This window comes from Necator americanus, chromosome III, assembly GCF_031761385.1.
Source record: "Necator americanus strain Aroian chromosome III, whole genome shotgun sequence".
Classification (NCBI taxonomy): domain Eukaryota; kingdom Metazoa; phylum Nematoda; class Chromadorea; order Rhabditida; family Ancylostomatidae; genus Necator; species Necator americanus.
In genome coordinates, this window is record NC_087373.1 from 14,705,123 (window position 1) to 14,961,288 (window position 256,166).

Here is a 256,166-nt window from a genome sequence, read left to right on the forward strand (position 1 = left end):
CTATTTTTCATGAAGCAAAGTTGCGAATGTACAAATGTGACTTCAAAACAATCTGTTTATAGTGAACTCAACTGAATTACGCAAAAAGACCCAACAAGTAAGCTTTTCATGGTATCCCGGGAGAGATTCGCTTCGAATATTGTTTTTGTGGAGTGAATCCGTGAATGCGTTTTCATGATGAAATTGAACACTGAGGCAGAGAGGGAAGAGGAAAATATAGCCAAACACAGCCAGAAACCGTTCAGTGAATATTCCGGAAAAAAGGAGATATTCGATCGGTGGTGAGACCTATCGAATATCTGCTTTTTCCGTAAGCTTTTCTCTTTCAGAAGCCCGTTGAACATGTTGAATAAACAACAGTTTATGTGAATGAAGCAGGAACTATCTGAAATAAACACAAATAACAGAGAGGAGCACGTGCTCTGGAGAAGAAATGCGTGAAATATTGCCCTCGCACACTCCAGTAATGAAAAATCTCTCAAACAAACACACGCAACGTAAACGATTTTATTGGTGTTTCAAGCTGTGATGTTCGTAGACCTCACTAGTTTTGCGCACGTATGTCCTTCGAACAAAATTACACCAAAAAGATTAGCTTTTTCGACTAATTTGGTTGATGCAAAGTCGACGCCAAATGTTTTCATCCAAGTGATCTCCACGCGTGTGAAGCGACGTGCGTTCTTCCTCTGCTCGAAAGCAGCATACCATGAATCTGATGTGCTAAGGAAATCCGCAAGAAAAGCTGGAGATGGGGCTTTAGATTGGGGAATCCAGCAAGCTTCCACTAATGTTTCCCTAACCATTGTAAAAAAAAGGCTTGGGAATCGCTTTAGTTCCTACTATGTACGTTAGAACGCTCCCCTATGTACACGTTCCGGTCGTCTCAGCAACCTATTCGTTGGTTTTACTCGAATAGACTGGTGTGAGAACATCATTGATCCTTGACCGCTCGCACGTTGATGCGGCGCGTGTACGTCGCGGCTGCGTTGCGACTGAAGTCGTCATAAAGAAACCACGCCCTGTTGTTTTTTTACTTAGGGAGATGTGAGGGGAATCACCCCCAATTTCGAAATCTACAACAGTATCTCTAGCTTTTTCCGCCGATTCCCTCATCACGTCAGATTTCTGGCATCCTCCCTTTAACGCATGTTCAACAAAGCTTTCTCTTCAATCTTCTTACTACTATCGAAAGCCGCATTGCGGTCATTCAGCTGAGCACTTTCGCCAATAATGCTATGCACTTCGTCACAGCATTGTCATAATTTTAAAAAAGAGGATTTCTCCGAAACATCGAAGGAACTCTCCATTTCACGTGTTTCTCATGTACTGCGTCATAAATCTGTCAAAAAGCAGAATTCAGTATTTTTCTGGTTACATTATAATTTCTTTCGTGTTGCGTACTTCTTTTTTAAATTTATTGACTTGTTGTCAACCGATGTCAAATATCACTTGAGCTTGTAAAGTTGGGTTTTGGTTTTTCAGGGTAGTGAAAGGACACATAACTAATGTGGTAAAAAATCTGCCAAGATCATAGAAAGAACCAATTTCCTACTAATTTATTGTCCAATGTCTTATTTGTAAGAAAAGTTATTTATTTTCAAGTTCATTTGCATGTGGCAGTTGTTGTGATAGTTCTTCTCTTCTCTTATCTTCTCCACCTGCTAGTATTTCGACAAGATCACTGTGTGATTAGTACTGTCCATGTTAAATTTCCATCAGCTCATATTTTGTATCCCGGATTGCTACGTGAATTCGTTCTAGTTCCATTTAGAGCGTGATACACTGCAAAAGTAAGGATAATTGAGTAGCTTAGCGAATTTGGCTGGACAACAAGCCAAAATTCCCTCTTTTCCTTGAGGGTTGAAATTATGCCCGTCTTTCTCAACTCCCCATTTCTTCAACCTGAGAACATCACTTTGAATCTCGTTGACACTAACGGTAGAATTTTTGTGGATTTCATCACCTTCTTAAATCTAATAGAAAACACTTATTTCCAGAACGAAAAAATAAAATAAGTAGGTAGATATAGAGAAGAAGGAACGGAAATTTGCTCAAGAGCCCTGACAATCTCAATAAAATTGAAACCTAATTGTTTTGTGTTTGTTTTTCTACTGTTTGATTCCAGAGGTAAAGTATAGAAAGAGAAAGGAATCGTACGTAAAAAATAATTTTAAAAGGTCATACCTACATCGGCAACTACTATGTTTTTTCTCTTCTTATTCGAGACAACTCATTTATTGTTGGAATTTGCTCAAAAGCAAGTCATAGTTTTTCCCCTCGTTCATCGGTTCCTTTTTTCATCGCGTCGTGGACTCCTTCCTTGACAAGTGATAAGCAGACATACTTCAAATAACATAGTATTCTCTATCGTACTTTTATGACGTGAACGCATGACTTTTTTCAAAGTGTCTTCCCTTTTTATGCTCCGCAAATGGCTTCAGACTTGGCGCCCAGCATTTCACAACTTGGTTCTTGTCGGCTCTGCCGGGAGGTCGATGATTGCTGAAATTTTTCAACCCGTCGGAGCGTCCGTAACTGCCTGACTCTTGTTCTAATCTATATATGCGAGCTCTTGCCGCTTTGCTTGTGTGCGTGTGAGAAATGTTCGTTGACGTCCCCTGGGACACGGCGTTAAACCGAAGAACCAACACATTCTCCAAGGGTCAATGAGTCGATGTGCTCAACCGAGACGCAATCCACTCCAATAGTACGACTTGTCTTGAAAAAGTGTGTCGTGTCAGACAAGTGGTGCACATTCAGCTCCCATCAAGAAAATATATGTCTTCGTTTTCTCTCACCCACACTCGAGATCCCAACGAGGGCGGGAAAAAAGATAGCGACCTAAAACTTTCTACCTTTTCCAGAAGTCAAAATAAAAGAGGAGACGCTTGCAGCAGAGCTTCAATTTTCTGAAGAAAACGAGCAGAGACAGCGGTTTGTCCTGTATACCTGTTCTGACCTTCGATGTCGATTACAATTAACGTCTTCCCATTACATACGCCCTCACATCATCCTATGCTATCCTGGTTATGTGTGTATGATTGACAGATGACAGTCAGAGCAGAACTCGATGGAGACTCGGCGCGAACCTTCTTAGTTCTGACGAGTCCGAGAAGAAGATGTATAGGCTTATCAAAGGGCGAATTTCCACGTCCATAAACATGTAGTGCATGTACGATACGCAGTCTTAGTTTGTGTTTATCGTGTTTATGGTGTTTCGTTCCTGAGGAATACGACAAAATTCCCATTGCTCTGGAAAGAAATACTTTTGTCGTAGAGTATTATTTGGTTTTAATTAGCCTGGAGCAGTGATCTGTGTAGGTAGCCCCGCTAAGATTACGTGATCGCAGCTAGAATTTTCTTTCTGAAAGAAGCTTTCTCCCAAGCGATGAATAGACAATCTCCAGTGTTTAAATTGAACTATGAACCCGTGGGGAAAGCAATTTTCCTGTAGTGTCTGTTGTAGCGTCAACGAATGAGCTGAAAATCTTACGTTTTATTGCAAAAGGAAAACGATGCACGTAGCTCCACGCTACAATGCACCCCAGCCGTAGCGCAGCTGCACTACCTAGAAGGGACTTTTTTCGCTTTTTCCCAGCCTCTCTTTCTCCTCCAATTTTCTTTTCAACAAAGAAACACCGTAGTCCTATCACAAGAGCTCAAATATTTCAGAGGAATCAAGCCGTAGTCATTTTCGAGAATATCTCAGTCGGACATTCTTCAGCTTAACGGCAGCGTATCGCAAAACTGAAGATTTTCATGCTTTTGTAGCCAGATATAGAGTTTAGGATGTAGATCACGAGTATGAATATGGCCCCGCTCAGTTTCTCCTAATCCTTCTAACAAACGGCGTGAGAAACGGAATTTGTTCTTACGAAGTACGTGAAGACGCAGCAACTTAGTGCAAACTTCATCCAGAAGCATCCACAAGCGAGCGACGGAAAATCGATGGGGTCTCCACAGCAGTTTATTCAAGTAAAACCAATGAGTAGGTTGCTGAGGAAATGTGTACGAGGGTGGCGCGTTCTAACGTACCTCGTAGGAAGTGAGGCGGTTCTCACCCCGTTCTTCAGTTCGATTAGAGGGAATTAAGCAGGGCCACGCTCACATTCGTAATCTACACCTCGAACTCTCTATTTGCCCACATAAATCCCAACATCGTCCGTTTCGTGATACAACGCCTCTAAGAGACTTCGGTCAAGAATCCACGGACTCGCTGCCGCATTCCGTCGTCGCGTGTCTGCGTTAGACGCGTCGCTGGACGAGATCCCCTTAACTCGTCGGCTACACGATACGTCATGAGAAGGAACGTCTCGTACGTGTGTAGACACGGTGCAATCACGTTCAGTCAAGAGATAACACGTCTAAAAACTGTCTGACTTTGTGTAACTCTGTCTGACTTTCTTCTTAGCCGTCGCCAAATTGCACCATAAATCAGAGTATTTTTTTTTTGGCTTTTTTTTGTGACAACATCCAATGGATATGATGGATTTTACATTAAAAAGTAGCGTCAGATGACTTTTGTTTTCTTTTAACGGTGCACTTGCACTAACACTGCTATGTCGTTACCGTAGAACAGAGCGGGTTCATCGTTAAACGGTACTTAAGAGCTACAATAGAACATATTGCATATCATTTGGGTAATCCAGACCTGATTTTCGGATGAGCGATCAATCTGAAAGGCATCACCCCACGAATCTGAGGTGATGCAGATTCTAGGTGGAGTATTCTTATAAGGGATAGTAGATAGTATGGAGAGAGAGGTGATTAAGTCCATTTCTTGCTAATTGCCGTAAAAAACGGCCCGGAAGATGCGGCGCCGCTCAAGACTGGCGCGCTCCAATCGAACCTCTTGTACAAAATGGTGCGCCAAAACGAATGAAGCCGCATCTTCCGGACCGTTTTTTACGGCAATTAGGAAGAAATGGGCGGAATCACCCCCTCTCCGTAGTCTCCCATCCTGTATACGAATCCTCCACCTGAAATTTGCACCACCTCAGATTCGTGGGGTGATGCCTTTAAAACCGCTTCGATCAAATTATGTGGTCGAGGTGAAGCCATGAATCAGTCACCTCTAATCAGAAAGACGTCCTCATTCTTAAGGATGTTCTATTCGCTTATCTGATAGCCTAGACAGTTCCTGCTTAACTTATGCTCTATTACTTTCTAGTAGCAGTGTTAAATTTATGCCTTACCGACAATTTTCAAGAAAAGTACATTCGATATTTGTTATTTACTTATTATGTTAGTTATGGTGTTGTTTTTTTTATTCCTTCATTTCTGTAGGATGTATTTCTCACAAAAATAATTGTAGTCTCAGTAGCAATACCAGGAAAAAATAAGTTTCAAAACGTTACACGTGAAGGGAAAACAATAATTACTTATCAAAATCATGCATCAATCAATATGTGCCGTATACTTGTACCGCTACTTATGAGGAGTGTGAGATATTCGAAGGAAGCGATGCAGGGCGGCATTGTTCAACCGATATTTTTAAAATTGTAAAATATCAGGGACATATATATTCTTTCTTTTCTCCTCTTGCACTATTTGCATAGGATGCGATTCTCCGAAAACACATCAATCATCGCATAATACCACGACTGCTCTCAGCGACGCCCTTCACGATCATGTCACGTGTAGTTCTTTTTTTCTTTTCTTTTTTTTAACCAAGCTAATCTTGGATTTCATCTTAAGTATTCCGGTGTAGGAATGCAACCCTCTATCCGAAATGCTTAGTTTTCTTCATAGGGCTGAAAAATGTTAAACTGCAGTGTCAGTGCCTAAAAATGTCTCTCGCAGATCGTTACGATAAGTAAAGAGGTCCATGTCTGAGATTTAATGCTTCGGCCTCCGCCCATTTCCTATGGGCTTAGGATTGATAAATGTGCTACTTTTCGGGAACTCAACCGCAGGATTTCGCTTCCATATTCTTTTGGAGACCTTATAGAGATTGATTAAATTAAATTCCTACTAGTTCAGGAACTTAGTTCATTCACGGTGAAATTGATGGAAGTCAGCGCGTCATTTTTTTTTCAAAAACTTTTTCCGAAGCACAGAACCACATCTTTCAACGTAGCAAATCAAATAAAAATTTCTTTCTCCACCCACGACAGTCGTAAATGTCCATCTTTGCCAAGTGAAGCTCGCAACGTCTTCACTAGCGCTGATACTCGACGGTCTTTACGCGTGTCCTGAGGGGATTTCATCGGCCTCTGGACGAGGATCGACATCGTTCACGCCTCTTTGTCCGAACAACTTTACTCGGTTCTTCTCTACTTGACAGCTCATCATCAATCCTTCTCCTTTTGCGTTCCATGCGAGGGCCAAGCAGTTTTCTTCTCACTTTCTTTATTGCATTCAAGCCGTTCCTATCCCCGCCACTTGCTCCCTTTCAATTCCCCATATTTAACGGCACATGATATACATACATGGATTCCGTAGTTTCCTTCTAATCCTCTTCGACACTTTTCAAGGATTAGACAATGCTTGGAGAACACAGGAGTTTTAGTTCTTAGTTGGGATTTCTCCGAGAGAGGACTTTGGGTTGTCCACCCCCTCCGCCTGCATTGCTGTCTCCCTAAGCTTCGTCAATGTACAAAAAAGTTCTATTTTTTTACTTCCTAACACATCAATCCTTTCGACATTTGTTGCAGTTATTGATCTTCTGTGATCTTAGTATGAAAAAATATGAGTGATAATTCCACACATCATTCAAGAAGCTGGCTCTATGTGAACTGATCTAAAAACACTTAGTTTTCGTGGCGTCTATGTCGAATAAATCAGTGTCAGAGCCATAAATTAATGCATCAGAATGAATTCTGCAGCTTCTGAATCCAAAAAATCAAAGCCGGAAAAAATCCTGGACATGAATAATTGTTTTGATGAAATTGAAAGAGCTTCGATCATCCATCTTCTGATGCTGCAGTGCACACATATATGAATGTTTTTCTGAATAACTTAGAATCGTATGAGGGCGAAAACGCAGCATGAATTTCCCTCATAGACGATGAGGTCTCGTTCTCTAAAGTTGCCTTCTCTTATCTGCGCTTTCTCATCACCGAGAAGTAGAGATTTAGTCTGTCTGAAAAAGAGGTCAATCCAATTTTAAACGTTCAAAAGTTCCTCTTTCCAATTTTTATCCCTCATGAAGTAGAGGAAATGAAGATGCTATCTACGAAGGTGAAAAATCTTCCAACGGTTTCTTATGAATGGTTATGACTCACTGATCCTCAAGTTAAACTCGGGCGTGCTGTTACCAACTCTACTTTCATCACATTCTTTAGAACTAATGAAGTTCGGATGCAATTTCCTCTCTATTTTTTTTTTCTTGCAGGAGACTTTATTTCCCTCCTACTTGACTAAGTTTTAACTCTTAGTGTTTTGCGGTAGATTTCTCCAATTTGACACGCGTTCATTCTAGACTTATTCTAAACAGTGTTTCCATTGTATTTTTCTGGAATGAGTTCTGGAATGATTTGAATGAAGGGATGACATTTAAGTCAAATATCTGAATCAGTGTTTTGCCTTTCTGCCTATTTGAATTTCGTAAGTTATAGCAGATTATGGTATCATATTACTAAGTTGCTAAAATTAGTAATTAGTGAATAAACGTAAAATAAATTATTAATAAATGATCGATTCACGTTTTTAGGTTGTATCGAAAGTGTAGTCATCATCACCAGCTTCAGCATAGGAGTTGAAGCTTACATCACCGCCTAACACCGCAACCATTGTTTATCCTTTTTGTGCCATGTTGATCCTTCTTTACTCGACCACGTTCTGTTTCTGTTTCCTACGTAACTGTCATCGCATGACTGCACGTAACACGATTAACTACTCCTGAATCCACGCAATCACATTCTCTGCCGTGTGTACAAAGAGTTAAGAGTTGTGCAAGATCGGTCATACGCACGATTACGCACCAGGTGACGCTTAATATTTGCCGCTGGTGTTTCCACAACACTCATGCCATTCTGTGGATCCACTTGGCGAAGACAGCTCCCTACAATTCCGCTCATATCACCAGGGATGCGTGATAGACTGGAAGGCGCGCGATCTTTTCTTGGCCGTACACGAGGCTAGAAAATAAAGTGGTGCTTTTTGGAAGCAAAGTTTAAGGTCTAATCTTAGGGTCAAGAGTTCATTGGAATCTTCCCAATGGGGAGTTGTAGTTGGGGAGAGGGAGGGTGGAGCAAGAAGGAGCCTGTAAGAGGTCATATTCGACTTATCTTTGAAATAAAATTGTCTAGTGTTTGAGTAAATTATTAAGGCTCGGAACTTGTACGTCGAAAATATAGTCGAGTTGAAACGACATGAAGCACGGCGCAACGTAAGCGTAAGAGTGCGTAAGCGCTCGAAGCGGCGCGGTGAGATGGCGGCTGGAATCGACGTGCCAATGTGGCAAACTGTAGCGATGGATCGCAAGGGTGCCTGGTCCTAACCGCTACGCTCTGCGCTGCCTCGAGCGCAGCCGCATACGCACCATCTTGACCCTACTATAGTTTAGTCAATATGAAGGTACACAAACCACAAAATAATGGGAAGCTCTTGTTGCTCTGAACCATGCTTAGTAACGTCGAGGTCCGCTCCCTGGCTGAAGTGAGGACAAACCATTGGACACGAATAAATGTGATGTATTAAAATGACATTCTAGAAATTAACTTCCTATCACAGCTACCAAATCTAAGCATGACAAGTTTTTTATTGAATTATTTTATATGATAGACGTGTGACTAACCAGAGATAACTTCGTGATTAGTACCAAGAGACCGATAACGACCGCATGCGGAGAATTTCTTTTCATAGCCTGTACATTGCGTGGGCACTCAACCGTTACGGCCAATTCAATATATTGAAAATCCGTGTATTTGTTAAAGGGATCACCCCACGAATCTGAGATGGTGCGAATTTCAGGTGGAGTATTCGTATACGAGATCGTAGATTATGGAGAAAAGGGTGATCCCGTTCATTTCTTCCTTAAAAAAAGTTGTAAAGTAAAAAACGGCCCGGAAGATACGGCTTCGGGCGTTGCGGCGCGCTGTTTTCCACAGCGAGTTCGATTGGAGCGTGCCAGCCTTGCGCAGGCGTCGCATCTTTCGGGCCGTTTGTTACGGGATTTAGGAAGAAATGGACGGAATCACCGCCCTCTCCATAATCTACTATCCCGTATACGAATACTCCTCCTGAAATCCGTACCAACTCAGATTGATGGGGTGACGCCTTTAAGATATGTAGCTAATGTGTACTCCGTGGATAGGCTCAGTGGCTACTGCTTACGATGTTAATGGATATAGCAGTGTGGTGTAGCGTCGTCTTAATAAAAACTCAATATATTATTGTCACCTTCACTCGTTTTCCCAGCTTTTCTGCCACCAAATTATAAACTTCATTTCAACCTACCAAAATCTGTACTAAGCCTGCCCTCCTCCAGTGTTTATCACTCAAATCAACTCCAAATCGCGCGTGAATCCTGCAAATCTATTTTTTGTTCGTTTGTGTTTACCGAAATTATTGTTTGTTATAATATTTTACTCTTTTAATTGACTCACCAATTTATTTATTTATTTTAGCACTTTTTTTACTATGCTTAATTTTTAATCACTACAAAAGCGACTGTGTTAGAGAGAATGAAGGGGTCATTTTTAGGAGGATCGTGTGTCAAGTACACGGTTAACCCTTCCTAAACCCCTTGGATATTACTGCCTTATGGATAGCAATATTCAGGTTTGAAACCTTCGTGACTCATAGTTGCAGTACGAGGCGATCGGCGATGACTCGAATGTTTTCTGTAGGCTGGTGAACCGTTTAGAACGACAAATCACTGATGGCTTTGATTCTTCCAGACTCTGAAGAAACAAGGCCTGGTGGGAGGAGAGACAAATTACTTCCCTCTAACAATTCTTAAAGAAGTTACTTTTAAAGTTCGGTAAGGGCTTATCTCGGAAAACAATGTGACTGTTTCGATTGGAGTCAAATTCAATTTTTACTCAGAGATTCTTCAGTCGGTTGTGACAGCTGACAGTTGATCCTTTGAGAGGTGGTTCCTAGCGCCTAGTTCCGTGTACCATCCATCAACCACAAGTAAAAGCTTCGTAAGAATTTTTAACACGCTTGAAGGTAACATTCGTTGAAATTCTCTTTGTTCGGTATTTTTTACAGTAGGAGGGAGGGCTCTGGACTCACTTTTCAAGAACAACACACAAAACACTTGGAAGGAAAACCACTTAAAAATTCAGCGTGGTCACGTTTTAGGAATGTCCGACAATTAAATTTATCCAATGAGACAATTCTCTGCATCCGCAGGACTAAAAAATGAAGTGGCGTTAAGTATGTGCCGAAACTACTCAGTTAACAATTCTGTTGAAATCCTATTCCATTTCCTCAATGTTATGACTGTGCAGGGGTTTCACGTTGGATGAACTGAGACCTCTGGTTCCCTGCAATGCATGAAGTGTATTTTTTTGCCCCAACGCTTGGAAACTACCCATGAGTCCTGTACACCACAAGAAAAAAACAGGCAAAAAAGGGCTAAAAACAACGACGACTGCTCTTGGAGTAGAATTTCCGAGCCGGAAAGAATTTAACGGAAGCGAAGTTTGAGAGAGTAAAGAATGTAATGCTCGTTCTCAATGACGAGGAGACCTTTGCATGCAAACCTCCGGTGTATCACGAGGAGATCAACAGTACATTCTACACCACATTTTATTTTGTTTGTTGCAGTCCATTAATGTGGCATATTGGCTGACCCAGAACATTCAATTAGCAAAGCTCAGACAACTTTCGTACTGTACTCGTCTGAACTGGTAACTAGCGCAACAATTGCTAACTGCTCTCCTCGCCTTGCGGTTATGGTGCTCAAGATTCCAATCCGGAAGACGCCCAGACTTCGAATTCTCGTCTCCAGAAGGTATTTTTGTGAATCATCGCTGAGCTCTATGTAGACCAATACCCTCCTTTACTGTAATTGACAAGAGTTTTGGTAGCTCTTGTCAATTGGTATTAAAGTAATCATCGATAATTAATCAAAATTGATAAATTAGTCATTGATGAAATAAGGATAAAGGATAAAGTGTCTGGCGTTAATCAATCCGCTTGGGATGCGCCCCCACGTTCACGTCAATTCAGAATCGCTTGAGGTTTACGAACGTGTAACTGGCCCATACAATGACTTGCGGTGGCTAGCCGATGTATCAAGTCAGTGTTTTTTATCCTTCCAGACAAGTCTGGTATCAATTTATCGAGCCCGGAGGGATGAAAGGCTTGGTGAGCACTAGGACGGATTCGAACCTCCGATCGATCGTGCAGGAAGCGGAACCTCTAGCCGCTACACTACACCCACCCTCCATTGATAAAATAATCATTAATAATTAATAATCATTGGTACTGAAACAAAACGTAGTTCTCTCAGTGGATCTCCCAAACACCATTTTAAATTCAAGAATGGTCCATTTGCCTAATCATTCTTGCTATGTCCGCTAACCAAGCACTGACGGAACCGTTTCATCCTTCATAATCGTGACCGTGAAAGTTAAACGCTCCTTGTGGACAATTGGTCTTCCAGGCTCTATGTTTCGGCTGTGTGCTGGACGAAGACACCATGTGGGAATATGTGGGAATCTCGTCCCACATAAGTGTGCACGTTACTGAGCCGGTACGGTTCCGAAGCGTACACTGGTACACTGAAATCCCTGACTGCGTTCAGTACAAACAGGGCTGCTGAGAGCAGGTAGCAGTCAGTTTCGAAGACTGCCAGCAATCTCAGCTCACGCTTTACATTCATAACCTAGGAATGAAAATATTTCTGCGCAAGTCGATGTGACGAAAAGGAGGAAGAAACGTGGAAACCACGAAAATGCTGCACTACCGTCGACAGTGGAGACGGAGAAATGCCTTCGTTTTTGACATTTTGAGGAGTCCAGCAAGCCGTCCTTGTTCAAGGGGTTCTGGGGAATCCATCTGATTCCAGTGGGAAAAACTCACGAGGCTGAAAACGGAAGTTATGCACTCGGATTTTTTAAGGAATACCTAACAACACTCAGCGTTGGAAGGCAGTTCAGGCTAGACGTCAGGATGAAAACATGATGTAAATGAGTTTGAACTAAAGTGTACGATATTATAATAGCTCACAAGAAAGAAATTTCTACTGGGAAAGTATTGCAAGGGATCTGGATTTCTATCGGGAACCCATCCATTAATAACCGAAATGAGTGTTTATCAATTACCAATGCCTTATGCCGTTCGTAACACTCTGTGAGTTAAAAGATTGTACCACATGCAGTTTCTTAACACTATCCACACACCAGTACTTGAGGATACTGCCCATTGCTTAGATATCATGTTTCGTGTTGGTGACAATCTGTAAGAACGCGGTGGTTCACCAGCGCCGCTAGTCGGTGAGACTGATCAGTTCGTTTTCCGGTTGGATTTCTTGCGTAGTGTACTTAGAACGATACCGAGGCTTTGCAAGGAGAGAGGAGGAGTTTGATGGGATATACGTAGCATCTTCTATTTTCAGGCCTTTGATAAAGACGAAGTTGTCGAAAAGTCAGACCAATGATATAGTTTTACCAAAACCTAGTTGGAATAACAAGAAAATATAAACACTAGACGTCAGGTTTCGTAGGATATCCAATGGCGATGAATGGATTGATTCTAAGTAAGCTCTTGGTGGTGGATAGAAAAGATATGGAAGAGCTATGCTCTGATGACGTACCTCGGCAAATATATGAGGAATTTCGTCAGGCGATAATTTCAGTCCACCGAATCAAATAAGCCCACCTAAAGCTTTGTTTTACCTTTCAATGTACCTTTCTATATTCCAACATATTTTTGACTTCGTACTTTGACTCATACTTCGCTTTTCGTCCTTTCTTCCTTTCTTTGGCACATCTTCAACATCGACTGGATGCCTAGCGTTGACCTTAATCCCTATGGATTCTGAAGAGATGTAAATGGTAGTTTTTTCTCCTCCTTTTGAGCGTCAGAATTGAATGGATGTCGCTCAAACATTTTCCGCAATACTAGTTGTGATATTCGTTCCTTTTTTTGAAAGGAATCGGAATGAAAGGATTCTTTGCTGACAGCTATTGTTTCAATGGGCAACTGTGGCTGAGTAAACGAGCAGATTTTTTCACCAACAAGGAAATTTGTTTAGTTGACACTCGTCTGCTGAGACGTCGTCTTCTAGAATGTGTCCGAATTCGGAATTCCTTCGTAGAAATGTTGCATTAGTGATGGTAGCAGCTTTTCAACTACCACTATTCTAACAATCCAATGTCTCTCAGACGGATTCATCTGAAAATAAAATGGCACTCAAATTAAGGGCATTAGCTGGCTGGAATTCTAGAAATTAGAATTATTAAATTAGAATTACTCATTATTAAATTAGATTAGAATTACTTAATGTAGCCGTGCAAGGTTTCTTCTAGAAATCCTTAATGTGTGGTGGTTTCGACTCCAGCTATTGGTGAAAAGACCTAGAGAATTATATGAACCGTTCCATCATCAACTCCACCTCTTCTCCCAATCCTCTTGTTGTTATCATATCCAAACATGAATAATAACATTAGTTTAGCACTCGAGGGTTTGCTCTCTGAGCACATAATTCTAAATAACAGAACCAAATAATTCTGAGTGTGGTGTGTGCGTGCGTGCGCGCGGTGAGCGTATAAAGGGTACTATGCATAAACTTTGAAAAAAAAAACGACAGTCGTATAGTCGGGCCAAAACGACACGAATCACGAGTGTAGTTGCGGTCCATTTGCGTACGCGCTCGAAACGCAGCAGTTGGAACCGAGTTGGGAGCGTCGCAAACTGCAACGATGGGTGGTGCCAGCAAGGGTTTCACCACTCTCCCAGCCGCTATGCCCACCGAAGCGCCTCCAGAGAAGCCGCGTACACAATTGCGCACGCGCTTCAAGTCGTTTTGACCCTACTGTAGACAGTGTGCAACACCGCCGCAAAAGACATGGAGGTCAGTGCAGCTGCTGAGTAAGCGGCGCTGTGGAATGTAGCGACTCGGATCGAGAGGGGGCCCTTGCTAGCACCACTCATCGCTACGGTTCACGATGGTCCCACCTCAATCACAACGGCTAGCTCCACACTGTTGCTTCGAGTGCCCCTCTTAGGCGCCCAAACTTCAGGTGGTTTTCACTCTAACATCAAGTGGATAAAGGATTTGGCGTTGATCAATCGAGTTGGGATGTGCTATCATGTTCACTTGAATTCAGAATTATTTAAGGTTTACGAACGCGTGTCTCAGTGTCTTGCGGTGACAAGCTGATGTATCGAACATTCATCTGCTGCTTTTATCCTCCCAAAGTTTTGTTGGTTTTCACTCTAGTCTGGCGCCATTTTATCGACTCCGGATGCATGAAAAGCGTGGTTGGCACTAGGGTGGATTCGAGCTCCCGATCCGTCTTGCTGACACAGAAGAACCTCTTACCGACTGCGCTACACCCGCCGACCTTCCTATAGTTAATAAAACATCGTTATTTACACGCTTACATGACACAAGTTATGGTTGGAGGAGGGCGCATAACTCAAATTTCCGCATTTTATTAAAATATCAACGAATTATCAGAAACAACTGCGTACCGCGATAGTGTTGCATTTCGGTATATACGTGACACCATAACGTGTGTTGAAATGCATTTATGCCAGCGTATGAGTAAGTGTGTCGGCAAACCGGTACGTAAGTATATATGTCGAAAATGTATGAACACATACACACATACATACACATACACACAGATATGTGTACGCGCATATATTGGGAGTTCAGAACTTTTCCAAAATTGAAACTCAGGAGGCTTTCATAGTGAATCTGCATGGGAACGATATAATAAAAATTTCTTATTGTCGAGCAGTTATCCACTTCGGGCGAAGAATCAGAGTTCGTGTCAAATTAGGTTGAGCGGAAACTATTCCTACTCCTAGTTTCTAACTTTTGCAGTGTTCTCCAGCTGCTTTTAAAAACCCTTTGCCCCCTTTCTTTTCTTTTTATTTCGTCGGCTCAAGGAAATGCATTTCATAAAATGAAGTCGAACGAATTATGAAGTTATTTCGTGCGTTTAACGATGTAGTACGTTATCCGATTGCATTGTCAACATGGCCTGTGACGAAATTTGAGTGAAACAACACGGAGTCGTGGATACTCTCTGACGGGTCACCAACGGCGAGCCGCCGCCCTACACAATCACATTAGTATCAGTGTTTAGAGGCGAGCGCTTACTCGCCTCGCGAAGTGTAGCCACACTTTTTTTTGTTTATCGCTTTCTTTTCATCTTCAGTTATCCGAGAGGACTTCTTCTTTTTATCTTTTCAACCATTCGATCTAGTCTTCAGCTTTCCTAGCCATATTTTCCCGGACTCCGCCCTCTCTTCGACCCATTTGCCATTCCTGTGCAATGATCGTTTGCCGAAAAAGATAAGTAAATGATCCGTGAATAATACAGTTTGCCAAAATTATAGCGAAGGAGAATGATCCATGCTTGAAATGGTTCAGAGAAATAAAAGGTCTTAAATAGGGACAATTTGTATTTCGCTTCATGTAAGATGTCTTTTAAAAAAAATGAAACGTGCAGATTGCGTTGAAGTGATAACAACCGATTTCAGGCAATGCACATAACTGTGAAAAATTTCTATCAATGTGATTTTTAAGTGATTTGCACGGTTTAACAGTACATGTGACTCCTTTGATGAGGCACCGGGAACAATTCCGTTTCTAAAAGCACTGTTCCTTCATGTAAAAATCGAAATTTTCCCACGCTCAGAAGTTCCCAAGGTTGAGAAGACCGAGACTGTAAAGAAAAATTAAAAGCAGTAAATGTAAAAAGAAGATTAGAGTAAAAATAAAGTAAGAAACAGTAAATGCCACAGAATCTCATTATTACGATTTTTTGTGTTGCCATTAGAATTAAGGAGACTCACAGCTTGGGACTAATTGCATGATCCATTCGCACCCATAAGTATGTGTATACAAATGGATCGTGCACGCACGTACGTAACACATTCGCCTCGTTGTTTTACTTTTGAACGTTTTCGCACTGCCCGTTCGTTTTATTCCATTTAAATGAGATTATGACACAGCAAATGTGATTGCGGACGGATTTTGTTCTCTAGCATTTATTGGATGCAAAATTCGAGAAGAAAATTCTATGGGACTTTATTCAAAGTGGGGACAGATGCTTACGAATAAAGCATTATTTTGTAAATTTAACATATTTTCGTGACCACTTTTGCATCTTTCGTTATTAATCTTCTGAAAAACTGCATAAGGAAACACTCATCATCCTATGAACTAATAGGTAACAGCTTTCTGAATAGAGCCTTCAGTAAAAATGCTAATATTTTCAGCGAACGTTGGAAAAACCTCCAGAAAAAGTCTACACATTCACCTCAGCCTTAGTAGAATGCTTTCAAAGTACATATTGTCAGACTCGATGACCAGGATTTTGTTATAACAGGCTCTCTCAAGAAATTTTAACCTTTGAAAAATTTTTGAAATCGTTGATAAAGATGTTTATGTACACAAGTGCAAGTTATAATAATAACAATAGTAATAATAGTAATAACAATAATAATAATAATGACTGTGGAAAAAAACTGTGATAATAAGAAACTAATAAGAACGAGTAGTATAAAGTAATAAGTATAAAAATGACAACACAATGTATATAGTGACAAAAAAAATTAAAAAATACAACGTAAGGAGATAAAGGCTAGAGAAATACTGGCTGAAATCAACATTTCTGCCATACTACGCCACCAGCAAGATGTATTTGAATCAGATATTCCTATTAGAGCAGTTCTCCAGACAACCCCAATTTATCTACATTTATTTTGTATTATTCGTGGTCGTTTACTTTCTTTTACCCTTTTACAAACGATTCTCTTTTTTTTTTGAAAACTCAAATTTTGTTCTGTGCAACGCAGTTTGCTCCCACTAAATGACTGAATGAGTTATTTCAATCAAGTCGTTGAAATAAGCAAACTTTTCAAGTCAATCTCAATATTATTATCTCATTTATTGTTTTATACACAAAATTTCCTACTACTTAATGAGAGTACTATTTCGAAGCTTCACATGTACATAAATAGGTCCGCTGAAGTAAATTCTTGGATAATCTTCCACATTAACATAATTCCCCAATAATAATAATTTCCATTAGTATTTATTCACAATAATTTTTGTTCACAACTTTTTTTTACAATAGTTTTAAGTACAAAAATATAAACAATAATACAATATTTTTTTACAATAATTCCCATCAATATTCTTACCACAAAATCGAATTTTGGGAATGAGAATTTCGGAGCGATAACTCTAGTATTCTCCAGTTTTTTTGTGTCAATTGAGCAGTCAGTCAAGCAAATCAGCCAAGCAGACTTAGATCTGCGAACTTGCTTCCATGTGACAACATGCATTACTTCATATATTAATTTTCTGATGTATTCGTAGCTCCTTTAGAGATGCACTAGAAATGCTCTTTCTCCGACTTTCATATTTCGAAAGAAATTTCTTCCCACTAAACGCATGGCTTCAGTTTGATGACAATTTTTGAGCTTAGCGAGGGATATTTTTTCAAATAATACATTTTATTGGCTCTAGAACCAAAATAATCAAGAAGTTGTGATCTGTGCATACAATTATGAGACCTTGGAGTCATTTTTTAAGACAAATCTATATGAGGTTTTCGTTTTACGGTAATCTAGGATCATGGATGTTTTTCACAGCGAGGAACCGTAGGCACTTATTTAGCCCCTGAGGAAATCTGCTATGTTTTCTCTGCAATGACCACAGATGTTGGTCTAAATTCCACAGAACTGCCCCCGTATAAGATCCCTAAAAGATAGCTGAAAAGCAGATACACAATGTAATGAAATGGGGTTGAGAGTGGCCCAGTGGTAAGAGCTCATCGATGGTTCGGAACCATCCAGAGTCAACGAGTTCTTTCAAATCTCCGTCGTCGATAAAATGGTGCCAGATTTGTCTGCGCTGATAAAAACACCGAGTTGATATATCGCCTGACATGTGCAAGTCATTGCGTAGGCGCATACCTCCTCATCAGTCTCAGACGATTCTGAACTACGAACGAACGAACGAACGTGTTCGCCAAAACTATTTCGAAGATTTGATCCTCGTTTTCATCCTCCATTCATTTTTATTAAACATTTCATCCTTTAGAAATATTCGCACTTTCTATGTTTTGAAAGAGTGTTGATGTCCCACTCCTGTACCCCCATCAACCTCACCACCGCGGCTGCCCGGGCACCAATGTCAACCTCACATATGTCGTATTTCCTGTGAATAGACCAGATTACACTTTGTAATGGACACTCGATCCAGAAGCAGTCACATTATTTTAGGATACCTAACTTGCAAAAAGCTTTTTTTTGTCTTTGAAAAGCAAATGCAACATTGTAAATAATGGATGAACAGATGGGGAGAAAGATCGACGAAAAAACGATGGGATGCAATATTTCATCTGAGATACACGGTGGTTTGACGAACGTACTTTCGCAACATCCTGGATAATGAAAAAGAGAAGGGAGGGAAATCAGAGGATGTGCTAAATAAAGGTTTTGTCGATCTGGGTAATCTTTAGGAATTAAGGTGATTTTGATTTATTTAATTATTGTTAATTAGCCATTTTCTACCTCATAAGTCTGAAAGGAACTTCAAATTCAGATCATTTTCATTTATTTCAATCCAATTTTAGTTTTTATAGCTAGTTTTTCGAGGACAGCTTTTTGGGTTTGCTTTTTGTTGTTGTTTTGCTTTTTTTTGCTTTCTTTTTTTTCAAAGTTTGCGTCCTACACAAGAAGTGAACTTCTCTAAATGCTATTAGTATGGAAAAGTCATCAGCAGCGAACTTCTTATGTATATATAACACTATTAGTTGTTATCAAACATGGGCAGTCTGCTTGTTAGTCATACGGCTTTAGTAGATTTTTCTACTCCTATTTTTTCCTGTAGTTAAACTTTGCTGATTTTTTTCAACAAAAAAATGTTCCATCCCTAATCATGCGGAGGATCAATTTCGATCTACTTAGTTGTTTTCAAGGCAAGAAAAAGCCTTCCTTCTGGTTAAGATGTGCTTAAATGAACATCTAAGCAACTAAAGGAATCCGCAATTCTTGCTTCCGGATAAGCGATTATTACCAATGGCTGGGTAATGGACAGAACTCTGAAGAAGGCATAGAAATGCCTACGGTATCAATAGGAGGAAATTAAACAGTTTTGTTCGAAGACGCCTTCAAGTAGGAAAACCTTGTCGCGTCTCTGCATTGTTTTTTGTTGTGTTTTTGTGTTCGTCAACTTTGATGATTGATGAGACAGTTCACAGTTCTTCTTTACTAAGTTTTTTTTTATCACTGCAAACTAGCTATTTGTAATTTTAACGTGTTTTCAATCAATCCACATCCAACTACCAAGTGAGGATAAAAAAAATGCCACGCTTCGTAAACATGTGTAGCAAATGTTTGTTTGTTTTTCGAAAACACAGTTCTCGACAAAATTTCTGTTCCACTGAGGGCTTCGGTGTGGTTCAGTTTTTGATCGAAGGTGATGGTTCTACCATCGCAGAAATCGTAGTGATCATCTGGATCCTCTGATTTGAGGAAGGCCTGGTTTGAGGATTTGAGGAAAAAGAGATGCGTGGCAAGGAGAGAGTGCGTTTTGCGGCAGACGCGTCGCTACCATCCGGTTGAAAACATTTGGGGCTGGTCATACATGAGTGCGGCTTTTTTCTATAAGGATAGGGATAGGGACAAGCAAGAAAAATGAAGTGCTTGACGACAATCTATCTCCATGGGATGAGTCAACGCGTTCGACTTTAATCCAGAATCGTGTCAGGATAATAGACAGATATACGACCAAGTTCCAAGTTCGACCTTCTTTGAATCTTGGCATCGTAGAGTTTGATTGTGTACTACTTTTTAAGCAGAACCAAGATTGCTGGTGATCTTTACTCTGGCTAACGTTTCGGCGTCGTCGCCTTCTTCAGAGGATATATGACCTATGAAATGCCGAAGCATTTTTCTGCCCTTACCTACGAGCATGGTACAAATTTGTCAACTCCAGAGGTATGAAGAGCTTGGTTGATCTAGGCGGTTCCGAACCATCGACCGTGCACGCGTAGCCGAAAATGCTGCGCAACACCCCTCCTTGCTATTCCTACATATACTTACCAGTAATCAGGAAAGAACATTTTTCTATTCACAGATATTTTTCCGATATATTAGACAAGGGAAAAATATGTTACTATGTTAAATGTTTTTCTTGATATGTGATATTCTCTCAGCTCACACAACAAAAAAGTGTGGATTGCTTGAGTGAGTGGAGATCCTTTTTAGTTTCTCTTTTTTCTACAGGTAATCGATCCATGTCACCTCTGATTCAGAGTTGTTGTTGGCTAATAAAGCCGCTATTTATTTGGCTTGAAGCTATTTGTTTAGAGTTTCGGACAACTCACTCTCCTGGATTGTTTTCCCTACGCAGCTTGACACTCAATTATCCTGTTAGTAGCAGTTTCGCAAAGGGATCGTGTTGATGAAGCTTTGACTTGATGCAGTGAATTTTATTTGAGTGTAAGAGAAGGGAGTAATGTGATTCGTTAGCATACCGCTGCTTTTGCTGGAAAATTCTGCATTTTTTTTTCAAGCGATAGATCCCTTATACTCACGTGATCACATTTTATGTTGCTAAAAATATATGTTGAGCTAACTGGGGGCAAAAACTCATTCATTGAGACATCGATTTGGCAAGCTATTAGGAGTAACATTAGCTGACAAGAATTCTTGAGTTTTTAGAATGTATTTGATTTCTGAAACATTCCATTAATATCTTCCATATTTTCCTCACGAGGAAAAGACGATTTCGAGTTGTCTGACCTCTTTTCTCACGATTTTCTCTACTCTCCTTCTCCTGTAAATTTTTTCTGAACGAAACAGCGCAGCCTATCACGAGAGTTCAAACGTTTCAGAAAAGTCAAACTGTAGTCATCTTCGAGATCATTTCAATTGGACATTCTTCAGCTTCACGGCAGCGTATCACAAAACTGATGATTTTCACGTTTTTGTGGCCAGATATGGAGTTCAGGGTGTAGAAACACGAGCATGAGTATGGCCCCGCTCAATTCCTCCTAATCGTTCTGACAAACGGCGTGAGAAACGGAATTTGTTCTTACGAAGTAGACGAGTAGATGAAGACGCAACACTCTAATGCACGTGTCGCATCCACGAGCGAGCGATCGGAGATCAACGGGGTCTCCACAGCAGTTTATTCAAATAAAACCAATAAATAGGAGACTGAAGAAGGGGGAGTATGAACAAAGGTGGGGCTTTCTAACGTACCTTGTGGGAACTAAGGTGGATCCCACCCCGTTTTTCAGTTCGATTAGAGGGAATTAAACAGGGCCACGCTCATATTCGCTTTCCCTACGTGCGAAGATGTGGAACTTTTACTTCTGCAAGAAGCAACGTAACATCAACTCTCATTCCTATCACTTCCTCTTCAGCTAAGCTATCTCCGAAATTCACTCGTTCTCTCATCGGAAGAGATCAATTGACTGCAGCGTTTTGTCTTACCGCACCCATACATACACACACGGGCGCATGGACACATACATATAGACTTTTCGGGAAGCCTTTTGAATTTATGTCACGAGTCAAGTGATTCCTAGCTGTCCAGCTGACGCCGCTTAAATGACGGCGACCACTACGATCAGATGACGGGAATGATATCATGCATGGGTTCTTGCTGCTAGCAAACTGCGTTTCCGATGTCTCAACGGATTCGAAAAATAAGTACTCAAGCTACCTATCTAGATACTATCTAGCTATCTACATACTCCTTGCCATAAAAGTTTTATTTGGCGTTAAAAAATGAGTCAACTAATCAATCTAAGACGGTTCGAATTTAATTGGGAATTGTTTGAAGCCTATGGACAAGTACGGGACCTATGCCATAAATTGCGGGGCTAACCGATACATCAAAGCAGTGCGCAGAGAAGTTTGGTACAGATATCCTATTTATTCTCGAATGTACTTAAAGCTTGACTGGTCTCGAGCAATTTCGAACCACGGAGACGATGCGGAATGTCGCACCATTGCCCCTAGACGACCATTCTTTTCCTTTATTACAAAAGAAGAAGGAAAACTTGCATTCTTGGCTATGGCTCTCCTACTTACATAATATTGAAATTCTACTCAACTTCTCTAGCTATCTATAGACGTAGATTAGGCGAAAGAGTTGAAATGTTTGGGTTTTAGGTAAAGAAATACATTAAAGTTTACAACTGAGCGCCTGGTAGTAAATACTTCCGCTAAGCTGATCCCTTCATCTGTGTGTGTGCGTGTATGATTGCGTGCTAAAAGTTCAAGTGCTAAAACTGAGTATGTACGAAAATTTACTTCCCTCTAAATTGTTCCATAATTTGAAATATCAGGAATTGCGTGGTCTTTTCAGTGGTTTAGACCTTGTCCATATTAGTCGAGCGGTCATGCTCACGAAATATTAGTTTCATTATTAGGTTCTATCCGCAGGACACTCACGGTCAATGTGCGGGCGCTTAGTTTTCCTCAAACATCTAATTCTTCCCTCAAGATTTATTAGTCCCAAAATTAGAATTGTAAAAATTCAAAAAAGAGCGAATACGAGTATGAAAATTCGAAACAAAAACGAGAGAATAAATTGACGATGAAGTGCAATTCTATGTGAAAATGAAGAAAAAATCAGAAAAAGTTTTAACATTTCAAAAAGAAAACGGCAATAAAAGCGAATATGGAGAGGTGACGGAAGGGGAATGTGATGGAGAGTTTACGGTAAGAATTCATTTGGGCGTTGGTAATTGTTTCACATGATCGCATAAGCATTTAAATAGACACCAAAAAGGACACTCCTTAACGACTTTGGAAACCCGCGATGAACAACGTTTTTTTCCAATCGCGCAAGTTTGAAATTACGTAAAAGAGTCTACCTCACTAAACGCTGTGATCCCTTCCTACGAGGAGGTAGTTTTACAGTATCCAATGGTCAATTATGTTTCCATGAAAATGGAGCCCATAAAATATCTACAAATAGTCTTTAGTTTGAACTTTTTTTCTGTGAACAACGCTTGGACCTTGTTACGTGATCTAATGTACATTTTGCACTCTCCTCTATCATTATTTCTTATTATCCTTATCTCTATTATTATTATTATTATTATTATTATTATTATTATTATTATTATTATTATTATTATTATTATTATTACTATTATTATTATTATTATTATTATTATTATTATTATTATTATTATTATTATTATTATTATTAGAATTAGTATTAGTATTATTTGTACTATTATCATACATTGAACATGCCTACGATTCGGATTATTACTTGCTCTCTGTTCGCAGACGTGATCTAAACGCAATCAGGCAATCGAGTGTTCGCTTTGGGAACTGTATAACTTTTACAGTTTTAGTTATATGTTATGTAGCCACAGTTGTATCTGATGTTAGTCAGGAATTACGGAAAGGTGTTGCTGTCCAGCATCTTGTGAACGCCCTACCCAAGTACACCTATAGAGCAGGGGGAATCCTTGGTAAAACTCTCGGTTCCTTATGCTGAACTGGATGGGATTGTTGGCCTGAGGTACTCGGGCCGTTATGCAGTTCACACGGGGCGCAAGCCACTGATCAGCGACGAATGGATGGGTTCGAGCTGAGGTGCGAGCTCTTGCTGAAGATCGAGAAGGATTGGGCACAACTGTGTTCAAGGAGGACATGCCTCAGATGAAGATGCAGGCAACACCTTCAAACAATAGTCCCCAACTCGCCTGCTGAGGCGGTGAAAGTAATTTCAAATCTTGAAAAAAACGAACAGATATACCGGTAGCAACGGTCTGTCTATTCCGTTTATTCAGTTTAGTTAATGTTTAGTTAGTGTTGTTTGAATTACTTGATTTAATCGATAGTATAATTCCCTGAAGCGGTTGCTCGCAGCTTAACCGAGGCGTGTCGTCCTTGAGAACATCTCTACCCAAACCTCCTCATTCTACAGCGCGATCTCGCACAGAATCCAACCATTCGTTACTGTTCCATGTCCTAGGAAGCTTCGCGTCTTGCGCGAACTTGCTATCGCAACCGAATGACCCGAACACCCAGGCCGACGATGTGCGGCACTTCAGCGCAGCGAAGCAGAGAGTTGTTAGTAAGGAATCCACGCTCCCTCTAGATATTTTACCTATTTCTGTTGGACTGTGACTGTATGCTGGATGACAGCATCTTTTCGCAATATGTGGGTAACTTCTACCGTCTAACTGTACAAGTGATATGGCTCCTGGGTGCCCAGAGCTTATACTCAAATGTCTTATTGCATTTGGCCGAAGCAGAGCCGTTGCGAATAGGTAGCTTTTAGTGTTATTAATGCAGCTAATGCTCAGTTGCTCAATTAAGAGCATTGGCCACTTCTTCACAATAGGAATTGATGAGGATTTTTACTGCTCAGCTGCATCTTTATTCCAAGAGTATTCGAGCAGAGAAATGTTCACCACTTGAACTTCTGCTCAATTATCGCAGAGGAAATGAGCTGGGGATAATTCTTCCGGAACACTGGAAAATTATGATTGTGCGTTCGAAAAGCCTCTTATAAATGCTCATTGAAATCATTGAAGTATTTGTATTGCCTTTCAAAATTTTCTACTATACTAAGTTAATCATTGCAAAACAAAGGCCAAGAAGTAAACAAAGAAGGACAAATAAAGCCGTAGCGAATTCTCGAATAATTTATTGTTCGTGGGAGAAAAGATGTTGATAACGATAAGGCAATGCGTGGAAGAGGAACTCTTGGTGATCTGTTGTTGTGGCAGGAAGTAAATTGAGAGTAAAGGAATGGAGCGTAAACCCAGAGAGCTGCAAAGGGGTGTAGAGCCGAGGTGAACGGAATTCAGGACCGTTTGCAGAAATAGTTGATCAGCTCTGTCATAGATCTTTGTAACACGGCAACACTGGCCAAACAGAAGTTCTGGGAAATTAGTGGATTTTACTTCTTTCATCTTAAATGAATTCGATATGGGTATCGACAACTACACAGCTGTGACACTTTTTGGCTCGCGTGGAGTTTTAGCTCGTGAATATCGCATTCATTTTTCATTTCTGCGAAGAATTCAATTCTAAATTTTTGCAGATGCGTCGGAGGACGGGTCGGGAATGACATTTCATGGCTACCAACGGGTCGATTCGGACCCTACGATCAGCGATAACCCTCGTGCTGATCTAATCACTTGTAACGATGATTTCGGTGAGTAAGGCTCGTCATTAATTAATCATTAGTGGTCATTTTATGCCTAGGTATTTAACCAGTAACAGGAGCTAAAAGCTCGTCTTACTACGCTCTCTTGGATTGTTCGATCGGCTATTTTTTAAAGTCATACTGACAAAGGAAAAAATTAGAAGAAAAAACAACAAATTCCCATCCCAAACAGGATATTACCGAGTCTACGACCGTCTTCTTAGTCCATCTTATTCTCATTTTGGACTTCATTCGTAGCATTTTTGAAAGGGAAAAATCTAATCACCTGAAGAACAAAACACGAAGTGCACCAGTTTAATTGGAACTAATTTACATCTTCCTGTAAAACTCGTCCATTCAAAAATAAATGGTTTTCCCTCAATGGACTGCCCAGAAGCCGAAAACTTCTGACCCCACTCTATAATTAATCGATCACGATTGATCGAAGAATCTCAAATTTTTAGATGGCGTACGCTAAGTGGATAGGGTTTTCTCATTCGAAATTATTCGGTTCAGCTCCTAATTCAGTCATTTTTATTTTATAGTTGTTTTACCGAAGCTTCTTTGCTACATTAGGGCCAGAATCACTTTGTCCTTGTGCTGTGCTTCCAACTTTTTCTCCTCGACGCTGTTAATTTGTAAATAAATGTAGGCATCAATAGAATATCCACGGATAAAGACACGGACACGAAAGGTACCTTGCTTCACAGAGATGAGACAATTTTGCACCCAACGTAATTTGACACTGTATTGCCTCAACCGGAGAAATAAAAGAAAGAAGGCAGTTCATACTGAAATCACTCGTAGATGACAGTGCTTAGTACATAGGATAGTTGTGTAACGCAATTCATTTTCAGCTTAGACAACTTCTCAAAATCCATCATAGCGACCTAAACTACATTTATTCCGGTAATTTGCAGCTTCAACGTACCACGCTGGCTTAGATCTCGACGAAAGCAGTTTTGATGAAATCGAGAGACGAGAGTTGGAAGACCGTCTCGGCGATATCCCGGAAACGTTTCATCGGAGACAACGACGTGTAAGTGAAGGACCTTTTTTTTACGTTTGCCCTTATTTGTCTTCGGATAGCCAACGTAGCAGCTTCCCCATGGAAATATCGATAAAAATGTTTTGGAAAAAGTGCAGTCATCATCTGTCATCCTTCTGCAACATTTTTGGAAGAATCGGAAGATAGTTCTTGCCGCTGTGGACAATGTCTTCCACAGGGATACGAATAAAACATTCAATTTCCTTTTTTGAGAAAAGTTGCATGTGAAGATTTGCGTCACATTCCTTTTTCATACAGAGCACAATCAAAATGGCAAAGATCCTCACCTTGGTAGGTATGAGTATGCAGAGAGCAACAAGTATGCTTGTTCGTTCTCGTTACTTTCCGAAAAAAAAGTCCAAGAAATCTCTCTTCTCTCTCTGTAGACACCTGCAAGTGAAGGAATTGACTGAAGACGATTTTTAAATTGAACAAAATTAGAAACTATGCTGTTAGGGTCGCGAAGGTGATTCCATACAAGAAATGAAAATAACACGATAATAAGCGTAATAAGAAGGTCAATCTTTTACTGGCTTTGAAACTGCACGACTACGTTTTTCTATAAGGTATGGTATACCAAAAATACAACTGAGTGTAAGCGACCTGAAGGCCGGTGCGATTGTGCAAGCAGTCACGCTCGAAATGGCGATAATAGGATGAAAAGGACAAAGTGTCTGGCGTTAATGAATCTGCTAGGGATGCGCCCCCACGTTCACTTCAATTCAGAATCGTTTGAGGTTTACGAACGTGTAACTGGCCTACACAATGACTTGCGGTGGCTAGCCGATGTGTCAAGTCAGTGCTTTTATCCTCCCAGACAAGTCTGGTACCAGTTTATCGACCCCGGAAGGATGAAAGGCTTAGTGGGCAGTAGGGCGAATTCGAACCTCCGATCGATCGTGCAGGCAGCGGAACCTCTAACCGCTACACTACACCAGCCCTCGAAATGGCGATTGGGACCATTTTTCATCTCTGCGGTTCAAACCAAGGAGTGTCTCACCTCGAGTGCAACTTCTTCAGAAATTGTACTAGGCGGCAGATCGTTTTGACCAGACTGTGTCCACAGAGAATGTGTTTGTCAGAGCGACTGCAGATAAGTGTCGATCACCTGAATGTTTGAAAGTACGTTGGTGAAGTTGTTGAGCGATTGCTAATCCATGAAAAAACCACTGTAGTAGAATTTTTCGCACTAGTGAATAAAGGATGTGCAACTGGTCTGTCATTAAAACGCAAATGTAATTCAATGGTTCCAAATCGACATTTTCTGCAACAAAAAAAAACAAAAATTTTCTAAATTTGCGTCTATTGCAGTATTCTCTATTTATCATCGTCTGTTGTAGCAATAGTGACAATAGATTAAAACTCCTAGCACTTTATTGCTAAATATTCCCTTTAAATGCACAAGTTGTGTTAAAGGCATCACCCCACGAATCTGAGGTGGTACGGATTTCAGGAGGAGTATTCGTATACGGGATCGCAGATTAAGGAGAGGAAGGTGATTCCGTCTATTTCTTCCTAATTGCCGTAAAAAACGACTCGGAAGATACGGCTTCGAGCGTTCCGGTGCGCTATTTCCCACAATGAGTTCGATTGGAGCGCGCCAACCTTGTGCACGCGCCGCATCTTCCGGACCATTTTTTATGGTAATTAGATAAAAATGGACGGAATCATCCACCTCTCTATAATCTACGATCCCGTATGCGGATACTCCACCTGAAATCCGTACCACCTCAGATTCGTGAGGTGATGCCTTTAACCACTGTAAGTTATCTAAGTAACACATCACCTACAAACCTACGAATAATATTAATCTACGGACCAATCACAGTTCAATCTTCTCTGCAAAAAGAAATTTAATGGAAACGAGAATCCTTTTTTGCTATTAGATAGCTCGACAATGCTCAATGATGTCAGCGGAATGCAAATGTACGTTGAGTGCAAGCAAATTTTCTTCGGGGGAAAAATTGATGAGAAATTGGACGAGAATAGCTTTCGTATTGCATTACTAACTACCATTACATATTACCAACTATAATAACTATTATTAGAAACGACTACTTTTGCAGATACACTGATATTTACAAAAAAGGACGTATATTAGAGCGTGTTCTTCCCTGTGATTAATTTAAAGCCTCAGCTAGTAAAATCAATTAACAACTTCGTATTCAACTCGTAGAAAATCGATACAATAACATAGCATGCCAAGGTTCACTGAAAGTCAAACAATTCGACTAGTTAAAGCCATCCTTTATCTTGGGCCCGAAAAAAGTGCCTTCCAATCCCACTTGTGCAGATTAGGCATTATAATATCCCCAGGAATGGGTAGGCTGGGATCTCCTAAACGCTGTCGCCAAGGACTATTTTATCTGTCTTTTTCTATCACCTTTCATCTATTTTCTGATCACGTCATCGCTACGGACCGCAGATTTCAAAAAAATATTTACGCCAAAGAAGCACGCATAGAGTCGGCGCTGAATGTGTTCAACTCGGTGAACGCGACGCGTCTGCAACACAACGAAACTGTGCACTGCTCTCAGCCACTCTTACCATCACAAGGAAACTATGCCATCGATCGAAAGGTGTCCCAGACCGGTAGAGGACTAGCTTCGCCCCAACGCGTCGCGGTTGTTGTGTTGAGTCCGTTCGGCGTCGAGAATAATTAAGAGCCGAAATATTTGTAGACAAACAGTCGCGATTTATTTGTCATTGACCACGTTCTTCAAATTTATTTACGAGAATTTAATAAGGTTCATGTGAGCGGCACCAAGGCTTTGGCTATAAGGATTATTTTAATTAACTTTCATTTTAGAACAATTTATTGTTTAGGACCTTAGCCAATTCATCATATTCGACCATTCCTTTCTTTGCAAATGAGGAAAATTCACAGCTAATTGACCAGCTGAGATCATAACGAGTACAAAATGTGACGGAAACACCAAAGAAATTGAATTAATTCTCCCACATTGAACTTCTACATTTGTCTCTTCGTGACCATGGATGAAAAACTCTCCTCACATACATTTTTGTTACTAATTTAACTTAATATTCTCCTATGTTTAATCTTATTTATTTTACTTTATTTTCTTTCTACTGACTTAATTAATTTAAATCGATCCACTTTTGTTGACGATAGTAGGCAATTTTTTTAGTACTTTCGAAAAATTACAAAAACTCCTAGATCATGTGTTACCTATCCATAAAACTCCATTTGCAACACTTTTGGTAGGTCCATTTTAAAAGGGCGGCAAGTAGACGGTTGCAAATCAAACTTCCGAAATAGTCAGAAGAATAATTGTGATTATGACCCCGCTAGTAAAATAAAATGTTCACTACAACAAAAAATACGTCCCTCCTGTACAAAAGTGACGTGTAGTTGGTGAATTCGCTAAAGTTTATTATGTAGACATGATTCTTTGTTTTTAGAATGACGATCTTATTCAGTTCAGTCTTTTTCCGCCGTCATGGGGGCGGTGAACAATGACCATGCACCTCTAGGGCATAACCAGCAACCTCGCAAGCATTATAGAATAAGTTACAAGCAAATGCTCTTCGCGAAGATGAGTTTGTAAGAAAAAGTTCCTGAATTAACGGAGAGAATCGGGAAATGCTCAACCGTGAATGCACGGAAGTTTCCTATAAGTATGCAATAGAGAGATTACCAAAAGGAATTTTTTGTCGTCATTGTTTTTTCGGCGAGCTTCCTGGCGATAGCCTATCTGCCGTTGCTGTTCTCAAGTGCTGTCCTCGTTCGTTGAGCGCCTCCACGACTTAGTCTAATGCACTCATAACGCGTCCTTTTCCGCTGTCATTGCTGATCGCCAACTTCCTGAAACAGCATATAATATGAACTCTAAGCAAGTGATGGGAATGTGGAATTTACGCGAATTCCGAAAGTTTCGCTTTTGCATAAGCTCTAAGATGTTCCTAGAATAGAAAATCTTTAAAATGTGCCCTAGATCACTTTATCACGAGAAAAGTGTGAAGCTCAAAAACGATCGTAGCTGCTATTGCCAGAAGATGCAGAGAAATGTTGACCTCTTGGAGAACTAAGCCGAAAAAGAACGAGTTCCGCCCCTTTGCCTCCCTTGCTCGTCGAAAGAAGCACCTTCGGCTTCTGCTCATCACGCATATTGTCCATCGACGCGCTTTGCCTTTGACAAACTCTCGATGTGATCGCTTAAAGTTATGAACTTACCTGAGGATTATGAACAGGTCTGCTCCTGCCTGTAATCACATTTGCACTGTTTCCCTTTCGGAGGTCATTGGCGATGTTTTCAGGAAGCGCTGTTCGGATCGTCAGTGGCTCGGGGTGGCTATTCCGAAGCCTACGAAAGCAGTCAGTTGTTGCATTCCTGTCACGAGAAGGTGTCTGCATATAACATCCGCAGTTCTTGCTGATTACTTTCCCACAACTATTTTGCTTCTTGTCTTTTGTTTTTTTTTAGAGTGGCCATGATGACACCGATCAAAGCGACGACTCTAAGGAAGAGGAAGAAGAAGAGGAGGAGCGTGGAGGAGTGAAAAAGGTTTGATTTACCATTGCCTCACTTTTATGTCCCTTCTTCGAGATTGTGATCGCTCGATTTCTCCACTAGCACACGAATACTCGACTTTCTCGACGGGGTACAGCTTTCTATTCATAACCGCCTTCAAAGGACATTCCATCTCATCATCGAGCAGAGCCAACTACTCCTTGCCTAGTTTTTAGTTGTCTGCTGCTGCAAAACTTCATAAACACCATTGTGAGAAATGAAAGCGATTCTGCAGGGTGATTTCCATTCATTTTCCAACATATTTCTAAATTCCAATCTGTTTCCATCCAATATTTTAGCGCAAATGAATGCTTCTACTCAATCTCTCAGATTTCGATTCATTTCACTGGAAAAACTCATTATCTCTAAGTAGCATTTTAAAATGAAAAAGTTTTAAATTATGGAAGTGGATGTTCGGTCCATGTACTGCTTTCCTTTTTTTCATCCCCTTTTGTTGATACTCTTCTTGGGGTTTTAATTCAAATTTTCTTAAATTATTTTCTTTCTCTCTGTTTTCTCCAGAGACTTTGTCTTTTAGTTTGAACCAACATTTCATGGGTTCAGAGACTTTACCTAATTCAGATAAAATTCGAAAGCGTATTTTTTCTAGCTCTGATAATTGGCTCCTTCTTCTACTACTCCTGTACAAATGAAATCAAGTATAACTTCGAACAGTTAAAAAATCCAATTAAAAGACAAATTTGAAAGCTGGCTGAAGATAAATTTAGTTCATTTTACGGAAAAACTGTCTTCGATTCCTAAGGCCGCGCTCCTGCGCCTTGATTAATGCGCTATGCAGCACTTCTTAAAGAACGATCGTGGAATGCAAATTTTTTAACTCCAGCATTTACCGAAATTTTAACAAAGAGGAAAATCCAGCCTTCCTAGCTTGTCGTTTTTCTTTAAAACTTTCTGTTCGTTCTTCCCACTAGCTGTGCGCCTCTAAAAACAACAACCTTGTCATCAACACACTCTCTGGAGACGTCTGAATCTTAGCAAAAACCTGTTGTGGATTAAGTTAGCGTCTTTTTCGACTCGCGCTTCACTTTGCCATCCAATGGTGGACATCTACTCTTACAAAATTCGTTAGCAGTAAGAGAAAGAAAACTCTGGACATCGGCGAAACAGACAATCCTTCCCTCCGTTCCAGAATTCTATGGTTTTCTTCGGTTTGCACACTTCCTTCTGGGGAAAGAGCGATCACATGTAACTAAGATGCATTAATGGATTTGCTCGATGAGCATTTCCAAGGAAACCTACAAGAATTTCTTTTCCCCCTACTCTACTTTAATTTTCGTTGATCTGAATCGCCACCCAGGTCACAGCTACATTCATCAACTGAAAATTGGAAACCTTTGGAAAAGTCCCGTGGACAATGACATATTTGTAGTGAGCGACTACTGATGGTTACAGGAGTAACTTCAGGGTTCTTCGTCCGACACTGCCCATTTCTCTCCAACATCCTTCCGCGCAAGAAAAACACCGCTGCTTGCGTTGTTTCTCGACGAAGAGGAACGTATAGCACAACAAAAGTTACTAGAAATTTAAAGGAACTGGACAGCGCTTCGTTCAGACTGAGCAGTGGCTCTCAGCTTTTCGTACCTTCTTCCCTTAAAATTAAGTGTCAATTTGTGAAATTAGTCTCTTCATTAGAGGGAGCTATTTTCACGGGTTTATTTCTTTATTTTATATTCAGTCACTCGGTGAATACTTACGAATTCCATTTTACCCGATGATCGTAGGAACTAACACCGCAACGCTATCAGCGCTTACTAATCACTGTACCGTATACTAGTACTGTACAAGTGGTGTATAAAGTGTATAGTAGTGGCATAAAGCACGCGCTCGAAATTTGACCTCCTCGATTGTGAGTCAAAAATGACAAGATGAGTGTTTCGTTTCAGACAAGCTATATAAAACAACGTTCAGAAAGCCAAATAAGAATGAGGAGTAGTGCGTTTCTGAATTCGTCTCTCTTCAAAGACTTTTTGGAAAGCAAATCAAACTGTTTTACTTCCTTCTACCTCAATTGTTTTTGAAAATTCTATGTGAACAGGCAACTATTACTTGCTAGGTGTTGTATTATTACTGTGCATTATTATTATTATTGTATTATTACTATGTAATCCCAATGAGTTCAAGACATTATCACACTTCAAAATCACTTATTTGTTTTTGAGAACATCAGATGGTGAGACTGAAAAGTGTTCAAACTTCGACGAGTATTTATATTGTTATTCTGAACCGCCAACAGTTCACTCACTCGTTTGTTTAATGTATGGGACCCGATTCGTGAATGCTCGCAACATACAAGAAAATAATACAAAATCAGGAATACAAAATGGAGGGGAAACCAGTTGTTCGTGATCAAGCTCTCGGAATAAGCTTCTTTAATGAAAAGCCACTTCCTCGATCCCGACCATAGGTTGGTGAAGCCAATTTTAAATCCTAATGTGATACTGCAAGGAGTCCAGTTTTTCAAGAACATCGCTCTTAGATACCTCAAGTTCTCTTTTCTTTATGAATCCTTCACGGTTAGGAGAAGGTGTTTACAGTTAGTGGCATCCGCCATCAAACAACAGTCCACGGTTTAGTATGCAGTCCTAGACTAAAAAAATAACTAATAAATATACAACAGTTGGGCGAAATTTTGAAGACACAATTCTATTAGAAAAGGTTAGTCAAGGTTCAATAAACGAACGAAGAGTGCTGACATGCATCAATGACGTATGCACATAAGAGGAGAGACCCAGATGGAGCTCTTAAACCAGACAAAAATAACTCTCATGGTCCATTGTGGTCTCTCCATGAGGATCTACATCATTCAATGGCTATCACGCTCAATTTTCCTTAATTTAATTCTGAAAGATGGCGTGGGAAACAGCCTGGTTGATCGAAGTTTCCTACGAAGCGCGTAACAACGTGTCACATATCCGAGGCATAAGGGCAGCGTCTGTGAGCGAGCGGGCGTTCAATTGGCTGCTGACGCTGTCTTTCTTGTCAGTGAAGGGGGGTTTAGCGCAGTCGTACTCGCACTCGTGATCTAAACCCCTCTTTCCGTCTTTTCGCGTGGAGATCCCAACGTCGTCAAGTTTGAGTATGGGTTAGAAAAGAAAATGTTCTCACAGATAGAGAGTTTCTGCACAGATAACTGTTTGGAAAGAGGGGAATGAACATTGCTCTTCGTGAAGAATCTGCAGTCATTATCGTTTGTGCCTCTGTTTGTGATTTCCCTACTTTCAAGTTATTATTCCTCCCGTAAACGGCATCGTTAAGAAGGGTCGAAGGTGCCGAAGCGGTTCATACTTACTAGAACCTCTGGCCATTCTTTTGAACTTCTCGATTTCGATTGATCTTCTGGAAAGCACTTTTATTTTAAATTAAAAGGGTCTTGGCGGAAAAGTGAACGCAGCCAAAGAGTAATGACGGACCGATGGGTTTCGGTGGGTTATTTCCGGCCAACCGTTAAGTTTATATTAGAGAAACTTACTTTTATTGAGGTACTTCTCTGTGCCTACTACTTTTTGGCAAACCATGGTTTTCCCATTCATTCTTCTTTTATATAAGCGAAACGATTCTGACACGGTTAGATAAAGTTTACGAATGCAGCTTTAATCCTAACGCATTTTCTCTGCTTCTTGCTCGTTATTTTATGTGGGTCTTTAAAAGCATCATTGAAGCTCATTTCTTCAAATCTCCTCTGGATAATCAACCCCATTTCCAGCCGTCCAACGGAGCGCTATCTAATCTTAATCCTGAGGTTTTGTACACTGTGAAACTTTTATTCTAGTATGCAAAATTGATCCTCCCACACGTTGCGCTGGTCCTGCTCACTTGTGCTTACACCGTCCTCGGAGCATCGATCTTCTACACAGTCGAACGACCACACGAAATGGAGACGAAACAACATCAGGTATCTTTTTTAGCTCTGCCTGCAACAACTGTATCCCTCTCTCTTCCAATTGTTGATTATATTTGTAAATTTCTTCCAGGAAGAGGTTGGTAACAATTTAGACAACCTAAGAATGACATTTCTACATTTTAAATAAATTTACATGGTCGAAAGGTACCTATATCAAATGGAACTCTTTCAGCTAAAAATGATCTACTCACGACAGGACGAATTCGTCAACAATCTGATTCGGCTGGCTTCAGTGAATACCACAGGTAATTTCTTTCTGCTAACAGTTAACAGTCTGTTTCCAATTCATATTATACACTGTCACGGAATCATTTTCCTATTACCTTTGCTCGGAAGTTCTCTTCTTATTGGCGTTTTACCAGTGAGATTTTCTACAGTTTCCTTGGAAAGTTTCACTGGTTTAATCGCATTCGTCAGAGTGTTGTCATTCTTTTGAAACAAACTTTTACACAAGCTCTTGGGACAACTATATTTTCAGGAAGGCTCGATTGGGAACTCATTGCTCAACAGCATCTCCACAACATGTCGGATCAGCTATTTGTTGCCTTCGAGAAATATTTTCTTACCAGCAATGAGGTTCGCACAGTAGTAAAAGTTCGCTTTTGAGATAACTTCGCGTGCTGAGTTGAAGCTTGGTTTAGTGAAACTATTGATGCCTTGTCTAGAGAGGCAAAGATAGGCACCTATTCCTCTACACCCACTAGTAGATGGAACACTGAGGGCAGAATGGCAGAAAAGCAGCATACCACGAATCCGACGTGGTGAGGGAATCCAAAGGAAAAGCTAGAGATGCGGTTTTAGGTCACGGGATCCGGAGTGGTTCCGCTCAACCCTCCCTAATCGTCGTGAAAAACGGAAGACACCGCTTTTCACGATGATTTCAGTTGCAAACCTCCATCGTTGTACATGCGCCGAGCATCCAAGTGGTAGCGGTCGAAGATCAGTAATGTCTTGTCAAAAGCCTATCCACAGGTGAAACCAATGAATAGGCTTCTGAGGGGACCTGAACGTGCACATAAAGGAGCACTCCAAAGTACCTCGTAGGAACTGAAGCAGTTCCCAGAAAGTTTTTTTTACGATCTTCCAATCTACAACCCCATCTCTACCTTCTCCCATAGATTCCTTCACCACGTCTGATTCGCATTCTGCTTCTAAATAGTGAGGGATGCGTTCGGAATGCTTGCCACACCTGCCATTTAAGCGTAAATCATAATCGTCACAGAGGGCATGACGTTATTGCATTCCTCTTCCTCTAATCCTAAGAGTGGCTTAACTACTAACTACAAATCAAGTAGGAATCGTACCTCTTGGTTGTAAACCGCTACGGCAGATGTGACAACACAGCCGTAGCATGGTTAACATCCAAGACCCATGTGCAATTGATTTCTGTTTTCTTACGGCTATCCTGCTTCGTGCTAGTTGCTCGCTAGATTAGTCGCCACGCGGGTCTTTATTTTCACTTTGCTGCTGCACGGCCACAACCACTACCGCAGCAACTATCTTGGCACAATGACCGCCCACTTCAAACTCAAACTTTATTTAAAATAATAATTAATACTAATAATCAAAACTAATAATTAATAATTAATAATTAACTAATAATAAAATAATAATTAATAATAATAGGGTAATTAAAACTCTGTTATAAAAATTACACATAGCAATACACACATTTCATTAACGATGAAAAGTGCCAGGAGCAGCATTAGAGGAATGTATTTCTAGAACAACAGCACACAAAAGGATAGGAAGGTAAGTGATCAGATGTGCATTGAGCTTCTCGTCGTAGCCAACATGAAAAAATCACAAAGGAACTGCTGCCACACCTTGTTAGTCGAAATGAGGCGCGCGTCAAAAAAAGAAACAATGACCAACGGCATATAGATCTTCAGTTCATGTGATATCCACTACGATTTGCTAAGAAAAAGAACTGCAGAGAACGTCATAGTGAATAATATCTCAAGTCTAATATCTGAATATTTTTGGAGCTTTCGCGTTATCCCCTCCCTATAGCAGCTAGCGAGAAAATGGTCAAAGCATTAAGCGAACAAGACTGTCCGAGAAAATTGAGCTAACAAGCATCACGTGCACATGGTTGTCCACTTAAAAACACTTGGACACATTGGAAATAAATGATAGTAGACTGCTGTGAGCAGTGTGCTCCAAATCAACGAGCGACCAGGAAAGAACGAGGAAAACAGTCAAGTTGACAACTTGGAACATTAGTAGACAGTATTTCGGAACCTCACGTAGAAGTAAGGTGTCTAGCGGAACTGTTCGGCAGAGGAATAATGAAATCAATCAATCAATCGGGATTTTGGCACAATTGGACGCCGACATGAACGATAGTGAGGGGGATTCTCTCTAATGGTTCTGATATACGCTTGTAACTCCGCGTACGCAGCAGTAATGGTGTCCACCTTGCTGACCTCATATGCATGTTACAATTACATGGTGATGAGCAGCACCTAACCAGCCAGGTTGCGTGCCAGTCGTACACTCTCTGGACGCATGAGCGAAGCTTGGACGGAGGAACGCAGCGTGCTCATGAAGTAGTGAAGCCATACGGACGCTGAGTTATCTTTTCCTCTTCGGACGGAATGACTGAAGTCGCTCACAATAGGTGCACACTGGTTCTTGGATGGGTCGAGTCCGCATTGCTACTTAACTTCTACGATGACCTATGGCGGAACGACCTGTCACTGCTGTAACGGACGGTTTTCAGAGAAACAGGGAAGGGCCAAACGAAACCGCCTAGGATGGCCTGCAGGACCTCGTCGTCCGCTTGGACACTTCAAGGTATTACTTAAAAATGAGTCGCACGAGCTAGCGAGGGACGGCTTCAGATTTCAAAAGGCTATTGTGTTGCTCCTCTTTTTCCTTTCCATTGCTCTGAAGACCCCACAAAGGCGATTTTCTGAGACTGGAACAACTGTTAGAGAAGTAATCATGTAGTAAAAAAAACAAAGGAGAAAACAGAAAAGTAACTCGCCGTTATAAAAGCACCTCATAATATCGGTTTCTTTTTTGTCTGCATGTATTAAGAGGAAGGGATCAATCCAATCCAATAATAATACAATTATAATGGTTTCTTTTTAAACTTAGCGATTGCATCTTCCACTTTCATCGTGCTGATGCTCGCCCGCTACAACGTTCTATTGCCGTGCAGAATTCTTCCTCTGCTTCGTAATGGCATCTCATGTTATGATCTCTTGATGTAATCCTAGCCATAAACATGCAGTGCCTAAGTAAAAGAGCGCTAACATCAATTTTCCATGACAAACGACCGTGATTTTCATCTGTGTCCATAGTTTAAAGCTTCTAATGTTTTCATTTTAGGTGAAGAAGAACACGACAGCGGAGATTTGGTCTTTTTCAACAGCTGTATTCTTTGCTGTTACAGTTGTGACGACCATTGGTTTGTTCACAGTTTTGCCTCTTCTCATTTATAAAACATTGGATTCTCGAAATTTCAAAGCATTATTCGGTTTTTTTTTTGTTTGGCGACTTTCTGTCCGCAACTTGACCCTGTTCCAGGTTACGGTAATCCAGTACCAATCACTAATGTGGGTCGAGTAGTATGTATTATGTTCTCGTTATTTGGAATTCCTCTCACGTTGGTCACCATTGCAGATTTGGGTACGTTCTTATTGTATTGCAAGGAGAAGAGAAAGTTCGTGATCACATCCAGTTAATCATACGAATATCTTCATTATAGGCAAATTCCTTTCCGAGCATTTGGTTTGGATGTATGGAAACTATCTGAAGTTGAAACATTTTCTGTGCTTGAAAAGGGGAAATCGAAAAGAGCGGCGAGAACATGTCTGCGAGCATTGTCAAAGGCATGGAATAGGCCATGATATGCATGTCATAGAGGAGCAAAGGTTAAAATTCCATGAAAATTCAAACGCCTTTACGTGAATATGTCCACAGTTTCGTTCCAGGATACCTGCTCTTCTAGTTTTGGCAATCCTTGTATTATACACGGCACTTGGCGGCGTTCTCATGTCGAAAATAGAGCCGTGGACATTTTTCACTTCATTTTATTGGTCATTTATTACAATGACTACTGTGAGTTTCATTCTACTACACAAAGGAGTTGAACTAAGAACAAATTTGTTAGAAGCCAACCTCAACTCCTAGACATCAACTGATATTCATTACCCTTGGATTTCCCGAGTTTTGCATAACTTCGCTTTTGTAAAGTTATGAGAATTTGTGAGTTCGCAATGTAAACGTTCAGGAGACTGCGAGTTGTACGTTTCTTTACATGTGTAAAGAAACGAATTTGAATTTTTCGTGATTTCTTCCCCTGGTTTGGACTGCGGTTGAACGTTCGTCCTTGAAGTCGTCGTTACCCTAGAAGTTCGAAGTCGTTATCCTTGAAGTTTAATTTGTTCCCGTAAGCTTCAACTATAACGTAACCTTGAGCACCTTAAGAAGAAGAAATTTGAACATAGGGTTTCCGTTTCTGTATAATTCAGTATAATGTGTGTATTCATCCAATTTCGCATCCAACTCCAATCCAATTCCAAGTTTTTCGACAATTTTCTACCTGCAGTTTACGTGTTACTTATTTTAATTTCCACATTTTTCAAATTTTAGGTCGGGTTTGGTGATTTGATGCCACGTCGTGACGAGTATATGTATATCATTTTATTATATATTATTTTAGGTTGGTTTGCTCAATTTTCAGTTGTTTTTTTCTGTTATTTAAAGTCTGTCCAAAATCCATGTTATCAATGAAAAGGCGTCGTACTCAAAAACATTTTTGTTCATCCAATGGTTCGAGAAGAATTGCAGTTTTCTGTTTTGAACCGAATTTGAATGGAACCGTTTTGTTCTTGCGGAACAGATATGCCTTTTCAGCTCTTAACATAATATATTCATTCATTTATTTATTTATGTAGGGTTTTTCCTTAAAGAAAGGAGATACATCTTTCAGTTCCAATTTTGTTTGTTTGTTTTTTTTTTACACAAACAAGTTTGGTCAATAATGCATTCTCTTAATGCATCAACAACTTGTGTCCATCACTCACGGAGAGAATAGATGCCCTTTCGCCCGGAAATAAGAGGACAGCGACACAAAAAACCACTCGGACTCAGATTTGATCTCATCAAAGTTCTTGAATCGTTTTCCCTTGATGGATTTCTCTAGAACTCTAGCATTTTTTTTCTCCAGCTGCTGAAATTGAAGTTGAAATCCAGAATTGGTAGAGCCACGTTGTTATGAAAGAGGACATCTTGAGTCTGTAGTCGTCCTTTTTCCATTCGTCGTCGATGGCAGAGTTGACGCGTGCAGACGACGACGTTGAAGGTATCCTTGCCTGGCAGCTGCTCGTAGTACAACATCGTCGTCGTTCAGCTCAGACTATGGACAGTGGCGATCCCGAATTTTTGTGCTCGTGTCCCCGAGGCGAAGCTAATGAGATACGGTGGCCACTGGGGCTCGAGCCCAGTGCAGCGTTGATATTGTTTGCCGCCTCGCGTGCACAGTGGGCTTGCAGATAGTCGTTCAAGATCATCGCCCGCAGCTGGCGTACGTTCACGTAATTATTCTTCTTCCACCGTGTTCGCCCTTTCAAACCCCTGTCCATAGAAGGTTCTAGAATGTTCCCATGATTAAAGATCAGGACCCACCCCCGATATATATATATATATATATATATATATATATATATATATATATATATATATAATCCAACGTATCCGTTTACTTTTCTTGGAGTAAATAAGTAAATCTGCAACTTTGGTCAGTTTTACCAACTGACTTTATAGAACATGCACTGTACCCTTTTAAATACTCAGTTAATGGAGCCGATTTTACCATCTCGACATTTGATTCGTTCGACATCCTTATGCATACCCTCATATTTTGCCTTTTTAATGCGTGAATTTGTTTGATTTTATTTTTCACAATTTAGCTCACTCTTATTTACAACATTTGGTTTAATTGATTCTACGCTCCTTTTGAATCATCTCTAATTGCTTCGATTGCTGGTGAAGTGCTTGTAAACGTATCGGTGGACTGTTTGAGCGCCGCGTTCAGAAAAAAAATTGCGCGCTAAATCACCCAAGGAAAAGAACAAATCTTTGTAAGATGCAATTATTCTGGAATTCCCAATTTTGTCCATTGACCGTGACGATAAATACATGGCTGCGGTATCGCTAATAATTGTGTGCAAAGATTTAATGATGTACTAAGGAAATAACACACACGCGACCACTATCAAGAGCATAAATATTCAACAGCTCCGTTTTGAAGATGTTTCGACATCACTATTCACCAATGCCCTCAACAGATAGAGGCTACTAGTAGTTGGGGACAATTGCAACGATTACAACACCCAGTCGGACGCACCGATACAACCTCCATTCTCGGGTCCCACGCCGCCAACACGAGGACGTGGATCGGGGAACGGCCTCCCATCCTCACAGACATCTCTCCATCGGATTACCACTTGTTCTGGGTCCCCAAGCATTCCCAGGAGCGAAAACCATTCTATTCTTTCACTAAACCTAGATCTCCTGTTGATTTGTTCTTTGAGTGTTAGCCCCCAGCTTTTGGTGCCAGAGAATTATAACCGTCCTAGAAAGATGGAAAACTGTGATGGAGACTCATGGTGAATACATCCACGGATGATCGTCAACGTGTGATTAAGAGACTATGAAGTTGTGAAGGGCATGAAAATGCAAAAAAAGAATTGACAATGGCTCTTTAGGGCTTGCCATTACTACAATGTGTATCGACTTGGTTGGAGTTCAGTATATTCGTAAAATTCACTATTTCGGAAGGAAAATACAGGATGCTCGATCTGCTTTGGCTGTTGTTGGTGGAAAGGTATGTTTTCTTTTTTTAGTAGTAGGGGAATGTGTAAGGATGAGAAGTATTCTGATTTAGGCAGATTTTCTGTTTTGATTGATAAACTTATTTACAAGTTTTAAGGTGGTTCTGGTATCCGAATTATACGCGAATCTAATGCAAAAAAGAGCACGAAATCTCTCAAAGGAGGCTTTCATCATAGAGAATCTGTACATATCAAAGCACATAATCCCTTATATCCCTAGTGATATACGTCTGATAAGGTAAGACTTGTGCTGTATGTACATAAGTACGAAAACATTTGTTTCGAAACCATACGCGAGATTTTTCAGGTATATCGACCAGCATGCTGATAGTTCTGTATCGACATCTTCATCATCGCTGGATTTGCAAAGTTGTAGATTCTGTCATTCTCGATTCAGTTTCAACTTGCAACAAAATCGACCTCTGGGAGAGCACTAGTCACCTCAAATCTCATTGCCATGGTTGTAAAGCTCATACCAACTAGCATCTTTTCCGGCAGATCTGTGGTTAGCCTCATTCGCTGAGAAATCCTCTTCTATCAACACTGCCTGTTGTAGTCCGTCGCTGAACGGCGAAAAGGCTTACAGTTAGCTGCCTCCACGTTGGAACACGACAACCAGTCGCCTTCGTACACTTTCCAAACATTGTCTTCTGCGTCGTTCTCGATTTCGTTGTGTATAAACTATTTATAAAATATTTACCATACTGGGCCATTTGATAAACAAAGCAGTTTTGTGCTTTTTTATTTCTTATAAGTTCGAATGTACAAAATTCTCTTCAGTTTCGAATACAGTCTTCTTGCTTAATTGCACTTCCTTTTTATTTTCATGATAGAGTATGGAAGTGGCTTCAAGCCACCTCCTTCGATATTCCTTCTGTATACTCGGAAAAAACTGAATTATTTATGAAATGACCCAATGTTTCGTGAATAGAACTGAACTCCGAATTATGGGTTCTACTAATAAATATTTTTATACGTCACATCTTCTATGCTTTTCAACATAGTAGTACAATCATACTGTAGAGCTAGATTTGTTTAACATCAGCAATGACAATGCTTATATAAGAACAACCACTCTTTGCTATATTTTGTTTTACAAACGTAAAGCAAATGACGAGAGAATCAAAAATTTAAAAAAAAGCAACGGAAGTTATTGGAAAACAAGCGCGCAGACAACCTAAATGCCCGCGCTGCCATGTAGGGTAAAAAAAACCCGCTTTTACTGATATTTCCTACAATGATTCTAACCGTGCTACTATAGAAATTTCATTCAATAAAAATAGGTCACAGTTAACTTAGGTTCATGAATGTAAAGGTTGAAAATGAATTCGAAAAGTATATTTTTTGTCGCAGAGTTGGTCACTGTGTTGCGCCGTAGATCATGTAATTGGTCACAATTTTCCGGAAGACCGACCCTACTGGTACGGCGGAACTGAAAGCTCCCACTTCTCTCACGTTACACACCGCATTGAACGACTAGACCTCATTGCCCTATATAAGTGGGTTCCAACAATACCTATCATCACGCTTTACTCAAACATTAAGCATTTATGGTCCACGAACATATGTATCGCAGATCTCCAAATTGTCAAATCCCATTACACCAAAGGTTAACTGTCCAAAGGGACCATAGAATCTTTGGCAGCAACCACTCTTTTTGTCACGCTGAGCTGCCGAACACTAACGAAAAGAAAGTGGGAAGATAGGCGATAGCTTTGAGGAACCATTGTAACAGCCAGATGGAGGAGTTTGGATCAATCTTTGCACGATCGCAAAGAACGCAAACTCTGGATTGTAAGTGCTCATGTGCCTACAGAAACCGCTAAAGACAACAATAACGAGACATTTTATGGTGAACTCAATGCGTTGATGACTAAAATACCCAGCCAGCATGTGGCTATTTTCGGAATCGACGTACATGCGAAGAGGGGATTTGAACAACAGTACGATTTGTTAGGAAAACAGTATTATCCAGCGGAGCGCAAGTCAAATAACTGTCCGGTCAACTAACGTGAACAGACGGGCCTCGTCATCGTGTCCACGTTTAAGAGGAATCATCGACGGCACCAGCCTACACGGCAATAGTCAACCCCCTTAATGCCTGAAGAGCAACACAAGCTTAAAGACATCACCCCACGAATCCGAGGTGGTACGGATTTCAGGTGGAGTATTCGTATACGGGATCGTAGATTATGGAAAGAAGGGGTATGATTTCGTCCATTTCTTCCTAATTGCCGTAAAAAACGGCTCGGAAGATACGGCTTCGAGCGTTCCGGCGCGCTATTTTCTAGAAGGAGTTCGACTGGAGCGCGCCAGCCTTGTGCACGCGCAGCATCTTCAGGGCCGTTTTCTACGGTAGTTAGGAAGAAATGGAGGGGATCACCCCTCTCTCCATAATCTACGATCCCGTATACGAATACTCCACCTGAAATCCGTACCACCTCAGATTCGTGGGGTGATGCCTTTAACATAAGAGGAGGTTACAACACTGCAATCTATAAATGTCATACCTCGTCGAGACACAATTGGCAAACACAGTTATTTTTTTGCAAATAATTTTTAGTGAAATTTCTTTAGAAAGAGAAGACATCGGTAACCTACACATATCACCTCAGGGCAGAATAAGCCTTCTGTTACACTGCAAATTGTTTATTCTCATATAATAATTTGAATGTTGATGTAAGTTTGCGGCTTTTAGTAGGTTTCGCTCTATTATGTAGAAAAGCGGTTGGTTGGTTTTGATTTTAGATGAAAGGAATACTATAGAATGTTGAGGAATTTGATACAAATTTGAAAATGTCGCTATTTTTCGTGACCACGGTTGGCAGCCTGGGTTTTTTCATTTTCGTTATCTCTTATCTTTGTCGTTAATAGCCTGATATATAGTGTGACCATCATTTTTTTTTGGATGAAGCACATTTCCATCTCACTGGCTACCTAAATAGACAAAACTGTAGAATTTGGGGTGGGGAGAATCCGCGGAAGTTTACAGAAGGTCCGATGCATGCGCAGCGCGCAACTGGATTGTGATCTGGATTCTGACTAGTAGGAGTGATCGGCCCAGATTTCATACTTATGTATTTACACTTTTTTTCGAAGATTGCGATGGTGCTGGTGTCACGAGGAACGGCGATCGCACACAAAAGTATGCTTACTGACTTGTTGTGGCTTTATTGAGTGAGAAATCCCCTCATCGATGCATCATCCTTTTGCGTGTCAATCAAGAGTGGCCGGTCAAGTCCTGCGATTTGATCCCATGTTATTTCTTCTTGTAGGGGTTTGTCGAGTCAAGAGTTTAGGCACACAAGCCAAAAAATATAGTTGGGTCAAGACGACATGAAGCATGAACAGTTGAGTAAGCGGTTGCGCTCGAAAGCAGTGCAGTGGAGACAGCGGTTGAAGTGGAGGTGGGACCATGGCGTACTGCACTGCAGAGATGAGTGGCCAAGCGAGGATCCTCACACGATTCCAACCGCTGCGCTCCACCGCGCCGCTTCGAGCGCAGTCACTTACGCAACCGTTTGCGTTTCATGTCGTTTTGACCTAACTGTGCCTCACAAGTGAAAGAAATCATGAGAGTCATAAATGAAATCGGGTCAACTGACTATGAGTGTTTCATGTCGAACTTCAAGAATCCCACAACTCATTGCCATGTCGTCTTGGGTGGTTTTATGGCTGGTATCACATTTCATACTTGAATAGCATACGGAATGAAATGTATGCGTGTTTTAACATTCTTAATTCCGCCTTCCATGCACACCTTTTGGAATGGGCATGTTAGGATGGATGAGCATTTGAGTTTGGCCGTTGTGCTGCACCAGTCCTAAGAATGGAGGCACTTTTAGAGGAAATCACAATGAATCATTAAATTCAGACACGTTAGTTGTGCTTTTCGAAGTCCTTCTGCACTCCCAATGGAAGTGACGGCATTGAATGCCTTCGCAGGTTGAGTTCATTGTATGAAAAGAAAAATGGGTTATTTATGCACAGACAATCACTAAGGTATAGTAGTGTCAAAACGACATGCGTAAGCAGCTGCGTTCGAAGCGGTGCGACGAAGAAGGCGGTTGGAATCGAGATGGGACCGTCGCGAAATGCAGCGGTGAATGGTGCGAGTAAAGGTCCGCCGTGGATTCTAACCGCGCCGCTGAGGTAACTGCACCGTGCTTCGTGCCGTCGTGACCTTACTATATTTCGTGATTTCGCGTAGTTGACACATATAAGTTTTGATCAGAATTCTGTTGGAAGTGCACTGTTGTTTTCATCATTTGTTTGTGGCGTTCTGAGTATCAATAAAGAATTTGAATCTCATGGAAGCCTGTTTATCCCAGGGCGCTCTATTTATCGCGCCTGGGACGTTGCAACTGATTTCGTAGGACAGAAAAACGCGGCCTTCCATGCTGTTTTTCTACGATTAGAGGAAAATGAGCCAAGCTCATTTTTGTGAGCTGCCATCCGAACTCTTCGGTAACTTTAAGTCACTTGTATAAATGGCGGTAAGGTAATATGTACATGGAATCACGAGACTTGGGAGAACCTCATCCAATACGACACTAACTTTTATCCTGTAATTCACTAATACATAGATTTCTAAGCGAACATCGGAGTGATGTTGATCCCACTCATTTCTATGCGTACAACAACAGCAACCACCGAGAGATTCCGGTTGTTCTTCCACGACACTCGATTGTTATTGGAGCAGATTAACCCCGCATAACCCGATTGCGCTCCACGGCAAGTACGTCTGAACTTCTGACGAAATTCCGAAATTTCTTTGTTTTTTTCTTTACGAATCAGCGGTTGCTTACAGTCTGTGCTTAGTTCCGATCACTTCAATGCCTTACATAATCTGTTAAGCTCACTCCACGACGAAATAGAGTTTTTATGAGTGCGGAAGTGTTGATTCCCCTGCCCTCAGTATTCCGTTATGACGTAATTTGTTCACTGTTTAGCTTATCGTGTACTTGTCGGAGATGTTCTTCATACGAATGAAATATGTTACAGATCTCTTATTTCCTTAATATTTCTGTGCTGATTAATGGTATGATAGTCCTCAGTCGTACAGGTTTACCAGCAAAGCGATGTGCTACACTTATTCTTAACCATGTAAGCTACAAACGTTACTTGCTGTGGATTTACCTTGGCCTTTTTTATTTTGATCAGTCTTCATTTACTTCCAGATAGCACCTCTTTCTATATGTTCATCAAATATCCAGCTGAGGCGCACAGCTCCCGAACGAAGAAGGATATCATTAGAATGTGATTGGCTTCTCTTTTTCGCAGCATTGATTCCGTATTTACTTCTGTTTTCAGGCTCTAGTAGACGTTGTTTACATTCTAGTCGGCCATCTAGTAAAGAAGATTACTACAAAACATTGGGTGTTAAAAAAGATGCTTCCGCTAAAGAGATCAAAAAGGCCTATTTCCAAGTCAGCAGACTTTCCACAGATTTTCCAATGACCGTATACACGTTTTATATGTCAAGCAAAAGTGTTTTAGTTAGCTAAAAAGTACCATCCTGACGTGAATAAAAGCAAGGAAGCTCAGGAAAAGTTCCAAGAGATCTCCGAGGCATACGAGGTTACTGATCTATTGTATGGATTTATTTCTTTCTCTACTTTTGGCTGGATGTACGGCAATGACCCTTTTTTAAAATCAGATAGAGTTTAGGTTTTAAGTGACGACAATAAGAGGCAAGAATACGACACTTTCGGTTCAAGCACGTCACGTGCTGGAGGTGCAGGAGGACCAGGTGGCGAGTGGCAGTATAAAGGAACCGTCGATGTCAATGAGATATTTCGTCGTGCTTTTGGTTTTGGCAGGGTGAGCAATAGCTTATTCCTATGATATTTAGCTTTTGGTTCCTGTTAGTCACCTCTTCTATTAACCATTTGTTTATTTATACAGGTTATTTATCCTCTGTGTTGATCGACTTTTTATTATCCATTTCGTCCCTTCTGTTTCTTAATAATAAACTTGTAGTTGTAGCAGCGTTTTCTTTTTTCATACCAGAGCATATTTGAAGGATGGTGGATTCAACTGGGATTCGTTTGCCGACTCTCAATTTGGTCATTCTCATGCACAAGAAATGGTTATGGACATCTCTTTCGAAGAGGCAGTACGAGGTATAGTATTTTCATAGGATTTAGTGTAGTTCCAAAGGTGACTCTACCGCGCTTCTGTTTCTGGAAACGGACAACTAATTTAGTCGGTGCCCCTAAATCTAAGCATTAGTCTTAGAGGATCTATGACATGAAGGCTAGAGCTACAGCTACTAAGTAAAAAAGGGATAGAACTTCCAGAAATAAGAGCGCCATTGAGCGCGTCGCCACCTAACTACATTTTCGATTGTTATATGAGGATTACCCCAACTTATGAGTGGTCTGCCATATTTAGGTACTCAGAAGAACATCTATGTCAACGTAGTCGAAGATTGCCTACGATGCAAAGGCACACAAGTTGAGCCGGGCTACAAGAAGGTGCACAAGGACTTTCCTTTCTGAAACTTTTTTAACCTCCCTTCACCGTCTTCGAGTTGAAAATCACTCTGAACATTTTGCAAAAGTGAGAGAAAAAACAAGGGACTATGATGCAGAGATTTCGCAGTTTCTCTCGGATGCGAAAATTAATTAGGAATAGAACTTAGATTGCTGTTTCTGCGTTGTAGTTGCTGAAATTTCTTGATTGAAGGAATTTAGCCAACGTGGTTGCCTGTACAACGTTCTGCAGCGTCTGTCTCAACCTTCTTATTTCTGTCTTCTTATTTCCTTACAGCAAGATGCATGCACACTTTTCAGTTTTTCTGCAACTGACATAGTAGTAAGAGATAGTCTAAACTTGTCTCTTTAATTGTTAAAGAATAAAAAAATCTATTTGTTCTACATCACTTCCTTTTTCAAGCTTCGCATTTTATAGGTTTCTTGTCCATACTGCAACGGCACAGGAATGATCTCACAGCGGCTTCAAGGAGGGTTTTTCTATCAAGCATCCTGCAATCGTTGTGGTGGTTCAGGGCACTATAACAAGGTAACTTTATTGTACATAGGATGTTTTTTCTTGACACGTTCTGGGGTTGTATATACCTCCATTCAACTAACTTCAAGAATCCTTGCCAAGAATGCGAGGGTCATGGTCAAAGTGTCCAGCGGAGGCAGGTTTCATTCAATGTTCCTGCAGGCACGAATGACAAGGATCGCGTGCGTTTCCAGGTCGGAAAGGTATGATAGTAAAATCTGGTTGTATTTTCTGATATCAAGACTCTCCATGGTGATAAACAGCTGTAGTTCTGAGATAATAAGATATTTGCAAAAAAAAAAAAGACATAATTAGTTTAAGTAGAGGACGTTTCATTCTGTTCTATCATCACTTTAATTCTAATATTATTTCAGAACCAAATATATATGATGTTCAATGTTGCTCCCTCGCTTAAATTCCGTCGCGATAAAGATGACATTCACTGTGATGTCGAGATCAACATTGCCCAGGCTGTTCTAGGAGGCACTGTCAAAGTTCCAGGTATAATGGAAGATACTTACGTGCATATACCACCAGGCACTAACAGTCATACAAAAATGAGGTAAGACTTTCACCTTTTTGCGCTTGAAAGATTAGGCTACATCAGTCCTAAACTTGCATTCCTGTTTTCTAGGTTGTCTGGAAAAGGAGTGAAACGGTTGCATGCTGTTGGATACGGTGACCAGTACATCCACATCAAGGTTGTTGTTCCTAGGTGGGACGTTTCCATTAACTACACTATTTGATCTTGCTTTACTTCGGAGTATCGGAGTACTGTTTTGAAGCGTAATCAAATAATGACTTCCAGCCATCTAAGTGCAGAGCAGCGCGCGCTGATGTTAGCCTGGGCTGCTACTGAAAAACCTAAAAGTGGGACGGTGAAGGGGCTCGATGAGTATAGTGAGTTTTTTTCTTGAGCTCTATGGATCACTGTCTTTCTCATTTGTTGTACCTAATGGGTTTTGTTTTGTATTAAAAATTGGGCGCCCTTCGTATGCGTTATAGTAGACATTTCTTGCCAAAAATATATTTTGTTGGGTTGGAGCTGCGAAACTAAGTTCTGTTGAAGTCTCATGATATCTGGTCTTTCCCAAAACAGTATCATGAAAATGTTATAATTTGAATTATTCACCAAGAAAAACAACTTGGAAAGATCAATGGAACGAAAATTTCCTGTCAACACTTCTGAAAACTTGCTTAATGTGGTAGTTTCTTTACTAGTTGATGGCAACGGTGTCCAACACTTGGTACTCACTTTTTTGGACTTTTTAGATTTCGATACCGGAGGAAGTCGATGAGAAATACTCGATTCGTAGTTTTCTTTCTTGAACCTGCAGTACCCTTTCAGCCCTAAGTTCTAGAGCTGCTGGACAACAGTACCTGTTTGATCAGATAGAAGTCTGTATTGAACAGTAACGCAAAGATAAAGAAATACACGGTTCTATGATAACAGCAAAAGAGCCGCGTCTAATTATCAAAAGCTGTTTGCTATACTTATCTCTTTAAATTGATATCTCTTCTAGATCTTATTGAAATTACCTCACTGCGTTTAAGGTGCGAGGTCATCTTCTGAGCATAGACAACAAAAACAGGAATCGAAAACTCAGAATAGTGAAGAAGATCAGTCACCAACGGGTGAGTCTCACGCTCAACGATCTGTAGACGGAAATACGAGCACAGGTTTCTTGGGCAAGCTGAAGCGATCGATATTCGGAAAGTAGGAGGTGTGCAAGAAGCTTGTGCCCATCACTCATACGTCCCAGATACATACTCATTTCTTGTTTTATTCAGGAACTCAAACTCACCATTCGAAGGACTCCAGTGAAGAACGGCATTCAAAGAAACATTCTGCTTCTTCGTAACTTTAAACTGCTCATATTTTCATGCTGAACCGTGTACGGTGTCCTGGTCACCTACGTGATCACTCATTGTGTTTCTTGTTACAGATGATGTTGTTATTGTTAGGTCATCCATAGGAAATTCTTGATATTATATAGTGACATCATAGTGTTTCGTTATCCATTTCAGCTGGAGTTGAAACGCAATGAAAATTGATTACTCGTAATTGTTGAATACATGTATTCATTGAAATAGTTCTGCTCCTTGTGATACTCTCTTTTAATGAGACGGTGTGGTAACTAGGAAAGAAGTTGTTCAGAGCTTGCTTTTACTTTGTGGGTGGGATGGATATACCTTCTACTTCTCTTTCTAATCTAGAGGAAGAGGCAGACGAGAACACCACCCCTGTATATACTGATCTGGTTTGTGTTTATGCTCTTCTGACCTTCAGCTTTGGGACGATTTGCCGCAATATTGTCTTCTAGATCTTAGATCCACTTCTAGGTATCTTCTTCAAGTGATCAGTTCCTCGGATATGAAGAAGTGGATGATCCTTATCCAGAACTTCTTGGTTTCGTCGAGGCTCAGATTGAGTTCTGTGATCAGTTTCTCGTAAGAATTAGTGAGGCGCGAAAGCGACTGGCCGAGAAAAAGGTTTTTTAATGGTTTCTTCGAATTGTTTTAGTTTCGGTATTTTCTTTCATTCAACTTGTTCGTAGTTTTCACTTGTTTAATATGTGAATTGCATAGACTGACAACTAATGCAACCAATAATTCATAGTAGTGTTGCAGTTCACTCTTCTATATTCCCATTCTTTTCTTCGCTGTTAGTTTCTTTCTAACGCCATCTACATCGCAGCTGTGCAAAAACGGATTTAAATGTAGAATAAATGTTCATAAAAAAATAACAGCGTAAGCTAGGAAAAAAATCTGAAAAAGAAAACAATTCCAAGTTTAGTGAAACAATCATAGATTAGGGCATCTGTTATTCGTATTTCTGCTTTTTTTTCATCAGTTAGGCGTTTCTGTAGACAACTATGAACCAAATCCGTTCAGAAAAGGTGATCCAAATACTTCATTCATGTTTCTTTTTTAGACTCTTCTCGAAAAAAAAGCGGAACAAGAACGACAAAGTGGGGCCTTGGCAAAAGCTAAGGTTCCCGTTATCCAATATCTTCCTCCATATTTCAAAGACGAGAACATGATGGTAAGATAGATATACTTATCTTCCTTGCTTCTTTCCACAGATTTTTGCTATGCACAAGACCGTGACAATTTCCTCTGTTCTAGTGCCCACCGCAAAATGAAGAGGCGAAGCACAAGCTGCAGTTTACCACATTTGACCCTCTTATTAAAGAGGATAAAAAGTGTAGGCAATGCATACAGTTCTTTTAATGTTGCTGCTGATATTTTTCTGCTCGAGTCAGTTATTCGTAGATTTTTATTTAGGGTCACCTCAAGAACTTCGCACGTTGCGTGAAGCCGTCAGGGAATCTGTAATCCATGCTAATATCCAGAAGTTTATTGATAAGTTAGTCATCACCTGTAATTGGCTTCCTTTCCTGGGGTCTCTAGAAAACATCCTGTCCTATCAGGAAGGATGTATTACGTTCGAAAATACAACGAGCTGGTGTCGACACTACACCGGAAGAGGTACAAGGATGGAAAGATGAGCTAGAAGCAATTAATCGCAAAATTCAACATTATCGGAATGGAATGACGGACTCTCAGCAACTGGACGTAGATTATTCTTGCGTGGATTGGCTCAAGATCTCTACTATCGAGGTATGCAAAATAGGTGATAGATGGTCCTCTCATTGTCATGCGTGATCAATCGCTGTCCATTCTAAGAAAAAATTAGTTCAAAGGAAGTCGTTCTGCCGCTACTCTTCGTTACAAATGGCTAAACGAGCAGTGTCCGAGGTGGAACAGTGGCCCTTGGACAAAAGGGGAGTTGGAAAAGTTGAAAGAGTATCGTGAAGATGTATGTTTTACGAATTTTCTGGCATCTTTCGCTTTGGTCAGCTTCTTGGTTATAACAGTTTGACCTGGTGTTTTAAATTACTCTTCTTTTTGAGCCTTTATTTACATCATGGGCAGCGCTTGCAAAGAAGCTAGGAACACAGAGATCTCCATATCAATGTTTTGAAAGATATCGAAGTGATATGTATAGAAGAAACAAGTGAGTATTGTTCCTGCTATGCACCGATTACTTGTGATGTGACATGATTTTTGTTTTGAAGAGATTGGACTAAAGAAGAAGATGAACGTCTGATTGCGCTGGTTAAAGTTATGACAGTAAATGGGAACGTGCAATGGGACAAAGGTAAGATTTCTGATAGACTCATTCATTGTTGGCCATGTTGAAATTTCGAAGAAGATAGCGTTCCATGCATATTTCTAGTCACATTTTATATGCCCGGTCGCCATCGTCAGCAAGTTCGTGCAAGGTACCAACGAACTTTAGATGAGACCGTTCGCCATGGTCGGTGGACGGACCACGAAGATTTGGTTAGTAAAGGCATCCGTAGTTGTATACTCGCTTATTTCGTTAACATTTGAGTAGTGTTGTGCCAATTCAAGCTATTGATGTCAGCAGTGGCTCGGTTTGGTGCTAAAGATTGGGCCAAAGTTGCAAGAGCGGTTGTTGGAAGATCTGATGGACAGTGTAGAGAACGGTTTGTAAACCCTCATTTCTATCTTTGTTTTCTTCTGTAATTTGCTTTGTTACAGTTGGTGCAATGTGCTTGATAGATGTACAGAAACCGGTGATTGGACGCCAGAAGAGGATGAGAGGCTACTACTTGGTGTCCACGCTTTTGGTCGAGGTTCGACTTTATTAGAACATTTTTATGCTGCTCTTTTTCCCCTGATATACATCCTTATTTTTACTGAGGTGAAACGAAATCGCTAGATCGTGATTGTATCTCAATCATGTCAATTTGTTACAACTCTGGGGAGGCCGAGGAATCGTTCTTTTCCGAGATCTCTCGCATAAGCTTCTGTTTCTGGTGCGCAGCAGAGAATAGTAAGGCGTTTAATTCATTCGACTAATAGTAACGATTGAAAACATTCTGACGAATGTACATTTGTGGAAAGCATAGACACTACTACACTGCACTAAACAATACTACTGTCTTGAACCAGGAAATATAGCGACATCATTGACTCGAGAGAAGAGTGAAAGAAGATATAGTGAGGCAGAAATGGCACGGCTCTTTACGCCGCAGTAAATGAGTTGTTATTCGTTCCCGCATTCAAATCACTAGCGCAGTTGATGAGGTGAATGCTTAATCTACAATCCGCTAAGGTATGGTGTTTCTTGTCTTGGAGTATGTTGATGTCCGTTGAAAACGACCTAATTCCTTATTCTATCTCCAGCCTGAACGTCCGGCTAAAGCCGGTCTTCAGGCTTTTTTGGTGTTCGCTTCGCTCGCCCTCACCGATCAATAACAAATAACAATAGCGACATTTTTTGTAAGATTAGAATTGCTTTTTTCTATCAACGCTTTCTTCAATTTTTTTACCCGAAAATTCAAGCATAGGTGAAGGATTTTATGGTTTTTCCCTAAACGTTCAGTTCTATATTTGGAGACCAATCAAACTTGATTTTACATCTATGTTCCTCTCAAACCTCGACAATTTGGAAACATCATTTGAAGTATGAGTTTCCTTCGTTCTCAACTATTAGCAAAGAACGATGTGCTAACATGAAATGACGTGAATATCACTATCGCAGTGATCAAAATAACGTTCTACGTCAGATCGCGTAAACTACTACTGGCTGCTACTATGTATGTTGGCTACTATGTATAGCATTTAAGCAGCCGCTCGCACTTCTGTTTCCTCTTTTTGAAAAAAAAGGATGTTAGCAGCGTTAGGGAGACATGCTGGGAGATAGATATGTGAAGGAACCATAGAAACCCATTCTACTGAGTTGGGGCTCCCGCGCACCAATCCGGCGCAACGAGAACCGTCTCTCCTCACTCTATATAACATTCTGGCTCCGGGGCACGAATTCGACGCCGTAGAACCGGTCTCACCCAATTTTACCGCGCTGAGGTTCTGGCGCACCAAACCGACGCCATGGTATCCGTCTCCCTCTCTTTTTGGAATTTCTTGACTGAGAAACACACATTCACAGACGCACACACGTGACAGAATAAGCCTGTTATTATACAGCATGATAGTTTGCAAATTTGGGAGTATACATTCACATAAAAGTTTATTTACCCTCACTAACATATGAGAGAAACTAACTTCCCTATCAAAGCTAACATACATATCTAAATATTTTTGGAAAACGGTGAAAAGGTAGAGTGCCCGCCTATCAGGTGCAAGGCGATGGTTCGGCACCTCACCGGTGCAGAGTTTTGCATCATTATGGAGTATTTTCGTGACGCACAGACAAACATAGCATGAAGCGTGATGATTCACCACCGAAGACACCGGGAGTCTTCAGCTGCTTTGTACTACTCATTTATTCAATAATTGTGGTATCATGCCTTTTTACCTTTTAGGTAAATGGGTCAAAATAGCTGCATTGTTGCCGAGACACAATTCTGGAAGTGTGAGACGACGTTACCAGCAACTGTTGTCTACTAAAATGAGGGTAAGCGTGCTAGTGTATGATTTTACATGTCAGAGCTCAGAGGCGTGAGTGTAGGAAAGCTCAGAACCGCAAAGGAACTCAACATTTCTCCAGAACTCCTATTTCAAGCTTTTAGTAGCCAGGTTTCATGTACGAAAGCATAGAATTGAAACCGAGAAAAACAGTTGTCTCTTTTTCTCTTGTTCTCGAAAAACAGTACATCTACAGTAGCTCTAGTGCTGCAAGCCAACATTTTACCGACTTCTTTCTCATTATATCTGAGGTCTCCAAGACGAAGGCTTGTTAGTTTTTTTTCTCTCCTTGCGAGCATGTAGAACTAAAATGATGAGTTAGTTGCTTTCTACAACTAAGATTTATTCAAAATCTACAACTTCTTTTCTAATCGTATTCGGACTATTTACTGTAGAAATCTTTGAAACATTTAGGTTTCGGTAAGTCTATAACATCGAAGTAAGCTGCAGCAATGTTACTATCCAGCGCTCACCTGGAAATTGGTTTTGGACAATTCTTGCAGTTGACGTATTCTTGGAATTTTGTATAAATGAAGAATAAAATTGGGAAAAACATTCGCGTTAAACTAATAGAAAATTAATAATTTGCTAGGCCCTATGTGTACATGCAGTTTGGGGCGAATTAGACCAGCTACTGTTCGTCTGTCTTAATTATTGTTGTTAGGAAATGTTATTTACCATTCTCTACTTGTGTTTCTTTCCTTTTCATAAAGACCTTTGTTTTTATCAGATGTGTCTTGCTAGACTTAGTGGACGTTCGATGAACGACTGCATGTCCGCTTCTTGTTCTGCTGTGGCCAAAGCTAAGCGAGACGTGGTAAGATCGGTATTGCACTGTTCAGTCGGCTCAACATATTGTTAAGTAACATATATTAATTGTAGCTACGACAACAACTTACCGATAATTCTCTGATAGGTGAATGCTACCGAGCAGCCAAAGAACAGGCCCAAAATTTCCCCAGCAGAAGAATACAAAGAGAGGTCGGTTTTCGTTTGTTAGTAATGTATGGTTTTCCACTTACATGTTGTATTTTACTGTGTTTTTCAGAGAAATTCCTTGAACCTTCTGACAGCTGAAGAAAAGGCAATCATCGAGAAGGGTATTGAGGTGAGTTTATAAAGTCTCTAGCTATAAATACTTTCGGACATAGTCTCATTTTAGGAAATTGCTGAGAAGTTTAGAAATGGAGAAAAGACACCGGACATTGGAGAAATCATCAAGAAAATTGATCTTTCAGAAAGGTAGTCTTAAATGGATGTTGAAAACGCATTTAAGATTGTTTTAGTATAATATAGAACAGAATGTAAAGCATACTCTGGCAATCCTACTAACAACTAGACAGAACTCTTATGACCTCAATATGGTGACTTTTTAATGCGAGTAGAACGCTCAAAAAGGATTGATCTCATTATTTGATCGCGAGAGCACTTATAATTTCGAGGGCCTTTAATCTCGGATGCAGTAGAGAGAATTAAGCAAGCTCCAGTGAGCGAAAACTTTGGCGGAATGGCTCGCAGCAACTACGAAGTCAAGTAACACAATAATTACATAGTTAAGTTAAGTGTAATTCACGTTCAAATTCGTTTTTTTTTGGATATCAAGCGCAGCCAACTCTGCGGAAACAGTACTGTTTTTATTCTGATGAGCTAGCAAATGCTACTCTGGCGGTTAATAGAACTATTTCATGTGTTATAAAGGGTGAGCTTCACTTGAAATTTGGAGAGACTTTTGAAGTCTGCTTTCTCCTTCAACATTTGTCCAAATTTTGGTTTCTGCTTGTGTTGTTACGTCGTTCTACCCTGTAATTAAAAATAACAAAATGTGTATTCTAAGTTTGCTGACTACATTAGTGGATGGCAAAATCGAAATTGCATGTTTATGATTCTTTATGCTTTGTTAACAGTAGAACAACTAATCTGTTAACTAAAGGCTAGAATTTCATGTTTCCGAACATAAACGGGGTGAGAATTAATCATTATGGGAATTACTATTTGTGGATTATTCTTGGTGCATTTCACTCATATTGGTGTTTGTAAAGAGCTATTTAAATTGAAGCAGTTTTTTTTTTAAATTGTAAGCAAAGATGAAATTGAAGGATCCATCCGCTTTCCCCTTTGATAGTAAAAATTCTCATATTTATTTTTAAAGAGAAATCGTCTCTATGATGGAAGCCGCTAGGCGTAGAAGCCATTTTCGTAGAGCGAAACTAGTCCAACGTCTACCAAATGTGAGTTTCATAAGTAGTGTTGGATATTATCGCCGGTGTGTCGAGTTTTCTTTTTCAACTGATTTTAATTCAGGGAGTAAAGAAAATCAAGAAAAATATGCATTTGCTTCCTGATTCTATCATGGAACGAACGGTGTTTAGGCCTGATGAAACTGAGGTAACGACTGCAGGGAATTTTTTGTTTCTCTGCTTGCTAGTTAATTTTTAATAATTTCTAGTCCTAGTTTTTGCTTTTAACCCTTTGACGACAGCGCGGCTCGACGGTGAGCCGCGCTGTTTTGGTCGCGTGGGACAATGCGGTGAGACAATGCGTTCAACGTTGAGCCGCTCGGTTTCCAACAGTTATTTTCCTTGATTTCCCAATTTTTTAAAAGTCTTTTGTACTAAATCAGTTTATTATCTTCGAATAACATCTAACACAACTTGGGCATGGAAAAAGGTTCCTATCTTTTGAAAACAAGATACAAATTCAAGCGTTAACTACAATCACACTTGTTGTGCATTGTTTAGAAACATCCAATGCAAAATTGGCTTTTCATTCTCTACAAATAATCCAATAAAGTTTTTGATCTCAGCGACACATGTACCATTAAATTTAGGATCCCTTTCCTCGCTCTACTGACCCGTTTCTTCGACAATTACTGACAACATTTCATTGTCCAAATATAGCTCGTAAAAATCGATTGGTTTGTGACAGCTACGTGACTGACCATGTGGACCAAATTGTTGAGAAAATTTCTAGACATATGAGTTTCTGCGCCGCATAAACATTCGTCTGTTCGCTCTGACTATCTGGCACCGAAAATCTCTCATTACTTCTCGAATCAGACTCCTCATTCGCAAGCAGCATTAACACATCATTGAAGATAGAACCATTTTCTTTAGTTTCTTCATCAGTTTCATCGAGTAGTCTTTTAAAACTATTCTCCAAATCTTCTAACTCAAATTCGTCCATGTTTTGCTGCTAAAACTCGATTAACTGTATGTAAAAAGAATGGAAGGGAATAAAAAAGTCTTACAACAACTCGATTAACAACAAATACAAGATAAATTATGTAGAAACGCAAAAATTCCTATGCAGGAAAAAAGTGGTAACTCTGGGACAACGCGGCTCAACATTGAGCGGCAGTTGTACAGTGTCCTTATACGTGTCTGTCCCACGTGCCAGACACGCAAAAAAGTGCACTGTCGTCATTGGGTTAAAAACCCACTAATTTTTTTCTGTATTCTATCCGTTAAGTCGCTCGCTGTTACATACATAGCATTTTTTGCTATTGAGGAAAAAGTTTCACATTGTTTTGTAATTTGTCTTGGTAAATGAGTTCTGTTTTAGGAAGAACGGATCATGTGTATGACGGAAGCTTTATGCCAGGCCGTGCGTAAGTATGATCTTCATGAGTGGGGCAACAAATTCGTTGAGAGTCGTGATAGCCCGGAGAATGCAGTTTCAAGTTTTATTACTAATGTAAAGGATCTAGCGTTTTTGTTGTGATGAGCTTATTGTGAGGACATTTACTTTGTTCAGATGTTAAGCTGCAGATGTGAGGAGGTGGCAATTAGTTTAAGGGAATGCACGAATATTCCAACGGATGCGACACTACCACCTACGTTCACTTCGACCTCCGCTTATCACGTCTTTGAAGTGGGAATAGTTAAGTTCTTATTTGTTGCTGCTGTAGCGGATGTTTTTAGCGAGTTCGGCCATCGTTAACGTCCAGAGCCTCAATATACTTCTATCCCAGCAATGTCAATGCTACTGATATTACGTCGGTTACTGATGGTGACATAATTCGTAAATATTCGGTAAGGCTTAGTCATAATTACAATTAATTTTGACTAAAATCACTGAAAATTAATTTTATTTAATTGAAATTTTTAATTTAAATTAACTAAAAATTAATTATTAATCAATTAAATTCAATTAATTAAATAATTTCAATTTCATACACGGAGAATGTTACTGAAAATGTACTTGAGGTATATGACCGTCTCCATATACAGCTACATCCAGATGTACTCGGTGATCCTCATTATCTCAAGCTTAAGGTAAGTGCTGTTATTATTGCAACATCCATTAAGAGTTGTCGTATTCCACTTACTACAGGCGCAAGTACGCAGTATATTGTTTGAACCAACGCTATTGGGTATGGCAATTGAACCGGTGGATGTTGAACAGCAACGGATTAAGGTCAGCGTATCAGTTTGACCTGAACAACTACGTTTACCCTGATGTTGTCCTCATTTTTAGACTCAAATGGAGCTTACACAGATGGAGCTTGATGAACAAGATTATTCGGCAGATGCTGCAATTGTAATTTATTACTCTTCTCAATTCTCTTTTCAGACTTTTAAGGAAAGCGAACAAAAATGAGTTTAGATGGACGATGCTGTTGCTGGTGATATCGAAGTTACCACTGAAAACTGTGAGCCGCTTGATTATGATGATGCGATTGACGACGCCCTGAATCATACCATTGACACAGTTAGTTATTTTCTATACTCATCAAAGGATGTGTAGTGTGGTGTATGTAAGTTAATTACCCATTACCATTACCCACCCGAAACCCGTGCCAGATTCGTGCCTTTAAGCAGGATTTAAGCAGTGGCGGGTGTTGTGTAGCGGTTAGAGGTGCCTGCAGAATCGACCGGAGGTTCGAATCCGCCCTTGTGCTCACCAAGCCTATCATCCCTCCGGAGTCGATAAATTGATACCAGACTTATCTGTGAGGGTAAAAACACTGAGTTGACACATCGGCGAAATTTGGAAAGTTCAGGTTGTCGACAAGGTTTGTTACCAAAGCGCAAAGAAGAAGCGTGGTCGACCAAGAAAAGATGATGTGTTATCAGCATGGGAGAAGCTTGTGGGAAGAAAAAGAGAAAGTCTACCGCGCTCAGCGAAAAGCACTGCAACATCTGTCCTGAATCAGATTAACTCAAGTGATGATGATTTGTCTCTTTGCACATCCGATAGTGATTTGGAAGTATTGCCAGCTCAGGTGGATCACATTATATCCTATTCCCGCAGTAATTCGAACACATTAGTAAAATCTCGTTTAGAAAGATGCTAACGTCGAGGAAAGTGCTTTTAGCGACGAGAATGTGGTGGCGGACGTTTTGTGCTGTGTACGTTTCCTTTTTGAGTCGATGGTATACCTGCTAGATATACAGAAGTATAGTAGCTCTCGAAAAAAGCAAAAAAAAAAGGCGTTTCATCAGTGCCGCTTTAAGATTGCTAACACATTGTTCATAAAGCCATTGATGATATACTAGTTGAGTAAGAGTTGCGGTGAAAGATTTTTTGACTTGTATTTTGACGTTTACATCCTTGTTAGAGTTCTTTAGAATAAAATAATGTCCTGTGTAACCAAATCCAAGTGCTGTCATTTTTCTGGGTTTTGCCTCCACATTTTTGATACACTGCAATCGAACTGTTTTTCGAGGCGACAGAAGTGAAAGTCAATTTAATTTTTGTCATTTTTAATGGTTTTTAGACTAGAAATGCTTGATTTTAGGCTTTTGAAGTAGAATTTTATAACCGTTCCGCGTGCTGAAGAATCTTCGAAAATTTCACAATTTATTGAAATCATTTTCTGATCTATGTGGAATTTCTCTTAAAGATTGACTAGGCAGTGTTGTCGTGAGTGCACGCATCTTTAATATAAGAATTCAGATAGTGGAAAAAGTTTCTCAAACGCTAGATCCACCAAAGCGGAAGCGAGGAAGGCCAAGGAAGTCGGATGTTCAAAGGAATGAGCAGGAAACAAAATATACACTGCGACCAAAGAGATCGAGAAGATCTTAGGGATCTATTTGAAGAGCATGTCTATTATCCCCGTTGCTTTGTACTGCGTCATTAACTAACTGTTTACGTTTACGAGTAAAGCACTATCTCGGGTCAACTATTTGAATGTTCTGTAGAGAATATTGTTTTTGATTGCCATTTTTAAATCTTGCACATTTTATCCACTTTTTTCACTATTCCGTCTTTTCAATACTCACATCTTCATTTAGCCATGAGTGTTGTTAAGGTTATCTTTATCAGAAGTGAAATTTTTGCAACTAATCCGATGTATTTGTTTGATCCGAGCCAGCTCGAAAGAATACCTTACGAGATGTACCTCCGCGTTCTAATCGCACAATTTTCCAGCCAAATTTGGGGCGATGTTAACGTTCAGTGATAATAAGGCCGGCATGTCTGGCCTGGATAAGGAACGCATAACTAGGATTATCGAATCCAACACGAGCGAGAACTTCTCAAATTTTTCCAAGAAGCAGCAGCAAAGGATAGATGAGAAGACGGCTGTAATAAAGAAACGTTTGGAGGCGGCTACACCAGCCGAGTGGGCTCGAGCTGAAAAAGAGGTGCAAAGCCTACGACAAACTAGTTCCATTCTTTTTCATTTTATGTTGTTGAGAAGGCATCATTCCATGTAGATGCAGAGTACACGACTAGTTGCCATTAGTAATTCCTCTCTTCCCTGTGCTATCATGGAACTGCTCCAGGCTCTATACCGCGAGTTCCAGACAACATAAGTTCATTTCCCTTTTTCCGGCTGTATTTTTGCCACATAGGGATTTGGGAACAAACTCTCTGCTTTTTCTATTCTCGAAGTTTTATCCGCTGCACTGCGTTGCCACCTCTCGTTGAATTAACTTATTTGAACTAGTAATGTATCATAAGAAATGGCGCTAGACGCGAAACTCTAACACAAAAGTTCGTACTTTTCATTCATGCTATTTTGTGGGTTTCAAGAGTTAGAGCAGAAATAATTGTGATGAATGAAAATTAGGCAAACAACAGATAAATGGGCTTTTCCTATAGGTTAGGAGTTGTAGTAAGGAGGGAGGTTATGGTTAAATGGAGATCAATTGCTGGAGTGGGACAGGATTTTATTGTTTATATATTATTGGGGAACAAAACTGAACCTCTACTTTCTGGTAGTTTGCATGCTAGGTTTTCAGATGGGACCTTTGTTAGCCTGATGCTTAGGCTTCTTCGTCCTCTTCAGATACCTAAATACGGGTTGATCTGTTTAGGCCTCTGAAGACGGCGAAAAATCCGGAATGTCAGGCTAATAAAGGTTCCATGTATAAACCGCGTAGGCTTAGTAATAGAAAACATAGACAGAAGTATAACGAGGTGCGAAAACACGAGACTTCTTTTCGATGCCCACAACTTGTATGACTTCATAAATTCATACGCAAAACGCTTTGCAAAATTAATAAGTTCTTACCAACTACAATTTTGAGTACACTCTTCACACCAGAAATCTGCATGTCTACAGATGGATGAAATGGTAGCAAAACTGGAGTGTACTCGTGATCTGCAACGTGACTGCGTTCACATTGATATGGATGCATATTTTGCTGCTGTAGAAATGCGCGATGATCCTCGACTTCGCACTGTTCCCATGGCTGTTGGATCTATGGCTATGCTGGTAAGTGTGGCGCTGCGCCAATTGACACCTTGTCTGACTTTTGCAAAAGCTTTTTTTGCAAACGTTATAGAATTTCTATTTATACTTGAATGTTATAACAGTTTAGAGCACCTCGAACTACATCGCCCGCCGGTTTGGGGTGAGGGCAGCTATGCCTGGATTTATCGCGAAAAAGCTCTGTCCTCAACTGGAGATTGTAGACGTAAATTTCAGAAAGTACAAGCAAGAAAGTGCAGTAAGAGACTCAGCTTTAATTTAAATTCTATTCAGTTGTATGGGTTTCTTCCTTCTACTGACCATTTAGTCCTCTTAAAGGCATCACCCCACGAATCCGAGATGGTACGGATTTCAGGTGGAGTATTCGTATACGGGATCGTAGATTATGGAGAGAAGGGTGACTCCGTCCATTTTTCCTAATTGCCATAAAAACGGCCCAGAAGATACAGCTTCGAGCGTTCCGGTGCGCTATTTCCTACAACGAGTTCGATTGGAGTGCGTCAGCCTTGTGCACGCGCTGCATCTTCCGGACGGTTTTTTATGGCAATTAGGAAGAAATGGACAGAATCACTCCCCTCTCCATAATCTGCTATCCCGTATAAGAATACTCCACCTTAAATCCGTACCGCCTCAGATTCTTGCGGTGATGCATTTAATTTAAATGATACAGATTTTACTTCAACTAGAAGGACTTATTTTCCTCCTCACGATCTCTGTTTTCTAGATTTTCGAGGCTATATTCGCAGAGTATGATGAAGATTTATCGATGGGTTCTTTGGATGAAGCCTATCTTGACCTCACTGCTTACGTAGCAGCCAGATCAGAACCAAGTTCATTGACTTCTATTTCCATTTGCTTTGTCTGCAAAGGCAAATGCCGTCGTCAACTCTTTGTGTTTAGGAACATTTACTCGGCGTCAGTATGGCGGCGAATGTATCTGCCGATTGCCTCTTATTGTGGAGGAAGTGGCTTCTACTTCGTCGGTGGAGATGTGCAAAAATTGTGGAAAAGAGCGGAAAGTTTATGAAGATGATGTGGAATTTGGGACGAGCCGAGCAGAAGTTTGTTTTGTGCTTTGGAATTGCTTTCCGCAGTGCTGGCTGTATTGCCAGCCCAGTAATCCAAAGCCTCTCAACATTCATTGTGTTGTTCACATTGTGTTGTTACTGGCACCATAGATTTTGGCTCTAATCTATTCAACAGAAACGATATAACCCCTTTAAATTGTCACAACCAATTACAGTAATTAATCGCACTTCATATTTGTATTCAAAGTGCCTTAAATTTTATGTTTTAAGTGAATTAAAAAAGAATTTTGTGGCTATGACAGGCCAAATGTTACATTAATTTTTCGTTGAATTCCCTAGAAAAAAAAGCAGTAAAAAGCAATTTTGGATCTAACTGATCAGAGAGATATTTTACATCTTATAGAACAGATCCCGGACAAATTTTTCAAAAAATTTAAAATTCAAAAAAAAATTCAAAAAATTCGTCCGGTATCTCTTCTATAAGATATAAAATATCTCTCTGATCAGTTAGATCTGAAACTGCGGTTATTATGATTGCAACTGCAGCCGTGATTGCAAATCTCCAGATGGAGTTTTCAGATTGTGCGAGAAATCCGCTTCCGAGTCGAGCAAGCCACTGGATTGACATGTAGTGCTGGTGCGAATCTGTTCCTTTCATTTTTTTCTTTCCGTAGCTGTTAGTCTTTCTGTTTAGGAATAGCACCATGTTTCAAGTTGGCTAAAATATGTTCCGACATGAACAAACCGAATGGACAATATGAGCTTGAGAACACATACGAATCCATAATGGCGTTCTTACATCCCTTACCGATCCGAAAGGTTTATTTCCACACATCTTTGCACTGTCGAGAAAAAAAAGCGAAGTTGGGCTTAATTCATTTGCAAGCATGCTCTCTCATACTTCGTGGAGTGTTGTTTGATATGTTGGAAGCAGTGGATTTGAATCTGGAGTTTGCAATTAATTATGAATTTACTACAAAAAATGGTTCCGTTTGAACAGTCTTTTTTGCAGGTGTCTGGAATAGGCAGGGTATCGGAAGCACTTCTACGTGCATGCGGTGTGCAGACAGTTGGTGATCTTATGGAGAGACGCGTTGCACTTAAATTTTCCTTCTCTCCTCTCTGTGTGGTATGAACATCCTCAAACTGATTTTTCAAGAATATGTCATAAATTTCTCAATAGGTAGTTTTTGGTTTAAATTAGGTTGCTTTTTTTTTCAAAAATGGACCAACAATTAATTAAGATCCTCTTAAACTGCCTTTATCCACAGAAAGATGATTTTGTATTTTTTCTTCGGGTCAACGCGGAAATTCGCATTGGATTCACTCTTTTTTTAAATGTATCATTTGTTGCTTTGATTAGGTTTTTCAGAACAGTTTGTTTTAGATCTCATTTATTATATTTCGTAGCGTTCATAAATCAACACAACTATTAAGGAATCGTTTATGCGCATAGCTCTTGGTCTACCCGGTCGACCATCTGCATCAGATCCGCATCGAAAAAGTATCTCGGTCGAACGTACTTTCACGCCAACATCAGATCGTGATGTTCTCCTAGAAGTGATGGAAGAAGTTTGTAGCAACCTTCTTAAACATATGCCTAAGGCAGGAATTGCAGGTTAGAAAATTTCTTTTCTGTCTTCTTTTTTGCTCGTCTTTTTTCGCCCTCGTTTTTCCTTCAAACGGCATTAATTTATTATTTTTGAAGTTTTCTATTCTCACTTCCATGTTCTCCGTTTTCAATTCCGTATTTGACTTGTTTCTTCATTGGAATATTTTGAGCTCAAAATTGAAGAAGATATTGGGTATCGTAGAAGATAGAAAGTACAATATAAAAAATCTGCAACAACTTGTCCCTCCAAAGTTCAACTTCTAGAGAAGCACTCCATCACTTAATAATCTAATGCAAAAAAATCTTTGTTAACTCTCACTCCACTTCTAAGCTAAATTATTTTGTGAAAGAACGCAGTACATTTTGTATCAAAAGGAGAAAGTCACTGGCGTATCAATCCAGTTGGGATGCGCCACCGCGTTCTACTGCACTTCGTAATTGTTGAGGTTTTTGGAACGCGTGTTGGCTTATACAATTACTTGCGGGGGCCAGCCGATTACCAAGTCAATGTTTTTATCCTCGCAGACAAGTCTGGCACGAATTTATCAGCCCCGGAGGGAAGAAATGTCCGGTGGCACTAAGACGGTTTCGAACCCTCGATCCTGTGGGTGATGCCTTTAACTTGCTTGATTTAATCAACGGGCAGTTGTTATTGGCTGATGGGGCTCTTGCCTGCATCTTATCCGGAGCGTATCTTCCTTGAACATAGCTCTTCCCTAATATTCTACAGCGAGGCTCACACAGAATCCCACTAATCGTCATTGTCCATGGCTCGGAAGACTCGTTATCTCGCATGAACTGCATGTTGAAACCGAGTGACTCGAGCACCTCAGGTGGACAATGTCCGAAAGTTTAGCGGTGAGGCTACAGCGTAACTCTAACCGACTACGCCACACCCACCCCGCATTTTATATTAACTTTGAAAAAGTAATTGTCAGATATCGATATGAATTTTCAATTACATTGATTTCCAATTTACTTACACTCAAGTTCTTCTATTTTGAATCGCTGCGGTCAAACGCAAATTATTCACTTATTTTTATTGTATTCATCCACTAGAAACTCACGTATGTGGAAAAGAAGGCCGTTTTGTTATTCCTCCATAGGATCTTCTACTACAAAAACTTGTGGAGGTGGTCTTTCTTGGCTGATGTGCGGCCAATGAGTTTCTTCTTTGTTGTTGATGTAGTGGAACCCAGACGTATGATATCACAATTGTTCTACATGAGATATTGTTATAGACAACCCTCACTTCAGTGATGAGTAGAAAACACTTTCATTTCCAAGTTGCTCCAGATTAAGTAGTTCAAGAAGTCAAAATCTTGCTATTTTGAAGGGCATAATCCTTTGCTCCAGAATTGAACTAAAACTGGTAACAACGATGGAAGACTGAATTAACAACATGACCTTCATTAAAAAGAAACCCGTGAGTTATCTGGAATAAGCTCTTAATAGGAGAAAAAACTATCACAATGTGTCCCAAAGATCTGCGTTCATACCTAAAAGTTATTCGTAATGAAAAAGCTTTTGTTAGCCGTTACTGTAGCGTTCTAAAAATATTGATTTTCCCAATACCTATTTGAGGTGGGCGATGTGTGACACTGAAATTGAAGCTGTCATCATTCGACGTTCTTACTCGTTCTATCAGTCCGGGCCGATTAGTATCCACACGTGAAGGTGAGAGGTTCTTTTTTTTGTTAAGTGGTTTCCCTTAATAATGGTCTTATTCGAAAAAAAAAACCGTAAAGATATAGATAAAAGATAGGTGACCGTAAAGACACAGGCTTTTCTACTCTTTTTTTTGCGACAAACTGACAAATTCAATTCTTGAGCTAAGGGTCGATTTCTTTTTTTTAGACGAGCATGTGCACGAGCATTCTCTGTTAACTCTTCTATGACACTTATGTTATGGCAGGAAATTGCTTTTGGTTGTTTTCCGTTTGCAATTCTATTGTTGCGCTCAAGTGAAAAGTTGAAAACTCCTCCTAAATTTTTCTCTGAATGAAACGTGTTCACTTGCCGCAGTATAGAGATTACACAAGCGAACAGGAGAATTTGTTCTGTTACCTAAAATCGCATTGCAATCGCATCGCAACATAATCATTCTTCATACTCATTTAGGATTAGGTTTGATTATGTAGAGAGCAGTTGTGACCTCTTCTCTCTCACTAATTCACTAAACTGTTTTGACTGCAGTTTCTATAAAATATAATATATAATAATATAATATATATTATATATAAAAAGAATTTCGTCTCCGCGAAAGAATGTTTACAAGTTCTTTAGAAAAATTGAGAACGTGCGGTGCAAGGTTATCCGAGGAATCACTCTCTTGGGTAAACGGAACATTTTAGAATTATTGTTATTTATTTATTACTAATTATTGTTCACTGGGCACTACCTTTTTTTCAGATATATTGTCCGTTGCTCGAGAGGCCCTCGACCGAGAATTACCTAACGAGATTCGACTATTGGGGATACGTTTGAGTAATTTACAGTTCACCTATGATCGACCTGCAGATACCCCTGTCTCGGTGAGTAATGCGTATTTCATCCTTCATAGATAAACAACAACGAGATGGCACGTCCCTCTTGCGCCACATTCACATTTCTCACTTATACTCATCAAGGGACGTAATCCGTCACTTTCAGATTTTGGATTTCTGGAAAAAGCGACAAGAAATTGATGTGGCTGCTAACGAGGATAACGAAGCGAACTCTGAATCTGCATCCGATTTATCCAACATAGTTCTGTGTCCAATTTGCAATGTTCCTCTGAAGAATGATGATCGAGTGGTGAATCAGCATCTGGACGAATGTCTAAACAGTGCTGTCCTTGTGGACAGTCCCCGACCTAACGAAGTAGTTAAACCTACAAGAAAAAGGAAGGGAACTATCGAAACCTACTTTGCGAAGAAGGATCGTAAGTGATTCTCTAAATTTCAATACTTTTATGATCCTTTTCATGATCTGCTCGTTTACATATGTATGTATGTCTTCAACCTTTTACTAGAAACTTTTACATTTAGTTTAAAAAATCTCTGTTTGTTTTCAACTTTCTTTTTAGCTAGGAGAAGGTCAAGATCTCGCTTTATGTTTGTCGCCTGTAGCTGTTTTTTTTAAGTTCTATATCTCACTTTACTATGGTGATTTGGTTTATGATGAATGACGGGTTTCTAATAAAGCTATAATTATTGTATTTGTGACAAACCTTGTCATTCCTAAATCATATTTTACATTCACTTGAATCATTATACTTCCCTGAACGACTTTTTTTCTCTTTTAATTTGATTCGGGCCTATGAAATGCTATTTTTACTCGCACAGTTTAAAAAATTTTATCTTTCAATGAGGGATGCTCAAAAGCCTCCTCATCTAGATTTTCATTTCTCCCATTCCTTGGAAGAGTTTTCCGATAGTTTTCGACGGGAATCTCAAGGTGATGGGGAAACAGCCAAATCCGCTTTGCTCTGTTCGGACTATATCCAGTGGCACGAATATGTGCTTTGATGTCTCCGAATTTACGATAAAAACCAAAGAAAACTGAATTGACTAGAAGAGGAGGCCTACAGTGATCAACATGAAAACTGTCGGAATCCTGAGTGGAACAGATCGTATGTTAGTTTAAGATTAATCTTAATTTGTGCTAGGTGTTCCAAAATCAACGAAATCGCTACTTTGACATCTCCAATAAGTTCTTTTTCCGTTCTGGTCTGTTTAGAATATCACATAGTGAAACAAAAGGAAGAAAATAATTTAAATACAGTGAAGGAGTGTCCGTAAAAGATCGGCAAGTAGCAGAAATGGGAGCTCAAACTGGTAACTGTTATGTATACGAGCACAGCATCTATTCTCTCTCGTCCATATGCTTTCGATACAACAAAACAAATCACAAATAGAATAGCATTCATAACAAATAACAAAATAAGTTTGTTAATATTTGAAAAGCGGAAACGTATTCATCGCAAAGATGTGAAAGCGATAATAAAGACTAGGAATTGTTTTGAGACTCACTCCTCTTCTGTCCTTTCTATGCACTTAGAACAAAACCGTGCTGAGTTCATCGTTTTTATCTTATTTTTTCGTTTATAACAATAGTTAGATACCTCTCTCTGAAGAATTGTCTAAGAGAAAGAATGAAAATATTTTTATCCAATACGGCTGGAACTTTGGAGGTGAGCATCCATGGCTAATTCAAATATAGCCAAAAATTCTCATATTTAGCACAAGTATATATCTATTTTACTAATTTCATTATGGTGTATATTTCAGTGTATTTTTTCATGGATTTGTTTTTGTTTTTATTTATTATTTTTGTTTTTCATATTTATATAGTTTATTTCCCTGTCGGGGCGAGTGTAGCGCAGTCGGTTAGAGGTTCCGCCATCTGCACCCTCTGGGGTCGAAAGATTGGTACCAGACTTGTCTGGAAGGATAAAAACACTGACTTGACACATGGGCTAGCCACCGCAAGTCATTCCATAGGCCAGTTACACCTTCGTGAACCTCAGACGATTCTGAATTGAAGTGAATGTGGGGACGCATCCCAAGCGGATTGATTAACGCCAGACAATTTATTCTCTATCGTTTCATTTTTTTCTGTCAGTATAGTCGTGAGGATTAGTACAGAGCACTTTGCGCGACTTCAAGTACTAAAGAATAAGGGTAAAGTGCTTGAACATAGGCAACGCTTTGAGGATACGCATGCTCTGCTCTTCAGTTCAGAATCACAGAGGTTTCATGACTCGTTTGGGGCCCAAACCATGATTTTCGCTGACCAGCCGATGTGTGATGTCAGTTTTCTGATCCTTCTAGATAAGTTTCGTGCGAATTTATCGACCACTGAGGAAAGTGAACCTGTGGCCTGGAGCAGCTTCGAAACAAGAAGACTACGAAGACAATCTGGACAATTTCCCGTTCACGCGTTACACCTAGAGAAAAATGAGTTTTCAAACGAATGAAATGAGAAGAGCCCCAAGAGGTCATTATTGAGTGCACTTACTCCAGTGATGATCTTGCATGTATCGTTCGTCTCGTTTGCTTCCAGCTACATCCTTACATCCCAAGCTAATCAGTCTTGGAAAGGTTAAAGACACCGCTCAATTTGCATAGTGTATTAAGTGCCCTGATTGAGGATGCGTGTGATATTCGAATTGCCGCCGCTGCTCGTCAGCTAATTGGCGCCTCATTGTCACTCCGCTGTGAATTCGACGACCATTACCGCACTCATTTTCGCTGATATCTAGCAACAAGATCTAATTAGAGTCACGGAACAAGCACCTCGAATCCAGAGCACATCGACCTTAAAACGCGATCATCTTAATAGTGGCTGTATGTGCGTTTAATTGCGCGAATGTCGGCTGTCAAGCAACGGCAAAGCGGTTTACCGCACTGCCGTCGTCTATCGTATGTGCAGATCTAATTGAAGTCGCGATACTGAAAGGTAACCTCGAGACTGCGATTTCATTCGTCGATAAAAAGATCCCGAAATTAATTGGATGTATCGCGCTGCCTTGCTTTCCGCTTAGGTATACACAATGAACACGAAATACGATAAGATCCTTCGTGGGCACCGAGCACGATACAATGGAATATTTATTGCAATGAATATGCGATAAAAACGTTTAAAAAAACCAACTTGTGACCTTCGCTTTTTAAGTTCGTCTACATTTGCGAACCTTCCGTATTATTCATTCATCATCTCTGCAAGTAATCCTCAGAGTTCTCCAATTCACTTAAATGAAATCATGAAATAAGAAAAAAATTGGAAAATGAGTAAAGCTGCATAATTTAGGAAGTTTTGAATGACTTAGACAGGAAAAAGCAGCGCCATTAGCGCTGTTCAGTAGGAATCTCCAAAAAAAAAAAGAATCATTAGCACAATTTCCCTCACATTTACCACCGTAGACGTTCCGCCTATGGCGAAATAGGAATGGATGGCGCAGGATTTCATGCAGATCTGGTGAAATGGTTCGCAGTACTGTTACAATTCATGTGCAAAACACTAAGCTCTTAAAATAAGGATGAACTGATGCAAATTATAAACAACAATTGAAAGGATTGCCATATGAAATTTTTCTCACAGCCGCTTCATCGTGCCATCAAGGAAAAGGATATTTCTGCATTTTCATAAGGGTATTTGTGATTAAAGGATATGATGAATGAGCTTCGTCCTATAAACTCGGTCTTTTTTGTGTTATTTTTATTCTCTCAACACTTCTTTGCTTTGAGCCGATGTTCTTTCGCAGATATGTCGCTCATCGACGTTGTCGCCTTGCTCGCTTATCTTCGTTTGCCATATCGGTCGTCGTTGGCCCCTATGTGTAGGTCGCTATCCATCATCGCCTCATCGTCGCGCTCCTTTGTTCACACACACGGATTACACTCTCACCTTCAACCACTCGCATAGGTCATATGCTATTTCAGGACATCCTTAAGAAATGCCGAGAAAAGGCGGTGCGCGATTCCCTGCGGTGCACCACGCTTTCGCGCCTCCGGTGCTACTGGTTCCGATAAGAAGTGCGATATTATCGTGACTCTCGTTCTCGAGCTGATCAACTGTGACAGTTGTCACATCGGTTGAACTTAATTAAGTTGAGTTCGTATGTCTAACTGTTTTCTGTTGGCAGATAGCAGATACCTGACAGTTCCACTAATCCCTTTACTCGTGGGCATGAAAGATAGGACTCAGCACTTTTCTTTCAACAAAAAAGAAGTCTTCAAAATAGAATATGAGACAATACATATACCCATTAGTAGGTTCTATGCTGCTGAGAGAAGTTTCGCAGAAAAACCGAAGAGTTTATTCTCTGCGCTAAGAAACTGTACTAAGAAACATCGGTGGTTTCGCAGTTCCTATACAAAACGGCATTTCTCATTATTCTTATTATTATTTATTCTTATTTTTCTATTCGTCCATTAATCAGTTGGTAAGTTTTAATTTCACCAGGCAACTCCAGAATATCTTACCCATCTACTTTTTATTTTGAAATTGAGTTAAATTAATAGCCAGAAAACTTTTTTTGAGCACAATAACAGTTCCCCTTCCATACGAATCCGATTTTGAATGAAAACATTTCTTTTCTATTTCCGATTTACAGCTTTTTTTCTACTATAAAGCATTATCTTTTTTATTGAATATTCATTTCATTCAATAGTATCTGACAACCTATTCTACAAAGAAATCATAAGGAGTTGTAGTGTAGAGAGTGTAAGGACTCCATTTCGGGTCATCGGGTAGATAGAAGTCCAGTGACAGAAATCCAGAAGCTGCTAGACCAGACAGGAGAGTTTACTCAACGCCACTTTATCTACTCTTAGAAAAAACACCAGAAGCGGAGTGACAATACTGCTGCCGTCGCTATGGTTGATGTGATAGTAATTTCTGGATTTTTCTGGTTGAACCATAATCATAAAGCCATTTACGAATACACCTATTCGCTGAATGGTTGAATGAGAGCTGTGAGAGCGCTATTATTGCAAGAGCACAGCCTTTCCTTTGCTTGCAGGTTCTTTTCGGAGAACAACACAAGACGCAAAAACAACACAACAACAGATCCACCATAATATATCGATTGAGAAAGTCAATCAAAGTAAATCAACCATAAAAAAATTACGAATTTTTTTTCTAAAATCACGTGTCTTGTATCTTAGTGGAGAAGCGTTGCCATTCCAGAAACTGAAGTGGTTCAGTCTGGCGCAAAAAAATCTACAACCAGTCTGATCCTGAGTTTGAGTTTCTCAGGGATTGTTAGTTAAATCTTTAACATGCCTTTTTGAAAATTAACGCTGCAAAGGTGTACTGCAACGACGCTGTTCGTGGAGAGAATACCGCCATACCGCTACACTAGTAACTATCGTGACATCAATCAGAAGAATATTCGTTACTGTACAATGCAGTTTCCTCTCAATTCCTTCCTGTGTTTCCTAGTTTTGTGCTTTCTGATAAGACAAAATTAAGATCCTATGCGATCCGAATATCTCTTACAATTAGCGCCATATGAAGAACTTTGGCTCCATGATCACAGTGAATCTGCAATGTCACATAAGTTCATATGGATTTATCGAAAATAAAGAAAAATCTTTACAACGTTGAAGTAACAACGCCTCTGTATCACACTATAATCACCTATTTGAGTTACACAGTAGCTCTATTTCATTTTAGAACGTATAATTCGAATCCAACACGCAGGCAGACGCACACACACAGAGAAACTGAGCTATCAGAGGTCTGAATAATCGAGAACGTGACGAGGAACACACAACGATTATTGGAGAAAACAACAAATGATCACAAATGGGTTCATAGAGCCCGACAAGAGAAAGGAATGTAGAAAAAGATCATGGATGGATGGCATTTTGATTGTAGAGGCTGTGTGCCATAAGTTGAATGGATAACGGTGGTCGTTCTGCGGTCGCCTTCTTCAGCTTCGCACGTTTATTCTAAAAAATGAGTTACTATTATTCGAACAAGTTAAACATTTACATTAACAACATGTGCTTGTTTATCTATTGTTCAATGGGACGGATGTAGCGCTATCGGTAAAAGGTTCCGATGTGACTAGGAGAACGGAAAAGAAGCTTTCGCTGACCAGGAGACTCAGGAACTCTGTTCAAAACCACCGACATAACTCGCTCTCGCGAAACCCGATCGTTTTTTGATCGAGAACGTCCCTTATACTCCGCGATCAGGTCCTGTGACGAAGTTCGACTATCCTCGGAAGCCTCCAATCACTCCACGACGGATGGTTCGAATCCGCCGTGATGCAAACCAAGCCTTTCATGGTCGATAAACTGGTGCCAGACTTGTCCGGGAGGATAAAAACACTGACTTGATGCAGCGGTCCACCTCCGCAAGTCACTGTAAGGCTCCACGCGGGTTCATGAACCTCAAACGGTTCTGAATTCATGTCGAACGCACAGGTACATTCGGGAGAGGTTCATCAACGCCACTTTATCCTTTGCTACTCAATTATGTAACCCTCCAAAAGGAGGAAAGTGAGTGGAAATAGGAACTATATGCAATCAATGATATAAAAAATGACCGTATCCTTTAGAAAAAGCGTAGCATCCGTCCATTACCCTTTGTCTGCATCGCAGTTCAACGGTGAGCTTCGATAATTTGCGAAACGCAACGTTGCGTGTGATAGTGCAGCTCCCTCCCAGCTCCTCACCTTTCAACGGTTTTTTATGATCTACCAATTCTTTAAAAAGCTCTTCTTACTTAATGGACTTATTTCTATTTACTGCTATTATTTCCTTCTTCAAATACGGCGCGTAAATGACGATTGGGGGCCACTTACGCAAAAAAGCGCGTTGTTGTCAGTCGGTTACTATGTTTTTGCACATATATGAATATATATATATATACACGGTAAGAGAACAATGGCTCAGTTCTGCTTACTTTGCTAATTGAGCAACAAAGACAACGAATGTACAAAATACTGCAATTCTCAGGAATTAGCAATGCAAATGTAGACAAATTGAAGAAATGTTAGCATGATCAAAAGAAACGCAACTTAAAGAAGTTTTTCCTGTAAAAGATCTTCTCCCCATCACTGTACTCACACCGTGTAATTTTCGGGTTGTGATGAGAATATTCGACACGATCGCCTAGATAGATACCTAACGCAGACGAGGATTGTCGTGCTTATCGAACCGTTAATTCTAAAAGTTTATATCCGTCTTTTTCGTGTTATTCGCGCAACCACGTCATTTTCTTCTGCTAGTATCACTACAACACTTCTTTGCTAATGTTTTGAAGAGAGACGATAGTGGTCCCACTTTTTGAGGGCCTTCTAGCTTTACTCTCGCTATTATTACACTCATTTTTGAAGGACCTCCATTATCCATACTCAGTAAAGTATCGGAGTGTCGTGGAATGCAAAATAGCACTCCTTAGTGCTGGACAATCCTTCCCGTACGTATATGCTTTATACGGTCAATGGTGAAGCTGAAGCGACGCATCAAATCAGTGTCCTTGTCAAAAATATGAAAAGTAGCACCTTTGTAAAATCGAAGTCATTAGTCCAGTAACAAATCCAGTACGGATACCAGCCCAGCAAAAGCGCTCATTTATAGTCGGCGCCAAATGTGTTCATCCGGATGGCCGCGATGCGCATCAGATTGGAGCAGAACACAGAGAGAAAGGAATTCGTGTAATGCAGACGAGAGGCGTGCGTACGTCGCGCTTTTTCGAAGCGCGCTACGAAAAAAATCACCTGGTTTTGGTTTAAATCTAGGAACTCTGAAATTTTCACATGACAGTATACTTAGCATTTGGAAACACATTAGTATTCAATTTCGATTACAAGCGAGTTTAATAACATGTCTTGATTTCAAGAAAAAAAGTGGGTTTGGCAGTTACAAACCGTTCTCATCTCCTGCTAAATTGCAGCAATTAGTCTCATCAGAGTTTTATGGTATGCCTGAGGAAAACAGAGACTTCCAGTGCTGATTTAAAAACTTTCTAGATCGAGTTAAGCTTATGTCTATCTCTGACGTAAATGTACTGGAACACAAACAGGTTTCTTAGAGTTTCCTTTCGCTTTCCAGATGTTCTTCGACATTGTTAAGCACGGTGTCGGAAACGAATAAACTTTTTCCAAGAGTTTGTATATTGGAGGAAGTAGCCGAAAGCTACATTTTGCAGCAGTTTTGCATTTCTTTTCAACGTGACTGAAAAGTGCTAGTTTTTTTTTCAACGTGGAGATGTGCATGTCAATAATAAGACGTTGTTTTCCACTTATATCTTGTTTTTCATTATGATTACAGTAGTCCGCCGACAGACGGGTACTGAGTATCGTTGAAACAAGTGAAGAAACAAGGCAAATACTCCATTTATCTCATCTCTTTGACACCTCTAAGACACGTCTCTCGTTGACGCTCTAATGAAACATGTTGCCTTGAGGGAGCAGCGTAGGCAATTAGCGCGATAACATCTTTCGTTCGGTTCAGAAGCCGCTTCTGCCGCTTGCCGTCTTCACAATTCGTCTTCTATGCGAAATTCAAATAACTCAAGTGATTTCGGTCCGAATCAGCTGCTCCGGAACGACGGGAATCCCTAATCGGGTCGTTAGAACTCGGCATCCATGTCAACTAACGAGATCCCAGATACAGGTGGTATCTTTGCGTGTAATCTCCGCCTTTCTTACCGTTACCGTTTGCCGACTAATTATGAAAAGGGCAAGACATGTAATTAAAGGCCGAAGAGTCTGGGAATGAATAAGCATAGACAGAGGAGTAACTGATCACCTGGAACCATATTTTGATTTGCGATTCGTTGAGGCCAAGCTCATGAGCGAGTTCTTGTCGCCGTTTTTCGGTTAAATACCTTAAATCAGTGAATTGAGACATTAACGTTGAGAATGAAAGTCGTCTTAAGTGAGCTGACCTGTTATCGAGGAATTGCTTCTTGAGTCGATCCAGCTGGCCTGGAGTGAAAGCGGTACGCGGTCGCTTTTCTTCATCGGAGATATCCCGCTTTCGTGGCTTTCGTGAGCGAGGGCCTAGAATACAAGTAGTGTTTTTGGTAGTTTTTATCAACACCAACTTTAGTGACTGACGGAACATGTCAAATGATTTGGGGAAAGGTTCCAATCTATTTTTATTTTATTTTATTTAGATATTTTTCATTTCGAACATGTAGTTGAAAATCAAACTACCTGTTTGAAATTTAAAAAAATATCAGAATATAATTTTTTCAGTAGGAGTAATTCACCATTAGAAAACACCATGCACAAGATACGTATTTATACTCGTATGCAGAAGAAAATTTCTGTAGAATGGTAGTACCACTTAAGTCTTACTACATACCAGTGTATACTTAATTAAAAGAAAGTAAAATGATTTCCCAGTTGGGAAACGCTCGCTGACTAATTCAACTTGTAACTTGAAATTCGCGCCGTTTATCGCCTAAATCACGAGTTGTCGGGAAATTTTGATTCCACATAACGTGTAACCACGCGCGCACAAAGGCAGTAAAACAACGCGCTCGTGCTGACGTCGATTGGTGTCGACGTTCAGCTACTGTAGCGCCGAACATTCGAATGTTGTACTTTCTTTATGTCCAATATTCACTTTTCTGCAAAACAACCGTCTTGTAACATTACAGTGTTATTTGTATTTGGCAAGTATACTGTAACCATGAGGCCTCAGATGCTGTATAAATTATCTAAAAATTCCCAGTTAGTGAAAATCTTAGCTTGTAAAAAAACTATTATTTTTTTCGCTATTAAAATATCCTAGTCTGGTCTTCACGGTTTCAGCTAAGTACAAATAAGAAGTTTTAAAAAGGTAAGAAAGGTATTCTGTATTTTCGACAAATGGGAATTTTGGACTCAACAACGACTAATCCAAGTAAACAGATGCGATTTTCCTAAGATGTCCCTTGGTGTACACTGTCGTACCTGCCACATGCAATGGTGTTTTTGTGATGTTTACTATTTACGAATGCAAAACCACAAAATCGGAGATGGCTATTGAGATCTAATTTCGTCTTAGCAAGACATAAATGCGTATTACGGTAGTTTTACAGCAGCTAGTTTTGGTGCACGTTTTGATTGAGCACAATCTGTACTCGAAGACGTTGCTAGTAATAAAACGAAGAGGAAAAAGCAGGACAAATTCTATTACTAAAGTAAAATAAGTTCATTAACAGAAAAATAATTGCTGAACGGATGGATGGGAAGAAATAATTCACAGGAATTTTTTGAAGTTCCATAAAGTGTTCGTCCCAGTCAAAGAGTGTTATGTATCTCTACGAAGAACATTTAGAAAATTCCTTCTTTTTTCTTTATACAAACTATATGGAAAACGATTTTTGTGTTCCCACTGACTTCTTTAGGTGAGAAGGACGGCAATAAACATCTAGACCTGCTTCATTTGAAGGTGCAATGAATCTGAGACACGATCTATGGTAACGCTAATTGAATTAAAGCAAAGAAGTTTGATGTCCTTGTTTATATTCGTCGGAACGAAATGAACTTGATTTGTGAGGAGAAGGAGAAATGAGTAAAAGTGGTCATTGGGTAGGTTTTCTTCTTTTATACGGAACCATTTCTACGAGAAGATATCGATAATATGGGAAACACATTGACATTTCTAACTTTCGAAATTGTGTTAAGTCGCTTACCAGACGAGGGACGATCTGAATATCTAGTACAGAAAACCCATGCGGGAAAAAGAGCTCGATTGTCGATGATGGGCGTTGGCGGACTGGCGCCAAACGACGAACTAGGGCTGATGGCGGAAGGACTATGAAGATCCAAAACTTTCTCCTGTACCAGATCCTTTTCCTGGCATTGTCGGCCGAAACAGGGGTCAAGAATTGAGTCGATGCCGAACTTAAGTTTCTCGTGCATCTTGCGAGGGAGTGCAACTCGAGTCGAACAGCGGTAACTTGCCTCGCGCAGGTGGCAACCAATCATCCGGGCCCGCCCATTGCAAGTTGGCCAATCGGACGCCGAAGCCACGCCCACCCGTTAATTGATGTCTTTAGCGACAGCGGGAAATTAACCGGCTCACAAATGAATAATTCGGACTACGGTAGCTATCAGGCAGCTGTCATTGGTGATGGGCAATTGATAGAAATTAGCGGAAGGAAATTAAGAGGAGGAAGGTTTAATCGCTTCAGAAGAAACGTCGTGCATGAGTCGAATTACTTCAAATTGCACCTAGAAAGCACTTAGGATCTCCAACACACAAGAAAGCATACTTACTTCAACAATGTCTGAACAATTAACGGCATAGTCGGTGGATGGAATTCGCCCCAATTTTTCTGTAATTGGGACGCTAGTGGGAAGTAGCATAAAAAAGACAACCTCTTAATCCTATATCCAATGATTACTTAACGAGGTTTCCTTTGAGAGACGAAGTACGCCCAGTTCTTGAGTACAATCTAACGATATTACAAACAGAAAGTGACTATTTATGATATATCATAAATTTCAAAAGCGATACAACCGTGAGAATAAGATTAATAACAGAATTAATGCTTTTAAAAATGAAACGGTGAAATACATAAACTGAACTACAGATCATTTGATAGCTAAGCAGGATTTTCATATCTAATTTTAAGATAAAGGTTTAATACTTAAGATTAGGTATTAAAAAAGTAATTAAGTAGAGGTTAGTAAAAAAGAGAAAAAAAGTAAGTTCCCTTACCTGCCCTCGTTTGCGGAGGAAGGACTTGACTACAAATGCTTACAGAAGAAGTCAAAGTAGTTAAAGAAGGCTATGCTGAAGACAATATTAAGTAAGAAAATATCCACTTATTATTCGTCATCTTTATAATTGTTGTCTTTATTCGCGGAATAATTTCTTTCGTTATTTTTACACAAGTCAAAAGAAGATCGTTTTGGATATTTTGAATAGAATGCGGAAAGCTCCATCGTTTATTTTGACGTTGCAGATCAAGACTTTACCCAGGTGAGATCAAGTTTCTTCAGGTCTAAGAGTTACTTCCTCGTATTTAGAAATCGCAACTTTCTTATGTGACCACGTTCTTCTTGTTGTCGTCATTCTACTTTCGCGAAAAGATAATTCTTCTGCTGAAAAGAATTGAACAACTCAAAAACGAAAACTATCAACCTTTGCGTCGACAGGGATGCAGACTGCAGTAAATTGTGGACGTTTTCTCCTGATTTGTTGCATCGTTTTTTATCTATGAATAGTTGCTAAAAGCCGAATGATCCTGACTGTCTGACTTTTGATTGGTTTTGATTTAATTGTGGATATCAAATAGCAGAATAAACATATGTGCTTGGATATCACGTAATTAATGGCACACAAACTTTTCAAGGTTTTTTCTTCAGTGACCGTGAAAATTATTTCCATCACAACACATCTTTGTGTAGCATGGGTCTTCATTTATGTGAGTCCGGATGATCCCATGAATAATGCGTATTTTCAAATCGACTCAAAACCTGTTTTTCCAGCAAAAAAAAAAATGGAAGAGAGGCATTGAAAGTTCACAAGAGAAAGAGATTGTATAAGATTGTAAAATAATAAAAAGTTTATATTTTAGGCAAAAAGAACTCTGCTAATTGCAATTTTGGAAAACGCAGGAAGTAGAGAATAGCACATTATTTATGGGATTACTCAGCATGAATGTGCTCCGCAGAGATCATAAAGGTTTTTTTTTTTGTTTTAATAAAATAAAATCGAGAAAGTGGTTACTTGAACTTGTCAGAAAAACATGGCCATATTCTTAATAAAGTTATAGTGTCGCCTCCCCATCATACGACGTTTCTTTTTTTCTAGCCTATTCTCAACCTCTGTTTCATATCGGTCTCTTCCTAAACGACCGACAACGAAACAGGTAGTGAGGATGTGTCCGTCGGCCGTGTATGCCGATAACATCTTTGACATTCGCCATGCAAGTTGCCGTCTCTGCCAGAAACATAAATACATATCATAACGACTAATTACAGGGGACAAACACTTGTTTCGTATGCTAAACGAGCAGGAAACGACAAGAAATCATCGGAGATATACGCTTTGAGATCAGCGATCGTAGCGTAGATGACACTGTGAGAATAAGTAAGAAGATGAACGTGTCTTAGCTTCAGAACTTCACTTCACGGACTCATTTCTCCGTTATCCCAGATATCCAAATCTGCGTATGTTTCCATTATACCTAAGCGCTTATGTTCACACGTAACTTATGTGCACGCTTGCGTGTACTCACATATGTTTGTACCTAAAGGACTGGACTATGTACGCAGAGAATCTTTAATAACGCTGCAATTGATCAAAATTAATTTTCTCTCGAAATATGTTTATTGTTTCTGAAGATGTATATACCATATAGAACATCCTTTAATCTCATAAACACATCCCAATAAAACTTAGATTTTAATTATGAAGAGTATTAACGATTTGATGATAAGTGATTAATAACTATGATTTTGAGAGAACCATAGCACTGTTCCGGTTCCAGAAACTGCCAGATAGTCCCCCTTAAATCAGTCCTCAGTTGCACGCAAATAGCAAAATCTTCTACTAACGTTGAGGTGATTTCAATCACATTATTTTCTTCTCAAAGATGCCAATTCTCACAAAGGAGAAAAAGTAATGTTGCACTTGATCGAATGATTGAATATGAATCGCATGGTCCTAACCCCACCGTGAACTAATGATGTTCCAAGTAAATAGATTTGAAATGTCTGTGTTATCTTATTATAAAACCTGGAATTGTCATTGTTTCTTTGTTTCCACTAGTATTTTTCTTACTTCACAGGTTCTTTCAATCAATTCTATGTACATACTTCTAACGGTACTGAAAGAATTATGAAAAGAAGCAAACTTCCAACACATTGGCACGATTCATTAAATCTTCTTGCTGTCGACTGTGTATTTGAAAGATTGTGAATCTTCTCCGAACATCTTAATTTAACTTAACATAACCGGTGAATACGGTAATGAACGTTCAACGACATGCATTGCCATTCATGGTTGTACTGGATTCAGATTGCGTTTGTAGCATTTTAAGACAAGACTCTCTGCAGGAATATTAAAATATCCTCAACATTTTTTTACTTCATTTCAAACCCATCTCGATTTCATGAATAGCTATGTTTTGTCCTTGAAGCATCCACTTCGAGCTGAAAGGGAAAGAAAGTAGGGAGAATATTCCGAGTTGGTAGAGGCCGCCTAACAATTTCGAATGCGATTGAAGAAAGAAGCACAAACTGCGTTAGCATGCGGTCTATTGTGAATCAGCAAGATTCGCAGATGTTATTTCACGTACATTCAATAATTCTGATTCCCTTTTTTACGTAACAAGCAGCAGCACATCACAACTGTTCGGTTGTGGGAACGGCTCCTAGACTTGCTCGCACTTGGACTCGAATTCACTGAATTTACTCGTTCTAGATGTTTTTCAGTACCTAAATTATATAGGTAGTGAGGCAGGTGGAACGCAGTTGGTAAGAGGTACAAAGGTGATTCTAGGGACGCTCAAAGGTCCGAAACCTATCTCAGTCAAGCTCTTCATCCTCTTAGGACGAATAAATTGAAATTAGACTTGTTCAGGAACATAAAAACACTGACTTAACACATCAACTGTCATCCACAAGTCATTTTGTAAAAAGCATCCCGCCACTAAACCTCGAAGAAGTCAGTTTGAGTTTGAGAACAACAGTTTGAAGTCGAACGCATTTCCGCGTCTCAAAAGAACTAACCAACGCCGAGCGGCATATCCTTTATTCTTCTACATAGTAGATCTACATCAACGTAGTCGTTGATCCTTCGGATTACGAATTTGTGTGGTTCTCAAGGAATTTCTCCTTCTTTTTCCTACTTTTCCCATCTCTACCTCGTTAAATAATACGACTCAGAACTTTGTAGAGCAGCTATAATTTAAGCCCGTCTATCATCGAAACGATATATCCGACAAAGGCGTTGAACACTATGAGAAAGGTGCTGAGATAATGAATAGATGCATATCACATTGTATATTATGCATCTAATAAGCATGCTGTGATGACGGATTGCCTACGCATAGACGGATGACGTTGCGTAACGATCGCTGCGATGAGGTCGAATCGGCAGCAAATCGTGCGTTACCGAGGTGAGATCATGTCGTCGTTATCGCGCGTCAATGAATCAGATTCACTCCTATCAAAGTCGTATTAATGGCATTCGTACCGTAAACATTTACGGAATATGAGGGGATCAGCGATGTGGTGTAAACATGACTGCCCAGCATCAAGGAATCATGTTGGTTTGTTCATTTTTTTCTCTCCAGCACGACGGTAAACTTCATACAGTATAGTGATTAGTAGCAAGCATTTTTAGAAAATACTCTTTAAAGGATTTATTTTAAGTAAGTCTTTGGCTATTTTGTGTGGAAAAGGAAAGAAACAGACTATTCCAGTTGAAAAAAAGTGCAGCCATTTCTTAGTTAAGTAGGAAAAATATTACCAAGAAATAGAGAATCGCAAATAGGAAAAGAAAAATGTTGTCAGAACTGCCATAAAACTATGCTTCAATTCAAAAGTGTTCCAACCACAAATTATTGTCAGAAAAAAAAGAACAGAAAAATAACGTGCCTTTGGGCACCAAATAATCTTTTTTTAAGAAAAAAAAACTTAGCATGGCACTACAGTTGTGAACTGTATTTTTTGAACCATCGATCCGAAGCTAAAGCGAGGAACTTTTTCATTCTTCGAGGTTTCATGAATCCATGGTATTGATAGTGAGTTTATAGTACTAAGAAAATAATCGCGATTGATAACGATAATTGTAGAACGAAATCCGCACAAATAAAACGGGCGGTTTTTTGTCAACAAACGTATGTTTATATCTTACGACCCCTAGTGTTTAGTTTCTACTAGAGGTTCCATATGCGTTGTAAGAAGCAAATGGGAGGTCTCCTGGATGGTGAAGCACATAGATTGTGCCGCTAACCGCTTCACACCAAGACCTCATCGGCGGTCCCCGGCTAAAACGGAAAATACATTGCTTGAAGTGCACCGTTTGAAGGTCTCTCTAAGACATTTCTTTTTCTTGCAGATCTTGAGAAGATAATTCAAGTCGTATCCGGCCTAACCAAGGGCTTGCAGCCCATCTAATAATACTATTTTATCTTGGTCTCAAAATTTAAAATTTCTAATTTCGAGGTGAGTTTTGAAGATCTTTTCTTCCCTTCTTACCACCATTTTACCAGCGCTGTAAGCTACCGAACTTCCTGAGAAGTGACAGAATCCTGAGCGCATGTACAAAACAATCATTTAGCAAAACTAAGGCTTACTTATGCCCTGCCATGATGAATGACAAGAATTAAAGGATAAAGAGAAGTAGAGGATAGAGTGGCTAGAATTAATCATTCCACAGCGTTCACTGCAGTTTAGAATCGTTTTAGGTTTACTAACACATGCTTTGCCTATACAGTGACTTGCGGGGGCCAGCCTATGTGTCAAGTCAGCGTTTTTATCCTCCAGACGAGTCTGGTACTAAATCATCGACAAAGGAGGGACGAAAGGCGTGACCAGCATTAAGGCAGTTTCGAAAGTCCTGTCACCGCGAACCTCTTACTTGCTGCACTACACCCGCCTGAGAAATTACAAGAATTATACTGTTGAGACAGACATGCGGAAAATTTCCAGAGTCGTTCGTTGTTTTCCTGGTATACAGAAAGCGAAACAGCTGATTCTGCCTGTAGAACCACGTTGGAATTAGGACTTAGAATTAAAATCCTACCAACTATTCTGTCGGCTCTTGAGTTGTCTCCGTCTCTTCTCACTTCCAAAGAGAACCTATAGCATCGACCTCTGCCGAAATCTGTACAATTATAGTGTCGATCTATTTATAGGACTGCAGCAAGCCGTTCGCGTCTCACAATAACGGCGTTATAGAACTACGTTAATCATTATGTAACTATAGCCATTGACTATTTGGTGGATTAAGCTCGGCGCACCTGTTGCAATGCTCGACCTTTCTATGCTAGAAACACTCGTTTCTACCCCGCGACAATCCAACGCAGGTGGCGGCCGTCCAAGTGAAGACAAAGGTGCTTATTACACGTGCCTATTAGCGTATTTGAGAGGCAAAGACTAGCGAGTATGATTTTGTACCAGAAAATCAGATGTGCTGGAAGAACCTAATCCGGATTACTAAACATGTTCTCTGAAGACAGCAAGCAGCATTGTTTATTACATAGCAACGCAATCGTGGCGCATTCGTACTGACTACTGAAAGCGTTCATTTATTTTGTTCCTGTGTGTTCACTGATATGACGTTATCCAGTATAATACACGTTCATAGGAAGAAAAACCGACGAAATTATTGTAGTACTGAAATAGTCAGAATTAAAGATATCTAGCAACACAAGGAAAATTCTTTATAAAACGAAAACATAGCGAAAACATGGGTCATTCATAGCACAAAACAACGCAACTTGCTTCAAGAAACAATTATGAAGTATATGATATGAACAAAAAAAAAACTCAACAATGCAATGTATAACAACTTTGCTCAACAATATGTCCAATGTATAGAACAGCAAACAGAAGTATCACTTGCGCACTCTCTTCACCTTGGATGCCAGTACTTTATTTCGCGCCTGGAAGTGTACGATCGCCGTTTAAAGTGTTCTTTCTGCATGATCTATTCCGCCCTCGACAGATGCGTGTGCTTGCTCACCCTTACATCGAAAAGACGATTGATCTATAGCTCGATGGCGTAGATAAGCTTCTCGAAGCCCTTCTTCCCTTGTTTTTCCAACATTTTTCGTTCTTTTTCGTGACCAGGACAATGTAGTGTTAACAAACATCTTTACGATAGTTTTATAGTCTGCTTGAAGCCTCTAAGACTTTAATTCATAACAACTGGGTCTCTCTCTTTTTCATGCAGGTGCGCATGAACACTGTTCTTCATCGTTGCAGTGACTGCGATATAAGCCACTGCTACGATTACGACTATGGAAAATGCTATTCGCGAACAACTAACCGAAAAATTGGAGGAAAGTAAAACCTTAGAGGTACCCTAGCAAAGAAAAATAATAACAAAACTAATGAAAAATAATGTTTTTTAAGACTACATAATATTAATCATACACTGTTACACGAAAAAGAAAGAGAAATATCACAAAAAAAAACAAGGGAAAAGGACTTTCCAGGAGCTTGCCAACATCAGTGTAGAATCAACCAGTCGTAACAGAGGAAGCACTGATCTGTGACCCCCCGCCCTCCCCTAAGACGTAACACGTCACGCCAACACAACACATTCGACGAATAGTGTATTCTAATAACAAGAAAACAAAGATCCTTGCTCTCATTTATCTAAGTAACCATCGGAAATGAACTCACATTCGCAGCCTTCATTTTAAGAGATTTCAAAGCTTTAGCAGGCTTCCTAGTTTTGACTTGTGAAGTTGATGCATCTGGATGATCGGATTCCTAAACTGAAGAACTACAAAACAGTACGTTTAGGAGAATTTGTAGGCAGAAATGTAAAGAACGAGGGTCCCGTACTGAAAGAATTCACTACTCAAAATCCTCAAAAAGAATTACTTGAAGATGATTCGAAATGACCTCCTAAAACTTCTCTAGCGAGCAGTTTTTGGGCACCGCCGAAGTTCTACGATAATACAGTTTCATTGCACAGTGGGTTAAACAAAAAAAAAAGAACTCAATGCACTCACGTTTTCCTCTTGTTTCCCTACATCAGCTTTTACTGTTGACTTTGCCTAAATATATGAGTAAATCGAAACAAAACTACTTTGAATATGGTCGAGTCGAAACAACCTAAGGCTCGATGAACTTGCGTAAGCGGATGCGCTCGAAGTGACAGAGCGTAGCGTAGAAGTCGAAGAGGGTTATCACTAGCTCCACATCGCTACAGACTGAGTGAAGATAGCGCGGTCCCACCTCGATTCCAAACGCTCAAGCGTTACTTCCAGTGCGCTCCGAACGCAATCGTTTATGCAACCGCCCCGAGCCTCAGATCGTTTTTGATCTGACCATAATTTCAGCAATTATTCCTGCTCATCAAAACAAAACTGCCAAAGAGATAATGAATCAGAAATATTTATCTAGATCCTATGTAATAATAATAGAGCATCACTTACTTCAGTAGACGTACTGCTTGACATGGATCCAAATTCATAATCAATACCAAGAACCTTCAACTTGTTATAACGCTTCCTTTGCGCCGCTTCCCTTCTTTTCTAAGCAAAAAAAAAATCAGAAAGGCAGCGAGTGCAAGCAAATAATGCGTAATAAATTTGCGTAATAAATGCGTAATCTTCAAACTTTGCATGCATTTGATCCTTATCTTTGTAATCCTTATATGGATGAATTATGATAGCAATGTTCTTTTCATTGAATAAGTATAACAACAATGCTTTTCTCACCTTGCTCTTTTCCTCCTCCTCAGATGTCTTCTTCCTGTTTCTTTTCAGCGCCTCTTTCTTTGCTCTGCCTTTCATGTGAGGAGGAGCAAGATATCTAGGACCCCGCTTCATGCTTTTGGGCACTTTTTTAGGATCCATAACCTAAAGAAGTTTACCAATACGAAGTAACTTGACTAATTTTTTCTAGTAATACAAAGATTTACATGGCAGCTGAGTCTTTTTTCAAACATCAAATATCCATCCATGGATTCAGCAGCTATCTCGGCTACTTCCTTATCTGCGAAACCAACATATGCCCAACCTTTGTGATTCCCAGTCTGCAAATGCACTACACATCTGCCTTATGCTTGCGTGAGAAAGAGAAAAACAATAGTCAGATGATGGGAACAGATGAACGTTGATCAAAAGTAACATACTTTTAAGCTTCGAGCTACTCGCACTCTGATCACCTTTCCAAATTGAGTGAAATACTCCCAAAGTTGCTGAAAACATAAATTTGCGGACTGAGGGTGAAATACATGAAGTGCAGTACAGTTTAGAATTTTGAGCGGAGAAGCTTATAATAAAAAATAAAAATGGAAAATTATAGGAGAACGACGTGCTCTTGTATCGTCTCTATCCCTGTATGGTTTCTGCTGTATTTTTTTGTTTATTGTAGGTCAAAACAGTGTTCTATTTGAAACGGAGTAATTAATCGCCGCTATCATGTCAAGTCGCTGATAACAACGCTAACGTCGATGATAACTCTTCTATGCTTCCAGTAGTTCCATACTCAAAAATAAGCATTGCCTGAAACTGGGTTCTTGAAATTTCTTTGCAGGGAACAATTGAAAAGAAGTAAGAGATTGTCATATTGAAACGCCCTTAATCGAAAATTACTTTCTGAAAAATCCCTCCACGAGATTCTCGGGAATTACCTATGTTCTCAAGTGTTAGATACTTGATCTGTATCTATGTGAAGAAGCATTTTGTCTCTTATTTTAAGAATACTAGTAACTTTGACAGTTTTTGAAGGGTTAAGATATGTGTTGGACATTTGTGTATTCATATAAGTAAGTCCAAACATAAGTTGACAAAGTTCCATAAGTCCAAATTTTTGCTAAAAGCAGTTCCTGCCAAAAACAACATTAGACCTCGGTTTAGCCTTTTTTTAGCATGACACGTATTTGAGTGATACAATCCATGAAACAGTATTGTTTTTTGATAATGTAGCTCGTTGAAGTGATCATGGGTAACGAACGACTCAAAACTACTTCACCAAGATTTGCAGTAGATTTGCTTGATTCTTCAGAAAAGGATTTTTTGAAAAGGAATGCTGAAATGCATATGATTTGTTTATTTGAAAACAGTCATAGGCGCGGCAAACAAAAACAGAAACGAGGAAAGACAGAGCTCATTAGAATTTCGCTTAAACCCCATACGACACAGTTGTATTGAAATTGATTATTGTAGTGATGAGTTGACAAAACATTCTTCAGCTACAGAAGGTAACGCCTATGAGAGGTCCTTGCTCCAGAACGCTGTAGTAGAACAAGGATAACCCTATTTGAGCAATCTTCATAACTTTTCACGGCGTTCCAGAAAACCCTATTACATGATTTCCTCGGAAGTTAACACGATAGTAACCAATCAACTAACTTCAAAAATTCCTTAGCTATCTAACTGGGCACTACTCTTTAGCTAGTCTTCTACTAGCCTACTTTTTTCAGGAGTCAGAAAGAAAAAAGATTTTGACCAAAGGATCAAGGTGAAGCAACATCTAACCAATGTGCAGCATAAGTTAGGACCCTTCGACCAAGCTTTGTGACCTTTCCGAGGTTAGCCAGCTCTTGTATCATCTTCGATTCATCACAGGGAAAGTCGAGGGCGAAATTGACCTGGTGGTTTGTACGTCCTAATTCATGATAAATCGCAACACTTTCAAAACCAACTCCATCGGTCCGACCCCGGGACATCTTCCCTCCTCTTGAATTTGGTGAATCAGATCTCGTATACGTCATTAGAGATGCCCTTGTGTGGTTATGCCGTTTTCGGCAAATCTAGTAGTTTCGACACTAATGTACATATTTTCACGTAGTTTTTGAGTTGCAGATGAATAAGATTATGTTAATTTTTGAATACTGAAAATAGTTCAACAGGCAGCAAATCCAACAAACCTTTTCAAAAAGCCCATATGGTATCCTCTTAATCTTTACAACATGTAGAGGTTTTTCTTTCTTCGGTTTTGGGCTCTTTTCATCCGAGTTTCTGTTTTGTGAAGCTGCTAACTTTGAAATCATTTTGCTCATTTCGATTATCTGAAACTCCAACGTACCTGGGCCCATCGGCTGCTAGGACGGATACAAAAAAAAAAGACGTATTGCGATGAAGACGAGTTACATTCAGTTCTCAGTAGATACATCCAAGAATTTATTAGAATAATTAAGTAAAGCATCACAATCCGAGTACGTAGTAAAAGCGGCAAGCTGGGATTATTAATAGACAATGGTCAATGAGAGGACAATGTCTCCTTGATTACTTGGAATAAAAGAGCCAAATATAGTTGGATCCCGTTTAGGCTTTAATCACAATCACTATCAACTGCGGTTCACGCTTAGCACTCGCATGAGCAACAAACTGTTTAAACACGAGGCCACCAGAAGTCACAGGAGTTTGGCGATGATATGAGGCAAGGCAAAGTTGATCACAAAACCACAGCTACATGACGTAAAACTCTAGTTATATACCGGAATAATATGATATGTAAAATGAAAAGCAAAATTACATAGAGGACAGCGGGGACGACTACATTACCTAAATCAATTGAGTGCATCTTTGCATAAAAAAACATCTATTTATCTGTAACCTTCGAGGATATAAAGCAGTAAAAGCATGATCCTGCTTATGAGAGTCATACCCATTGTCCAAGAAAAGCTGCTCTAAAAATCCTCAAAGGTTGCTAGCTTATAAAGCCGCTTCTCTAAAATGCCGCACAGCAGCAAACACTGAGTGGGAAATGATAACAATAAACCCTTTCAACCGCAATACATTACTAAGTGTTACCAATATTAAATAAAACCAATTTTGATCTGTTAGAACTCAGAATTGTGCTATAAATATTTAAATTGTGGATCATTGTGGTGTTGTGATCATACTGTTTCTTGAGGAGGATTTCTTGAAAAACTTCAAGAAACCTTTCTTTCTCTTTCCTTCCGTAGAAGATAGCGATAGAGTGTCCTCGGTCATTCTGAAAAATCGTTATCAGGCAAAATACATTTGCACGCGTGTTGATGAAGTAAGAGCAGCATGGGTCAGCGACTGTAGAGTCAGCGTTTACATGCAGAAGCAAAACTGAATGAAGGAACTCACATGCGCTGTGGTCCAACTGGATCACCACTTGGCGCACCATTAGTAACCTCACTAGATCTGTTTAACAGTGAGTTTCCACTGGAAGGGATTCCGGACAAGAAAGAAGGCGGCTTTTGTGGCACCACAGGTGCGCTTGTGTTTGCCGCGGCAGAAAGTGTATGGTTGCTTGCATGGGCGGTTGAACCGCCAGACGACGCCAACGACTTCGAAGAAATTGACGATCCAGCTGAAAATGAGCACAAGCGATGGTTAAGCCGGCTATGAGTTAAACTGTTAGGTATCAATATGGAATGAGCTTACGAAAAAAACAAAAGAGGAAGAAAAATTACACGAAACTATGCACAAAGGTATAGCAGACAGCTTGAAGCTAAGCAATAGTCAAAGAAACACAGGGCAAACTTCTTTACCACCACCAGACATAAACAACAAAAGTACGAGACAAGAAATAAATAAGACAATACTTCATGTAAATTACAACTCACTTAGAATATTAGAACAGACCTTAAAGCATGAGCTGGTGAGGTGAAATTCAGTGCTAAATTTCCTTTCAATTCCGCTTGTCGCAATTTCCCAGTACTTATGTAGCACAAAAGCACAAAAATGGAAACAAATGTACAAAATAATCAAGGGCTAAAATATCCATGTTATAGCTACGAATCCTAGGAAGAGTTGGTTCTATCCCCTATAACTTTAAAATTATCAGCAATTCACTTGATAACCTGGTGCTCATCCTTGAGACGAAAACTAGATCAGCTAGGCGCATTTATGTACAAGATGAAGTGAGACTAATCCTATATGTGTAATATCGACTCATAAGTAGCGTCATTTTAGCCTTTCATTTTATAAGTAACTTCATTAGCAAGTTATTGAAAAAAAATGACACCGTAGAAGTGCAACAATGAAGCACCGATTTTCTGTGGAATTCGTGAACAATAAAGTGTTACTACCTATTATAACATTAATTGCAATAAACTTAGTTATAAGAAGTCCAGCAATAGCACTCAACAGAAGAAAAAGCGTGACAATTTTTGAATAGCGCATATTATAAACAATGCGCTTCAGTCATTTACGCTCTATACCAGGATACTTCCACTACATTTTGTTCATGTAATTCAGGCAAGCTCTCATCACTTCCAAGAACGAGGAATTTTTTTCTAAAGTATCTGAAACAACGCATGCTTACAAAACATTAATTTAATCCAACACTACTAAACAGCAGGTGGAAAGGAAGGAGCAACAGAAACATCACAAGAAAGTTATCACAGTAAGTAAACTGACGAGAGAAGATTGAGACAAAAACACATAGCATGCTCACGCCGTGCACTCGAGACAATACCATTCCAACCCTGCTACTCAGCTACAGGAAGCTCCCACTTGAACTCTCGTCGTCCGACGACTCTGACATACCTGAGTTGGCCGCATAGAAATGAGACGAGGACGATGTTGAGTGGTGCACGATTGGCATCGTTTCTGTAACCATAACCAAGTGGGCATAAGTTACTGCTCCCTTTACGAAGATTCAAGACCAGTCCACTGTCCCAGGCAAGAAACAATGCGCTTTTGCTCATTGGAATTAAACGAACTGCATCACAACGCCAGCATGCAATGTGTATTTCCAACGAACATGCCGGTTAAAAAGAAATCACAAACCAAATCCACCCCTTATGAGTGAGTGCGAAGAGAAGAACTTACCACCTATATAAAAAACAGGAAAACCACACAGGGATTCGATCTGAAGCCAACGTTCTTGGGTGTCACGTGTAAGGGCATGGATTTTATCCATACGAGACCTAAAGGTAGCGATTTAACAAAAAGATAACTGAACATTAATGATAACGCATACTTCAATGCAAAAATTTTACTGTCGACTTGATCACTAGAGGAAGACGCCCCTGTTGCCAGTTTGAGTGATGATATTACACTAGACTGCTTCTTCTGAAGTCTGTCTACTAACTCGATTGCATCACGCATTTCTTTCACACACCTAAAAATAACCTCCCAGGATTGAAACAGTAGAATAGAAAACCAAAAACTGAAACATACTCCTGCTTCTGCTTCTCTAAAAATGCCATTTCGACTTCACATGTTTTACGTAGAAGTGGTTGCAAGGCAAGAGGTACTCCTCCTATTCCGTTTTCTTCAAGTCTGAAGAAAACAAAGAAAGTTAGATCATATGGCACCTCCTAAAGAGCAACTACAGCCACATCTCGCCTATTTTAAACATTTTAAACAGAGATTTTAGACAGGAATTTTTAAACAGAGATGCACGAGATCTGATGAACTAAAGAAAGTAACCTGGTCGGATCTACTTATACCTGAACAAGTTTTGAAACTAATCCCCTCAAAGTCAGACCCCTATGCTCGCAAATCAAACTGGCACCGTGCAGGCGCTTCGCTGTGTCAAAATCAATATCTCAAGGAAAAAAATGTGATCGAGCAAAATTTGGCAATTAGCAATGATTGAAGGATGTAGGCCAAATCAAGCCTTTACCTTCGTTCTGCCTCTTCCAACTGGACGCGTAAATTGTCAACCTCAACTTGGCTAACTCCTCCATCAGCAGTTGACCTAGAAACAACCATTCACGAACTGGGTTTTCAAAAATAAGGCCGTCTGTGATGTACCTCCTATTCCTTTCTTCATTCCATTTCTTTTGCACAACATCGAACTCATTTTCCATGTTTTTCAACTCTTTCAATTTTTGTGATAATTCCGTCACTTGAAGACGAGCTCTTCGTCTTTGCTTGGCGTAGAGGATAAGAACAGAGGTTAAAAGGAGAAGCTAGAAAAAAAAAACAAGAACAAAAATATGTTTTTATTACGACTAAACGAAATCACTACCAGTAGCGCCAAAGCAATGTCTTTGCCCTTGGAAGAAGGATCGCGGTGACCGAAAAGAACAACGTCAAGCGCATTTAAACGAAGTTTTTGTCGATGGACTGATGATTTTATCCCAAGCTGATTTGTCATAAATGTTGAGTTATGAACCGCCAACCTGAAAACCAATGAATTTATGTCCTAAGAGAAGACGAAATATCTGAGAAGGGCAGGGAAGAGAGTACATGATAATAATAAATACAGTCATACGACGATTTGAAAGGACAAATAGATAACACGTTACCCAAAAACGTAACAAAAACAGCCCGTTAAGTGTCAGAGAGTAGAATTTCCCGTATTTGTTACACAGTTATACAATGTAATGGTCATGAGTGTCCATGTAATTATGTAGGAACTTTTGTCGTTAACGTGAAAATCATCGGAAACGTGGTCGAATCGGCATTCGATGACATGTTGATATAACGTTTACCTCGGCAACGCTGTACCATCTATTTTAAGTTCCGTAATTCGATCTGCATACATTGGTAGATTCACTTCGTGCACTATCCAGTTCAATACCTAAAGATGCTCACGAACTCTGACCGGCGAAATGAGGTATATGCGGAGGCGTCTGTACAATTAAACCAAACAAACTTGTTCGGTGGTCCAAGCCCGCTCATCGCTTTCGAACCATGCCTCCCACAGATCATCGACTGTGATCGCATCATCGTCGCCGTGAAACGCATGTTCACGCCGAGTTCGATCAGATCCGCGCATATGCATGTCCTCCATCATGAACTACAATTAAATCCTTCATTTACACATAATTAATGGCCAAATTTAGAAGATTCTCTTCATGTTCTAGAGGATATGCAATATATGAACCATGAACATCTTCTGATCACTGTAGTTTTCCACAAATATTAAGTCGTTCGGAAAGTTATTGTCGCTGTTTATCTTCGAACATTTTTAAAGTGCCTTTCTTAGCCATAAATACATATGAATTTCAAAAAGCGTGTTCTTATTCTCCTACTGATACAAATATCCTATAATTGGTAACTTAATCCAAGTCCAGAGTTGAAAAGCGAGGAAGGACCTATAGTGGTAGACGACGATGAGCTGAAGAAAGCAGTACATGAAAAACAACTCCTTTCCATGGTCCAGTCTTTGATTGTTTAATTTAAACTATTATTGGGCGTAATGTTTGGTCTGGAACGGCTGGAAACATTGAACTGTCCACATTCCTAAGCCACCCCATATTTATGTAGATCACGAAAATCGCCCGAATGAAACTTGGAAGTCCTGCCTCAGCCGCATTACAACTCATATTTAGTGTCACAAATTTCAATGGTCGAGCCGGCTCGCAGAAAAGGACGAGAAAAATTATGAACTGCGGAAATATCTAATTTTTTGAGATGTAGCTAGTTAAATTCTCTCACGAAAGCAGCCACTTTTTTTACCTGGACAATGTGGAGAGGTCCATGATGACGACAGGAAGGAAACTGAATACTTTTAGGCAGAAAAAATGCTGCTAACTTATTCGGCATCGCATCCTCAAGGGGATCTGCTTAACGGCATCACTCCACGAATCTGAGGTGGTACGGATTTCAGGTGGAGTATTCTTATAAGGGATAGTAGATTATGGAGAGGAGGATGATTCCGTCCATTTCTTCCTAATTGCCGTAAAAAACGACCAGGAAGATACGGCTTCGGGCGTTCCGGCGCACTATTTTCTACAAGGAGTTCGACTGGAGGGCGCCAGCCCTTTGCGGCGCCGCATCTTCCGGGCCGTTTTTACGGCAATTAGGAAGAAATGGACGGAATCACCCCCGTCTCCATAATCTATTATCCCGAATACGAATACCCCATCTGAAATCCATCCCACTTCAGATTCGTGGAGTGATGCCTTTAATCAAAAACTTCACTGGGACCAACCACTTTTCAAGATGGTAGCACAACAAGTATTGCGCTATTTCTCCTCGACCCAACTTTTTCTTCAAGCTTGAAATTGCTTTGCTTCCGTGAAACAGTACCTGCTTTGCGTTGTCGTGGAAACGACGACCTGATTCACTACGAAGCAGCTTCAGTAAGGGTACTAAAGTGCTGCTTTTTGAAGGTTGAAGTGAAAAGTAGTACGGTCTTAGGTGTAGACAAACATTCCAAAGTCGATCCCAAAGAGAAAACGTTCGTAACGAGAAGCCGCTGACAGGCCACCCATGCCAAGACTTTTATGGGGTAATGATTCATGGAGAAAGGACGGAGACTGTCACCTAGCAGCTGTTAACAAAGACTTGCCCAGAAGTCTACTACGTCACTTTCGCTACGTTCTTGAGAATTTTTCTGCCAACTCAAATACTACAACCTGTTTGAAACGGAGAGCGTGACAGGAACATTTCAGCTGGCCTTCGTTCTGCAATTCTCAGGTCCGAAATTTCTTAGGAAGAAACCTTTATAGCAGCTGTTCAACAAGCAAAAACCAAGCAACATAATAAATGCCTTCCTGATTTATCCATTTAAAAATATCAAGCCGTTTATACTGGATAAGATTAAGAGAGCTTTCTAAATAATTCAGTGCAATGAATATACTTAAATTAATTAAATATTGACTAAACTAATCCATGTCCGTGATTTTGTTGTTAACTAACGTTGGTTCGAGCAGTGTTTGGACATAAAAAGTCACCATAAACGTGAAGCGATAAGTTCGCACTTATCTAGGAAGATCGATATTTATGAGCCCATATCCTTGTTTATAAAGAATTGCTGGCACAGTTCAGATAATTACATGACGGCGGACCGCGCCAGTAAATTAAGAACTGCTTTCAATCATTTAACAAAAGAATCATAAGAATTACTGATTAAATGATTGCTTAAACAGCAGACTGGTTTTGAGCTGAGACCTCAAGAGAGCATAATTCTATCTATGTTCAAACATCTACACAAACACGAAACAACATGATTTTGAGGAAAAAGCAGATTAGCGTAAACTACATTAAACGCTAACGGGTGCGAGAATCTTAGATGACGACCTTTTCGACTCGAAGCAGGTATAAACTGGCGTTAAACAATGTTAGATCATTTTAAGAATTACTTTCCACTGATCAAAACCATTTATTCACGCGTTTCATACGTGTACGCATAGTTTTAACGTTGGCAACCTTGTTCGGTTTGAACTGTCACTGTTTAAAGATACGCGCAGCGACTAATCTTGTTCACGAGCAACATATGCAAACACTAGTCCACCGACGCAATCTAGGATTAAAACAATAAAATTAGACGTGCAAATACTAGGGTAGTCAAACAACATCTGAACTGCCCAATCTCTAAGAATCACTTGGATGACGGCACATGGCGTAGAAATGGGGAAGCAGTGGTTAGGATATCACGGATGAGGATCACAGTGTGACTCATTACCGACGTTCCTCACTCATGCATCACCCATATGCAATTTGCAGTAATCCAACTGTGATTTCGTGCTCTGGTATTTAAAGACATAAAATGACGAGTAGAAAGAAATAAGCGTTTACCCCAGTGGTTTCCTTCCTGTCAATCGACCCAGAGTGGTCATCATCCATTTCTCTGTGGATTTCGGCAATTGCGCTGTAGCCAGCCGCATCACGGACCTTCTCCTCCTCTGCTGTTACAACTACATCTGGAAAGAAGTAAAATTCAAATCTAAAGAATGAGCAAACAATTTCCTTGACTGTTTTTCTCAGCCCAAACTTTCCCTGTCTTTTAAAAAGTCGAAATTCAACTGTGACAACTTTTCGTTATCTTCTAGTAATAGAAGAACAAATTTGAACCACTGAAGCAAACTTGGCATTCGGTTTGTATTCTTACTGTATTGCTTGCTTATACTCTCTGACATCACAACAAGGTCGCTAATAGATGTAGTATCAACAGCAAGCAGAAGCAGAGATGTAATAAACCAACCAAAACTGGGACAAATTCTTAAACTAATTCTAAACAAAAAAGAACTTACTTCTAGTTGCTTTTTCACCATGCTTCCCGGAAGCAGAACACGGCAGAAATACAGATAAAACGAACACACCAAGTCGTAAGTTCATTTAAAAACGCCTGATTTTCCTCAAAAATTAAAATCTCAACGCTGCCATCTGTAAGTAACAAAAACAGTGGTTGAATAATGAAACTACACAAGCGGACCGAACGATTAAATTACGGAAGTCAAAAGTCAAGCGACCAGAAAACCTGGGAAATAGAAGCACAAACCGAGTGACCGCTATGTGGTAGAGTGAGAGGAAAACTGGCAGAAGAAATAACGCGTTAATATGGATAATTAGAAGTATTCTGTTGATAACACCTGCATACGTCTTTGCTGCAATGAACCGGTCATCAAAATGGCAAGGCGTCATATGAGAAAAAATGGAGAGGAACGTAGAAAGGGAAGCAAGCGACAGTTTGCTTTCACCTAAAAACCGTAAGGGTATAATTGTAACGTTTAATGCAATAATGACGGCCAGAACCGCACTACAAAGCGCGCAACTGCGACAACGAAAGCAGTGCCAAAAATCGATAATTTTGAAGATTACAAAGATACTTTATCTCATCATTGATCGTTATATGCTGAGATATTTGCAGAACAACGAAGTGATACTGGGCTGAGAACTATCGTTTAATTCACGTGAAAGGCAAAGAAATGAGTTCCGACAGCGATAAAGTTCTCTTGTGATAGCGATGGTCGTCAATGCAAAGATAAAAGAGATGACGAGCTCGTCGTTACTTGAACGCGAAAATGCAAATGCAACAACGACGGTTTTCTGTTTCATCACTAAAGAGAGCCTATGAAAACAATCGGATAATGACCTGCATGAAGTAAGGGAAAAACTACTGAATTGAAATCTTTCTTCTTGAAGGAGCTTTCATTTTCCGACTCGGGATTGCGGGGCTTCAGCTGCCAAGAGAATCTCGGGAACGTAAAGGAACTGTGCAAAAATAAAATATGTGAAAAAATAAAACAGAATAATATATAAATAAAATAAAAAATAGGGCTTCAGCAGACAATATTTATCCTTTGAGACTATCTAAGAGACGGCCAACCATCTGCCACTCTTCGAAGTAAGAACTTGAGAGTTCTTTTACAGGCTCGTTTAGGTCAACTTCTAGGTGCTAGCGACCCAGTTATGTATGTACATTCCAGCTGTCATAACAAAGCGCTAAACTACTAACATATTGGGCAACAAGAGACGAGCAGAGGAGATGGTGGGACAAAGGTGGAGCACTTCAGAGGAATTAACGCAAAATAGAAAGGCAGTCAACATTATATTCTTCACATATTATTTTTGTCCAGATTCGTAATCTAATTTGCAACGCCTGCTGTATGATTCCCCAACGTGTGGTCCAGATCCAGGTCCATCAAGCACCACATTTGTAACGCTAATCATTTCAAACACCGATTCTAAAATTTCCAACAAAAAAACTTAGGCACTCAGGTATTCTGAATATTCTTTCGGATAGTTTGCCGATTTCTGGAGTTAGGCCGAAGTATAAACCTTTTAGAAAGAAGATCTATGTGTAAGCATCTTTGTGTATTTATGTGTTTATGCTATCATCTATTTATATGTGAGTAGCACAGTAGATTAAATTACTTTTTATGTTCAGATTTGTGGAGATTTGAAGCATCGAGTGACCCTCTAGCGACTGACTGGTTTCAAGTGTTTATCCAGAGTGGCGCCAGCAAATTCGCCAGCATCAAAAGAAGAACAGGGGGATAGGTACAGCCGTAACAAAAGATCTCGCAAACTCTGCGGTGACAATGTGCCGCACATCTCGTTGAGAAGAAACCAACTCCTAATAAAGTTCTAATTCCATTTTTTCCTAGAAAAAACCAACGAGAGTCCAAAACGAGTTCTCGGTGTTTTGAACAAATTGACGTTTGTAAACACACTCTCCTTAACTTCAGTTCTAGGCTCAGCTTACCGGATTGATAAATTTGCCAACTGATAGTTTTGCAAATAAACCGGAAGGTGAATCGATATAGTCGGGTCGAGACGACATGAAGACCGGTGCAGTTGCGTAAGCGGCTCCGCTCGGAACGGCGCGGTGGAGCTATAGTTGGGTCAAAACGACATGGGGCGGGGGGGGGGGGGGGGTAAATGGGAAAAAAAGGGGGGGGGGGAGAGGGGGGGGGGGGGCTGCGCTCGAAGCGGCGCGGTGGAGCTATAGTTGGGTCAAAACGACATGGGGCACGGACAGTGGCGCAAGCGGCTGCGCTCGAAGCGGCGCGGTGGAGCTATAGTTGGGTCAAAACGACATGGGGCACGGACAGTGGCGCAAGCGGCTGCGCTCGAAGCGGCGCGGCGGAGCGTAGCGGTTAAGATCGTGTAAGGATCCTCGCTACCGCAACCGACCTTTGTAGTTCGCCATGGTCCCACCTCGATTCCAACCGAAGCGCTCCACCGCACTTCGAGCGCAGCCGCTTGCGCAACTGTCCGTGCCTCGTGTCGCTCTGACCTAACCATAGAAGTTGATATTGAGGCGGGACCATTGTGAACTGTGGCGCTAGCAAGTGTCCCCATCAATCCCAACTGCCACGCTCTACAGCGCCGCTTCGAGTGAAGCCGCAAAAGCAGCTGCACCAAACTTCATGTCGTTTTGACCCGAGCATACGTTTGGTTAGCCGTCGCTGAATAGGCTCAGTCGGGTGGGTGTGACGCATCTGCAACGCACGCTCTTTTTCCCTCTGGCGCATACCCTCTTCCTTTCTTCTGCTCTGTCACAATCAAAGTGCACTGCGGTCATTAGTCTGAACACATCTAGAGCTACCGTACATGCTTCTGGCGACGGCTCAAATGCATCTGAATGCGTGCGCCTTGCACTACATATTATTTCCGATGAATATGGTTGTGATAAACACTTTGCAGAGTGTATCCGGCACGTAAGACTTTTGATACTGTCACTATGTGCAACACCATGATTGATTTCTTGCACAACTCGCAGAAAAAAGTGCGTTGTTGGCACAACAGCAATGCGGTGTCGAACATCAGACACTACATAATAATGTTCTGGATGTGTTTGTCTGAGGCAGTTATGTACACAGCAAAAGAAAAAAGCTATAGGGACTGGATCTTAGGTGAATTGCGTTACGTGATATAACGGAGGTCAAGAGGGTAGTGATGTTAAAAAGCTGTCATGGAAATTCTCTGAGACGTTCTCTTCTTCATTAGAAAAAAATTTAAAGCAATGTCAAAAAAAGAATCTTGGGCAACAGATCCTGAACGGCGGTGATATGCTCGCACAATTTATAGTTTTATAGTTTTGTGGATAGATTCAGCATTTTTTTCTCTTTATGGGGTAACGATTGCTCATTGTCATCCCAGTATTCCCAGAAATTCCATTGGCACGCGAGTGCATGTAAAGGATTTGGAGAGAGGGTCAGTGGGATAAAGTCGATTCAGCGCTTGATATCGAGGTGGGTCCTTCGCTAACTCCAGTGGGAATGTGGGAATGAGTAAGGGTCCCATCGCGCCATTTCAGGAACAGCAGCTTACGGTACTGCACCAGGTATCAGGTCTTTTTTATCGACTACGTGAATGAATAAGCACTAAAAATATAGGCATATGCCTATTACCATGCCAAAGAGAATCAGCTCAGAGAGCTTAGAAATGATAAGATAGTCGTCGCTACTAGGGTACTACTAAAAGAACGAGAAAATTTCACACACTACACAACCAAGGAAGGAAGAAAAGGATCTAAATAAAGATCATCGAAAAATTCAAAAATGACGTGTGCATAGACGTTTTATATGATTTAATCCATCTGTGGAGACCTCTGCGCAAGAAAGCCAAAAAATAACAAGAAGAGCCATCCGGAACTGCTGTGGACGAGTAATAAAGCATAGAACCAGCCATTGACACAGGTATGCACACGAACAAAAATGAGTGATGACGCATCAGCTCTTTCGGGAAGATTTTGTAAGTGCATACGAAGAGTCCGAGGCCACTCGGCGGCAGCATAAGTTAGCGATCGAGCTCACAGCTCGATGAAATGGTTCACAGGTGAAGAAGTGTGGTTGATCGGTGAGTGGTGTGGGTGGGGTGGGTTGTTTGGCGATTCGCAGGTGGTTGAAGACTGATTTTCGTGACTCTGGACGACTGACCCTCGCCTTCCTCCGTAGCGCGTGCGACAGAGACGTAGAGGAGCTCGCCGTCCGCTCCGCTGTCTCTCTTTTCTCTCAACAATCACATTTCTGTTATTACCTTAACTCAGTAAATGGCCGAAGATCCGGATCTGTCCAGACAACGGATAGAGCATCAACAGCTCCGTAGACAATTGAACGGTGAGTCTATTTCCCAGGATTTTCTACGGGTGTGAGGTTTCTTTTTTCCCCTTAATCACCAAACCGGATATGGCCTCATTGGTTCACAGTTCTCACCATTGTCATTTCTAAGCTGTAGTTTTGCTCGGATTTGGGCTGTATCTACTTTGAGTTCTTGTTTTTAGAGTTGATGATTGGATGTGGAAGTAATTTCCATCTCTTTTTACTTGTATTTTTCCAGAAGTTTTTGGGCCATTTGAGCAATTTTGTGAATATGTAGCTGGGACCAATAGCGCCGGATCAAGTGGTATCATGCGTCATGGAGTGGTACAGGTGAATAAGTCAAGCATTCTTCTCTCCCAATGTTGTGGTGATTAATGCTTTCTTTCTAACTGCTGCCAAACTTTGTCGGAAGTGTATGGTTTTGGGGCTGTTCCATTACTTTTAGTGAGTGTGTTGTGAGTTATCGGGTGGAACCACATGGATAATTCCTATTCGGCTAGTGAGGAGTTCCATTAATTATTACTGAGACGCCTGTAGTAAAAACTAGACTCATTTCCGTTTACTAAGGTGCATATTTTCCATAAATTTTGTAACCGTACATGTACAAAAATTAGGAATCAGTGGATGGAAAACGAGCCGCCTTTCGCTTATCCACAGGAAAGACCTCACATGTTTGTTATCGTTGGTTTCTGTGGATCAGGATCTATATCCAGCTTCTGTATCCAAGGTCCTTGATGGTATGTAGCTGGAAGGTCTACTTAGTTCGCAGTAGTAAAGGTAAAACGGAAAGAGTTTTATACAAGAACTTCAAGCTGCGCTGCTTTTACACTGCTAGGTATATATTGTGATATAAAAAAAAATGATAGTTAGAATAGAATAGATTTCCATCGAGCTACGATTAAAGAGTTCCTGTGCAAATCCTATAATTACTCTAGCAGCCCTCATTTCCGTTTCCTATAGCTAGAGTCGTCTCTAAAGTTCTCTGCTTAGGTCTAGCATTTGAAATTCGCAGTTCAGGTAAAAATACAGTCTTAATCATGCCTAATGTCCACTTCCGAGATCAATAGGAAAGTAGGTAGATAAAGTATGTAAATAAGTTTTGGGCGATAGCTAAACTGTTTCGCCTTTACCCATATATAAAAGCACTGGAAAGATGCAGTGGGAAAGTTGGAGGCAATTCCATCATACGCGTTGAGAAGCGCGAGTCTGCACGAGTTTGAACGTATTCGAGAAATACTGGGTTATTCGTGTCCTGACATGTTTATAACACGATAAAGCCAATATCAGGAATTGATAAATTCTTTCGCTACTTTTTTTTGTTGGTCGGCCCTCAACACCCATGCATTGAACCCAGTCTGACCACCTAAGGTTTGGTCAACACCAAAGGTTAATCAGTACTGCCCGTGGCTCCTTCACTTCAGTGAGTTCCATCTATCACTTAGTGTGTACGACCAAACAGTGGCCGTTGAAGGTTAGGGAACTTTCACGACTCATATATGTCGTTTGTCATTTGTTTTTAGTTACCCCCATTTCCCATTTGCCATTATCAATAAACTTATCGAATGTGGGCTATCGAAATCATTTTTTTTAAACTTTAATCGGCGGACCGGTGTTATCGCCTGACGTGGCTACCCACATCTTTGTCGAGGTGTGTCGTTGCTAAATAAAGCTAGCATGACTATGGCAAACCTTCTCGACCTACAGCTCGCACAGAATCCATCCATTCTCCACTGTTTCATTGTTTCAGAGACTTGTGTCCCGCCGGAACTACCTGTCGACACCGAGTGACCCGAGTGCCTTCAGGTCGGCAATGTCCGGCTTTTCAGCGTAACGAAACGGAGAGTTCTTACCAAAGATTCCATGATCGCTCTAGCTATTTGATCTATTTCGATTGGTCTTCGGCGGTATGCTAGACGACAGAATCTTTTGCGATGGTTAGGCAACTTGCGCCATATAGCTGTGCAAGTAATAAGGTTCATACGTTCCCAAAGATTTTACTCAAATGTCTCATTGTATTTGGCACAAGCAGGGCTACCGCGAGCAGGTATCAATTAAACTAGCATACGCTAACTCTAAGAAATATCTTAATCGTCTATCAGGAATCTATTGCAAAAAATAACATAATTAGATTCTATCTTGGACAGCCAAACTCCAATGGGTACAACGACATAAGTGGGTGACGATGATTTCATCTTAACATGTATAAATAGCCACCGTACTGCATCAAATCGGATTCTACTGATAATTAATAGATCAGTTTCTCTCGGTAGATCAGTGCCTTTTGTTTTCAACACCGATTTTGTCTTTCCATCAAAGTTTAAGTAGGGAGCTCGCTAGAACTGCTATAACTAAGTTTCTAGGTCAGGACTTTATGTGTGCCATTTTATTTAAGCTATTCTCCCCTGTGTTATTTAAACTTCTTAAGTCATTCACCTTGATTCTTTTGTTGACGCACATTCTCTTGCCTTCTTACGCAGAAATTTCGCTCTCTCCAATGCAGTACTTTCACGTTGACGTAATTAATACCACCCTTTACTCCTTTCATAACTCATAGTTTTACTTGGATTTTTACGACATAATTACTACTGAACGTCTCGATTGATTTCGATGACAGAATAGCGTTCGCTGTCCTTTCTTGTTCCGAGAATCTCTGCAGTTTTTTGTTTTTCTTCTGGATTATCCTGCTGTATAGTGGTGACAAAACGACATAAACTCGGAGCAGTTGTGTAGGCGGTTGCTCTCGAAGAGGTGCGGTGAAGTGTAGCGGTTAGGATCGACTGAGGACCCCTGCTATCACCGTTCATTGCTGCGATGGTCCTAATTCGATTCGAACCGCTATCTCCACCGCGACTCTTTGAGCGCAACTGCTTATGCAACTGCACTGTGTTTCATGTCGTTTTGACCCGACTCTATATGGCATTTCAGTTGGCTCAACTGAAACGTATAGTAAAGTAGCTGTCTCAAATTAGCACCTACATCTGGATATTTACGAAAGGGTAGTGAATCAGTGTGGAAGAAGCGAAAGAATTTTTGTATTTAAGAGAAGTGTTTTGAAAGGTTTTTCTGCTTCCATTTTTGCTCTGGTTCTCTAGTGTGTCATAAAGATTACCATATCTTTATTTGATTAGATTTTTTGACTCAGACACCTCTTATGATATTCAACTTGTCTTTAAATCAATGGCTAGAAGATTATAAGCATCACCCCACGAATCTGAGTGGGTACGGATTTCAAGTGGAGTATTCGTATATGGGATCGTAGATTATGGGGAGGGTGGTGATTCCGTCCATTTCTCCCTGTATCAGTGGAAACGGACGACCCCGGAATGTTGTTTCTTATGACAGCTTATGTTGCAATGCGCAACGTTTACGCTCCTCCCAACCCCGCTCCGCCTGCGATTCGTCGAAAATCCATTCGGAGGAATCGCAGCCGGGGGGTGGCGCGCAGCAATTGAGGACGTCGTAAGAAACAGCGTTCCGGGGTTGTCCGTTTCCACTGATACAGGAAGAAATGGACAGAATCACCTCCTCTCCTACGATCCCGTATACGAATACTCCACCTGAAATTCATACCACCTCAGATTCGTGGGGCGATGCCTTTATCTGCTTCTTTACGTTCGTTTGATAACCAGCAAAATAATGGACCTTTTTTTCTTGAAAATGAACTATTTCACAGCTCTGGACTCTGTAGCAGTAAGGCATTCGTTTGTTACGATCAGCGCTTTGTGTGTGTGTGTGTGTGCAAGTTTCGATACATATCACGCGGTTCATCAATACGAAGAGCGCAGCGTTGATAGGTCGCCCCGTTCCCGTGCTTAATAAATTTCAATGACAGATTCCCACGACACCTGTGTTGTCGTCGCGATCCGCTTTGCCGTCTTCTGCTCCCTCAACTTCGTCTGCTGCTCAACAATCAACACAGCAATTGCTACAGGTAAGGGGGCTCCTTCCTTTTCTCGTCTTATTTGTTTTTTTTTTCTTTTTTTTTGACGGCTACATTGTTCCAGGTTTGATATGAGTTTTTTTAACTACTGAATATTTGATAATTCTGAAGATTACCGTCATTCATGATGCTTTCTTCGCTTTCCAGCGAAGTACTCTTTTTCCCAAAGGAAATCCTGATAAGTGTAGACGAGTTTATTCTTTGAAATGTCTCGGCAGTGTTAAAAAAACAGGATAATCCGTAGTGTTCTCTACTGGCAATATATATTAGGGATAGACGCTGTGCAACTTTATTATGCGAAGTTTTTTTTTATTTATCGTCTTGAGATATCTAAGGAAATGAAACCTCCAAAGGCGTTGTCCGCATGCACAGTGATTTACGGCTTCAGTGTCTCAAAAATAGCTTAAAAGTCTTAAAAGGATTTTATTCCTGCTTAAGTCAAAGATATGGTCAGAGTTGACAAAAGAGGTAAGGCAAAAAAAATTAGAGGACAAACTTTTGCGGAAAATTTCAAGAAAAAAAAGACGGGAAATCGTCTGCATCTATCCAATCTGGGGCGGGTGTGGCGCAGTCGGTTAGAGGTCCGTTGTAGCCACACGGTCGAGGGTTCGAAACCGCCCCAGTGGAAACCAAGCCTTTCATCCCTCCGTGGTCGATAAATTGGTACCAGATTTGTCTGGGAGATAAAAAACACTGACTTGATCATCGGCTGGCCCCCGCAAGTCATTGTATAGGCCAACACGCGTTCCAAAAACCTCAACGATTACGAATTCCAGAAAACGCGTTGGCGCATCCCAAGTGGATTGATTCGCCAATGACTTTTGTCCAATCTACGCACATTAATGGACATTTTTTAGTAGAGAGAATTTTTTTTTTACTTGAAGTCAAGCTTAACAGGTGAGAAAAGTTCAACAATGCTTCATCGAGTGATGCCTTTTCTATCCGTCGACCAGGTGAATGGTACGTGACCGTCTAGGCTTCGAATACAAATGAATTCAGATTGCTTGAACTGCCCTCTTGATCAACCCTAACTTGTTGCAACTATTTATTCAGTGTTTATATAATTCCAACATTAGCATAGGAAATTTACTCCTTTAAAATTCTCAGGACTCGGAGATATCATCTATTATCCGAAAAAAAAGAAAGAATTCCGTCCCTGTCCATGCCTTACCTTTGATTGACCAAGGAAAGGTTGAGAGTGAGCTACAAAAAAAAGTGGAATTTGTTACCCCAGATTGTAAGGAGACATCAAACATAAGGACTTTTTGATACTTGCTGTTTGCTTCCTTGACTACAGGATAAATTTTCACACTTAATACTTCATAAATGGCTTTTCTTTGGAATACGAAAAAAAGCCTTTTTGGAAACAACCACGAGATTTCATTTAAGCCGAATAAAAGTCATTATCCTATTCGCTAATCCTTCCGATTATTTCATTTCTTGTGTCTACACACATCGCCGGTGGTAATGTTGTTTATGAGCTGATTATTGCCTCAGCTGACACTCAAAAACGCATCAAACAAGTGATATATTGGTGTGCTCCTAGCAATTGAGGGATGTCTTTTGGATGTTTTGTAGTGGGTTTTCTTTTTTCGTCCCCAAGAAGGCAGATTTTTATCTTATTACTTCCACATTGTAAATTGCTTACATCTCTTCTATAATGAGTGAGGTCTTTTTAGTTCATAATGCCTGAATAAGATAAAGGATAAAGCTTCTGGCGTTGATCAATCCGGTTGGGATGCGCTCCACGTTCGCTTCAATTCAGAATCGTTTGAGGTTTACGAACGCGTAACTGCTCTATACAATGACTTGCGGTAGCTAGCCGATGAGTCAAGTCAGTGTTTTTATCGTTTGGGGTCCCTAGATTCGTGCTGTCAAATCCCCCGCACATCGATTTCAATTCGAAATCGTTTGAGATTTATGAACGCGCGTGAAGTTTTACAGTAACCGGCGAGGAGAGTCGAGCGTGTCAAGTCAGTGTTTTTATCCTCCGAGACATGTCTGGTACCAATTTATCGACCCCGCAGGGATGAAAGGCCTGGTGAGCACTAAGGCGGATTCGAACCTCCGATCGATCGTGCAGGAAGCGGAACCTCTCGCCGCTACACTACGCCCTAGAATACATAGTGCTAAAGTGGGAATACAAAGTTGTAGTAACAATGTGGTCCATCCTTTATCCCACGCTATCTTTGTTGTCTCCATCAGACCGTATTTTGACGATACCCTGCTAAAGTCACGGTTTATCCGTGCAAATTTTATTGATGCTTTTACATCACTTTTGATTTGCATTACTGACATTCGTTTTATAGAGTATGCAAAATCTAGTCACATCCCCAATCCAGCCTCTGCATGGTCTACCTTTCTCATGCAATAGAGTAAGTTCACATTTGACGTATTGGTACTAGTCTGTACTTTTTAAAAGCTCATCATTTGCTTCCTAAGGATTACCTGAATACCGCTCCGTCTTCGTCAACACATAGCGCACCAGAAGGGAATGAAGTTTCAGCGAAAAAAGGTAAACGTAACAGAACAATGGACAGTGACTCAGAGGTAGAGAAGGAGAAACGGAGGCGCCGAAAGGAGGATAGCAAGGTTAGTTCAGTTCTATTTCTGATGCTATTTTGGCTTTAAGGAAATGTAGTATACCACTCTATCAATGGTCTATGGTTTATTTATTCTATTATTTTTTTATTCCTCTCACTCTTTCGGTTTTATCATCATTTGCCGTATGGCTTTTTTTTTTGTTGAAGTTTTACCTCTTTAGTCTTCTGGTATGCCTGGCACCAGCCGCTCGAATACACACTCTTCAAATAATTCTGATGGCTTACGCGCTCTGTTTGGGGATGGTGCAGATAGAAAGGTAAGGGAGAGAATTTCACTCCTGTTCTTTTAATTTAGATATTATCGCTTCAGGATCCTCCCGATAAGGGGATTAGTCCCGATTCTGGTGTGCACTCAGCTGAAAACGACCCCGGGGACGAAAACGATGTGCATTCTGCACAGACTATAATTAACCTGATAACAAAGTAAGCTGAATGAATGTCTCTTGATTTTCTGTTGCCTTTGACAGTACTGTTGATCTTGAGATTATCTCCGCCTCTGTCACCTATCAAGCAACGACCCTCTGACAAGAAGGCTGAAAGAGAACGCAGGGAGGTGGAACTGAAAGAAAGGGAGAGGAGGGCACGAGAACGCGAGGAAACTGTTAGTTTTATTGTTTTCTGTTCTGACTACTGTTGATAAGTCTAGAACCATAGCTTCCCGTATTGTGTTTATATCATCCGTTGCGTGGGCATGGTTCGGTGCCATTATGTTTTCTGGAGCGTTCGAATGTTTGTGTCTCTTAGTGATTCATAGGTCGAAAGTTTCTTTCATAGTACACCTTTTCAAAAAGCTGCGAATTTGGTTTTTAAGGGATGTGCTCTTCGGGTGATTTTGGATACGACTTTTCACGTTTCGCGTACTACCCTTCAAGGAAGCTATGGTGAAATATATGTGCTTTGCAAGAGTATTTGTGGCTATGTTAGGCTTTACTTTTCTTTCATGTAGTTAGTGTTGGCGCGCATCAGCAAAAATGACGGTTAAAGCTGAAAATTCATAGAGGAAGCACAAATCATTGCTGATCAGATAACGTGCAAATCATGTTTTATGACTATCCTCTTGATATGTTTTACTAACTGCAGAGGATGTGTCAGTTTCAGCCGTAATTATTCCGTTGCTCCTTGCTTCTTCAGAAGATAATAGTAGAAATTCGGAATAAGCTTGTGGATAATCACTCAAGAGCGTCTGTTTCGTGAACTGGTTTTCATGGAGAATTCATTATTTCGGTATCATAACAAGAACGACCGGCAAATTTCTTACATTTCTAAAATTTACAGAATTTTCAGCAATGGTTGTACAGGGGACCTGTATTTGTAAACGTATTTGTATTCGGGTTTCTAAACATAAAAATGTTGCAGTACTCTTGCATTTGGACATTGGGCGCGCACCCATCAGTTTAACGCTAATTATGGATACAACCTCCCTTAGAATTCATCATTCCTTATACATGCATTCAGGAACGACGTGAGCGCCACGAGCGAGAGAGAAGGGAGAAGGAGGAGCGAGAACGACAAGAAAAGGAACAAGCAGAACGCGAAGAAAGGATTAGAAGGGAAAGCGAACGTCTGGAACATGAACGAAAAGAAAGAGAAAGAAAAGAAAAGGAACGTGAAGAGAAAGAACGTAGGGAAAAGGAGAGGGAGGAAAAGGAACGTGAAGAACGAGAACGAAAGGAACGAGATGAACGGGAACGAAAAGAAAAAGAACGCGAGGAGAAGCTAAGAAGAGAGAAGGAGCTCGAAGAGAAACTGAAAAAGGAAAAGGAGTACGAAGAAAAACTGCGACGCGAGAAGGAACGTGAAGTTCGGAAGCAGAAGGAGAGAGATCGAATCAACAGTGAAAAGAAGTCTAAGGATGTATCTGACCGAAATGACAGAAGTCTCGAACGGAAGGAGAGGACAAGGCCAGCTGAATCTGAAAAAGTGAAAACTTCTGGAGGTGAACGAAAACGGGATGACAGCGTAAGTCTTTTCTGTAATGGTGTTTGGTTCTAGTGGTTTTAGTATAATTTTTTATGCGCTTGCATTTCCCCATCAGCCTATTTTGGAGAAGAGATTTTGGGAAACAATAATAATTTAATAATAGTGTATAATAACAATAATTTGTCTTATAACTCTCTTGCCGGAGACTCCTCTTTGATCTTTTTTTTTTACAGATTCCTCGCATAGATGGCCTTCAAGGGGAGATAATCTTGAAGGGACTAGATCGATCAAAGCTCAACCAGCTTTTCGAGATAGGGAGAAGAACAGGTCGAATGAAAGTAAGATAGTAAAGATAAATTCGGATTGCTTTACATATTCCATTATCACATATTTCATTGTTATGTTTTCTTATTAGGAGGAACGGAAAGAAGAACGAAAAGAAAAGTCTGAAAACAAAGAGGAGAAGCGCAAAGAGAAGAAAGAGCGAGAAAAGAAATCCCGAGACAGACTAGCTGTGGAGGACGCGCTACGCAAGGAAAAAGAGTCTAGCGCAAGGAGTAGTCCTGTGAGTAGAATGGCTTTTTCTGTCTTATCTTAAGTTGTTTGTGTCGAGTTTTGCTACTTTTCTCTTCCTTAGTTGTGTTTATTAGGTTTTGTGTTCAGTGTTTACCACGTGCGTCAAGCTCGCAGTCACATGATGGTGTAGAACAAGCTTCTTCACATTCTCGTCCCTCGTCTGCAGTCAGTAATCACCCTTCAAGAAGTGGTTTTGAGTGCGTTGCCCACGAATGTGCTCCCACTCGACCAGCTCGGCCTGTCAAACCTGAAGAAGGGAGTACTGAATTGTTGTACGATTTCTACCACTCGATTGCGAGGTCACGAAAACGCAAAGGGGATGCTGAAGTAAGTGCCTTCTATGATATTCCTAAGTGATCACTGCTGCAAGGTTCGAGGATTCCAGGTGGACAAAGTCACTAAGGTTTTGCTCTACCTTGATGCATCTGCGTATTTCATATTGTCAGCGAAACACTTTAACGCCCCAGATGCGGCTGAGAACAGAGCGAACCGCCAGTACTCGATCATACGCGACACTAACGATCTCCTTAAGTGAGTTTTTGTTTCCTCGAAAGCTAGTTGGGCCTGCCTTCTTCAGATTTGTAGAATCTGTGCTATTGCGTTAGGTAACACGCACACTTACACAAAAAAAAAACAAACGAACTGCAAAACGTCATTTCTCGAAAGGGGAAGGACCACGGGGTTGTGAAAATCGTCTTTTAGCGTCAGATCCAAAGATACATCTTGGTTTAGTCAGTTATTAGAGATTAAGTTGTGCTCCATGCAACTGATTAGAGGAGGCAAAAATGCGCAATTCCCTTGTGAGTGTGTGAGGTAGTATATTTGACTTTGTTCAATACTGTCATCAGTTTAAAGAAACGTGTTCCTATTTTGTAGGGACAGTTGTAGTCTTCGTAGGACGTGACGTGAAAAGGCGTGCACTGAAATTTTTTATAGTATGTAGGGAACTTCTAGGCCTGTTTTTTAAATGCTTTTTTTTATTATTTATCCGTATGATAGAGCGCGGATAGAGTTACGTAGTCTTAGAGAAGTCCTCTTCTGTCAGCTATCGTCTGTTTTGGTCCTAACCTTTAGACTGGTCGAATTGTTTCTCCTGATTTAGAGCATCTCCTGAAAGACCTCAGTTTATAGCAGTTGGATTTCTGTCTTATTTTTTGTAACTATGTCTAGTTACCTTTTTTATTACAAATATTACTACGAATACGACTACAAAAAAAAAAACGCTGGTCATGCACAATTACACAAAAATGGGACAGATTTTGAATCTGTGCTAACTCATATATCAGAGGTGTCCTAAGAGGAAAACAGATTATGAAACGAATGAAACAGGAATTTGTTAATACTTTGGAATTCAATTCATGCGCTGTCATACAAAAAATATTGAGAAACCATAAAGCAAAAAGAAAAACGGGTCCAGTGAATCCTGTAAAGAGAGATCAGCACACTTCTTCACCCAGGATCTGCCGCATCGACGCTTTAGAACATGTTTTACGACAAGACGATTTCCTTTTACACTTTTTAGTGGCGTTGATAATGAAGAATAATTGATTTTATAATGAAGAATCTAGGTAATGAGAATCTTTGTTCCACTTCTTGATGTTGATGTTCTTAAGAATAGCAAAAATCTCGTATTTTGGATCTTTCAGAGACTTTCGAATTTGTACGTAGGAAGTAATAAGAGCGAAAAAGGTGTTGGCTGCTTAAGGAAGCTTAATACTTCAGTGTTACAAATTATTTTATTTCTCCATCTCTTTTTCTGATGCTCTAACTTGTTTTTGTTGCGTTTTCGAAGTTTTGAGAACTTTTTCTTGAGTTTGTAGTCTTAACATGTGTTCCGTAACTTCAGAGAATTCTCTGACTTTTTAAAAATAGTCTTGTAATAATATTAATATTAATACAGCGACCACAATCCGATTATCATAGTTAAGTGCTTGAATTTAATTCAGTGATCTTTTCATCTCTATTTTTTTGTTTTATTAATTTTAAAAGCACACATTGACTCACCAAACATGTCTAAATTATTGTTTTCCAATAAAGTTACCATCAGTCAATTACTATTGCTTGCATTTTTAGAGCGTTACACCCTACAAGCGGCTCCAATTCACCACTAAAACTAAAGCTAAAGGAGTTTCACGTTTCTCAACTTCTGCTAAATAAATTGACTCCATACATTAGAGACAGCGAATCACAAAATCCATGATGAGGCCTCTGTGAGCAAATATAGAGGTCGAGGTGTAGGTTAAGAGCGGGCGTAGCCTCGCTCAATTTCCCCTAATCGCCCTAAAATGGTGTGGAGAACGCTTCAATTCCATCGAGATACGTTAGAGCGTGCCACCATTGTGCACGCTGCAGTTCCCCCAGCAACCTACTCATCGGTATTGCTTGGATAGGCTGCTGAGGAGATTTTTTTGATTCTCGACCGCTCGTTCGTGGACGCGGCGTGTGTACAACGGACGAGCGTCCCCACGGAACTATGGCCGTTTTTCACGCCATTTTTCAGGACGATTTAGGGGGAAGCATGGCCATGCTCATTCTTCTATTCTACAGTCCGAACTCTATGTTTACTCACAGAGGGGCACACATAGTCGTTTCGTGATACGCTGCCCTTAAGTGTACGAAACATTCAATGGAACTGATTATTTAATTTTAGGAGGGTAACTCATATGTTCACGTCCCAATCCGATGGTTCCTCACCTTGGCACCTGCATATGTTATCTCGCATCCGGAATCTCAGTTTGCGCTGTCAATCGTGTCTGATGTTTCACCTTTACAATCTCAGATCTCACGTAAAGTGTTTGTTTGGTCGTATCTGTCCAACAGTTTCCTACTTTTCTTCTTCTTAGCATGCGATAAAAACATACGCTATCCTTACTCAAATGGATACGCAAATCCAGGAAGAGAGTCAAGCTCAGAATGGTTCTTCAGCACCAAACACATCTTCTCCTGGTAGTAGCGTTCATTCGAATTCGAACCAGTCCACTACTATTGTAGGTCATCTGTCATACCTCCAAAGCTTCGTCATTATCATCTACTTTCCATTTTCTCGTTTGTAGGTCACGATGCCAACCAAGGTTTATGAAGTACAAAGACAACAGCTAAAAACACTACATCAACTCATGTGGGCTCATCGTGTCTGGCAGGATGCTGCTAAGCGCGCCGACATCAGCAGTACGGATATGGCGTTTATTGGAGGGTACGTTGCCAACATTATTCCACTTATATTAGGTCGGGTACTTGTTTTTTTACACACGTATAGCCTTTATAATTTCATGTTTTTTAAAATCAAACATTGATTATTATCCGTCGATATATCATGAGTGTCTATAACATTATTCAATCTTTCTGCCGGCATTAGAATTCCCTGCGACCAAGGGATGAGAAGGGTGAGGGGTGGTGAGGGCTGGGACCCAAGGAACGATTAAACAGAGGTCAGTGAAAGAATTTAAACGTTTAGCGTCCGGGAGTGTTCAAGCGCCTAGAACAAGTGGTAGTCTGATGGGGTGATGGGTGAGATAGATGGGTCAGATCTGGAAAAGATGCGAAATAGTTTTTGCTTCGATTACGGTTGTTTTTCGAATGAAGGAAACGGGTCTGCAACCCTCCCTGAAGGGTGGAATACAGTGATAGACACTCATAGTGAATACATCGGCGGATGATCATCAATGTTCTATTAAGAAGCTATGAAATTGTAAAGCTTATCCGTCAGATTAAAAAAAAGTAGCTAACCTAATAATTGAGTAGCTGCTTTTTGGGAGCCAACGAAGTTTGAGGTGTGAGCCACATGCATTAGAAAAAGAAATAGAAGTAATTACTAGTTGTAGTAAATAAAAAAATAGAAGAATAAATAGAAGTAATTACTAGTTGTTGTAAATAAAAAACGGATAGTAAACATAATAAACGAGAAATTCCAAAGAAATCGTTCATTCTCATTTTGTCATGGCTGTCTCTAATCATTATTCCCCACTTGGAGTTTGTAGAATTTGACAGAAACCCGTATTCGAGGGTTATGATTGTTTTTGTACGTCGTGTACAATTACTCCATGCAATTATTGAATATTAACATTGACTTATTCTTTGCTCTAAAGACGGTGAAAATCTGACAGCGCAGGTTTTTTTACACATACAAGTCTTAATTCTTATATAACTTTCACATCTATTTATTATATCTTTATTTATATTCATTATATTTATATTTATTCTTCTTTCATGTAACATCTCTATATAACTGCTTTTTTATAAGAAACTTTCGAACTTTTTAAGATAATCTGTAGAGGTCTGGGACCCAAGGAACGATTAAACAGAATTTGGTAGTAGAATTTCTTTAGACCACGTGTTATTTTCCCACATTACTATTTGGACTAAAAATAGTGTTGGGAGCGCCAGAGCCCGCGAAGTCTGCAGTTCGCGTTGGTGTTTGTGTGAAATGCAAATGTTTACTGTGTTTGATTAATTTTGATTCATTGTAATGATGGTTCCATAGCAGCGTTTTCAAACCGAAAAAGTCTTAGCTTTAGTGATGCAGTGGTTAATTGTATTCTGACATTGTTCAGGTTAGAGAAGGTGTGCGGCATGCTATTCCTTGATGCTCCGCTGGAAAAAGTGTCCGCCTACGTGCTGACTGGTATCGCCTGGTTAAGAGGAGAGTATGAACGGGAAAAAGTTCGTCCGCCACCGCCAACCTCGAAGCGTACTGCTGCTGCCTCCTAATGTAAAATAATGCTCTTTCCCAGTAATATTCGTCATTTCGCTAGATTATCTAGCAGTGTAATTAGTCCTTAGCTCCTCTTTTTCAGCAGGTATTATCTTCTTTCAAACAAAAGTCTAGCCATATAGCTATTTAGTTCGTTTGTCTGGAGTCCGGGCTTTTTATTGTTCAGATTTGATTGTGTTTTCCGTCGTCTGGTGAAATCCATTGGTTTGCCGTTTTCCTCGGCTTTTTTGCTAGTCGCGTAGAATTCTTCTTAGTCATTGTCTTTTAGTGTTAGCTCAATTCCAAAACATTACAGGGTTGCAGTATCGTTCATTTTAGTTGGCTAACATAAGGAACTTGTTTAGTTTAAATTTACTGGCAGTCAATTTAGCAATTTGAATCTATTTAGAGGGATTCTACAATTCCGCTTATATTTTTCGCTTTACGAACCGGTGTTCTTTTGCATGATGCAAGTAAATGCTTTTGCAAGTTTTTGCATCACGGAAATTAAGTTTGGATTAAGAATTAAGGAATATCTGATTGTTATCTGACGACTCCTTGCTGTAGTGCATTTTTATGAGCTTTTAAAAAGACATTTTCCCAATTGTTGACATTATTTAAAGCTGATTTTCTACCCTAGAAGTATCTGCGTGTTTCTACAATCATAACTAAAATGTATGTTTATTCAGTAGTTAGTGTGGCCTAACTAGTGAAAACGATACTGTTGGCACTTCTCTAATTTATCACCTCGTAAGACTCGTAGTGCTCGGTAGGAGCGCTGACTCTCATCCATGTATATGCACACCCTCATTGCATCATTCATGACCTTTATATAGCTTTTTATTGCGGCTACAGCTTGGTCTGGATGCCATTTATGCCCAAAAAGGTGGCCTCTTAGCAACCGTTTTACTTCAGGATATGTAGAAAATGTCGTACTCCTCATACATAATTTGTTCATACTTGCTGCTTATTTCGCGGGCACTCAGTGGATGTTTCTGCATCCATTCCTAATTGTGATGTATCTATTCGTGTCTTCACACCCAGTCGTCGTTTTAGTACACATTTTGCTCCGAGTTAATTTTGGGACGTTTACGAATGCGGTGGTTCGAACCTAGAAACTTTTCATTTTTGATCCACCAAGGGATCGTCCTTTGTGCACAATTTGTTTTTAATCCTGGTAACTATTTTACTGTGTTGTTATCTAATATTATTGTTTTCGCGGTATGATTCTTTCCATTCACAGGTTCAAATTAGCGTTGTGCGTTGTTTCCACGTGTCTTTTACTTATGTTCATTACTGTAGCCGGTGACTATGGTGGTACGGTATTTTAGTTCAATTTTTGTCTAAAAGAAATAAGAACAAATAAATATACGTCTCACGTTACGTTGACCCTGGCTCTTCAGCTACTGCTGGAAAGGGAAGGTAATGATTTTTTTTTTATTGTTCTAATGATTATACAAACAATACATTCCCAATAAGGATTGAGTGTAGGTTTTCATCACTGTGCTACAGGGATCTTGAAATATTCAAGAGGAAAAGTGATTGGCTGACACGTCTGAGGAAAGATTTCTCTAAGAAACAAAGATATCTTTGTTGAAGATGATTTTTGTAGGGGATCATCTACTTCAAGCAGTTCATAAAACAACCATGCACAAGGGTCCGGTGTCTTTAAACTACAGCTATAAAGCAGAGTCCCACGAAATTAAGGGTGTTAAGGGTGTTTCCACGAACAGGTAGGATTAGGGGTGTAGTTCACGCGTATGAGTTCGATAAAACTGAATTTCCCCTGATCGTCAAAAAAAAAGCCGTGAAAAACCAAAGAGGCACGCCACAAACACCTTGCTTATCATGTCTGCGAGAGGAATACGCTGTGCGTCCGCGAGCGAGTGTATGAACCATGAGCTGTTGACGCCTTCTTTCCCGCTCGCTGACGGATGCGGTACGTATGTTTGCTTTCGCAGACACATTTCTTAGTCCTAGCACTTAGTCCGGTGCGACAATGAAGTTTTTTAAGTCGTTTTTCAATATAACTTTGGGAAATTTAGGGTTGTCGCACAAATATTCTTCAACTAAACCTTTAACCCTATCTATTCGCGCAAAGGTTTCAGAACACTCTATTTCGTAGTGTTGCCTTCAGCGTTTGAGTTGATACGCTCCTGACTGCATCTTTAATATCGCAAAGCGGTTTTTCTAGTCACATAGTGATGAAAGTGCCAAACAAAGGCGGTTCCTACCCACTAGAGGAGAGGCCACAAGCTCAAGTATTTTCCCCAACGTTGCCTTCAAAAGAAGGATTTAAAGGCATCACTCCAGGAATCTGGCGTGGTATGGATTTTCTTTGGAGTATATCTATATCGGGTCGTAGATTATGAATACAGAGGTGATTCGGCTCATCTCTCCCTGCATCATTGTAAACAGACGGCTTCGGAATGCGGCTCCTTACGACGCCCTTGCGACGCGTCACCATCGCTCCCTGCGTCCGCCTGCGATTTGTCGAAAATCCATTCGGATTCCCTCGACAGGCATTTCATTTCATCCGACGAATCGCAGGCGGGCGCGGGACGCAAGGTCGGAGCGTTACAATAGAAGACGTCGTAAGTAACCACATTCCGAAGCCGTCTGTTTACACTGATGCAGGGAAAGATGAGCGGAACCACCCCTGTATACATAATCTACGACCCGATACAGGTATACTCCAACAAAAATACACACCACGCCGAATTCGTGGGGTGATGCCTTTAATCACGACTGCCACTAGTTTCCTGCTTTTAAAACAAGAACCAACTTTGTGAAACCGTGTAGCCTGCGGTAAGTCAACAAAAAAAAAACCCCGGCTAAAGGATAAGTGTTCTGCATGATGCAAAAACACTTCTGATAGAACAATTGATAAAGTGTGCTAGATCGGGACGTAATCCACTCTTTAGCTTTGTGCTTACCTCGTCAATATTCTGAAAAACACTGCTAACAAGGAAGTCTACGACTGAACCACCTTCCAATACATTCTATGGGGTAGCTACACTGATGTGGAAAACATAAGAACGATAGTAGCGTTTGCATGATGTGTCACTACCAAGTAACATACGTAGCTCGATGAAACTTTGATCACACATTGAAGGAACTGGTATAGTATGGTACAGCAGGTAACTGAAAATGGCAATGAGACGGACAGAAATGACAGCTTTATTCAAAGATAATAATTACACTAAAATTACCGCGATTTTTGATTGTCTCCTGGATATTACAAAAGGGCGGAGATTATTGTTAATATGGGTGTACGATCACCACGATTGGAAAAACATGCTCTGCAATGTGCTCCCATGCTTGGTATGAGGTTAGAAAGCTGTTCTGAGGTAGGGCACCGCAGTCTGTAGTTGCTCGCGCTTTAGTCACGCTGACCTCACGACATGTGATGTCCAGCTTCTGTACACGATTGCAAGACCTCCAGCAACATAATTCCACACTTTCATTCATTTCCACCGAGCTGTTAATGCAATGTTATGCTAATTCACTTATATCGTCTTTAAGTCTTGCCCATTAGTGTAATACGTAAGCCCACATTTGAACAAAGTCCTCTCCATACGCATACATCACAATATGACTAGTATAAATTGCTCCCGAACGCTAAATGCACAAATGGTAATAGCATATACTGAGCAATTCAGTAGCTAGGGCACTGAAGAGCTCAATATTCAGGCTAAGATGATGGAGAAGCATCGTCAGTGGTTTCGACGCCGACCTTCGGTATTAGTCTTGGAGCGAGTCCTCCTCTGGCGCGTGACATTATCCAGGCAAGCTTCGCGTTTCGTGTTCTTTTCCTTGAATAGACATTGCATTCGGTGATTTTACAGAACCTCTAAGATTCATTTAAAAATATTCAGTCGTTTAGCTAACCTATTTCTGACCCTATACGGTACGTCTCCTTTTTCGATAACGTAGTTCACAACATATCGCTTCTGAAAATGGAGTCTTCGTAATTAGTAATGTTGTTTCCAGTAACTTTCGTCAGTATTAAACCTACCCTTCTTTGCGCTACTCGTATGGAGGCTGGGACTGTGGGTATAATGCTTTGAAATACATACTTCAGGACAAATACCATGTTCTAAAAGAGGAAGTAATAGTTCTCTTATTCAAACCCTTCAAATATTCCTATATTCTACGCTATTACAGATACAAACTCTGAATTCTTTTACCTGAAACACTATAACTATGAGGAATCGATTCTTGATATCGCAGTACATGACGTCACTGAAGAAATTCGAGCAGAAGTCAGAGGTAAATGCAACTAAAGTAAATGATTATGTATGTACTGTTTTTACTTCGAGTGAGCGTATATGACAGTGTCAGTCTCGTTGTACTACTTCTATAGCACTACTCTGTAAAATCTGATTATAAGGTCTAGAACTAGTCACCAATACATATATCAATCAGAATTATATATTAAAAATGAGGATAGGACAAGTAATAAGAACTGACTAATAAAGGCATTTGTCATCACAGCCGCGTACTGCAGGAAAAAGAGAATGGGCAGCCATATTCCAATTCCTGAAAGCTTTCTGAACTAAAAAGTTCTGCTTGGGTGCTTTTTATTGAAGTGGTAAACTGGAATTTGAAGGAGGCGCAATCATATCATATCATGTATAGTAGGGTCATAAATAACGACCTGAAGCTCGATGGAGTTGCGTAAGCGGCTGCGCTTGAAGCGGTACGATGGTGCGTAGCAGTCATGATCGTAGGGAGACTCTTGTTAACATCACTCATCTCTGCAGTTCGCCATGGTCTCCTCGATCCCAATCGCTGTCCTCGCCACACCGCTCCGAGTGCAGCCCGCATACGTAACTGTGCCGAGCTTCATGTCGTTGTGACCCGACTACAACAAAGTAGTACCGCGACCTATTGTGCTGGGATTATTGAAGTATTTGGATAAGATAAATGAATGGAGATAAGTAATCTGGCTGATAACATAATAGTAATAATAGCGCATAACATTCTACCATAGTTTCAAAGGTAAGTAGGCGAAAATGTTGTGTGGGGGGAGGGGGGAGGGGAGGCACTCAACTGCACTCTTTTTTTTCTGGAGGATCTATCTTCGTTTTTTCTCTTAGTAGAATTACCTTACCTGTCATAGATCCTCTAAAACTAATGCTTAGGTCTTAGGCCTGCGATTGATTTAGTTATTTCCAGAAATATGAGCGCGAGTGACTGCGTCCAAGTGCACTTTACCCCCGTTAAGTGCATCCTCTAACAAATTAGAATTACACCTTCTACGTTGATAGTCATTGATCTTAACACGGGTGTCTGTGCTACCTATTTGATCCAATACATACAGTTTCTTTTCGTGGAACAGACTCTTCTCAGCCCCAAGCTCACAGTCACTGACGATTTACAGCAGTTAGGGTGGTTCACGTATGAATCGCGATGTTCACATTACCACAGAAGTGATGGGCATAGTCGTGTCTCACAATATGGCCGCTGCGCAGTGAAACTAGCTACCGTCTCTTCTAACTGCTGCTACCCACAGTTTGGACTCGTTGCTGGAGCAAACCATTACATTTAGTAAACGACTGGCGAGAAATCATCGAATTTCAACCGAGGTCTGTAGAACAGCTGACCTGATGTCATTACTGGAATCGGTCTTCTGTTGAGCCACAGAAGACGTAGAGCATCTACCCGCAGATCTATGAGTCCGATGATTAAAGCAATCAGCGGTGCTAAAGGAAAGAGAGCTGCGAACATCTGAAATACAAAGAACTTCTTTTCTCTTTCAGAGTAATTCCTTTCGAAAAAAAAGAAACACTACAGCAATTAAAAGAAAACTTCACGTGATCTTATCGAGTTAATATTATTTCTTTCTAATTAAAAAGTTGTTGACAATTCATCACCAACGTACATGCATAATGAATCACTCACTGCATCGTGTGCTTTTATGTGCTACGTACCATAGTGGTCCCGAACAATATGATCTTCTCGTTGAATTCGCTTTGCGTGAATTCGCCAGCTGTTGGTTTCATCCACTCTCTCACCAACACGTTCGTCTCATCGTTCTCGTTCAGCATTCCTTGCATAGTTTGATGATCCCGGCTGTACCATTTTTTTAGGCGAAGGATCCGTACCACATATCTTAACTATGAACTCTCAGATTTCTGACCCTCATTGTTTGGATTGTGCAGCAACTTACGGTACTATGATATCGCCAGTAAATTTGGGGAGCGGTTTAATTATCATATGAGTAATTAGTTGGACAGCTAAGAGTGAACCGCACGTGCCAGGCAAACAAACATCTCTGAATTTCTCACCCAAACCGAACAAACCTTTTTCTTGGAAACCCTGAAAATTATACAAGCGTTGAAGATGTTTTTAGAATTGAAATATGAGTTACATTGTTCTCTGGTCGAATAAACGCTATATAGAAAAGTGATGTGTAGTTGTTGACCATTTGGAGCGCGAACATTTTGACGACGAGAGCGTTGTGATACTCGGAGTTTGTACGATGATTTTCTGAAATTGTACTATTTCTGCAGAATAATGTGAACGAGTACAGATTTTGCTAGCTTCATGCTAGGTAAACACATTATTCACATTGCTAAACACTCCTAAAATGGATCGTCTGATGAAGAAAGTAGATTGAGAAGTTTTGTTTGTGGTGTAGTTTTGTCTAGCACTGTGTGCATTCTAATTTAATCCGCATTGCTGTGAGAATAGAACAAAAAACGGTTGTTTTACAGTTTCAGGAGATTTGCAATGCTGCTACCAGCCTCTTTCGAACTGATACTTTTCTTCATAGCTAAAAAGTTGTTAACGATTCATTATTAAGGTACATGGATAACGAATCACTCAGTGTAGTGTGCAGAGATGAGGTTGCTTGCCACCACCGCATCATGATTTCAGTAAAGTTCCTTTGATACATTGAATGTTCACAGAAAGCAGCAGAGAGGTTGCACACTTGCATTTTTTTACTACCGCCTTACATAATTGTTCTAGCATCGTTACCTCGTACGATCACTGGCAAAAATTCTTTTTAGATGGGATCATTCATAAATGACTGTGTCTTCGTGGTACCTTTAGCACCACCGTACTTCCTGCTTCAATATGCGCTTCAGAAAGCTGCGCACTTCGCAATTAGGAAGAAAATGCGGTGAGCGTCGCTGAACGCTCAGTCGAAAGAGTGATACTAGGTGTATCCCGCTCCACGCAAGTCAGGGACGGGAAATTCTGTCCTACGTCAGCGATCGAAGATCAGAGACGCTTCTGCGTCTGCCAAAGAAACCGTTGGACCAGAGCTGTGAGTGACTGGGTCCCGTGCGGTGTCAAGCGCACTGCAGGAAGACCCCCGACCCAATAGTCCCAAATAGTCGGACTTCTTGACGACGTCCTTGAAAAAATGATATGATGCTCTTCGTGTCGTGGAGAAACCACTGGGCATCTCTCGCACGCAATCGGATCAAATGAGAGTATTACTGGCGCCCGCTTCAGCGAATGGACGAATAACGAGAGTTAAAGTGATCAAGGTGATCAATTCAAACATTAAAATGTCGAACCGTTCTTGATTGGCAGCCGAATCTCAAAGTATGCACAATTTAAATCCTCTTACCCCAATCCGTCAGCCTCACTACCATCCATCCGTACACGCTACCAAGAATCATTGTAGATACGGTATTCATAACTGAAGGCACGTAGGCAGCCAGGAGAGAGCAGGCGAATGTGTACTGAAACGACTCATATATTATATGGATTTTCTTCCAAGGATACGTACAACGTTACCTCTTTGTTGCATTCCTGGTTCGATATCACCCATAACTTGTATAAGGTTACTAGGAAAACGCTGACTATCACCAAGCACATGCTCAGAATTACGATAATGCAGGAAATTGTGTATTTGAAAACGCGTACGATTTGAGGACTGAAGTACTCTGTTTCTCCAGTTACTGGGTCCTGGAAGAAGCGAATTAAGTCAAGGTATGACATCATTTCAGAATGAAGAAACAAATGAGCACTGGCAGGGAAAGAATGTGCTAATTTCCTCTCTGCTTTCCGATTTTGTCAATGCTTCGGCAAAACGCATTTTGCTGTTCTGAACGTCTGCCGTGAGGGACAAGAACCTTATCGACAGACAGACTTAGGACATTATCGCAACCTTTTAGTTTGTTGGATTTTTGGAACTTGAAATTTGACGGGGGAATTAGGATTTTGTTCACGGATTTATTTGTGTGCAAAGCTACCCTAAAATGATCAGTAATTCGACTGATCCAACATTTGGATCGTAATAGTCCCTTTAGCTTTGAACGATACATGGAGTTTCCTCTAAGGTTACTCTGCCAGGCATGTCGTTCACTGTCTAAAATGATTAGCATTTTTTTTGGAATTTTTTTTGGTTTTTTCCAATTCAGATGCTTTCACGTATAAAGAGATCTAAGTAGTTAGGTCATCTGTTTCATTCTACAGTACCTGCCTGGTGGCTGTTCCATGATAATCAGGGCGATCCGGTTCCACCTCGTTAAAATCTTCGCAATCCCATTCATAGGCAAGTACTGAGTTGTTTCGTCGCCATATTTGATAGAACATCGTTCCTAAAAATTCTTTCAGTGAAATGGCAGTAAAAACCGGAAATTCGCAGTTTTCGCTTCTTTTATTTAAAGAATTTTGTAAGGTGCATTCGTTTCCAATTTTTTTTCGGATTTGCGAAACCATCATGAAGTCGAAAAGGTGCGTATAAGAGTAAATTTGCTTTGATCTCTTGGCAATTTTCATGCCGAACGCAATCAATTTTAAATGCATTTACACGAAAAAACACATCGCTTACCCCACACTGACACGAAGGCAGCGAAAAAGGCATTAAGTTCGTTGTCGAATGATTTCATGAACCATGAGGAGACTGTCGTGAAAAGCTGTGCCATCCTGAAATAGTAGCGTTTTTGGCAAATGATTTTCCACTTCTCCCGCTTGGTCACACTCTAAAACATCGATGAACAAGTTTTGATGTTCTAACGTTTCGTTTCTAGAACATTTTTCAATTTTCCAATTATTAAATTAACATTCTTACTAATGATAGGTCGTTTGTAGTGTCCACCTATTTCAATTTTCAAAATAGAATTGTAGCAGACCTTATTTTTACATATGTAATTGGCATTTTTTAATTGAAAAATTGGTCAAGACATTACATCAACCTTTAACAATCCGAGTCGAGTTAACCTCCTTGCTCAACAATGATTTTTACTTTAAAAAAACGGCTTAAAATGCTCAAAGTTAATATTTCCCACGGTTTCTGCGTATAGTCGGGTCAAAACGACATGAAGCACGGTGCCGTTGCGTAAGCGGCTACGATCGAAGAGGCGTGGAAGAGGTGGCGGTTGGAATCGACATGGGACCATTGAGAACTACAGCGATGGATGGTGCTAGTAAGGGTCCCCCTCGAACCTAACCCCAACACTCCAACGCTTGGCGCGCAGCGGCTTGCGCTAGTGCACTGTGTTTCATGTCGTTTTGACCCGACTACACAATGGCTAAAATTTTTCTAGACATTCGTGGGCCATAGCTGAAAATGCTTAGGGATGTTGTCAGATGCTGTTTACAAGATGTTTGTAAGATTCTTATGGAAACCAAAAGCAGGTCGCACTACCTTGTTATTTCCCACCAGAAATGTAAACATCTTTTTATTATTTCAAATAAATACCTCGTTCTAATTACCATAGCCTTATTTTAGCTGCGCAGACTATGTTCTCACTGTTGTCTGCCTTTAATCGCTCTAACGAGAACTAATAGAATCATGGATATAAAAATATCATAGAATGATATTCTATTTCCCCTTCACATTTTCATAATAACAAATATTTTATGAGTCACTGTTGTGAGTTTATTTGTCAAATTGAGTGTCATTCAAATCAGTGGCGGTCACAAATATTCTTCAGTTAGGGATCACTCTAAAGATGAAGGAGCTTTCCGCTGAAGAAGGTGCAGTTCTGATGTAATTACCAAATGATTTTAAAAAAATAGGGCTTAGTACTGAAACAAATCGAAGACAAGTTTGTAGTAAGGTTATGTAGTGGAGAAAAGTGACCTTGACCTTTTACTTTTTTCAATGAAGCCGTTAGGTGAGAAATGTTGATCATTTTCGATTGGAAAGATTGTCACAGGTTTTTTCCAGAGCAGTGAGGATTTGGTTTATAAGTCATCAAGTTATTTATATTAGCTCATCCCACGAGTAGATTAGTTCTTAAATTGGCACCGAAGGAGTACTCTCATGGTTCATCAGGTAATTTTCATGATTAGATGAGTTTTGGAAGAGGGACGTTCAAGGTTCATCAGAAAGATGTGAGAGGGTCGCAGAAAATGAAGAAGAATATATTAGATTGAAGAGATGACTGCGCTTCAAATAAACCAAATGAAAAGTTATTTTATATTCTATTTATTTTATATTCTATAAGTTATTAAATCCTATGAGCAATTAGAATTGTTAAAAAAACACTTCAAAAAAAATCAAATAAAACGGAAACTAACTTATTCCGCAAACCACAAGGAACAATTTCAGTTTGACCAACATAGTTGATCACCGTGCAGTTTCCAAAAGTGGCGGGATTTGTTCGAACGCTGAAATCGATTATTTGAAAAATGGGTAGTGATCTGAGAAATCTTGCGCTCGTGTCTCACCTTTTCACAAATCCATAGACAAATACTGCAAGCCCTAGGAGTGTAGCTGGCCACAACATGGTAAGAAAAGTGCCTTGCCAAGCGAAATAGAACCCAATTTGCTCACCAAAATATTCACGGATCACGCCCAACGGTTGGAATCGAAAGAATCTGAAACACCACTTTTGTCTGTGATCCTGTTTGTGGGGTAAATCTACCGCTCACCTGCTCCATAGGTCACTCAACTTTTTTCTGGGGTCTCTCTCAATCTCCTGCATGAGTTCTACATAGGTTACAAAGGAGTTTTCTTTCATTTTGCGAAAGTACGGCTCTTCCTGGAATAAAATGAACAGCGTCCAAGCTGCAGTTCTTAGGAAATAATTTTTATTGGGTTGTAAAGCTGTTTCTCGTCAAAATCTCGAAAAAGTCCAGATACTTCAAGTTCAAAGGCAATAAAATTGACGACGTTGGGATCTCAGGATGATTAAATAGGGTTAGGGATGCAGATTACGAATATTAGCGTGGTCATGCTCATTTTCCCCTATTAGTTCAGAAAAAGGATGTGCGAACTTGCGTGATCCCGCCTCCCCAACGATACAACTTGTTACAGTAGGACGATGGTAGCCAGCAATGAGACAACGATTGCGCAAGTCGGACAGCTTCTGCTGTTTATTGCAGCAGTGGATGGGGACGTCGCCCAACCTGCGCCGTTGGAGAGACGGGGCACAAAAGCTGTTCCGCAACTTGCCGATGAAGGCCAATGCGAAACGAGAGCCAAGACCGCAAACGTTTCGGCGTAGTTTTTTTTTCGTCAGAGCATGGAAAGCCAGAGTATTTGTTACATATTCTCTCGAATCTTTTATCCGCAAGTGATTGTCCTCGAGGATATTACGTGCGAAACCGAAAACCAAAGGAGCCCAAGTCGTGCTTAGCTAAGAGGCCGCGTTGCCGCGATGTTAGCGGACCCCCGCGTGGGAGAGTAATCCGCAAATACCCACTAATAAAGCGCAGATAGCCGCTCCTAATAAATGCACCAGGGAGTCGATAAATGGTACCTGACTTGCGGGAGATAAAAAGACTTGACGGTTAGCCACCGCAAGTCATTGTATGGGCCAGTTACACGTTCGTAAACCACAAACGATTCTGAATTGAAGTGAACGTATCCCAACCGGATTGATTAACGCCAGAAACTTTAACCTTAAAATAATTAGTAATACTAATCGAGAGTGTTAACGACCTTTGCTCTTGCTTTACAATGATAATCGACAAGTTTCAGTAATGAGATCCAAAGAAGATGGAAATTTACACGCCAGTTTCACACTTCTTTCTCTGCGTTGCTAAGAAGGATTGAGCGTGATCATGGTCATAGTCGGGAACTCTATCCTTACTACTATGTATTCGTGGAGAGGTCCTAATATCGTCAGTTTCTCTGCCGTTTCGTGACTGAATGTTGGACTAGTAATCCATGTGAGTCCCTTTTCTTTAGGTTTTGATGTCAAACGTAGTTTTTTTTTGTTGCATCATGTGTCTATGTCATACTACAGTGGGGTCAAAACAACATGAAGCACATAGGCAATTGCGTAAGTAGAATTTCTCGAGGCGCATCGATGAAGCGTAGCGGCTAGGACTGCGGTGAGACCCTTGCTGGCACCACCCATCGCTGCAGTTTGCGACGGTCCGACCTCGGTTCCAACTGCTGCCTCTACCGTGCCGTTTCGAGCGCGAACGCAAATGCAGTCGTGATTCATGTTGTTTTTACCCGACTATAACATACCTTGCTAGGTTCATGCAGAACAAACGAATCTTCATAGGTCTTCTCCATTCTGAGATACTGTAAACCCTTCCTCCGCAATGGCTCGTCGCTGATAACAGACTTTTGCGATTCATCATCGTCTTTTTGTTCCCGGCGATTCATTCCCTCCAATTCGCGACTAATGTCGATTTGTGTAAGAATCTAAAAGTTCGTTTATGACTGACCTTTTGCAAATACTTGCAAAAATAAGGGTGAGCAAAACCATAGAGTATTGAAATTCTTCTTGTTCCTTTAATAACTTTTTTTTATGGAAACATCCTTTACAGCAGTAACACCTTGATTTGCTTGAGCTGGTCCTTGCCGCAGAAAAAAACTCGAAAACAACATTTTTTACTCTGCTACTGTTTTTACTTAGTATTTTCGTTTTGATGAGAATATCCCTCACAACAATAACACTGCTTTTGTTTGATCCGTCGTTTATTTTCGTGAAAATATGCTTTCAGGACAAAAACACTTTTTGCAATCAGACTTGGCGCAGAAGAGTGGTCAAAAGTAGTATTTCGGTTCTCACATCATAACATAAGTATCCTTCTCCCAACAACAAGAATTCTCAAATCTCTTCTCACAAAGTCGGTGACTTCTTGATATAGAATGAGAATATTAACCAAATTCTTGGCTTTGAAAAATAATATAGCTAGAAAGAGGAAGTAGTTGAGAAATTAGTGCTTCATCAGAACAAATGTTTGAACTACTTACCTCGTGTGTTAGCATCTCTCGTTGTGCTGAGCTGAAGAACAATTTCTCGTTATCGTAGTTGAGGAATAGTTCGCCATTTCGGCGAATGAATGGCGCACTAATGTAGTCGACTGAAATTTGCTTTCAATTAACTAATCCAGTACATAATTTTTACTTCTTTTCAAATTGTGGCCACTCAGAAAAAGGAGACATTTTGGAATTTCTCTTGCACATATTATTTTTTAAGGATTTTTGTTCCGCAGGTAACTGCTTCCTCTCCTCCACTTGCTTTTTTTCCGCAAAAAAAAAAGACTGGTGCCTAGATTATGAGTGCTGGAAACTACATAACGTTTTGCTCATTCGAGGTTGTCGATGGATCCGGAATAGAGGAGAGATATAAGTTTAGCCTCAATTATTTATGTTTGTAAAGTGTGTGGAATCGGCACCGAACGTTTTGTGGGGCGTCGCGTGCGTGAAGGAGGGCAGTGGCTTGTCCCCGAGCTCCCCGGACCTCTTCTCTTGTTCTGATAGTATTCCATTTTCTCGTACAATGGTGCATGACTAGAATTGAATGATCTTTTCGAAGTTCTTTTGCGTTAGCTTTGTGATCATTTTGATTATTTTGCTCCTAGGAAGCGTATAGGTCTAACAGTGTGTGTATTTCTACCCCATTTCTAGTGTACTACTAGCATCTCTCTTAGTCATAGTGCTGAGAAAATCGTTTTTCGCTAGATTAATGGTTCCTTCTGCTGCCTTTTTTCAAGGACTTTGACTCTTAAGAATTAAGTCTCTGGTCCAATTCCTTCTCATTATGATGTAGCTACAAGGAGTTCTTGCGCAAATAGCATCATTTTGTGTACCATTTTGATGCGCATTCTATATTCTATATTATCCAAGCTGTGATGCTTAACTGTGGATCTTTATCATCTTACTTCTTATATTCATTTTATGTATTTTTAATTTAGGTTAAAGAAATTCGAAATCGAAGTCCGAACATTCTCATGTATAAGTTAGAAAGGATGAATCAGAAGCGGAGCTGGAACCATTTGGATGTGAATTCTAAGGAGCGTAGGGAATAGTTTTGTTCGATATCGCTTTCGTGCAGCATTTTGTCTCCATCTTCTCATTTTCCTATATTTTTTCACGTTTCACTTTAAAAAAACACTGAACAACACTTTTTTTTAGAAATGTGTACCTGTATCATCCGTAACAAACAGATTTGATAGAGTAGTACAACATGCGGGCGAAGCAGGATTTATCGGGCACTGGAACGGGACCATAAGTAGTAGAAATAATGTTATTGGCATTACTGTCGTCTTAACTTATTGTTGACACTGTATAGTAACTGCCACATTGCAAACAGTAAACAAGTAAATAGACGAATAAATGATAACAATTGCAAAAGTAGTAATGATACACATATAAAGGTGTCACGGAAGTCTTCTTCAATGTTTTTGATTACTCCGTATTTCCTTGGTACGTTAAAGGCAGCATACCACGAATCTGGGTGGTACGGATTTCAGGTGGAGTATCCGTATACAGGGTCGTAGATTATGGAGACCGGGGTGGTTCCGCTCATCTCTCCCTGAATCACTGCAAGCAGCCGCCCCCTGAACGCTGTTTTGTACGATGCCTTCTATTGCAGCGCGCCACCCTTGCGCGCGTAGCTCCCTTACTGCCTATCATAGGAAGTCCGAATTGTTTTTTGACGAATCGCAGGGCGGAGGCGGCGCAAGGGGTGTAGCGTTGCACTAGATGGCGTAGTACAAAACAGCATTCTGGAGGTGGCTGTTTGCAGTGATGCAGGGAGAGATGAGCGGAACTACCACCGTCTCCATAATCCACGACCCCGTATACGGATACTCCACCTGAAATTCGCACCACCTCACATTCGTGGTATGCTGCCTTTAACATGCGGATGCGGGAACTGCGCGCTTTGAACTGTCATCCACTTGTTGTAATACATCAGTTTTTTTTCTTACATGCTAGTATGAAACCATCAGCCAGATCAGACCACCTTTGCCATGCCATGCCATGACTTCCTTCCATACCACAGGTTTTGTTTGAAGAGAATGGAGCCCCACTCCAATCTGTCACAAATATGCAGCGAGAGTGTCATTTATTGCAAGATATGTACTACGTATTCCTCCGAGTTCAGGAATTGTCACTACTTGCTGGATGATGTTAAACGATAGGGTCTGTTGACGTTCAAGCATGCCAGAAGGACGAACACATACCTTTCTTCTCTCTCTCTTTCCAAAGAAGCCTCAACTTTTCTATGGTGCTCCTCACTCCAAAAGAGAAATTTTTTCTTGTAAGAACATCCTGTTAAGAGAAGATAGTGAGTAGATCGAGTGAAGCTCGAGCTAGTCTCGAAACCTAACCTCCAACCCAGAAGGAAAACTCGGTATTCCTATGATGCTCAAGAAGGTATTTCTCTCCTGTTGATGGTTCAGATATGGAATGAAATACTGCATGTCCCTGTCGTAACTAACTTATTAATGCCCATACCTACGTCCTCCACCTGCGAAAACTGAAGACCCACACCAATCGAACACCTATGGGCTGTTCAGCAACCTCCCGCAATTCTTGGATGCAGACATGCTCAAAACCGAGGTCGAAGTCATGAAGGTGTCCGGGGAGCTCCTCTTGTCCCAGCTCCAGTCATAGAGAAGTTGCTTGAGCGTTGGAATCGAGCGAAGCGAATGGGGATTCTGCTTACTTCTTATGTCAATCCCTTAGTTTCTGAAATATTTTTTGCGACAACCTTATAGTAACATGGCTCTGTTTGGACATTCAAAGCAGTTTTAATTCTCTTAGTAGTTTTCAGCTATAAAAGCACCAACCATTTTAATCGCTCCTACCTGGGGTTCATTATTTCGATGTAATTTTTTGCTGGTGAGGAAAAAGCAACTAACATCTTTCAGTGGAAACGACATCTGCATTTTTTCGGCTTCTCGGCATAACCTATGGAAGGGAGTGCTGATCAATGTGAAGCAAATAGGACCTGCGTATTCGTGCTGGATTATGAGACCTTCTTTCTTTGCCGCCTGAAATTGGAATCTATAGGATATACAATCCTGTTCAAGCAAGTATAAGATTGCCCACAATCAAAAGTCGCATCACTGTTCTATTTCTTTCTATTTTCTTGGAGAATACTTTTAATCAACTTTGTATTGTGTAAAAAAGTTTCATTTCTCCTCTTCTCCTCAATTTTCTTCTCGAAAAAGTAGGATTTGAGTTGTGTATTCCGTATTCTTCAAAATGTTTTAAAGTTTGATTCAATCAAATTCGTTTTGGTTTGAATCAAAATTGCAACAAAAGGAACAGCGAGAAATGCATCGTCCCTTTTCCTTGTATGTCCATGCAAAGCGTCCTAAAAACTAGAGAAAGCGTTAATTTCTTTTCTTGAAATCGCAACAGCTACAACACTGGTTGGTGAAGAATTTCGCTCGCGTTGTCTTTCTCATAAATTTTATTTGTAAATCTTAAATTGTTATTCATATAAACCAAACTATCGTAATCACTCACTTTTTCAAAGAGTGTCCTATGATATTGTTTGCTGAGATCATCCGTTCTTGATACTAGCACGTAATCAATAGGGATTCGGAAAGGAAAGTACGGATAGTCCACCTCGGTGGTGGCTCGTAACATAGTAGAGCACAAGTAAATTTGTGTAGTACTTATACAACTACAAGTTATTCAATGACATTCGAAGACGAAGCATGCTGAAATACATTTTAAGAATTCTTTTTTTAACTGCATAAGCTATTGTTACCTGCTAGCTGCTAATTCGTATATGAATATGTGCAAACAATAATTCCTTACTTGAATGCCACATACTTCGTGCGCTACCGTTGTCATGGTAACAGGGTGTAATACTATATCGGTTTCTACTGTTAGAGGACAATAAATTGATAATTGAATTGCTTTTATTATTGACACTACTAGGTCGTATAATAGAAGCACTTTTAGAACTCGTTCGGGGGAAAAATCTTTCCGGAGTGTTCCCACACTATTATACAAAGACTTTCGAAGTGCTACAAAACGCCAGAACAGTGGTAAATAATCTTGTAATCTAGTTTAATAAGAATCTTGTAATCTAGTTTGCTTATGAATGTCCGATTGTTACTGACACACACTTTCCCGGCATTTGTTGCCTCGTTTGTTTTTTTTTGCTTTGTTTGAGCTGTAATCTTACTCTTCTCCACGTTCATAGCGGCGTTGGTCCAGAAGATGTGGAGAGGTTACCTGCCAAATTCGTATCCGGAGTAGTTCTATGAAGCTCTGCGGCTTGCAGTGTTGCCGAGCAACCGTCCTTTGACATAAAATAATCACCTTTTCTTTATTCCCTCCTTTCTAGACTACTGTAACTGTAATTTTCCTCACCTATTTTTCCAGTTAAATTTTTTGTTTAATATGACGCGCTCTGCACAACTTTCCCAGCCGGAGCGGCAAAGATTGCCAATGACAAGGTGTTACGCTAGCTTTCCCGCGCCAGCTGCAGTATATAAGCACTCGTAGTTCAGTTCCTTTCTTTCCTTCTGGTGTGCGTTTAGCGTTATATTGTCGTACTGCCATATTCGAGCGCACACCATCTACCACTTACAACCGCATGTACCACTACTGGCTGCCGTTGGGCCCTAATCACAAACCACTCACCGGTTTAAGCCGAGAGCGATTAACCACATTGCCATCTTGACATGGCCCAATAGATACCATTTACCGTCTGTTGTGTTGTTATATTATATGTTGTTGTCTTGTATTGGTGCTCTAAGGATAATTCGCATTGTAACACTCGTGCACCGCCTAACCACCTACCACTTGGGTTGGGGCAAAGAGAATATGGGCAGCACTTAGCAGGGAGGACGGGAGGCTAGGCGCGGAAACGGCTTTCTGGAGCAGCTAAGCCGCCATGTGGTGACTCCTCCTAGTCCGAACAGTCGGCTCCGGGTCTTTCCACCGATGTCTGCCGCTCCACATCGGAGTGGACCCGGGCACAACACTAATGCGAACCGATAAAAAGCGATGATGAGATGCATTCGCATATGGCCACAAGAGTACGGAAAAAATCCCATGAGTACCGGCTGAAATTCTTGAGGAGGTCTGGGATGAAACATCCAGTAACAGAAATGTCTTATAATCTGTTTTTTTTTCCTCTTTATTGTTTCCTGTTTAAATACCAGAGAAGCAACTCTTTGAAATCTTTATGCACGAAGTTTTGATTATGAAAATTACGCGAATCCTGCATAGCGTTGAATTGTGAACCACGCTTTTGAGCAAGCAGTCGAACCAACGTTTCGGTGCAGTAACCCTCTTCAGAACCTGGGAAACCGAAGACACATGTAATCTGTCAACTCAAACAGTAGCAAACAAATGGCTTGCTCAATACCAGAGAAGCAGACCACAACAGCGCTCACCTCGATAGCTGTAAAGTAGTGATGTTAGCAGGCCACTACTCTTTAGGGTTGTGGAGCTAATATTAAGTAATATCAACAAGTAATTGCATCTGACTCCATAGGTGAAACCCCATAGGTCGTGATACGGCGCCATTTCTTTGGTCACGACGATCCATTTTCATTTACGATTCATGATTGGCTTCTGGCTATGAAACGGTTATAGACCTAATTGCATCGTTGGTCTGAATGGAAGCGAAAAGGACTGCGTGGCATCAGGAGTCTGATCACCTGTTAAGGGTGTGGTGCTGAATACACTAGCGAAACAGGTAGAGCACTATCTGGATCAAGAAGCGCCTAGATGAGTTCACGCGTTCAAAACCACCAACCCCTTTACGTGGCTCATTGCGGAAAGTGTCATGTTAACACTTCTTTTACGACAACACTCATTATCTTCGCACCCGTTCTGTTACGAAGAACATTGGAAGCGTTTTATATAACAGCTAGAAATCCGAGCAACCAATCAATGAACAGTAAAGCAAAATGGATCACTGTGACTAACGAGCTTGCGCAATTTGATGAAAACTGAGGAATTGGAACTAGGGGGTCAGATGCAGGAGGGCATTGTTATTACCACTAGCATTGGCATTACTACCATTAACGGTCAAGTCTCACAACCGCTGGTCCGCTAGCATCACTGCTTAAAGGCATCACCCCATGAATCTGAGGTGGTACGGATTTCAGGTGGAATATTGGTATACCTGATCGTAGATTAAGGAGAGGGGGTGACTGCGTCCATTTCTTCCTAATTGCCGTAAAAAAACGGCCCGGAGGATGCGATTTTGGGCGTTCCAGCGCGCTATTTTCTACAAGAAATTCGATTGGAGCGCGAGAGCCGTATGCACACGCCGTATCTTCCGGGCCGTTTTTTACGCCAATTAGCAAGAAATGAGCGGAATCACCCACCTCACCATAATCTACGACCCCGTATAGGAATTCTCCACCTGAAATCCGTACCACCTCAGATTCGTGGGATGATGCCTTTAAGGCTAGCAAAGTGAGCGCTTTTGTGGTCTGCTGATGCTGTGTTTGAGCTATCTGTTCGCTAAGTAATATTTTGTAAGGTGATGGGGCATTTGAGAGGATACACTGGGTGTCTCGAATTTTTTAGACTCTGAAAAGTCGTCCGTTTGAATTGTGACCAGGATAAGAATCGAATGATGTTGGTCGTCTGCTTAAAAAGTAGTGCAGGATTCAACTCTATAATGTCAAAATTCAAGGAAGGTTGAACTTAATTTGCATATCATTATCGATTTTAACCACCTTTCGACTCTCTAGACATTGATCTCCGGAACTCGTCACAAAGAGCTAACTTGATTCAGTGACCATCATTACATAACATAATCTTGACACCGTAGTTGTGGTACTCCATGAGGTTTGTAGAAGTTCTCTGGCTGAGATCAACAGTTTCTGAGACAGCTGCATTTTATAACATGCAGTGAATTAGAGTAGTATCGAATATTTATTATAACGTACTTTGGGAATCTGGTCAGATAAATCATCCTAGGAAAGGCTGTTCTACTTCAACTTCATTCATCTTGTATTAAAATGCCATAAAATAACGTTTGCAATGAACTTATTGCTGCATTTTTGGCTTCACCTAGATAATAATAAGAGATTGTTCTTATTTCGTAATAGCAAAAGTGTGATAGCAACCGTATTTTGTTTCTAATATCCATGAAATACGTGTACCCGCAAATTTCATTCATCATAGAAAAACCTGTACAACATTAGTCAACAAATTGTTAAATATTGGAAACTCTACTAAACATCTCCTCTCCTAATTCCATACAGCAACTCCTGTTTCTGTGAGAATAATCATTGTAATGAAAGATAAGTAGATAAATATCAGGAGGAAAGCGTACGGTCGTCGTAGATAAAAACGTTGAACGAAGCATGCTGAAACAATTTCTTTTTAAATTGCAGAATTTTAAAAAGTCAGTCAAGTCTAAATCATTGGAACGAAAACGCCAAATTCATCATCGTGAGAAGGAAGGTGGAAGTCGAGTGAAGAGGAGTGATGGAGATACTGTTTAAAGAGTTGAAAGGAAAGTGTTCAAAGGGTGGAAGATAAGTGCTTATTTTCCCCTCAGTGATTTTGAACCATCAGCTGAGCATATGTGCGATGGTGACCTTTTACCGCAACGCCACATCCCCAATTTAGTCGTGCAATTAGAAGTTGAATAGATGACAAAATTTATTATCCTCCACTTGGTGTCACAATAAACTTCTGGATCACGCCACATCCGTCACTACCCGCACTTTCATGGAATTAAAGGCATCACCCCTCGAACCTGGGGTGACACGGGTTTCAGGTGGGTTATGCCTATACGAGTCGTAGATTATGGGGAGAAGTGTGATTCCGTCTATTTCTCCCTAATTGATGCAAGAAATGGCCAAGATTTCGAACGTTTCGGCGCGCTATTTTCTTTAACGAGTTCGATTGGAGCGCGCCAGCCTTGTGCACATCTTCCGCGCCGCATCTTCCGGACCGTTCTTTTAACGGCAATAAGGAAGACGAAATTACTTTCTTCTCCATAATCTACGACCCCGTACAGGAACTCTCCACCTGAAATCCGCACCACCCAAGATTCGTGGAGTTATGCCTTTGACTACCGGACATGTGTCTACGTAACTCAGTCATTGATAATAATGTGTGAGGATGTGGTAAGCAGCAAAAGGTTCAGTTGTTATTGTGCTGAAGTGAAGGTGAAGTGAGGGGAACCTAAACGTTAGATTATTTTGGAAAAAAAAGGAACTTACCAATAAGTGTGGTGACTAATGATATCCCCAGAAACAGGAGAAGTATTCGGTATGTTGGATTCAGATTTATCTGAAATGTTTTTAGTAACAGGAAGAAAGAAATAAAATGATTGCACATTCAGAACACCACGAGAGCATTAGATGATGTTTGTTAGTGCTTGTTCAAATAAAGAATGGGTGTACTTTTTGAATGACTCAGAATATTACTCGTTTGAAATGAGATCAAATTTAACATACTCACCGTTACAGTGCGGCCATTCGCTTTGGCAATGAGGAAGGGGAGGCCAAAACCGATCAGAAGATCTGAGGAAAGATGACCTCTCTACTAGTGTATTGTTATACTACGAGGAATGTAAGCACTCACTGAAAAGTGGTCCCCCAATTGCGGCTGCCATAGCCATACGTGGGTATCCTTGCTTCACAACAGAGATATCGGCAATTAAATCACCAATACTATTGCTCCATGCTAAGATGGTTAGTCCTAACACCTTAAATTGAGAATTATTTGGATTGAAATTTCTTCCCATCCCTTCTCATTACTCAAATATGACAGCAATAACTTTTTCAATCTAATTGGACTGTAAACCCTTACAATCAGCATGTCACAAAATTGAGGGTGTTGGGATCTCTCCATGAATAGACAAAGTTGAGAATGTAGGCCACGAGTATGAGCGCTCTCACGCTTGATTTCCCCTAATTATCCAGAAAATGATGTGAGATAATGTGTCGTCGCACCAAACTCCCCACCGAGACACCTGGCAACGTGGTAGGACCGCGGGAGCAAGCAGATACACCTCTTCTTCTGCAAGCGAGCGGCTCATCTATAGGCAGACGTGACACTCGCTAAGTGTCAAGGAGATTCGGTGCGACAAGGACTATTCCCAGAATTTTTTTCGCGATAGCTGGGGGAACTGAGCGCGATCGCACTCAAACTGATGAAGTAGGACCGTACACTTTTCACACCCTCAGTTTCGTTTAGGTATTTTACTGATTATTTTATTCTGTTAAGTAATGTTTTACAACTTGTGATGGGACGGATCGGCTTATCCTAGAAGTGATAGTGTATCCTATACCCATTTTATTTCAAAAACTGCAAAGATTTCACAAAAACTTTTTGAAATCTAAGATATATTCTTCTTTGTTTTTTTACAACTACCCTCCACATTTCTGACAAATTTCAGTGCCCATTTCCAAACCCTCTTTCCTCAGATTTTTTTTCGGCAGTTAAAAAAAGGTCGTAGGATTTAATTATTTCTTGAACATCGACCCTTTAAGAGACTTGTGTTCACGATTTTATATCACCTTATTACTGTTGCTCTATGGTATGATTCAAATGCAACTTATCTTTGTTTGATCTAAAATCTGACATATTCATAACGATAATAGAAGGGATTTGTAGAACTGGATGATAAACGTGATGATTAATGTGGCATACTTTGAAGAAACTCTTATAAGAAGTGTCATCAACATCAAACTATTCCTTCTGGTGCTATGATGAAAAATTTGCTCACTTTAATTTTTTTCTATCGTTTGCTTAGAGTAAATTATTTCGTATTGAGCACAGAAAGCGTGGTGCACATTTTAATTTAAAAATTTTGTATTTTTCACATATTTTCCACTTATTTCGTTGTACAGTTTCTGCAGATATTCTCTGCCTTCTTTAGTCTGTCTGATATCTGAAAAAGGTTTCCCTTCGCTGTTCTTTAATTTTTGATTCGTCCAACGTTAACACCTATGTCCCTATCAGTATTCTCTGACGCAATACGCAAATTTTTTAGATAAGTTCGTCAGCTACTGACGCCACTGGATTAAAAGATAGCAGTTGTTAATTCTGACGGATTGGTTTTTGAATGAAATTGCGATTGTACAGTCCTCAAATCTATTCATTTATTTGTTGATGAAATTTATTCAAGAGATGTTAAAGAGGGCTAACGGGAAAAATCGTGAAAAAATGAAGAAAAAAAAGCCTACCTCATGCGAAATGTGTGATATAACTCCTAACATCGTCACAACATTAACGACTTCAGAAGAAATAAAATAAATCCATGAGATCGACATGAGAAATCCAAGATAAGAGGCGAATTCCTGAGTAAGATAAGACATTTTTCTCATACTGTGATTTATAATACAGTATGGTTTGATATGGTTGAAGTTATAATCGTAACTATTTTTTATAAGAGGATATATTTTTACCTTATAATATTTTGGTTGTGTATGGATCGATGTAAAAACTGCTAGAAGTGCTATGATTATCGCTGATAGCACCAGTGCGTACGCATATAACCCGGGGCTTCCACCGAATGGTTCTACCGTAGTCACTGAAATTATAGTCAGTTTTATTTTTATTTTTTTGTTTTATATCAACATGACATATTAAAAATTAACAGTGTAAACGACTCCGCGCATGAAGAGTTCATGCTACTTCATAATACTTCTATTTCCCACTCAAAAATTGTAATATCGCTATTATTAGAACAATAAATAATAGTAACAAATAAAAAAATAAAATTACAAATAATAAACAGGATAATGAATAATGATAAATGAAAAATGAACAATGGTAAGAATACAAATAAAGAATATTCATAAATGTTTGAAAAGAAAACTTTCCATTCTACTATTATACTATTATACTCAATACTATACTATCACTACTATTATACTTATTTTCACTTTTCTGTTCTTCTCTTCTTCTTACGTTTGCTAGAACTGAACTCTCTCATCAACCTGTACTACTTCTGTTCTCTCGCCACCTGCGCCTCTCTACAGTGCGCACTCTCGTTCTTGACAGTTTCGCTTGCTAACCCCTTTAACGCGTGCTTTTCTATCACGTGTGACGGACACGGTGGGCAAAACGCCCACCATCATAAATAAACATAAACAACAGTAACAGCAGGAACAAAATAGCAGTGTAAACAAGTTAGGTAAACAAGTGAAGAAATTTTTGTATTGTCCCCGCTACAGGAGGACAACTCGTTGTAATTTTCTTTTGTAGATTTGATTCGGACAACAACGTTTTTCATACATTGACGTTAATTAGGCCTAGATGCACGAAAACGTTGAGAAATGATGAGAGGGTGACGATGAAATGAGGCGGAAAAACTAAGAGATGCTGAGAAGGAATGAATGTGAAATGAAATATTTTCCTTAAAAATGAGTGTGTAAATACAAAAGATTAGAAAATAAAATATAAAAATAATATAAAAATACAAATACAAATATAAATATATAAATGAATAGCAGTAGGAGCTGTCAACAGAAGTGCTGTGTGTATGTTAAATTTCGTTAGGGGCGCATTTTTCATACTTATCAAAAGTGATAGTCAAATTACTTTGACAAGTTTGTCACTTTTGAAAAGTTTGAAAATTATTTTCTATTGGAAATCATAACTTTGACTCTATACTCTCTGAACCAACATTGAACGGAGAAGAGGAACCATTGAGGAGCAACCACAGCCTGAATAATCGCCATCGATTTCGACCAACTATATTCATTGAGTGGAACGGTCAGCTTCAACAAAAATATTGATGGCATCTAAAGAAACTTGTATGAGATTGTCGAAATATCATGACGGATCGGATATAAAGCCCTACTTTGATGATACACATCGCTTTGCTGAATCGTCCGAGATCATTCCAATCATCCGGTAACGGATGTAGATGTCTGTAGATATCATAGATGAATGTTCGAGCAGATACGACTTTGATAGGAGGTGGGACTGTAAAGGGACCTGTTATTATGTGTTATGAAATCTCTAAAGACATATCGTGATCTTCAGTTAATGATTGAAATTAATCTAGTAATTGTTCCATGAACTCCAGGATTGACTTCTGGTCTGCTCTTTGATATCACTGTGATCAATCCACTGCGTGCGCGTGAGAACAAATGATCGTTTGGCGATAAGACAAGTATTAGCTGTGTCACCGCACTTTTTTTTGTTTCAGGGCGACGCGAGCAGAAAATGGGTGCAGCTTCGGTTCGACAACGATGTATCGTAAAAACTACATTGCCCCTCATATAAAGGATAAGGAATAAAGTGTACGGCGTAAACCAATCCACTTAGGATACACCAGAACGCGGGTGAGGCCTACGCATTGACTTGCGGTGGCTAACCGATGTAATGTAGGTACGATGTACCAAGTCAGTGTTTTTACCCTCCCAGACGAGTCTGATGCCAATTTATCGACCCCGGAGGGATGAAAGGCTTGGTTCGCACTACTCGCACGTTCGCACTCGGGGCGGTTTCGAGCCATCGACCGTGCAGTCACGACGGAACCTCTTTCCACACCCGCCCCATTCTTCAAAACATAAATTAGGGAAGGCTGTATGCCTGTAGATCTGCTTATCTACAGGCATACAGACCTTACTTGAATCGTTATGCCTGTGCCTTGTGTCTGTGCAAAACACACGCACAACACCCTCGATCCTTCCTACAGCGACTGGGATTTGTACTCGGACATAGACAATTTTGACACGCACGCTCTTCAACACTCAAAGCGGACAATAGGGAAATTTTTTGCGCGAAAGTTCTGATATCCGCTAGTAGCGATTACATTGATTTTGCTCCACTTTCATGCTTGACACAGCACAAGCTTACCAACTGGTGCCATAGATAATTTAAATAAACATACCCAAAGTAGCGGCTCTACTCCGTGCTTCATGACCGGTTAAAACCAAATTATGCGAGACGACAAACTCTTCTTCCGAAGATTCTTCGGATGTGTTGTCATTTTCTGGAACAGTGTCATTAGAAATGGCGAGAAACCGCGTCTCAGCTAACGAGACCAGTCATCAAACTATCTACGAGTGGAAAGTTTGGGATAATTCGTCCTAATAGTGAGATACAGTACCTTCGATTTCTTGGAGCTTGGACGACAAACGAGCGATATCCGTGGGGAAAATGTTGAGCGTATCTCCGTTGATTGCTATGGAAGCTCTTTTCGCAAGTTCTTTCCTCACTGTCACCTCAGAGACTTCACCATTTGACGAATCTTTAAATCAGCACTAATATTTGTAGTTTTTTTTTATGTTTCAGAACAAGTAGTCAGTTCTTTCTGATGAACAGACCACGTATACACGTTAAGGGACCAGATCTGCCATTTCAGATTGTTCAACGGTACCAACTTTTGAGCAGATAATTTTCCTAATGAGATTTTTGCCCTGATTTCCATGGTTTCCATTTTTGAAGATCCTCATTCCTAGTTTCTTAGAAAACTATGATCCTCACCCATTTCTTGCTTGATTTTCTCCACCGCATCCGATATGATTTGAATTTGAGGAATCACAGGCATCACACCTACAACACCATTCTCTGTTTCTTTTTTTAATCTCTTTGAAATTTAAGCAGACCAATACGAAATTGACAATGTTGTGATCTCCACGCGATGGGTAAGGCAGTAGTTCACAACCATGAGCGTCATAACGTTCAATTCCCCCTAATAATACAGAAAAAGACGTGTAGAAGTGTTCCTGATTGTACTATTGTCCCAAACGTTGCAACTTGTTACGCGATAGACTGAGGCCAAATCAGTCGTCGTTCAGCGTCCGTAGTCTAATTGATTTAACTCAGACATAACAGAAATAGCTACAAACTTGCAGAATCGCAGATACATTGCAGATTACAGTAGCTTTATTTCCCGTAATAAGTGGCGTCGTTGGTGAGAAAGGATCACATAAGGATGTTTAACTCGCCTTTTTTTGGATTGCTGTAGAGAATTGTGTGTGATCACGCTCATACTCGTGAACTACACCATCTACGCCTATCTGTTCGTGGAAAGATACTAACATCATAAATTTCGTGATGAGCTGCCTATTTCTATAGGAAAAGAATCTATGCACACATACAGTATAAAACATTATCAACCTACTCCCTTGCCTCGATAATACGTTGCTCAGTTTGCTTTTGACGCTGTTTTCCCGTAACTTTTTCTGAAGAAAATTATGAAATTACGATAGAGAACCGTGAAAAACGTTCAACCTTACTCTTTTACGTTTGTGAAGTTGATGACTAATAACAACAGTGAGGATGTAAACACAATAAATTCCCAGGTACACTAAAAACGAAATAAGAATCCGGAGGTAATGAGCAATAGTGTCTTCTTTGTTTCAAATCTTACCTGAAGGTTCCCATATATAGACACTGGTACTGTACAGGAAAACAAATATTATCCAAGCTAGAGCTATGAGATAAAATATAAGGTCTCGAATTGTCGAAAATACATCAATCTTGAATGGTCTCACGAGTACAATCGTGGCGGTGACCATCGTTGTGACGAATATACCGGCTCCTGTAAAATTTGGTTGTCATTCGAAGAAGCAGCTATTCATGCACCGTAACAACACTGCAGAAATTTTTAAACGGATGGTTTGCGTACTTCAGAAATCACGGAAAAGCGAGCTTATCTCTGATTCCACAGCGTTTTTTTGTATCTGATAATAAGGGTGAATGCTTTATGCTTCAACAATGTTTCAAAAAAGTATAGTGTGATTACTATAAAACTATTATTTTGTCGGAACATGTTATCGCAAAATGTGTCATCACTTGGCCGTCAGCGTACGTAAGGCTGTTTACTTAGCTCAGAACGTATGTCATATATATGGTGCATTAAAGGAATCCCCCACGAATTTGACGTAGTATGAATTTGGTGGACAAACCCCATGCGGGGTCGTAGATTGCGGGATCAGGGGGTGGCTCCGTTCATCTCTCCCTAATCGTAGTAAGAAAAACGGCATGAACAGCGACGACGAAGACTTCAGTTGCAATGCGCCACCGTTGTACACGCTCCGCATCCAGGTGCGCAGCAATCGAAATCCAGTGAGTTCTCTTCGACTGCCTATTTAAGTGAAGCCCATGAATAGGTTGCTGAGGGACAGGAACGTATGCATAGAAGAACGTTCTAGCGCTCCTCGTAAGAAATAAAGAAAAAAAAAGAAAGAGAAAGAAAAGAAAAAATAAAGCGGTTCCCACGCCATTTTCCAGGACGATTAGGGAGAGGTGAGCGGAACCACCCTGATCCCGCAATCCACAATAGTCTCTAGCTTTTGCCGTGAATTCCCTCACCACGTCAGATTCGTGCTATGCTGCCTTTAACACAACCAGAAGTGCATTAGGTTACCAGTGGTGAAACACCCTGGATCTGATCAAAAATGACCACATCTCAGGCATCAAACAACGATCCCCCACTAGTGCAGTGCTGCCGTTCAGAATAAGACTATAGTGCAAAGTATGACGAATTTGGACATTTGGATGAGAAGATGTGGTTCAACGCCAGCCTTGATCATCTTCGTCGCTTACTTTCCAACAGAAAGTAATGAAGATTTTCTCGACTTCTTCTCCCTCATTGCCTCATGTCTCTTCTTTTTATCGTTCTCTATATGGACCTAGAGGGTAGTTCTACGGAGAAGACCGTACCATCTACAAGACAACTGAAGGCTACCTGAGTTTATTACGGTGGCTGAAACCGCTCACGGAAACTCGCAATTTCGGGAGCTCGCCTCTCTACGTTGGACGTAGGAGTCATTCTGCAGAGGGCACAATGAAAAAGACTACACCATCGTCAGTTAGAGTTTTTGCCTACGTATACGGTCGCAGACGTACCAAAATTCCACACGGATGGGACCATCGCCTCCCCTGAGAAAGATTTTCCTTATCACAAAAAGAAGAGATACTATTCAATTGCTCGACACATCGGTGACTGTAATGGTAATTAAATGAATGGAATCGGAATGCACTTCACTGCATAATCCAGAGAAATTCGTAGTGGAAAGAAACACGGTTGTGATTTGCGGGTACCTGTCTCACAAGCGTGAAACCATGGTCCTTTGCGGATTTGGATGTAACAGCTCCTGTGTAGATCGTATCCTAATTAGTATAAATAGAGCAATTCTATCGCGCGGGGGTCGGTCAACATCACGGGGAGAGCATGTTCTTGATTTGGGATATGATTCACAAAGAATCGTAAGTTGCAGGGAATGAGGCATTTGGGAAGATCCCTCACAAAGGTTGTGCATTTTCAGGCTCAAAGGAAGGCGACGATGCCGAAACGTTTAAAGTGTAGAATGTTAGCATCTGCTTCACTTACTTTATTGAGAAAATTTCGACATTTTTCCACATGCTCGTGTTGTTACGGTCCCTAAGCACGCAGTGATCTCCATTGTTCCTCAGTTATGTGTTGGTCTTCCTGTACGGGTTGACAACGCATTTTTTATGGAGTCGAGTAAGAACGAGGTGAAGCTCGATGCAGTTGAGTAAGCGGTTGGAATCGGCGGTGGAGGATGGCGGGACCGAGGTGGGACCCTCGGTAGCACTCTTCATCGCTACAGTCCGAGCTTCAGGTCGTTTTGAACCGACTATATCAGAGATCAGCGTAGTTCTTGTCAGCTGTAGTCAATCCTTCCTACATGAATACTGTGTTTGTTGAGTATTTTGTGTGAACCATTACAATAGGGAGGAATATATTAAAATTTGTAAATACATTACTGTATTTATCACTGGTGAGTCCAGTAGAACAACTCACTGCTGTGTTCTTTTTTCCAATTTTTTTTCTATGTCATAACCAGAAGGTTCCGGTGTGACTCACTTTAAAGTTACGTGATTCCTACTGGGACTAAGATTTATGTGTAAGCGTGCGAAAAGTACTATTTTGAGGCAGCGACATCGATGATGCGATTAGCAGTGTTTTCTCAAAATAAGGTCTCACATAGCATACTTCATCACACCTGCTTTAAGCTGCTATAAGTTAAGCTAATAAAAACGGTTTCAGTTCCTTCCAGCTCAAACAACAGATTACAACGTCAACTTATGATGAAAACTTAGAGAGCCGAAAAACAGCAAGCGTTCGTGTCGTTTTGTAGAACTATGTAGTGAAATCTGAAATAAAAAATCACTCACCAAAAAGTTCTCCCAATGCAAGCCCCGCCTTAGGCTTTGGACTACTTAATACTGACGCTATTGAACCAAAAATGTCAGGAGCACCATTTCCGAATGCCATAAATGTTACACCCTGAAAATACACCCGTGTCCGTCCTGAAAATCCAATCCAAAACATTATTATTTTGAGGAATAGCTTCGCCCACAAATTTACCGCTATGCTTTCGCTGATTTTCAAATGTGCGACAATCGATGAAACGCTGGGAGAAAAGAAATCATCCGCAGTAGTGGATACCATTATGAACAACATAAACATCCATAACACTCCAGCGATTATTACTCCAACCTAAACGTACGTGGTTCACATTGAGCATTTCATTACACCTTCCTTAGACGAGCAAATTGAACTTTTGGAGAAGATGTGTTTTTGAGAAAAATTTTACAAAACTGATCAAACGTCTGAGAGAAGTTCAGTGTCCAATTAGACATCATATTCACTTCTTTTGCTATTGCAGAACTCTTGTAAATTTAATTCATAGGAGTATTATGGAAGGATCTTAAATGCAAATGTAAAGATTCGGCAAAGAAACCTTTTTTCCGATATCAAACTGGCATTCGACATATTGCGACCACAGCAGATATCCACCGCCTTCGCAAATGTCATCGTGGTAATTGACGTAGTCGCAAATTTCTGTAAAACGTTTTGTTTATGAAAACTAATTGACTTCACGGTAAAGAACACATTGTTTCCATTATTCTTCTGTATAGATGAAGAGTTTTCTACAAGGGAATTCTTAAAGCTATAGTGATTTGTAAAAATAAACTTAGTGAGAAAAGACAAAATTTACTAACAAAAACACTACAATGACAGGAATACAAACATTTTTATTCGCTCTCTATAGAATATTCGCTTTGGACGTTAGAAAATTATGAAAGAAAAACGAAAAGGTAACCAAAGATAAGCTATAAGTTCAGATCAAAAGGAAATAATGGGTTGAATTGAAGGGCGTCCACTTTCAAAAAAAAAAAAAACATGCTCAAGAAATTAATGGCGTAGGGCGAGATATTCTCTTCGACAGTGAGTTCCGCTCACTTTACTTAAACCAGAGAACACACAAAAATATTTGCATGTAGTGTTGCGCAATAACCTGGATACTAGGCCTGAACTAACGATAGCTTCGATTATTCCAGGAAGACGCCCACATGTCTTTGATTTGTACCGAGGTTTTATACCAAAGAGTCATACGAAAAAGATTAATAAGATAAATTTTGAATCTATATTTATTTCAAATAAATGTCAGAACAATTGAAAACTATGTAGCGCTTTTCGACCATTTCTTACTTTTATGACAATTTCGAAGACCGATGGAAAGTGTTAGAAGAAATTCTTTTTGTTAAATTGCACCGGTTGCATATTAAATGGAGGTGAAATATCACAAATGACCTTATGGAGGAAAATTCCGTTGATCTCCACCAACCAAAGATATGAACACTAGAATACTCGGGAAGTGAATTGCGCTCTGCTAATAGATGGCGATCAGTGAAGGGTTGAATTTGGCATATTTCAGCTCTTTTCTGATCGTAACTGCCACAAAATCATATCACAAACCTTCTTTTGTCATGTTCTTCCATATTTGACACACTTCTGAATTTCCGCCGACGAATTCGGTAGGTGTAAGAGAAGTGGAAGTTGCAGCATTGTTTATTGCAAACCAAGAGAAAAGCAGAACAAGCTGTAGCATCAACGACGACCTTGGAATAGAAGGATGGGGAACGTCAAGCGAAAATTATTCTCTTAAACGGAGGATAGGTCCATCGATGACCCCATGTGAAAAAACACCACTTAGAAATCAGAAAACAACAAAAAAAAAGAATACAAAGGTTTCTGAAAACAAAAAATGATCTTTGCTTGAGCGCTTCTTTAAGGTTCTTTGCGGTTTCTTCTTGCACTTTTACGATGGTACATTAGTGGAACGCAGAGAAAGCTGAAAACATCGATACGATAACATCAGCGGTAGCACGTCGATAAGGTGCAAGATCAGTGGTCCTCTATTGATAAAGTCGCCTTATGACCGCTGCGAAAGTGCGAAGCGTGGATCCGGAAGGAAAGGTGCAATGAAAAAGTGATGTAGTAAGTAGTCGGATGAGAGAAACCTGCTGAGCTCCTCGACACATCTTTCACTTTCCAGAACAATTTTTACTTTAGATTCAAACTCTCATTATTCACTCATCAATTTACAAATTTCGTAGGAGAATTCATAATCGATCGATTCAAAAATAAGTAATCATTTCCGGATTAGTTTCCCACCGATACACCTATGTTTTCGTGAAGAAATTTTCCGTAGAATACCCGCGGTTCACCAACTAGTATCTATTGATATTTGATACAAAAAAGAACCTTGAAATATTCTCGTTTCGCTGGATTTCAAAGATTTGAGGTCGTGAAGCAATTTTGTTCCATTCATAACGACACTACTTCATTTAAACTCCGATTATGAATGGAAAATTTATGAGAAGCAGGAGGTGTACTTCGAGATGTACTCTAATTTCGACGGGAACAGGTAATGAATGATTTCATGATATAACACAGTTTATCAATAATGCACCAAGAGGCGGGTGCAGCGCAGTCGGTAAAGAATAATGAAATACGTAATATATTTTAAGATCTTACATAAAACAAATACATAGAGTTTTATAAGATAACAAAACAAAAAACTATGAAACTAGTGAATCTATCTATGTACGCCTTGCACTTGGTGTCAGTCAGTTTCTCATGCTCACTGGAAAATTCTATCAAATTGTGTTCCAGAGCACACATGTTACTTTCTCGCGTGTATGCCATCTGCATGGAACATCGAACTCCCTTTATTTTCCTAGCCGTAACTAGAAACTATAAACTTTATTCGAAAAAAAAAAATGCTAAAACTTCGTGCGAAAGGAAAAAATGGAGATTTCAAATAATAAAGAATGGATTGACATTTGAATGAATGGCATTTTTTCCTACTTGAAATTTCCCTAAGTGGTTTAAATCTTCACTTTGTCAGTGCTTGTCCAAATATGAGACCAAAATTTCCACATCTGGAAAGTTTTTGTTTCGTACTTTTCTATATGGAACAACAGATCAAACCATGTGCGCCTAGTAAAAGGAAAACGATAAAACGATTTATATTTGTGTGGAAATGAGAATAAAATTTTTCTTGGTATTTGATTTATTTGGTTTTTATATTATATTTACACTTATATATTTATATTATATATTATATATTTGATTTTTTCAAATTAATTTGGTATTAAACGTCTAGTAGAAAATGTAGTTTCAGAGGAATACAAAATAAAAGAAATACGACAAGCATCAATGACGCCTTGAGAAAAAAAAAACAAACAAACTCATACATAGCAGCAAAAGCAGTTTTTGTTAAAATGAACTTGAAAGCACGTCATACAGGCTAGTTGGTAGCAGAATTCTACACAGAGAAATGTTTACAGATAATGCTACGCATTAACTGCATGCCGTTCTTGAACTAGCGAGCTGGTTCCGATAATTCTAGGAAGGCGCCCACATGTTTTTGATTAGTGGGTGTACAACGATTTAAAGGCATCACCCTACGAATCTGAGGTGGTGCAGATTTCAGGTGGAGTATTCGTATACAGGATCCCAGACTATGGAGAGGGGCGTGATCCCGTCCATTTCTTCCTAGTTACCGTAAAAAAAACGGTCCGGAAGATGCGGCGCTTGCCCAAGGTTGGCGCGCTCCAGTCAAGCTCCCTGTAGAAAATAGTGCGCAAGAACGCCTGAAGCCGTATCTTCCGGGCCGTTTTTTACGGCAATTAGGAAAAAAATGGACGGAATCACCCTCCTCTTCATAATCTCCTATCCCTTATAAGAATACTCCACTTGAAATCCGTACCACCTCAGATTCGTGAAGTGATGTCTTTAAAGGTGATACTATTGGCAAGAGTCGTTGCATCCCGAGTGTGCAATGCATGCAAGCACTCATTTTTGAACAACAAAAAAGGAAAGGAGGTCAGAAATACCAACGCCGTCCCCAAAAGATCAAGCACGAAGGCCACATTTGTGATCTTGTTGAATATTCTTTGAGTTGAAACTTAGAACACGTCAGTATTGTTTTCTGCTCTGGAGTTCCTTTGCTTCTGTTCTCACTTTTGTCGACTTCGTTCTCCTTTCAGCCTTTGTTCTGTGCTTAGAACATTTAAGGAATTCATAAGTGATTCACTGCAGGACGAACTGGAATGCAAAGTATGAATTGCAGAGAAAAAAGGGACAGAGCAACTTCCTTTATTCTTGCTCTAATTACGCCAAAGCACTGAGTCTTCATTAATTCCTATTTTCGTTTTTACAAGATTTTTACAAGATATTTTCCCTTCTACTTTGTTAAAAATTATTTTTTCTTATTTATTTCACTAGTAAGGTTAATTTATCTTCCTCGTAGGAGTTTTCGAATAAATAGGAACAGCATTCGTAATCCTGTAGGGAACGTTCGATGATATAGTCGGACATTATCGAAGTACTGATCTTCCAGGAAATTTCAGAGTTTTTTCTTTGTTGAGGCATTTGAGGAAGTGAGAAAGGCAGGCACCACAAACGAAAAAAAAGAAAGTAATGCGACGGAAAGACACTTTGAGATCAAAACAAGTTATATACATACCACATGCTTTCAAAATACGAAGCGAAACCACAACAAACTAACAAAAACAATCATAAACAACAACAATATAGAATGAAAGTGAAAGTCTATGAGCAAATAAAATATTGATTCCACTTAAAGTGACTATCACACTCTTATTTGAGTAAGAAAGAAAAGTGCAAAAAAAATGTGAAGGTGCTCGATTTCGATCTGTGATTTTGTTTTTTGGAAAACAAGGGAAATTATAGTAATACAATAAGCACATTTAACAAAATATTAATAAATATAATAGAATATAATGAAATATATATTAATACAAAATATTAAAATAATAATAACAATAATAATATAAATATTAATAATAATATTAATAATAATATTCGGCGCTGAACGAGTTGAACCTGGTGAGCGTTATGGATCTTCGATTGGAGCATGACAGAGGGAAGAGAGAGTGCGTAATGTACAGCAGAAAGCGTGCGTTGCGGCAGATGCGTTGCGCTCATCCGATTGAACACATCAGAGGGGGACTATGTTCAGGTAAAGTACGATCACTACTTAGCGAAGTTCCTGGACGCGGTACTGGAGTGACATTATAGTTACAGTAAACTACTGTATTTTAAGAGAAGAGCAGTAATGAAAGTTGAAAGCCGTTCTTTTTTCTTAGAGGATCATTATGATTCTTTAATTAAAAAATTATATTTCTCATGGAATCAACAGCAAGATGATCGACAAAAGATAATCCAGCAGTTTTCATGTGCATTATTTAATATTCCCGAAAAAGGGGAGGAGTCAGCCCACGTCTTTTCAATCATGGAGTCGTCTGTGAAGAGAAGATTGACGACTTCACCTACACGAAACATAAAAAAGCGATAAGAGGTGAGCATAAATTGTTGGTGGAAGAGGGCGGACAATGTGCGGCCGACAACGGCACTTCGCCAAGGCGTAAAGTAATGTGTTTAAACGCTGATAGCGTCCGTCCGTCGCGCTATCTCGGTCCTACGGCAAGACACAGGATACAGGACCCTATCTACAAAAAAGACAGCTTATCAACACATAGTTGAACATAAGCCTTGAGGAGAAGAGCGCTAACTGACGAGCGCAAGTTGAATGAAGCGAGCACAACGATCGAACTATAAATGAACATCATCAGTAATCTAGTTCTAAAAATTGACATATTTGGTAAAGTAAAGTGATCTACAAAACTAAATTACAAAGGAATTGACTTAGAACCAGTAGAAGTTCGCTGTGTTCGCAAAAAACGCCGAAGATTATGTACACTTTTATATCCTGAACAGACCTGGCGCTGCGCACTTAGACAAATACACTTGGAGTAACAACAGTATTTAAAATACACAAAGACCATGGAAAAAGTACGTATGTACTTTAATTGTAGTGATATTTGACTTACTTTTTACTGTTTTCTGTGGGTGGAAAAACTGTAAAGACTGGTTTTTTCGTGTACATGGAGAAATCGCACTCGAAACGATCAGCTGCTTGCGAGTAATTGTGACTTTTTGTCCACAAAGATGTTCAGAGGTGCTTACCGATTAAGTATAAAAGTTCTCTTTGAGTGTAAAGGATAAAGAATAAAGTGTCTGGCGTTAACCAATCCGCTGGGGATCCGCCACCACGTTCATTTCAATTTAGAATCGTTTGAGGTTTGCGAACGCGCGTGCACCTCTACAGTAACCGGCGAGCGTGCCAAATCAATGTTTTTATCTTCTCGAGCAGTTCTGGTTCCAATTAGTCGACCCCGGAGGGATTAAAGGTTTGGTGAGCACTAGGGCGGATTCGAACGAGTGGCGGAACCTCTAACCGACTGCGCTACACCCGCCCCACCCGATTTTTACTAGATCTTCAACAAAATACAGCCTATAGAAGTTTCTTTCTCATCATCTTTCTTCTTTCTTCTTTCTCATCTCGTAGAGCAATTTTTCAAGACATTTGAATGAAATTCTTGAACTAAGGATTTGGTTGATATCTCATTTCCATTCCGTGTGAACTTTCAATTTTGTTGTTTGGTTCGTTTGTGTTTTAGACCTCATTACTGCAGAATAATATGCGTTTTGGATTTCTTTCACGTTCTTTTTCTGTTGTTTGCATGTTTGTGTTTTCATCAATGAATGCATCGAACGGAAAAGCAGTGATTCACATATTTACAGCGACTGAGATGTGGAGATTGTGCTTTTACGGCTGTTTAGAGGTCGACAGCCATAACCAACGCTGTTTTCTACTTCTTCACGAAGCAAAGCACATCAAGAATCTCTTTCAAAATTCTCTACGAAAAAAGTTCCAAGGGGCTTTTTATGAAGCTGAAGAACAATGAAAATGTCGTTGGTGGAAATATCATGTTGTTTGTTTTTGCAGTAGCGATTCTATACAACACATAGATCGTTAATGCTTTGACGACAATGCTATGCATGGATAGAGTCGGGTCAAAACGATATGAAGCACGGTGCAGTTGCGTCAGCGGCTGCGTTCGCGGCGGCGCGGCGGAGGAAACGGCTGGAATCGAGGTGGGACCGCCGCGAACTGCTGCGAAGGGTGGTGCCAGCAAGCGATCCACCACGACCACTATCGTGCTTCATGTAGTTTCGACCCCACCATATGTCTTATGCATTTGAGTACGTATGAGCGGAAGTGGAAGATGTTTTCGTTATGTTGTCAGCGTCTTAAAGGCATCACAGCAAAAATCTGAGGCGGCTCAGATTTCAGGCGGAGTATTCTTATACGGGATAGTAGATTATAGAGAGGGGGTGATTCCGTCTATTTGTTCCTAATTGCCGTAAAAAACGTTGCGCGCTCCTATCGAAGTCGTTGTAGAAAATAGCGTGCTAGAACGCCCGAAGCCGTATCTTCCGGGCCGTTTTTTTACCGCAGTTAGGAAGAAATGGACGGAATCACTCCCCTCTCCATAGTCTACGATCCCGTATACGAATACTCCACCTGAAATCCGTACCACCTCAGATTCGTGGGGTGATGCCTTTAAATATGGAAGCTGACAAATTATGGTGAGAAGGAAAAGCGGTCAGAGAAAAGAAGTTTGATATTCAGCGCGAAATTTCTTGCTTTTGTCTTCTCGAGTCCCTTTTTCACATACAATGTCGGAGGGAAGAAAAAAAGTAGAAATTTCCCCTACTTGAGCTTTCGCTCCATTTTTACCATGTTTACTGAAATTTGGTACCTGTAGTAGAAAGTGATGTGAGAAATCCAATTCCGATTAAAAAAGTGCGAATCTACACAAAGAAGATTTGGATTTCGATTTGTCAAGAATACCGTTTCATTTTTTCCTTCTTTGCACCTGTGGAAATGGTTTTGAAAGTTTACTTTCATACATTTAGAGCAGGTTTTTGCTTTTCATCCGGTTCTAAAACAAAATTTTTTTGAAAGAATGTACGTAGCATGGTAAAAGAGCAATAATAGAGAGCTAAAATGATGCAAGCAATACAAAAAATGAAAGATTGTTATACTTTAGTCCCTGCTATTTCCTTTAAATTTGAAATTGGAAATTATATTTCCGTAACTTTTCATTTTTTTCACATGGATATGCATTTCGTACATTACTCTCGATAATCTGCCGTAGAGTTGATCCGAAGAAAAGGAATATCGGAACGAAAGGTCGAAGAGAAAAAAGATTGCTAAAGTTTTGTACGTCAGAGCATATAACAGAGGTCGAAAACCAAACAGCGTTACAATGGGATCAGAGACCGGGGAACAGACACAAAAAACCATCGATATAGAGAAGATATTATGAATTCTCATCCATTACTGGCCTGGATTTGAGATTTGATTTGCTGCCGTATCTCATCGCCACTAGCGATGGCGATTTAGATTTCGGCAGGTTTTATTCGTCTTAAAATACTTCATACTCCATGTTCTAGAATACCTTGTATAAAAAATGGTGGTTTTTTACACGTTTTTTCACATAAAAATTCCGTAAGGTCTCCATAAAATTGATACGACGCACATATAATCATATAAAAAAAGCAACCGCTGCTTATCCGTGTAACTGTTATCAAGTAATTTTTAAATATCTGTTTTTGTAGAGATATGAAAATACATTTGTACTACATAGTTCCTTGTTGAGAGGGCACTCCACTGAAATATGTCTTGAATTAGTCTCATTATTTTTGTAGAAATGAAGGTTCAAATAAAGAGCTCGCTGATGTGAACGTAGGCATGAAAGAATGGTATAGACGTAGGTTTAAAAAGTAAACGCTCGAAGAAAAAGCTTTTCTTCGAAAGAATAAGAAATGTTAAGAACTAAATGAGGCCAAAGGTGACAGAGGTGACTACATATCTGCTGAATTTTCTATCTAGCATCGAATAATTCAATAATAATAATTTTACAGTAAGTAATTTTATTATTATTTTATTACTGTGTTCATCACTACATAATTACATTTATGTAAATATTTATTAATTGTTCATTATATTGTTCATTTTGTCACTCAAAAATAGATAAACGTTCCAGACTTTTATAAAATCGTATATCTGGAAACGGTTAATGTTTAGAAAACAGGACAGAGGAGGGTAACTACGTATGCCAATAATCTTCTCGATGTCCTAGTAACGATGTCCTCTAATCTTGCTAAGACGAGATCTGGAGTGGGATTTGAAGTGGCTTGTACGTGTAGAGGAGACGAGCGCTAAAATCCGGGATTCCGTCACTTGACAGAGCGGATCTTTACAGTACTCCAGACAAATTAACTTGATCTTTGGATGAGCTGGTAGCTGAACTTCAGTCCGGCATAGAATCTGTGAGTGCGTATGTGGAAACATGCAGTATTGGATGGAAAATGAAGGTTTCTTTCCGTTCCAATCAGAGTAACTAATGTCGAAAAAAACACCTTCGAATTCAAGAAATAAAGATAGTATAATATAAAGAAGAAGCAAGTACATAAAGAGCAATTTCAAATTGAGAAAAGTAAATTAAAGTAAAGTAAGTTAAAGTAAATTTAGTATTTGTAAGTAAGCTTAGTAGTAGTTTAGTATTTAGTAAGTATTAAAGTTGAAGTAAATTTCAATGAGATCATGCACAATGGAAAGAGTTTCGAAAAAGGGAAAAAGGGAAAAGATTGTGATGTGAAAAAAAGTTTATTGGGTGCTGTGAACTATAGTATGTAGTGTATTGCATAGTTTTGATCCATGTATCAGCTTTCATATGTTTTTCACTGCATATCCAAACGAGTTCGAATATAAAAATCTCTATGTTTTTATTTTAAAAATGTTTTTATTAAAAAAAAAAAACAAAAAATGACTTTCCCAACAAAATGCGAGCGAAATTAATTTCTTGGTAGAAATTAGTAAAACAAAGTTATAAAATTTTTGATTGTTATGTAAAGCCTTTCGTCGTTTTTTCCGTTAACTGATGCTTTTAGGAGAAAGCAAAAAAGTAATCTGGAATGGCTATCCAGTTTTTGATGCCACATGGCTCAAGATGCCCTCATTGCTTATTGAAAAGTAACGGCAAAAAACAATGAATCACAAAAAAGTAAACGCAAAAGAACGAGAAGAATCCAGCTTCCCTGCAGTATCGGAGACGGATAGTCGGAGGTAGAACAAATCACAGATGACATTGCAAATAAAATTTTGACTCTAAGAACATCCAGTAACGTCAGTAATTTGTTTCAGCAATTTGATTTTTTCCAAAATCAATGACTGAATCCGCAGCGTTCCCGGCAAGAAGCCACAGGAAAAATACTGGAAGACACAAAATACGCCTGTGGTTTTCTGATTCAATAGATTCTGAAGTTCAGAACGGTGAAGCGTTGGAAAAATGTTTTATGGTAGAGACGCTGTATGACTGAGAGAGCTCCCGAAAGAAGTCAAAAACTTATATAATTCTGATTTTCCAAATCCTGCTCTACAATCTCTGAGTCTGTCAAGATTCTCGTCGGCGTCGGTGATGTGGTGAGCTAAATCCAGCAACACAGTAAGTTTTAAATAAATATATAAAAAATAATCCTCTTTTTTTTGCAAATTTTGTATCAGTGATGCGGCGATAATTACGTCATACGATAAAAATTACGATTAATGTTGTCGTAACACATAACTACGTTCTACGATGATATTGCTGTGGGGAACAGGGTGTAACTATATATGAATGAATCAAAGAAGGTCAATCTGAACTGAGTAGTAACGATAACGTAAGTGTCACCAACGCCCACGCTTATCCTCTCTAAAATTGAAGCATGAAGACCACCTCATGCTTTTCCACGTTAGTGGGTAAAAGAATAAAGTGGCAAATTCCCAGTAGGTAAATAATCCAGTTTGAAATATTTGACTTTCTTTTACAAAATCTAAACTTGGTAAATGATGACCGAAGATACGCCATTGCCAATATAGTTTTGTACCTTACTAAGGTTTTCTATAGTGTATAGTCACGTACGCCGCTACTTATGCATTCCAAAATATTTTTATTTATTTATTTATTTATTTATTGATTTATTCAAATACACGGATGCACCGCAGTCAGTAAGATGTTCGACTGTAAATGCACGATCTATCGATGGTTGGAATCCGCCCCAGTCCCAACCAAGCCATTCATCCCCCCATGGTTGATGAATTGGTACCATACTTGTCTGCGGGGATGAAAACACCAACTTGGCACGCTCGACTCTCCTCGCCGGTTACTGTAAAACTGCACGCGCGTTCATAAACCTCAAACGATCTCGAACTGAAGTCGAAGCGCAGGAGATCTGACAGCGCGAACTTAGGGGCCTCAAATGATTCTGAATTGAAATGAACGTGGTGGCGGATCCCGAGCGGATTGATTAACGCCAGACACTTCATCCTTTATCATTGACACTCAAAGAGAACTTTTATATTTAGTCGGTAAGCACTTCTGAATATCTTTTGTGGACAAAAAGTCACAATTACTCGCAAACAAAGTCGCGAACATAAGCACAAAAAACAAATATCAGTTATAGAAAACCATAAACCCAAATGTGTTAGGCTTCCCGATATGGTGGACGATGAGGCTACTCTTCTACTGCGAACGGTGAAGGACTTCTCATACAAAATCCTTTTCCCATATTCTGGACACCTTAAGGATGACTGCAACGATTGTTCGGTTGACAACTTGACCCAGACGAAAGAATTCTCTGGGACTCTGAATGAAGAGAATTTGGGGGATCTACTCTGGGTTCACCACTTTTGATTATCCATAAACGATTGACTACCAATATAATGCAAATTTAATGGTTAAACGGGAGCGAAGTTGAGATTGGGTTTGAGCTGTTGCAGTATTGCAATAGGACAAGAGGGAAAGAAGAGGAGAAAGGAAAGAGTAGAAAGAATTACTGAAACGATAGTGGTACCGGTGATGCCTGGAGTTGTGGATATCAAGGACCGCAAACACAGTGAGGATGAGACTCACATTCTACGACTCGCTACGGGAGCAGTTGGAAGGGAATTCTCGAACTTTAGACGAAAGTGAAATAAGGGAAGAACTCGACCGAAAATGATGGAGATAAATCGCTCTATCGGAAAAATTACATTGCTACATCCAATGCTTGGGAAAAGTCAACTTTTCTCAAACTGGATTTGAAAGCTGGACCTTTTTCAACCTCATTAAATATGAGTTTGCAGCCATCTCTCACCCTTACAGGAAAAATTATTAAAAGCTAAAATGCGGTTTTTGAGTTTTAGCTGTGGAGAGTGCAAGCTGGAACTGCGAACGTGTTAATGAATTGGTTGGAAATGTTGGTTCTTGCTAGCTTTCACCTTGATTCATTTCTGAAAATTCGAAAACAAGGTTGTTAATGGTTAAAAACGCTGGATTCATGGGTGTGGTGATCGACAAATTCCTTTCTTTACGCTGATAATTAAGCGATAATGTGTGTTTTTCGTTGCCTTATCTTCACGACAAGTTTTTTCAATAATTAAACGATAATTAAACGCCTACGTAATTACTACCTGATAAGTTAGCACTACGTTCGCACAGTTTCCCTGGATACATTGATAAGGAAAAATGAGTGGGATTGTTGATGGGTTATAGTCGAGGATGAACATTCCTAGAATATTTCTTGGCATCACAACAAAGTGACGTAAGATAATGACTTTCAATTGAAGATCGTCTCCGATTACTCCGCAGAGGTGAAGTGCAGGAATATTTTAAGGTCGGAAGTAATCTGTCCCGAAATAGGGGTTAAAGACGAAGTTCTAAAAGTCATTTAAATTGATCAGAATGTATCCAGAACGTGGTCAGCACACATCTTCTCCTCACTTCCCAAGAGCCAGGAACGGTTTTGATCTTTCAATCAATACCACAAAGTTGACGATGTTATAGTTGGGTCGAAACGACATGAAGCACGTATGCAATTGCGGCGCTCAAGGCGCTACGGTGGGGCATAGCGGCTGGGAGCGTGGTGAAACCTTTGCTGGCACCACCAATTGCTACAGTTTGCGACGGTCCCAACTCGGCCCCAACTGCTGCCTCTACCGCGCCGTTTCGAGCGCGTACGCAGATTGCACCGCAACTACACTCGTGATTCATGTCGTTTTGACCCGACCATGGGATCTCTCTACGAAAAGATAGTGTTAGATGTGTAGATCACGGTGAGTACGAGTGTGATCACGCTTAATTCTTCCTATGCAGCTCGTGAAGAGAACCAAACATTGTCAATTTCATGGGATCCTGTCCTTATGTTAGTTAGTCTTAATATCATCTCAACAAGGACTCGTAGTGACCTCAATCCAAGTTGTTCGCTGATACGGCCCCCCGACCTACTGTTTACCTATATGAGGTGACGTCTCCCGTACTGCTACTGGTCGGGAGTTCGTTTTGCTGCAGAGAAAAATATCCTAAACAACACTCATATTTCTGGTGAATTGATTCAGACTTCACGTAAGAAATCTCAGTACGTAATACACAAATCATTACGCGGAACGATTACAGGAGTAACGCTCAACTTTCCCTCATGATTGGAACTCGTTGAAACAAATCTCTCAATCCAGCCTACAGGCTTGACTTCTTATTTTGGCCTACTGACAGATAGACACTACATTTTCTATCTTGGGACCCTTATAAACTGTCGTCTACTATCATCAGTATTCAAAAGGGGTTCAAAAGAAGTTCAGTAAATAGGAATGAAGTAAGGATGTACTAGAGATGGAATGCAACGTGTGACAAAGCTCAAGCAAGAAGCCCATCCTCTCCTTTTTTCGTTTTTGCACTTTTCTTCTTCTGCGTCATATTATTACATCGCTTGTAACGACGCCACGTTTAATCGGTTATTTTTCGGGAAATTTGAGCACCTGTTATGCACAATGATAGCGAATGATGAAAGATAGGCAAGTTTCTTTCCGCGCATTTGGAATTATTTATTATAAAGGATATTTTTGAAGCATGGGATGACACTTTAAAATTTCAAAAGTCGGGAAATCAAGAAGTGGACACATCAATCACCAAGTCCTCTCCTTTTGAAAGTTCGGCATCCTGAACTGGATTTATGTTTTCTTGTCTTCCCAACGAGGTTTTCGTGAAACTTTATTTATGGGCTGACGTTCCCTTTAGTTTAGTCGAAACATCGATTAAAACTAAAAGACTACTAAAGCAGCAGAACGGCGAAGGTAAAAAATGTGCCGTATCCACTTTTGCAACGGAGAATAGTGTAAAAAAGATGATATAGGGCAGATCTTGAAAATCATATCACGAATATCAGCATAAAATTAGGGAAAATCATCACTGTAATGATTTCCTTGTCTCAAGGAGAAGTCTTCTAAGTCATTTATTGGCACCACCATGGTATAAAGGTGGGGAGTGGCAGGTACCATCTCAATTCCAGAAAAATTCTTCATTGGAATGCTTTACATGGTTTTGCAACGGTGCAATAGCGCAGAATTATCGGTATCAACTCATCTCAAGTTTCAACTTCAACGAATCCATTCTATACATAAATTAAATAATTAAAATAAATCAAATAAATTTGAATGAATTGTGATGGGATTCAAAGCAAGCAATCTGTGTGAATTCTATGGTTTTTGCAAGTCTAATTCACATCGGGATGGGTGTAGTGTAGCGGTTAGAGGTTCCGCTTCCTGCACGATCGATCGGAGGTTCGAATCCGCCCTAGTGCTCACCAAGCCTTTCATCTCTCCGGAGTCGATGAGTTGGTGCCAGACTTGTCTGGAAGGATAAAAAACACAGACTTGATATATCGGCTAGCCACCGCAAGTCACTGTATAGGCCAGATACACGTTCGTAAACCTCAAACGATTCTAAATTGAAGTGAATGTGGGGGCGCGTCCCAAGCGGATTGATTAACGCCAGAAACTTTATCCTTTTTAACTTTAATTCACATCGCTCAACACAGTTTAGCGACCTCATACCGCCGGACTATTTAATTAGGTTGAGCGCAGCGCTCTTTTCTGACTGATAGGTTTGTGATCACTGCAAAGAGTAAATATTTATTGAGGAAATCCTATAGAAATAGAAGTGATCAAAGACACAGAGAAAATGAAGCGACCTCGTTTTTCTTTAAGGCCACAATGACAGTGCAAATACCCCTTTAATTTGTGTTGACTATACTCTAAAGTGAAAAAAAAACGAAACCCGACAATATATCGCAACCTCTTGTATTAAAGTGTAGTAAAAGAAACAATGAGGTCATCCGATTGCACCTAAATTGCCTATTAAGCGTGATTAAACAATATGTGGATAGGGTTCCCGATAACGGTTAACCGTGGTTAACTTTTGCACGCAGCAGTTGTGTGATCCTTGAGAACTTATTCGCAGTCCTTTCAAGGGTTGTGGATATCGTGACAGTTGTCAAGATATTTCCTCATCCACAACAACCGCTGTACTTCGAAATCTGGAACTACCTCCTCCTCGTTGCCGTAAGGTCTTCGTGACAAAACGTTTCACGCCTAAGGGATTCCACCCATGTTCACGTACACCTCCCAAACTCAGGAGGTTCTCTCACATTAATATTTACACAGGCACTTTGATGGCTTGTAGAACGGATGATGGGGCGATCCCTAGATCCGATACAAATAGAAGGCGATAAACAGAGCTATGAACATGATGAAATTCAGCGTGGTTCTTGAGATGGTGATCGAATCGTGCCGACTTTTCTCCACCTCCATTTGTGCGTTTTTCAACTCGGTATTTCTTCGAATTTCTTCTTGCAGCTGCTTTTGGACCTGAAAGCTATACTTTTTCTCTGATTCAAATAAAAAGACTAATGAAATAGCATCCTAGTTGGTATTGGAGTTAGGCAGATTATTCTTGATCACCGTCAGCAATTGAAATAAAGGCACCGCATTGAAATAAAGGTGTCGAAAAATCGAGTGGTGATGTAATAATTGATTGAGCAAGAGTAATTGATAGAAAATATCCCCATCATGTTATCTTTTGTATCTTTTGGCTTCATGTTGTTTATGTTCGCACTTCAATATAAGTTTGATCTACTCATATACAGGTAGCGCTGTATATAAGGAAGGAGGAAGGTGAAGCTTAGAGGCGTTCACTTAGTTCGTTGGAAACCTATTGCAACTGTTCAAGGAAAAGAATTCCGCGTGGGAACGTAACCACCGATCCGGTACATACTAGAAAAGGCTGCAGAAATTAGACAATAAGAAAAATTATCGATCTTCAACGTCGTTTCGTAGATTTGAATCTAGCGCTATCTAAACAAAAGTGTCTCATGCATCTGTGAAGGCCATTGCAAAATTCTTCATACATTTTACGGTTTTCATAGTAAATCAGGGATTCTGATTTGTTCTACTGTACCATAACTTGAATAACCCTATAAGCAAATAAACGAACCCCTCACAATATGAATCTCGGTGATTCCAAAAGTTCAATTATTTATAGACAGTGTATTACGATTTTGACGCGGTGCAAAAACCACTGCAAAAGAGTAGGGTTCAGGTTGTGGATGTTAGAGGTCAGCGTGGCTGCGCTCATCTTTCCGTAATCATCATGAGAAAAGCGGCGTAAGAATGGCGTTTGTTCTTTCAAGGTGGGTTAGAACGCGCCATTCTTGCCCGGGTCCCTCAGCTGTCTGTCCAGTGGTTTTACTTAAATAGCACGTTGTAGAAGTTTCATTGGTTTTTGAGCCCTGCGCACACGGATGCGGCGTGTGGGCGTGGCTCCGGGACGCTGTTTCCGACAACGAGTTCGATTGGAGCGCGCCAGCCTTGTGGACGCGCCGCATCTTACGGTGCGTTTTTTACGGCAATTAGGAAGAAATGGACGGAATCAACCTCCTGTCCATCATCTACGACCCCGTATACGCAAAGGCCACCTGAAATCCGTGGTGATGCTTTTAACTTGCACAAGGTGGCTCACGAAAAACCGGGCCGCCTGTCAGTGATGGGGGCATACGAACAGATAATATCAGTGCGACAGCCGTGAAGTCTTCGCCCGTGCGTACATGATTCAGTGAGGCGTACTTCTACAGATTTCCTAACGGCTGACATCTTTCCCCATACCTATGTTCACATCAGGAAAACGTGCCGTTTCGTACGCTAATGTGTGCATTTGATTGATGCTTCAACCATTATGATTATTTCCCCTAAGTTTCCCTTACACTACTTGAGACAGAGTTCTCTAAACTGAAAGAAAAGAAGAAAAAGATAATCAAATAGATACGGATAAACAAATAAAGGGTGGGTGTGGCGTAGCGGTTAGAGGTCCCGCTCTCTACACGATCGATCGGAGGTTCGAATCCGCCCTAGTGCTCACCAAGCCTTTCATCTCTCCGGGGTCGATAAATTGGTACCAGACATGTCTGGGGGGATAAAAACACTGACTTGACACATCGGCTGGCCACCGCAAGTCGTTGCATAGGCCAGTTACACGTTCGTGAACCTCAAACGATTCTGAATTGAAGTGAACGTGGGGGCGCATCCCAAGCGGGTTGATTAACGCCAGGAACCTTATCCTTTTATCCTTTAAAGAAATAAATTTTTCGTCAGAGGTGCGATAGAGAGGGACCCTTCCCAGGTGAACAGGGTCTAACTCATGGGGGCAACTCAATTGATGAGGATCCTTTGCCCAACCGCCCAAAAGTGCGGGAGGCCAAAGCACCGGGTCCGACTATCGCATGCATGTTTTTCAGTATCAACATATTACCATGAAAAGTGCCCGGTGGTAGGCGCCTTCGCCCCAATGGCATGCGGCGCCAAGCAAACTGAATTTGAAACCACCATAACAAAAATAATTCCTGGGGACCAAGCTGCTGACATAAAGCACAAAAAAACAAGCTTTTAGAGTCTAATAGCTACCGTCGTGACATATTCGAGTGCTTCTTCCCATTGCTTCAACAGTTGTTCGTTCTGTAGCTCCAACTTCTCGCGTTCAATCAGCGCCTGAAATTATTTCCATGTACTGAATCCTGATCGGTGTTGCAGCGCATATCATGCATATTGTATGACCAAGAAAGCGACCATTGTTGTTACTTAATTCATTACTATTTTTCATTTAGTTATAAATTACTGTGCCCTCCTAAAGTTCTAAGATATGATCTTCATTTTAAAAAAGACCTCAAACTTTTAATTGTGTTAATATAAAATAATGCAAAAAATAGTACATGACAGAGAAATTTTTCGAACAAGGAATTGAACAAAGGCAAGTAGAGACGGAAAAATTACCTGCTCCAGACGTTCCCGTAATCGATCACATTGATCGCTATAGTTCGAATTCGAATGACAAGGAGAGCTCGATGAAGCGAAACGGTCGATTATCGTTATTTCGCTGTCACTGTTAACCGAATCCTGAAATGATCACATATCGATTGAATTATTTTAAAACTTCTGAGTACAACACTAATAAAAAAGTTTTTTAGGGGAAAAGGTTTTGATCGGATACGCTTATTGCATAGCAAATTTCCTGGAGAACTTATTCTTATTAGAGCTGATAACTCATTGAAATTCTACTTTCTCAAGCTTGACCAGTAGAAAAAAAAACAATAGGTAAAACTTGAACTGGGAAAATTCACATAAAACATAACGTTATAATTTAATTTGTTGACATAGAACTTTACTCATAATTAAAATTTAATTTATTTAATTTAAAATTTTTTTTCATGCACAATTTTACAATATTATACATTTACATTTACCATATATATTTAATGTGTGACATACGTACGATTCAAATAAAACTACGACTAGTACTCTACAATTCCACATGTTTTCTTTTTCTTTAAGATAAATTTCTGCTTTTTTTCTACAAATTTTCCAGAGACGGCAATTTTCGCACTACGTAACATAATTAAATGGGATAAATGCACAATATTAAAGTTTCAATAGATGTTTTTACGATTTGTTACGTACTACACATTAATGTAGACTGAAAAATGGCATATATAATTTAGTTGATATATGCCTTTGCTTAATTTTCCTTTACATCAGAATTTTTGACGTGTTTAGGTAGAAAGTAGACATATCCACGGCACCAACGCATGTGGTGTTCTCAATGTCTGATCAGTATTTTTTTGTAAATACAGTGTATGTATTCAATATAGCAGAAAAAGTGCCCGGCCAACCTTGTCACTCGGAACACGTTGCCGTTGACCTCCGCCTCCGTAGTCCCTTTGCATGATGGCCTGCTACAAGAAGAAAACTAAGATTAGGAAGCAAAAGACTAACGACAAGGTTCTTGGGCTAAATCGTACAACAAATGAAGAGTGACAGATATTAAATGGAAGTTTTGATTGTTCCTGAACTAAATCTGCAGGGAAATCAGAAATATAACCTTAGTCGGAAAAATAGTAGCTTATTACCTAGGGGAATCAAGAGATGTCACAAATTTTGGCGGTGGGGTTACGGAGGACAGAACACGCTTAAAAATCCCCCGCAAAAGTTGAGCACAGGTTATTTGTAAGGTTAGCTACCACTTACGAATGGGAACAAAAACAAAATGGTCCGTCATGCTCAAAGCCGAATGCAAATTAAATGCACGTCTCTGCGGAAAACTTTGCACATCAATCAAATTCGTCAAAGTCACTGCAACCCTTTACTACACAATCTTTATTTAAAAACATTTTTTTGAAATAGTGCGACAACCAAAGTTCTTGGGAATTTCTTCAACCACTTTAATTCAATTTTTTAAACCAAAACCTAGTTAATGTAAGAAAAAAACGTAAATCCAAGGGAGTCAAGAAAAGAGGACATGGAAATAGTTCATTCTCCTCTGCTAACAGCAAGATTTAACACTTTTCGCGTATTTTTCATTGATAGCTGTTACTGAAGTACAGCTGCATGGAAGAAAAAACACCCAAAAAGCGATCCTATGCATATCTCCGAAAAAAACACACGCATATGAATTAAGGCAGGTGTTTGAAAACAATTATCCTTTTTCTATGACAAAATTCTAAGAATTCTCTTCCAAGCGTTACTGTTCAAAGGCGGGTATAACATCTGTACACCGAGAAATGAAACTGAAATGAAACTGAAAGAATAATTATGAATAACTTTTAGAATCCTCCTAGGCAAGAGAAAATTTCATTATAATCAACATTTTTTCTATATTATGTTGAGTCAGAAATGTTAGAAAATTTGTCAAATCAGAGGGCAACTCGAAGTTTTCTAAATATAGAGATTATAGAAAAGATTATTTATACTAAATTTACCCTTTTTTAGAAATGAGAAGTACAAGAAAAACGAAAACATCAGGAAAAGATCCGTCTCTTTTTCGTTTTCTCCCAAACAATCATCTTGCTTTTAAAAAAAAGGAGTGAGCAATACATTCAAGAAAAAAAGCACGACCTAAATCTTTGAATTTGATTTAAAAAAAAGAACAGAATCTAGCAACGTAATGTAAGAACATCTAACATTTTTCTTTCTTTATTATCAAGCTTGAATGGAATTATGTTAGACTTGGCGTACAAAGCTTCACATGGTTGAAAACATAAAGCAACAGTGTTTTTTGCTTAAATTCAGGGTCCCTGGAGGTGAAAGTAACGTAACGAAAAGCAACGTGAATACATGAGAAAGTGTAAAACTAAGCAAGAGATAGTGTAAACTGAATCAGAAAACTGCAAAAATGAAGTGACGCTACAGTGTAAGACATCTGAATGTTCTCTTTCAAGTACATTTCTATTTCTTGGAATCTTAGCGCTGCTCAGCGCTCATCCCTTTTTTTGCGGAGTTTGCGCAACACAAAAAGAATCAGCTTTTATGCTTCTGAAATCCTCTTCGTAAATCTCCATTCACTTACGTTACACTGTAAAACTATACAAGAAAATCCATGCAAGACAGAACGTCGATAAACTGCCATGGTAAGCTCCAGTTAGTAGTGGTAACATAAAAATTAAGAAGTGAAAAATTTTAGCTGGAAAAGTCTTCGGAAAAATCTGTCTCAAAACAAAAAAAAAACTCTGAGGCATAATTTGAAGTCTTACGATGGAAGAGTTCTATTTTGAATTTTTCTTAAGTAAATGTAACGAGAAGTAATGAGTAAGAAACTTCAGATACTGCAATGGAACTGTGAAAGTGTCCCAAGTTCTAACGAAGGTGGCTAATTTTAGGCTAAAAGTCTTGAAAAGTTTTTAAAAGTGTCACAAGGTGAAAAAGAGGCAAAAATTTTGCTTTGAAGGGTGAAAAATGCAACTGTCAAATTTGAGAAGATACGAAATGAAATGAGGAGGGGAAGGGAGCTATTTGCTACTTCCAAAATCGAACGTTACCAATTATTCATGCACATTATCCAAAAATCTATTTTCGGACAACTTCTAGGATTTTCTAACCACCTACAGATGTTCGAAATTCTCCAATCCGTGAAGGAAGATGAACTCAACTACCGATCATCATCAGAATATCAGGAAAAAATTGATGTTACTTCAAAATGGTGCTCTGCGAAATTTATAATCCGCGCGAAAGAGGCTAAAAACCTAGCCGAAGCGCAGTTTGTACGAAGTCAGCAGTTGAAAATCAACTGCGGAAGGTGCGGTTCTAGCGAAAGATAAAGACCGTTTTCCATTAAGTTTGTAATTTTTTTTTGTTCGTGAGATTCTCTGACTCAGACAAAGTGCGTTCTACTTTTTTATCTTTCTTTTCTGGTGCACCATTGGTGTTTGTGAATAAATAAATAAATAAATTATTGACATAGTTCATATGGAGAATCGTCTTCTATCCTGGAAGTAATTCCAAGTTATTCGAACAGCATGGAGAAGAGGAAGAAAGAGTTCTGGAAGATAACTAGCATACACCCTACTCAGTGTAATAGTCTGTATAGCTGTGTTCCGTGAGAATTTCCTCCGCATCATTTCAGGGCTGCTGCTAACAAAAAGAACAGCAGAACGTTATGTTGGACAGCTAGCGCATAATGCGAGTACCATCTGCCCATTCAATCCTTGACACAACTAACGAACACATCTGACTTCGGAGAGTTACAGGTGTAGCCGAATTCATTCGAAGAGAAAAGAGCGGGGGAAATGAAAGTTGGTCAAAAATTTATCGTTAGATAAACTCCGGAAAAAAACAACTAAAATAAAATGAAAAAATGATGGCTCAAAGAAAGCGAGAAGCACAATACAGCAAACTATGATGAGAAAGTGCAATAAGGACTTTGTCCAGAATGACATTTTGCCCAATAAACATAAAACTATAGAATCAAAAGTTGAAAAAGCATATGTGATGTTCGAAAGCAACTACAAAAATAAAATAGTTATTTTTATGCTGTTCACACAAATGGTGTCAAATTATTCGTGGACATTTCTAATTTGAGATTGTGGATCAGAAAACGTGAAAAATCATACGTACGTTTTACACGATTATTTTCTTTCTCATTCAACACTTTTAGAGGTCTGAAGTCGTAGTGAAAAATAGATGAACTTGATATCTGTGCCTATAATTGCAAGTCGATCAGCCCACTACACCACTATGCGGCACGAACGCTCCTGGCTGTGGCTGTGCAAAACTGAATCTTTTCAGTATACTCAGCTCCGTGCTCGTCTAAAATCGTACTTTTTGAAGATTCAATGTTGTTATTTGACGGTGTTGAACTTTATTGAAAGATAAATGCACTCATAAAATGTTATTTATTCTTAGACTCCTTCTTGGACAGAAAAAAATAACAGAGTATGAGAAAGAAGTGAAATAAAACAGAAAATTGTAGTAAAAATTGTGCAGTGTAAAAAAACTCGGAGTAAGAATCTTGAATTTAGAATTTCCAAAATTATTTCCAGCAGTACTTTTGATTTTCTCAAACAGATTGGTAGGCAGTTAGGCAGAAACTGTTAAATGATGCTAAATAGAAAAGAATGTTTGTGAGAGCTTAACAATATGAAATTTATGGTATAAAATTATCTATTATTTATATATTAATACTTACTTATTATTTATTTTTTTATCAATAAACATGGTTTAAAGTACTGTCCACTTATCGAAAGCAACTACTTTTGACACTCAGTTCAAATACGTACTCAGAGAGTTAGGAAGAGACTGAGGGATGGTATCTAAAAAAGGCGGAAATTCAAGAATAGGGCCTTTCTGATGGATAGATCTGGATTCACAGTGGCCAGGCATGCCACAAGATCCTACATATCTCAGAGCTCCACAACGTCTCAGCTACAGGTTATGAGCGCGGCGAGCTGCCCGCAGGCGATAAAAATTAGCTGGAACCACACTCGGTAATCAATCTCCAGAAAATCCGCCAGGTGCACGTCCACCGTTCGTGTCACATCAAAACGCAGTTGGCGTCGTTCGGCTCATTTTAATTACGGCTATACGGATCTTCGTTTTAAGATTTTTTCATCTGTTCGTATTTCTTCGTGAGCTTTTCCTTACCGACTTCACGTTTCCTGCCTCGTACGTTCAAGTGTTCTACGTTCGGATACAAAACAAACGTCACTTCACCTCGTCGAATTTGTTTTCACTCTCCAAAATGTGGATTAGATGGCCTTGTTCGTAGATTAGCCGTTCCTTCGCTTGAATTTCTTCCTCCAATTGTTCAATCACATGCTCACGCATTTTCACCTTAAAAACAAACTCTCACACAATAACATGAACTTTGGCCCTATATAGATCATACGAATTAAAATCCTAAATCGTGAAACGATAGAATTTTTTAGGGAAGTGCGAATACGACAAGTAGTTCAACGATTCAACTGCTGTAATCAAATTACCTTCTCATTTGTATGCACCAGTTGAGTTTCCAGCGTAGAGAGCCGAATGAGGATGTCAGATGACATAATATCTGAAAAAGTTTACCTATGTAGTAATGTAATTTCACCTCCAGAAGGACAGAAACTAAGTGAGAAATCGATGTCTTATCGTAAGAACTAATAGATGCAGTGAAAATGTGTTTTAGTAAGTGCGGAATCGTATATTCTAAGCCTAGCTAATCAATTAATCGATCAGTCAAAGCCTAACATACAAACCCTTCTGATTTTTCTGTGATCTAAAAAGTGATCGTAATGTGAGCTAATCCGAAAACACTCAAGATAAGACCGTGGAAGGTGGGAAAGTGTTCGTAACGATCGCAGAGCAGCGAAGGTAAACATTTAGTTGGCAGGAGATGAGGCGTTGAAGGTAGTTCCATCCAAAATCGAATTAATTTCAAAGTCAATGAAAAACTAATCGGATGTGTACACAAAATGCATTCAGGGAGATAGAATCGAAATCATTTTTTGAACGTTTCATTATATAAAGTGCAAACTTTGACTACAGCGTCGCATTTCAATGGCAGAACATCACGAAACTGACATAGTGCGAAAATCTCACGAAAAGTATAGAGTTCGAGGTGAATATGAGCGTGGTCGCGTTCCATTCCCCTTATCGTCCTAAAGAACGGCGTGGGAACGGTGTTTTTTTCCTACAGGACAAGTTAGAACTCTCTCCGGTTCTCTCAGCAGTCTACCTGTTACTTTGCTTGTATAGGCTGGTGAGGAGACCTTATTGATTTTCGACCGCGCGCTCGGGAACTCGGCGCGTGTCTCGAAGGAACGAAGCTGCCTAATACCGTTTTTTAGAACGATTAGGGGAAATTGGGCGGGACTGCGCTCGTATTGGCAATTTAAATCTTTACATTAATTACATCCTAATTACACAAATTACAATTACATCCTAATTCTCTACATTCTTCATAAAGTCTCCAGACTACGTCAATTTCATGATACGCTGCCCCAAGTCCGGACTCCAACTGATTGGGAATCTACAGCACGTAGGATAAACATACCGACTTATGTAGTAACCATGTGGATTTGTTAAATAAAAGGCAAAGTCCTTGGCGTTTGTTTATTTGCTTCGGGAAGCGCCTACACCTCCGGCTTCAATTTAGAATCGCAGAGAATTTCACAACTATATACACTAAGTCAATGTCATCATTCTCCAGGACAAGTCCGTTATCAACTTATCGACTTCGTAGGAATAAAAGACTCTTTTCTTCTTCTGCGGTTCCGACCCATCAATCCTGAGGACGCAGTGAGACTCTATGCTATACCTATGCTTACCACTATGCTATATCAATCAATATCAATCAAAATGAAGATAAACTGCAGATTTTTGCTATTTCCACCGATGATTTCGATTTAAAGAGCGCATAGAGTATAATTAATGTGATCCATCTTTTACGAAATTGCTTCGTTTTTCATCTCTTTATCTTTTCGCGAAGTTACATAATAGTCATTTATTAGATCAAATGCCCATAAAAAAGAAAACTTCTAAACTACTTGAATCTGATATTTAGTTACTGTAGGAATTTTAGGAGGCAAAAATGAAACGGAAACTAGTAGGCTTCAGCTCCTGGTTGGGAAAGGTAAAATGAAAGAAAGAAAAAAGAAATTAGTTCATTATTTAACAAAATTGGGTTAATTTCCGCAAAATATGGGATACTAGATTCGAATCTCTTAACACAATGTGTAAATCCGCCCTCCTTCCAAGAAAAAAATCCAGATTCCATTCCATTAATGTGAGATGCTAAATTCATCCAAGTAATGCAACGTTTATTAGACCTAAACTACTGGATGGTGATATAAATCCGCTAAAAAAGAGGATGCATGGATTTCTTTGAGCTTCTTTGTTAGGGGGCATTTGTTCAGTGTGGGTTCGGCGGATAATCAGATATTATTGTTGAGACCGGCGGCACACAGCTCACGAACAATACGGCCCTTAATTTCAGCCAACAGTGCGACCCCGACGCAGTAGCGAGCGCAATAATTTCCTTGGAAATGTTCAAAAACTACAAAAATACTCCCAGTTTGAAAAATTGTAAATAATCCTTGCTGGATTTTCAGTGGTTCAGATGTTCAGAATAGCCAAAATTCATTTTAGTGCCTACAAATTGAGAAAAAATAGAACAAAAATCAATGCATTGTCTGAGCAACGTAATTTAGAACAAGCTCGTGAGAGGTACAGAGCAAGTACAGTAAACTAGCTGGCAAATGCACTTGTTTTGTGCTCGTGTTAATGTTCAGGACTAAGATTCCTCATATTCTGCTGTTCTAACCTCATGAAAGTTCTGCTGTTTTTGGCTTCATGAAAGGTTTCATTGAAGATTCAATGTATGCTTCTTTTAATGTAATCTCACGTTAACTGAGTTCGAATGATCAAGTTCGCAACGGCAAAAAAAAACAAGAAATTCAGTTATCGATCCTCTCAACCCTGCTTTTTTTTCTTCCGTTTTACATTCGTCATCGCACACTTCTCCTCCAAACCGCAGCTATAAGCTGTAAATATGAGAACAACTAGAATCTGTTGGTATAAATGCAGTGAGCCCAAAAAAGAACTCGATTCAGCTCGGTACAGTTCAGAAAACAGTAGAAAATTTCTTTGAGAACTTGCTTAGAACAAATAGTAGAGGTCCACTTTCTGGGAAAAATGTAGTTGGGGCGGCCAGTGGCGCCCTTATTTCCCGAAGCTCTAACTTACTTTTTTCTCTTAGTAACATAAGTCTACATGTCATAGATCCTCTAAGACTACTGGTTAGGTCTTGGGGCCCCGATTGATTTGATTATTTACTTCGAGAAATAAGGGCGACACTAAGTGCCCCCGCCCCCACTCTCCCTCCCCTCAACTACATTTTACCCCCACCTTCTTAATCCTCCGCAAAAAGTCGGAACTGCAAAAATCGGGTCAAAACATCAACACATCGCAAAAAGGATATGAATAATCACCGATAGAACCTGATAGGCCATCCCATCTTTCACCTTCCATGGCTATTTTTCCCCCGGATATTCACTATATTCCCACCTCGATAGCATACCGCTCTCTATTTCAAAGCCAAGGACGAATGTTCGAGCAGGAGCTGAACTCAATCAGTAGCAATCCTTGACAAATAGATTAAACATAAGGATGAAACGGGGAATTTCCCCACCAAAAGTGACGTTTTTCTAGCAAACGGCGCAATACTGTAGTTGAACCACCAGCTACTCGAGGGGAGACAAGAAGTGTACAGAAAAATCCGATCTTCTTCGAATCTAGGCACAACGAATGGAACTTATCGGTAAAATCGCAATGGATCTCGAGTTCTAACGGTTACACTCCCAATGTACCGCATAAGGCACGTCTGTGGCGCAATGGGAACATGTCACAGTGGATGAATAAAAAAAGGTCAATTTCTGCTTGTCTTTCTTATCTGATGACTAGAGTGGAGCGATACGGGTTGGTTCAATGAGGTGCGATTTTGAGGACCAAGCAAGAGTTCTATAAGTTCTTCCCACTTATATCAAGAGCAGTTGGATCGCAAAAGTGATAAACGACCGCTTCTTCGTAACTACAAGCTGCGTAATATACCCATTCTGCAGGAAAAGCGATCACCTGTGGTGCCTTGTTTTCGTACCAAATATGTGGAGGAGCAATACATCGGCGGAACAGGGCAACCGCTTTATGCTGGAAAGAAGATCTAAGTCGTACCAAACAATCGGAGGTTCCCCTCTCGGAATGCAAACAATGTCATGAAAATGGTCCTTTCTGCATAGCTGCCACAACCCTATCGAGTGAACCCAACATTTCGGGTCGTACAACTTTACAGATGTCCTGGATATGTCCCAAAGGTCCAGATATGAATAGAAATGAAGAGTGTTCGACCGTGGCCAATGGGCTGACTCCATACGGGACCCGCATGGGGTTTATTCCTGGGTGGTATGCGATTCGCATTCTCATTAGTACATATTCTCGGAGCGATCCTACTACATCCGTCGTCCGCTAACCTTACGGCTACTCGGCTACTGAGGTAAGCACAGCGAAGTTGGGTCTTTAGGTTCCTGCTTGAGGCATCTTAAGCAAAGTTAACTTATTCTGGATGAGATATCTGAGAGGAAATGTTACAAATGTTTTGACTTTCCAGGCTCTGACGAAGGTGACTATAAGGAATCGTTAGTCGCAACAAAGAGTTTCAGCAAGTTTCAGTTTTTTACTTCACATTTGTTAAAGCAAGAAAACACTCACCGAAAAGCAAAGAAGGGAAAAGAGAAAGGAAAGCTTTGGGTAACCAATCAATAATTTCTGGAGAATAGCTGGATCTCTGGATGACACAAAGAGAACTCCACTACATCTACTTTTGATATTTTCGCCTCACCAACAAATTTGGAATTTTCTTCACCAAAAAAAAATAGCGGGTTGACCGTTGCAACACGTGTGAAAAAAGTTATATACTATATAAGATAGTGAGTAAAATAAAGTGTTGGCAGTAAAATAATACTCATGTCCAATAAATAGATAATTTTCTATTTATTTTTTCCACTTCGCGTGTTTTCTATTTCTGCTCCGAGTTGAAAATGACTTTAAGTATATTAAAATGCGTAGCCGAAAGAAAACAGCAATGCGAAAGATCGTATAAGGGAAGAAGAAAAAAATTTGATCAGTAAACGAAGAAAGTATTTTGTTTAGTAGCTCAGCTCAAGAAAAAAACAAATTTCTAAATATGCAGATGATTCTTCATTTAAGGAATGCTTGTGATTACCACGAAATTAGCGATGTTGGGATCTCCTCTCGAAAAGATAGTATGAAAGGTGTAGACTACGAATGTGAGCGTGATCCCAAAGCATACAAACAATAGAGAGCTGAATTCCCCCTTAATCATTTTGAGAAACCGTGGGAGAACGGCCTTCGAGACCTAATTTTCCAAACTTACAACACGCCACCGCTGTACACGCGCCGGTTCCTCCAGCAGCCTATCCATTCGTTGTACTTGAATAAGCTGCTGAGAAGACGTGATTTATTTTCGTCCGCTCCCTCGCACGCCCACAACGCTGACGGCTTGTAAGGTGCTTGTAAGGTAGGAAAATTCGAACTCGAGGGCCGTTTCCCACGTAGTTTCTAAGGACGATTGGGAAAAGTCGGGTTTGATCAAGCTCATATTCGTAATCTACACCTCTAACCTAATCTTTTCACGGAAAGAATCTCAAAATGGTCAATTTCGTGGCACGGGTGCCTTCAAAACATTATGAAGAACGATCTTATGGATCTCCAATCCTCACATTCATGATCAAGCCACACGTGTGTGTGTGTGTGTGTAGCCTCTCAAAGTAGACGATCGGGAAAAAGTTGATGATGAAGCCAGGTGATTAACAAAAATGGATGTCGTGCTGTGAGAAACAGAGGTCTAAACTTTGAAACTCTTGAGAGTAAATGTTTCCCTCTTGGAAGAAGAATCAAATCGCAAAAACAGTGTCGGGATTGGTGAATGATTTTTAAAACACATTGAAAGGCACAACAAGAGAAAAATAAGCATTCACGAGCAATAGTTGGAAGATGTGAAGAGTTCCTGCAAGGTGCTCATATAATACATTTTATTTCTGATTTCCTATAATCATGTTGGTAGAGTATTCTTCCGATAAATGAGAAAAATTTATGGAGAACACTATAAAAATGCACAAAAAATATCGACATTAACAAGTAGAAGAGCATAGCTAGAAATTAGACGATTCACAGTTATTTCTAACCTCGATTTCTCTCTTAAGTTCTCTATGAAAGAAACGCTAAATGCCTGTGTCAACAAATTATCCATGAAGATGTACACTAACGCCCACATACAGCTGCAGGAAAGGAACATGGCGGCTGTTGCCGCAAATCCACAGCAAAACAAAAAGCAGTCACGACGATGTGCTGTCTAGAAATGCGATCTATGTTTGTTGAATCATAACAATAGTTTGCTTCTTGCAAACTCTTATTTTCTTTTCGAGCAGCAGCATCCGACAGTTGTTATGGAACACAAAATTGTTGCTTCTTTACACAACTTTTGCTTTTTCAATTTCAATTCTATTTCTTCTTCTTACAAAGACTCTGAGATGCTTGCTTAGAAGTGTTCATATGCTTGGAAATTTCCGGAGGAGGTATCAGATCTTTTAAAAACAACAAAAAACATGTGAAAACAAATATACAGTTTTTACGAAATCCTTTTCACGAACACACAACTAACTGAAATTCTCATTTTTCACTAATATTACTCAAGTTTACGATGTGATCTAACTCAAAACTTGTTTTCAGCTCTTGAGGTTTTCAGCTCATGAAGAAGAACTGGGCAGGTGTTCATCACTGTGACCGATCACGTTTTTGAAAAATGACAGCAGTTGTGATTCCAAAAGAATTACTGACAATATCAATCAGTCATCCCTAAGTTTAGTATCACTGACAGAACATCGCACAACAAAACTTTTTTTTCTATAATTTATACGCTACGTTTTGGTAAAACTTGTAATTATCCATTTTTTTCTTCTACCTTTTGTGTCGTAACTGATTATTCATATCATACAGAACGTTATGAACCACATATTCAACATTCCATATCATCAATAACCTGCAACCCGACCCTCAAAATCTCAAAAATTAACGAATGTTTAATATTTATAATAATGATAATAATAATAATAATAATAATAATAATAACAACAATAATAATAACAATAATAATAATAGTAAATTCAATACTGCTCATGGCACATAATTATTGTGGTAGTATCTACGCTAGCTAGGCCTCCACATACAAATAGCCTCTCGTAGAAGCGAACGCTGCCTTTTTTCCTGGACAAAGTCGAGATCTATGGAGCCATAGCTGAGGTGGGAGGACCCGGACGGTGGGTCCTCAGGTGAGGGGGGTCCAGCTTGTGGGGTGCAACTCAAATGAGGAGGATCTCTTGGCCAACCATCCAGAAGTGAATGAAGTCCTTTCGCCAAACCGTCCAAAAGGGTGTGAAGGGTGTCGGAGCACCTGCTCTGACCATTGCATCTACGTATGCAGCTGATCTTAGCACACATGTGTATGAAGTATGCCGCTCGCCCGCGGGAGACGTGTCGGCGTCGTTTTTTTGCGATGTCACGAGCACCACTAAATCGCTAAGTTATCTTCACAAAACAGGTTACAGCTTTTTCGTCTGGCGTTTTTGATCTGCAATGTAATCGGCTTTTTCTTATTAGCCAACAAAAAGAAAAAGAGAAAAAATAACGCTCAAGTGAATCTCAAGACAGCAAAAAGGTTAGAAAAATGCGATGGCGACCCGCAGTTTTGAAGTGCTCACCTATGCCTGGCTGCTGTTCGAAATCAAAACTAAAACGGATGAGATTCCGTTCACGACGTCCCTTTCAATCAAATTATATTATTCTACTTTAACAATGAAAAACAATAAAGATCAGTCACGAATAAGTCAAAAGTCTGCGACTGTTGGCAATCACTTGGATGTCCTTTCCTTCCAAATCCTTCCTACCCTCAAAATCGATAGGCATCCATCGTGAAGGGAATTTCGAAAACATGTTTTAAAAAACAAAACCGCTCTAATCTCCGTCCCAGAGCCCGCGTGCGACAGATCAATCCGTCGCAGGCGAACGGAATCTTTGGGAGTGGGAAATTGAATTTTAAAAATACCATTCGAAAGCAAATGGATCGGTGACCTCAAATATACCTGCAGAATTTAGTTTTGATAATTCTGTGGCAAAACTTCTAAAACCGGGAAAGTGTTTCCAAGCTGCTCCAAGCCGAAATGAGGCTGGGTGAATGTTTAGGTGCTAAAGGAGGAAAACCGAAAAAAAAAGTTGCGAAAAAAAAATCTGCCTGACGCCTTTTCCAGTTGAAGAAAGAAAAAATTCAGCAGCTAATATTGTTAACACTAATATTTTCGATTTTCTTTCACAAAATTTCGAAGCTCGTGCTTGGAGCTGCACCGAAACGTTCATTTTGTTCACCGATGACGCGTTTGAGCAAATATTTAGATGCTATCTCTTAGAGTTTGTTCAGCTCAATTAATATCAAAATTAGAGACAGATGAGATGGTTTCGTGTTGGATGTACGAAGATCCAAATCTTGTAGTGTTCTGAGGTTAAATGATCAGAAAGAAAACAGTAGGAATTCGATGCCAAGCACAAAACAAGAACCTCCACTTCACTAGTCTAAGTATCAGATAAATTTTCATGAAAGGAAAAAATGCAAAGAAAAAAATCGCCACGGATTAAATTTCTTGCATTGCAGTTGTTCACGTCAACAAGATGTTCTTAGCGCACGACAAACGCATGCGCACACACATGCGTTCCCACAGCAAACGCATGTCAAAACGCTGAAGAGTGATTCTTCGCGCTCGATTTCAGCTCTTAAGGACACTGATGACCGTCACTGGCGATTGTTATTCCACTTTTGATAGACGTCGGGCTATCCACACAGCCTCCACCAACAGCTATCGAAGAGAAGAACCCACGGCGGTATTGTTGAACGTCGCCATCAACGACAATGAAGTACAACGATAGCACCGTACTTTTCAGAACAAATATAGTCCTAAACCATTCACTCTCAAATTGAGAATTTGGTGATTAGGGCGGAACATAAAAGAATAAAACCAGAAAACAATTGTGGTTCACTGAATTCACAGAACCGACTGATTCCAATCAAACAGATTTAATCTAACCATTATTGGAAAAGGATTAAACGACATGTTCAAATCCAGATGTGCCCATACATGCATACGTCACAGGATCAACATCCGACGATATTCAGTTACCATGAATTAAAGGCATAGGGATATGACGAAATTTACGTAAGGTGGAAACCAGATGGAAATATAGAATTCGACGTGTAGATTACGATAATGAACGTACTCGAGCTCAGTTCATCCTAATCATCCTGAAAAACAGCTTGGGAACGGCGTTTCTTCCTACGAGGCGCGCTAGAACGCGCCATCTTGTACACGTTCCGATCCTCTCAGCAGCGCATTCATTGGTCTTACTTGAATAGGCTGAGGAGACCCCATTGATTTCAACCGCAACGCTCATGGACGCGGCGCGTGCACGCGTTTTCACGTGCCTCGTAGGAACAAGTGGCCATGCCGTTTTTCAGAATGGTTAGGGAAAGCAAGGTCTAAATCTACACTGCGAACTCTATGTTTTCCATCATCCATCATTTTTCATCACTATGTCGATTTTGTGATACACTGTCTTTAATGATTCTGTATATAGTTCTACTTGACAAAGAAACCCGACTGACTAATTTTACAGGAAAAAGCGTTAAGTTAGTTAAAGTTATTAAAGAAGCCTGAGATGAAAACATGAAATTTTCGAGGACATCTTTCCGATTATGTCCAGAATTCTTTTATTTGTTGGTTGGAATTGAAATGTGGATTCCATTCATAGTAATTTAAATGATAGCTCAGTGTGAAACCCGATATATCTACATATCTTAACCAGAAGATTTATACTTTGGGGAGACAAAAGAAAAAAAGAAGAAATTGGAACATTAAAATGAGAAGAACAGTCTACGAAGAGGAAAGCGTTATCACCAAGCCAAAGGTCAATTTCTCAGATGCTTCTCTTGGAAGATTTATTTGCAAGAGGGGAAAAAACATCGCCACACATCACGTTATCAAAGTCACAAACATAGAGTTTTTTCGCATGTCTGCTCTTCTCACATGATATGGAGAAGGGAAAAAGTTAAATATAGAAATTGATGAAGAAGGAAATCCTGCCTTACAGGTGTGGAATGGATTTGCGCAACCGTCTATTGTAAAAGTACGTCGAACACCTTGTAAAAAGTGCACAAATTCATACAACAGAATCGAACACACACAAAAGTTAAACGTAAAGAGCAGCTGAAAGCGGATACCACCCATTGCCAGTCGATAAAATCATGATATATATAGTTATCTAGCTCTACCGCAAAAAAAAGACGTTTTTCGATCCTTTGTTGTCAAATACGTAGTGGCAACCGAACGAATGCTTCCGAATATCAAATTTCTGTGTTTCGAAACAAAAATGGTCGAATGCAAACTAAAACTAAAGAATTTGAGAATACGATTAGCATTATAATGACAGTATCCTTAATAGCCGAGAGATTCTAAACTTCACATTTTCCTGAAGAAAAGCAAGAAATCTGCCATTCCTCTTTTTCCTGAAGAAAAGCAAGAAATTTGCCACCCCTTCTGATTCATACTAGCATTTTCCTGTACAAGAACATAGACTTATCTCGGCTTATTTCAATTCCATCATAGAAAAGTGCCAACAGCATTATTCCCACAAATTTCTGATGTGGAAGAGTTCTTGACAAGATGTTTGGATTCTCTGACCACAGATGACCCACCTTTGTTTGCCTTCTGCAGCGCAGATAAGATAAAGGCAATTACGGTCACCACTCAAAAAGTAGATATATAAATGAACTAATGAAATATACATAAAATTAGCTATCATACCATAAGCTCCTCTCTTTATCTCAAAGATTTGATATGGTACTTACGACTCAAAATATACAAATTGATATTTCTCTTGAACCATCACATAGAATAGAATAGCAACGCCTACACAGACAGAACTTTTTCAAATTACAGATACATAGAGTCGATCAGAGAGAAAATTTATTTGAGAATAAGATTTGATGTGATTCAAGATTTGCGGAAGAAAGAAGAATTCTCTCAAAACTAGAAAAGATCTATGGTCCTTAAAAAACAAAATTTGCGAACTTCCTGATTTTGTCGTGTTTCAGAAATACACAAACACAACAAGCAATACAAAATACATGAACAAACTAGATCAATGGACTGTGTTTATCTGTGATAAAGGACGTGATATAATATGAGATAATATGAGAGTATAATTTCACGGAGTTACGCACGACTCTGATCGATCTATGTATCTACGCTCCTCGCATAATAAACAACAATAATATTTCTGAAAAATACGAGAAATTGTGGTTAATTGATATGAAAGGTGATGAGAAAAAAAAATCCAGGCATAACTTATTGGAAAGGAGTCCAGTATGCGATTGGATGCTGACATGACAGACACTGATACAGCATTAGTGTCTGTGAGCAGGTGATTATTCGTTGCGAGACCTTTGCAAGCATTTGTAGTGAGCGTATCGTTATTGCTTCTATCTTACTCTAGTCCTAGTCCTCTACCGGTGTTTCTCATCTGAGAGATTTAGGAAATAGTCTACTTCTAAGATTATTTAGAGTCACGAGAAGGAGGTACTACCATTAATTCCAAGAGGTTAACGAATGTGCTTTTTTTCGTCCGATTCCGTCTTTTACAAAACAAATTTTAGAAAATCTCTGCTCCATATTAATAATATTACATCAATAATGGTTCTGAAAATATTATTGTTGTAATATTATTAATGTAAAGCAGAAATTGACTTGAAAGTAATTGAAAATTGAAAAGAAATTGACATGAAAGTGAAAGGTGGTTGACAGAAACATCTTTGCCATAACATGATAAACTCACAAAAAACACGAGTGTGCACACCGAAGAGCATCACTAAGGATGTCCTCCTTCTCACAAAGTGTTGGAATATGGAGGAGAAGGCAACACCCCCAAGAGCAGATTTTTCACTCTTTCGTGGAAATCAAAAATTAGTGCCTTCATGGAAAATCTTTTCAACGCTTGTGTTGGTTAAATTGATTTCTATGTCTAACAGAAAGGAGAAAATTTGCGAGTTAGGAATTAATCCAATAAATTCATTCCTCATGTCAGAATGAAATATTACGTTGATGAGGTGGCGCTTTCAAAAAGACAAAACCATGCACAATGTTCATATTTCTTCAAACAGAGCAGAATGGCAGTAAAAAAGTGTTTTTCCCTTAACAAAAGACTTTCTCCTCATTCATCCTCAAATTATAGTAAAAATCTACGGATTCCTAGCTTCTTTAAAAAGAGTAGTCTCAAGTACATACAAACTCGGACTTTCATGCAACATCGTGGTAAAGTTCATTCCATTTTCTCTTTGTTTTCGTGTACAAATCCCAAACGCAAAAACAAACCGCTCGAGGTCGATGTTCGATGAATCAGCGACGGTGTGCGATACCCTCAAAAGATTACAACATTCAATCTACTGCCAAGGTTTTTCATGACAGTTGGATTAGTTGCGAAGAACACAAAAGTGTGTAGATGAAGCGAAAGGTGTATTGTTCAAAAATGGTATGGAAAAATGCTAATTAATATCGAGGATATGGAGGAGATTAATATAAAGGAGCCGGACCCTCCTCAAGTGAAGAGGTGGAGCTCATGGGGTGCACCTCAACTGATGAGGATCCTTCGCCAACCGCCAAAAAGTGTAGGGGTCGGAGCACCTTCTCCGACTTCGCCTCTATGCTAATGTCAACTTCCATAATATAAAAGGATATCGAAAAGAATCAGGTCCGCGCTCTCGTTCCATTATTTTCCGATTCTACAGGCTCATAGAGGCTTATTAGGCTTGAAGCTGCAGGGCTATAGGATTTCATGAAATATGGTTAAGGACGCCTTGGAGGGGAATCTGGGTGTGATCTTTGATCTTTAAGGAGGAGCCGACTGCAAACCAACTTCATTGTTGAACGCGGTTCTTCTTGCTAGCCGTTCCCGACTTGTTCCCAACTCAATAGCAGCGGTTCCAGAAAAGAATTAGGGATTTCTTATTCATCAGAACAAGTTCTCTGCACAGAAAATACGAAAGCTGCATTTTATTTAGAATAGAGATCTTGGATTTACACCACTGGAATAAATGCACCAAGATTTCTCAAAGCATCGCAGCTTAGCTAAATTTCACAAAAAAGTACATTTCCATAAAACACCTTATTTCAAAAACCCTCAATAAAGTTGCAAGAAAGTTGAGAAAATTACAAGGAAACCAGGAAGATTTCTTGAAATTGTTACAGATGAAGGAAAAGATGAAAAAAAAAAACAGAAAAATATATGGTACGGAGATAAAATTAGAAAACTAGGGAATTACACTGAATTGAAAGAAAAATCCGAATGAATTACTCAAAAGAATATTAGTGAGTGACAATACGTTTTTTCTGGTGAATGCTGTTGTCAACAAATGACATTTTCGTGGGTTTTTCGTCAGCTACATGATAATTCTCACGATACGTCTTTTGTAACACGGCAATCAATCAATCATTCGGAACAGCACGCATAAAACGTAAAGAAAATCCATATTTATTGACCTACATTTGTAAATTCTGGAAGAATATGTTGACATTGAAAAAAAACTGATCGTCGATGGAGGTTAAACTACAACAAATAGCTCTAAAACAAGAAAAAACAAATGCGAAGGTAGCGGAAAATCATTTGGATCTTAGAAAATTTACTAATCTGAAGTCTAGCATTTTTTATTCACTACAATCCTTACGGCACACACAAGGAATGATCCAAACCACAGCAGCTCTGGGAAACTTGCTTTCAACAAAGGAAAAAACGTTCCCCAGCACCTGTTCCCAGATTTCAAAAGCCATTCTTCAAAATGTTATGGAATGATTATTTAGATAGATATTGAGTGATCGTTAGAATGAAATTCCTAGAGAAAGTAGAAGTGTATCTACCGAATTTTCCAGTGGTATATGGTACATAGTTAGTTTATGGCGAACACAGGGCGATTCAACAATCCATAAAATTGAACTAGATGTGATTTTAAACGTTTCACGAGACCACATAACTGCAGAGGTGTATCACAATTAGGCCGTGAATATTTTTTTGGATATTGATGGTAGTTATTCTTCCGTTATATTCAAATCTTTATCTTTACATTATCCCTCCATTATGGTTTTTTCCTTGATTTTTGACAGGAAAAAAGAAGGGATTAAATTATTAGAAAGTGAATAAATCTATCCAAAGAAGAAAACAAAAAAAAAGATTTGTAGCTGTCAATGGAAAAGAAGGATCAGTCCAAAAGAAGTAGAAGGTTTCCAAATTTTTCAAAAATTTTCAAAATTTTTAAGATTTTCACTGAGCAGATAGTGTGGAAGATCATAGAGTAAATCATAATTAAATTACATAGATCATAATTATGAAGAAGCGAGCGAAAAATAATCACAAAACGAGGACCTAAAGACGAATGAAAAACATTACAATTGGAAGGAAAGAAGAGAAGTATAAGAAAGAAAGCTAAACGATAGAATCCTAGTATTGGGAAATCTAAAGTTCCAACGGCTGTTGGCATCTAACATGGATTTTTTCGTTTGTGTAAGTGTGAATAGCTTTGCTTAGTCGGGCAAACTCACCAAACTGGGTGATCGTAATCCATCTCATTCCCGAATTTACGAGGGATCTTCAAGTTTCGTTGTGATTTATTTCTGTTAAAAACGCCACCAAATGGTATGTCCAACATCTTGTGAGAAGAGTTGGAACGAAGTTTTGAAAGAAGATGGCGACCAAGAAAAAAATGTTAGTTGAGTTCCTAGAAGTGCTCTATAGTGACGTGCTTAACATTTTCGCACATTTGCTGCGTTTCGTCAGCACATTTGCTTCGTGGGACTTTTGATGGATTGTTCCTGGCGAAGTGGGCAAATCGCCAGCAGCCTAGGTGCAGAAGGTGCGAGGTGGCCGTAAAACACCGATACGCCCAAGTCGTGAAACGATTCTTACGTCATTAAAACGAGTTGCGAAGACACATGGACAGTTACGTAAATCTTTAGCCGTTTCCAAAATGATTGCACGAGTTTAGTGATCGCTGAGAATGGCCTCTACCTATGCTGGAAGTCAAGGATGGTAAAAAATGCATAGGTTTGTGTGACATGGAAAAGCGAACAACGAACCATTAGTGCCATGAAACTTCACTGAAAGGTGAGATTTCTCAGCGAGGAAATGTTGCAAAGAGACCAGGAGACAAGCATTACACCCAAATCCTCTTTGATTAATCGCCATGTTCTGCAATGAGTGCGGGGCGATCACGGGAGATCAATCAAAGAACAAAAGTAGGCAGAGATCTAGGAGAAGCAACTGGCGCGGTAAGATACAGCTACCGAGAACAGCACACTCATATTGTCTGGATACTTTTTTTTCTCTTCTAGCTAAACAGCACTATCTTTAGGTAGCAAATTCAGTCGATACCTAGAGCAAAAACAAAAGTACTTGAACGCAAAGTATACAACAATTTGTCAACAGTTTACAACTCTTACGGAATAAACTGAGATTCCAATTCAATTATAAAAAAAAGCTCGAGACACTACTCGATTTGAAAATGTTCTTTGTGTTAAAAAATGAGGGTAAAAATCGAGATCTTTAGAGCCAAGGACTAAGGTACACATATAACTACGGCAGTAAAAAAGTCTATTTTCTAGAGTTGATAGGTACGAATGTTTCTTACAGTTTATTTCGCTTTTAAGTTCTAAAAGTGTTGGTTTCAGTTGAGAAAAAGTTTTCAAACCCATTCCCTACGACGAAATAGTGTAAAATTAAGAGTACAGAAAAAAAACCTTCTTAGTTAGACTAGTACATATGTAAGATCTTAGTTATTATAGATACTTAATACAAGAAAACGATTTGAGAAGACGTTAGTCTGTAGCATTGCTGCATTGCAAAGTTACAGTAGCTTATATGCTTATATGCTGATAGTATAATGGGGCTTCAGACAAAAACTAAGCAAACCAATAATCTCTCCAATAATCTAGAAGTTTTCTAATCACGGTACATGGTATGTACCATGTCAAGCCTTTGATAAAGATGAAATTTTGTCGTTTCTTTTGTTGACAAATGAACCAGTCATAAAACAGATGGACAAATAATAAATAATATAATAACAAAACAATAAATAAATTCAAATAGAGTTTCGCTTAAACCTTGTCGACAAAACAAGAAAATTCAGTAGGTCGAATCTGATTTCTGTTTTCACCGTTAAGATCTCGAAGAAAAAAACAGAACTGGCAGAAAATACGGTAGGTATTGTTTCTTGGCGGGTGTGGCGCAGTCGGTTAGAGGTCCGTTGTAGCCACACGGTTGAGGGTTCGTCACCGCCCTAGTGCAAACCAAGCCTTTCATTCCTCCGGGGTCGATAAACTGGCACTAGACTTGTCTGGGAGGCATCGGCTGGCCCACGCAAGTCATTGTGTAGGCCAATACGCGTTCCAAAACCTCAACGAATTCCAGTAAAACGCGTTGGCGTGTCCCAAGTGGATTGATAGGCCAGTGACTTTTCTTTTTATTGTTTCTCAACCTCGAACCAATCAAAACAAAGAAAAACCAGTGATATGCAGTTTAGACCCTACCCCTTCCCTCCCTTCCCTCAGCTGTGGCACAAAAATCTCTTTGAACTGGAGCACAGCAAACGATCACAAATGGAATGCGACTGTGATTCTGTAGGTTTTCTTTTGAAAATGACGAGAGCGTAACAGCTAGTGTTTGACTGATTTGGTCTCCGCTCTATTCCCGAGAGTCTACGCTTCACTCGAACTGTGCCTTTCTCATGCAATGAATTATTCTAAAAAGCTTGTAAATACAATGGATTTATGTAATTCAGGAAAGGGAAACTAAAAAAACATGGAACCAGATAAGTAAGTACTCGCTATGCACTATGACGGAAGAACTCGTCCTCATTCTCATGAATTTCAAAGAACGATACGAGAATGAAGCAAATCATAGGGATAAAATATATCCTTGTTATTCCAGGATAAACGTTGAAAACTGTTTTGTAATGTTGCATTCTAACAGAAAAATGAATAATTACAAAAATATGACAAGAGGAGAGTTGTTGGTTCTTATTCTATTTCTATCCCCTCAAATAGAAAGGAATAAAGTTGCGAACGATCAATTACTGCTGCAAACCACCCTAGTTCATTCATTCCTTATGATATCGGTTTTCTGGTCGATTCCAATCTCCTAAGTACTCCACAAAGCAAAACCCAGAAGGGCCACCTGTTTTCAGCCAGATTGTTCCAGTACCTCATTAATTGCCGGTGCGGGTCATACTACCGCCCGCCTCCTACTACCTGCTGCGTAACATTTCAAAAAAGCATCGATCAAGCGACTTAAATTCCGGAAAGTAGGTCGAGTACCGAGCCGATCCCTACACGGTCTTTGCTGTGAATTTTTCGCTGGAGTTGTTCTAACCAGCGACAATGAGAAATTGTCCTTCAAAAGTAACTTGATGGAAGAGATAAGAAAAAAAGGAGCACTAAAAGGCTGGTGAGGAGTGCGAAAGGTGGAACAGCGAAAACGTACTGGAATTTCGAGCGATGCACTAGATACGTTCGGTAGACACCAGTGCAAAGCTGTTCAGCCGAAATGTTTTCTAAATGGATTATCTTCAAAATAATCCATCTAGAGACACTTCAAACAACAAAGGGCGGAAAGATACAGCGTCTCACAGCAGTATAATAGTATTACGGAGAGAAAAAATAGGAGATAGACTATTAATTACCGGATACCGAGCAGCAGATAGGAAGGGAAAGAATAAACTATGGAAAAAAAAGAAATTCCAGAAGGATGGGCAGTGAGCGCTCATACGATAGTCGGAGCCGGTGCTCGAACCCCTTCACTTCTGGACAGTTGGAACTTCTGGCGAAGGGACCCGCATCACTTGAGCTGCACCCTATGATGAGCCAGACCCCAAAACGTGAGGAAGGTTCAGCTGCTCCCAATCGCACCCATGGAAAGGAGTAATGCGGCTTTAAAGCACAAATAAATAGCGATAAAGAAAGAAAAGAAAAATAAAAATTATAAATTTTTTTTATTTTTATTTTCTTTATTTTCCCCTTTTCATTGAAAGGTAAGCAATCAATTTTAGGCAAAGCGGTGACTTCTCATCAAAACCCTGCCAATATTAGCATTCCCAAATTACTTCTCTAACCTCAAGACAACGCATAGAAAACAGCTCTGTTGCTGTAGATCAAAAATGTCGCAATTTATGAAAGGACCTCTGTAAGATATTTGAAGGAACATTCGAAAGAAATCAACGAGTTCATAAATGATCCAGGATCCAGCTACAGAAGTCAATACAATCCAAAAATTCCAGGAATTTTAGTTTTCGCTCACAAGGAAGCCACGTGTCCCTGCAACCTTTCCTTCCAACTTTTTTTGAGTGTAGTCTCGCAAATCGTTTTGAACTTTTCATTCTCCGTAAAGGAAGCGAATTATTCCAAACGTTAATCTCATCAAGAGCTCATATCAATTTTTTGATGAAATATATGTCCAATTTCCTCCGAAAGGTCATAAAACAGAAAAAAAATACACAATATGCGTACCAAACTCCTCTCATTTGAGGGAGTTTTTCTGATCGGAACAATTTTAAGCGTAAGCAAGAGATATGAGTACTAATAAAACTGGCCTAGGCTCGTAATATTCACAAAAAAAACCGTTGAAGGGAGATGGTAGGACTAATTAACTTGGAATGGTGTCCAAGCGAAATGTCGCGTACACCACTTTGTTGATTAATTGTCGTGAGAACCTATTCTACGATTCACTCTAGCACCAACTATGTTTTTTTCAATCCTACACGTTTATCCGACACACAAAATTCTCTCGAAACTCTCTGATTCTCATATCGAAGCCAAATGAGCGAAATTGACGGCGCACAACCTATTATTTCATAGAATGAAACCGAACAATGATTCTTTTACCACCTGTAGGCAAGTTATCAAAGTTTCAATTTTGAATTTGTGGATACTGCAGGATGTGGTGGAAAAATAGAACAATCATTGGAAGCATTTGTTACGAAGGTACTACCTTCTCAAGGAAAAAAAAACGCATTAATTCTAACAACTCCTTTGCTTTTAAATTTATTTCTTTTCAACTTTAATAATGTAAAATAGTTTCTATGAAGTTGACAAAGATAATGAGAAATAAATGCGAGAAAATAAAATTAGCAAAGAAAATTAGATCGCTTAGGTTTGTTTCCAAAAGAACTGTTCTCAAATTGGAGGGTAAGCTGAGAGCCTGGGAGTCAATATAAAAACGTTGAAACAAGGATACTAAATGATGAAACAAACAGTAGAAGAATTCAAATGTAGAGAATACCGACTAAACAAATCAAAGGAGTAGACGAAAACTTTCCAACAAGTAATTTTTCTCTTTGCTACAGCTTTTCTTAGCCTAAAACGTAGCCGAATATATCCTTAATTTTATACCGCGAGATAAAACAAACATCTTGGAAAAGCTTAAAACCGTACTGCCGACTCTAATTTTTGGTTATGAAAATAAAAGGAAGACTATTTCAGTTTATTTACATAGTTCATAGACATCTAAAAAAATAGATATTATTCACCATGTATATGAATTTCAAAAAATAACTCAAAAACATCTACGTCCCTTAACGCCCTACAAACCTTCTGCATTTCTTACGCTTCTTTTTTTTGTTGAAGTCGTCAGGTCAATGTTCAATGTCGATACCTCTTCCTTCAATATCCAGTCACAGCTAGCGTAACCATCAGTAAAGTGTGATCCGAGCGAATTCCAGAAGTTTTTTTTTCTCGAAGATTTTAGACGCTACGAGATTTTATGAACACAAACAATCGCAAAGATGAATCGACTCTCAAAAGCGCGCCGAAATATACCGATAACTGAAGCCGTTCGATTTAAAAGAACTCGCTCAAGGACAACGTTCGAAAAGAAACGCGGCACTCCCCGACTCACAAAGGAAATGGGCAGCGAATTAGCAGGAAGATGTTGCGTTGAGTAAATAGTACGCGGCACATGAAATCACCGCAGTGAATGGCTACGATAATGTGAGCAGATGGGTCAAGGATCAGGAAAACGCACCTTTGTTTGAAAAAGCATTTTGTTGATTGTTCGAAATATTAAAACGTAGGGGTATAAAAAACACGGTGTACAGTACAAAACACAGTTTTAATAATTATAACAAATTTGATTTTTAATGGGTTAATCTACTGTCTTGAATTCATTTTCTCCCTTTCAGAGACTTCAAAAGTTTTTGCCATGATTTCTCCTCTTCCTTACCTTCAGGAAGGTTACAGGTAGTATCATAGAGCATTTTGAATCAACCTTGAACGATAAAGCACTGCCACCCTTCATCATCTGTGTACCAAAGAAAAACGGCAATAGGTTCTGACAAGAAATTGGTCGACATCATCTGTATTTCACCGAAATCTTGCAGTTGTAGAATCCTCTAACCAACAACAGACATATTTGTCTCAATAAAGGGATCCCAAGATTGCAACAATTTCATGTAAAATCACGATGCTGAGGTAGTAAGGAAAAGAAGTCAATGGGGTCGCTCGATGTTGAAGTCGGTGAAGCCTCTTTCGAGAAAATTCCAGAACAATAACAACTCTAACATGGCGTGAAGTATAAATCTGCACGCAGTTCTCTTAAAGTAAAAGCTTAGGATAGCCACGTGAAGCAGTTTTTGCCAATTTCGTTTTTTTTTTTTTCCTGGAAACCATTCACCGATTTAAAGGCATCACCCCACGAATCTGAGGTGGTGTAGATTTCAGGTGGAGTATTGGTATACGGGATGGAAGACTATGGAGAGAGAGGTGATTCCGTCCATTTCTTCCTAATTACCGTTAAAAACGGCCCGGAAGATGCGGAGCCGCACAAGGCTGGCGCGCTCCAGTCGAACTCCCCGTAGAAAATAGTGCGCCAAGACGCCTGAAGCCGTATCTTCCTGGCCATTTTTTACGGCAATTAGGGAGAAATGGACGGAATCACCTCCCCCCCCCCTCTCCATAGTCTCCCATCCCGTATACGAATACTCCACCAGAAATCTGCACCACCTCAGATTCGTGGGGTGATGCCTTTAATTTATGTGCTGAATGGATATGATTTTCATTCAACGATGAAACAACCCTAGAAATATTCCTCAAAGGGTCGAAATTGGAAAAAAAAATTGGACTGGTTTCCTTCAACTTTTACTGTAGCAAAATTGCTTAGACATCAATTTACGAGGATCTTGTCAAGAACAATAATAGCACTATGTAGAGAGCATGCACGATTATAGTCAAATCTGGTTTCGAAGCGAAGAGATATGCTTAGGCTACAATCCGGATTGCAGACACCATTGTATTTGTGAAATGAACATTAAATATTGCTTCACAGGGTTGTATCGAAACAAATTTAAGTGAATAAGAGCACGTATATAGCCAAAAAAGGCACAAAAACTAAGATGTGTACACGTTTTCGTTATCGGCCCGTATACACGGCATCTCTCCTACCTGGAATTCAGCTAATCCTCCACGGCATTTTACATTTACCTTTTGTTCTCACAATTAACATTTCCTCGGATTTTCCTTTCACTTCAAAATTTTGAACACTGGTCTTTAGAGAGATCAACCCACGAATCGGGGGTGGTATGGGTTTCAGGTGGGTACGGCCTACACGAGGTCGTAGATTGTGAGGAAGAGGGTGATTCCGTTCATCTCTCGGTTATCAATTTAAACGGACGACCCCGAAACGCAATTTCTTACGACGTCCCCTGTTGCAACGCGCCATCCTTGAGCCCTCCCGTCTGCGACTCGTCGAAAACGCATTCGGACGAATCGCAAGTGGGGGCGGGGCGCAAAGGTTCCGCACAGAAGCCGTCGTAAGAAACAGTGTTCCGGGATTTTCCGTTTATACGGATACGTGGAGAGATAAACGGAATTACCCTCTTACCCACAATCCACGACCCCGCACCACCCCAGATTCCTGGGGTAATGCCTTTAATGCACTACATCGCATGTTTGATTAATCATTTGAAGAGGAGGGTAAAAATTGATATTATTCATTATTATTGATATCATTTCAGAGAATAAAAATGAAAGACACTAGGTGAAACTGTAAAGAAAGGATCCGCCAAATGAAGAAAATCTTTTAAAAGCTGCTTAAAGGCATCACCCCACGAATCTGGGATGGTGCGGATTTCAGGTGGGTTATGTCTATACGGAGTCGTAGGTTATGGAGAGAAGCGTGATTCCGTCCATTTCTTCCTAATTATCGTAAAAAAACAGCCCGGAAGATACGACTTCGAGCGTTCCGGCGCGCTATTTTCTACAACGAGCTCTATTGGAGCGCGCCAACCTTGCGCATGCGACGCATCTTCCTGGCCGTTTTTTACGGCAGTTAGGAAGGAATGGACGGAATCACCCTCCTCTCCATAATCTGGGACCCCGTATAGGAACTCTCCACCTGAAATCCGCACGACCCTAGATTCGTGGGGTGATGCCTTTAAGCATTCACTAATATAGGATTTCGAAATCCAACAGTCAGATTAAAACTTCTGATTTCGGTCCAGTATCGCGTTAACAGCTACGTAAAGGCAACGCGACAAACGTTGAACGTGTGACTGTAACGCAGCTAATGTTTGCTATCCAACCCACATAGAAGGGGGTCAGACAGCGTAGACGTCTCCCGTATATCGGACGGGAGCACAACGGAACACATCATGGAGATCAGTAACATTCGATCGGACTGAATCCACAGCCCGGCTGTGTTCCACTGTCCCGTGTCTGTGTTAGACCCGCAGCGGGACACCATCTTGTTAGTTACAACAATACAAAATCATAAAACCGTTGGTGGGTGTGTTATGGACAACATACACACGGAAAAACCAGGACTAGTTACGCAAGAAAAGATACGCACAAGACATATTGCACCATAAATCAAAGAGTTCTAATCGGACTCAAGACAGGAAATGTTGGGGACGTTTGTGAACGGAGCCAGATTTGAGCAACATGCAGTCGAATCCATAAAACTAGATTCGACTGAAGAGGCTTTGATGCTGAAGAACTCATAGGAAGATTCGCTTAACAAGAGGATTAAAGTAGATCGCATCGCGGCCGGTGGATGGATCAACAGTTCCATCTATGAACCGCCGGTTACTGCTGCAGTATTCGAGAGACAGGTGTGAAAATAATTCATATACACTGTACATGTTGGACAATGGAAAACCCTTACATTCATCTCTTTCAATTTTATCTTTGCCCAAATTCATTTACAATTTGACTGGGTTTTCCTCGTCGAACACTTAAGAAAATAAAATAAATGACATGTAATTAGGAAGAGGGCTACTACAGAGTGCATTCGCACGCGAAACGCATATGTTTCGTTAAACTGGCATCCGTCAATTTAATTGATCGTTGCCTGGGAAATCTGATATTTGATGTCATTACACATGTCCTGTATGTGATTTGAGCAAGCAATGGAACTGACTATTGCATCGATAGGTCAATGATCCACAATTGGATAATAAGTTGATGGCTGTGGAGACAAGAGTTTAGAAAAAGAAGGATGAGCTCTGAACTCGAAGAACACAATCAAATAGGGATATAATCCAGGAATTCGAGATCATAGCACGCTGAATACTGGAGTGTTTTTGCATCACCGCCAAAAGTCCAAAAATAAACGGGAATGATGAGCGCTTTGTGATTACAAACGAATTAGCCCCATATTAAAATCTGTGCGGGTTTTGATCTGACCTGACGGGGCGACCAATCAGGCCCGTACAAAAAACTCCTGTGACTCGTAGTTGTGGTACGTGGTGGTCTGTTGCGTTACCAGCGAATGAGGTAAGCATTCGCCAATGTGTTGCAGGTTGAGTTTGCCTACGTTTGGATGCTTTTCGTAGGTGATAAGGTGCTTGAGAGGATAAATCACTAATGGCTTTGATTTTTTCCAGGCTCTGACGAGGGTAAAAACGCCGAAACGCTAGCTGTTAATAAAGATCAATACCAATATTGGCCAAAGCCCAAGCAAATCAATAAAAAGCTACGTATTCAACATGCCAAGATCCAAGGACGGTCGAACATGGAAAATCCAGCAATTATTATGAGAAGCTATCAAAGTCGAAGAATTAGTACCAGCAAAATTAGTGGAACAGGACTTCCCATTTTCTTTAGAACAAGTCTTTTGAAATTTCAAAAAAAAAGAAACAACTAAAGATTCCCGTAGAATGGACATTTTTGTTGATTAAATCTTGACAAACACGGAAATGAATCATGGCTCCACTTAAGCTTCGTAGAATACGAACGCTTGCTTTTTTTCCTAATCGTCATCATCAGCTGGGAACGACTGAAACATAGAGCACGCTAGAGCTAGAATTTGGAAGATACGATTATTCTTACGTCACGAAACCGCCTAAAAAATCGAGAGAAAAAAACACAAAAGATTAGGGTACGAAATGCCAGAGATGAAATGAAAAAGAAGCGATTCAAAATTCTGCTCACTCCAACCGGCTCTCGTCCGCTACGCCGAACCTCTTTTTGGGTTTCTCTAGCAGTGGGAGGCCAGTCGTGGCAAGCTGAATCCATGGAACTGCACCCCTTCCACAACCACTCCACGATCTACGATAGGAACACTTCTAGACAATATTTAAGAAGGCGAGGAGGAGAGAAACTCTTGAACAAGCAATGTTTGCCAAAAGAATTACGACGTTCAATTCTGCGGAACACGCTTAGATTGCCTCGAAAATGCGAGACCACATGTGGGAAAGAACCAAAATAGCTATTTGGAAGAGTAAGAAAGAATGAAAAATTAGAATTAGTAGAAAATTAAAGGAATCACAGGAGGACAGAATATCTTGGAAGGGGCACTCAGTGGTGTCCTTATTCCTCGAGACTCTAACTTACTTCTTTCTCTTACTAACTTTAGTTCACATGTCATAGATCTTCTAAGATTAATGTTTAGATATTAGAGCTCCAATTGATTTAGTTATTTACTTCCAGAAATAAGGGCGATATTGAGTACCTTTCTCCCCTAACTACATTTTACCCGTTATCTCTGGTTTTTCTTGGTTATTCCGTCTTTAGGTCGTTTTTTCCTCACCCCCTACGCGGTCCCTTCCATAGTTCTTCCACAAGGAATTTAGAAGAGAAAATCGATATGTTTCCCATAGCATAACTATGTGCTGTGTGTTCATTCACTACGATAGTTGTTCACAACATTTATATAGTTCCCCTTTGTCTCACATCTACTTCGTCGACCTCGTATAATCCTCGAAGGCAGGGCAGCACCACAAATAAGTACTAAGCACTATGATATTCACAACAAAGGGAATGCTCGAGGGAATTCTCGTTATTTACTTCTCCCCACTAGTCGGTGAAGCATAGGACGTAATTTGTAGAAATCACAAGAAAGCTTCGGAGGACACCCTACAAATCTGCATAAATTATGATAGATCATGGGCTCTAGAGTGATCAATTATATTATAATTATTATATTATCAATTATTAATTATTAAGGATAGCAAAACAAAAGCGTTCGAAGTGGGTCGTATTATTAGTACAAGTGTAAGAAGTCAAACTTCAAATACATCTACGGTTTCACTGATGATAAGCGTATTTGGAGAGGCACACGTATCCAATGAGGAAGTAATAAAGAAAAATTTTCAGTAAAGAGTTGCTTCATTGACTATTTCGATCCTTTTTTTACCTTATGCGCATTCATTCTGTCATTCGTATGGGCGTAAAGAGTTGCATCGTTGGCTAAGCTGAACAATATGATGTTCCTGATTCATTTCATGGATTTTTAAGCAGCGCTTACTTCCTTAGGCTTTCAAACTCCGTTCTGAACTCTATTTATTTTTGGAAAACATAGAGAAATTGTCCGACACCTTTATTCTCACGCTGAAAAAACTATGCATTGGTTCTTGATCAACCAGGCTGCGGATGTTAAACACTATGTTAGTTTCAGCCACATTTCCAGCCATAGGACAATACATTATTGGATTTCTCGAGTTTTTTCTCCTACGCACATCTGATTTGCACACTTATCTAGCCCTTTAGAAGGGAATCTCAGGCGAACAAGATTTTTGGACCTTAAGTGGCAAGCGCCGCGCAGAGGACTAGTCGTGAACGTTGCCCTTGAGTGCTACAATGAAACACCCATCCATATTTAAGACGGGGATCAGTTGGACTCACTTCGGACTTCCGAGAAAGAACTTTGGTAAATATTGCCACAATTTAGTCTCTCTAAATATCACTCCTATGCGAGCAGTGGATATTCCTCAAATCATTCCCTGTCTAAAATGGAGCTTTTCGACAAGACAGCGACATATAGCGGAGTCAAAACGACATGAAGCGCGATGCAGTTGCGTAAGCGGCTGCGCTCGAAGCGTTGCGGTGGAGCACGGCATAGTTGGGATCGAGTGAGGACCCTGGCTAGCAAGATTCAATAAGATGACTATTCACAACAGGGCGCTCAATAACCACCAAAACCAAACCGCGCGCCTGCGTGGCTCTCAACTCTGCGGGCAGCCTTACGTAACTACACCGTGCTCTCCGTCTTTTTGACGTGACTATCCATAGTTAGTGCGATTAAAAACATCACCCCACGAATCTGAGGTGGTGCAGATATCAGGTGGAGTATTCTTATACGGGATAGTAGATTATGGAGAGAGGGGTGATTCCTTCCATTTCTTCCTAATTGCCGTAGAAAACGGCCCGGAAGATGCGACGCGCACACAAAGCTAGCGCGCTCCAATCAAAGTCGTTGTAGAAAACAGCGCGCCGGAGCGCTCCAAGCCGTATCTTCCGGGCCGTTTTTTACGGCAAATAGGAAGAAATGGATGGAATCACTCCCTCTCCATAATCTACGATCCCGTATACGAATACTCCACCTGAAATCCGTACCACCTCAGATTCGTGGGGTGATGCCTTTAAGTTCGATCGGGTGAGCGCAGCGTTTCCACTGAAATACGTGCTCTTTCTTTCTTACTTTGAAATTCACCCCATTTTCCTCCGCCCTTTTTTAGTTGAGGAGGGGTTACGATAATCCGATTGAACATAATTGGCTCTGATTAATTTGAAGAAAGTATTTACCAAGACAAAAAAATATGGAAATTAACTACATCTTTTCATTAACTTGAATCCAACGAAAAATGGAAGACAACGAAAGTGTTACTCGACTTAATAGACAAGGTTTCTTCCAACCATATTTACTACATCTAATACTCTTCTCCACTTCTTAAGTAATTACATTTCCTCTCTCTTGGAATCTGTTCACAAATAATTAACTAATCATTAACTAATCATATGCTCGCCATCGTTTTCATGTCCAAAGACGAAAAACCTTCAGTGGACCGCAAACTACTGCTGTACTGTCTTTACATAAACAATAGTTGCATCACTTTCTGAAGATGGCCAGAATCGGACACCTGCTTCTCAACCAGCGCTGAACGCACAATAAACTCACAAAGAAGGAACCTATGGGAAACTGGGTTTCTCGAATGCGCATATCTATTCCCAGAACGGGGTGCAGAAGATTACGTGGTACCAAAAGCTCAGTGACAAAACTACTATCTTTCAGCATGTGCTAACAAAGTGAAAAGTTCCACTATAGGCAACATCGTCAAGGGTTGTACCGACTAACCAGGAAAAAACCTATCCATCAATCTGGCCCAAAAAGTACAAAAGATACCCGGCTAATAACTCTGCTCTTCAAAACGTACAACTCTTCACTCGAAGAGTTATCCTCCCGAAAAAGATTCTGCTCTCTCTATTTTGACAACCAGATGAGCAGATCGGGAAAAAGCTGTCTACGTAGAGTGGATCTACAGAACGTTATGACTGTAGAAACACCACCAGAAAAGCTCAAACAACAGCTGGTTCGTAATCGTGCGTAAGACCGGCTCTGCATAACTCTTAGCTGCCCTATAGCAGAGATTGACTGCATGATGTGGTGTGCCGCTTGTCCTAGGAATCGTTTGATTATCCATGCACGTCCTGTGGTGACGATTATATCAGAGAGACTAGGCACGTGGAACACTAGAAGCGCTTTCGATAACCTTTGGATGGATAAGTGTATGAAGTCTGATTATCAACAGAAAAGGTTAACAGAAGCGCATTGCGGTAATAAACGAACTACCCTAAGTAGGCTAAGTAGCAGCCGATATGCTGGGCACTGAGTAATCGGACCATCAAAATGCTCTTTGTAGGATGATGAGGATTTTGGGAGGGTAAATCACTTGTGGCGTTGACTTTTCCAGGCTCTGACGAAGGCGATAACGTCGAAACGTTAGCTGTTAATAAAGATTAGTGCCAACCTTGGGAGTAGGAAAATCAAGGAAACCAGATGACATTCGCATTCGATCTTTTCAAAGACGTGACGCAGTATGTGGACGCAGACAGTGTTGCGTTTGCTAATCGTCCATAGAATTATGCATTACGGCCAGCAGAAGTTCACGTGCGTCGTTTTATGAATATTCAAGCGAGTGCCGTATTTTTCAAAGCGTTAATTGTTATTTGCGACTGGACTATGCTTTCGTCCTTCGTTGAGCAGAACAGTTGAAACATCTAGAAGTGTAGCATACATCGTTTCCTCCGTTTATATTCACCAACATTGTAAATTTTTTCTTAAACGTGCGCGGTATCGCCACCTTGCTGAACTCAACGGTCAACCACAGTTTTTCTTGATTACAATTGTTTTGGCAATGCTTCAATAATCATCAACTTTTCACTCATTGAAAACGATTTGAAGGGACCAATTTGTTTCATAAGCTTCCATTCAATCATTTTTGTGTTCCACAACATAGCTAATGTTTTTCAAACTACGCATGCGTTCCTAAAGCATCTAGATATTAACACTAACTTTCGGAACTGGGCCTAACTCTTTAGTTTTTTCTCTTCGGTACAGCTCTCACAAATAAACCGCTACATTCACAACGCGATCATTGTGAAAGTTTGCCTGATTTTCTTCCTAAACCGAGTTATCCAAGAAGTGCGCATGAAAAAGATTTATTACATAATAACAGATAGAAAAAGAACATGGACAACAATCTTTCTTTACCTGTCGAAATCATAAAGGATTTTCGTTACAAAATTTAGGATGGATTTGTTCTCCAGTAAACCTGCAAATCCGCTTACCAGAGATACTGTATGTAGCAGCAAAAACGAGCTGAATTACCAATCTAGTTTATTTTTAATCTGTACAAATGATAGACAAAAAGAAATTTTTGAGTTTTAGAATTTTTAAACTTCGTACTGCGTTGGTTAGGACAGTGTTAGAGAAGCGCTTTCAGTTTATTTTTTCAGTGCGCTTTTTTTGTGGGAAATGCGAAGGATCATAGTGCACCCGTCTACATTAAACTATTCCGTTCTATTTCTCGCATTTTTAAATTTGTTATGTTTACATTGTAATTATTTTTGTATATTTGTTATTCTAATAAGCTCATTGGCTGACATCGTCGAACTTTGTGGTTTTCGTCAAAATTAGGAATCAAAAGTCAGCAACAAACCTAACAACTTTTATAAAGCATTTCGTTAAAGGGAATAGGGTTTTTTTTTCTCATCTATGCCTCTTTAGTTACGACTCAAAAACAATTATAATGCCATAAAGATTGCACAAATATAAACAATTATAATACAATAAATAATAATTCACCCGCCATATTCGGTTCGGTTCCTATTCGGTGAGACTGGTCAGTTTGTTTTAATTTTTGAGGGCTTGTGTGGTGTACTTAAAGCAGTATCAAGGCTTGGCAAGGAGAGAGGAGGAGTTTGCTGGGGCAGGGCATCGAAGACTTGGGACCATTTTCAGGCCTTTGATAAAGACGAGTTTGTCGAAACGTCAGGGCAATAATAACGTTTCACCTAAATCTCGTTGGCATAACAAGAAAACATAAATGCACAAATAATGAATATAAATTTCTCCCCCAATTTCACTGTGCCTACCGCTCTTTCCCTGTTTCGATGGTTTTGTAAGGTTCGGTGTGGCGAAAGTTTTTACATTCCTTAGCGTAGTGATTTTGAGTTTCATAGTTTTTTTCTGGGTGGTTCGATTCATATTCTTTTCCTACTCTGATTGCTCTCATGCATACATAAAACACAATAGGAAGTGTCAAGAAGTATGTGTGCTTTTTGAATTTTGTTAAATGGTGTGTGTAAATGATTTTTTTTTTGAAGACAAACTATGTAAAATAGTCCGCTTTACGCAGTCTAAAAAACTGACCAAAATCTCATTGCGAAAATCTACCCCTCCAACGATTATAGTTCCTTGTAGTACACTTAAGTACGTCAGTTGATCTACGATTTGAAAAACCCTCAAAAATCCTTAAGAAAGACATTTACCCACGTACTCGATGAATTGGCAGCAATGGTGTGTTGTTGAGAAGTTGTTATGTCAACAAAGAAGAATGATGAGGATTAGTCGTGCACGTAGATCGAAAGAGGACGACATCCTTCCGCGCGAGTGCGAATCGTCACGCGACGTCAGCGTGCAAGCCTACTAGCGCGCAACTGTCTCCTACCTTACAACTCGTCCCCTCTTCAGAACATTTGCACTTGTGCTGTGGTGGACACGCTTCGATTCGCGCATTTCTTTTGAGGACAGAAGTAGCTCGACGAAGTGCACAAAAACTGCGAACGAAGAGTTGTACAGCGATGGTAGAGGGAGAAATAAGGACGGCTAGTTCGGCATAAATGGCTCATACAAAGCGGCGGAATCCTAGTAGTCGTTATTAAGGATGAATGGATAAAGATAATGCAAGCTGAGAATGTAGTCGCCTTCCACTATTCTTTAATTATTCAGATATCCAAGACGTGTGTTACACCATGAACGAATTTGTTAGTTTTGTGCCAACCCAATTTGTTGCATGATTTGTCATTTTCATTCGTGATGGTGACTTTTCTCCTCCATTCCGAGGATCCGATCAACGGACCGTATTCGCCCTTGCGAAAAACACATGAGTAAACTATTCCGTTGTTTGGGATGTAGGTAATCGGGATACGTATGAATTTGTCGAATCAGGCGACCGTTATACAGGTTACAGGTTCGATTGGGTCAAGAAGAGGAAAAGAGGGCTGTGTGTGAAACGGAGAGGGAGTATGCATTATGGTAGACACGACGGGGTTATTCGGTTGAAAACATCTAGCACCTACTGGGGCACGCGTTCAAGAGCACAAGTGTCTTCCAACAACCTGCAACATCCAATAAATGCACAGGTTCTGTACCAGATACAGTACTCTGAGCAAGCTTAAAGTGAGATGCAGAACATGTTATCCGCAAGCAATGACAATATCTTTTTTATCTATTTTTGATGAAATGACGCAAACTGTCAATTTGATTTGTGGAACTGTTTGTGACAACGTGAAAGTAAAGCGAGGATATACTTTGAGACCTACTAGTGACCCAAACATCGTATTTTGAGGGTAGTCGTTTAAATTTACAACAAAGTGAAGAACAGGGCATTACTGAGTTATCCTTTCAGAAAACCTCCTCTGCAATTAACTTCTTGCTTTTATGGTATTGGCAGGACTAAAATACCCTAATCTGACCTCAATAATTTCCAAAAATTTGAAATAATATAATAAAAGGTCTATAGTTGAAATAATAATCAAAATGTGGTAAATAAATAAATTACAATAAAATAAATTATAATGAATAGTAATAATAAAAAATAATAAATGATAATAAGTAAAATAAATAAGTAAACGTGGGCGTGCATCCCAGGCGGATTAATTAACGCCAGAAACTTTATCCTTTATCCTCTATGGTAAATATAATTATAATTAATTTCAATCATAACTTCAAACAACTGGTCAAAGGAATCAAACTGCTGCTTTAATTTTTAATTGTAATAATTTTCAGTTTAGTAATCCCTTCAGATACTTCTTAGCAACAAAATGAAAGAGAATATTTGCTGATGTTCCTAGGATACAAACGAGGGTTCTCTGCACACCATAGCCTCCAATTCGAATGAACAAAACTGCACAAGTACGAATATGTTACTTGTAATGGACGGAAGAAATTTCGCTTTCATTTTCTGCAGCATTTTCCGGTTCAGGAAACAAATACAAATACAATCGTTTTTTTTCCGAAGTTTCATTGTCTCGGCCGCTCTTAAATTTCAGAGACTAATGAGGACAAATGTTAGGAGCTGAAATCACGACTTCCAACAGGGAATAGAACCTGATAATATAGAAGTACTTGTAGGATTTCAAGACAATCTCAATAACAATCAAAAGATTCATGAGAAAGAAACAAGCTTTCGATAAAAAGTGCAGTCTTCAGAGTACAAAAGAGGAATTTGCAAAGAAAAAACACTCAAAAAAATGAAACATGAGAGCAAAAAAAACAGTAGAATTTTGTTGAACAAGAAACAGCTCAAGTGATCTATGTCGCTCCCCTCACTATAATTAATCAAACACCTTAATAATGAACTTTTAATCCTACTGTACGTCTAATCATATTCTTACTTAAATGAGAAATAATAAAGAACAAATTCGTAGGGAACAACTACTAAAAAAAAGTTTAGCAACATTCCTATTTTCGTCAATGCTAGCAAAAATACAAGTAGAGGATAGGAAACCTCAGTTCTCACGTCTAATTCAACATGCCCTTCTCACTCCAGAACCGAAGAGAAGAACAGGATAAGAAAAAAGAAAGGGGAGGGTTTCTTCCATCGATAGACAAGCTCTTCATAGAAAACAGGTTGCTATGCCGCGAAAAAAGAGAGCACGCCGGTACTTACATCTTAGTATGCTCATACAACCATAGCAAAAAAAGTATCCCTATTGAGTTCCGTGGGCACTCGTTTCCTTCTTCAGAAAAGTCTCTTTTATGTATTTCTTTTCAAAATCCGCTCGTTGCATTTTCGTTTCACAAAGGGCAAAAGTATGACGACTTTGGCATTTGTTTATTGGTATATGGCAATTCGTGTTTAGATAAAATGTATGTAAATTAATTCAATGTAAATGTATTCATGTTTAGAAAAAAACAAAGAAGTAGAGCAGTTAAAGGCGTAGTTAGTGGTGCATCACTGAACGCAAGAAAAGGAATCTCCCACAGTTGTGCATGCACGAGGAGTACTTTAACATATTTGTTCCATATGGCGGAACTCTATTGGAAATAGGAAATCTTTTAATTCATATGTATACGTACATGTTTTCGTGTGACCCACCTAGGGGGAAAAATAAGCTTAAACGGCTTATGAAGTGCACTATTCTGAGGAATTGACAAGCAAAGGATAACTTTTTAAGCAGAACACCGACAAAGGCAAAAATCTCAAATCTCGCAGTTTTTCTAAAATCTTTATCAAATAGTGCTGATGTAATGCTCCTTAAACCTATGTAAGCAGCATTTGCCAACGAAAACTACGATCTTTACAAATGTAGACCCGAAATGAGTGGCAATTCTCTAAAGAAACGATCTGCATCATTTTTAAAACGAATTTGTTGACGATTTTCAAATCCTGACAAGCAAGCGCATAATTCAAAATGATGCTCTCAGATAAACAAGCTTATAGCATTACCCGCTGCTATTATTGGCTTCAACTGTTCGATCGATCATTTGATATTTGATTAGGCATCCGCATAACAATGCGCAGCGGCGATCACGTCAGCCGAATGTCACTTACCTTCTGTGAGAAAACTGCAGTCATTAGTGGTGGCAGTACAAGTGAGAATCGACTTTGGCAGGATGTCCATCCTCACTACATTGGTACTGGAATGGAGAATTTGCTCGTTGTTATCAGCGACCATATCCACGAAGGCAAATGTTCCAGCTATAGGAGTGACGAGACGGTTTTCAGGCGCTTGCTTCGGAGAGACGAGGGCTGTGGAATGTGTGTGTACGGCGAAGGGGGGAGGGGACGGGACGACCGGGCACAGCCCTGTCGTCCACGTCATCCGCATCCGCAGAACACACATTATCGGATGAAATAACATAACGCTCATTTAATAAGGTTTAGGATACCGCTAATTGTTGAATATTTGCTTCGCACGGGTGCTCGCTCAGTAATTCTGCTCTAATAAGGGACGAGATTCAAATGTGATGTAACCCCTTTTTCCCTTCCTTTTCTCTTTTCTTTTCTTTTCTTCTATGGAGTATGCTGTGGATGCAAACCACGTTTTAGAATTTTCCGTTCGTCTTTATAGAGTACCTCACCTCAGAAAAAGCAAAAGAAAAACTCGTGCTCACAAGGTTGTCCTCTCGTTACGGGTGGAAATAAGTTCAACTTCGATCTTGATACTCCGGCTATGTCGCATAAAAACTCATTTCTCATTGTTTTGTATTCCAATTTTATATTCGTATGAAAAAAAAATAAAATTATGAAAATCCAAGCATCCATTTTGTCCTCGCATTTTGCATGATTGCACTTTAGACTTCTAGTTCTTAGAGAACAGGAATTGAAGCAGCGGAAAGAGAGACGGAGCAAAAGATAGCAGCAGTAAGAGGAGATTTCACTGAGGAGATTATCTCCAAGCAGTTCAAGGATCCTGTTCTGCTCTTCAAAAAAGTGATCAAAAGCCTATTTTCTGGAATACAAACACGACAAGTGCAGAATACGGACATTATAGTGCAACAAACTGCCAGAGATCGTTGTCATTCCAATACCGCTTCAACATGGATGCTTTTGTAAGCGTCCATAACTAAGTTGCATATCAGAAACAGTAGCCAAGAATGAATCAAAAATAAATGATGAATTAAAGAGAAGAATTGTTCGTAATAGCGGAAAATACTGCTAAACATGTGCAACTAAGTTGACATTGTGATCACTCTAGCGTAGACCCTCCTGACCAAATTAGACCTCTTCCGGGAAATCGGCCAACAAATAAGGACAATTAATTATTTCCATGAAGTCGAGTCAAAACGACATTAAGCTCGGTGCAATTGCGTAGGTGACTGGGCTCGAGGGGGTGCGTTGGAACTAGCAGGTGGGACCGTCGCAAACAGCACCGCTAGGTGGTGCTAACAAGGGTACCCATTTATCCTTACCGTGACGCTCCGCGCACCAGTTCGAGCGCAGTCGCTTAGGCAAGTGCTCCGAGCTTTGTGTCGTTTTGACAAGACTGTGTTTAGTTGCAGTTTTCCTTGCGCTTTAGTGAGTTCGCTATATAATATCCGTCCCTGGTGTTGATGGTCACCAATGGCCCGTATTTTGTTCGTGACTTGCTTGGCACGTTTGACTTAACTTTCGTGACTTAATCGGCGTGCTGGTGTTTTCTCCTGACGCAGTTGCCCGCATCTTCGCCAAGGTGTGTCGTTTCTTGAACATAGCTCTACCCAGTTTTCTTGAACTACAGAGCAAGAATTCGCACAGGCTCTATTCATTGGTGACTGCTCCGTATCCTGCGAGACTTGGCCTCTCGCGGGAACTGCCTATCGACAGTGAATGAAGCCAGCACGCTCAGGTCCGCTGCAGTTCGGCGTCCCTAAACGGAGAAAGGCAGTTTGGCAAAGCCTTTTTCCATGCCTTCTCTTGCCTGACCTATTTAGGCTAGTCTTTGGGGCTGTGCTAAAAGACAGCACCTTTTTGCAATATCTAGCTTACTTCTGCCATATAACTGGTATACTCATAGAGGTTTACAGCTGCTTGCTGTTGTCCACTTGTTCTCTAAAAGAATTGATATTAGTGTAACTACGAGATGTTGTGATAAAATGAGTCACACTTTTTGTGCGTCTCGATAAAGAAATTTTTGGATGAGTCACGAATACGTCAGAAGCAGCGTTTCTCTCCAATAGTAGCTGACGTTCCGGATGTGGTTTTCGAACGTCAGAGTAGAAAGGGAGACCTATAAAAATTCACAAGCCAGATGGGTTATTCACTGAGGATCAGCACTCATTGATTAGTTTTCCCAAAGAGGAAATCGCATCCGTACGAGTAATAATATACGCTTTCTGCGCTTTCGTTCCCCCACCTGTAGGGTTTCAATGCAGTGCATCGCGTGATTTTTTTCTAATGTCGGATGCCTTCGCGCAAATAGGGAGAAGTAGTAGTGCAGTCCACGAGTATGAGAAGAAGTATTTTGAGGTCCTCTTAGTAATACAAAAAATGGCGTGTGAAACAGCTCTGAGCGATGCCTTCTTATCAACGATGTAGCTTGTGCGACTCCGTCGTCATTCAACGTCCGCCATTTAAAGGCATCACCCCACGAATCTGAGGTGGTACGGATTTCAGGAGGAGTATTCGTATACGGGATAGTAGATTATGGAGAAGGTCCGTCCATTTCTTCCTAATTCCCGTAAAAAAACGGTCCGGAAGATGCGGCGCGCGCACAAAGCTAGCGCGCTCCAACCGAACTCTTTGTGAAAAATAGTACGCCGGAACACTCGAAGCCGTATCTTCCGGGCCGTTTTTTACGGCAATTAGGAAGAAATGGACGGAATCACCCTTCTCCCAATAATCTACGATACCGTATACGAATACTCCACCGGAAATCCGTACCACCCAGATTCGTGGAGTGATGCCTTTAACTGACGTGATTGAAATAGGCAGCATAAGCTGCTTCATTGTCGTGGACGCAGATTCCTACGTTCCGATACCAACAACGAAAATTTTTGTTAAATCGTTAGGTAGACGAAAGCATGCGATGCTACCATACACATACTTTTCTGGATTTGTGACAGGAATTAATTTAGATCCATCTCATACTCATAAACTACATCCTTACCACTCGTGCATCCTAAAAATGGAAATTTTGTGATAATCTGCATCTGGAGGGTTACTTTGTCCATCAAACTGGCTGCTCTGGTGCTGATCAAGCACCTTACGCCTATATTTCCAAACAGAGTTTAACGTTTTTGTTGGGCCACCTGAGAACTATCTCTTGAGACCTATTCGACAGTGAGGAATCCAACGTCAGAAATTTGCTGAAACCTGTCTTCGAAGGCACAACGAAATTGACGTAGCGTGGAAACCTGATAGAAAACATGGAGTTTTGGATGTAGATTGCACGAATACAAGCGCGACCCCCGTTCAACTTCCCTTAATTGTCCTAAAAAAAAGCGGCGGGGAAAACGGCGTTCTTCCTCACGAGATAAGCAAGAGTGCGCCACGCCTCATCCACGTCCCAGCGGTCGGGAACCTATAAAGTCTCCTCAGCAGCCTTAAAACCAATGAATATGCTTCTGAGGAGATCAGAACGAGTACAACGAAGTACGTTCTAACCAACCTCGTAATAACTAATGTAGTTCACACACCGTTTATCAGAACGATTGGAAGGAATTGAGCGAGACCACGCTAATTCCCGTAACCTACTGCCGGAACTATATATTGTCCTTCAGAGATCTCAACGTCATCAATTTCGTGGTATGCTGCCTTTAAAAACATCTCAACAGATCCTCAGTTCATCATCACAGTTTGAAACGGCTATGCGAAACATACCGTAGGTGCCAGAGAGTCATTGTTTTAGATGCATTTGAAAGGAGCTAAGATGTACATGGGGTTACTATGTGCAATCTTGATTTGTTTCGTAATGTCGAGTAAGTGGTTGGGTCCCCGGCGTCGTAAATTTTAACTGGACATGAAGGCTAAGAGAAGTAAAGCACGGAGATGGCGATTTTTTAAACGGACTGTACACACTGTGTCATGTGCTGCATTTTGTGTGGAACAGACAATTAGCGCATTGATTTCATAAAAAAAATGTTTCCCTGTCTCTTTGTCGTGTTAACTCACATCACATCATTCCCCTCTAAAGCTACACATCTCGAATTTGCTAATTAAGGCAATTTGAGTGTGGCGAGCACTTTGGTAATTCTGTTACTTAAACAATGTTGCAACTGGGGAACCCGGTGGAAACACTGGCGTCTTTCTGCAACTCTTTTAAAAGATACAAAATCCAGTACACTAGACTTGAAGATGTCTCTTTTTGCTAATTTTGTACGAGAGGGCTTTGAGGAAAAACAATCATCGGATCAACGATGCGATCTCCGCAGCGCTTTTTGTCCTTTCTCTGCACGACCCACTCCTCTTCCTTTCTTTGCAAACCAAAGGCACATCAGGCTCGTTTGGGCATAATGATCTGTCTCGTCCCTTCTTTTTCCTCTCAAACCCTACGCAAGACGATGGTCACCTACATAGGGATAGCTTCGCGCGTTTGGTTTGCGGCGCGGCAGCGAGTGATGACTGCCATTCGACCCCATGCGTAAAGCAAGAAGTGTGCAAGTAATCGCATTTCTTACTTCTTTCTGCACGTTGCCGCTTCTTCATCCTGTACCGCATGTACTAAAAGACTATGAGAACAAATTTAAAAGAACTGTGCTCATCTTTCATATCCTTATATCTTATTTTTATATGATGAATGGTACTTGTAAGGGTTAGCAATACGTGTGGCCCTGCCCGCAAACTTAATATAATAGTGTATAGATGCTGTATAACTATGTAGCTATGTATCTTTGAATTAATCTTCTGTTAGATTATCCATAATGTCTTTGATTGCACAAATATCGACATATGCTAATATTACAATTCTGGAAAGTGGCCTGGGCGGGCCGCTTAGTGTAGTCGGACATTGCGGAGTACTCCTAATCCACGCCCAATGTCCTCCTATTTCACCATTGCTCCGTGATGATAACGCAGCTGCACCATAGATTGAAACCCGCAGAGATTTTGATGTGGGGCGTTCTTCATTTGTGCTCGCAATGCAGTCATCCTTTCTGCCCATTTTTGAACTGTTTAACAATTAATCAAAATGACTCTAGTATTCTTTGTGCTATAATCTCGGGCTCACAGTATCGTGACTTTTACCTCAATGTCAGGGTTTTGGCAACATCTGCGATGGGTTACGAGAGAGGAGGAGAGCTCTTGTTCCACGAGTCTATCTGAATGTTCCTTTACTCGGACACTAAGTATATGTAATTGTAAATCTTACTTCCATAGAGATATGAGACCCATCATTATATGTAACAACGCGCTTAGTGTGTATGTGCATATGTGTTTACTTACTTTTGATACTATATATATACTATGGGGCCGCGTGTACAAGTCTGATTGCTACCTGCTCGTGGTGGGCCCACTATAAGTAAACGCAAACAAGCATTCGAGTCTACGCATTGGGAACGTACGAGCTACATAACACGTGTGATTATATGGCGAAAGATTCCCATACTTTGCAAAAAGTGCTGTCGTCCAGCGTATCGCCAAAGCCCACAACCTGAAAGATCAACTACCTGGAGGGAGCATGGAATCTTTGGCAACAACCATTCGTGTCGTCACGCTGAACTGCCGGACACTGTAGAATGAACTCCTACAAGCCGCTCTGTCAAGGCCTCTGCGATATCTGTGTGCCGTTAACTGGACTGCAGAAAACACGCATGAGAGATCGACCCGTCAACAGCATCAAAATTTTGCCATGTATTGCGGCGATGCTGATGAGAAGAAAGTAGATGTTTGCGCGAAACCTGTGAGTAACTATTACAACAACATGGTGGAGCATTTTGGTTCAACGTTGTCTAGATGCGCCTTTGTACGCCTGCGGGATCGCAGAGGACGTAAACTCTGAAGAGTAAGTGCTCACGCACCTGCGGAAACTGATAAGGACAACAACAAGAGCACCTTCTATGATGGACTCAATGCGTTGGTGTCTAAAATACCAAGCCAGCAGGTGGTCACTGTCGGAATCGACGCAACTGGGAAGATGGTACTCGAACAAGAATCCGATGTGTTAGGAAAATGGTGTTATCCAACGGAGTGCATGTCGGATAACGGTGACCTCTGGTCGGCTTATGTAAAGAGACGGGCTTCACCATCGTTTTTACGTTTAAGAGGAGTCATCGACGCGATCAGCTCACGCGGTAGGGGTCAATCCTTTAAACGCCTAAAGAGCAGCGCCTGCAGAAGATAACAATTCTTAAACTTCAGTTCGACTGCGTTTTGACAAGGAACATTCCTCAGTCGCATATCCAAAAATCGTCCAGTTTTTCTTAGATTCAAGTTGCGGATCCACAAGAAAAACCGAGGAATTCAAATTCCTCTTCAACCGAAAATCGACATACCAGGTCTTAAAGACGAAAGATGCAGGACGAAGTTCCGCCAACGTGTGTGTATTCATGTTGGAGTACGGACCAGGAAGAAGCCTAGCGATGCGGATTCCTTCACAAAGTGCATCCAGGACGCTGCAGGAGTAACGCTCCAGATTCTAATGCCAATGAAGAATTTTGCCTTTGCATCTGCGGAAACAAAATCTACGTACAATTCTGTGTGTGTCGCCCGCAGCACTGATGATTTCAACTAAGAAAAGCGTCTTGAGAAGGAAGTTGCGTCATCAACTGCAACAAAACCGCGATGACGAGTGGACGTCAAGGGAAACGCTCCAATAGCGAAGGAGTTTGAAAAAGCGTGGGAGGACAAGAATCCGCGGATAGCCTATGCTTTACTAAAACAGTATAGCGGCAAAATGAAAAGATGTTCTCCTGTCCTTAACACTGGCAATGGAGTATCTGTAGGAGAAGCAACCCTTTCAATTCGAAGGGATCACTTCAAATTCTTGTTGAACCGACAAGCGCAGTCAGCTCCTGAACTCGAGCACGTTCATAGGCCGACGTATGTGGTTAACGATTAATCACCGACCGAGTCGGAGGTTCTGGTCTGTATCGAAAAGATGAAAAATGGAAAACCTGGAGGAGACGACGGGATTAGCGCAGAAATGCTAAAATATCTTCCTCTGTCTTCGATTCATGAGATCATCCGTTCGATATGGATAGACGAAATGATATCTGACTCGTAGAGAGACGCTATCGTAATCCCCTTCCATAAGACGTTATCCGTCACGTCAGATCCATCTTCGGACAATAAGAATGAATTATCACGGTGTCTTTTTGCTGCGTGTTATGTACAAGGTATTGCAGCGGATTACCTAGGACCGACTCATTAAACATCGCGACGAGCAAGCTGGCTTTCGTCCTGGCCAATCTACGATTGGCCGGGTGTTCATCGTCTGGAGAGCAATCGAAATCTGGCAGCGGTATTCGAAGCCAATGCAACTAGCGTTTCTGGACTTTGAAGCCGTGTTCGACTCTCCTCACCGAGGCCATCTTCTCAATGCGCTTCGCGCCGATGGAGTACCAGAAAGTTCGTTCGCTTGCTTGATGACTTGAATCAACGAGCAACTGCTGCAGTTCGAACACCACAACACCTACAACACCGTTTGAAGTAGTAACTGGAGTAAGACAAGGGGCAGTGGCAGGGTGGCAGGACCCTTCCTGTTCAATTTCGCCATCGACGACATTATGCGAAGAGCAGTCGACCAGTGTCCTGCCGACATTGTCTTAGCACCGTCAGGGTGCCCCTTTACTGATCTCGAGTACGCCGACAATGCTGTTATATTTGCGGAAAGCAGTACGAAACTTCAACGTGTTGTCAACCTTGTATCGAAGCTTGCTGCAGCCCATGGACCACGTCCACGCCCTGATAAATGCAAGTAGATGTGGATCTCTTCGAGACCTCGAACGGAAATCAGGGTGGACGGACAACCGATATAACTCGATGAGTTCTGTTACCTGGGCTGCACGCTGAAGAACAACGGCAGCTACGAGAGGGATGTTCAGCAAAGATGCGCTGAGGACTTCTGCATTTAACTCCTTAACGAAATGCCTGTGGTCGAACTCCATCACCAACGAAGTCAAGCTGCGAGTCTACCTATCCGCAATTCGCCCCATCATGATGTACGGATCGGAGACTTGGGCAGCACCATCAGCGGTTATGGAGAGGCCTTATTGCACAGAACGAAAGCTGCTTAGACGGCTACTTGGCTACTTTTGGCCTAGTGTATGCCACAATAAAGATCTTTACGCAGAAATTGATGTGGTATACCGGCGGATGACACATGGAAGATACTAACATCTTGCACCGCCATCGAAGGTGGCTAAAGTAAATCGCCTTCGCTTCTTTGATCATAGGAGGAGTTTGTCTAGTTCGACCTGAAGGAAGCCAGCTGGCCGAAAGCGAGAGTTCTGGACTGAGGTTGCGAAGGAGGACTTGAGGATACTCGGCGTGGATATGAATATGGAACAGCGACAGGATGGATTGATTCTGTGCAAGCTCTCGCAGAAGATCGAGAAGGTTGGGCAGAGCTATGTTCAAGGACGGCATAGCTCGGTGAAGATGCGGGTAATCGCATCAAGCGATGAAATTTGCCTCGCCGATTAAGTCAGTAAGTCATATACCTTTCGCGGAGAAACTTCGGAAGTGTTCTACACCTGCCACATGATACATCATGGGTATCGATCAAGAATCGTTTTTTCTTTTTCTTTTTATTGTGGAGGTTTTGGACTTTTTAAAAGACATTGACAAGAGTTTCTAACCAACCTAATTTACCAATCAATTAGCGTTGTAAAAGGCACTATTTCACGGAAGTTCAGATGTTGAGATCTTTCTACGAGCAGATAATTTTTTAATGTAAAAAAAAAAAAAAAAAAATTAAAATTTCATATTTTCTAAATTCTTTTTTTATTTAATTTTTTTTTTTTTTTTTTTTTATTTTTTTTTTTTTTTTTTTTTTTTTTTTGGCTCCCCCCCCCCTCCTTTTTTTTTTTTTTTTTTTTTTTTTTAAGAGAGGGGGGGGGGGGGGGGGGGGGGGGTTTGGGGGGTGGGGGGGGGGGGGGGGGGGGGGTGTGTTTTTTTTTTTTTTGGGGAGAAGGGTTTTTTTTTTTTTTTTTTTTTTTTTTTTTTTTTTTGGCGCTCCCCCCCCCCCCACCTATTTTTTTTTTTTTTTTTTGTTGTGGGGGGGTTGGGGGGGAGATGGATTTTTTTTTTTTGGTTTTTTATTTTTTAATAAAAAAAATTTTTTTTTTTTTTTTTTATTTTTTTTTTTTTTTTTTTTTTTTTTTTTTTTTTTTTTTAGGTAGGGGGGGGGGGAGGGGGGGGGGGGTGGTGTTGTAAAAAAAAAAAAAAAAGGGAATGAGGAAGCAAACCCACCCCCCCCCTCCCCCTTTTCTTTATTTTTAAACTTTAAAAAAATTATTATTAAAAAAAATTTTAAAAAAAGGAGAAAGGGGGGGGGGGGGGGGGGGGGGGGGGGTTTGGGGGTTTTTCCCCCTTTTTCCCTTTTTTTTTTTTTTTTTTTATTTTTTGGGGGTGGGGGGAGGGTTATTTTTTTTTTTTTTTTTTTTTTTGGGTTTTTGTGGGTTTTGTTTGTTTGGGAGGAAAGAGGGTGGGGGGGGGGGAGGAGGGGGGGGTTGTTTTTTTTTTTTTTTTTTTATTTTTTTGGGGGGGGGGGGGGGGGGGGCCCCGGGGGGGGTGGTTTTTTTTTTTTTGTTGGGGTGGGGTTGTTTTTTTTTTTATTCCCCCCCCCCCCCCACAAAAAAATTTTTTTTTGGTCCCCCAAAAAAAAAACTTTTTTTTTAAATTTTTTTTATGGGGGTTTTTTTTTTTTTTTTTTTTTTATACAAACTTCTCGAAGGACCCGGTTAGGGAGGGGGTTTTTGAGCTTTTAACTGAGCACCAGAGCTCAATAAACCTGTATGGCTCTTCCGTGGAGCAGTTGATGGTTGTTCTCAGGGAATGTCTCAAATGCACTGCCTTTAGATGGTCGGGCAACTATTTTGCGCAAATCAGGGGTCTTGCTATGGGACAACGGTTGGCGCCAACGCTCGCCACTGCTTTCATGGCTAAAATTGAGGCACCGATTTGGGAAACACGACCTTTGCTTTATTGCCGATATATCGACGACTGTTTCCTTGTCTGTTCGTCTCAAGCAGAGATGAACAACTATTTCAAGATTTTAAATGAGCAGTCGGAGTATATAAAGTTCACTCTGGAGAAGCCCAAAGGAGAATGGTTACCCTTTCTCAACGTCTAAGTGCATATTTCAAACAGAACGCACAGGACAAAGTGGTACCGCAAACCTAGTAATAAGAATATCCTATTTCACTTTCTTTTTGCCCATCCCACACAAGTTAAAAGGTCTGTAGTACGAAACATGTTTCGCACGGCCACCTCCGTTTGCACTGGAAGGGAAGAAAGACGAGAATCTATCAAGCTTGCTAGGAAAATTGCGGTCAGTAACGGCTACACACCTATGCGGTCCATCACAAAAAGAGCAGAAACCCTTAACAAATCTGGTATGGAGAAAGTACCATTTTGTGTACTGTTTATTTCCGATGAGGTTAGCGCTGTTATTCGGCGGTGTCTGAGGAAAGCTAAACTTGAAGAATCTGTTGCCATCGTGGAGCTCCCCCTAGTAACCTTAAGCAAATACTCATACGGAATTGCCTATATGATCGTATTTGCACGACACCGGAGTGTAAAATATGCCCGGATAACAACGAGGGTGATTGAATGAGTTCATGTGTTGTTTATATGATTTCCTGTGTGCAGTGCGGTGACGAATACAAAGGAGAAACAGGAGAAACAGAAGCAGAGCAAACAGTCCACTATGTATTCGAATCAAAGAACACCTGGACGGCAAAAGGAAGTCATGTGACTCCACTGCATTGGGTGATCACAGGGTGCGGCGTCATAACGGAGAAGATTTCGAAGTTAAGATCACGATTTTGGCGCGCAAGGCTCTGGAGGCTTTTTGGATCCACTCCAAGAGTCCAAATATGAATAGCAAGAAGAAATGCCTCTCCGTTACGCGAGAACTCGTGCTTTATTTAAGGCTGATATTTGATTGCGCTAGTCACCTCACATCAGGTATCTAGCAGTGGCAGGATAGTCAGCTGATCCTAAGGTACGATGTTTTCTTCTACTGGTAGCTATGTGGCCCAACGTTTAACGTAGGACTTTCTTTGTTGGGCGGATAAGGCGTTTGATCGGATTGATCACGTTCGATTTCACCCCTTTCAGGCTCTGAAGAAGGCGATATTGCCGAAACGTTAGCCACGAATAAAGGATTATAACAACCTCGTGTCCGGCTCTATTAAAGAAAACAATTATTGAAGCATCAACATGCCGAGGTTTATCGAAAGTCGCACATGGTGTACTTTGAGAGTTGTAAAGTAACTTCACGACCAGAATTTCGCCATTCTACCGGAATATTATCATTGACGTGAAGAGAAGGTTCCGACAGCGTGATACAATATCACCTAGGATCTTCACGACCAAGCTTGAGAACGCAAAGCGAAAGCTGGAGTGTGATGACATGGGAGTGAAGATTGATGGTCGGCAGCTACTATATTTACGCTTTGGTGATGACAACATCTGATAACATCTAGCATCAGCGAAGCCAGGAATGCTGACAGAGTTCGACATGTGGATGTTGCGTTCAACTTAATCTGCAAAAAACTATGTTCATGCGTAACGGATGGGTCTCGGGTGTTCCATTCACGCTCAACGAACGAACATATCAGAATGCGCCAGCTACGTTTATCTGAGTCGAGAAACAGACATGAATGGATGAACAACGACCTGACCCGCGAGCTGGGCAGGAGGAAACGAGCGGTATTAGGAGCTCGTGAGAGCATCGAGGATGTAGTGAAGAAGACCAGGAACACCGGGCTCCGTGCTCACTTCTTCAACACCACAATACTCCCTGCTTTGACCTATGCTTCTGAAACCTGGGCACTTAGCAAGCATGAAGAAAATGAGGTGAGCGTAATTGAACCCTCAGTCAGAAGAGTGATGCCAGAATATCCCATTTCACGCAAGTGATGGACAGATTCGAAATTCCATCCTATGCCAGCGATCGAAAATGAGAGGCGCTACCGCATTATCTAAAGACAGCAAAATATGGTGCCCTTGACTAGCGATTCGTTTCAGCGAATCATCGGACCAGAGTCGTGAGCGACTGCGTTCCATGCGCAACGCACTGAAGGCACTACAGTAAGACCGCCGTCACACTTCTTTATAAAATCCAATGTTCAATCCTCAAAAACCAAAGGAAAATTTGATGCTCTTCGTGTCCAATGCGAAACAAAAACCACCAGGCGAATCTCACACGCGATAAGGACAAATCGAGAACTTTCTCACGCACTCTCGATCAACTAGAAGAACAAAGAGGAAGAGCGGAGAGTTGTCAAAGTGATATTGTATATGATTTATAATATATATATATATATATATATATATATATCACAGGAACACACTTGTGCCCAGATACGCAGATATACAATAAACATACACACACGCACTACAGACATCATCGCTAATTAACACGTCTGGTACTCGGCCGGTTGCTCAGTTGCCACATTCTTATCGATCACAAAGCATGTTAAATCCCAGGAAAGATATTTATGACTTCAACAAGCCGCCTCCAGTGCCTCTGTCATATTCACAATGACAATAATGCACCTCATGCACACCGTCCTAGTACATCCAACTAAGTTCGGTGCCCGCAGCGTTGTGAGCCTCCTTACGGCTCCCGCACCCTTGCCGACTGTGTTCACTTCACTCAGGGCTCATCCGCACTTCAACAGCTTGGCGAAGTCGCCAACGTGTAAAAACATACTGATAACTGGAGTGGCTGTTGCCGATAGACGACTGCTACTCGACTCGACTTTACCATCTCCCGATCATGACTTGCCATTCCCATTCTCCGTCGTGCAGGAGTCGCCACTTGGAGCGGCACGTAAGTCCTATCATGGCGGAATGGAAGCATTGTTCAAGTCACCACACACCTTTTATAGTCGGGTCAAAACGACGTGAAGCACGGACAGTTGCGCAAGCGGCTGCGCTCGAAGTAGTGCTGTGGAGACAGCGGTTGGAATCGAGGTGGGACCATGGCGACCTGCAGAGATGGCGGCAACGAGGATTCCCACACGATCCCAACCGCGCCGCTTCGAGCGCAGCCGCTTACGCAACTGTCTGTGCTTGACGTCATTTTGACCCAACTATAAGCAAGGGCATTTGCGAAGTTGACTTTGTGTAATTCCCCTTCGCGGTAATTCTAGAGAGCAATTCCTGCGACTAGTCGACACTGCCCATTCAATTTTCATCGAATTGCCTACAGACACAATGGAGTGTGGAAATCACGATGCCTCGTTACACACAGCAAGGATGGGTTTCCGACCCAGTTGATGCTTTGTTTCTTGAGGAAATGAAGGACCAAAGGATGAACATAGCGCTAACTCGAACTCGTCACGGAGAGTTGCTTTTGGAGGTAAGCGTTAGTAACTAGTATGGTAACAAGTATAACTCTAGCCACCAACTTAATAGGATATCCTATAGGAGTTGCATAATTATGTGAAGGACAAAGCTGATATATTTTGCATGGAGAGAAGACAATTTTCGAGCATATTTATGCCTAAGGGGCGGGTGTGGTGTAGCGGTTAGAGGTTCCGCTTCCTGCACGATCGATCAGAGGTTCGAATCCGCCCTAATGCTCACCAAGCCTTTATTCCCTCCGGGGTCGATAAATTGGCACCAGACTTGTCTGGGAGGATAAAGGCACTGACTTGACACATCGGCTAGCCACCGCAAGTCACTGTATAGGCCAGATACACGTTCGTAAACCTCGAACGATTCTGAATTGAAGTGAACGTGGGTGGGCATCCCAAGCGGATTGATTAACGCCAGAAACTTTATCCTTTTATCCTTTATGGATGCCTAGGCCTACGTAGCACACCGAGTTGCAGATGATTGTAAGTGCAAAACTCTCCACACTCAGCCGACCGTAACCATATTCTCTTAAGTCTATTAAACGTTTCCACAGTACGACTTCGCTTACTGCCCAAATCCAAATAGAGTTCGTGCTGTTAGAATCAGAGGAGATGATTAGCATCAGCCTTGACTGACCTGGGTTACCTGAATGGGTTGAGTTAGCTTTTTTACTGATTCGTATTTATAAAGGTAAGTTATCAGCATACAGTAGTACACTGAATGCATCATACCTGAAGGACTGCACGTGATCATGAGCCCAATAGTGATCTTCAGAGTCTTAAAACCCGCAAGCGACAGCACTAGCGTGTCTTATTTTTATCTGAGCAGTTTTCATTTTGGATCCAAATCCATTTTGGATTATTGGTAACATTTTTCTAGTGAAGATAGCTCCTAGCAATCTGTGGATTGGGAAGTTTTACATCTATTTTAATGAGTATTCGTAGGAGCAACCACCTGAACATTAACCCCAATACCAAGCGTCCTTCTCCAGAAATACCATTTGCGTGAAATGCGAAATAAATGATGTCTTCACCGACGGTAACTATGACAACGACTTTGGAATTCAGGGATTCTCTAGCTTATTAGCTAAGAATCGCGTGCGCAGAAACCATGAGCGTGAGCGTTCTAATCATAATGACATCCTAACATCAAACCTCCACTCCTTTGGAACATACGCTTGCTCGTATCCGACACTACTGAAACAGTTCCGCGATGAAAGCATATCCTACTGTTGATTGCGAAGTCTGCAAAGGAACACAAGAGCTTCTTTAGTTTCAATTCTTTACTCCGACCATTCACATTTCTTTCTCTGAGAATAAGTTCGTATGAATAGGTGTATTATAGCTGATCTTTGTGTTGTAAGCGAATTCTGCAATATCCAGTTCGTCATTTTTTCGTAGTTTTTAGGTCTAGCAGACTCATCCTTGGTTTTGTGGAGGTTACCAGGTAGATTCGGTTGGGGAGACAGAATGAAGGACGAAGAGAAAGATTTGTTTGCTGCTATTGAGGCAGGTGGGCCTTCTCGACTCTACGCATATGCTTTTTTTCGTTCCCCTGTGTTGTTCTCTTACAAATAAGGACAGGATATTTACCTAGTTAGCCCTTAAACTTGGCTTAAATAAACGACCATGTTAGAGAAGCTGGTTTTGATTCCATCCACCACACAATTTTTTCTGCGGTCATACAATACAACTGTTCAATATTTTCAACTTCGTTTCCTTTTTCTTCCAAGGGGATAAGTCAGTTTCTCATTTTCGACATTAGGAAAGAATTATCGTATTTGTTTCGCTCTCTCCTAGGTAACATAGATGCGATGGAGAGGAGCAGACCCTCTTCAAGTGAAGGGGGCCTAGCCCATAGGGTGCAGCTCAAATAATGAATATAAATTACATAATAATATATACAAATGAATGCGATCCTTTAACCAACCGTTCAGAAGTGAATATGGTCGGACCACCAGTCCGACTATTGCACGCATGCTAGGTAATTCCTAGAGAAATCCAACTCAATAAGTTGTTTTTGGCATTAAAAGTTCCCAGCGTCGTGAAAGCAGAATTATGCGTAGTAATCACTTCCATCTGGCTTCTTTCTGTAGAATAGGGGAGTGACGTATTACTGCAAAAATAAACCTGTGGATTGTGATAAATGGAGTCTTCTTTTGAATCATATATGCATATATCATCTCGCACACTTTTGCTTATTTGTTCAGGCGATACCGAAAAGGTTTTGGAACTCTTAAAATCTGGCATTGACATCAACTGCCACGATGCAACAGGCATGTCTCCATTGGCAACCGCCGCTTACAGGTACTTGGTCATTTTCTTCCAAAATTTCTTATTTGAACAACCCATTGTTTTTGTGAGATATATTCTACAGCTTCAACTAATTAGTGATGCAGTCGAAAATTTTCGCTTAGTGTTGGTGCATTAACAAATTCTAGCTTTGACAAAAAAAGCAGTAGTGATACTATGTTGAAATACTTAACCAATCCCTCAAGTATGGTGTCGATTCCGGAAATCGAACCCGCTATAAGTGCGCCTTTATACCTGCTGGGATCGGTATATTTTATTTCAATCAGTATCTTGGAGGTCCCCACTTCTTCGAGATATATTCTATTCCCACAGGAGTAATTCATTCTCAAGTAATAGCCTATCTTTGTAGTTAGAAATAAGCCGGAGTCACAATTTGCTCACTGCATGTTTGCACTTTTCAACGTAGCAAATGTTGAAGTCTTCTGGGTTCCGTGTTACCATTACCGACCGCATCAGCTATGATGTCGTCGTCTTGTTGCGAATTGCTTCCACAGTTATATGATAATTTAAATCTGGATCAAGCAGTTAACCCCTATAGCAGAATTATTCAGTATACTAAACATGATTGCTGCAACGTTTTTCTCATATATTAAAACACTTTTAAAGGAGCATTCAGAAAGATTGATGTGTGTTGCTGTTGTTGTAAGTGCAGCATTAAAACTGTATTAGTCCTATTGGTCTGAAAAGTTTCGTCGTCTCCTTCATAACTGTTATCAGAAACTTAATAGATTAGAAAAGTGAGCGGATTTGTTGCAGCTAATGATTTGAAATAGAGAAAAGAGCTTATGTGAAGCTTGAAATAAAGCGCCCTAATTGACGGTCATTTGACATCCTGTTCCTTTTTCAGATCGAACTAGTTACCTATAGCTCACATTATACAACTTCTTACAGTATGTATTTCGTTAAATCCACTAGCTTACGGTGATTTTTACTGCTCTTCAACAATTTTCTCTACTCGTTGTTTCTATCGTTGTGAACATGTGAGAATAAACAGTTTAACAAAATAGAACTAGTGCAGTGGTCTGTACTTTTCACTTAGTAGTTTCTTCGTCTAAACAACATTTTTTTTTGTTAGATTTTGCATTGCAGGGGCAATTTTGAGATTGCTAAATTATGCATAGAAAAAGGAGGTGATGTGAACGACAAACAACATACCCAAAGTTATACGCCTTTGATGTTTGCTGCTCTTGCAGGTTAGTTTAAAGCCTTTCAAATCACTCCAGTTGTATAGAATTGAAAAAGACCCGCAAATTATGACAACGTATAATTACTAGTTGGTCAGATCCTCCATTAGCTATTTTTCATCAGGTTAAATTTTTTTTTGTAGTACCATGCTGTCTATTTCAAAAGACAAAGGAAGCGTAGCACGAAATTGAGTGTTGGGATCTCCCCACAGATAAATAAGATCAGAATGTAGTTCACGAGTAGAAGCGCGATCAAGGTCATTCTCTCCTATTTTTCAAGAAAACGAAGTGGGAGAAAGCTAGTCGGATCGGGTCCCCTCAGAGGCACCTGATCACCTTGATTACCTTGACCTTGACTCCCGTTGATCTTCGAACTGGTCGAGCGGGCGCCAGTAATTCTTCCATTTGTCCCGGTCGCGTGCCAGAGTAGCCCAGTGGTTCCTCCTTTCGCGTGGGACACGAAGAACATCATACTTTTCTTTGAAGGACTTCGTTAAGAAATCTGATCATTGGGTCGGCGGTCTTCCTGTAGTGCGCTTAATATCGCGAGGAACCCAGTCGCTCACGGCTTTGGTCCAACGGTTGTCGTTAAAGCGCATCACGTGTCCGGCCCACCTTATTTTACTTTCCTTGGCAAACGCGGCGGCGTCTCTAATCCGATCGCTGACGTAGGAGAGAACTTCGAATCCCGTCCCTCACTTGCGTGAAACTGGATACTCCTAGCATCACTCTCTCAATTGTGCGTTCAATGACGCTAACCGCGTTTTCTTCCTGCTTGCGAAATGCCCAGGTTTCCGAAGCATAGGTCAAAGCAGGAAGTACGGTGGTGTTGAAGAGGTGAGCACGGAGCCGGGTGTTCCTGGTCTTCTTCACTACATCCTCGATGCTCTTATACGCTCCCCAAGCCGCTCGTCTCCTCCTGCCCAGCTCGGAGGTCAGGTCGTTCATCATGTTCAATTCCCGACCCAGATAAACGTAGCTGGTGCATTCGGATATGTCCGTTCCGTTGAGCGTAAATGGGGCATCCGAGACCCATCCGTTCCGCATGAACATCGTCTTGTCTACATTCAGCTGAAGACCGATGCATCCACATGTTTCGTCGAATTCGGTCAGCGTTCGTTCCGCTTGGCTGATGCTAGGTGTTATCAGTACGATGTCATCAGCAAAGCGCAAATGGTGTAGCTGCTGACCGTCGACCTTCATTCTCATGTCGTCCCATTCCAACTTTCGCATTGCGTTCTCGAGGGTGGCTGTGAATATTTTGGGTGAGATTGTATCACCTTGTCGGACTCCTCTCTTCACGTCAATGATGATATTCTTGTAGAATGGCGAAATTCCGGTCGTGAAGTTACTGTACAACTCTCGAAGTACCTTTATGTACTGAGTAGGGACGCCTTGGTTGTCCAAGGCTTCCACGACCGCTTCCGTCTCAACTGAGTCGAAGGCCTTCTTTAAGTCGATGAAGGTGAGACAGAGCGGCATCTTGTACTCTCGTGATACCTCGATGAGTTTCGAAACAGTGTGAATGTGGTCAATCGTGCTGAATCCTTTTCGAAACCCTGCTTGCTCGCATGGCTGTCCTTCATCCAAAACTTTTTCAATCCTATTAAGGATCACTCGTGTAAAGAGCTTGTAGATGACGGACAGTAAACAGATTGGGCGATAGTTGCCAATGTCAAGTGAATCTCCCTTTTTATACCACAACACGGTCTTGCTGGTCTTCCACTGTTTAGGAACCGTGCATTCCGACAGGTAACATGTAAAGAGCCTCGCTAGGGTGTTGATGAGTACTGGCGGAAGGTTCTTCAGTTGTTCTGGTCTTATTCTGTCGGGACCGGGTGCCGTACGATTTCTTACCGATGTGATAGCATGTCGTATTTCGGACGGGAGAACCCCTGGAGGCAAGTGGACATGGTTGTCGAAGGAATCAGAGTAGAAGTCGTAGATGGTTTTCTCCATCCCCCTTCTCGATGCAATGGTTGATCCCTTCGGGTTCCGGAGAGCAGTCATCCTCGTCTTGCGACTGGCGAAGTCTCGACGGGCATAGCGGATGCTGTTTCCCGCCTCTGCTCAGCTTCAGCCTTAAAGAGAGAAGAGCAGAAGGCTGAAGGCCTTCAGCCCTTCAGCCATCTGCTCTTCTCTCTTTAAGGTCTTCCTTTATCGCCTCTCTGCAAAGCCTTGCGAGCACGGACGTGAGTTCTTGGTTCCCTGCGGCTCGTGCTGCTCCACGCTGGCGTATCAGCTCAAGAGTTTCAAGAGAGAGGCGTCTCTTGGTGGTTTTAGAACTCTCAGCCTTCTTCGCGCAGTCGTGAAGGTGTTCAACGAGCCGGTCATATTCCTCGTCAATGTTGTCCATTGCTCAAAAGCCGGCTAACGTAGCGACGAGATCCCAGTTGATGATAGTTCTGGGATTTCTCCCTGTGAACTTGGCGGCTTTCTCTGCTCTCCTTGTGAAAGAAAATCTTCCTCGGAGGAGGCGATGGTCCGATCCCGTTTAGAACTTTGGTACAACAGCGATGTCCGTCAGGCAGAACCTTTTATTGACGATGATGTGGTCTATTTCATTAAGGTACCCTCCACCGGGTGACTCCTACGTCCAGCGTAGAGAGGAGGGCTTCTGGCATTGCGAGTTCCCGTGGATGGTCTTAGTCGTCATGATGAACTCGGAGAGCCTCTCCCCCTGGTCGTTCCATTGTAGGCCGTGGCTCCCGATGTGAAGTTCCTCCGGCGTTCTTCTTGGGACAACTTTGGCGTTGAAATCGCCAATTATGACCTTGTGGAAGGCATAATCTTCTCGGTAGAACTTCTCCAGATCCATATAGAAAGCTTCGACTTCTTCTTCATCTTAGCTTGATGTTGGAGCGTAAGCGACGAAGATAGTCAAAGCTTCTGTTGGACCACATCTTCTCATCCGCAGACGTCCGATTCGGGTCGTAAGTTGTTCGAAAGAGTCGATGTTCTTTGCCATACTCGTGTTGACAAGGACGCCGACTCCTCCAACACCTCTACTGTCGCATGTTCCTAAGAACAGTTCTTCTCCAGTTTCATATACTTCGTTGAGAGGGTGATGTCGTCTCGTCTCGGTCAGTCCGATGACGTCGTACTTGATCTTCTTGGCTTGCATCATCAGATCTTCGATGGCCGCTTCCGATGCAAGCGTACGTGCGTTATAAGTACAGATCGCCATCCTAGTCCTTTTCCGTTTCGGTAGCCTACATGACTCCTGCAACCCCGTCCTACCTGGCGCTACCGTACCAGGCTTTCCTCCGGAATCAGGAGACTCTTTTCTATTACTGTGTTTTGCGTGAAATTTTAAAACCCATGGGCAGGTTGCAAGCCTCTAGTCCCATGAGTTTCTGGGAGAACTTCCGTTCTCCCGGAGTGGACATGTGGAGCTTATTTGTTGGAGGCGGCTCCAAACCGCCTCCCTTGCACCTCCCAGTCACTTGATTGCAGGCTTTTGGCCGGACTGACGTGCAGGATACAAGGATGTCATGAGTCGGTCCTGGCTCAGCAGAAACAGGGAGTCCATCCCCCGAACCCACCTGCGTCTCTGGGCAAGCACAAGGTCGCTTTTGGTCCGCGATTAGCCCCCTATCCGCCACCCGGGGACGCGCCACGTAGCCTCGCGACTAACTGGCTGTGATCCCTCTAGTGAGGGAGATCCGAGGCACCTGATAACTTGCAACATTTGCGAAAGCGGGTTTACAGCCCGCTCCTGCTAGCAAGCGGGAGAGACGCTGTTAGCAGCCCATTGTCCGCTCGCAGATGCGACGAGTGTGCTTGCTTTCACAAACGTGGCACGTTTTTAAGTGCCCTGTAGGAGGATTAGTTGCGACATGATCTTTTTCCACGACATTTTCTTGAAGATTAAGCAGAAATTGAGCGTCATCACGCTGTCACACGTGCGCCACGCCTTTATTCGTGGATAGATCCTAGCACATTTAATTTCGTAGTATGCCGTCTTTAAGCTTTTCGATCCAGGAAAGCCTGATCTCTGCAAACTGCTTATGGATCATGGCGCACGCTCATATTGCACAAACTCAATAGGAAAGACTGCTAGTGAATTGGCAGCATTTGTCGGTAAGACAACTATAAAAGATAGTTATGCGTTCCTTGAACTTCGTTGTATCTCTTAGGTCAGCATGAATGTGTTTCAATTATCAATAATCATGTAACTATTGACGAGATTGAACGCTTGCTATCACCAAAAGTTGGGTCAGAAAGCACTGAAGTTTATCCTGAACATCTCGCACGTCTCATTCACAAGCTTTGCAGCTGGCACCAGGTAAGCCTCGATTTTTTCCAAACTTATCTGAGTCTTTTCCAAATCTAACCTCCTAATCTCTTCTGATATATATAAGTGGAAAGATAAAGAAGGTAGATTGTAGGTAGACATGTGCCACTTAGTTGTATTATTTACTTTTTCAACAAAACGAGGGCGTATGTATTTCTTTATTTGATGTTGATTGACTATTAGTTTGCTTAATTCGATATATCGTAATCCTTTATAGTAAATGTCCAGATTCAGATTCATCCTGTTGCCGTCGCGTTCGAGTTGAGCAAATATGGAGATGCAATGAAATATCAAAAGAAGGTATCTTGAGTTCTACTCATAAAGCACTTTATGTTGTAATATCAAATTACGACAGCACCTCGGTGAGCCAAGGACACAGTATGGGTTCATGTTCAAGATAAAAAGAAAAAAGTAGAATGTGCGTAGCACTTCTTTCAGTTATTTGCTGCACCGTAGGAGCTCTTTCTTCCACATTTCTTGCCTTTGAAGCGAAACAAATATTAACATTGACTTTTCTTTGGCAAAACAATTTTGGGTTTGCTTGGGTGCGGTAGTTTGTTTGTTTCCCTTTGATGTTTCTTCCCACTTGTTCAGATCCTCTACGTTGTTGATCGTGTTTTTGAAAAACAACTGAGATGCAAAGAAGGCAATGAGGTTCATACATTATTTTCTAGCTTCAGAAACCAGTACTATTAACTTGTTTTTTAAAGGTAATGTCTCTGAAACTATGGGTGATTCTCTTTGTACTCCGTGATGCTTACAAGTACGTCTCCGAACTGGTGCTGAATGGCAGGAACTCACATGAATCCTGCCTTATCTACGCGAAACACTTACTAAGTTGGGAACCTGGAGAGCAAGTGAGGTGGGATGCTTTTCAGAAATGTAGTCTATGCTTGTAGCACTAACTTTTGTTATGTGGGTTTGCCACCTTTTCTTCGACAGAGTTCAGTTCAACATTTTTTTTCAGCACCATATATATATACATATATATATATATATATATATATATATATATATATATATGTATATATACATATGTATATATATATATATATATATATACATACATATGTATATATAGACATATATATCTGTATATGTGGACATATCTATCTACAGCAACGGCAACCATCATTCTAAAATCATGCAGGCTCTTTGCGACTCTTCAGCATCGATTTTTCAATTTCACAATCAGACAACATATCACCTATTTCTGAGAACTACCTTTGACATAGTCTTTGTTCTTTGTTTAAGTCTTTGTTCTTTGTTTAATCTTTGTTTAAGAAACTGCGCAAGAATCCATGCCCTGAAAAAAAAAAACTTTAAAGGCAGCATACCACGAATCTGGGGTGGTACGGATTTCAGGTGGAGTATCCGTATACAGGGTCGTAGATTATGGAGACCGGGGTGGTTCCGCTCATCTCTCCCTGCAGCACTGCAAGCAGCCGGCCCCTGAATGCTGTTTTGTACGATGCCTTCTATTGCAGCGCGTCACCCTTGCACGCGTAGCGCTCCTTACTGCCTATCGGGGCAGTCCGCATTGATTTTCGACGAATCGCAGGGCGGAGGCGGCGCAAAGGGTAGTACGTTGCAATAGATGGTGTCGTGCAAAACAGCATTCTGGAGGCGGCTGTTTGCAGTGATGCAGGGAGAGATGAGCGGAGCCACCCGGTCTCCATAATCTACGACCCGGTATACGGATACTCCACCTGAAACCCGCACCACCTCAGATTCATGGTATGCTGCCTTTAAGAAACACTGTATTTTCATTTTCTAGCTTTCATTTTCCCCATTGTACTCGTTAGGTATATACACGTATACGCATACATTTATATCATATCATGGTGACCATTATGGTACGCACTCAAGGATTTCAGTTTCTTATATCGTTCTCTTTCAGGAAGAATCTGGAAATTCTCCTTCGCAATGCTATGAAAGCTTTCCCATATCACCACTCTCTCTTGTATGAAACATTAGTTAAGGTGATTTTGTTGTTTTTCTCATTTCTTTTGCAGTTCAATTGTCAAGATGCACTTTTTTAAGGCTATGGCAAAAACATCTTTTGGAGAGAGGCCGACGGCCTTTGAATATATCGTTCAAGGTTTGTTTGGGCAACGACTGTTAATGGCTAGCAAGTTTTGCGCCACATGCGGATCATGCTCTGCCAAGAAACGGTGCCCCAAATGCAAGGTTTGCTTCATTGGATTTAGAAGTAGTATCTTTCGATTATGATATCTTGCTTAAGCTCTGCTACTGTTCTGTCGAGTGCCAGAAGTTCGATTGGCCTATCCACAAGTCATGTTGTGAATCAATACGAAGTTGGAACAATGTCACCGACGTGAGGGATACCATATCGCTTGAAGATCTCCAGGCTACAATCGCTGAAATAGATCAGTGAAAATTTGCCAATAAAGACAGTACCCACATTCATGTCGATTATTACGTAAAACATTTGTACAAATTATGGTGCGCATTGCCTAAAAGAGCGCAGAATGCATTTAAAAAACTCTTCAGAGATTTGTTGAGAAGTACTCTCCAGACTAGTCTACATGTGCGATTCTTTCACTGCATAATCATGCGGTATCTGGTTGTATGGAGTACACAGACAGTGTAGGGTGTTGTTGTGAGCTCGTCTACTGAGCTTACAATTCGTTCTTGTGATCCCTTTTGATACTGGCTTCCTTTCTCTTACTTTGGAGGGTTTGCGCCTACTTAGTCACCCAAGTTTTCGAAATCTATCCAGATCTTCGGGTGTTCCTTTTCGTGTAGACTCATCTTTTAAGGCCCATTTTTCCTCATGCTGATACTCAAAATCTCCTACTCAACGTGTTTGTTTTGTCAGTTCTTGTTATTTTCTAATATCGATTCTTTATATTTGTTGTTAAAGGTTTGTAAACAGTATTGCCGCGTTTCATTTGTTACATCATCTTCGAGTTTCTAGTCATCTTGTCATTGATATGTTGTGTGATGTATCCTTGCCAAATATTTATAGCATGTTTTATCTTGCTCAAGGGTTTTGTCTTCTACTACATTGTCGCTCTATTTTTGTTACCTCTTTTATTGGAAAGATCAAATTTCGCTAGTGATTCACTATTTCTTTGTTCTAAAATGCGTACTTTTTTACTCAGTGGTGAACTTTTATGTAGGTTGTCTCGAAATAAATGTTTCTGAATTTGTATGCTTTTGAAGTAAATGGATGCTACCCTTTCTTAATTTGTGACCATTGTCGTAGGACTATAGCGTGACTACATGGAACAAGAGTAAAATCTCTATAGGTGAAATTCCATTAGATTATGGCACCATTTTTTCAGAAATGTTCTTGGAGAGAATTAACCACGTTACGGGTGAACGAGAGTGGGAGGTTGCTGATGAGAATCATGACTTAGCGCAGGAGATTGCAACGTAAATTACTTTCCAATTTGTGTAGTTCTTTTTCGGATCGATAAGCTACTAAAGGAGGCTTTTCTTCAGAAAAAAAAACAGGGGTTTATTGTAGGAGTCAAATGTACATCCTTTTTGCAAAGATTCAATTGCCTTACAAGTATAGTCGTAGCTGAATGTTCTCAAATTGCTGAGCACACTCTTATCTAAACGCCCCGGTTATGGGTTTTTCTCGGTTTTAACCCACGCGGCGCCCCGGCGTTTTCTTCCAAAACCCCCCCCTTCTTTATTTTTCCCCACCCCTTCCCCGGGGAACCGAGGCCCAACCCCCAAAACGTTTTTTGATCGCAGCCAAAACTTTTTTAATTTTTGAAAGAGAGGGGGCCTAAGGGGGGATTAGGGGCTACAGTTTTATCCCCCAAATCACCTGCTGCAAATCCTCCCCCCAACCCGCGGAGGGGGGGGGGCGGGGGCCGGGGGGCGGGGGGGGGGGGGGGGCTTCTCCTCGGGTGGTCCCATCCCCCCAAGGGGTAAGGGGTGTGGGCCGAGTGGCTGGGGCCAAGGCCACGGCTAGCTAAGTGAGGAGGTAGGAGGTTTTTGGGGGGGGCGGGGTGGTGGGTTGTGGGGGGGAAAGCCGACCCGACACCCCACCCCCTCCCCCCTCTGCTTATAATTTTTAATTTTTTTTTTTTTGTAGTTGGGGGGGACCCGGGAACCCCGGGGGTGTTGCCCCCCCGGGGGGGGGGGGAAAAGGGAGGGCTCCGGGGAGAGGGGGAAGCCGGCCAAGGAGTTAGTCCGCCACCCCCCCAACCCCGAGGCGCTGGCAACACTTAACGTTGGGAGGTTTACTGGAAAAGTGGGGAGGGGAGACGGTCGCAAAAGGGGGGGGTTGGGGTTTTGTGGTAAAAAGGGGGGGGGTGGGAAGGGTCCAAGGAAAGGGATAGGCGGGCTACAAGCTGATCTACCACGACACATCAAATCGCAACGGCGTTGGTATCATATTGAACGAGTCGTTTAGAAATAGCGTCACAGCGGTGGATCGACTATCGGATCGCTTGATGGCTATAAAAGTAGATACAGGAGAAGTGGAATTGCGAGTCGTCTCTGCTTATGCGCCACAGATGGGCTGTAGTGAAGAAGAGAAGGCGTGCTTTTGGGAAGATCTGGAGCAGTACGTCCAATCCCTGGAAAGCGAAGAAGTACTTTTAATCGGAGGAGACTTCAACGGACATGTCGGTTCCCGGAAAGACGGATTCGAGAGTTGTCATGGTGGATACGGCTATGGAGCTCGTAACGACGACGGGTTGCGAATCCTGGAGTATGCTGTTGCAAGTGACTTGATCATTGCTAACACGCAGTATCGGAAAAGAAAATCGCATTTGATCACGTACACCAGCGGCGGTCGTGAAACACAAATAGATTTCTGGATGTTACGCCGACGAGATCGCCGACTTCTGCAGGATTCAAAAGTCATCCCTACAGACCATGTCGCTGCCCAACACCATCTGCTCGTTATGGACTTGAAAATCTCCCGTCCAAGGAAGAGACATCCAAGGACTGAAACACAGCGCATCAAATGGTGGAATCTGAAGGATCGAAAGGAGGTATTTTTCGCGTCCATGGCTCCATCTACACTTCCCCACCCTACTCATAGTGTGGAGGAAATGTGGTTGTCTACTTCCAGCGTTATACGCTTGACCGCGGAAAACACTCTGGGAAAGACGACTCTAGGTAAGCCAAAGGTACAAAAGGCTACGTGGTTTTGGAACGAGGAAGTTCAGGCGGCAATTTGTGAGAAGAAGTCCAAGTATAAGCTCTGGTGGAGGACGCGTCAGCCTGAAGATCGGGGTGCTTACCTAGCGGCGAAGAGGGAGGCTAAGAAGGCAGTCTCCAAGGCGAAGTCGGACCGCTACAAGGCTGTGTACGACATGCTTGATACCAGAGAAGGCGAGCGGGCAGTGTATCGTTTAGTCAGAGCACGTCATCGCTCAACGTTGGATATGGAGCACATCAAGATCGTTAAGGGAGCTGATGGAGCCGTTCTGCGCCGCTCTGGTCAGATCCTGGAGAGGTGGCAAGAGTACTACAGTCACTTGTGTAACGAAGAGTTCTGTCATCCTCCCATCCCAACCGTTCCCAGCGTCGAGGGTCCTGTTCTACCAATTACTGCCGTCGAAGTCAGTGCTGCCCTCGCAAAAATGAAGTCGAACAAGGCAACTGGTCCTGATGACATGCCTGTTGATTTCTGGAAGCTGCTAGGAGATCGAGGGTCCATGTGGCTCGCAACTCTATTTAACAAGATCGTTGCAGAAGGACGGACTCCAGACGTTTGGCAAACTTCCGTGACCGTGCCTGTCTGGAAAGGGAAAGGAGACATTGCTGACTGCACCTCGTACAGGCCTATACGACTGCTCTGCCATACGATGAAGGTTTTTGAGCGTGTCCTGGAAGCTCGTCTGAGGAAAATTGTTAGCGTTTCACTCAACCAGTGCGGTTTTGTGAAGGACTGCAGCACTATAGATGCTATCCATGCTGTCCGAATCCTTCTGGAGAAACATCGAGAGAAGAACCGCAGTGTGCATCTTGCTTTTCTCGATCTCAAGAAAGCTTTCGACCGTGTCCCACATGAGCTGTTATGGATGTCCATGGGGTCGCATAGAGTACCAGAAGAATATGTGCGGTGGACGAAGCTGCTTTATGCGAAGCCTACCAGCGTTGTACGATGTGCTGTTGGAACAAGCAGGCCATTCCCTGTACGAGTAGGGATTCATCAGGGTTCATCCCTCTCACCTCTGCTGTTCATACTGTGCATGGACACGATAACGAAGGAAATCCAGAAGCAGCATCCGTGGACTCTACTCTTTGCCGACGATGTCATGCTCGCGTCGGAGTCTCGAGATGATCTTCAGAAACAAGTGCAGTCTTGGAAGGATCAGCTGCAGCAATATGGATTGCGCCTCAACACATCAAAAACTGAGTACATGGAGTGAATGTTCTCAAATTGCTGAGCACACTCTTATCTAAACGCACAGCTGCGGGAAGCTCCGCCCCTTAGACCAATGCTAACGCGCCGCGAAATTCACAGTGGTACAATACTTAACTATTTTCTCCATTGTTTCGAAGGTTGCAGAAAAGGAAGCGTGCAAATAGGTGGAGTATGATGCTTACACATTTACCATGCAACAAAATACAAGAATATCACAATAAGCCGTAATACGAGAAGGAAAGGGAGTACGATCTTCGAATTTAAAAGTAGGTGAGGGATTAAACAGTAAGATGGTTCATTTGTCCTCTTCTGCATCATCTCTGTTTTAATTAATTTGTTTCTCCGCTCTATTCGTTTTTTTTACAATCGGTCTTTTTCAAGATGATTAGTTTCATTACCGTTCTCACTTGATACCCGCAGTATCAAGTGTACTTCGACGAAGTAGCCGAACTCCCGCTTGTAATCTTGCTACTGTGCTAGCTTCAGTAGTAAGAGAAGGAGAAACAATATTTTATTCTTCACTTTTCTCTGCCATTTTCCCATTATATAGCATCTTCGAGTGAAATACAAACATATTAAGCGCACTATAGGATGATCGCCCACCCGATGATCAGACTTTTTTACAAACTCCTTCAAAGAAAGGTTCGATGCTTTTCGTGTTCGAAATGAAAGGAGAAAGTACTGTGCGACTTTAACACGCGATTGGGACAAAGGAAAAAATTACTGGCGCCCGCTGGACTAGTTCGAAGAACAACGAGAGGTGACCGAGGTCACCAGAGACTTTAGCAGAGCCGGCGTGCCCGATTGGTTTCGATTTGATTCTAAGTTTTTTGAACAACTTTCTGCGAGAACGTTGTTTTCCATTGATTCATGTGAGTGAGTGTTGAGAACTGGTAAAATTAGGGAACTCAAGTGGGCAGTCACTTTCGCACAGACGAAGAACGGAAATGAAATTAAACGCAGGGTTTCAGCGTCTAGAAAAGATATAGGATGCTGTCCGCAATTTTCGCTCTTGCGTTTCTTCCTTTGAAAACAGAAGACTTAACATTGAACATGAAGAGAATTTGATTTTCCTAACTGTTTCCAAAATTGGTTGAATAGCAACAGAAAACTGTTTTCTCAGAAAAAAAAATCTTGAAAAGGAACCCAAAGACACAGTACACCAGAGTATTGTACATTGAGAATTTTTGCGAGGTCCAACTTCAAGTAAAATCTGAGAACTCGACCTATTTTTGTCATGGACCGCTCTACCTTTCCTCCGTACATTTTTCTTTACTTGGTTTCAATATTGGAGCAGGATGATTCAAGGCGTCTTGTAAAAAATGTACTTTCTCAATTTGAAAGAGATGCTGGACAATAGCTTCCATTTTCATTTGAGCAAATTCCCCTACTTTTCTATGCGAATTGTGTTCCTTCAGCTTTAACGTTCTTGTCATAGATTCATGTTGAAATTTAAAGGCAGCATACCACGAATCTGAGGTGGTGCGGATCTCAGGTGGAGTATCCGTATACGGGGTCGTAGATTATGGAGACGGGGGTGGTTCCGCTCATCTCTCCCTGCATCACTGCAAACAGTCGCCTACAGAATGCTGTTTTGTACGACGCCATCTGTTGCAACGCTCCACCCCTTGCGCCGCCTCCGCCCTGCGATTCGTCGAAAATCAAATCGGACATTTCGAATTGATTTTCGACGAATCGCATGGGGGGAGGCGGCGCAAGGGGTGGAGCAATGAAATCCGTACCACCCCAGATTCGTGGTATGCTGCCTTTAAGTGCCGATTATCAACCAGTACGCATTCACGTACTAGTTGCAATGCACTTACCGGCTGGGAAGTAAAGACAAGTAAAGTGAAGAAATAATAATAAGGTGAAGAAGGAGTGAAAACACAGAAACAAAAACAAGAACGATGTAGAAACAGTGAGATACAACAAATGGAACGAAAAAACAGGACGATTGAAACAGAGGTAATGCAGAAGATATGAAAGGGAATGACAATGCAAATTAAATGAGGAAAGTAGTGAAAGAACAGATGGAACGAGAAGAAACTTTGAGAAAGGAGTAAGAGATTATATAAGAGCTCATGTATTTAATTTAATTAATCGTCGTTGGCTGCAGAATAAGGATCAAGAAACCCATGTTCCAGTTTCATCCATACTTAACCGTTCATACTTGTTTTTAAAGCATCCTACACTTTCTTTCTTATGTTACACCTCATTGTCATATTCCAATTGTTTCATTTATGAAAAGAGTTAGTGAAGCATCGTATAGCACTCATTTTCTAGTTTTCTCCGTGCATATTCCTTCGAAACAACGGAGGAAGTAGTTATCCGTTGTGCAACTGCAGAACTATTTTAGTTTGAGGAAACTGTGAGCATCTTTGGCTAATAAGCGGCTGCAGATGTCCGGCGATGGCGGTGCATCCAGAATGGTGTGATATATGCACCATGACTGTCCCATCTAGTAGTACAAAGTCACACTTCTTGGCTTCCTATTTAGTTTTTCTTCTCCATGTCATCTCTATTCATGTCATTTTAGGAGTAGATTCGCTGATATGATTCTTGATCACCATCGCAACGACATGTTTCTGGCTGGTCTCCGTACTGTAATCCAGGAGAAGAAAGTGCAGGATGTCCCCGCTCACGTTCTAGATATAGGTTAGTCGCTATAGTTCGAGGTTAAATCGAATAGAAGCTCGGTATCACAGTTACTGCGCTCGAAATGCCGCTGTGGTTTTACGGGTTGGGATCGAGCGAGGACCATCACCTGCACTGCTCATCGCTGTAGTCCGAGTGGAGATAGCGCTGGTCCCACCCTAAGTGGTTTTAACCCGGCTGTACTTCCTTTTCGTATATAAAGCAGTGCCTTTTCGCGGATTCTCGCGTATTTTCTCTATAATTGCTATATGCGATATATTTCTCCTACAACTGGGTGGAAAACGATGCAAGGAGATCTCTTCTGACGAGGACCACGTGATGCGTACATAATTCTCTCTGTAACGCTTGAATACAGGGCGTAACTTCTTTTCTGAAACTTGGATGTCGTTTAAAAATCAGATGCATCTGATGAGCAGAAAACTGAGTTCCTGTTTACCTTTTTATCTCTACTTATCACCGACTTTTGATATACATATAATTGAATATAAGAAAAATTAGTAGCAGTATCATTTACACGAAGATGAAATATTTATTGGCGACTGTTAGCTTGGATTTATTTTAAAATTTCGAGGGATTTTCAGGCACAGGAACGGGTCTACTTTCACTGATGGCAGCTCGAGAAGGGGCAGACAGTGTGACAGCTGTTGAGGTGTTTTTACCAGTGGCTGACTGTGCTCGTTCTATAATTCAGTCGAGTCAGTGGAAAGATAAAATTACTGTTAGTTTTTATTAATTGTTACTAATTCATTTTTTATTCCTTCCTCATGTCTGCCACGAATTTTGCAATGCTTGTCAGTTTGTTACGTTCACACCGCTCGCTCTTCACTTCTTATTCTGCAGTAGTGACAGAAAACAAGCAGTTTATGCTATAAATTATCATCTTTAGAAATATTTGATAGAGTGTTAGACGCATAATGACGTCTTGCTTTCCAAACGTTAGAAATCAATAAGAAGTTTACGGTTTGATGTCACTTTCGGTGAATTCCCTTCACCTCATGTTTTGTCACAGTTTGTGTAAACTTGTGGCTTGTTCTGTTACTGAGTTAGATTTATATCAGATTTGTCAGCTAACATTCTAGGTGATATCCTCGAGATCTACAGATCTGTCATCATTAACATCTAAACCTAATATTATTGTAGCAGAGGTAAGGGTATTATTACTTAGGAAACAATTCCAACTTTTGTTTTTCAAGAATTTTGTAGGTCTTCGATACAGAGTTGATTGGTGAAGGAGCGTTGCGGACATTTAAGGAAGCGTTAGAAAATCTCGTGCAGGTATGATTGCTGGGAAATGAAGCTTGCAATTTTGTGAAATAGTTTCTGTTCATCACCACGAAAAATACGTATTATTTTGATCTGTCGCTTCCTATTGCAGCCTAGTTGTCGTGTAGTTCCGTCTCGCGCTCGGGTTTGGGTAGTTCCTGTTGAGAGCGAATTTCTCACGAAGTACAACCGCATACCCCGAATTTGCGAAGGTTTCATTTAGAGCGCTTTTTTCATCACGGCTCAGCATTTCATTAGAGGTTTCAGGAGATCAGCCATTGGGAGATTGTCCAGGGACTGCAGCTGTTTACGACGTACAGTTATCGCAGGTCCATTCTCATCAATTCACCCGTTTATCAGAGCCGATCTTAGCTTTCTCGTGGGTTAGACTTCTACTTACAGTGGCTTCCCGGTTTGAAATTAAAAAAGAAGATTGAGCCTGAATTTTTTGATGTGGGCAGCTCAAATTTTATTGATTTACTACGTCAAATTTTGAAACTAATTCTCAGCAGAAGAAGTGAAGCTGATTTGAGCATAGTTGTTTTCTATATTCTCGAAATCTTTAGGAACATATGTGAGATCCTAAAGTCATTAAGCTCAGGGGGATATGTAGATTTTATTTTTTCAGAAATGGGAGCAGCAGCATTTAGTGAGGAGTTTTCTTTTTTGCGTAAACCTTGAAAAACACCAAAAATTTGTGGGTCTACTCGTCTTGGTTCGTTTCTATCATACTGTTCTAAGTTTGACTATTGTTTCCATGCATGAATTGGATTGAACATTCGTAATTAGCGTGATTTCAACTGGATGTTGTATTCATCAGATCACTCCCAGTTTTTTAAAAATTAATTTAAGGAATAAATATTTCAAGTGGGTGCTCACACGGTGCCTAAAAAGTAATTGATTAGTTTCTGCGAACGTTTCAACAAAATATTTTATTTCCACTTTTTAGATTTGATTTTGAATCTTCCGACTCAATTATCTACGACGAGACCTTTGACAAGATAGTAACTTGTAAAGAGTCAGGTCGGATCGACGCTATTATGATGTGGTAGGTAGATGGTTGTCAAAAGAATTCAGTAATCGAACTAATCACTGTTGTTTTTCTTGTTTATTTACTTCGGTCAGTTAAAGGCATCACCTCACGAATCTGAGGTGGTACGGATTTCAGGTGGAGTATTCGTATACGGGATGGGAGACTATGGAGAGGGGGGAGTGATTTCGTCCATTTCTTCCTAATTGTCGTAGAAAACGGCCCGGAAGATACGGCTTCGGGCGTTAATCTACTATCCCGTATAAGAATTCTCCACCTGAAATCCATACCACCTCAGATTCGTGGGGTAATGTTTTTAATCCAGGTGGGATTTGGACATGGATGGCAAAGGCGAGTTTTGGATAGATATGGCTCCAAAATGGGCCACTAATGATTATCATGTGGGTAAACGTTTTCTCGTTTGTTGATGATTTTTCATTCAGAAAGTGAAGTAGTTTTAGTTGTGTCCGTATTGATAATGTTTCGCCCTTTTTTTCTATTCATATAACAGCCTATTCGTGATTTTTTTTAAAGTTGATGAATTAGAACTTTAATTTAAGTAGGGATCCAACTGCTGATTATGACATTATGGGGTTGAAATTATGAAGTTTTTGCAGAAACATGCAAAAACCTAATGGATCTCTATGTTCTTAATTTTTTTTTTGCGCGTGTTCTGTTTATGAGTGCATTTTTTCGCAGTTTAAAATATTTCTGGCTCTTCGAAACTACTTCTAATTCTTCTTTTTTTGGGCGCGGCAATCTGCTTCGGATTTTGATATGCCTGTAACTTTTAAGTGGCGCGATCACTGGATGCAAGCTGTCTACTATCTTCCGCATCGTGTTCACGTTGATAGGGGAACAGAGATTACGTTGAAGTGCAGCCATGATGAATTCAGCATGTGGTTCTCCGTCGGCGAGGAGTAGGTCTATATACGGTGCCTTATCTGTTGCATATGTCAGTCACTGCATTTCTTTCTAGATGTTTCGAGAGAGTCTACTGCAATTGTCAACTGCACACAATAGCGTCGAGACAGACGATATTTTCAATGAACGAGCTACTTGACAATGATCTCTTCCGCGATGCGATCAAATCTGTGCGTTACGGTTACATTCCCGCTATTTAAAAGTGAATGCTGAAGGGAAGGTTCATTTTATATTAAGCTGGGAGTTACTTACATAATGAGTGCGTACTGTATGAAGCTGTTGCTCTTAAAAGGCTAGCATTTTTCCTTCATATTCGTAGGTTTGTGAAGGACGCAAGACGATAGTGCTTGGAGAGGGTTCGCTATTGTTTCTACTTGTAGCGCCTGTGGCCACTTCAGTTACTGTCGTGGATTCAAATCCTCATTTCCGAGAAATCTTAAGAAGGTCTCACTGTGTTATTAATTTTTGTTTTCGGACTTTTGTAACACCATATTTCATTGCTGCACAGGTCTTGTCCAACATGCGTGAACCTCCACTTTTCCAGATATGTTTCTTACTACAAATTCCACAACGTGAATGTCGTCGAGAGCACAACTGACGTGTCCGCTGATGTATGGTTTTCCAAGTAAATCTAGAAATTAAAAAAAAAAACGTATTACTACTAGTGCATAATTTTCGTATTCTCATCTATAGAGAAGGGAGCAGTACTTGTTCTTTTTCCTCGGAATGGAGTAGATAACAGTGGTAGTCTTCTCGCTCAAACATTGCTACCGTACCTGATTGTAATAGAAATCTTCAATTTTGAAACGTTTTATTTGCAGCAGACGCTTCCCATTATAATGTGAAGTAAGATATGTTAACAAAGGGATTGCAAAATCATTGAGACGATCAAGTTACATTCGGTTTCGAACATGTTCAGCCATCCTATGGAGCTTATCAACGCAGCGAAACTGCACCTTCGGTCAACTACAACCACACACAGGCCGCGGACTTGCCTATAGCCTGGTTGAACAAGATCGGCGCCAAGAGTTCAAATACTTTTGAAATCATAGACAGATTAATGAGCGTAAAATTAGTAATCAATGAACATTCGAAAGAATTCAAGTTTAAAGTTTGAATTATCCTCTATAGTTCCGCATGCTATAGTTATTTTTGTAGGACTTTTCTCTCTAGGATCAAACTATATTTGCTTAAAACTTTCCCTTTAGTCATATCACTATTATTTTTTTTTGAGAAGTAAAGATGTAGTGTAGAAACTGCCAGCGTCAAACTTTAAGTTCTTATTTTTAGAACGATGTTGTCGTTGGAGAGCCATTTTACCTGTCTGCTATGACTCCATGGCAGAACCTTCGGTTTTGGTATGATTTGAAATCCTTACGTGAGCACTTAAAGAAGGACATCGAAGTTCATCCACAGGTTGCAACATTGCAACATTTTGAAATTGAAATGTTAGCTGGTGGTTCAATACTACATTCAGACGGCTACTTTGTATGGTATATGCGAGCGATTTGATAATCTGCAAAATATTGCTGCTCCTGTTGGGCAGGTACACGGATTTGATTTGTCATCGTTTGACGATCTGTCTCAGGTAATCAAAGCAGTTACGTTAAAGTTACAATCCTTTCATTTTCATTCTATGTACTATTATTCCTCACAATTTATGAAATGCTCTCTTTGTGTCCCTGATAAAACAAAGAGAACGGAATAGTTATGGTATCTAAACCTTTAAGAAGTAGGTGCAGCCAGTTGAGTTAGTAACAAGATGCAGTGAAAGCTTAGCTATTTCTCTAACAGTTAGATTGCTATAATATATTGGAGAGACAGGGACGAGATTAGACAAAGAAGTACTGCAGCTGCAGTGGCTCATGACAAAAGATCTTTAAAAAGACATAATTACGTGTCATTTTGATCATCATTACTTGCGAACTCTATCTTAAGAAAACACAAAAGAAGAGGAGGATTGCATCTTAAGACTGAGGAACCGAGGCACAGGAGTCGTACAGGATCTACTCACTCATTGTAGCATTGTAAAAGAGAGCGATTATTCTGAATTCCAATGTGTTTTGTGTCTAGAAAATTCTTTTCATTCTTGGGCTCATTTTGTAACTTGCATCTTTGTCCAACGTCCACAATTCAAGTAATAAGCATGTATATAATATGCTGATACTATCGCATGATTCGCCGCGAATCCTCCCATGTTCACCGAGGTCTATCGTCCTTGAACATAGCTCTGCCCAACCTTCTCGATCTTCAGCAAGAGGTTGCACAGAATCAATCCATTCGTCACTGTTCCATATCTTTTGCAACCTTACGTCTCGCCTGAACTGTCCACTCACGCCGAGTGGCCTCAGGTCCCCTTTCATAGCTCAGCTCAGAACTTCCGTTCATGGCCAGGTAGACTTTTCAAGGTTTGAACCCGATAAACTCCTCAGAACACTCTGAACAAGGCTGTCTTTTTGTTTTCTCTAGCATAGGACAAAAGAAGCAAAGACGATTTTCCATGGTTACTTTCGATGTACATGCAGGATATCATATACCTTCCACGTGTCATCCGCCGGCACACCACACCAACTTCCGCGTAAATATCTTCATTGTGGCATGCTACAGGCCAAGAGTAGCAAAGTAGCCATCTAAGCAGCTTCCTTTCCGTTGTTCTTCAGCGTACAGCCCAGGTAACACAACTCATCGACGAGTTCGATCAGCACTCCGTCACCCTGATTCCCGTTCGAGGTTCTGAAGAGACCCACTTCTTTTTGCACTTGTAAAAGCGTAGGCGTAGTCCATAGCCTGCAGCTAGCTTTGATACAAGAGTGTCAGCACGATGAAGCTTCGCCTCGCTTTCGCAGATATGACAATATCGTCGGCGTATTCGAGATCAGTGAAGGATACGCTGATGATGCTAAGACGATGTCCACAGGACATTAATTGGCTGTTCTTCGCATGATGAATGATGACGCATGATGGCGGAGTTGAACAGAAAGGTTCCTGTCACTGCCTCTTGTCTTTCTCCAGTTCCACATCAAACGGCATTGTACATCCGACTGGTGTCCGAACTGCAGCAGTTGCTCGTTGATTCAGGTCATCAATGAGACGAACGAACTTTCCTGGTACTCTATCGGTGCTAAGCGCGTTGAGAAGGCAGACAGAGAAGCGTTGAGAATCGAAAGCGACTTCGAAGTCTAGGAAAGTTAACTGTAAAGGCGTCGAACACCGCTGCTGCACCTCAATCAGTTTCCTTGCAATAAACGTCTGATCAGTCTTCGATCAATTAGAGGAAGGCCGGCTAGTTCGCCGCGGTTGGTTTTTTCGCGATATCTGACTGGCCGATCCACCCGTACAACCTCGTACATTACACGCAGCAGTGGTAATCCTCGGTAATTCCTGGGTTCTGCGATGATAGCTTCTTGTAGAGATGAATTGTAGTAACGTTCCTCTACGAGCCAGGTATCCTTTCGTCGTCTTGTTTGAACGGATTATCTACGTTACTGAGTCGGAGGTTCCACGTTAACCTTGTATATGAAGTTACGGAGTCGGTCTATGAACGTGCTCGAGTTCAGGACCTGACGCCGGTTCAACAAGGTCTTAAAGAGATCCCTCTATATTGGAAGGGTTGCTTCACCAACAGGTACTCAGTGACAGCAGTGTTGAGGACTGTGGAATATCTTTTCATCTTGCCGCTGTACTGCTTTAATAACTCATAGGCCTTCCGCGGATTTTTGGACTCCCTCGCATTTTCAAACTCCTTTGTTCTTGAAATCCATTCGTTTTCGCGATCTTGTTGCAATTTGCGAGGCGGCTTCCTTCTCAGACGCCTTTCCTGGCTGAAATCACCAGTGCTGCGGGCGTTGGGTTCAGAATTGTACATGGATCTTGTCTCCACAGACGCGAAGGGAAACTTTTTCCGCTGCATTAGCAATGGGAACGTTTCCTTTGCAATGTCCTGGATGCACGTTGTGAAGGAATTCGCATCGCGGTCCGTACTCCAACATGAATGGACACATGTTGACAGAAATTCATTCTGCATTCTTCGTCTTTCAGACCCTACCATGTCGATTTTCGGTTGAAAAGGAACTCGTCGTTTTTTCTTGTGTAACTGCAAATTGAAGCTAAGAAAAACTGGACGGTGGTCAGAGTCGAATGCGACCGTAGTTGAGCTAAAGTTTAAGAATTGTTATCTTCTGTAGGAGCTGATCTTAAGGCGTTAAAAGGGTTGACCCCTACCATGATAGCTTATGGTGATTCTTCTTGAACGTGGAAACGATGATGAGACCCGTTCGTTCACATAAGTTAACTAGTTGTTATTATCCGTTATCCGAAGTGCGCACCGCTGGTTAATACCATTTTTCTAGCATATCGGATAGATCAAGCTTATACTCGTGAACTACACCGCTTCCCCTATCAGTTCACCCCACGAATCTGAGGTGCTACGGATTTCAGGTGGTGTATTCGTATACGGCATAGTAGATTATGGAGAGGCGGATGATTCCGCCCATTTCTTCCTAATTGCCGCAAAAAACGGCACGGATGATGCTTCGCCGCACAGGGCTGGCGCGCTCCAATTGAACTCTTTGTAGAAAATAGTGCGCCGGAACGCTCGAAGCCGTATCTTACGACCCGTTTTCTACGGCAATCAGGAAGAAATCACCCCCTCTCCATAATCTACTATCCCGTATACGAATACTCCGCCTGAAATCCGTACCACCTCAGATTCCTGGGGTGATGCCTTTAAGGCTTGTAATTCTTGGGTTTGTTGGGTGTGGTTCGTGTTTCCGTTATTTTGTAAAACTACATCCTGAACTCTACTTGCGAAAAGAACTCAACATCAGGAGAAAATAAACGCTATCTTTAAATAAATGGTTAGCCGAATAAAGGAAATAAATGAGTGAGTCAAACACTAAAATTGATTCTAAAAAGGTGAAATTGGGAATGAGTAGACATGACCGTTGTGTGATGAAATGCATCCTCAATCTTTCTCATTTGTAGAAGGCACGACAAGCAGTAGAAGCCGTTGTGGATATACATTCTCTGTGGGAATACAGTGGTGTGACGACTAGTGAGAAATTTGAAGTGTTACGATTTGACCTGCAAGAAGAACCGCACGATCTCAATGCCAACTTTGAAATACTGTCAACGTTAGCTCTAGATGTTGATTCAATTAAGTGTTGGACTGTTTGGAAGAATTTCTAAGCTATAGATCTGGAACGAATGGAGTTCCATTATGGATGGAGTGGCATATAGGAAATTATACGGTTACTACTGGACTAAAACACGAACCACGTATAGGTTTGTACTATGTCGTTTTCTTCTTTGTCAGCAATTGGCTATTTTTCTCAGTTCCAAGGTGATTTTATTCAGTTCCAGGTGAAACACCTGAGTGGAAGGAAGGTGTGCGACAAGGTGTGTACCTTTTGTCTCCATCTCTGCTTCAAAAGTCTAACATTCGAATTGATGCCCACTTTGATCGACGAGTGGGAGAAGTTCTCTTCCAGTTTTATTAACTGAATGACAAAAGAGTTACGCACACTATTTTTGTGCAACTGTTATACATGCAGCTTTGTCTTTTTGTTTGTTGATTTGTCCTTTTTGCTTCTTTTTAGAAAATAGAAATATAGTGTAATCACTGTTCAATCTTCGATGCTATTCGTTATTTGCTGATAATGGAACTCTGACTTGACCTGGACGGTAGGCGGATTCAAACTTATTTTGAATCTGGTATCGTCACAATGCAAATTCATAGAAATATTCGCACGTTTTATTTGACCATATCAACACTTTCCAACTAAAAGACACTGAATAGGGTGTTATTCTGGACTTCAAAATATTTCCTTTCTTTAGGATGTTGAATGTTTAGGCATTAAACGCAGTAAAGCCTAATGATACGCTGAGATAAGGTAAAGAGTAGTAGAAGCGAGTTGTTGGTTAAAACATCCACACTTCCAGTGGTGCAGTTATATATAATGCCAGCAAGGATTCTAGCTAGATGATATACGTGTATATGTACAAATAGCGAAAAATCACTTCCATAAAACCAAAACATTGCCACATGCGCCAACAGAAACGCTTACTGTTCTGTTCTTTTGGGAAAATACACGAACATGCATTCTGTACCAGATGTGTTCAACCAGATGGGTACGAAACCAGCCGGAAGGAAAAGGAAGTACGCGTGTTCAGAGCAGAGAAATATTGTGTTCCTCTCGCAAAGTGCACGTCAAGATAACTGGCATTTTGAGCATCAGCTCTACGTTAAAAACGACATGATCTGTACAGCAATTGCTTACGCGGTTGCGCTAGAGGTGGAACCGTAGGTCCGTCGCTTTGCTCCGCAGCCAGAATCGCAGAGTTAAAGGCATCACCCCACGAATCTGAGGTGGTTCGGATTTCAGGTGGAGTATTCGTATAAGGGATAGTAGATTATGGTGAGGGGGTGGGGGGTAATTCCGTCCATTTCTTCCTAATTGCCGTAAAAAACGAGCCGGAAGATACGGCGCGTGCACAAGGCTGGCGCGCTCCAATTGAACTCGTAGAAAATAGCGCATCGGAACGCTCGAAACCGTATCTTCCGGGTCGTTGTTTACGGCAATTGGAAAGAAATAGACGGAATCACTCCCTCTCCATAATCTACGATCCCGTATAAGAATACTCAACCTGAAATTTGACTACCTCAGATTCGTGGGGTGATGCCTTTAAGTGAGAGTCGAGCGCAAACGCTTATGTATATGCTGGCATATGTCGTATGAGTCCAGATATGTCGTTGAACGAATTTTTCGAGGAAGTTGTAGCAAGAAGAGGTGTAGCATTGGAAATCGTCAGATAAACATAGAATTTAAGGCGAGTAGCTGAGAAGTGCCTTCCTGAAAACCTTATAGAAGTGGAAGTGAATCAGCTGCAAATCGCCAACCCATTTTGCGAAAGTTCTTGAAAGTTTTTTAATCTCCTGAAGCGGGAAGGAATTTCTAATCTCTGTGTCTACTTCCTTCCGCAGTTGACTACCTCCTGCCAAAAAAGAAATCTGCAAATTATTTCCCAGCAAAACTTCCACATATTAAAAGGAATTGTGCGGAGCACGTCATGCCTATATAAATGGAACGAAATGTAGATGAATTTTTCCCACGTGGGTGTTGCTTTTAACCCAATTGTCGTGATAAATAACATTACCGCCAACCTCGCGGAGTGCGGGATTGGAAATGAGTAGTGCTTGGCAAGAAGGAGCTCACTGTTAGGTGCAGTTATATTCCTTTTAGTTATATGGCCTCTTATTTTTGAAAATTACAGTACTTTCGTGGCAGAATACGTTCAAAATTTCGTTCTTTTTAGTTCTATGAAATGGAGGAACAGATTTCTAGCACTATTGACAAGGTTTTTTATGGTCTGCAAGAATGTAACTCAATTGTTTCAACGATTTGTGGAGTCTCAGTACATGGATATATTTTGTATCGAATGTTGAGGAGAAACTCTGCTTTGAGCCACTACCAAAACTTGATTATATTTCAGTCAATAGTCGCAATTCTTCTGGCTTTTTCGCAGCTTATTTTAAATCAGGTCGGTTTTCAAGCATATGTGAAAATAGTAGCAAGTCCTCAGGGTGGGTGACTGTACGCAGTCATCTGGGTGGAAACAGAAGTGGACAGTGTTATAGAGGATTGTTTGTGTTATATATTGAAATTGTTGCAGACTATTTCCGCTTCCGGCGAGATACAATTATTTTTCCCATTCATCTCATTCCATCGTGTACTACAAAAGTCTGTATTTTTCCTGGTGTCTTCATTGGGATCAGCCGCAGAGTTTCTTGTAATTGCATTCAATATTCACCGAGTCCTTATCTTTCTTAGGTAACCTTAATTGAACTCAATAATATTAATGGGATATTTTGATATTTAGGATGAAATAAAATCAAGCAAAACTAAGAATAAAATGCAGGAAGCAGGCCACTGAACTAATCTACATTCCTCACATTTCCAACTGTTTATTTCCATCTTTTTTCTTTCTTTATTAAGATTGTGTTACAGATTTGTTCATGAGCGGGTCATTGTTAATGGCACATTTAATTATCAAAAGAACTTTACTTTTATTGAAGCGAATTTCGTCTATATTAGGCTGTCTTTGCATATTTTCTGTTCCTTTGAACATTTCACCTTCATGTGTATTTACGTGTAACAACGTTCTAGAATTTTAGGCCTCGATGGATTAAAAGATTCTATATCGGCTTCTCACCGATAGCGGCTGCGTACACAATTAGCTATGGTGTCTTAATGGCAAAAGATGATACTGTAAGACATGATAAGAAGAACGTCATGATTACTTATACGCACACTTTTTTGTACAGAAGGAACTAGCGGCAGGACTGATGGAAATACTTGTGATCCCCATTACTGTTGTCGTCTCCATTGTTTGTCATGTCCTTATCAGGAACCATTTTCGGAAAGTTGGTGGTTTCACTGAAAAAGTGAAACGAATGCAAACACGTCTATCCACAAGTATTTACCTCCAGGTGAGTTGCTCCAACTGTTTTCATTTCTGTATTAATTGTAAAACCCTTAATATATTCACTTCTTGAAAAACAACAAAGTGTCAATGGAAAGGTCACGTTTAAAGCTCATTTTAGGTTTTCTACTTGTTCGTTTTATAATGAATTACTATTTGATTGTTGATTGTTAATTGTTAAATGAAGAATTTATTCTCCTTTAGGGTGTCATTCACTCTGTGCTGGTTCTCGGCGTAGCGCTCATAATACCTTTCAACTTACTCGTGGCTGTACTCACAAATGATTATGGAACTATGCTCACATTCGCTGTATACTACAACCTTGTAAGTTTGTAGGGAAATTTAACTTTAAGAAGGGAATGGAGAATATTTTTGAAAATCTTCGAAAGATTTGATCATAAAATTTTACTCATTTATGCTGCACTTCACAGACAAATAAATCATAGAAAATTTTCACAATTTTTACCTTTTTACCCCCCTCCCTCCCCTCCCTTTTTTTATTACCAAGATATGTGCCTTCCTCGCGACCTATTCCTCATTAACACTTCCTCTCACGTTTCCTCTCACGCGAAGCGTAAGCAGAGATATCAACCAGTACTATATCTACACTTTTGATTAGTTCATCAACAATCTGTCAACCAACCTAACGTTTCCTAAAATTCCGGGAGAATAACTTGCTCTAAAACTGCAGGATGTTGACACATGTGAGGTTTCCAGAAGTAAAATGTCGAATAGTTACATGGCGGCTGGCTAGGGCCATAAGCAGCCTCGTATCTCCCCTGAGAAAGCGGTGAGTTCAAGGTGCGGACTCCCTACTCCTATTGGTTTAGGATCGACTTATGAATCGTATCGTATTGTAGCCAGGCACCATATAGCCTAGCGTATCCTATCGTACTGTATCCTGCACGTTGATGTCGTTGAACGGCCTGCAATCACGCCACTCGGAGGTGAACGACACATTAGTAAGAAAGAATGTCCTGACTCCGAAGGAATCCCTGCTAGGGCACCGCCAAGAAGGACAATTTTACAGGTCTCATCTGGGTTGCCAAAGCGTAAGAGGTCTCGGAGTGCGACGCACGTACGCTTGGACCTGAAGCGACTGTTCGAAATGAAAGCAGGAAGATTAAGTACAACGTAATCGGCCGAGATGATGCGACCAACCAATTACCGTGTATGACACCGAAGAAAAATTATTCTTAGAAACATGCTGCAGTAGGGAAGTTGGTTGAATTGACTTCCTACTCAGCACGAGTTTGTCAATGACTTTGTTACCCAACTGACGATCCAAATCGGCCGTTTAACGCTTTAACGAACAATGAGAGTACAGGTAATGCAGTTGATATTGAACAGAACAGCTGTGCTCTTATTCCATCCTACTTAAAATAGTTAATTTCTGTTTTGACGCTATGTGGAGAAATAGAGGTAATTACATGGTTGATGAAAAGGGAAGGTATTAACTACAACCAGAAGTTCGTCAGTTACTGATGTCATGCGGATCCCGTTCCTAGACAACAATGCGGTTTTGCTGGTTCTTCATTGTTTAGGAACCCTGCATTTCGATAGGTAACCTGTGAAAACTTTTACAGTTCGTTCGAGAAGACTGTAGTGAGAGTCATGGATTTGATTCTGTCAGAATCGAGAAACTCTTCATCGACATGATCGGTCTTCCAACGACGGGACCTCTGGGACGTGTCCACCATCCTTCAGATGGAATGAAGAAAAGCGAATGTGAATGATGTCAAACATGTCAGGATAGAGATCTTGAATTGCTTTTCTGTCCCCTTTCAGATGAAATGGCTGCTCCGCCTCGGTTCCATAGGGCGGTCATCTGCGAAATACCATTGGCGAAGTCCCAACAGAGATAAAGAAATCTTTTTTTCTTTGCCCTTGCAGCTGTAGGTTTAAGTCCTTTTTAGTGTCTTCTGCTGTTGTTCCTTTTGCACAAGTTTTTCATTATTAGAAGTAATTATATAAATAAAGGGTTGGAACTCTCATGGATCCGTCGTGATTGATCAGCTCGAGCTTCTTGAAAATAGCTAGATTTCGGCCGATTAATTGCGAAACCAAGTTGCAGTTCCACAGATGACGGATTGTGTGTGAGCTTGCGGCGATAGGCAGGCCGATTCAGTGAATAGGCTCTCTGTTCCAGGATTGAGTCACATTTCTTAATATGTTTTTAGTCATTTTTCATACGGACGTAGGTCTTCCGTCACGAATGTCTTTGGATTTACACAGTTTCCTATCCGGTATCAGCTTCGGTTAAAAGTCGGCAATAGAATCGTTGGGGAGAGTTCAGGGGAGGGGGTTTGAAAACGCCATAAAAAATTTGTCTCAATTCAACTCCACTTCAGGAGAGTGCGGCAAACCACCCGCGAGTACGCCGTACAAGGGAGGACTCGAAATATGTTTAAAGTATCGTATCCGTCCCAGATGATTTACCCCTTTTTTCACATTTGTCTGTATCAACTCCGGACAAAGAACAATGCAGCCAAAAAAAAGAATCCAACAATGGGAAATGTAAGAAGTCCGGGTTTGGTTTATGCGAGAAGTTTTAATCAAAATATTTCAGTTCCTGACAGCTTTATTTCGCTGGTATCCAGCAGTTACTGGAGGGTTGATGCTCTGGTCCGTCCGTGGATTTTTCCAGCAACAGAAGATACAAGCGGTTGTGTCAGCTGCACCAACCACGTTGCCACTTAGTTGCTCTACTCGTTTTGTTAGTGTATCTTCCTTTAACGACAGAATTGTGAGCGTGAGTTGATACTGCGCTCACAGTTGCAGAGGAACGGTTTCGTAAGCGACTGCGTTAGGAACAGAAGTCAAATTCCTTTGAGGAAGGATTTTCCGTTTCTTTCTTTCAGCCATCTTTCACCTTTACTCAATGTATCACGGATAATGTTTCTCGCTATATCATCAAATGCAGCATCGCGATCTTATTTGAACAGGATCAATAAACACTTGACTTGAAAAAATAGGTATCTAGATTATTTTATAGGAATTATGAAATCGTAAGCAAACAATTTTTTCGTTAGAAACTTTCAAAATTGACCACATTCCATTGTGACTACCGTATGATGTTCATTTTTGTGCTCTGTTTCCATGTGCAAACGGATTTCTATGTATTGATAGCATAAATGAATCAGACACGATCCAAACTCATGGCAAAAGTCGTTCTGCCACAATTAGCAAAATGGGCGGGAATTTTCTTCAGTTCCGGTATAAAACATAGCAGAACTAAATATACACCTCAGAACTGGGCAAGAATATAACTCATGTAAAGGAGCAAGCGCTTTCGAAGTAAAAATATGATCAAATATTAATAAGAAAAAATATAAAAATAAAATACGATTGGGTTGAAGATGGCATGACGGAGCACGTGCATGCACGTTCTCAATAAATTTGTCTCTTAATGTCTTCCCGTGCAATTTGCAGAAGTGCATAGTTTGATGTGAAAGTGTTTATCACCAAATAGATCGATGTACAGGCTATAATTTACCAATTTCCAATGGAACGATAGCGGTATCTCCCATGTATAGTTCATTTGCAATAGTTTCTTCTCAACAACCACTCGATGGAGAATGGATGGAGCACTCAGCTCGTCCCTGTAAAACTCGGTGTGTAAAGATCTCGTCGAAAAATTGAATTTTCGTGGAAAAAAAGTTGTAAGTACAGAGTTTTGTGTTACTGAGGTTTACAGTGGTTTACAGAGCTGTGCGTCCTCTCTCTTCTTCTATGTGTAATATTTACTTCAATACTCTTTCTCTGTGCAAGCAAAAAAATTGAAGTAGGAACTTCACAAGAGGTATGATCGTGCATTCAAAAGTAGCACATATCTTGAACAATACGTTTTATAATGGAAGGGAATCTTAGAGTTAGCTGAGGAGTACACTCCCGTATAACCTCAAATGCACCGGTTAGACTACCAAATTTTATTCATTCAATTAAGAGACCGTAGTATCGAATAATTGTCAGCGTAGTCTGTGTGCGCATGTATAGTCGTATGAAAACGACATGAAGCATGGTGCATTTGCGTACGCGCTCGAAACGGTGGAGACAGCAGTTGGAACTGCGGTGGGACCATCGCAAACAGTACCGATAGGTGGTGCTAGCAATGGTCCCCATCTATCCTAACCGCTACGCTACAACGCACCGCCTCGAGAGCCGAAGCCCTCGAAGCCGAGTACACAATTCCACCATGCTTTATGTCGTTTTGGCCCTGCTATACAGTCGGCTTAAAATGTGTTGGAAGACAACGACGCGTCCTCGATGAGGACGAGCACAGAAGTCCCTCTACAAAACGCGGGAAACTCTTAAAACCTCTCAGACTCACTATTTTTGTCTCACTATTTTTGTTCTCACTATTTTTGTGCACTATTGCATCAATAGGCTTACATAGTCTTATCAAAGCCTTCTTCCGATATTTTTATTGTTTGTTTTGCTCACACGCACACAAACACATACACGTGACAGACTAAGCCTGTTATTATGTAGAATGAAAATTATTTGAAGGGCTCTAGCTGAACCGTAAACAGCATATCCCACTAACTCGTTCTTCCTTTTCCACGCATCTAAAAAGTGCGATTGGAGTGCCACGAATCGCAACACAATCTCTTTTCCAGATATTAGCTACACCGAGTACAAGTAGAAGTTTAAGAAAGTCAAAACAATCCTTGGAAGGGGTAGGTTTATTCGCCGTCGTTTCCTCGAATGAATTTCGCGCCAAACTCCATGTCAAATGTAAAAAGGAACGAACAGAAATGCTCCGAAGTATTTCTCTGAGAGATACAAATTACATCCAGGGCAAGAAGATGGGCCAACTTATGCGCTCTGGATGCACTGACGCTAAATGATAGTCCGAGATAAACAGACGCGAGGCAAACAAACTAAGCTCGAGCTGTTCATTGCCTTGTGCTACTCATTCATATCTGTCGTGTATAACAAATGTTTCTGCAAATTTTACATTTATTGAATCGGGTGAGCCGTAAGCCCATTAAAACGTACTCACTATTAAGGGATTTAAAGCATTAGAATTGCTAATGATTCCGTCAGTATCACATTTTTTAACCCATTTGCTTAAAGACACCACCCCACAAGTCTGGGGTGGTGCCTTTAAGCAAATGAGTTAAAAAATTCAGCTGGAGTATTCTTATACGGGATAGTAGATTATGGAGACGGGGGTGATTCCGTCCATTTCTTCCTAATTGCCGTAAAAACGGCCCGGAAGATGCGGCGCCGCAAAGGGCTGGCGCGCTCCAATCGAACTCCTTGTAGAAAATAGTGCGCCGGAACGCTTGAAGCCGTATCTTCCGGGCCGTTTTTTACGGCAATTAGGAAGAAATAGACGGAATCACCCTTCTCTCCATAATCTACAACTCCGTATAGGCATAACCCACCTGAAATCCGCACTACCCCAGGTTCGAAGGGTGATGCCTTTATTCGTGGGGTGGCGGCGTATCTCGATTTTGACGTTGTGCGGAAAGCACAGACAAGCTTAGAGTTGAAGATTACGAATACCAGCGTGGCTCCGCTCATCCTTCCCTAATCGTCAAAAAAGTGACGTAGAAACCGCTCCAGTTAGTACTAGGTACGTTAGAACGTGCCAGCTTTGTACCCGCTCCCGTTCCCTCAGCAGTCTATTCTTTGGGCATAACCCACCTGAAATCTTTGGTTTTACTTGAATAGGCTGCTGAGGAGACCTCATTAATCTTCGACCGCTCCCTCGTGGTCGCGGCCCGTGCACAAGGGTGACGCGTTGCAACCGATTTCGAGGGAAAGAACGCCGCCTTCAATCCCGTTTTTTACGATTAAGGAGGATGGACGGAGCCGCGGTGGTTACCGCGATCTATAGCCTGAAACTCTAGGCTTTCGCTGAGGCTTTACCACAACCTTAAAATCGTTATATGCTCCCTTTCATTGCCTGTTCTAAAACGTGAAGTCACCAATGAAAGTAGTGATCCAGCTGAAATAACTATGTCACCGATTATTCCACGCGACCCAGCTAAGGATTGCAATGTTCGCGTCAGACACTAGGGTGAAAACGACATGAAGCATGGTATATGTAGTTTCGTAAGCGGCTGCCCTCGAAAAGGTGAATGTGACGGTTAGGAACGACATGTGGCCATTCCGAACTGCAGCGATAGGTGGTGTTAACAACGGTCCAACCTCGATCCTGCCCGCTTCGCTCCGTCGCTCCGCTTCGGGCGCATTTCACAGAATGGATTGTTTAGACAATCTAGCGATAGCTGCTTGCAGTGGAGTAATTCTAGGAGGAAAAGGGAACAACGTTTCAAGCGGTGGACGGCCATAAAGCCAAATACATCATTGCAAAAGCTTCACAGCTCCAATCCGCAAACTAATGTGACTACCGCTCTCATAATACTGAAAACTTTCAAATAATTCTTTTCGTTCCTAATATTATGTGTTTTAGTACGACTCCATTACAGATGCAAGCTTCTGGTCAGAAACCGCAGACGATCGAGAAGGTATTTTTTGAACAGAACTCGTTCTCTTTTTCTCTTTATCCATTTAATAATAGTCCACCATAAGTTTTTCTAATGACAACCCTCAGTCATTTTTTATCCAAAGGAAGTGTTGCTGCATTTGTTCATAGTAAAAAATCCTGTTTTTCTGGAACTGGTAAAAAAAATGGAACCATAATCATAGGGTATAGGCAGTTTTACGTGGAGTTGAGCACAGCTGGTGTGTGCGGACATTTTGCAAGCAATGGTATCCATGTACGGATTTATGTAACAAGCATCTAGAGTGTAAACGTTGTTCAGAGAGAGGGAGGTCACATCATGATTTGTATACTTATATGATTCATCCTAAACATTGAAAAAATGACTAGGACATAAACACTAGGGGTACAGATGTTTTGAAGTTTTTTTTTAACTTTGAAGCCGTATTCAGAGCAACATAATTCATTCAAGGTATTGTCCATCGTTAGTTACGGCTTTTCTCCTTCTTTAAAGCAGGATTAGGATTCCGCTGTTGAGGAAATCCCTTGTCTTTTAAGCTGACTCAAGAAAAGACCCAATTTTTTGCTTCTTCGTTGGAAGTGGAGTGCTGTTTTGCCAGGCCATGAGTCACCGACCGGAACAAATGGTAGTCGGAATGACCAGTGTCCGGTGAATACAGCGGGTGGGGTAGGAGATCCTATTGCCTCCAAAGTTTCCCTGACGATTTTTGCAGCATGTGACCGAGCGTTGTCGTGCTGAAAGATCACTTTTTCATGTTTCCTGCTCACTGGGGTGTTTGAGCTTTGGTGTTCAGATCAGTTGCATCAGTTGTTCTTGGTAACATTCCCCAGTGACGGTTTCCTTAGGCTGGAGTACCCTATAATAGATCACTTCGAGTTGGTCCCAACAGATCCACTCCGCGTTATTAATCGTTGATGTCAAAATCGACATTTTTGAAATGTTTTCATGCTCACATGTTTTCATTGATGGAGCATGTTCCCTTATTTTTCACACAGCAATCGATGTCCGTCAGCTCCACTTCCCTTCAAATTAAAAGAAAAAAGGAGCGCTTTCAGCAATTTGTATTTGTTGCCAAGTCATAGCAAAGGGAATGTATGTTGTTTACACTTCTGGTACGTACTGATTTTTATGGGGAAAAGACGCTTTAACATGAATATGGCTACAAAATAGTCCTGTGCGATCTAAAGGTATTAGAGTGGGGATCAACAACGACGACGCACTGATCTGAAAGCGAGCTTTAGTGCTAGTTACGAAATCTTTTACAAATGCCTCAAAACTTATTTGATAAAAGAGAACTGGTTCCATTTCCAATAGGTGAACCTCTCACTTGGGACGGTTCCTCAAAACAAATAAAAAACTGTTTGCCCCATTTCTTTAACTATTTAAATTGAAAAAACAATTAAAACAATCAGTTTGGACTGGACACAGATATGCAGCATAAGCGAATTGTTACAAGATGTCTCCAATTAATGTGTTTGTCATGATATTCAAAAATAAGGCACAACATTCTGCTCAACTCTGAGAAAAAAAAACGCATTGCATCTGCTAAAACACACAAGTACCCAGGCAAATCTCATATTGCAAGAATAGCACTAGATAGAACTATAGCACTGAATTGATCCCAGTTTATCATAAAATTGTTCCGTATTCACATTCCAAGCAAAGTTCACTCGGAAAGGAAGTAAAGTTAGCTTGGCTGAGACCAATCTAAGGAGATCCTAAGTGGAACTTCCAACAGACCTTCAAAATTGATGCGCAGTGTAGAATATTAGCAAAAAGAAACTCATTACATTAAATATTACAGTGGCTTGGCAAAAGGCTAAATATGTCTGTACAAATGTATAATAATGTATGATTGTTTGTTCCGCAGTCCCTTCGACTACTCCCCTGGAGTCGAGGGTGGTGTTGAGTGCGCCGTCGCAGCAAGGCAGTGATGTTGGTCGTACGCGATCAGATTGGTGTTTCGGCGTCCGAATGCACCGGGACGTTCTGAGACGGGCCTAGTGGCCTCAAATTGGTTTGTTGATGCTAAACGGCAGTAAGACGGGTCTCACGGCATCAGCTGGTGCAGTGTCAGAGAGCGGTAAGATGGGACCCACTCAGATGGGTGTGTCGGCGGAAGAAGACAGTGCGAAAGGGTGAGATTGAGATTAGTGCTCTGGCGGTAGAATATAGGGCATTGAGATTAGTGATGCGCACAATAATGATAAACCAATTATTTAAACTGTAAATGAGACGTTAAGGATTGTCTCAGCGCTGCAGTGACATTGGTATTCCGCCTGGAAAGGAAGTGTTCACAATCATCTCATCATTCATCATCTTTCATTACGGCCAACATTTCTGAAAAAGAGATAAAACGATGTTGGGACCAAAAATAGTTCTATTCTCAGGCAGAAAATCAGGAGAAACGTTCTTACGTCAGAGTTTTAACGCTTGAACATATACACATTGAGTCAAGCACATGTTCTTAGTTAGTTTCGATAGAAATTTCGAGTATTAAAGGCATTATCCCAGGAGTGGGGTGGCGCGAGTTTCAGGTGAGTTATGGCTATACGGGATCCTAGATTATGGGGAAGATGCCGCTTCGGGCGTTCCGGGGCGCTATTTTCCACGAGTTCGGAGCGGGCCAGCCTTGTGCACGCGCCGCATCTTCCGGACCCTTTTTTACGGCAATTAGGTAGAAATGGACAGAATCACCCTCCTCCCAAAATCTACGACCCCTTATAGGCATACCCACCTGAAACCTGTACCACACCAGATCTGAGGGGATTATTAGCTTGTCAGACTTCCTCCAAATGGAGCAAGGATGAGAAGTGTAGTCGGGTCAAAACGACATGAAACCCGGTGTTGTCGCCCAAGTGGCTGCGCTCGAAGCGGTGCACTGGACAGCGGTTCGAGTGCAGCCGCTTACGTAACTCCACCGATCTTCATGCCGTTCTGCCCCGACTCTGGCCGCAATACTTTTGTAACAAAGTTTTGAGTAGGTTACGGGAAAGTTAGTATATGTATGCTTGTTTGTACGTTTATTATGAAGTTCCTAAACTGCTTAAACACCGCTTTAAAAGAATGAGCAAGAAATTCATGAGGAATTCGCGGAAGGCGACAGAATAGAGCTATATTTTCTGATTTTCAGAAAGTTAAAGGGGAGCAAACGGTTTCCCTTGATGCCATATTCAGTGTTTTTCTTAACATTAGCTTACTCCCGCTTTTTTTAGACAATAGATCAAAAGAAGGGAAATCGGCGGATGAAAGAAAGCAATAAATGTATACAGAACAGAGCATTACAAATTTCGAAGAGTAGATCGGATTCTAGAGAAAAAAAGAAAGACAGGAGGGTTAAGGGGAGACAAAGTCCTCGTCGATCTTCAAAGACGAGAAAGGAGGAGAAAAGCAGGGCAACGTATCAGCAATCCGGTGACCCCGTTGCCAAAACTGCAAGACCTCCCGGAAAAGATAAACCAAAAATTCCGTCAGCAGAAGGAGATCAAGTAAATCTGTGAGTAAACAGCTTTTTGTGGAACTAAGTTTGAAAAATACAATAATCTAATCAGTCATAATATCCAGTTTTTCGAAATTTGACGTCAGGTGAAGAATTTAATGCGGAAAGCAATCCCATTATTCCAGTAATAGAACTTGTGAATATCACCATAAAGGCTTAGCGTAATAGATACCAAGATAAAAATTATAGATCTATTCCTGCGTCTGTAAACCGGTAGGAATACCTCAAGCTTTTCAGGAAAGGTCTCAAAACAACTCAAGAGGAGGAAATCATCACTGTAACAAATCTCGAACAAGAGGTAACAACCTCAAACAATTTATGTGGTGGAGGAATAGAGTGAAACAATTTTTTAAGCCTGGAGTCGCACAAGCATCTCCGAATCAGTATGAAGCAGACGCCGGCCACAAGAAAATGGTGGTTGACCCTGGTTTAGTTATGCGAAGAGGAAATATCGACGATATCTATCAGGCAAGATCCGAAGAATATGGTAGTTGAGATGCAGTTAAGCAATGGGATGATTCCAGAGAGTGAGAACACACTTTGTCGATCAGATGCGGGAGGTCGAATTGCCATCAGATCGCGATCTGGATAAATCAGCACCCAATCCAAAGCAGCTAAAAGTATGCGCTATCACCTTCGACCAAAATGCATTAGCGGCATAGGTTTACACACTTCTTCCGAGGCAGAACGAAGTAAACTTTGCCACTATCGCTCACTTAACCCGACCCAACTTTAGATAAACACGGTGTTTTTGTTTTTATTCTTCTTTAAATACCAAACTTCTGACGTTTCAATGTTACCATGACCACGTTCAGCTGAGATTCAATGATGGAAAGTGTGTTATGTACGAAACAAACGATCAGGCAACAATCGACGACATGGAAGAGGCTGCTCCCGAGCCCGAGGAAGACATTTATTGAACTAAATCGATGCAGTCACTTAGTTTTATTATATTCAAAACCGAGGAAATAATTTCAAAAACTTTTGCCTTTCTATGGCGAATAAAACGAATTAATTACTTTCTGATTCAACCACATTAATTGGAACTCGTGGAGTATTCAGATCTAGTATTCATGAGTAAATGTTTGCTTAGTGTTGAACACAAGTAGGTTTCAAGTTGGATAAACAAGGTTTGGAGCAGCGTACTTGGTAACAGGTTCCTGCACTACCGGTCGGTCGGTGGTTCGAAATCGCACTAGTGCCAACTAAACCCTTCATCCTTTCGGGGTCGATAGATTGGTGCCAAACTTGGGGGGTAAATTCACTGACTCGATACATCGGCTAACCCTCGCAAGTTATTGTATAGGCGAGTTAAACGTTCGCAAACCTCAAACAACTCTGAAGTGAGGTAATCGTCGTGGCCCATCCCAAGCGGATTGATTAACGCCAGATACTCTATCATTAAAACACCAGGTGTTAATTCCATGTAGGGTGCTACAATAAATTGCTCCAGTTGTTCAAATAGAAACTACAGAAACCGCTAAATTAAGCGCTCACTTCAAGTATATTGTGAATGGGAGGCAAGACTCAAAGAAAATTTGTCCTTTCCATGAAATGGCGATTTTCAAACCAAATCAATCAATATTCGTAAAAGTATGGCTAAATAAACTCAGAGCCCGAAAGGTGCGCAGGCTGCAAGTTGAAGTGCAGCCGTACCACA

The 256,166-nt window shown here is 40.6% G+C and overlaps 21 protein-coding genes across 39 annotated transcripts; 12 read left to right on the forward strand and 9 right to left on the reverse strand.

The window, feature by feature from the left end:
• Positions 1-24,262: 24,262 nt before the first annotated feature.
• RB195_009609 (uncharacterized protein) lies at positions 24,263-42,072 on the forward strand (the record flags this gene model as incomplete). Of its 2 annotated transcripts, none has more annotated exons than XM_064190231.1 (16): positions 24,263-24,401; positions 25,181-25,294; positions 26,206-26,324; positions 30,612-30,698; positions 30,779-30,859; positions 34,656-34,778; positions 34,960-35,032; positions 35,266-35,363; positions 38,127-38,205; positions 38,325-38,426; positions 38,506-38,671; positions 38,732-38,858; positions 39,393-39,462; positions 41,510-41,628; positions 41,734-41,873; positions 41,943-42,072. In XM_064190231.1, 16 exons carry the CDS (start codon positions 24,263-24,265, stop codon positions 42,070-42,072), a joined length of 1,767 nt encoding a protein of 588 aa, XP_064047814.1. The 2 variants fall into 2 exon arrangements, with proteins under 2 accessions (XP_064047814.1, XP_064047815.1); XM_064190232.1 differs by lacking the exon at positions 24,263-24,401 and adding an exon at positions 25,066-25,123.
• A 4,447-nt stretch (positions 42,073-46,519) lies between these two features.
• Positions 46,520-50,511, forward strand: RB195_009610 (uncharacterized protein; the record flags this gene model as incomplete). 3 transcript variants are annotated; one of them, XM_064190235.1, is made up of 16 exons in its annotated part: positions 46,520-46,567; positions 46,640-46,741; positions 46,816-46,894; positions 46,949-47,064; positions 47,135-47,215; positions 47,306-47,458; positions 47,661-47,760; positions 48,032-48,114; positions 48,551-48,661; positions 48,739-48,852; positions 49,024-49,211; positions 49,284-49,364; positions 49,458-49,549; positions 50,204-50,284; positions 50,350-50,373; positions 50,441-50,511. In XM_064190235.1, 16 exons carry the CDS (start codon positions 46,520-46,522, stop codon positions 50,509-50,511), a joined length of 1,524 nt encoding a protein of 507 aa, XP_064047816.1. The 3 variants fall into 3 exon arrangements, with proteins under 3 accessions (XP_064047816.1, XP_064047817.1, XP_064047818.1); XM_064190234.1 differs by lacking the exon at positions 50,350-50,373; XM_064190233.1 differs by lacking the exons at positions 46,520-46,567; positions 50,350-50,373 and having other exon boundaries at positions 46,679-46,741.
• A 321-nt stretch (positions 50,512-50,832) lies between these two features.
• RB195_009611 (uncharacterized protein) lies at positions 50,833-61,141 on the forward strand (the record flags this gene model as incomplete). The annotated part of the gene is made up of 29 exons (XM_064190236.1): positions 50,833-50,910; positions 50,993-51,142; positions 51,585-51,695; positions 51,779-51,857; positions 51,938-52,019; positions 52,084-52,273; positions 52,350-52,472; positions 52,567-52,670; positions 52,732-52,814; positions 52,893-52,999; positions 53,072-53,166; positions 53,222-53,316; positions 55,009-55,100; positions 55,842-55,928; positions 55,994-56,092; positions 56,160-56,219; positions 56,274-56,353; positions 57,261-57,339; positions 57,413-57,496; positions 58,673-58,804; positions 58,865-58,981; positions 59,032-59,142; positions 59,317-59,385; positions 59,444-59,527; positions 59,588-59,650; positions 59,717-59,821; positions 60,114-60,335; positions 60,397-60,462; positions 61,010-61,141. 29 exons carry the CDS (start codon positions 50,833-50,835, stop codon positions 61,139-61,141), a joined length of 2,979 nt encoding a protein of 992 aa, XP_064047819.1.
• A 389-nt stretch (positions 61,142-61,530) lies between these two features.
• RB195_009612 (uncharacterized protein) lies at positions 61,531-68,345 on the forward strand (the record flags this gene model as incomplete). Of its 2 annotated transcripts, none has more annotated exons than XM_064190237.1 (12): positions 61,531-61,701; positions 62,625-62,777; positions 62,884-63,012; positions 63,499-63,604; positions 63,675-63,835; positions 64,382-64,439; positions 64,497-64,621; positions 64,815-64,931; positions 65,240-65,420; positions 66,999-67,091; positions 67,827-67,948; positions 68,067-68,345. In XM_064190237.1, 12 exons carry the CDS (start codon positions 61,531-61,533, stop codon positions 68,343-68,345), a joined length of 1,695 nt encoding a protein of 564 aa, XP_064047820.1. The 2 variants fall into 2 exon arrangements, with proteins under 2 accessions (XP_064047820.1, XP_064047821.1); XM_064190238.1 differs by having other exon boundaries at positions 62,884-62,979.
• A 5,408-nt stretch (positions 68,346-73,753) lies between these two features.
• Positions 73,754-78,774, reverse strand: RB195_009613 (uncharacterized protein; the record flags this gene model as incomplete). The annotated part of the gene is made up of 4 exons (XM_064190239.1): positions 73,754-73,855; positions 76,667-76,745; positions 76,806-76,920; positions 78,546-78,774. The coding sequence occupies 4 exons, from the start codon at positions 78,772-78,774 to the stop codon at positions 73,754-73,756; spliced, it is 525 nt and encodes a 174-aa protein (XP_064047822.1).
• Positions 78,775-85,430: 6,656 nt separating this feature from the next.
• RB195_009614 (uncharacterized protein) lies at positions 85,431-89,593 on the reverse strand (the record flags this gene model as incomplete). Of its 2 annotated transcripts, none has more annotated exons than XM_064190240.1 (8): positions 85,431-85,478; positions 86,224-86,313; positions 86,559-86,603; positions 86,985-87,083; positions 87,270-87,410; positions 87,473-87,586; positions 87,686-87,751; positions 89,426-89,593. In XM_064190240.1, 8 exons carry the CDS (start codon positions 89,591-89,593, stop codon positions 85,431-85,433), a joined length of 771 nt encoding a protein of 256 aa, XP_064047823.1. The 2 variants fall into 2 exon arrangements, with proteins under 2 accessions (XP_064047823.1, XP_013290405.1); XM_013434951.1 differs by having other exon boundaries at positions 89,426-89,557.
• Positions 89,594-90,380: 787 nt separating this feature from the next.
• RB195_009615 (uncharacterized protein) lies at positions 90,381-97,496 on the reverse strand (the record flags this gene model as incomplete). Of its 2 annotated transcripts, XM_064190241.1 has the most annotated exons (13): positions 90,381-90,495; positions 90,618-90,843; positions 92,025-92,087; positions 92,310-92,407; positions 92,461-92,601; positions 92,661-92,762; positions 93,109-93,183; positions 93,240-93,397; positions 93,457-93,610; positions 93,923-94,011; positions 94,087-94,230; positions 96,957-97,081; positions 97,412-97,496. In XM_064190241.1, the coding sequence occupies 13 exons, from the start codon at positions 97,494-97,496 to the stop codon at positions 90,381-90,383; spliced, it is 1,575 nt and encodes a 524-aa protein (XP_064047825.1). The 2 variants fall into 2 exon arrangements, with proteins under 2 accessions (XP_064047825.1, XP_064047824.1); XM_064190242.1 differs by lacking the exon at positions 92,025-92,087.
• Positions 97,497-101,658: 4,162 nt separating this feature from the next.
• On the forward strand, positions 101,659-115,453 carry RB195_009616 (uncharacterized protein; the record flags this gene model as incomplete). The annotated part of the gene is made up of 17 exons (XM_064190243.1): positions 101,659-101,725; positions 101,946-102,037; positions 105,540-105,638; positions 107,957-108,022; positions 108,090-108,239; positions 108,412-108,507; positions 108,561-108,673; positions 108,734-108,851; positions 109,706-110,209; positions 110,404-110,508; positions 110,586-110,735; positions 110,834-111,073; positions 111,132-111,277; positions 113,397-113,532; positions 113,590-113,733; positions 113,800-113,939; positions 115,297-115,453. The coding sequence occupies 17 exons, from the start codon at positions 101,659-101,661 to the stop codon at positions 115,451-115,453; spliced, it is 2,523 nt and encodes an 840-aa protein (XP_064047826.1).
• Positions 115,454-118,702: 3,249 nt separating this feature from the next.
• RB195_009617 (uncharacterized protein) lies at positions 118,703-119,722 on the forward strand (the record flags this gene model as incomplete). The annotated part of the gene is made up of 5 exons (XM_064190244.1): positions 118,703-118,767; positions 119,315-119,346; positions 119,430-119,492; positions 119,521-119,547; positions 119,604-119,722. 5 exons carry the CDS (start codon positions 118,703-118,705, stop codon positions 119,720-119,722), a joined length of 306 nt encoding a protein of 101 aa, XP_064047827.1.
• On the reverse strand, positions 119,131-147,374 carry RB195_009618 (uncharacterized protein; the record flags this gene model as incomplete). Of its 2 annotated transcripts, XM_064190245.1 has the most annotated exons (34): positions 119,131-119,251; positions 119,328-119,389; positions 119,455-119,535; positions 119,627-119,718; positions 121,046-121,169; positions 121,373-121,553; positions 121,612-121,760; positions 121,813-121,931; positions 123,025-123,139; positions 123,195-123,365; positions 123,879-124,000; positions 124,234-124,328; positions 125,928-126,017; positions 126,078-126,227; positions 126,282-126,391; positions 127,831-128,010; positions 128,566-128,675; positions 136,764-136,833; positions 137,005-137,066; positions 137,128-137,251; positions 138,735-138,848; positions 138,957-139,081; positions 140,180-140,297; positions 140,357-140,481; positions 141,395-141,496; positions 141,614-141,754; positions 141,991-142,059; positions 142,631-142,691; positions 142,746-142,816; positions 142,880-143,050; positions 145,654-145,765; positions 145,847-145,978; positions 146,223-146,323; positions 147,242-147,374. In XM_064190245.1, 34 exons carry the CDS (start codon positions 147,372-147,374, stop codon positions 119,131-119,133), a joined length of 3,903 nt encoding a protein of 1,300 aa, XP_064047828.1. The 2 variants fall into 2 exon arrangements, with proteins under 2 accessions (XP_064047828.1, XP_064047829.1); XM_064190246.1 differs by lacking the exons at positions 119,131-119,251; positions 119,328-119,389; positions 119,455-119,535; ... (6 more) ...; positions 146,223-146,323; positions 147,242-147,374 and having other exon boundaries at positions 120,987-121,169; positions 145,847-145,930.
• A 12,882-nt stretch (positions 147,375-160,256) lies between these two features.
• RB195_009619 (uncharacterized protein) lies at positions 160,257-202,906 on the reverse strand (the record flags this gene model as incomplete). Of its 2 annotated transcripts, XM_064190248.1 has the most annotated exons (8): positions 160,257-160,410; positions 161,305-161,426; positions 163,515-163,598; positions 163,881-164,003; positions 164,777-164,839; positions 169,089-169,208; positions 169,358-169,428; positions 202,615-202,885. In XM_064190248.1, 8 exons carry the CDS (start codon positions 202,883-202,885, stop codon positions 160,257-160,259), a joined length of 1,008 nt encoding a protein of 335 aa, XP_064047830.1. The 2 variants fall into 2 exon arrangements, with proteins under 2 accessions (XP_064047830.1, XP_064047831.1); XM_064190247.1 differs by lacking the exon at positions 160,257-160,410 and having other exon boundaries at positions 161,262-161,426; positions 202,615-202,906.
• Positions 202,907-208,330: 5,424 nt separating this feature from the next.
• On the forward strand, positions 208,331-211,125 carry RB195_009620 (uncharacterized protein; the record flags this gene model as incomplete). Of its 2 annotated transcripts, XM_064190250.1 has the most annotated exons (4): positions 208,331-208,381; positions 209,838-210,048; positions 210,172-210,397; positions 210,903-211,125. In XM_064190250.1, 4 exons carry the CDS (start codon positions 208,331-208,333, stop codon positions 211,123-211,125), a joined length of 711 nt encoding a protein of 236 aa, XP_064047832.1. The 2 variants fall into 2 exon arrangements, with proteins under 2 accessions (XP_064047832.1, XP_064047833.1); XM_064190249.1 differs by lacking the exons at positions 208,331-208,381; positions 209,838-210,048 and having other exon boundaries at positions 210,207-210,397.
• A 1,336-nt stretch (positions 211,126-212,461) lies between these two features.
• On the forward strand, positions 212,462-212,776 carry RB195_009621 (uncharacterized protein; the record flags this gene model as incomplete). 2 transcript variants are annotated; one of them, XM_064190252.1, is made up of 1 exon in its annotated part: positions 212,462-212,776. In XM_064190252.1, one exon carries the CDS (start codon positions 212,462-212,464, stop codon positions 212,774-212,776), a length of 315 nt encoding a protein of 104 aa, XP_064047834.1. The 2 variants fall into 2 exon arrangements, with proteins under 2 accessions (XP_064047834.1, XP_064047835.1); XM_064190251.1 differs by having other exon boundaries at positions 212,543-212,776.
• A 1,493-nt stretch (positions 212,777-214,269) lies between these two features.
• RB195_009622 (uncharacterized protein) lies at positions 214,270-219,692 on the forward strand (the record flags this gene model as incomplete). 2 transcript variants are annotated; one of them, XM_064190254.1, is made up of 7 exons in its annotated part: positions 214,270-214,506; positions 214,678-214,697; positions 215,313-215,485; positions 215,951-216,016; positions 217,423-217,527; positions 218,225-218,321; positions 219,417-219,525. In XM_064190254.1, 7 exons carry the CDS (start codon positions 214,270-214,272, stop codon positions 219,523-219,525), a joined length of 807 nt encoding a protein of 268 aa, XP_064047836.1. The 2 variants fall into 2 exon arrangements, with proteins under 2 accessions (XP_064047836.1, XP_064047837.1); XM_064190253.1 differs by lacking the exons at positions 214,270-214,506; positions 214,678-214,697; positions 215,951-216,016 and adding an exon at positions 219,655-219,692 and having other exon boundaries at positions 215,212-215,485; positions 219,417-219,520.
• A 470-nt stretch (positions 219,693-220,162) lies between these two features.
• RB195_009623 (uncharacterized protein) lies at positions 220,163-221,521 on the reverse strand (the record flags this gene model as incomplete). Its single annotated transcript, XM_064190255.1, has 1 exon — positions 220,163-221,521. One exon carries the CDS (start codon positions 221,519-221,521, stop codon positions 220,163-220,165), a length of 1,359 nt encoding a protein of 452 aa, XP_064047838.1.
• Positions 221,522-221,633: 112 nt separating this feature from the next.
• Positions 221,634-221,867, reverse strand: RB195_009624 (uncharacterized protein; the record flags this gene model as incomplete). Its single annotated transcript, XM_064190256.1, has 1 exon — positions 221,634-221,867. One exon carries the CDS (start codon positions 221,865-221,867, stop codon positions 221,634-221,636), a length of 234 nt encoding a protein of 77 aa, XP_064047839.1.
• Positions 221,868-222,356: 489 nt separating this feature from the next.
• Positions 222,357-222,698, reverse strand: RB195_009625 (uncharacterized protein; the record flags this gene model as incomplete). Its single annotated transcript, XM_064190257.1, has 1 exon — positions 222,357-222,698. The coding sequence occupies one exon, from the start codon at positions 222,696-222,698 to the stop codon at positions 222,357-222,359; it is 342 nt and encodes a 113-aa protein (XP_064047840.1).
• Positions 222,699-223,521: 823 nt separating this feature from the next.
• Positions 223,522-226,206, forward strand: RB195_009626 (uncharacterized protein; the record flags this gene model as incomplete). The annotated part of the gene is made up of 8 exons (XM_013446899.2): positions 223,522-223,594; positions 223,651-223,799; positions 224,043-224,108; positions 224,403-224,462; positions 224,519-224,670; positions 225,709-225,790; positions 225,852-225,998; positions 226,054-226,206. 8 exons carry the CDS (start codon positions 223,522-223,524, stop codon positions 226,204-226,206), a joined length of 882 nt encoding a protein of 293 aa, XP_013302353.2.
• Positions 226,207-227,121: 915 nt separating this feature from the next.
• Positions 227,122-247,482, forward strand: RB195_009627 (uncharacterized protein; the record flags this gene model as incomplete). 8 transcript variants are annotated; one of them, XM_064190263.1, is made up of 23 exons in its annotated part: positions 232,206-232,234; positions 232,712-232,830; positions 233,412-233,548; positions 233,910-233,975; positions 234,034-234,105; positions 234,206-234,305; positions 234,361-234,472; positions 235,043-235,141; positions 235,449-235,524; positions 235,919-236,043; positions 236,103-236,217; positions 236,367-236,491; positions 236,592-236,658; positions 237,338-237,463; positions 237,525-237,635; positions 241,031-241,179; positions 241,242-241,330; positions 241,409-241,524; positions 243,719-243,876; positions 244,221-244,314; positions 244,371-244,535; positions 244,733-244,852; positions 246,880-246,939. In XM_064190263.1, the coding sequence occupies 23 exons, from the start codon at positions 232,206-232,208 to the stop codon at positions 246,937-246,939; spliced, it is 2,430 nt and encodes an 809-aa protein (XP_064047843.1). The 8 variants fall into 8 exon arrangements, with proteins under 8 accessions (XP_064047841.1, XP_064047842.1, XP_064047843.1 ...); XM_064190258.1 differs by lacking the exons at positions 232,206-232,234; positions 243,719-243,876; positions 244,221-244,314; ... (1 more) ...; positions 244,733-244,852; positions 246,880-246,939 and adding exons at positions 227,122-227,210; positions 228,208-230,175 and having other exon boundaries at positions 241,409-241,545; XM_064190262.1 differs by lacking the exons at positions 243,719-243,876; positions 244,371-244,535; positions 244,733-244,852; positions 246,880-246,939 and having other exon boundaries at positions 241,409-241,444; positions 244,221-244,264.
• RB195_009628 (uncharacterized protein) lies at positions 239,036-240,071 on the reverse strand (the record flags this gene model as incomplete). Its single annotated transcript, XM_064190266.1, has 2 exons — positions 239,036-239,239; positions 239,667-240,071. 2 exons carry the CDS (start codon positions 240,069-240,071, stop codon positions 239,036-239,038), a joined length of 609 nt encoding a protein of 202 aa, XP_064047845.1.
• A 617-nt stretch (positions 247,483-248,099) lies between the features above and the next one.
• On the forward strand, positions 248,100-255,426 carry RB195_009629 (uncharacterized protein; the record flags this gene model as incomplete). The annotated part of the gene is made up of 9 exons (XM_064190267.1): positions 248,100-248,142; positions 248,236-248,330; positions 249,148-249,207; positions 250,972-251,010; positions 254,223-254,503; positions 254,744-254,804; positions 254,861-254,974; positions 255,031-255,126; positions 255,322-255,426. The coding sequence occupies 9 exons, from the start codon at positions 248,100-248,102 to the stop codon at positions 255,424-255,426; spliced, it is 894 nt and encodes a 297-aa protein (XP_064047850.1).
• Between the last annotated feature and the right edge of the window lie 740 nt (positions 255,427-256,166).